This window comes from Thermobia domestica, chromosome 13, assembly GCF_964235325.1.
Source record: "Thermobia domestica chromosome 13, izTheDome1.hap1.1, whole genome shotgun sequence".
In the NCBI taxonomy this organism is placed as follows: Eukaryota; Metazoa; Arthropoda; class Insecta; order Zygentoma; family Lepismatidae; genus Thermobia; species Thermobia domestica.
Genome location: NC_137466.1, coordinates 187,774,301 through 188,062,658, shown reverse-complemented (window position 1 = coordinate 188,062,658; position 288,358 = coordinate 187,774,301). Strand labels below are relative to the sequence as shown.

The following is a 288,358-nucleotide window of genomic DNA, read 5'->3' as shown; positions in this document are numbered from 1 at the left end:
GCAATTTCTTTGAATCTTTATAACTGAAATTGTGATTAAACTGAATTGCGTACTGTCCAATATTTTTGATGGTAGATTTTATATAAATACATTGTGTCTGAATGATTTGTCATGAATCTGTATTCATATTGGATTGTCTATTCGGAAAATAAGCAATTTACACATAAAGAACACTTTTAGAACAGATACATATTCAATATTTACTACAGATAATGTTCAAAATATATTGTTTAGTGTAAAATAATAAAGTTCAACAGAAAAGATAGACATTTGTCTTGCTTGTATCCCTAATATTTAGAAAATCAGTCAGTATTAAGTGTACAGATGTATTCACAAAGTGTTCAGAAGTGAACAAAAAGTGTTTAGATCCGCGAAAAAGTGTTTTAATGTGTTTTCATACTGAAAAATGTACTTATATAAAGAGTTCTCAATTGTAGTGGATGCAATTTTCCAAGATACATGCGAATATTGCAATTTTACGTAAATGTGTAGACTTTTCTTTCCCACAGTTAGACTCCAAAGAAAAGAACTACGTTCATTGATTCATTTTGAATCATAGCAACGGACTTTTCCCTTTGAATTCGTGTTAGAATAGCTTGGCTATCACGAAACGTAGTGAATACTCAAATGGATCTTTTTCCAAGACATGAGGAATAAACGAATATAATTGAGTGAGAAGTGTTGGGAATATATTTGAAAAATGAACTTGCGTATTTTTAACATGTGTTGCAGTATTCAGAATCTTAATCATATGGTAGTCACATGGTTTTTGTACATACTAACTCTATATTAAGCAAGGTAATGAGTGAGAAAAAATAAATATTGGCTTTGTAAAAATGAAATGAAATACGAAATATTTTGTTAGGGATGCAGAAAGAGAATCCAATGCAGTGTGAACGCGCTCTTTTGCGTGGAGGAAAAGGGGGGCTATACCCGGAGTGAATTTCCCCTCATAACTTTTCCAAATAGTGAACGCGCTCTGTTGCGTGGAGAAGAGGGGACACTATACCCGGAGTGAATTCCCCCTCACAACTTTTCAATTACTGAATGCCGTCTTTTGCAGTGAGAGATTTTGGTTTTATCCCGTCTTTTTTGGCACTAGGATTTCAATGTAAATGTATGCAGCAATACTAGTAGAGGGGATCCCTCACTGAAAGACTGGGACTTCATACCCCAGAAATGATGTGGTACCGCACCACTTAAGTAAATATTTGCTCTGTCACTGAAAGACTTGGGTTTATATTCCTTATTTAATCCAATAGTTTTACTTATACGCGTTTGATTTTCAATACTTTGATAGAATATTAAGACCAACAGAATATACAAACATGTGCTATAATTTATTACACATTGAAAACATATATACTATACTCACCTGAGAAATATACGGAACTTTGTCGCACACGCGTCAGCACTGCGGGACTTTCAACGCACAACTAATCTTTAATTATGACTTTTACCGATAGGTGTCACTACTAGTTCTATTAAAATAGTATTAAATCGCTATTGCTAATGTACTGGTTCTGTTTTTTTTTCCTGGAAACATATTGGTAGTAGTAGTATAAAAAGTATAAGGAATCCGCAGACATAGTGTTTGTTCAGTTGGCATGACCTAGAATTGAACTACAGACCCCCTAAACATATGAAGTGAACACCTTACCACTTTTTAAATAAATAAATAATTTGTATAAATTCCGTTTTATAACATCAAAATTTTGATTGTTATGTTGTTGAAGTGGATTCATATAAGTTTTTTTTTTATCGGGATTGAGATATAGGATTTTACAAGTGCAAGAGTTTTTGCGGATGAATTAGATTTATCTTTTATACGATGATAAAAGATTGATTTGATTTTATATTTCCGATCTCTAAACATTTTAACCTGTGAGATCAGACAATTTTCAGCGAGCACACTATTCGGGAAAAGAGGGAAATTAGGTATCATGCAAGACATTTGTTGGTGTAAATGAGAAAATCATTATTATTATTATTTTGACTAAATGCCCCGCCGGTAATTGGACCAGAACCGTTTGCTTTGAATACGTTTTCGGGTACGTCCGCGTCGCGACACCTTTATACCGGGAATCGGGCCCGGGGCCCGCTCACACTGAACGCAAAAGCGAAAGCAAGTACGCTACGCGGAACCACCCGCATTAAAGCCAAAACGCGTTAGCGACTACGCTGTGAGGGAACACTACTTCCCCTACCGGGAATTGAACCCGGTGGTGCTCGCACTGAATGCAAGAGTGTTAGCGAGTACGCTGTGAGGGGAACACTAGTTCCCCTACCGGGAATTGAACCCGAGGGTGCTTGCACCGAATGCAAGAGCGTTAACGATTATATTGTGAGGGAACACCAAATTTGATCTTAAGTTATCGGTACGTTTAGCTTTGGGTCTTACACAACACAGATAGTTTGCTTGTACAGATTTATTGAGAATTCGAAAATGTATAAAGTACTTTGCCAGAATCCTACATAGCTCTTGCAAACTAAAGATAGTTTTTATAGGCTAAAAGAAACTGATTTTCGTACGTGGATAGAATAACAGAATTATTATTTCTATTAAGTATATATATATTGTACACATTAAAAACATTAATTATAATTTGCACTATATTGGTGAAATTATGTTGTACTAATAATTTTTATTTTTTATTATTTTCCAGAAGAAAATGGATGAGTACCCACAACCATCAACATCATCATCCGCTTCTTCCTCCTCCCTTAACCATATCGAGTGGTTTGCAAAAATACATAATTTATTAGATGTAGCAGAGGGAAAGAAAAGGAGAAGAGATGAGGGGACATCACAAAGGACGAAAAAGACGCGCTACTCACCAGTGGTAGAAGTGGTTCAAAAAAGAAAAGAAACTACACCAGTGGAAGAAGTAACAGTGCCACTAACTCAAGAAAGAAAAGAACTTCGACCAGTGGAAGAAGTAGCAGTGGAAATAGTGGGGGAGCGGGGTAATAGCGGGGCAGCGAATGAAGCTGATATATATTTGAACGATGGGGAAGATTGGGTTATAGTGAAGGCAGGGGAAAAGTGGGATCGATTAGAGAAGGCAAGAAAATTGAAAGAAAAATTTTTGAAATAAATAAGTTGTATATATATTTGTAAATAAATTGTGTGTTTTTGTTGAATGGGTGCTGGGAAATTTGTGTTTTCTTTCCTATGAATTTTTAAATCCTTTCTAACTTTTTAACAGTACTGAGGTATTTTGATAATAGTCTCAATAACTAATGTACAAACATATAAGGTTTCTACTTCCTTTATATATACTTGAAATTAATGCAGGTTCTATTTTGATGAATGGTTGAATTTTGAGTTTATTTTTCAGCAAGAAGTCTCTATTTTTTTCTAAATTCTTAGAACATTCCTTGTAAGAATTAATCTGTTGTCACATGACCTATCTTCGGGAATCGAATCCTTGACGAGTGATATTAGAAAATGTTTTCGTACAAATAAAAATATTAAATGTCCAACACTGATGTACTATTCAGTTAGCCAAGACGATCATACTAACCACTTAGCCATGAAACAATTTTAGTTGGTACAGTAGAAAACAAACTGTACACGGAACTATACTGTACAAACCTTGAAGATTTCAAAACAATTGAAAAGAGAGAAAGAAAATTGCTTATTTGATTTTTCACCAGTAATATTTCTCTTTGTCTTGTGGTAAACTAATCAAAGTTTAAACTTGGATAGGCTAAAGGAGACAGTAATTATGAGAAATGAATGAATGATTTAATGTTGTTTCGTCTTGAAAAACTCCAAGAGAGTTCACTACAAGTCTAACTGTTGGTACTACCACTGACCCAGTGCTGTCTTATATTGAAATTTGAAATCAGATTCTTTACTAGTTAAATAAATAATTAGTGGTCTCTCTTCGCTATGTATTGAAATGATTTCCCCTTGACTGTGTATTAAAATGAAATGTGACACCTCACAATTATTTTGTCTAGGATAAAGCAATTGGTAAAATGAAGAAACTCTGAGAGGAACGCTTGGAAAATGCTCAAGAAAAAAGTTACAGACACAATATGTTCAGTCATAATTTTAGTTGGTCAACCCGGAATCTCAACCATCTAAGGTGAAGTTTGGTTCCACAATTAGTTTGAAAATATGTATTCGTGAGGATAGAACAGTAAGCAAGTGTATGTCAAGTCTCATTTTAACATTTAATTGGTGTAAACCTCCCTTGGTTTTGAATTTGTGAGCGTAATGTGAAAACAATCTTATTTTATTTGACATCACATTTGCGTGGCACGATTAAGGAAAACTTTACGTAAGATAGTCATGATACGTATGAATTTGTTTGGAGTTCACCATCATCAAAGCTATTTTCTTTGTAGTCCTTAGACAGTAAACTGATAGACTTTGAAGTTCTTTTAAACATTCTACTTGGGAATCAATCCTCTTATTACTTATTCTTTTGAGTATTTCTTTTATTGGATTATCGGCTTTGCGGTATGTATTTTGACTTACCAATTACAATTTTTTTTTTAACGAATCGCTTGTTCAAGCTCTGCTTTTGTGTTATTTCGTTTTTATTAAAACTCAGCTTTTGAATTCTTTCGTGTTATTTATAATAACACTAAAGTCTATGAGCATATTAAGAGCTACTTGTGAAATAAATGGAAAATGATATTAGAAAACTATAAGTACGAATAAAATTTAGATGTCAAAGACATGTACGCTATCCGCTTAACCATACAAACTTTTGTTTCTTCTCGTTTCATCTCATAGGCAAGATAGAACAAAGAGAAAAACTATTCTTATTACTTTTACTGTGAAATCGATACATTGATCATTTAGTGTAATCTCCTTTCCTTATGCTCTGTAAGCTAAGAGAAATGAATAATGCTGACAATCAAAACAAAACAAAATGTACATTTAGAGGAAGAGAGAGAGAGGTCCAGAGATGGAGGGAGAGAGATGTACAGAGAGGGAAGGAGGGAGAGAGAGGAAGAGAAGGATAGAGAGAGAGAGAAGTTCAGAGAGAGGTCCAGAGATGTAGGGAGAGAGATGAAGGGAGAGAGAGATGAATAGAGAAAGGTATATATATGGAGGGAAAGAGAGAGAGAGAAGTTCAGAGATAGGTCCACAGAGGAAGAGAGGGAGAGAGAGAAGTTCAGAGAGAGAAGTACAGAGGGAGAGAGAGATGAAGAGAAAGATAGAGAGAGGTACAGAGATGGAGATAGGGAGAGAAATAGGATGTACACTACAAGAACTTTGTATTCAATAATCTTCATGGTTTTGCGGAATATGTTCCTATCTTTCTTCCCAACATTACGATCTTCAGAGTCAACTGAATTCCTCATAAGCAATACGAAGCTAGAACTAACCTAATGATGGATTTGTCAACAATTTCATAGTTCTCACTGTAATTTTTCGTATTATTTTAGAGAACATATGCGTAGCAGACTCCTTGTTAAAAAATGTTTGAACACTAAATAATGATAAGTAAGCACTTCAAAATTAGACCTGATATATAGCTGAAGCTATTAAATACCAACAAGTTGAATGGGCTCAAGTCAGAAAGTATACTTGAACTGAAATCTTTATTTCTAGTGGGTATGAAGAACACCTCTTAAGACATGTGGGTGAATAAATGAAGGAAAACATGGGTGATGGGAATCGAATCACAAACTACCACATCAGAGATGTGTACCCTATTACATATAAAGCTATTTGATTGTACAACAGATAAATAAATAGGCGATATACTACACTTTATCCGTAAAATAAATTCCAAATTCATGAAAACGTAAGAAGGAAAGGGGGCAGAGGTTGATGTTGGAAACTTTTATAATTTGCTCAGTTTACTATAAATATTATTAGGAATTAGATTTTTTTTCTTTCTTTGTTTGAGCTTATCAGTATTTAAGGACATGTTAGCTATGAAGGTCTCAGTATCTATTTATCTATAAAAAGTGTACTGCACTGTAATCAATATCGTCACTCGGAGATTTATCAACTGAATATGAGAATTTGTATAACTTTGTAGCAAAATAGCTGATTTGGACAGCGAGTACATCTGCAACATATATTCGCAACCTACACTAAACAATGCTGACAAACATTCTCGTTCTCCTTAAACAATGAAATCTTTGAGTATTACGTACCACATTTATGCCGGTTAGGCTAAAGGAAATGACGAAATGAATAAAACTATGAGGGAAAACGGGGAAAATTCCCAAGAAAAGTTACGAACACAATATTGTCCGGCACAAAGTTCACTTCTCAGATCCTTAAACAATTTATTACTCCCATTTGATCTTTCCTATGACCAGTATTATTTTAGGTAATCTTTTGTTGTACTTATCTGCCCACATACTTTTCTGCATTAGTAGAGCAACTACCCACATCCGGTTGACAACTCTGATGAATTTTACGCTGGAACCAAGTCAAAAGCAATACCAAAAGCAAATAGAAATGGGGAGTAAACCGCTAAGGCTTCAATGGGTAATAGGATAGGACGACTGTGGACAAAGTAGGAAACTCAGCATGAGAGAGAGAGACTGGTCAAAAGTAAGAAAATGATAATTAGATACAGCTTAAGAAAATTAGATACAGCTTAAGATAATCAATATTGGAAAATAACAAGAGCAAAGGACTACTTAAGAATCGGAAAATCTAGTAAACATTGTTAAAATCTTCCCTTTAACTTTTAAAGGGATTATTTATGGATCAAATCAAACTGTCACATTGCGTTGGAATCCAATACTCTAATTAAAACAAATACATGCAAAGGATCTATTGGTGTTCAGGTATCGTGATTTCTAATTATTAATCTAAATGTCAGTATATAGAAATTCAAGCAAGCGCGGGTAAACGGGATGGGTGACTTTATCTGTTTTAAAAAACTGTTGCAAAGATGAAATATTCAAGTTAATTTGAATATAAGAATCACTTCATAATCATAAAAGAATAGCAGTTAAAACTAATGGGGGTGGAAACTATGAGTTTCAGGTCTACCTTAAACTTGTTCAAACCTGTTTTCATTGGTTAATCCAGATAATACAATACATCCTACGGCGAAACGTATAAATACCAGAGTTAACAAAGGTACATATAATAATCTTGTGCCGTTGTAGTCGATGAAAAAGATTTCTTCTCCGTATGGTGGGCAGTGAAAATATTTGTGCCTAGTGTTTTAGAAATACATAAAAACAATATTTTCAAACTGTTGAAAATTTGAACTGAAAAATGTCTAATGCTGAAAACGTATGGTTTTGTTTCTGCGATAACATTCGCATAACCACGCAGTGCTTAATAAATGCGTTTCAAGTGTGGGAATCTAAAAGAAGAAGTATGCTTCTTTGCAGTGGATGTGCACGCGGATTAAAAGACGCAATAAACCATGACTGTATTCTGTTAGATAAAAATATATTGAAAACAAAAGTACTAAGCATTGTTATGGATATTGATACACAGGATGAAATTTGGCATGAGTTTCAAAAGATGCACGGCAATACTTTTAATAAATTAGAACAGTTTTTTCATATATATGATGATGCCATTCATAATGATACATTTCTTAATCAACTGATAGAAATATTCTTGCAGAAAGATTTTAAGAAATTCTTAATTTGGAATAAAAACCATAGTGATAGTGATAGTGTTTGTGATTGAAAAATATGAAGAAATATAAAGAAATAATAGACGTATGGATGAAAATGTTACTCCTCTGTAGACGTATTACACATACAAAGTGTAAAAAGGATTTGGTATGACTTGATTTCTTCTGTGAACGTAAAAACTGATAACAAATGAATCTAACTGCTGTAATTCTCTAAGAAAGTTGACAATAGTTACTGCATAGTTCGGTATAGTGCGATAATTTTAAACATATGTTTGATAATGATGAAAAGAATGTGGTAAATGCTGCAAAGAACTGATTAACACCAATACAAATGAAAACTATGTACAAGTCAATTTAAAAATAATGAAAGATACGCTTCTGCTAGAATTATTTGGGAAATAAGTAATAGTAAGATATTCACTATAATACATGTAAGATCCTACAAACAATAACCACAAAAACATTGGGTTACAAACGTTTATGTATGTTAGTTATCAATTGGTTCTCATACAAGGTGTAAATTTTGTTTGCCATCTTTAATTCACGGGTATATTATACTCTTAACTCATTTGTTCTTCTCATAAATAATAATTATCTGGTGTTCAGAGGCTAGTTTGTTTTCGAACTTCTTCCCATCTGCATTAGTACAACCATGTTAATGGTCAATACTAACATTGGGATCAATGCACAAATCCTTAGTCTGTTTTAATACTAGCTCAGGATAATTCTTTAGTTTGTACATGCAGTTACGACGTTGATCAGTCTTACCCATTCCGAGGATGACAATATACATTGTTTCTTCATTGGGATGGAACACTTTTCCAAAGCGTTACATAATCTTCATATTTGGCTGAACCATGGGTTCGACCCTTTCCCTTGCGTGGATCTCCCTTCTTTCCAAATGTTCATTAGTATTTAAAACATTTTCAACTATATGGAACGATATATCGGGATTCAATTCCTTTTTAGGATGTCATGTCATGTACATCGTTTGTTTAATTTTGACGCGAACTTTCAATAGTAATACCGATAAAAATATCATCATCATTGACGTCATTTAGTGTATGTTCTTGTACAAATTCGAATAATGAACGAACATATGTTTGCGGTTCTTCGATACCACTAGTGTGCATACATTCAATGGTAACTTCCTTTCCACGCAGACCAAAATAAGGATATTGCATAGTTTTACTATTAACAATGCGAAAGTATTCCCGACTGCCTGTACCATACAATGTAGAACATATACTATGTTCTGGTGCAAAACTCGTGCTAACCTCCCGAAAAAACACCCATTAACTCGTCGGAATCATCGGTAGTTAAGACCGTAGTCTTCCCTACAGACACAAATTCACTAATTTTTTCACACGTAGCTTTCAGCATATTGTCTTGACGAAAGAAGCCTACACAGTACAGATCAATAATATCTTTTGCGGACTTGCAACTTTTCAACATAATAGTCGGTACACAGCCAAAATGCAGGAATGCTGCCTGCAGTAAGTTTACATATGTTTACCCTCAGACCCGTAGCATAGCGTTGCGTTAACACCAAGTAAAACAAAATCTTTTGTTTTGCAATAAGTGTGATCGTTATGTCCATTTTCCGTGCAATGAAGTGTAGATTGTTTCATGCATGGGTTCATCCTAATGTTATCTTCCATTAATTCTATTCCTTCATATACATGATACTCTTTCATGTATTTTTCTTTGTCTCCTTTGATTTGACATAAGGTAAAATCTTAAAGCTTCCTGATATATTTAAATGACTAAGCTCAGAACCAACAGTTCATAATTCCCATACTTCAATAATTTGCAGAATTTTATATCCAGTCTTTAACGCTTTATGAAGTTCTGGGGTACAATATGTATCTGTTAAGACATGTTGAGTGTCACAATGTGTGCATTCAATGATACCTTCTTCCTTACATGTGCAACATAAGCCAAATATAAGTCAACCGTTACACGTATATGTCCACTGTTACATGCATATTTCTTTACTTTGTGTATCATGAAACATTACAAGTGGATATAGTACTGTAACATTCAAATACTGAATTGTCATCCATTAAATCTGTATGAATAAAATCATACTTTCTCACACTATATTTTCATAAGATCATGTATATAATTAATGTTATTCTTAAGTTAATATTCAATCAAAATAAAAGTGGAGTTAGTCTGACGTATCAAATTAAATATTTTTTGATATTTAAAATACACAGAATCTAATTCAATACGTAAACAAATATTGTAATGGGGAAAACTTTTAAAATATTCATACTTATTTTCTGCGCATTTGTTTCGCGCATCCCCTACCTTTGCACTATAAATCCTGCGCATGCGTGTACTTGTACTAACACAAATAAAGTGGATGATACGTTGTTAAGATGTACAGTCAAAAGGTAGATGTTTCAGCAGTTGCAAAGCGAGAAATAAATAAAGACCTGCATAATGTTAAACAATTAAGAACATATTCTTCTTTTCATAATAAGAAAAGGAAAGGTGAAATTGAAACCAATCTTTCCTTATCGCAAAGTAAACATGTAAAATACATTTCACCACGTGAAAAACGTTTTGAACTTGAAAAACAAAAGAAAATTATTGTTGTACATCCAAATGATCCTGACATTCCTGAAGAAGACGCTGAAAAATATAGGATTAATTATCCAACACAAGAAATTAGCATAGACGATACTGTGTATAGACGAAATTTCAGATACCCAAATGAAATACCGTTTGAAGAGGAAGTAGTAGTGGTAGATCAAAATACAATTTCTAATGACATTCTGATATTCAATGATGTGAAGTGTGGTTGTACTCCTAATGAAGTAAATGAAGTTTGTGTAAAACAGTTACTAGAAAAATATAAACTTTCTGAACCATTACTTTGTGAAAGTTGTGCAATTCGTAGTGAGAAAGAAACTGAGCATAAATGTGTAAGTGAAAGTGATGAAGAATTAAATACTACTGTGTGGAATTTCCTAATTAAGAAATCAACACGCGAAGAAATATTAAAACAATATCTAAAAATTCATGTGAAATACATAGACGTAAACATTATTCCGCATCTTATAAACAAATTTAACTATACATATCAGCAGATTACATTTAATGATTATCACATTTCTGATTTAAGAGAAACATATCTTGAACACGATAAAAATGTGTATCAACAATCCATACTGTGAATACCAATGTCGTTTCCTAAATACATACAATTATTGTGAATATCGGTGTTCTTCTTTTTCTATAGATGAACAGTGTTTGTTATTATGTATTGACCGTTGGAAACCACAGCGAGAACTTTTGTGTTACGGGTGTTTTCAAAATCGCGCAAATTTAAATGAACATGAGTGTATTACTTTAGACTATGATATGTTATGCTATAATGCATGGCGTAGAATGGTAAGCACACAAAGTTTTGATGACTTATATAAAGATTTTGCAACAGTACATTGTGATACTGAAATTGATGATTGGACATTTACATATACATTATATAACATTTTGTTAAACAAAGATAACATTCAGTTAATTACAGAGTTATTCTTACAAAAAGATTTACATTATAATATGCACAAAAAGTAATAATGGAAAATAAAAACTTTTCTGCTAATCAATTACAAAATAATAATAATAACAATGTGTATAAATTAACAAAAAGAAGTGATAAAAGACTTTCAGCAAAAAATTGGCCAATATGTAATTGTACATATACTAATATAAATATAGATTGTATTAAACAATATATCAAGGAATGTTAAAATCACAAATGTATCTGTATGTAAACTATGTATATCTATATCTTATTGTAATTTGTAAATAAAATTTTATCACTGTATATTACTTGTTTTCATTTATATTATTTCCTTAGATGTATGATTTTAAAACTTTCTTTTGTGTAAATGCGTTTTACATTATCGTACTTAAAATTATTTCATACAACTAAAAACTTTAACATGTGCATATGAAACTTTAACATATGCATATAACAAAAATCCGTATGTTATGATCCACGTGCCTAAAATTTGTTTGTACACTTTTATATTGCATGCATGTGAGAAACTTCACATTTTCATTTTGACAAGTTGTATTTTCATTTTGACAACTTAAATTTTTAATTTTGAAAATTACATTTTCATTTTGACAACTTGCATTTTTAATTTTGAAAATTACATTTTCATTTTTTCACAAGTTGCATTTTAGTTTTGACAACTTGCATTTTCATTTTGACAAGTTGCATTTTTAATTTTGAAATTACATTTTCATTTTTCACAAGTTGCATTTTATTTTGACAACTTGCATTTTCATTTTGACAACTTGCATTTTCATTTTGACAAGTTGCATTTTTATTTTGACAAGTTGCATTTTAGTTTTGACAACTTGCATTTTTATTTTGACAAGTTGCATTTTAGTTTTGACAACTTGCATTTTCATTTTGACAAGTTGCATTTTTATTTTGACAAGTTGCATTTTAGTTTTGACAACTTGCATTTTTATTTTGACAAGTTGCATTTTAGTTTTGACAACTTGCATTTTCATTTTGACAAGTTGCATTTTTAATTTTGAAATTACATTTTCATTTTTCACAAGTTGCATTTTATTTTGACAACTTGCATTTTCATTTTGACAACCTGCATTTTCATTTTGACAAGTTGCATTTTTATTTTGACAAGTTGCATTTTAGTTTGACAACTTGCATTTTTATTTTGACAAGTTGCATTTTTATTTTGACAAGTTGCATTTTAGTTTTGACAAGTTGCATTTTTATTTTGACAAGTTGCATTTTAGTTTTCGTAAGTTACATTTTTTAATTTTAATTTTGTTCAATCACTTCATATTTTTACGGATCGTATGTTATACATACTCTGAACAAATTTATTTGTGAACGTTTTAAAATTGGTGTTAATTATTTGTTTTTGAAAAACACTTTTCGACATTTATACCACATGTATGTGAAAAACTTTTGCATGTTATGATTTGCGTTTGTAAAACATTTTCTGCATGTTATGATGCTTGTATGAAAAACACTTTCTGCATGTTATGATTCGCGTTTGTAAAAACACTTTCTGCATGTTGTGATTCACTTTGTAAAAAACATTTTCTGCATGTTATGATTCGCGTTTGTAAAACACTTTCTGCATGTTGTGATTCACTTTGTAAAACATTTTCTGCATGTTATGATTCGCATTTGTAAAACATTTTCTGCATGTTATGAATCGCGTTTGTAAAATTAGTTTCTGCATTTTTATATTACATGTATGTATGTAAAAAGTTGTTGCATTTTTAATCATACTATAATATTACTTCATAGTATGCATATTTAAATTCATTATTAGATCAGTTTCTGTTTTTATTTGTATTCTTTTTTCCCATTGCAAAGTCGGTGTTAATTTTTTGTTGTTGTTGTTGTTGTATTATTTAATATCTCGTAATTATTTAATCGAACACTTTGTGTGAACGTATTAAGAATGCGATGAACAATCTTCTTATTTCGTTTTACTTACCGTAATACTCTTACATCAACATAGTTATGTAGTGTTAAATAATTACTATGTAAAATACTAAGGACACTTAAGTGTGAACTTAAAAAATCCTTTCTCATTGCAAAGTCAGTGTTAATTTTTTTTATTGTAAATATATTAAAAAGTTTCTGTGGAACTCTGAACAATCTATGATTGTGAATATAATAAAAATTCTTGCAGAAACTCTGCTTACTTTTCTTAACACAATACTCATAAAGTGTAATTCATCAAATATTTGTTGCACAAATTCGTTCTTATTTATTTATGTGGATCTTTCGTTACATAAACTCTTCTTATTCAGGGTATGTTTTGTTTGTTACACAAACTTTAAGGATCTATGTTTCAAATCGCAAACTTGTAAAATACTCATCAAACTTTTAAATACTTCAAAGTATTAGTAAAATCAAGAAAAATATAAAACACTCATCAAATACCAATTTTAAACGATAGAAACCGTAAATGAGTTTCACTTTGTAAAATGCCAATGATAGCTTTTATTTAGGAAAGTTTCTTTTATTAAATAAAAATCAAGAAATGAAATTCGTATATATTTATTTGGAGATAAAGATATATACAAGCAAACAAGTATAGAAAATAATATACATGTACAAACACACACACACACACACACACACACACAGAAATAATATATACAGATTATATTACATACAAAAAAGAAATCACTTTGTCGCGTTTCTATCTTTTTCTAATAAAATGTTCACTAGTCCTTCAATATAATTTGGGTTCTTTAATAAGTTGTCATAGGTTTCATGAAATAAATGTTCACTTCTTTTGTTAGCAGAATGCGATTTCACATAGTTTGAATACACATTGTCTCTCACATCTTTGCTTGCCATAATTTTCCATGCTTCTGATTCGAGAGTTAATATATTCACAAGAAGGCACCTGTGCCCGAACTGATTGAAATAATGTAGGTTACAACCGGGGCAGAGTAAAACTGTATCTGGTTCCCACTTTAAAATACTATCTTTAACACAGGTTTCACTTACAAAGTCACTATTACACTCGCACTGGTACTGCACACGCAAATCCAATGGAACCTTTTGGGGTGAAGATGGATACTCCAACGGTGAAACACTTGGTGATGGCGTGCTGGGTTTGCACTCTTCTATCTCGTTGAATAACTTACAAATTTCTTCCTCCTCTTCCTCATTAAATAAATCAGGAGATGTTGATCTTCCTTCTTCTGGAAGTGTCCACTTTATCGTTGGAACTTGAAACTTTTGCTCCGGTGTTCCTGCTACTGATACTGGTGAAGTTGTTCTTGATCCAACTGGCGAAGTTGGAATTAATATTGGCTCTTCTCTTAAATCAATGATTTCTTCCTCTATAATGACATCTGGAGAAGCCGGTGAGCAAATTTCTTCCTCTATAATGACATCTGGAGAAGCCGGTGAGCAAGTTTCTTCCTCTATAATGACATCTGGAGAAGCCGATGAAAAATAGCAAGTTTCTTCATCAATAAACAAGTCCGGAGATTCTCTATGCAATTTAAACTTTTTGTTGGGAGATTCAACATAGTCAAATGTAGAATCCCAATCTACTTCGTTGCAAAGTTGAATTTCTCGCTGTACTATACTGGTAGACGAATCCATGATGATACTATGTCAGTCTTCTCATCATACCCAGTATATAAGGAAAACTTATGTCGACGTCACATCACGTGGTACTTTAAAACACGCCCATTACATCATTTAAAATATTTTCAAATGTACTTCCCCAATTCTCTATACAACTTTCAATAGGTATAAGGGACGGAGAAAACATATACTTACATTGCATTTATGTTCTCATGTATCATTTATTGATCAAACATTCTTTTGAAACAACATTGTCAATATTATTTACATTGTGTTACGATCATTCACATCTTACAACGGTATTCCCTCAATAATGTTATTCATATCCTGTACTAATCACTTAAAATGTTATCTACGTACAAAGAAAAGTGTCAACACAATTCATACTGCAAAACTTCTTTTGTGTTTTCATTCGGTATCATATCAATGTAACAATCTTCTATTGCATTCAGTACCCCTTCATGTTTCAACAGGATCAACACTTCTTTTGTATTTCCGTTCGGTGTCGCGTCATGTACCACAATTCGTGGTGCCAAACTTCTTTTGTATTCTTCGTCAACAATGTTTTATTACTGTGTTATTATCTACCGTAACCTTAATCTTCTTTGTATTCACCATCAACATTGTTTTGTGTTCACCTAACGCATTACCAAACTTCTTTTTATTACTCTGTTGGCACTCTGTGATGTTTACCTGTCACGACCTCAATCCTCTTTGTATTCTTCGCCGACAATGTTTTTTATTGTCATTTCACATACCAATAAACTTGTTTTTATTACTCTGTCGGTATTCTGTGATGTTTATCTACCGCAACCTTATTCTCCTTTGTATTCACCATCGACATTGTTTTGTGTTCAACTACCCTGACGCCAAACTTCTTTTCTATTACTCTGTCGGCACTCTGTGATGTTTACCTGCCACGACCTTAATCTTCTTTGTATTCGCCGTCAACAATATCTTGTGTTCAACTACCATGACGCCAAACTTGTTTTTATTACCAATTAGCATAGGGGCATGATTCAACATGTTTACCTGCCACGATCTCAATCTTCTTTGTATTCGCCGTCAACAATATCTTGTGTTCAACTACCCTGACGCCAAACTTGTTTTTATTACCAATTAGCATACAGGTATAATTCAACATGTTTACCTGCCACGACCTCAATCTTCTTTGTATTCGCCGTCAACAATATCTTGTGTTCAGCTACCCTGACGCCAAACTTCTTTTATTACTCTGTCGGCACTCTGTGATGTGTACTAAACGTGTCGTCGGTTTTCCTTTGTATTTGTCTTCATGTTTTAACACGCACCTGTTACCCAACAACGCCATCTTTCCCTCTTGCCCAACGAGTTTCCAAAAAGCGCGCGAAAAGTTCAGTTCATGTCTTAAGTTCAGCAGCGAAAGACGTACAAAACCACGCTCTGTATATGTACCAGCAATGCTTATCATACCGCAGTATACATATTCTATACACAAAATTTCTAGTATGCTCACACAGTGTTCGAGAAAATAAAAATACGATCCGTCAAATTAAGAAGTCCCGCATGAATAAAGTTTATTCCCTCCACCATTTTAATATGATCACAATCAAATTTAACAACGAGTATTATTATAAATAATACGAAAGAACAAAAAAAAACAAGTTGCTATGCAAATGGTCAAATTAATTAATATAATCACAATCAAATTTAACAACGTGTATGCTTTAGCATACGATTTGGGAAAAATAATAAGGAGATTGCTTAGCAAGCAATCCGTAAAATAAAATGTTCCAATTAATTTATTAAAAGAATTAATTAATATAATCACAATCAGAGATTGTTCTATGGAGTATGCTTTAGCATACGATTTGGGAAAAACATAATATTTTTATAATGAGCTTCTAATGAAGCGATCCAATAAATAAGCAGAGTATGCTTTAGCATACAATCCAATAAATAAGGAGCTTGCTTAGCAAGCGAACCAGTACAATTGTTCCGACTAATTTATTAAGAAATACAAATAAAAGAATAATTAATTTGATCATAGCATAGCTGTTAGAAACAACCCTATCAAAATCATGTCCTTCAACCTCTCTTCTAGAAACTACTCCATCCCTCCTAACACTCAACCTTTTCCAGGAACCCGTCTAACCACCTAACAAACAGGGTAATAAAACCACCTCCCCCTAAACCTCCCCAAGGCCGACACGGCCATATTGACATCAAATGTATACAGTCATAAAAGCAATTAAGGGGGCAATAAAATCTATTGTCGTTGACAAATCTAGTCATTTCTACTCGATTTCTCTATAACTTGGGGGGGGGGCATTCAGATGTGTGTTTGGTTGCAGGCAAGGGTCTAAGAAGGCATATTATATGAGGATCTTAGGACAAATTGAATTCAAATTATGCCAAATATTGTATATTCATAAAAAGATATAAGAATACATGTAACAGAAAAAACACATATGTACGGTATATAAAAAAAACATATTCATAAATAATACATGGGGGCTCACAATTAACCATTGGGCTGTCCGACCCCCAACCCGAGGGTCAGTGCCTTTGATGGGAGGAGGGGAAAGTCGTTCTTTCTCCCCCACATTTAGTTGCCAATTTTCTTAGAAAAAAGAGCAGAACAAATTCTGTTGCTCTGCAACAAATTAGAACAAAATGAACATGGAAGAATTAATGTGATTTCATTCATTGTGCCTGATGTATATGTGTAGAGAGGGGGCGGGCCAGGCAACACAAAGTAATATTTCTATAATTCGTAATTACTTTACTCTTTTCTTTCTTCGTTTTGATATTTTCTGGTTATTGGTATTAAAATCACACTTACAAGTTAGTGCTATTTATAATTGTTAATATCGATTAACGCGTTTAATATATGAACTTTCGTAAATTAATTATATAAAAATACAATGAATATAAACATTTGTGTAATGTAAGCTATCTTTTGTAAATATTTATTTTGTTATTTTGTCTGTTTTATTTTTCCTTAACTACTGGCTTTTATTGGTTCATTCCCGTTTCGCCTACGGACCTATTAGCAACATACATCGTTGTCTCAATCTCATCTTAGATGTAGACCAAATAGATATTCCCGTTTTGCCTACACTTTTTTTTTTTACAAAGATTTATGAATAAGTTTATTTTTCAACGTCAGCATCAGCTCTAACGTGATTGACTGTGATTCTAGCCAAGTACGTGGCGTGTCACTAGTAGTACCGTCAAATGGGGTGAATAGAAACACATTTTTGGCTATATGAGTATATAAGTCTGGTGATGTTAAAGATTTCGCGTATCAGATTATTTCAAAGAAAAGGTCTTAATATGCTAATGAAGTTCAGTAAACCTCATATTAATTTATCAACTCCACTTTTCTTCACCTTGATTTTTCTTAATGTTTATATTCACCCCATGAGTAGGGGTGAATAGAAACAATGACTTTATTTTTATTGTTGTTTCTTTTATACTATTGGAAATGTAAAAAGAAACAGCGTATTTGTTGAAACGAACTATTTATTTGATACCTGCAGGATATAAGTTCAATAAGACCAGTATTACTTAAGTTACAAACTTATAAAACAATATAATGCACAATATAGGTACAAACGACCATACAGTTTTGATGATATATGAATAAGATTTAAACCACTGAAATCACCAGGGAAACTTATCATGAGTTGAGTTGATTTTGAGGTTAACGTCCCGTTCAGCAGCGAGGCTATATGAGACGTGGACCTACTGATTAACGTGGAATCAGAACCACATGAGCTCCCGCCGGTAATCGAACCCGGGTCTCCCACGCCAAAGGCGAGTACGCTAACCGCTTAGCCACGAAGGAGCCCGAAACTTAGCATATACTTAAAGCGTGCTGACGAACTCCTAATAAAACCCAACAGTTTCGAAACAATATCCTCATATAGAAAAAACGATTCTTCAGAAGTTTCCGAAAATTTCATTGTTTATGTGCTCTCTTATAAAACACCCACATATCCATCATGTTCACATTTTCGCACTTGGGTAGTGAATAATCTCATCGAGTTTTAGCTTCTCATAAACCTTTACCACAGCAAAATCACCAGCTTTAGAAAACCATCATCTAGTTCGTGATCGTCTGGAATGTTGTCTTCTGGAGTGTTGTCTTTCTCCTCTTCCGACAATACAAGGGTAGGTTGTTTCGTTGTGATTTGATGAAAATGCATCATTTTCAGAAAACAAATCAAAACTCTTCGTACTCTCTTCTTTCCTTGTTTATTTTTTCATCTTCTCTCATGCTCTTGAGAAGATCCATAAGGGAACGGTTTATAGTCTGAGATGCCTTTTGCTGTTCTGTTTCTTCTCGTTCATTGTCTCTTTTTGGCAGCATCCTCAGTATTTGGTCTCGACAAAGGGGAAAAATTCCACACTTTTCAAATCCAGCCCTGATATTTTCCTCCTTCAGTTTGTCACACATTTTTTTTTTTTCAGAAGACTTGGAAATTTGTTCTTAGAGATTGTTGATTCATTCCTGTCCTTTTTTTCCCCGCTTCTCAAGAATTTTCCACTCCTCAAGAAGTGTTTCTATTCACCCCACTAATTAAAAATCATAACAATAACCCAGTAAAGTTAAATTTTGATTACAAATAATTTACAAAAGGAAAGCTTTTACTATGAACGTCAGTAAATGAAACAACAAACTACAAAATAGGCATATGTTCAAATGCAACAAATATGAAAATGTCATACTTACCAAGAAAGTTCGAGAAGCGCTAAAATACCGTGTAAGATTTCAGTAACACATTAATGCTACTGGCGTCTACCTCAGTGTTTCCAACTCAGTAAACATTTTGTCACTGCCCTGAATACTTTAGCCGTATAAGACTATGTTAAAAAATTTCAGTTTTCTTGATTAATTTATCGTCCAGATAAATCCAAAACTAATCTGGAAGTTTTGTTTCTATTCACCCCCATGTTTCTATTCACCCCATTTGACGGTACCAAAGATCATTTTCAAAACCGATATACGTTCTATTTTTTTTATAGGCTCACAGAACATTTAAAAAAGGCGACTAGGCTTGACTAGTTATTCAATTTCAGTTTCTCGAACTTTACAGGGCTGGTCTGTATTCCCGTGATTCTGAGAGGTCAACCATTATGCCCTCCAACTGCCCTCCTAGAAAACATTCTTAATGCAATTTTTCAGCCTTAGTGGTGATTGGGAGTGACTTTGTAGTTTTTCTGCCTGGTTGTGGAAATATTTGTAATATTGCAAGTAGAGTAAAACTGAGGCCTGAAAAGAAGGCTCACGATAGCATGAATGCTGGCTATTAAATTCAACTTTGAATGCTTGATTCATGTCCAGAATGGTGGATGAGTATCGAACCAAACGTAGCAGATGTGAAGTGAACGGAGTCAGTTCTCTCCCTCGTTCTTCCTGTTTGAATAAATGGAGTACGAGTTTCTCTGAATGAATAGATATAGAAGCTGTTTTGCTTTGAAAGTATTTAAGACGGCTCTGGAGTAAAGGGCGGAATATCTCAAATGAGATTTAATTACCTTCGAAATCAAAATTTATTTAAACTTATTTTAGCTAAATTATTAATTTTTATAACATTTCTCATAATGAAAGAATTAGTTTTATAGGGTTGATGGGCCGGGATAAGCCTTGAGTCAAGGCATAACGTTTAAAGTGAATATGATGATAACCGACAACGACGGGATTTGAACGTTGCTGAATCACATTTAAAAATATTATTGGGCCTAACACACTCAATTTACCTTAACTATAACCTTTAAAAAAAAATTAAAAAATAAAGTTGAGATATTTAAGCATACAAACTTAGAAACACTATAGAAAAACCAAACTTACTACAGCATTTATTAATTAGTGTGAGAATTTTAGACAATAAAAGGATTACTATGCAGTGTTAATTTTGGAATTTTCTTTTCTCTGAAATTCGAATTAATTGGTTTAATTTATTATTCTCTAGACTGATTAATTTTCATAGATTTAACTTGATTGAAAATGGCATGACTGACATTAGTCAATATATTAATATTTTCATTGTCTTTATATTGCGTCCCAACCTCAAACATTCAAGAATTCCCTCAAACACTAAATATCCCTCGTCGAGTGAGAGTAGGCAAAACTGGAATACCTATCTTATTTGCAAATAAGATGAGATTGAGATAATGATAGAAGTTGCTAGTAGGTCTGTAGGCGAAACGGGCAGATACCCTTTTATTCAATACAAATTCAGAGCATTTATTTCTCCCTTCTTTCCTTACAATCATAATAATCCCATTATAGCTACCTGTTATTTAGTCCAGATAAGCTGATAGGCATTAAAAGCAAATTTCCCTTTTCCCCACCTCTTTGTCATTGCAGAAGAGGAAAACAAGGGAGGGAAACTTTAAAAATAAAGTATCCAGTAAAATCTAAACTTTTATTCTAATTCTCTTGCACCTGATGTTGGTAAGGCATTGATTGCTGCTCCTTTTAGCCACAATCGAACTCCGCTATCAACAATTACCACTATTCCTTTTGGTCTTTAAAAGAAGTATTGATTACTATCTGTGTTTACCTTTAGTCCAGGGATGCAAATAGCCACTCGCCCGCTCGCCCGAGGCGAGTGGTTTATCGGTGCGGGTGAGTATTTATCATTCCGAAGGTAAGTAAATGATTTCCATTGTGGGATGTGGGCTGGTGACATTTTTTCTGGGGCTAGTAAAATTTTGTTCCTTATTTGCATCAAATTGAATTTTTAGATATACAAACTTATGCATTATAAAGTTAATTTCTTTCAGTTAAGAATCGGAAAAGGTTATGAATCAAACCAATCCTGTTGAAATTCTAGGCTTTTCATTCTTCTCTTTTCTTTTTAATATATGAAATGAAATGAAGTGAAATTTTTATGGCTGGGCTAAAGGAGACGGTGATGATGAAAAATGAAAGAAATGGTGGATTGAAGAAAGTGGAAGGAAACGGGAGAACCCCGAAAAAATCCACGTACACGGTTTTTACCTACCACAAAGCTGGGATCGACCCAAGGACCCCGTACACCAGAGATGAACGCTCTACCACTGAGCCACCGCAGCCCCCTCTTTAATATAAGAACATCTATTTATAACAGGGATGAACGAGACACATGTTAATTATCTTATCATTTCAAGTTCTGATACTTTCTCCATGCAAATTCTATTTGCACTTGGACTTGCATGTTAATATGAAATCATTGTATAAATACAATAAGTAACCATTCAATTCCCAACCCTGTCATCCAGATGCAGTTCCAAGTCCAACAACATTCCGCAACCTCCACCACCATCAAAACAACAGTTGTTTATACAAATGTACTATTATATTAAAGGATACGTTACTCATCTCACTAATACAGAAAAATGTAATAAAGTGTATTAAGACATGAAGAGTTATTATGAAAATATAATTAATCATTTTGATATATTTACATACATTCTACATCTCCCCATGTGGGAGGTGATTGTGCAAAGAGGAACATTAAAATTCACGTTTATCAGACCACATGCGTGAGCATGATGGGGGGAAAACTCCTTTTGATCTCCTCTTACCTGGGATCAACCATAGGTATATTCCAACTTTATTTCCATTCTTCAAGGATCCTCAATTGCTTCCTTTTCTTGGTCTATGATCACCCTTCCTAAATTCACTTGACATGTTAAGTCCCCCAACAAGCATTACTCATTTTAGAACTTGCTCATTGTTTCTGAGTTTTTCGTGAATCAGCGATATTCTGATTCTCTACTTTATCAAAGGAACTCACCGTAATAAAACCCAAGATAAATCCAGAGGATGTGCTCTGAGATGGCTCATCTGAAACTCGAACTCGAGTCTACCATTTCAAGTCCCTCCCCAACCCTTGATATAAACTTTATTAATACGTGTTGTTTTCTTGTATGTATATACATACAAAATATACATTTAAATATACTTTTTATTTAAAGTTTCTCGTTAGTTAGAACTAATTCTCTCATCTGCCTAAAAATTAAATGACTCACTCGGTAGAACAACTCCTCTCTGAATACTTTATTTCTCTAAAATCTACCTGGAAGTTGTCCTTCTCTACCAAAAATCATTTGTCATCTTCGCTTATTTCATTTTCCTCTACATCTTAGGTTACGTGACTTGTTTTCATGCAACTCTTCAACCGTCTCTTCCATCTACTAAAGTTTCAGTTTGGTCGATAACAGTTTTATTATTATTATTATTATTATTATTATTATTATTATTATTATTATTATTATTATTATTATTATTATTATTATTATTAATTTCTCCAATCAAAGTTCTTTCCTCCTTCCTTTGGTAATTAAATTATGCTATAAAATGTAAGTCAGTGAATAAAATCTTATTTTGGAACCCGTTGTGTCTTAGAAACCCACGCTAACAGCACCGATGTTTGAAGCACGCAGTCGAAGAATGGCCAGGGAGATAAACAACATTGATAAAATTGTGTTGAAGAGGTAATTTTAAAAGTTTCAGCTAATTTTGCTTGTGCATGTGCTCCGTTGTTCCGCACTCAATTTCACACAAAGAGAAGGGTTACAGTAATTATGAGAATATTTCTTTTAACCAATATCTGAATCAGTGGCGTATATACGATTTTGTTTCGGGACGGGCATTGCTAACTTTACTCCTGGAAATATGAAAATTCTGCAAGATGTTTCATTTACTTTAAAACAGTAAATAAAATTTCGGGATGCATTAAGTCTGGAAGCTTCCCCTTAAATACGCAATTGATCTCAACATTCCACTGGCAATCAAGTACACCTTTTTCAGACTGGCGCTTGTCCCGTTGTTCGTCCGAAGCCTTCAATTAAAGATCTAAAAAATAGTACGGTCTCTACAATGCATTGAAGATATCAGCTTCTGGTCGAACTAAATTTGAAAATGCAATTCGATGTTTGTCGGACCTTTTCGTACTGTTTGTAACGATTTTCTTTAATAAATAAAAAAAAATCTCCGGGAGGTGCCCGATCTTAAACTTCCAAATTATAAAAATTCTTAAATTGGGGATAATATTATGCTCATTTGATTATTAGATAGGATCGGTCAAGAAAGAAAAACATGCATATACTCGTGTAAAGTATCAAATTAGTATTTCCCGTGGTTAGGGATGCACGCGAGACGAGACGAGAAATGCAAAAGTCTCGTCTCGTCTCGCAGCCTCAAATGTTGGTCTCGTCTCGTCTCGCAAATGTGAAGTCTCGTCTCGCAAATATGAAGTCGCGTCTCGCGTCTTGCATAAAATTTTGAGTCTCATCTCGCGTCTCGCGCGAGACTTTCTCGCATGGTCTCGCAGTCTCGCATATATTCTAAGACAAAATTTTGCAATGTGTTACTCTATGGCTGTTAATGAATGATGATGTGATATTCTGTCCGAAGGCACGTATTTGACCTAAAAGTCCCTTAGCAAGGTGAATCCATGCCATGGTGGTTTGCCATTGCTTTCCATGGGATGAATGTTCATAACATCCTAAGGAGATGGAACCTAGAGTTCAACATGGTATCCGAACTTGTGTCCCCTCCGCTCCAAATTAAAAGAAAAGTTGTGCTGGAATTTGATTGCTGGACCATTAATTTTCGTCAAATTAATAGCATAATTTACAGCAAAAGCAGCATAAACTGTTACTGGATCCAACATTGTTTTCCGGCTTAGAGGTCTCCAGCAATGTTTTCCAGTATACCATGCGGGCACATTTTTGCCCCGAAAAAAAGTCGCCAATGTAATTATGAAGCGAAACAAGTTACACTAGTTCGATTCTATGGCTGGGTAGCCAACTTGAGGCGAAACAATTTACAGTAATTAGAATTCTGGCTGTGTACGCCAAACTTGAAAAGCGCTATTTTTCCCTTAAAATCCTGGCTAGTGTTGCCAGCTTGAAACGAAACATCCTAGGCTACGGGAAGCCAGCTTGGAAAAAAAAAAACTATTTATCTTAAGACGTATCCGTAGCCGACGTTAAGGGAAAAGGAAAGGAAAGAAAAAAAAATTGGGTCGCCGATATTATTCCTTTCTTACGCTGTAATTATAGACCAGTAAACACAACGCTACTTAACTCCAGATTCTTGTACACTAATGGCATCGTCGATGTTGAGGAAGAAGAGATAAAAAAAAATCATTCAGGACAACGCCATATATCTTGCAACTCTGTTTATTTAATTTTCCTCGTAATAACGTATAATACTAGACTCTCATTAACATTTATGATCATGGATAGCTAGATTAAAAAAAAATTATATGTATTCCGTTTAAAATTCTCAAACCTTTAATGCCAACACAACTCAAAGATGAGTAACAGTAGGAGTTAAACAGTACTGTAATAACAATGAAAGAGTTGTTTACTATTTAACTAAACATTAGCACAAAATCCTCGGTAGGCTACTTCACCAAAAGAAAAAAAAGGAATTTACCAATTACATTACTGCTCGTAAATATCTCATTGCAGAGAGAGTAGACCTACGGCTGTGTCGATTGACCTTCCCCCTTTAAGTACATAACATCTCCACTTTGTCCGCATCCAACTGTTAAGAGGGCACTTCCCTGAACATAATTTACAATTAACAGCGGCGGTAATAACAATACACACTGTAGAACATTACGGGGAATACAAGACCAGCCAGTGAAATTAGACTCAACTCCTGACACTTTCGCATTGAAGTACGAGCGGTATCGTACACCCACCGTCTTAGCGCGCCTCACTGAACTAGTGAGCAACATTATAGCTAAAACATGACATGAAGACAACTCGAGGATTTAACACAAATTTTGTGGTGTGGCGACTTAATACTTGGATTGTAAACTATATATATATATATATATATATATATATATATATATATGGATATTAATAAACAATACGGAATACCCGCTACTGGACAGACATAAACTAGCCATCGCTAATCAATCTTTACTTTATCAAGTGAAGTACCTGAGAAATAGACAATATGGAATGCCCGCTACTAGACGAACATGAGCTAGATGGTAGCGAGTAATACGTTATACATCTAAACAACTCTAGGAAATGATTTATTCAAAGCAAGAAAGAATACAGTGTTGATATCGGACTACCCCGCCGGCGTATGATTCGACTTACTGGATAGAGACTCACTTTCGTTTACTCGGACATGTTACTGACGAAACTCATTTTAGACAATATTATAGACATTGTGAATTTACGCAGATAATATATAAATACACTGAAAACCAAGAATTATTGAATGTATATTGTTGTTTACTTATAAACGATCTGTATCAGTAGAATGAACACATGTAGATATTAATTTGACATTAGATATTGTGATCGGAAACGATTTGGACGGATTATAAGCGGTGGACAAATTTCTTCCACAACTTCCTGAACGATATCAGTTTCTTCACGAGACGGAATAAAGAATAGTAGACATAATTACCTGGGTAACAGTGACCAAAGCTCACCAAACCTTACTCTCACTTCACGAGTAACTGCAGAAACATTGTGAAACAATGTCCCAGGGTGGCGACAGATCCTGATGACTTCTCCAACATCTCACCATACAGCAATCATAACCATAACTTCGGCACAGGTTAACCAAAGGGTGACATCTCCTTAGTTGATGCCAAGTAAGCACATTTCACCACTACTTTCACCAAGTAGACAGAAGTTCGCTGCAAAGCTGCCACAACACTGTTGATGAGTGAATAGACGACGAATCACTTAAGAAACTTCAACAAAATGGAGGAGGGTCGTTTGTCCATTGGCAGTCCAGGGACGTTTAGTGTCACAGCCGTACATCTTATTTTTGTATTTTTCTTTTATTTTCTTTAATTGAATATTATGTACTTCTTGATGTTGATTAATTATATTTAATTATGTCATGGGATGATAAAAGGACGGCCGATCTCCCCTTCTTAATTGAGAAGTTACCAATTGTTTATATTGTATATATGTATGTTTCGTTTATTTCATCTGTTCAATGTGTGTGTTCTTCAGTACCAATGATATAATATTCTCAATGGAAAATTCCGATTAACATTGTATAACGTAGAAGAGACTTCAAGGGTGAGACAAAGTCAAAGGGGTAATTCAGAACAGGATATGAAAGAGATTTTTGGAGATGTTTGTTAGGAAATGGTCACCAGGCCTTACACGTGATGAGGACTTAAGCACTGAATATCAATGTCATTTTTTTTAATATAACAAAAATGTGTACGAAAATGGAAAATACTTAGAGTCTATGTGCGCACGCAGCTATAGTGTTGGGTGCACAAAAGGGTGTATATGGAAAGTTAACATTGGTGACCAAAGTACAAAATAGTCATAAGATCTGACGTAAGTTGCAGAAACTTGTCACGTTTTTAGTATTTACTATAAAGGTGATATGTCTCCAAAAACTGTTGTAACTTCGTAGACACACGTCGTACTGTGTAGCTCGGGAGTCCGTCGGTCAATCTTTTTTTTCGGCAATTGTAACTCCAAATTAACCGACGGACTTCAACTGTAACTTTACTTTTTCTTTTAACAATAAACTTGGCAAGATAATTCGTCTCTATTATTCAAAGTGTACTTGCACCCCCGGATCTGTCTGCAGCTAAAGATTAAGAGAGTTAATATGTTTGTTGTTTATTCACGTGTGACCGCTCGCATACTGTTAATCCTGAAGTTGAAATTATGAAGTACGTTCCGCTCGCGTACTGGAGCTGCGACAGATCAATAATGGTGTCAGGTGTGGGGTCCACTTGTGGGGTGGCCTGTGGTGTCACTTATGGACTGGCCTGTTGTGGTAGTCCAGGGAACAACTCGTGAGTTGTTTGTGAAGTATTCCGACAGTCCTGAGAAGATCGAGATGGAAGTCCTGTGCCGTAAATGCAGGAGTCCAGTGGTTCAGATCCGAGCGGAGGACCGAGCAAGTACGGAGACGAGGAGACCAATGAATTAGTTGAACATCGGAAGCTGAACTGTTACACATTGGAGGAGAGTATGGAACGCAGGAGACACATGCAGCGCAGAGCAGTAACTCCCACCGTGAGTTATTTCACAGTGCATCGAAGCAATAGACAGGATAGTGGTTAGTGTTTTGATTTTCACAACAAAGTTCTCTTGTGTGGAAGGAAATTCCTATAGGACTAACATCTCAGCGCCCTGCCACGGAGAGAACCATAGTACATCTTACTACAGCGGACAGTTATGTGAGTACAATCTTTTTCAATTTATTATTACTGAGAAATCTCTGTGTGTGTCCCCGTAAGATTGAACTGTATTTCACCTTCCCTGGTATTAACGTACAGGTGAAACAATAGAAGCCATTTTGTATCACGGATTGTGTATAAATTGGTCAGGAAAAATTTGTGTCACAGATTGTGTACAAATTGGGAGTGTTTTTAAATCCATACAATTTATGCCTTTTATAGGGGAAATAACATTTTATTTCTGATTAAAGAACAATATTGAAAGGGCAATTGTAATAGTTCACAAAGGTAGAGTCACGATTGAGGAGCAGTAAGATTGAAATTCTTTAAATGTGTAAAATTAGAATAACGAGCCGAGCTAAGTTAAAGATATTAGTTGTGTGGCAACAGATATGGGAAAAAGATAGTTTAAAATATTTATCACTATAGCCTATCTGTCGGCTATTATGTTTGCCAGTAGGAAGAAGGGCAAAAGTGTTGCCAACTGAGCATGTAGGAAATAACTTTCTAAATTTGACGAGAAACAAGGAAAAGTAAAATTCAAAAGTAAAACCTTAATGGCTAGCATTATTTGAACGGGCAAAATGCAAGGCCCAACATTAGAAATTAATTTGTGATGCTCAGTTCCTACTAACATTGTTAACAATTAGATGTGTGTAAATAGTGCTCGGTGCTGTTGCAGTAATGTAAGTGCTCGTTGTTGCACGTTGTGTTCTGTAGATGAATCCCAGGTTGACTCGCGAATAGGTTCACGAGTCGAAGGGTAGAAACCCTTGGTAATCACTTCTGTGACTCGGCGGAGAGATAAGTCCGCAAGTCGAAGGGAAGAACCCCTTAATGATCTCGTCATGAAATGTAGCCAGGTAGGAAGTGATTACGGTAGTTGTTTGGCGAGAGACAATTAAGAAGGAGGGAACAAGGAATCCTCAGTAAGTTAAGAGATAGGTATACCTAGAGAAGAGAGAGGAGACAAAGATTCTGTCTCCGAGAGTAGTGAGTCGGGAGGAGGACTCACTGGGAAAACGGAATCTGTGAGGACGAAGGTATAATGTCGTCCGGTACTATGGAGTCTACAAGAAGACTCGAGGTAAAAATGGCGCCAGGTTCCGTTGAAAATGGGAAGCCATTGCCAAGTAGAGTAAAGGAGGTGGAAAGGCTACTGCCACCTCGGGGCATGGTGATCCCATGCAGAAGAGAAAGACAGTAACCTAATTATTTTTGAATAAAAGAAAAGCGGGTAAACAATTCGGAAAACTGTTTCAAAGTGTAGGTACAGTAGATGAGTACCTCAATTACTGGACGGCCTCGCCATGAAAAAGGTTGTAAACACATACAGGCAATTTCTTTCGTCAAAGGAGAAGTTAAAACGTTTGTGCATTTTGTTATAGAAAGAAGTTTATTATACATGAATGCATAGATACTTCATTACTTGTGAAGAAAATGCATTTATAAATATCTCCATTGGTGGTCTGGGTTGTTGTCAAAATAAAATTAGCAAAAACAACTTTTAAATTCAGTAGAAATGCCAATGCAGTAGTGACCATTCGAAACGTGATTGCGCTTATTTTAAATGTCAATAAGTAAAGGTACGTTCAAAAGTATCGATAGGTGAAAGTAAATTCGAAAACTCGAAGTTCGTTAGGGAGACACTTCCTTTTTACGTACCAATGTGTCTAAATTTCTCTATCCTTCTTCTTCCTTCGTAGTTTGTATCCCTACTTCTCACTGTTAGAAAAAAAAATTCGGGTTCAGGGGAGGTCACAGATATCCTCTGACATCCCCATCTTCCGTCGGTACACGGTCGTGTTGTAGACAAACATTGAGTTATGTCTTAAAAAAGAAAAAAAAAAGAGAGAAAGAAACTATCGTCAAGTTTCCAGAAGGCAGTCAGTGCCCGTTAGGTCACAGGAAAATTATTAACTTACATATTTTTAAAAAAAAAAAAAAAGAAAAGAAACCCTAAACAAACTTTTTTCTAAAAAGGGAGTATTTTAGGAAATTGTGTCACTGGAGCAAATAGTTATCAGTGTCCTTGTCCTAATTTACAAATATACTTAAAAATATGTAATTCTTCAACTCTTGGCCTTAGTACCTTTAGAAGACTGAGATAATGTTCCTCCAAAATGATTTTGGAGTTTTGCAAAGGTAATCTGACAGTAGCAAGTAAATAAGCTTCCTTATTAGACTTAATACTTAGGTTAGAACAGTCACATCTCAGCGAAAAATAATTAAATATTGCCAGTAATAACTTAAAGACTTGAAGTTTCACTATCTGCTAGGCGATAAGTTAAATTGTATTAATAGCAAGGACAGAAAACGAGCTGTTCGAGATTCCATCCAAACATGAACGCATGGTAGACCGTTTATGTAGGTTGTCATACTCACATTGACAATATTTAAAGACAAGTTCGATAATTATTAAAGTAGTATATATAATTGAATTACACGCCAGTGTATCGAATACTTTCTTTGTAAATGAGAATCTGGAGTGCCAAGTGTCGATAAGTATAGTCTTGTAATTTTAGACCGTAATCGAACCTTCAGTTCCTATACGGTTCCCATTAGTAAACATGTAAAAAGTAATTAAGCAGTTGGGAGACTACAATAGTTCATTATCTTAACGTCAGCGGTTCGACTTTCAGGTGCATTCAGACCGACCAATAAAAGATTTCAATTTAATGTATAATAAATGCCAATATGTATATGTATTTGTTTGCAGTGAAGGTTAGTTCATAGCAGGTTCTTACGTTCTTAAATTCATTTTTGATTGTTAAGCGTCTTCAAAATAAAATGAAATTTGTATCCTTTAAGTTCAATGAAAACTAATTCCTTAATACACAGAGAAAGTTATATAATAAAATAATATAATGCAAGAGTAACTCTTGGGTTGTACCGACAAAAAAATCCGGTTTGATTCAATTTTTAGGTACATGCCTTACAAGGTTTTACAGTAGAAATGTTTGTATTAATTTCCAAGGCAGACGCTAGCGAAAATTTCAGTTCTGGTCTTCTAGTAAAACAAAGAAGCCGTTAGAAGCAAAATCATTTAGTATTAATGCAAATGATTGATTCATTTCAATTAATGAATCTGGAAGGCTCACAAAAATAAATAAAGTAATAGTAATAACATAAATTATAGACCTATAGGACTATGCCTTCTATTTAGGAATTGAATGATCAAAAATTAGGGAAACTAATGTCCGATTAATTGAAATGATCCCTAACTACCCCTTTTCCTAAAGAAGAGACAAGCGCAACGATATTTAGAGTTGCAACATAGTTATAGTCGTCTCATAAAAAAAAAAGTACAGTACCTTTATAGTCCCTTTGAAAGAAAAAGATAAAATTTACATAAACTATAAATGTCAATTAGTTTTGTTACCTTAAAGCGAAAATTGACTTCTATTAAGGCCTGCACTGTTAAGATATGTATTGCAATTGTAGTTTGCAATATAGTTTCGCGACAGCGATTTTCATTACCGATGCTACTTAACCGGAATATTACCACAAGAAAAGAATAATAAATACCTCTCTATTTATTACTTTAACAGAGTATTTAACTAGTGAATTAAAACTACTGATAACAGTAAAAAGAAAATCGCCGTTCTATTTGCAGTGAATACATCTAGGCTATGCACTATTATGATATTGCTTTAAGTAGATATCTTACATAACTATATCAAATTAAAAATTCTATTTCTAAAATTAGTAAAATCGAAATTGCCTTTCTAAAAACAGACTTGATTACATTATAGTATTTAAAGGAGATTAAATAATTAAATAAATACATAAACGTGTCTGGAATAAAAGGTTCCACTAAACGAAGACAGTGAGGAATACATAATATGCATCCCAGAACCTAGGTACTATGTGGACGATTAGAAGTAGATTAATGAAAGCAATTTTATATGAATTTCACATCAACCCCTTACATGATCGCTAGTTTGAGACAAATAATAGTAATAAGATTAGATAAGTTTATTTACGATTCTTGATAGCCCGAATGCTGAGTACAAACTAAAGAAAAATTGCAACAGTAAGAGATCCTCTTATTCTCGTCAATGAAATAAAAACACTGATGATAAGTAAAAATGCGAATAGTTATATTCGATACTTCACCGCAGTATTTGAAAAAAAAAATGTGTATCTTAAATATAATGGGAATTCTTCCCGACAATGTCAATGGAAACATGTTTATTCACAGGCAAAATCATTTGTCGCAGTCTCCTCTCCTGTAGTAGTCACTCCCTTGTCTAAAGAGGATAGTGAGACTGTCGCTTGAGGTTTGAAAATCATGTAGTAAACTATTCTTTAACAAATGATTCAATAATTGTAATACAAATTACTATAATAAAATTAGAACGTAATAAATTACTAGACATGGAGAAATAATCTGTCTGGTAGTAAAGGTGCTCTTGAATGTAGTTATGCCTTTTTAGTTCAGTTTCTTTGACATTGCGTATTGGCGTACCAATGAATAACCAATGAATAAAGTATGTTGTATTTGTGCATGAAGTGATTATGCACACTCCCACTTCCTATATTCACTCGAAATGTTGTTTGCGAGAGTTGCAAGTATTCCAGGATTATTGCAAATAATTCTTATTGAAGAGCATTGCGTGTATGGAAGTTTTATCAAGATTTTAGGGAGCAAAATATAAGAAATACACTCTAACGCTTGAAAACCATTGGTTCAGTCCAGTGGAAGGGTCATGTAATACTTATCTGTTTCAACTTAATTGTTTTTAATGACAGTACATGAAGTACTTTTAAAAAAATCAGGTTCTTTTGGCATGGTCGTATACAGTCTTAGGATTTGAGTTGCGTAATTCAATGAGAAGGCAAGAAGCGAAAAGCCTACAAAGAGGCTTAAATTATATAATAATAAGAATGAATTAATGAGACTTTTGAGTACTTTAAGTAGATGAAAATTGTCTTTCTATTCGTGTAGTCGCCATTTTTGTGTGTTCTACAAAAAAAGGAATTTTAAGAGGGGAGTTCAACTACAGAACTAGGACAATCATGCAGAGATTTATTAAGATTGTAAGAAAAATATTCAAAATGTTCCTATGTAAATCTTACTGCCCTCGATCAAGTGTTTGAATTGGTGCAATACATGGTGCTTAAACTGAAATTATCGTTCTTGTGAAATAAGCCTTGTTAATTAAACAAATCATTAACTTATTTGGCAAGTAAGTAATTACGTTGGCAAAATGGATAAGTGGAATTTGCCAAAATGAGGTAATTCTAGTAGTATCGACAGACTTGCAGTGAGAAAAACTGTTCAGTTTGAATGGAGATGTGAATAAGGTATTGTTTGGTATCCTAGATGAAGGAGATATTTAATAATACAATAGTAAAATAAATAGTAGGACCAGAAAAGTTTAATTATTAAAAACTGAGTAAAGAACAATTAGTTCTAGTAAACTTATCTTGTTTACCTTAAATATCATTTTTGAATGTTGCTCAGAATGAAGAATCTTTGAAATAAAAATAGTCTCGAGAAGGTTGCTGATTACTTTAATTTCAATCGAAACAGAATATTACAGATTTATCGAATTTGGAAACTAACTTAAAGATATTATTCTTCCATCAAAATGCATTTAAAAGAATTGTTTCTAAAGTACAAAGTTTGTTAAAAGCAGTTCTGAAGGTAAAGGAAAAGTAAATTAACAACAGATAACTAGCATTAAAGATGTATTGAAACAATCCATGAATAATTCTATTTCAGTATACTTAGAGTAGAATTATTATTGCTAGTTGCCTCCAAATATGATTATTGGTTTCTTTTATGTTAAAGATATTGCATTTTGAGGTAGTAGCTTATTGTATGTAATTAAACTATCTTTAACTGCTTCGTTTTGTTTATTCTACCTTCAAAGCAATACGTTGTTTTGAAATCAGTTGAGGCAACCTTCTATACTGAGCTAGTTAAAAGTAATATGAATAATGTGTTTCTACAACTTATTATCGGTTGATTGTAAATTGAATCTTCCTTTATAGTCAAACGTTTACCTCAGATTGCGAAGCTAAATTACAAAAGAATTTGACAATCCACCAAGTTGTAACACAATGCGATTAACTGAGTGTATTTTGTATACTCTGAAATATAATGAACTGTCATATGTTACTTCTAAAGTCGTAAAAGGAATCGTAGTTCATACAGCGCATGAAAGGTACTACATGATTGTAGCTAGTACCGGAATATTGAAATTAGATGTGGATCGTATAGTTTGAATGATTACTGTGTAAAAGGTTTCCAAATATTCCATACTAATATAACTGAAAGACAAATATATTCATCATATAGTAATCCGGCTTTAGACGTAAAGCTTACTAGTTCCCAAAATGTAACAAACAGAAAAATTAAACTGATCAACAGTGTAAGATATTATACGCGGGTATAATTATTCCACTTTTGGTGAAATTATGGTGGCTAGGAATATTTTGATTGGTTTTATTGTATTATTCTTGCTTCAATGACATCTTGTTTGAAAAATTGTCGATTAATCCCATAGATATATAAGTAATCATTCATAATAAGTTAGTTCAGTTCTCATAATGAGTTAAGGCATATCAGTGCATATGCGAAAAGTTAAGTACTGCATATAACTGAGTGAGATGCTTCAAACATTACTGTTGCACCATTTCAAACTGAAAAGGTAAATTATCAAATATGAAAGGAAGAGTAAACCTGAATAAAACGATATTGTCTACGGAAATTTGTACAGAAATTTGTACAGATAACAAATTTCCTCAATTAAGGGGGGAGGGAGATGTCACAGCCGTACATCTTATTTTTGTATTTTTCTTTTATTTTCTTTAATTGAATATTATGTACTTCTTGATGTTGATTAATTATATTTAATTATGTCATGGGATGATAAAAGGACGGCCGATCTCCCCTTCTTAATTGAGAAGTTACCAATTGTTTATATTGTATATATGTATGTTTCGTTTATTTCATCTGTTCAATGTGTGTGTTCTTCAGTACCAATGATATAATATTCTCAATGGAAAATTCCGATTAACATTGTATAACGTAGAAGAGACTTCAAGGGTGAGACAAAGTCAAAGGGGTAATTCAGAACAGGATATGAAAGAGATTTTTGGAGATGTTTGTTAGGAAATGGTCACCAGGCCTTACACGTGATGAGGACTTAAGCACTGAATATCAATGTGTCAATTTTTTTAATATAACAAAAATGTGTACGAAAATGGAAAATACTTAGAGTCTATGTGCGCACGCAGCTATAGTGTTGGGTGCACAAAAGGGTGTATATGGAAAGTTAACATTGGTGACCAAAGTACAAAATAGTCATAAGATCTGACGTAAGTTGCAGAAACTTGTCACGTTTTTAGTATTTACTATAAAGGTGATGTGTCTCCTAAAACTGTTGTAACTTCGTAGACGCACGTCATACTGTGTAGCTCGGGAGTCCGTCGGTCAATCTCTTTTTCGGCAATTGTAACTCCAAATTAACCGACGGACTTCAACTGTAACTTTACTTTTTCTTTTAACAATAAACTTGGCAAGATAATTCGTCTCTATTATTCAAAGTGTACTTGCACCCCCGGATCTGTCTGCAGCTAAAGATTAAGAGAGTTAATATGTTTGTTGTTTATTCACGTGTGACCGCTCGCATACTGTTAATCCTGAAGTTGAAATTATGAAGTACGTTCCGCTCGCGTACTGGAGCTGCGACATTAGATTCCACAGAAGCGGGTATGACCAATAACCAGTAACATAGGACGGAGTCCCTTATTAAGAAATCTGATCACACTGAATCACTACGTCTAAAGACGAGGCTACACCCAATTGAACGTAGTTCTAAAGACAGACTTGAAAGGATCACTAGACTTCAACTCTCATCACAACAGTGATTAACGAGTATTGCGCCAATCCCAGTAATACGTCAGACACACACACGCTGAGCAAGTTTTAGATGAATCCCCTTTAATTCACCGCATATTCATTCCTCCAACATAATGTTCAACCACAACGATGCTTAAGAGGGCGTTGATAATAAAAGGGACAATCGTTTACTGCATAATTCGTAGGAATTTTATGTCCAAAGACATGGACAAATTATGCTTCTCACTACACCTCCGCCATGTTTGTTATTACAAAGAAGCTAAGACAAAAGGGGGGGCTCTCCGCAGCCCGCTCGCTTCCTGATTGGTCATTCCATATTGCGCATCAGAGCATAGTATGGAAACGACAACTTTAATAATAAAACAGATATAACTAAGTGGGAATAAAAATTATATAAATAAACGTTTATATACTCACGTTTATAATTAATCTCTCTGTTTAAACGAAACACAAAAATTCAAATTATTTTTAAACAGTCAGAGCTATTCTCAAAGGCCGCTCAACGCAAAACATAGACATACAAAGAGAAGTAGCACACTATAGCTACGCACACTGGCCCAATTGTCGACCATCTTTGTAATGTACCATTACAGTTGAAAGTAATGGCAATTTTTCTTTTACGCACCCTGTACCTAGTAATTTTTTTTTAATTCAATTTCGGTTTAGTTACACAATTTATTTACTCTCTCTACTTCGAATTAAATATAATGAACCCAAAGGTTTCGTTAGTAACCATATTCCCACTGTATAATATATTTATTTATATTTTGATTAAGTGTAAATCCCATTTCCGGATATATAATTTGAATAGTTACAAGGTTTACCATTCTGACGTCATACCGAAACATAGTTCCGTTATTGGATATAAATTTCCTTAATTTCAGACCAATGTAGATTTTGGCCAGGTACCTAATCTTTTCCCTCACCCCCTCTCACTAGTCCATAGTCACTTTCAGATCCGGTTATATCTGGATTTGCCAAATTTCTATTTGCTTTGTAATTTCCGCGGCTAAAGTTTTCGTTCTGATTGGAGGAATTCTCCTACCTCTGGCTTTTTCGGCGCAATATTATCAGAACAATCGAAGACATCTTACAAGGAGCAGCTTGTGAATTTTGTGCTACATATTTTTCGGGAAGAATTCCAATTTCCAAGGACAACTAAGGTAACATATAATGTAATTCAATAGTTAAAGATTTACAACGGAATAGGAGCCCGGAAAATCCACAAATTTTGGTAAAGAAGCTGCAATTCAGTGAAATAACAAATTCCAGTTCTGTTTACTAGGAAGCCATGTTTGCTGCCTATCGAGAATAGACAACAGTGAAAGAGTGACTTTACTTTTTTTTATTTCAAACTCAAGTAGGGATTAGGGAAATTACGACCTGTTAGTGCATGTTGTTCGTGTATTAAGTAAAAGTGACTTTCTATTATTTATTCAGTAATCGCATGTACGTAGGTTTGATGGTTGTAAAGTGAATAATCATAATGGCAGCTTAAGTTAGCTTAAAAGGGCTCCTATCCCCTTTTCCAAATTGAACCGGTTCTAGCGGGGGAATGGGTTAGTTATTGTTCGTTTTAGGGTCTTTTCCCCTTTCAGGGGAAGGGTCCCTCCATAAACCTCGTTAAGGTGCCCCCAGGGCATCAATTTTTGGCAATCATTATGTAAACAATTGGTCAGGTCAATTGGACCTAGTGTTTACCTTTCTCATTTTGCCCCCTCTAAATTAAATAGAGCCGACGGTATATATCAGAAGGGAGTATTTATTTTGTCAACATGCATGTAACTAAATGGTGCATGTTTGGTTTAGTTAGTTGTTTTATGTATAGTATTAGCAGTGGTGTATGTAGTTAGTAGTCTTGTGTGAGTGTGTGAATTTCGGTTAGGACAGTGTATAAATATGTGTTAATTTAGTCCCATTTTTCTAACATAAATAAACCAGAGTAAATATTAAATTTCTGATTAATAAGTACAAGTATAGATTTCAGTACACGGTAAATTATGCCTCCACTACAGCGCCATAGCGTCAGTTTTCGGTAGTCAATTGTTTGTTGACAGTACGACATCGCATGACTTAGTGATTTAGATTGTTTGATTTTGGACAGTTATTCTCAAATTACTTCCCGTGGACATGGTTTTCGGTTCGGATGAGTATACCTTCGTATAAAATAGCATGAGATCTTACTGTACTGAAAATTTCAGCTTGCTAGGTCCAGTAGTTAATGAATAATCCGCTGAAATAAAGAACACCTATTTACTTAATAGAAGTAAAGCCCATATGCTGTTACTGTTCGTTTAAAAATGTAGTATTAAATTCTCTTTTCCCGTGGCTGTAGAAAATTCCATTGTTGCTTCAGTTTTATCAACAAATCAGAAATAGATTAATCATTGACAATTTAACTTTCCGTAAATACATGTATGATTTTTTTAAACCTGCAAGGTAAATACAATTTGGGTGCTTCGAAATAAAGAGTACGTGGTTCGATGAATGTGATCGTGTGGTGGTTTGAGCGTGATAGATTGTGATAGTTATATATATATATATATTTATTACTGCGTAATGTAAATATGTGTATAGCCTGCGTGTAAAATGTACGAAATAGGGTGTTTATAAAATATTACTTCGCGCGAAAATTAGTAGATAATGAATGAATGTAATGATATGTTAATAATATGATATATAATATGAACGAGATGACGACCCCTATATTTAAATGGATAGGCCTAGTGAATTCTATATAGTGAAAATATGAATATGTTTACGAAGAAAAAAAAATCTCTCGCGTTTTGACTTCCACACCAGTGCATTCATCCAACCGAGTTTGCTACTTGGATAGTAAATTATAGTTGGGAATTGTGTGTTACTTTGCATTTATGTACCTCATAATAACAGCCCCAGATCTTAAGCCTTTCAATAGATAGAGTAGCATCATGTGGGAATTACTTCTAAAGGATGACAGAAATGATAATTAAGAAAACCAACTGCTATATCCTGTGATCATCGAAAAGTACAGGTTTCGGTCATTTGTACCTTTAGCATTCATAGCCTCTCCGAGATTTTTTTTTTTCGTTGCTTACCTTATTTATTTATTGTGCAGTGTTCATATAACTCAGTTCGGACTATCCGATTAAATTAACTGCTACTAAATTAATATTTATGTTATAGCGTACCCGGATGTCGACCCCTAGTCCCCTTAAGTATTTTCGTTTCTTTTCTTAGTTTAATTAGATGAGGGAAATTAACGACATCCCAGACTGTGGCGTGTCTGCGCAGGGTAGCTATCGGTGATGTTTTGGTTATTGAAATCACCGATCCAAAATTCAGTTTATTTAAATTTTTTTTATTTCGGCAAATTCTCATTAGGGATATCTTAGCTATTACTTTAATTTCATTACTATTCTGGAATCTTCTAGTTTCCAAGTGGTCGGATGATTTTTTTTTTCTTTTGAAATTCTAAATTAAGACTCTACTCCAACCTTCCGGACGATTTCCGGGACCCTGTTGGTTTGGGCCGGATACGGTTACTAGATAATAATTTTACAAGCAATAACTTGTGAAGTTATTATTTACAAGACACAGACTTGCTCCTTGGCAGCAGGGCGCTCCTTGAGTCTACGTATTTGAGTAGACCACCCTTTTGGCATTTTAATAATATTTTGGCTAAGGATTTGTTGAGAGTGAAATTCGACTTTTATCTTTGTAGCGTTAGTTATTTCCCACTTAAGTCTTTGGCGCCCCTATTCTTCGTCTTCCTTCTTCTCTATCTCTCTCTCTGTCTTCATTACTTCGAGATTTTTTTTTTTTAAATTTCAACCTCCCCCCCCCCGGTTTCTGAAACTCATAAAACATACAATATTCATTTCACTTATTTCGATCGTATGTACTAACTGAGACATCGAGGGATGCAATTCGTGGAGGTATTGCAGCACAACTCAGGACCATTTTCGTGATATTCAATCCACCACGGGAGAAATTGACGAGAAGGTACACTATGCTTTTAGATTCCTAGAAACCTTTGTTATTCATCGATCATACAACTTATATCAATTGATTACTGATTTCTGGTTTTTATTTCTATTGATTGGTCATATAGTGTGTATGTATTAATAGTTTGGGCCCACTAGTTTCGAATAACATTGATTTTTTTTCTGTATATACATCTATATATGTACTTACATAGTGTTAAAAGTTACGTGCCTGCTCTATTTGTTGCATTTTCCACCTCTTATGTCAACTCATTAAATAACACCAGCTATTTTTTTTTATACGCGGATCTTTAGTAAGTTGAAAATGATTATTGATTATCGGGTTTATTCATATGAAATACAATGTTGCAACCTTATGAAGGAAAAAAGTGAATTTTGATAGTCAGGGTTTTTGTTTTGTCTTTGAGCCAAATAAATATAAATATTTATAAAATATGAATACTTGTCGAATATGAACGGTGATGTAGAATTTAAACGTCGATGAAATGTTAAGATAGATATTAAAGTGAAATTTATTGTATTGATTAATATGAATACATATATATATATATACGAGTATGTATGTAATGGGCTCGATATTTACCCTGGTCTTGTTAGGTTGCCATAGATTTTTGACACCCGGTATTAACTAATTATTTGTGATATATAGTATTCCCGCGTAAATTGCTATAAATTATTTTTTGTTGAGTTGTTATTAATTTTTGTAAATATTAAAGTGGAATATAATGTTACCTACTGCATGTGAATAAAACCAGTAGCGGGTCGTAAGATAAATAAGAATAACCCTAATCCTTACTCAAATTTACTTTGCGAGTGAAATTAGCAACCTACGAAACAGTGCGCCCCTCCCACGAATCTTTCCATCAGTAAACATGAAACAAATCCTTCCCCTGCGATCAGAAACCAAACTATTCAATATTTAGAATCTTTTGACTACAAGATCTATACTAAGAAGAAAAATTAGTGATCTTAAATTCAACGAACTGAAATCTGTTTAATAATTTAATGTGAATACCGGAATATGGAAATATGTTCCCAATATCTGTGACTGGATTTGATAAATTTTCTTTAATATTGACAAACTTTGAAATTTTAGATCAAGTGCGTCGAGTGACGAAATGAGAAATATAGATATACATATATGTGATATGAAGCAATTAGTTGTCTATAGTTAAAACAAAAACAATTGAATACTCTCATGGACACAAACCACAGTGCGTAAAAAGAGAGTTGGAAAAAGGAGCTATTATCGACGTAAAAACAAAGACTCATAAAACTGTCGATATGTCTCCTATTGAGACAAAGACTCAATAAAATATTACTAAAGTGTTTTTTTTTTTTTGAATGATTAACCAATTATTTTTTCTCTTCTGCCTGCAACGATATGTATTCATTGCACTGAATTTTAAATATATCTTGACCCTTGAAGTTTTTTTTTCTTCTTTTTTCTTGTTTCGTCTTTGGTTTAATTCTTTCTCATGTAATTCAACTTTTAATATATATATATATAAAAGGGAAATGTGTTATTTGATCTTGTTGCAAGTAGCGAATTTCTGTGCATGTTTATGAAACATTCTTTTCATGTATTAAATTTTTTTCTGTTATGTCAAACTAAATCTTCTTCTATTGAAATGTAATAAATGTCTATAGCATTGTAGTTAGGTTAGTTTAATTCAACCAAATACAACCCGAAGTATACATTGTCCTGTATGAATGTGTGTGTGGGTGAAATGTAGGTTTAGTATTAAGTGCACCAATTATCTTGTCATACATGTGTAATTTATTATAATTATTGGTAGTTATCAATTGAACTCATTGAATGTTAATATTAATTTAAGTTGGCTCTATGAAGGAAGTAAAAAGGACTGAAGTAGCCTGAACGAATGATCATCATGAGAGAACTGTGAAAGTAAAAATCTTCGACACATATGTGATACTCTGATTTTTTTTTTCTGTGGTCGTTTCTAACATGCCATCAACTTCGTCGTTCATTTTTTCAAATATTGAATATTAGTCTAAAACTTCTGGAAATATTGAATAAACGGTAAAATTAAACTTTCTCATCTATCTCCGAGCTAGATTGGGATAATTCGGTAGATGGGGTCAAATGGATCTAGATCGGGGATGTATGGGTTAACATGTGTCTACCTTTGATCACCCTAATACCAGACATTCACCCAATAGCTATTGGAAATGATCACAATTAGATAATTATTCACTTTCCTTTACCATATTCCTCAAAATATCTAGTAACAGTTTCCTCTTTATCACCTTCTTACTTTACCTCTTTCCTCTTCTATTTTCCTTTTCCTGTCTTCATCTTCTTCTTCTATTTTTAATAAAACTGAAAGGGGGGTCGTGACTGGGAATTCTATATGTAATAAACACGGTCATGTATTTATTTGATTTTATTTTCTTTAGAAGTCCGATAAAAGGTTTTCTCTTTTCGATCGAACCTAGTATGTTCGAAATTAAGAAATTAAGAAATGGAAATTATATTCCAATATAATTAGGCATAAGCTGATAGCTTCATGAACATCCCCATCAGGGGTGAAGGGTTCCCACTCACGACTTATTCTGTGCATCACATTTGTTGCAGCTTCCTTTTTTCATCAATCAGTTTTAGATTGACGAGCGGTGACAGGATTCGTTGTTATGGCAACAGTGGTTGCTGTGGCAACGGCCCCCTTTTTCCAGTTTTATCTTGAATCCTTCATGAGAGTCGAGAATTGAGAAATATAAAAGAAATAACATTAACTAAGAGCTGATTAAACATTTCCACAAATAATCTCTTTGAGAAAATGTAACGCTCAAAGAGGAACGTTACAATTAGGATATAAAGAATAAAACGTTTCCGTATATGTTTTCCTGAACTCATTGATCCAAACCCGGATCCTTTTATTATATCTATATGGAAATTTCTTCGTCTTTATTTAACCGGATTTCAACCTTGTCTTTGCCTGCTTCTAGTCCGATGAATGCTCTTACGTCACAATATCCAAAATTGACACGGATTGTTCCCTTAGAATTGGTTTGAACTTTCTTTTGAGAAAGTTTAAACTCTCTAGCATTAAATTTGTGGAAGCAGCAGAGAAAATATAAAAATACGTTACTTGTGTAGAAGAACAGTGTTGCCATCTATTGTCGCCTATCTCCCTTTACACCAACCACCAAGGAATAACATTACTTGTGTCAACGGAGTTGTGGATAACGCAATATGTTAACAATTGCGAGAATCAAAATATCGAGCAAACTATACATGATGCGAAAAAAGCTTTCTGGATTAATTTCCAGATCATACAGTTGAACTAACTGCAGTGTTGCCAGAATTCGCACTTTATCAACTTTCGCTTTCAAGTATATAGTGTTGCCAGATCTAGAAAATAAAATTACTGACAGATATAGGACCATTCCTACCATCTCCCACCAAACCTATAGGGCCATCCTACCAAACCAGTGTTTGAATCAAACTTCCGAACTAGAGGGGGATGTTTTTGATAAATATATAGAAAGAAAATACTTATTCCATGTAAAAATATCATGTTATTTCTGCGAGCCGGGCCGGGGATAAACTTTGACGAGAGGGGATTTCCTCGCTATCTCCCAATATTCATCGCTAGTAGTAATGTGAAAAAGACAGAAACAACAGAAATATCACATTTCGAAGCAATAGGGAGTCTTATTCGCTTTTCAGACCAAAAACAGAAGTTAATGTATTCGTGCGCGCCCGCGTGTATGTGTTTGTGTCGCAAAATAAAGTCCTAAATCGATGCTGTAATAAATTTCCAATTTACAAAGCTTTTCTTTCTTAATGATGTTTAGAAACTAGAGAAGGCTTTAATTCTGAAAATCAACCTTGAATAATAATAAATCTCATAAAATGCCTATTGCCTCAATCACTTTTTTGTTCCTGGAGGCATTAACGCTGAACTTAGAAAACTCAATAAATGGAAAATCACTAAATATAGAATTAAATATAATTCATAAATGTTGCGAGACTGCGAGAAGTCTCGCAAGACTTCTCGTGCGAGACTTAAAACCGAGTCTCGTCTTGCGTCTCGTCTCGCATGGTTTAGTCTCGTCTCGCGTCTCGCATAAAATCTTCACGCGAGACGAGACGAGACTTCTCGCGTCTCGCGTGCATCCCTACCCGTGGTGGATCCTTTTTAAAATCTGGTCCGTATAGAATGTCCATTTTAGGTCTGTTTAAAAACTCCTGGCCACCCACTCGTGTTTCAAAAATCTTATTCTCTTATTCATACCCAGAAACAAATCGAACAAATATGAATTTTCTTTAATTATTTTAAAATCTTTCTTTATTTCGAGAACAAATCAGTTAACTTGTTACCCACCTCCCTAAATAGGCCTCATTTTTGTGAAAGCTTTTGTTATCCCATAAGTCATGTATTACTTATTACTCTGCAAATTGGGTAGCCATCTATTTTGAAACTTGGCAGCATTGGAGAAACGTTATGCTGTTAATGTTAAATTCATCTCTGATTGTTGGACGCGAACATAATCTTCACTTGTTACTTTTCTAAACACCTTTAACAGTTCTATGTTTCGGAGGGGGGGGGGGAGAAGGGAATATCCATTAAAAATACATTTTCAAAATTGAGGAGGTGATGTTAGAATTGGTAAGAAATATACAACAAATGATAGATTCATGTTACAAAGAGTAAAATAAGTAAGAAAAAACATAATAGAGCAAATCATTATTCGTCTCCCAGTTTGTCAGACAACATGCATTAGTAGGGTAAATATACAGTAGCTGTTTGTAAATGCACAAGACGGTCGCTTTTGGTATTGAAGATTGGAATTGACGATCTTCTCAGTATACAGTATATCGTCGTGGGTAGAAGGTAGACAATAATAACAAGTGAATTTCGTTTCACAGTGTGAAACTGCAGTAAACTTCCACACTTTGGACATTCAATATTCAAACTTGAAGTAGAATAACTACTGGTTGCAATCGATTAATAAGACCAAAGATAGAACCTGTTTCTCCGAACTGAATCCATGTCAAAAAAGCATTAAGACTCTTAATCATTGCAGAAAACCGCTTGTCGCTATGTATTACTTTTTTCTGTTCTATGGCTTTAAATTTTCGTTCTATGGTGATAAATTCTGAGACCGGAAATGGTTAATTTTAACCACTTCCGTATGCAATAGAGGGATAAAGGAGGAGGTAGATCCTGCCCTTGGGAAGCAGAATTAATTGCAGAGAACTGTATCTCGATTTCTCTTACCGTTTTTGCTATACGGAAATCAGTATTTAAACCGAAAATAGTACTAAACTTCAACAACTTTTGGTTTTGGTAGAATGCTGCGGGTTGTGATGATATGTACTCTTCAGACCACGAATTGTTTACAGGAAACCACTTGGTTGCTGTCTAATACTAGCTTTGTTGTATGGCAAGAAATGTTCAAACCCGAAATGGTTAATTCGAACAACTTACGATTTTGAAAGAAGGTTAATGAAGAAGATGGAATCTATTCTTGGGATGCTGAATCAATTTTTATTTTAAAAAATCTTGATATTTCTTATGGTTTTTGCTTTATGAAAATTAGTATTGAAGGCGGAGGTAGTAATAAATTTTAACAACTTCCGGTTTTGATAGTGTTGCGGATAGTGATATGCTTTGTTTAGACATTGAATCGATTGCAGAAAACCGCTTGCCGATATCTATTACCATTTTTGTCCTGTGACGATAAGTGTTGAAACTGATAATTGGAACTACTTCCAGTTTGGATAATGGGTTAATGAGGTAGGTGAAACCTATTTTAGCCACAATGAATCGATTGCAAAGAACTGCATCTTGATATCTCTTACCGTTTTGACTCCGTAGAAATCAGTATTGAAACTGTACAGTAAGTAATATTAAATTTGAACCACTTCCGGAGTGTTTAGGATAGTCATGGTACTGCCTTGAAACGCTGAACTGTTTCCCAAAAAGCCATATCTCGATATCTCTTAAAGTTTTTGGTCTGATACCTGTTGACAGACAAAGCCGTTCTAAAAGACTTCCGACAATTATGCATGGCATAGTTTGGAAGTCTAACAGTTAATGTGTCATGCTGTTTTGTAGGCAATATTGAAATCGCAATTACTGTCCGGATGACAAAGTAATATATTTATCACATAGGACGTTTTTATATTGCGGTAATAATTTGCATTATATATTGTACATAATCGCGGAACTAACGGAACTTTTGTAAGAACTAACGGGAACTAACGTAGAACTAACGATTCATGTCGAAAAATGTGGGAAAGCTTGTTGGGTACGCCAACTTCACATGTGAAGTTAGCCTACCCACACATTTTTCTTTATGCTCTAATTTGTATAAAATCGCGGAACTAACGGAACTTTTATAACGGAAACTAACGGTGAACTAACGATTCATGTCGAAAAATGTGGGAAAGCTTGTAGTGTACGCCAACTTCACATGTGAAGTTGGCCTACTCATTGGTTTTTGTGTAAAAATTTCTTTAAAATCGCGGAACTAACGGAACTTTAGTAAGAACTAACGTGAACTACCGAGGAACTAACGATTTATGCCGAAAAATGTGGGAAAGCTTGTTGGATACGCCAACTTCACATGTGAAGTCGGCCTACCCATTGGTTTTTGTGTATAATTTATTTAAAATCGCGGAACTAACGGAACTTTAGTAAGAACTAACGGGAACTAACGAGGAACTAACGGCTCATGTAGATAAAAGTGGGTAAGCTAATTTGGGTAGGCCAACTTTATAGACCTCAAACTAACGGGTAATTATTGTTAGTTACTTTATAACAATTTCTTAAATTGCGATATTTGCTACAAAAATAGATTTCTAACTTGACCATTGTACAGTAAAGCCCGTACTTCGTCGTATGTATTTACATTATGAACATCTTTGTGGGAGCTCATATGGTTCAGATTGCACGTTAAGCTGTAGGTCCACGTATCATATAGCCTCGTTGCTGGAAAAGAACACTAAATTTCAAATCAGTCAACTTACTTCGTATAACAATACACAAACAGAAGAGCGGGTTAAACGCGCAATTGTTTTCGCAATGTTACATTACAAATTGTCCTCAGAATATTATTTTATAAATGTCCGTGTATTTTTAAGCCTTAAAAATCTAGTTGTACTTCGTTTAGTATTAATAATAATTTAAAATTGCATATGATAAAAGTCATTTTGAACTACATAGGAAGTGTGGAAGAAATATAAATGACAAGGATGGAACGAATTGAACAAAATTATGTAACTGCATTTTTAATTTTTTCTCTAACTTCCTTAAACTAAATGATGTAATAAAATAACGCACAACAGACAGACCGCAATCACCGCAAAACCAAAATGAGAGGTGTAAATAAGTAAGTGATTTATGAATTAGACAACAGGTGTCGCATGAGTCACCATAAATCTTTCAAATCTTTTTTTCTTTCTTTCTTTCTTTCTTTCATATCGAAGTTTCTCTCCATGCTCAACCCACACCTGTGTATCTTTTAGAAGCGTATGCGCGATGCAAGCAGCCGTACACATGTTCCATCTGATAGTCGGGAAGATAGCGCGCGATCTCTATTTTTAAGCCGGTCAAAGTGGGTAATCGCCACTGGAAGGGAAAGCATTTCTATCTGTCAAATTGTGTTATCACTTGGATGATTAAAAGACATTGATGGACGGAGTGTAAACAAATTAATCCGGATTGAGAAACTCAGTACGGTGTGTATATATACACAAGTGTTTATAGAAATATAATTATCTTTGAAATCTAGAAAAAACATTGTGGCGCCAATGTGCGATAAGGTGGATTCACTTTTATTTATGTTCGTTATTTTGTGTGGCGCAACATGACCGGTGCTTGATGGACGGAAAACTTTTCTGGACGCTTATTCTCAAAAGTGCAGTAAGTATTTTCTTTAAAAAATTAAAATGATAGCTAAAGTTTCAAATGACAGGACAGATTTAATTGTTTGATACATGGCGTGGTCATTTCATTTATTCTAGGTATTTAAAAAAAATCATATTAGAGAAATTTGTTTTGTGTGATCCTTCATTCAGTTCTCAACGATGTTCTGCTCTCAATTAGCTTGCAGAGCATAATATCGTGGGATGTTAGATTACGCATCCAATCTGAAATTATGTTCACCTCAATTTTGAATTTAGGGCGGGAATAGTAAATTTGAGAGTAATTGTCAACAATTTTTAGCGAATGGGTTCCGTTAGAATTGACATTGAGTTTAGCCTAATTAGTTGTACACAAATTGTTATATTATGCACGTGCGCATGAAAGATTTGGTATAGCATTGTGTGATCCTGATGTTTTTTGTCAGAGTTAACTGTAGTTTTATCCGCATGTTTAGTAGATCAACTATAGTGGTGTGCCAGATTTATTTTGAAGGAAGGCTAGCACGGAGACACAATAATTTTTAAAAGAAAGTAGAATTTCGGTAAATTTTTTGTCTTCTATGCCACTCTTATGAAACACTCATAACCAAGATGATAGTTCAGGATACTTAAAACCAAGTGAATTTCCAGGTTTCTCGAATACATGGCAGACGCAAACTATTTTTCAATTAATTTGTTAGTGCCATATATTGACAGTTAGAAGAAGTATAAGTGGACTCAACTTTTGTAATAGCCAGCTAGTTTTAATCGAAAATAAACAATTTAATTCGAGATTTTCGTCTGTTCTTTTAAATTTTCACTAGTGTCAATTTTAATTTTGTCTTTTTAGTTAAACTTCCATATGTTCCGTCGCGTGGTTTGATATTTCAATATTTTCTCACCACAGCCCTTCATATTTATCTTCAGAAACGAAGAGCTCCCATTTGACAAACTCTTTCAACCAAAGAGCAATATAAAGCACAAGGTTCTTGCCTACATTACGTTTACCTTCTTGCATCTTATCCTTTGCATCTTTATGATAAAAAATAAATAAAATAAACTTAATACATATGCTAACAGTCTTTGTGCAACATAAGAAGTTGAGCAAGTACGATTATGTTATTTTTTAGTATTGTTACAGTTAGGGATGCGCTCGAGTCGAGACATGTCTCGAATCTCGACTCGACTCGACTCGAATTCGAGTCGAGATTCGAGTCGAGACACTCTTTGTAAAATTCGAGACGAGTCGAGACAAACGTATTTCTCGACTCGAATTTTCGAGTCGAGACTCGAGTCGAGTCGAGACAGCTGGTAAAAATCTCGACTCGACTCGAATGTCTCGAAAATCTTTCTATAATTTTTAATAATATTTTGAAGAAAGTACTCGCTCAGAAACACTCGGCACGAGAATTTCGGAAACTGCAGGACTTGTCAGGTGTTCGAAGAGTGCTGTGGTGATTGTCTTCAACAAGTGGCGAAACCAAGAGGAAAAGACGTCCAAATGTCGAGAGGTTGGGCGCCCCCTACTTCATTAAAGATGTGGAGAATAAGAACGAGGACAGAAAAAGAGAAAGAGAACACTGACCGTTGGGAATTATCCCTTGTTGAAGCGATGGTTGGAGTAATAAAACCAGTTAGTATTTCCGCTGTTGTATTGTTGATTTCACAGAAATGTTCAAAAATAAGCAAAACGTGACTCTGCACAAGATGTTTACTTACCCATAGTTTTATTATTGTCAACTGAACCCTGAGTGTCTGGGATGTTTCTGTCCCTTCTCACTTTACAACTTGAGAGGGGAGGGGGTATTATCACCAGGGTACCACTAGTAGTTCACCGCTAAAAGAAATGCTTTAGTGCTGCATCGGAAGCGGCATGTTTTGTATATATTTCTTAAAATGTTATCCATTCATAAAGTATAAATTCCCCCACCCTTTCCTCATTCTTTTTCCAATACAGAGAACCAACTCTTTAAATGAAGAACGAACCCTGAACCTTCCCGAAAATGCTAAAATGATTGATGCGTACAAATAAGAAATCTGTGGATGAATCAGAAAATGCAGATACATGAGAAGATACTTGATGCAGTGCAGTTCAACACATGTAAATAGATTTGAAGTGTTCATATTTGTGTATGTATACGTGTGTATGTGCTTGATTCTGAGTATTTATATGCGCGTGTGTCTCGTAATTGTTATATTAATATCCACTGGATTAAGTGAAAGTATAAAATGGATTTGATGACTGCCAAATTGACGTCACATTGATAAGTCATTATTTTTTAATATTAATAATATTAAATTAGATTATAGTTTAGCGTCGTTTTTAGGAGCAAAGCTCTACAAGACGTGAACGTATAGTTTAATGTCGGATTTGAAACACATGAGCTCCTACCATGAATCAAACCTCGTACGAGAAAGGCGCATCGCTAACAACATAGCAACGGGGAGCTAAACATTTAGTAATATGTATATTAAGTTGTAAAATTATATTCGTTTAATTTTCACTAATATAATCTTCACAATGTAAAGCATTCGCTAGTCACGTTATCTTGTTTAAAAACAAAAAGCCTATCTCTTATGTTTCCGTCTCGGGGTTGGACTGCGGGATAATAGAAATCCGAAAGAGATGTTTTTATTATATTTTGTACAGTAGATCTGCTCCTTCATAATCTCCGTGTTTGATAAGAATAAACCTCCCTGGCTCACGAAAATGTACACGTAATATAACAAATCATGCACATTAAATGCCAGACTAATATAGCAAACATTGAAGATGTTCCCCTAGAAAATTTTCTTCGGCCGCCCATGTCTGGAGGTACACAATTTTGTAACTCAGTGGATACGATGTGGATGTATTCAAAGTCCACTGATTTACCCATCAAATTTAAATTTTATAAAAATATTATCAGTGAATACTAATCTGAGGAGAACTATTTTTTTTTTTAAATTCGAACGCAAAAGCAGTTTTTTTTTTCCACCAGGTCTCGGTAATCATCCGGTACGAAAACTGAAGTTTGTACAAGTGTTTGAGAAAGGGGTCCTCCAGGAGTGTTATTTATGGGGTAATTCCTGCGTTTGTTATATACATATATAGATATAAATATAGATATACTGTATACATATAAAGATAAGTAGGAGCGGGTCTTTAAAATTAGTTCGGAAAGATAATATGAAAATCTGGTATAATTTCCAAGAATCTATCTAGTCTAATATAAATAAAATAAACAGTTTGTTTGCGAGTTTGTCTGTCTGTATGCGGCCTGGGGACCAGACGAGTGGACCGAGAGTTACCAAATTTTGGTCAGGGGTACCTTGGCCTAGGCCCAAGATCAAGACGAAAAGTTGTTTTCAAATTTCGAACCAGGGGAGTCTCATGGGGAGGCGTTTACCGGAACCGGCTTGGGAACCAGACAAATTGACCGAGAGTTACCAAATTTTAGTCACGAATACCTTGGTCCAGGCTTCAGATCAGAGTTAAACGATTTTGTCAAAATTCGAACCAGGGGGGTCTCAGGGGTTGTTTACCGGGACATGTAAAAGTAGTAGAAAATAACAGATATGAGTGTTGAATTCATAATTTTCGCGGTTGCTGAAATCAATGGTGAAACTCCGATCGCATTAACTTCCAAATTCATGCTATGCGGCACCGGGTCGGGGGTCAACGGGAAGGGGGAGTTGAGATATCGAGACATATAAAAGTAATCCACAATGACCGATATTAGTGTCAAATCCATAGTTTTCGCGGTCTCTGAGATCAATAGAGACACTTCCATTAGCGATGATTTGCAAATTCAGCTACAATCGCATGTGGGCCGGGAGTCAGCGGGGAGGGGGAGAAAACCGAGACAAGTAAAAGTAATCCAAAATGACCGATATTAGTGTCAAATCCATACTTTCGCGGTTGCTGAGATGAATGGTGACACTTTCATTAGTGATCACTTGCAAATTCAGCTACCATTGTATGCGGGCCGGGAGTAAGCGGGAGCGGGGATACCGAAACATGTAAAAGTAATACAAAATGACCAATATTAGTGTCAAATCCATAGTTTTCGTGATCGCTGAGAACAATGGTGACACTTCCATTAGCGATATTTGCAAATTCAGCTACAATCGCATGTGGGCCGGGAGTCAGCGGGGAGGGGGAGAAAACCGAGACAAGTAAAAGTAATCCAAAATGACCGATATTAGTGTCAAATCCATACTTTCGCGGTTGCTGAGATGAATGGTGACACTTTCATTAGTGATCACTTGCAAATTCAGCTACCATTGTATGTGGGCCGGGAGTCAGCGGGGGGTGGGGATACCGAAACATGTAAAAGTAATTCACAATGACCAATATTAGTGTCAAATCCATAGTTTTCGCGGTCGCTGAGATGAATGGTGACACTTTCATTAGTGATCACTTGCTAATTCAGCTACCATTGTATGTGGGCCGGGAGTCAGCGGGGGGTGGGGATACCGAAACATGTAAAAGTAATCCACAATGACCAATATTAGTGTCAAATCCATAGTTTTCGCAGTCGCTGAGATGAATGGTGACACTTTCATTAGTGATCACTTGCTAATTCAGCTACCATTGTATGTGGGCCGGGAGTCAGCGGGGAGTGGGGATACCGTAACGTGTAAAAGTAATATAAAATGACCGATATTAGTGTCAAATCCATACTTTTCGCGGTCGCTGAGATGAATGGTGACACTTTCATTAGTGATCACTTGCAAATTCAGCTACCGTTGTATGCGGACCGAGAATCAGCGGGGAGGGGAGGATATACCGAGACATGTAAAAGTAATCCAAAATGATCGATTTAGTCTCAGATCCATAGTTTTCGCGGTCGCGGAAATGAGGGTAATACTTCCACAGGCCTTGACTTCCATGCGAAGAATGGGTATATTTATCTAATATATATCTACATCTATCTATCTATCTATCTATCTATCTATCTATCTATATATATATATATATATATATACATACAGTGAAACCTCTCTAAAGCGGACAGCCGTGGGGAATCAAAAATTGTCCGCTATAGAGAGGTGTCCGCCTTAGAGAGGTTTCAATATTTTCTTACGTAAATTAATAAACAAGGTAATATGCAATTAGATTTTTTTTGCATGAATCACATATTTATGAATATTACCAAAATGTTACTGTACCTGCATTATCTTGCGCCATCCAATTCGAGGCACAACATGGGAATAAGATGTTATAGTTCTCTGCACTTTATACTTATCTCTACTTACTACGTTTCGGTGTGTTGCTTTAATTTGTGAGTTAATTGCAGTCCAGCAATGACTTTTTTAAAAAGACAATATGCGTACCCGTGGTCAAAAATACCAAACTTGTCTTCCTGTTTGGTTAGAGATCCAGCGGGACAGTAGAATGATGTGTCATTCCAAACAGTGGGCAACTGTCAATCACTTTTTTTTTTTTCTGAAGCAGGTTGGGTGGGAGTGGAATGCAAGCAAAGGATATAAGGGTGTTGTGAAACAGAGACCCTTCCTCTGGGTTGCTGAACAGACAGTTGAGGAGGCAAAATGTTGTCACACCCACATGTTCTTCCTTGGTGACATACGTATGAAAAATGTATTTTTACTGCGTATGAAAAATGTATTTTTACTGCACTTTCCAACTTGTTTCCAGAGAAAGTGTCCGTAATACGGAGGTAAATAATACCTATAAAAGACAAAAAAGACTGTCCGTGTCCGTACTAGAGAGTGTCCGCTTTAGAGAGGTTTGCCAATATGTTTTTTTCCTATTACAGTGTTTGGGGATTACAAAATATGTCCGTTATGGGAGGTGTCCGCTTTACAGAGGTGTCCGTTAGTAGAGGTTTCACTGTGTATATATATATATATATATATATATATATATATATATATATATATATATAGATCAAAAAAATTAGGGAATCAGATGAAAACACATGTAAAACTTCTTACGAATAATGTGAGAACACTGTATCTTGTCCAGTTCAGATTAAAATCCTGAAGGCCCAACGTGCAAACGAACCGTTTGGAACATCTGTGCACGTGATCAGTGACGTGGCGCTAACAGATATCATTTTGTAGTGTGGCGCTGCCAATACATTCCAGCTCCAGGATACCTTTGTTTTCATTGTGTTTAGTGCGTCACAAATCTACGTAGTGAAATTGCGCAACAACGTGATTTGCCAGAATCGTTGGCATGGCGAGCTGTCGGCAGGTTGGAAGCTGGTCAGTTACAGCGGGAGGTGTCACATGCCATAGGAGTGGCACAAAGTGTGATTTCCCGATTGTGGAATCGATTACAAACAACTTGAAGTGTTCGAAGAAGACAAAGACAGAGCCGTCCACTAGCAACCAAAGCCAGAGACGATCGTTATCTCTTGTTAACAGCCCGTCAAAACCGGCGTCAGAATACAACTCTGCTCCCGCAAGCCTTCCGAACAACAACAGGACGCACAATATCCACTCAAACGGTCCGCAATCGCCTTCGAGAAGGTGCTCTCTACGCACGTAGGCCTATGGTGTGTGTCCCATTAACTGCACGACACCGTGTTGATCGAAGAGCGAAGGTAAAGGAACATCGTGGGTTGGGACGCAATGAATGGGGCAATGTTTTGTTCTCTGACGAATCTCGATTCAGTGTGGAGCCTGATAATCGACGTGTTTTCATCTGGAGAGATTGTGGAACACGACAGAATCCCATGTTTGTGCGAGAAAGATCCCAGTATCATGGTGGTGGACTGATGGTGTGGGCAGGAATCAGCATTGGTGAGCGTACTGAGCTCCACATCATCTGAAATGGCTCTTTGACGGCTCTCAGATATAGGGATGAGATTATGAAAACTCTTGCTCTTCCCTATGCTGGTGCCATTGGTGATTCGTTCCTTTTCATGGATGACAATATTCATCCTCACAGAGCTCGGTTAGTGGATGAGATGCTGGATGCTGAGGGTATCGCTCGGATGAAGTGGCTAGCATGCTCTCCGGATCTCATTCCAATTGAGCATGTCTGGAATATGCATGGCAACGAATTGCCGCTAGGCCAGTAAATCCATTAACCATTCCAGAGCTGGAAGTCGCTCTTCTGGATGAGTGGCACAACATTCCCCAAGAACTCATCGATAATCTGATTGAATCCATGCCACGCAGGTGCGAGGCTCTGTTGGTTATTCGAAGTGATCATATGACATATTAAGGAACAATCAGTGTTGTTGCCTTGCCTGTTTGTGAGCAGTTCGAGAGGTACACACATAACCGTCTTGTGTCATGAGCCATGTGAACAAGGTTTTCCGTGCCCCAACACCAGTATGTGCCCCATTTTTCTAGTGTATCTTAAAGCATTCCTTTTTGTAAGATATATATGAGTCAAACACAAGCTTATTCATACACTATCTTAAGGTCTTGTGTGATGTTTCAGCTGAACCCCTAATTTTTTTGAGAATTATATACAGTATAGTGGCGGATCCAGGATATGATCAAGGGAGGGGCTAAACCATAGTTTGCAGTTTTATCCAGTGTAAAGCAGGATTGAAGCCCATTTTATGCAGTGTATACTTGAGTGTGAAGAGAGGGGGGCGATAGCCCCCTTGGATCCGCCTCTGTGTGTATATATGTATATATATCTACCTATATATACATACATGATCGAAAATGGCCTCGAATCCATACTCGCTGAGATGAACAGAAGATGCCGTTTAAATCCACAAATTCAGCCCCATTAGTACTCTAAGGGGGATGGTGACATGTAAAGATAATTGAAAATTATCGGTATTAATGTCAAATTCATAGTTTTGGGGCTTCACAACTTCATTGGGGACAGTTTTGGTGCCCTTTGCGTCCAAAATGAAACGTATTCTCCCCGTGCGAAGAACGGATATTCTGCTAGTCTGTAATAATAACTAACGGAAGTTTCACTTAATATATTTCTCGCTGCTCAAATTTACTCACTTGTGCGGTATATGTGTGTAAAGTAGAACTAAAACCTGTTGCTTTAAGTATTTTTCCGTTAGCGAAATACATTGCATATATAGTAGGACGTCGATAATCCTAACGTCAAAAATCCGAACGCGGTCCCTAGAAGCTTTTTACATTTTGTCTTAACGCGAGAAACAAACAATAGCGTGTCCATCGACGTTATGTGAAGTCAGTGTTTTTACAAAAGTTCATTTATATGTAATTGTTCGTCATGTATTTTTATTTTTTTTATTAGGCCTATAAATTTTAAGTGTGACTTACAAGAACAGTGTTATTTAGAGTACAAGCAGGTTCTTCAGAAACATTAAATGTAAGTAGCCTTACGTACGGTATTGTAATTACTGTATGTACTGAATAACCACTGTATCGATAGAAGAACATACCGTACAGTATATGTAAGCCTAAATGGCATTTTCTTGGTCATTTTCGAAAATCCGAACAATTTGAAAATCCGAACTACCTGTGGTCCCAATTAGTTCGAATTTTCGACTTCCCACTGTATATGTTGCAGACATGTTACAGCAAGTAAGATTACTAGCATCAGGCCAACAAATAGTTTTTAAACTATATTTTCCTGTTTTTGCCAATATTTCCGAACAAATGATTTTTTTCTAATGGTTTCAAAATTTCCGGAATTTTACATACAACAATGAAGATATCTCTATGAAATATGTTTGATTTAACATATTAACTAAAATGATTCTGTGATTAGCAAAAATGATGATTCTGATAATACCCAAATTTTCCGTTTTTTCCCCAGCTCGGGAAAACCGTAAAAAACTGTTTTTTTACCCAAAATTTCTGTTTTTTTCACAGACCTTTACAACACTAGTCTGAACACACGGTGCACCGAACACTCCTACCGATGGCGAATGTTAACACCACGACATCAGCAACTACAACTGAAATGAATACGTTACCATCGCCACTAGAGCTTGGCACAATGGCAGAGCGTTGCATTATCTGATGAATCCCGATATCATCTTCATCATGACGATGTGAGGGTGCGAATCCGTCGTGTTCCAAGGGAACAGCTCCTTGACATCTGTACTGGGGGGCGGAGACAAACTGGCTGCGGCTTAGTTATTATCTGGGGAACATTCAGGTGAGCATCCATGTGTCTATTGGAGCTCGAGGAAGGCACCATGACGACCGAGGCGTCACACGCTGCTTGCAGACTACGTACATTCCTTCATGACGGCCATGTTTCTCATCGGTAGTGGCATTTTTCGACAAGATAATGCACCATGTCACAAGTCCAGGAGTGTGATGGAGTGGTTCGAGGAACACAGGAGCGAGTTCCAAGTGCAAACTCTCCGGATCTGAACCCAATCGATCACATCTGGGATGTGATTGAACGTGACCTGAGGCCGCATCACCCCCTCCCCGGAATTTACGGGAATTAGATGACCTGTGTGTGCATATGTGGTGCCAACTCTCTCCAGCGACCCACCGAGGAACATTGCGACCACGCCAAGACGCATTGCCGTTGTTATTCGTGCCAAAAGGTGGACATACTAACAATTAGGTAGGTAGTCATAATGGTCTGGCTGATGTGTGTGTATATTTTAACTCATATATTTTGTCTCGACTCGAATTTCGAGACGTCTCGACTCGAATTCGAGTCGAGTCGAGACAGAGACTGTCGAGTCGAGACACGAGTCGAGACAGCAACATATTTTCGAGTCGAGACCGAGTCGAGACAACATTTTCTCGAGTCGAGTCGAGACAGGCTTAAATCTCGACTCGACTCGACTCGAATGCATCCCTAGTTACAGTAAAAATGTGAAATGTTAAATTTTAACATCAAAAGATGTTTTGAATAAAATATGAGCATTTATCTTTTAATATGTTTGTCTGTCTGTCTGTCATCACCTTTTCGCATGAAAAGAAGTGGCCTACATCCCTAAATTTGGAACATGGATAAACCTTTACTAGATATAATTACCTATGAAGCTGTTTTTTTTTTTTTTCGATTTTCGGCTCGACGGGCAATTTTCCAGGGTGGAGGTGAAGATGTATGAACATTTTTGGCTGTTTTTCTAAAAATGCCTGGCCTATACGCAACCAACACTACACTTTTGCTGTTGCGGGCTTACATAACAGCATAGGATAAACACCTAGAAACATTTTTATTTCCCTCATTTATCAAGGTTCTGTATTAAGATCTGGCAACTGCAGGTGTTTGTAGCCAGTTTACTGTAAAATTAGCACTTCTACTGTAAAATTAGCAATTTTGAAATATTTCATTCCAAAGATTGAGAAATCAATAAAGGTCAATTTCGCATGGCGATGGGATTGTTCCTTTTTGAAAATAAGCTCCTCAATTACGAACACAGTTCTTAAAAAGCACCGTTACCAAGAAGTGAATCATGACTTTTGAAGATATGATTAAATTGGTTTGATTGGATGTAGCGTGGCTTTCAGCATCTAGGCTAAGAAACGTGAACCTAGAGTTGAAAGTGAAGTCCGCCCCCCCCCCACACACACAATGTATTCAAAAATTTCAAGACTTTCGTACAGGAAACCAAATAGGATTCAACCAATGAGTGTCTACCGAACGAGGAACTTTAATTATTGTAAAACTAGTCCAAATTTTTGAAATAACAACCCTTTACACGCACAAATAAAGACTATATTACGCTAAAATTTTAAATTCTAAATATAAAAAAGCAGCATAAAAATCGTATAACAACTAATAAGTACCGTGCCATAAAGGCAGGTCCAGCTTTACCATGTGTGCAACACAAAGCAGCAAAATCTGTCATAACTATATTATTTAAAATAAATATTTCTTGTTGGAAACAGACTTCATGATGATAGTAGTTAAATTTACTAAGTTGGCATTCCATTTTAATACTACTTTCATAAATCATGTTTAAGTTGCATTAGTTTAGGGTCACATGGACAGTGCTAAAGGAAATGGTCAAACAAATTCCGGCATTAATTGCTTGATTGTTGTCAAATACAAGAACTCAGTTCTCGATCAGTAGTGAACATCTGTTCCATTTAGTTAGTTATCACAGTTTTGATATGAAAACTAGTCTTGTCCTTGTCACAAACAAGTTCCTTATCATTGAAGATAGAAACAAGTTTTTCTAAAAACGAATGTAGAAAGAAAATCAAGAAATAAAGCTAAAAGAGCTAATTGCACTGGAATTGCAAACAGATATATTGTGATTGAAACTTCATTGAATTGTAATTGAATTCTATAAAAAGGATTACCATATTTCCTCTGTAAATGTGTTTGATTTATCTTTCAATATTATTATTTATAGAAAAAAACAGATACAAGATTGTATTCGTTGTTTAGGCCTCTCTGAGTGCGAGTACTCTTTCCCTCCCTTTTGTTGTTCATGATGGGGTAACATACTTAAAATCGTGACTTCTAAGGTTTGTTCTTTCTGGATGATGTCATTGCACAGGCCGGCAAATTGCCTAGTGCCGGCCCTGCATAAAAGAAATCTATATATATAAAAGAGAACGTACAAATCCTTTGTCCGCTCATCACGCTAATACGGCTGAACCAATTTCTTTTATTTTTGGGGGGTTATTAGGATTTGGACCCTAGATGGTTTTTATCATATCACTTTAATTTTCAATTACCAGTGTCTTGAGATAATTGACCATTCAGGTGTCCATTACGTACAAATCCTTTGTTAGTTCATCATAGGTATAAAAATAAACGTATTTATATGCAACCCGCATGACCGTGTCACTCGGCGGGTTAACATACATGACAGGCGTTATAATGGTTTTTATCATATCACTTGAAAGCGAAAAAGTAAAAATTATCTAAGTAACAAAGTTTATTGCGTTCGGGGGTGACCGCAGCGAAGCGGGGCGGGTTAACATAAATGACAGGCGATATAATGTTAACATTTACTGCAATCTTCTATGGTTTTTATCATATCACTTGAAAGCGAAAAAGTAAAAATTATCTAAGTAACAAAGTTTATTGCGTTCCGGGGTGACCGCAGCGAAGCGGGGTGAACGCTGCTAGTAAACAATATAGTTGGAGACAAATATAACGCAAAAGGGTAAACTGTTAACACGAGACTGGACTATTTTCATTAAGAGTAATAAAAAATGTATTTTCTGAAAAATGTTAAAGTACAATGTGTATATTCAACATGTCTATGAATGACGATGTACTTAAGCTACTGATGCATAGAAATATTCCTTTCTTTACATTTAACGACAAATTATATTAAACTGAGAAAATAATTTGGTCGAATCAGCATTCTCAGTGTTCTACCACAGCTAAATAGATCATTTGTCACTAGCCTCCATACTCACTGATTAATCTCTTTGTTTATAGATATGGTTTCTGCCAATGTTACCTTCTACCATACCTCCCGTCATATCTATAATACACTGCAAAAAATAAATCAGTGTTTGAACAACAGGGACATTTTCAGAAATTACCTTTAGACATTGTTTAACACGTCAAAAATGTCCTGAATTACTGTGTATTCTATCATTGTACTAAAGCATCTAGGATGTCTCCTAACAATGGTTAAGAGAAAGTACCGTATTGCACTTCTGATGTGTCCGAGCTCATTTCTATGACATTTCTATGCACATTTACAAGTCATTTTTATGCTCATATACTAAATAGGCACCTTCAGCTATATTTTGAACACTTACGACAGTTAATCACATTATTAGGAGATATTCTAGACTTTTAGTTCACTTATAGAACACTTTGGGACAGTTCCTCCTACTTTTAAGAGACATTCTAAACATTTTTGATCCACTGGTAGAACTCTTTAGGGCAGTTCCACTTAATCACTGTTAGGAGGCATTCTAGTCATTTTGGTTCACTGATAGAACACTTTAGGGCAGTTCCTCCTACTGTTAAGATGCATTTTAAACATTTTTGATCCACTGGTAGAACTCTTTAGGGCAGTTCCTCTTAATCACTGTTAGGAGACATTAAAGACATTTTGGTTCACTGATAAAATACTTTACGGCAGTTCCTCTTAACCAATGTTAGGAGAATTCTAGACATTTTTGGTTCACTAATGGAACACTTCATGATATTTTTGGACATGTTAAACAATAACCAAAATTCTTTTCTAAAAAAAATTCTAAACATTGATTTATTTTTTGCTGTGTAAAACAATTCACTTTTAAATAATGTGGCAGCTCCTTCCAACGTTCATGTGAACCTCGTCATTGGTATTTAATTCCACGGAGCAAATTTTCTCAATTTTTCTCCGTATCCATACATCAATTGCTTTCAGTCGTTTTTCATCACTCTTTCGTAATACCCATTTTTCTAATTTTTGCAATATAATATCCCTACATTGAAAAAAAAAAGTGTGTATAAAAAGTTTAATCACGTTAAATATATATTATGTCAAGGATTTTTGTTAACGTGAAACAGAAAACATTATATTCAAAATTACATCTTAAAAGTTATTAAAATATGTCTGATTAACCGTAATCTATTGTCCTCTTACTAGGTCATAATTAGAGCAACCCACATTATGCTTTACTTTTTGCTTAATTATGCTTTATGTTTTTTTCCAAATTATGCTTTATTGTTAATTCCAATCATTGTTTAACATAAATCGTGTATAATGTATAATATTTATTATACATTAAATATTCTACATATTTTGATCTATTTGTTAATATTTTATGGAACCAGTTTCTTTCATATCTAATGAACTTTCTACTTAATGCACTTGTAAACAGACATTCTTTACTCGAGTTAGTTTTTTTGTTTTTTTAATCACTTGTGTGCACCTTAGAGGTGCATATATACTAGTGCTGTCGAATTTTTGTGACATTTGCGGTTTTCGGTTTTTGAGAAAACCGATTTTCTGAAAACCGAAAACCGCAAATGCGGTTTTCAAAACCGAAACCGCAAAAGTGGTTTTCAAAACCGAAACCGAAAATACGGTTTTCAAAACCAAAACCGCAAAAACGGTTTTCAAAACCAAAACCGCAAAAACGGTTTTCAAAACCGAAACCGCAAATGCGGTTTTCAAAACCGAAACCGAAAATGCGATTTTCAAAACCGAAACCGCAAAAGCGGTTTTCAAAATCGACATTTCGGTTTTATGAAATTTCTCTTTTTTCAAAAACCGATTTCGACAGCACTAATATATACAGAAAGGGACAGTAAAAGATGCCACCAAAAGTGCTCAAGTTCAAGAGGTACACTGTGGAGTTATTGTGCACTTTTTGTACATTTCGAATCACCATACATAACTGCACAGTTACACAGAATAAAACTATTGTTTATTCATTGTTGGCGGAAAGTTTTCATCTTCTTTTGATTTTTTTTTCTTTTCTCCACTTCAAAGGATTGCACCAAAAAGTTTATAGAAATAAAAATAAGCTTTTCATTGATGCACTGTTATGTTCTCAAAGATTTTGCACTGTAAATATTGGTTTAAAAAAATATATTAATACAGTATGTTAAATTTGCAATTAAACAGAATTTTCCAAAAAATGTTCTAATAGAATTTTCCCAGAATTGTGCTAAATATTTTAAATTATGCTTTATGCTTTATTTTCCAAAATTATCCTTTATTATGCTTTTAAAATTAGTTTCTTCTGGACCCTTAGACAATCACAACCATATTGAAGGTACCAACCATATGCGTAAATTGCTGTTACGCTTTTTATGCTATTGGGTTGCCCTAGTCATAATGAAAGGGTTGCTGGGGTATGTTTTAGTATTAGTATCACCTTAATAGGTGTCGTGTTATTGAACCTATTATTGTCGGCCACGAATGACATATTTTTAAGGAGCTTGGTTTATCGAAACTCCTTTATATGTTTACTCTGTCCGTGTGTCTGTCCATCTGGGAGACAGTCTCCAGATCTACTTGATGGATCACCAACAATTTTTGTCAGGATTTAGATGGTTAAAAGTTAGGAATCGAGGCTGTTAATGGGGGTGATATTCAAACCGGAAGTGATAGAAATCAACTACTTCCGGTTTCAACGTTGATCACTATAGACCAAAAACGGTCAGATTTAGCAAGAAGCTGCTTTCTGCAATCGATTAAGCGTTCCAACAGTATATTTCATCTTCATCCTTAACTCTCTACTAAAACTGGAATTGGCAGAAATATACTCTCTCTTTCGGGTTCAATATTAATTGAGATATCATGCCGTGAAACCGAGAAACTCCTTCATATGGTGTATACATCATACTCCTACTTGAGGAAGGGCTGTGAAGAATATGGGATGAAAATTGAATGTTAGAAAGGCCAAAGCCATGCTGATTGGAACGAAATGGTTCGGTGTCAAGTATAAAAGTGGAAGGGGAGAAAATAGAACAGGTGACTAGTTTTCGATACTTGAGTGGGATTATTAGTAATGATATGAAATGTGAACGTAAAATAAAAGCAAGGATAGGAATGGCGAAAGAGGCTTTTTGGAGGAAGAAATTACTGTTTTGTGGGTCCTTGAATAAAGAGTTGAGAAAAAGACCCATAAATTGCTTCGTATGGTGCATTATACTGTATGGGTCAGGAACATGGACATTACACAAAAATTATGAAAAACGACTGGAAGGTTTCAAAATGTGGGTGTGGAGAAGAATAGAGAGAATTAGCTGGGTCGAGCGAAAAACGAGTGAAAGGGTGTTAGAAATTGTGAGGAGAAAAGAACAATTTAAAATGTTATTAAGAGGAAGAGAAATTAGTTGGGACATTGGCCAAGAAGGAACTGTATCATCAGGTACGTTTTAGAGGGTATGGTGACAGGAATGACAGGGAGAGGGGGCGAAGGAGGCTACAGTTGATGGACGATATCAAAAAAGAGAAACCGTACGTGAAGACGAAGAGGTTAGCGGAAAACCGTGGAGCATGGAAGCTTCTCAGTTGCAGCGAGTGACCTGCCAATAATGGTAGAATACCTATGATGATGATGATGATGATGATGATGATGATACGTTTTAGAGCCTTTCTGTTACAACTGTGCCCTTTCTGGCGCTGCTGTCGATATGTGTTTTACCGTACCTTCCTCGAAAGAGGAGGGACAAGTTGCTGAGGCCGAGATCTTTAAATTGTTGGATGCAGAAGCGTTGCTGCAATGCAGGGCCGTGCCGTGGAAAATCAGCGCCCGGGGCGAGAGTATACGACGGCGCCTCCATACATATATTCCAAGCATTTTTTCCTATCTTTTTTCCTTTTTTCTCCCGAATTTTTCGCCCCTTACTTCGGCGCCCGGGGCCGTCGCCCCGCTCCCCCCCACGGCTAAGCCCTGAAGCAATGAATTATTTCACGGACTTCGATGTGCTCTGCCTTGTTAGCCATTCTAAGTAGCTTACGATCTTCACTCGTCAAGACAAAACGACTGAATGACAAATTGGCAACCCAGCTGAGGTTCCCTAAACAAAGGGAGGGTTTTAATCCGTCAGAGGGCGGTGGCGGTCGGGCCGAAGTATATTTCACATGTTTTCGGAGGGCACACTTGAGATAGACAGGCTCTAGCACCGTAATAATTCATTTTTGTTAATTTTCAAAGAAACTACGCATGAGAGTTTATCCACATGCATGTGGTTTTGTTCAGTTGAATGATGCCTATCACTTAATATACTATATGTTTAATATTTGGACATTTTTTTATACGCTTATACCACTTCGATACTACTAATCATAAAGGGATACTACTAATCATATATTTTTTTCAGAGCTATATTAATATAAATATATTTTGAACTTAGTCTAGAACTAATTTTATTTCATTTTCATTTCCAGTTTATTATTATTATTATTATTTTTAATGAATCTCATGTTAAAGGTTAAATTACCTGTTACAAATTTCTGCAAACCATTGCTTGACTTTAAAGTTCACTTTTTTGATTTAACATAAATAATTAATAAATAGTAATAACGCATAAAGTCTTCAAATTTAATAATAATAATAATAATAATAATAATAATAATAATAATAATAATAATAATAATAATAATAATAATATGAAAAAGCACGAAATAAAATAAAATTATTTTGTCAATTTCAAATAGAATCTGCAATCTGACAAATGAAAATTAAAAGTAAAACCCATAAGCATTTTAAAGTGCAAAACTGTCAACCATATTTACTATAATCAATGTAATCTATCATTATCCAGTCAATTACAACAACAGAATTTACGTAAGGTATTAGTCATAAATTTTCTTCTGTATATTATTTTCTCATATAAGCGGTTTCTCAAACACACTGTACGACAAAATATTGATGCACAGGTTTTTCCAGGCTTCTGTCAGTGACACGCCCTCTATAAAATGAAGAATTTATGGGTATTTCATAAGTCAATGTATTCAAATGTAAGATAATGTATTCAATATCCTTGACTGCTGTTCGAAAGTTTTTCTCCTTTCTTGATGTTTCTAGTTGAAGTTGCTGATTGATTGATCTATTTATACACGTTTTCCTGATTTTACTCACATTAACTGTGGAAGGGGCCGTGGCTTAGTGGTAGAGCGCTTACCTCTGGGGGTCCCTGGTTCGATTCCTGGCCAAGTAAGTATCTGGTGCTCAACATTGTGTCTGTGAAGAACTTTCGTTTCGTCCCACTTTCTCATTCCATCCATTCTTCCATCATCATTCTAAACTAACTAACTAACTCTATGGCCTATGGAACCCGGAGGTTCAATGCCGCGTTCACAAAAGCTCTCCACTGACTTTTATCCTTAGCCAATTGGATCCAATTTCTACTTTGTATTCCAATCTCTGCGAGATCCATCTTAATATTGTCCTCCCATCTGCGCCTAGGTCTTCCTAATGATCGTTTTCCGATTGGTCTTCCAGTCAAGTCTTTGAAAGCGTTTTTACTTTCTTCCATTCTAGCTACATGACCCGCCCACCTAAGCCTCCTAGACTTCACGACCCTAACAATGTTGGGTAAACCGTATAAATTATGTAGTTCCTCGTTATGAAGTTTTCGCCATTCCCCATTCCCGTTCCTCTTGGGTCCGAATATTCGTCTCAGGATCTTGTTCTCAAACACTTTCAGTCTATGTTCTTTCCTCAGAGTAAGTGACCCTGTTTCGCAGCCATACAAAACAACAGGCATGATTATCGTTTTGTATATTTTAAGCTTCAAATTCCTCGACAGAATTCGCGACAACAAGAGATTTTGAACCGAATAGTAACACGAATTCCCTGCTTTTAGTCGACATTTAATTTCTTCGTGGATATGATTTTCCTCTGTTAATATTGATCCTAGATATTTGAAACTATCCACTTTATCAAAAGTATTATTTAATATTTTAACGCATCTATAATTTGCTGTATTACGGTCCCGACGCACTTCCATGTATTTAGTTTTCCCGTCTGGTGATGTCCAAGTGTATTTATGAATGTCGCGATGTGGAAATTTTGTACTCTTCACGATTAGGTTTTTGGATGTTGCAAAGTTCACGAGTCTAAAACCGTTGTCATTACTTTCCTTATGCAGACTTTCGTTCCCTATAATCGGTTTGAAAATATCCTCTCGTCCTACCTTCGCATTGAAATCCCCTAACAGAATTTTCATATTGTATCGCGGGAGTTGGTCAAATATCCGTTCCACTTCTTCGTAAAAACTGTCTTTCATATCGTCATCCTTATCTTCAGTTGGGGCATGTACATTTAAAACAATAATATCACACCACCGTCCCTTAAGAGTAATAATAGAAAGTCTGTCAGTAACAAATTCAACTTCCATCATCATTCACTTGCCTTAAATCACCCGTCTCCCTTGTCCTGAGGGAAATAATCGTCGGACTTTAAATTGAAAGATCTCATTTCACATAAACTGTGACACTGGCGTCGAAATACGTGCTCGTTTTAAATAGCAGAGTATACAGCAGACTATATTGACACATATTAATGTGTCAAATCTTTATTGATACAGTTTGTCTTCCTCATTAGTGGTTTTGAAGTAAAAATGAAATGAAATCTTTAAGTTTTACGTCCCACGATTATGCCTGTTAGGCTAAAGGAGACGGTGATTGTGTGAGATGAGTGAAATGGTGAAATGAAGAAAGTGGAAGAAACGGGAGAACCCGAGAAAACCCACGAGCATGGTGTTTGTCCACCATCAAGTCCACATGGCGCGAGCTGGAATCGAACCAGGGACCCCAAGCACCGGAGCTGAACGCTCTACCACTGAGCCACCTCTATAACTTTTAAAAAAATAAAATAAACACACAATTTTAAACTATGAACTCAAAGGGTTTAACCAGTGTCTTCTATTGTCATATTTATATAATAATGCACGGGACTCAATATGACTAGAAATGACCAACAAACCACGTGCTCTATCGGAAGTAATCCATTTTGTATTCCATTCCTACATATAAACAGCGAAAGTGCTTCGACCGAGAAAGGACAAAAAACTGCTTTCCAGTCGCCATTATCAAGGTTATTAAAGCACTCTTAACTTTATTTTTATTCTTCTTATCTGGTGTTTAACTGCATCGGAACGTGATAATATTTGCAAAACAATCGCACGCATGACTAGGTCAAGTCGGAAATCTCGAAGTTTACCAGCTATGAATATGAAAGATTGCAAGAAACTGGTAGTAGCTATAACATAAGTGGTTATATATATATATATATATATATATATATATATATATATATATATATATATATATATATATATATATATATATATATATATATATATATATACACACTTTTGAAGTGAGAATGGTCACTATGCAGTATTATTAGAATCTTGGAATTCATATTGCAAATGTTAAATACATGTAGCCTATGTAAGAAATGTGTTTTTAAAATTTTCAACAAGAAATGCTATATCGAGAATTCGTGATATCGTGAAATCAAAAGGAAAAGAGTGATAAGCGGGGTGCGAAATCATAATAGTCAAAGTGGCGGGAAACAAAAGTGTAAAGAAAAGAAAAAGAAAGAAATTAAAAACTTTCCACTGGAATGTTTCGACTTAGAGAGATCACATATTTGAACACCCATAAATGATTAAATAAAGTAAGATAGGGGTACCGATAACCTCTAGGTGAAATACGTACTGTGAAATACAAGTACTGTACATGTTAATTACATAAATTACTGTAATTACCTTCAAACTTTTGATAATATTGTCACTTCATTCACCCCTCAGTATAATTTTAATGGAGGGAAATTTTCTTCAAAAAATATTAAATCGGGGAAGTTTCCTACTATCCAGGTCCGCAATCAGAGGGGGGCTAGGGGGGTCTGGCCCCCTAAACTTTTTGTGGCCCCTCCAGACCATAACACAAAATGCTATTATTAATAGAAAAAACACAATTTAGCTATTTGTAAGATAAATTTTAATGATTTTCCCCCCCTAATATATTCATGACCCCCCCAAACCTCTGTGCCAGGTTGCGGGCCTGCTCCTATTTCTCAGCATTTCGCACTTTGGTTTTAAGAGCTATATTTGGCACATGGTGCAGTCTATATAGATTCATTTTTGGAATATGTTGGAGTCTTTTGAATAAACCCAAGATACCATACCATAGCTTAAGTTCCTTAATAGTAGACCTAATACTTAATGCTTGTATAAATAGAATATTTATGTTCATAATTAGGGTTGAGTTGTCAGATCTTCATTTCTCTCATAAGCTTTACGTTTCTTTGGCACTTTTTACATTATATGTTGTTATCCCCATAAAATGACTTCTTCCGTTATTTTTTAACAAATAAAATACATGATAATACTGGATAATTTTATTTATCATTTAAGTTAGTGCTAGAAAATATTTTAAATTAGAGAAACTGATTTTTCTCACACTGTTAACAAAACAACCCAGTGATGTAACTTATGTTCGTATTCAGAGTCATCTCCCATCTACCGGACTCGAAGATTATGTTTTAAAATATTTGGTTTTAACATCTTAAGTTTCGTTTGCTAGTACCGATCGATCGTAATATACTGATGAGAGGAACAGACGCTACTATGAACTAACAAAAGCAGAACTACAAGCTGTAAATTTCGACGTCGTGCAAGGATTTTTTGAGTGAATAAAAATGATATGAGACTTACAGATGTAAAGTCTTCATTAAAATACAATCACAAGGCAATAAAGTTTTTTGTGCAACATACTTCGTTGGCACGATTTGAGTTTAGTGTCCCTTTCAGTTCCGGGGCTATGAAATGAGGACTTATAACTTAACGTGGGATCCGAACCATGAACTCCCACTGGGAATCGTAATATACTTTTTTCAGATTTTATATGTTGCAATTATTTTTAATGAAATGGTCTTTTCTATGTGTTTGTTATGTACACTCATGTCCAAAATTATTGTCGCATGTCTATAAATATGTTGTTGTAGGAATATAATTTGATAACGAATTCGCCCGGTATTTCTTATAACGTTAGTATGTGTATAATCGGCAAAGTATGTGGTAAATTACATATCAAAAGAACAGTAAATAAGAACAATAAAACGAAAGTAAAACTTTCTTTTCCATTTAGCAACATTTTGTTTTACTCATTCTAATTTTCGTATTTATAATTCTTTTCCTACGAAATTTACCACAAGTATACATTTCGTGATTATACACATTGTATCTGTATTAAAAGTACCCTGCAAAATCATTATCAAATTATAATCTTATAAGAAGACAGTTATAGATATGCGATAATAATTTTGGACATGAGTGTACATTCAAATTATCACATATCATCCTGTTTATCCCCTAAAAATCATTTTTAAAGATCTTAATTTCTTTCTTTCTGAAAAATCTGGCACAACCCTAACTTAGATTGAATTGAAGGGAAGCCCAGAGATAAACGGGAACTGATAGTTGAGAACACAAGTTTTAAATAGTTTAAATGGTTTGTGCATGTACTTCCATTATTTCTGACACTTATAACCAGTATTATCGCACTAAATCTAGCATTACTACTAACCAAACAGATACTGTACCGAACTGAATAAAAATAGCACAAAACGTTAGCGATGTTATAGACTCCTAGACTACCTGATTATTCATTTTTTATAAGATCCTTGCTGCCTGAGAAGAGTCCTATTATCCAGAACCGTTTAGTGAAGCAATTGACTAATCATTTTGAAGTTCATCAGAACATAAATTTCAAGTATCAAAAGTTCTGTTAAGAGATCATAAACTTTCATTATCATTAACGCTCGTTTCAGATGTGCATTACACGAGAATATACTGCATCGGTTTATAATGGATTATTTTGAGTAGGTCTGGTGCATCTATTTTTCGAGAAACGAATTCCAATTATTATTATTATTCCCATCAGACTTTTTGGTATTGTAGACTACAGAATAGAGAACTTAATTTACAATTAATTTTCATCGAAACTAATGTTTATTGTGAACCCCATCTCTGTCAAATTGTTGAATGAAAACAGTGATTGTACAGACGAGATTACGGAGAACGTCCGCACATCAAGAAAGCGCATGCGTTTTTTTTTTTTTTTTTTAGCAGCAGTGTTCGTAGTTTGAGGGAAATTTCCCTAATCTAGGGAAATGCCATACGTAAATTTAGCAAAAAGGGAATTTTTCGCTAAAACGTAAAAATCTAAGGAAATTCTCACTCTGACTAATTGACCAATATAAATGCTTAAAATTTCCTTTGTTCTTCAGAAATAAACCAATACATTGCAATAGTTTGTATGTGTGTGTGTGTGTTCAAAGTAGCATAATTTACACCCATTTTGGCTGGGTGTATTTGTATTTTTTGAAAAAAAAAAGTGAAGGAAAAAGTAAAAACAATAGGAGAAAGAGAGCAAAAGAAATGTGGTTGGCGCCTTCTTTAATATAGCTAAATTAATTTTATCCATAATCTATAATCTATCATTGATTTTATAAATTAATTTTATCATAGGAATGGGCCACTCCACAAACTAGGGAAAATTTGATAAGTAAAGGGAAAATTTTGTGTCAGTCGAGGGAATTTTCTTAAAGAGACCTACGAACACTGTTTAGCAGTAGCAGAAGGAAGTCTGCATCCATCATTTCGCATGCTCGTCGTTAACTGCCTGTTGTAGCAGTAAGAATTGTGTTATTTGTAATCAAGATTGACAGTTCTACATAATCATCTCAATATTTATCTTTTTCTTTTATTTTGTATGACATCCAAATTTTATTTAGCATTGGCTAGGACAGTAGTTTCTAAATTGGGAGGTGTAAAGAGCAGGGATGGCCAGAACCGGTTCCTGGTGGAGCCGGTTTTCTTGTCTGAACGAAACCGGTTCCAGAAGATCCGGTTCCGGAACCGGTTCTTCAGATCCAGGTCTAGAACCGGTTCTTCGGATCCAGGTCTAGAACCAGTTTTTCGGATCCAGGTCTGGAACCAGTTCTTTGGATCCAGGTCTGGAACCGGATCTCCAAGAACCGGTTCCTCGTTTAACCAGTTCCGCTGGAACCGAAACTTTGTGACCATTCCTACGCTAAACCCGAGCTGCTGGCAGGCTGTGAACAGTATGCTAGATGAAATGGTGGAAGCGACAGGCAGTCGCCCAGGCGGCGACAGCTGGTCTCATTTGGCTAAATAAACTGGGTAACTGGCAAACTTTTTGGCTAAATAGGCAAACTGGCCAACTCATTTGGCTAAACACCCACTGGTGGACAAAATTTTTTTTCTGGGGGCACAAGCGGGTCTGGGCGGGGAAGGCACAAGCTCATGGTCCCTTTTGCATTTTTTTGAAGGTGAACTTTGTGCCTACTTTATGGGTCTTTTGGGGCTTTCGGATCCAGGTCTGGAACCGGTTCCTAAGATCCGGTTCTGGAACCGGGTTTTCAAATCCAGATCTGGAACTGGTTCCTAAGATCCGGTTCTGGAACCGGGTTTTCAGATCCAGATCTGGAACCGGTTCTTAAGATCCGGTTCTGGAAAGGGTTTTCGGATCCAGGTCTGGAACCGGTTCCTAAGATCCGGTTCTGGAACCGGGTTTTCGGATCCAAGTTTGGAACCGATTCTGAAAACCGGATCTCCGAGAACCGGTTCTTCGCGGAACCGGAACTTTTTGGCCATCCCTAGTAAAGAGCGAGCAAGGGGGCCGCAGCTACTGAGAAAAATATACTACTGTTTCAATAAAAATATAATCCTTGTAAATAACTAACACATTTATACGAAGATGGCCAAATATGATAATGTAGACCTACATTTGTACAGGCAGGGCCGGCTCTACCACATGTGCAATTCGTGCATTTGCACTGGGTGGCAAATTTGGAGGGACGGCAATCTCCGATAACGGTATTATTTAAAATAAATATTTCCTTGCTGGAAACAAACTTAATAATGATGGTAGTTAAATTTTCTAAGCTGACCTACTATTTGAATATTACACTCATAAATCATGTTTAGGTCGCATTAGTGGACAGCGCTAAAGCAAATGGTAAAACAAATCCCAGTATGAATTGCGTGATTGTTGTCAAATACAAGAACTCAATTCTCGAACAGTAGCGAACACCTGTTCCATTTAGTTAGTTATCACAGTTTTGATATGAAAATAAGTCTTGTCTTTCTCACAAACAAATTTCTTCTCATTGAACGTTAAAACGAGTTCTTTATTATTATTATTATTATTATTATTATTATTATTATTATTATTATTATTATTATTATTATTATTATTATTATTATTATTATTTTAAGTAGATGTAGAAGCAAAATCAAGATATAAAGATAAAAGAGCTACTTGCAAACTGATACATATAGATTGAAGCTCGATATTGAATTCAATAAAAAGGATTACAATCTTTCCTCTGTAGTTGTGTTTGCTGTATCTTTCACTAACATAATAGATTATTATTTAAAGAAAAAAAACAGACACAACGAGATTGTCTTTGTAGTGTTTAGGCCTTTCTGAATTGAAGTGCGCTTTCCCTCCTCTTCGTTGTTCATGATGGAGTGGAATACTTAAAATCGTGACTTTTAAGATTTGTTCTTTCTGGAGAAAGGGGGGGGGGTCAAATGATGTGACGGCACGAGACGGCAAATTGATAAATAGTGATTTTTTAAAAAATAAAATTAAGTCGTTATCAAGTTTTCTCACGATATAGATTGACCAACTAGCAAAATGAAAAATCAGAAAATGATCAAAAAGTGATATAGGCCTATCATGTTTTGACATTATCATATAGAAGTGAATCATAAAGTTGTGATGTGTTTCCTCCTGTACAAATGTCCTCGTATACATAGTATATTATAAGGCACAAGTGACATATATAATTAATTATAGGTTATTTAATCTAATATTTAAGCCCATAGAATTAGTTCATTAGATCATTAAATATTTCGTATGCACATCGTAGAAAATCTTAAATGATATGATAAAGCGGTTGGTGGATTTGAAAGCAGAGCACGCGTTTTACTTTATGTCGCATAACAGAAGTTTCAATTTGCAGGACTGTGATATTGGCAACAAACGATGTCTTTTAAGCGTCATACAAGTTCGTTTTTTTTTTTTTTTTAATTTTCTCGAAAATGACTCATGAAAATACACATTTAATTATGTCATTTTGTTCAATCTGTTATGATCTATTGTTCAATATATCGACCAACGATTTTCGAACAATGTTACAGTTAAACAAAAATTATAACGGTTAAGAGTTATTCATAATTTTGGATTACATCTTATTACCCATACTTTGAACCGGTATCTTGCTAGTTATCATAACGAAAAACTTGATGAGGATATATACTTAGATATCAGTTTTATAGTTATATGTAGCGTGGTTATCGTAATAGTATCAATTTCTAGGCTTACAAAACAATCGTTTTCCACTACTTTTTCAAAATTTAAGCATCAGGATTTGCATTCATTCATATCATTGTGTTCAATTGAATTAGATATATATTTATGGCGTATGTCACATCTTTGGATATTTTGTAGGATGTTCTAAAAATGGCGCCCACGGGCAACACAGCACTATTCTTCAGGTCAAAATAAAGCAAAAATTCTATATAATGGCATACCCTCCAAGGCCTCCTTCAGCCGTTATAGGGAATCTAAATTTCACTGTGCAACATCGTCGCAGATTTACTTGGAAGCATTAGTATTGCTCTACGAATCCATCAAGCAGATACATCGATTGTTGCGATAATAAGTGGTGATTGTGTCTACGTATATCGACTTTAACTTCCATCTGAAAAACACGTAACTATTTAATAGAATGACAGATCTCTGTGATTCGTTATCTGCGACGTTGCCACATAGTGCGATTCGTGTCTAGACGAGAACCCGAAAGCTAGGGTGATTCAGGAGGAATGTCACAATTTGTGAGGTGATTCTACATGTTAAAATAAACCGAAAAAGTCCTACGAACATGTGTCCGATTTTCGATCGTTACGGAACAGGAGCGAGTTGAAGACTAACACATCCATGAATGTTTATGAAGACAAGTGTGAATATTACTTACCGAAATGCTCTGAAGACGCTACGGTGGACAGAATAATGTGGGATAGATGACTGATCCATCCTACAAGAGGTATTCGAAAACTCCCCACCTATCTCAATGCACTTGTCAATGCGTTGGAAATAGGAATGGGCAGAACCGGTTCCTGATGGAACCTGTTTTCGGCTCTGAACGGATCCGGTTCTAGAAGATCCGGTTCCGGAACCGGGTTATCGCATCCAGGTCTGGAACCGGAACTTTATAGACATCCCTACGCTAAACCTGAGCTCCTGGCAGACTGTGAACAGTGTGCTAGATGAAATGCTAGAAGCGACAGGCAGCCGCCCAGGCGGCGGCCGCTTGTCTCATTTGGCTAAACAAACTGGGTAACTGGCAAACTCATTGGCTAAACAGGCAAACTCATTTGGCTAAACACTCACTGGTGGACCAAAATTTTTCTGGAGGGCACAAGCGGATCTGGGCGGGGAGGACACAAGCGCATGGTCCTTTTTGGAGTGTTTTGAAGGTGGTCTTTGGGGGTTTTCGGATCCAGGTCTGGAACCGGTTCCTAAGATCCGGTTCTGAAACCGGGTTTTCGGACCCAAGCCTGGAACCGGTTCTAGAACTGGGTTTTCGGATCCAGGTCTGGAACCGGTTACAGAACCGGTTCTGAAAACCGGATCTCCAAGAGCCATCCCTAGTTGGAAGGTGTGTAGTGTTGCACATCGAACATCATCTCGGCGGGCTTTAATGCGGGCAACAGCGTCAGTGACGTGAGCGACAAGTTCTTCACGTGTATCCACCTTCGTGGCGTACAGATCCCCCTTTAACCAGACCCATAAACAAAGTCTAATGGGATTAGGTAGTTGAATTACCCTGTATATTATTCGCTTTATTTTGACTTGTAAAATAGTGCTCTGTAGTCCGTGGGTGTCATTTTTGGAACACCCGGTATATATTTCGTTTAACTGTCATACTATGTGTAATCCAATCTCATCAGATTTGAAGGATTTTTTAAGGAAAACTTCAAGTTTGTTCAGCTTACATCGAGCTTAATTTTAAATTAGTGTATGAATATCGCAAATAAAGAAACAGCTCTGGACAAATCTGGATGAATCGTGTATGTGCTGAATCAGTTGAATCTGTGAAGGTCTCTTCATTTCGATCGTTGTATCGGGAGCCGCGGTGGCTCAGTGGTAGAGCGTTTATCTCTGGTGCTGAGGGTTCCTAGTTCGATCCCAGCTCGCATCAAATGAACTTTGTGGTGGACAAGCACCGTGTGCGTGGGTTTACTCGGGGTTCTCCCGTTTCCTCCCACTTTCTTCATTCCACCATTTCATTAATTTCTCATCATCACCATCTTCTTTAGCCTAGCCGGCATAATCGTGGAACGTAAAACTCAAAGATTTCATTTCGAATGTTGTATCTAAGGTTTGATCATTCATTCATTGCTTTGTTTAAAATTCTGCCCTAGACGAACAGATGATTCGTGGGAAAGCTAAATGTACAAGAATAGCATAAGTTATTAAATAGCATACACATAATCAAGATGTGTTCCTGGTAGAGACCTGCACGGGCCGGACCCGGCCCGAGGGCCGGGCTTGGGCTGGCCGACACTGATTTCACTTCAGGTCGGGCCGGGCTGGGGCCGATCAATTGCAATTCTTTAATAATTATTGACTTTCGGTTAACGATAATTGGAATAAAGCCAAACGTTGAAGAAGTGTGTCCGTGAAAAATGTTACAAAGAATGCACTAGCTATTTACAGTTTGTGTTGCTTAGCGGCTCCACTTTCACTATAGAGGATTGCAGGCATTATGCGGTAAATTGAGCTCTGACCTTGGCCTTCACTGAACTCAAAATATAACAAGAAGGGGTGGGAATGTTTTGCCTGTCGCTAAACAATATTGCCATGTTCACTTTATGCTAAAAATCAATTAAGTTAGATTTTTGTTACAGGGAATGGAGTTTTTGTTCTCTCGATGACAGGCAAAGTTCTAGGAGGCAATGGTACCATTCGGGAGGCAAGCGTCAGGTTGTGAACCAGAGTTTAGAAAATGTTTCTGAGGGTTAGGTCAAATTTAGTACTAAATTTTCAGAAAGATTGGGGCTCGAGCTAATTTTTCAAAAATTTATCGGGCCGGGGTCGGGCCAAAAACTTTTAAAATTTACCGGGCCCGGGCCGGGCTTAGGCCAAGAATTTTAAAAAATCTTATCGGGCCGGGCCGGGCTCGGGCCGAAAATCTCCAAAACTTTTCGGGCCCGGGCTGGGCCGGGCCTAGCTACATTCGGGCTGGATTGGGCTCGGGCCGAAAAATTCGGCCCGTGCAGGTCTCTAGTTCCTGGTAGTCCATATACCTGTATATTCGTATCAATGGTTTTTCCTGTCTACTTTCCAATCAAAATTAAAAGCAAGAAACCAAAGTTCCTAGAATAGTGTTTTGGCATAAATTTATTCTAGTTCATGACAGTTCAAAGAAAATGAATTTAATTTTGATGAAAATATTTATTTACCGACATTTCACTGCAAAATTCCATAACATGACTCAACCATTAAGAAGGTAAAAAAAAACGCATGCCTTATTGATTACTAATTGTTTGGCTTGTGACGGGAACACGTGTTACATCATAAACAGCGTTTCCAATGGCTTAGTTATTGGCAATTAGAATTGGAATTCATCTGTATTAATCTTATTGTAGATTACAAAGGAAAGCATGCCACAGTGATAAGGGTGAACAAACAAGAGTATCGCATCAAAACATGTCTGAAATTTCACACGAGAATGTACACAAAGTGAGGAGGCAGCGACTGTTCTTCGTGGTATATTGGATGATCCAAATCACACGATAGAGGTGAGTAATCATCTTTTGTTAAGTGTTTATAAATTTGTGTAGTTTTGTTCCTTCTCGCGAAATCAAGCAGTGCTGGGTCTGATCAGAGGAAAGATGGGCCACCGTTGGTACTCACCAGATGGTGTTGGTGTTGTGATATCCACCCAATGTGAGGACAACTGAGGAGCTACTTGAAGGAAAGAAGTAGCAAACTCCAGTCTATAAAGCCAGCATTAACGGCGAGGGAAGCCGATGTTCTGACTACACACCACCCCGAAAGCAAGGTTCCGGCTGGTGGGCATTGGCTCCCCACGGGCTTTTGCGCCAGGAGTCAGTTTTAGAGTGATTTTGATCCAGCATCGTGAACAATAGGGAATTTGAAGTAGTGCTCTCAACGGGTCGGATCGGTTGAAGACCGACCGGCCCCGACCCGTGACCCGAAATGACTGACCCGACGCGATGACCCGAAACGACCCGAGTGACCCGACCCGTGATCCGACCCGACCCGTGATCCGACCCGACCCGTGATCCGACCCGACAACCCGACTCGAGCTGACCCGACAACCCGACCCGTTTGAGTGCACTAGATTTAAGTATCGATCTCCTGTCTACGAAGCCAGAAATATTAGCTTTGAAAAACGGTGCAACGACAGTGCTTCATAGGGTATAGTTAGTTGCTCTTCTTGCACAATCAACATTTTGTTTGTTGGTCCATTTTCAGCACTAATGCTATAAGAGACTGTGCCTACAATTTAAGGTGGAATCACCGTAATGAATTCAGTTGTTTCTGTTTTCCCACTGGAAATCAAACCCGGAAATCCATGCACAAAGGGATCGAGAGCTAGTCACTAGTCCTGCGGGAAGTGTTAGCTAAGCTTTGTGGACAATTAGGATAATAAATTTAGAATGTTTGTGGTGTTTTAAGTATCAACACACTAGTAGCTAAACTGTAGTTTCGGTGTACTTCAGTGTTCTTCCGAAAAATGGTGGACAAAAGCTTAAAGAATTTCCACTCATGCCAATGATAAAAGTATCCATGTTTGGATAAATTTGTAATTGTACTTTTTGTATTTATTTGAGAACGCGGGATTATTGAAGCGAGTGGAAAACATCCATCCATGGACTAACGAGAAAAATGACGAATTGACTTAGCTTTGAATGTAAACGTTGTTTGGTGTGCGCTATAAACTCTTCATAGTATTTGTGAGATGGTCTAAATGAGTCCAAGAGGTTGTCGAATTCTCCAGATTCGTCTTTTCACGTTTGTGCAGAATTTACAAAGAAGAAATATCAGTAGAACATAACCAACTTTGTCAAAAAGTATACTTTGCTTATTTTGTTGCAAAACTAGGTGTCCAAGATAAATCCTGGGCTCCCCACAAAATGTGTTATCCATGTGTAGAAGAGCTTCGAAAGTGGTGAAAGGGCACAAAACAGTCTTTTTGTTTTTAGTGTGCCTATAATCTTGAGAGAACCCCGAAATTATACGGATGACCTACTTGTGTTCCTGCAACATACAAGGGCTCAACAAAAAATAAGAAGCATATTGCTTATCCAACTCTACCTTCAGCAATACGCCCCGTTTTGCATTGCTCAGAAATACCTATTCCAACTCATCCAGAAACATTAGAGGATACCAACTTAAGTTATAAGGAAGATGATGATCAGGATACAGAGAAGTTTGACGTAATTGGAGGAAACAATAAGTCTGAGCTATTTTCTCGGGCGGAACTTAATGATTTAATTAGGAATTTAGGTCTTACGATGGAATGCGCAGAGTTACTTCGTTGTCGATTCAAGGAAAAAAAAAAGTATTTTGGCACCAGATACTTCATTTTCTTTGTTTAGGAAAAGAGAAAGACATTTCATTCCTTACTTTTGTGAAGAAGAAAACTTAGTATATTGTTGTAATGTTGCTGGATTGATGGAGAAGTTAAATATACCATATAAGGTTAAGGACTGAAGACTGTTCATCAACTCTTCAAAAAGAAGCATTAAAGCAGTGTTGCTACATAATGGTAGTAGATACGCGTCAGTTCCAGTTGCTCACTCTGTGTTTCTAAAAGACAGTTACGAAAATTTATCTGTAATCCTCACAAAACTTAAGTACAGTGAATATGGCTGGACAATTTACGGTGACATAAAGTTATTTCCATGATACTAGGACAACAGGCAGTTACACCAAGTATCCGTACTTCTTCTGGAAATGGGATAGCAGGAATAGAGCTCATCATTGGACCGAGAAAGTTTGGTTACCTCGAGCATCCCTACCGCCTGGAGGTTAAAGTATAATTGGGAAAACTTAGATGATCATAGTAGAATCCAGCTCCCGACACTTCATATTAAACTTGGCGTCACGAAATAGTTCGTATAACAGCTCTATCAAAATAGGAAGAATGTTTTCGATATTTGATCAAAAAGTTTCTAGGACTTTCAGAAGCTAAATTGAAAGAGGATGTATTTATTAGTCTAGACATCAGAAAACTAATGAAAGATAAGGGGTTCGATGATACGATAATCGTGCCTGAGCAAAAGGCTTGAGTGCGTTTAACGAAGTTGTTCACAAATTTCTTGGTAACTGTAAGGACCCTAACTTCAAACCCGTTTTGGAAAACGTGTTAGTATAATTCAAAGATTTAGGATGCTCAATGTGTTTAAAAATGAACTTTAATTCAATTTAGACTACTTCCCGAAAAATTTAGATGCAGTAAGCGACGAGCAGGGAGAGCAAATTCATCAAAGTATAAAGGATACGGAGCGAATTTATCAGAAAAGATAGAACGTCAACATGCTAGCAGGATATTGGTGGATGCTGAGGAGACCTTCCACAATCAGCCCACAAAAGAAAATGCCAAAGACGGAGTTTTTACACGAAAGGCAACATGAGGACCTGTAAACATCTTTGTTCGAATTTTATTTAAAAACTAAAAGGTGAACTTTCCATAAAGTACGTAAGATCATAAAGTAAGTATATATATTTTTTTCGTTCAGCGATCACTCTTTTATACAGAAACCTTACGTGATACAGAAATAGTAATGCTATTTTTGGAATTAGCGCATCAAAATACATAAACTTAAGCAATTATATTTTAAACACTTTTTAGTGGCCTTAATTTTGCAGACTAGTGATATCTAAGATACTACTGGTCGTAAAGGAGAAATTTCTTGAACATATATCAAGAAACATTACTTAATCATATACTAGCTGAACCATATAGCTTTCATAAAGCAACAAGTAAGAAACACTCGATATCACACAACGCAGAAATTACGAGCAGCTGTGCAACACGCCTTCACGTCGTGACTCCGGGGTATCTCCGCAAAATATCTGCGAGAACTTGGCGCAGAATTCAGCTGTGTTACGACATAGATGATGATCATACCGGTGTTTAGGACTCTTAAAACTTCAAGGTAACTGTGTACAGACATTCCACCATAACTAACACTATACTGTTGAAACTAAAGGGTCCGGCCACTTCCGGACCACCCTGTAGCTTATTATTTACGAAGAATATTGATATACTAGCTGAACCTGTGCTATTTACACAGTGCACAGTTCTAATATGAGTGTGAATCTCGTTTACACTTTTGAATATATCTGTGCAAGTCTCTTTATGGACACAAGTAAAGGACGGAGTGAATTCCTATAGACAAACATATAAATGTAGTCTTTTAATATATAGAATATTGGGGGGAGTTTGTGGCAAACTTGGATGCGTGATAGTTGATACCAAATGCAAATATTTTTTTCCTTATAATTCTATATCCGAGTACGCCTCATTGTGGGTCCACATGCCTTCGAAGTTGCCAGCTTGCAATAGGTTTTGTCATTCAGATTAAAGCGAAGTGCCTGATACGTCCATCAACTTGCTATACGGTGTATTGATATACAATATTTTCCCTTATATCTATTCCATCCATCAAAACAAAACTTGGTGCACTCATGTCTTATCCCCTATAGTATTTTTCGAGATACATTACCCGGGCCACTCCAGAGGGATCCAAAGTTGATGAGAGGGATTTCTGGAGGGAATTTTTCCAACATTCTCCCAATTTTCCGTGTTCAAATACGTTATGGACCCCAATACATAGTACTTTTGGAAAGCTTGTTTCATGCTGAAGAGAATGAACTATAAACCGTGACATTCCAATGAACAGTGTTGATGCAATAGCTATTTCACTGCAAGTCTATGATTTTCTTTATACTAACAGTGTTAATGGGCCTCAGGGACTTACTCCGTTGTCCATGATACCTAATTTTTTGTGCATGAACATATCTTTGTTATGTTTATCGAATGGACTGGGTTTGATTCGAATGTCCGGACGACAGGTTCATGTCCGTTCCTTGTTAGTTTAACGTAAGATATGAGTCGATCAAACTCCCCGGTTATCGAATGCTGGATAGCATGTGTAGAAAACAATCATGTTAATTGCTCAGTGCTTTGGAGCTCTCAGGAGAAGTTTTTGATCCTACAGTAGTAGTATCATTCTTTCTGGATATCATCTAAATATTGCCTTCTTTTTTTAAGTCTTCCGTATCCGTGTCCAGGCGATTTTGGTTGCTTAAGTTGTAGGCAATGATTGTGTTGAGAAAATAGTATCGTTGGTCCTCGGCGTAGAACAACTTTAATATGTCAAGATTTCCTTTTTAAATATGAAAATTAAGAAACGAGTTTACACGTATTTGATTGCATAAGCGCTACAACCGAACTCAATAACATTGAATACGTGGCAGAAACTTATACTCCTTTGCATTTATATCTACACCATTCCTATCGAGTTCCTTCACCACTTCTCGTATTGTTCACAAGTGGTTGCAGTAACTTGATAACCGCTACGTCTACCACCGTAATACTTCCGATACGTACTCCTCCACTCAACAGTGCTGAACTACTCCTTGCAGCTTTGGTTCAAGTGATGAAGGGATGGACTGTAAGAACTTGAAAGGACGAGAATAAGGCCGGCTGCACATTGACAACAGGCAGGTTAACCAAAAGAGAGAGAGCGAGGCAAGAAAAGATGCAGAATGCGTTGACCCAATCACAAGCGTTTGTCTAGCTTAGTACGTGCTTGAGTGAATACGTTATGCGAGGCATTGTTGCATTGCTCACTGTAATGCATCTCGACTCAGATGTCCTGCCATTCTGGCCAATATGCGGTCTTCCTAATGATTGACAGAAATCGAGCACGCTTTAGAAAAAGTGTGTGTTTGTTAATAGTGCATAGAATTAAATTTGTTACTTTTACGACTGTAAATTTTATTTTTATTCCTTTTTAATTATATTATCTTGGTAGAAGTTTTATATAGAGGAAAAATAACTTACTTCGAAGATTGCTAACTACGTTTCAAAGTAAATAGTAAGTGATGGGAATTAAATCAATAATAGAAATAAGGCTCCTTTTTTATTTTTTAGAATGTTTTACAAGGAGAAGAGGGCAAAATCTATATTTTGACAGAAAAGGCACAAATACACCCTAAAGATCTGAGCAAGCGTTACTTACTCAGCTCGTTATAAAGTAGTTAGGGAGGAGAAAGAGAAACGTATTGAAAGTAATCACGGAAGATATATCCGAAGTTATGCAATCAATTATAATAAGGGCTTTTGTCTTCTCACATGCCTTTCGGCACGTTCTTCCTATTGAGACGTGTATTCAACACAGGTTAAAAGTATTTCTTTAATCATTAAGTGGGATGACAAGTCTCACGCCTATGCTGACAGAAATATATTCATATGAATGAATCAGGCACTTAAGATAAAGACATCCTTCGAAACTGAGAATTGTATAGAGAGTAGGGGTCTATATTTAATTTGCAACAATGTACTAATGTCAAGTACGCGATAAGCTTACTTAAGTAAACAAAAATCAATGGTCACTTACAAAATACAAGTTCACTTCAATAATATAATTCTAGTAAAACTATACTTCCTAAATATGATTAGGTGATTAAAGATTATATATTCTGTAATTTATGCAGTGATTATTACAGAGTTACATCAGTTCTCTTACGTTATAAATAGTACTTCTTATCGAAAATACACTACTGTAACTATCAAGATCACTCAGATTACTCAGATTTTGCAAGATTGATTAAGCATGAATAAGCAAGAATAATTGTTATCGAACAAGAATAATTTTCTGTGAATCGAGAGCAAGGAAATAGTACTTCTTTTATCATCTACCTTTTGAACTTAGGTTTTCCTTTTTCCATACTAAATAATAACCATTGACGGGCGTCCTTCTATCCCAGTGGTTCAAAAGCTTTTGGGTTGACAACGCATTTTACTGAACATCCAGTCATCGCGATACACTTATTTGACTTTTTTTAATAATACATAACTTACAGTGGCATATTTAAGGGGGGGTACGTCCGGGCTTAAGTCCCCCCCCGAAATCTTACTTACTATAGTAAAGTATATTAAATATCTTGCAGAATTTTCACATTTTCAGGCAAAGCCTCCCCCGAAAGTTAGCAAAGCCCCCGAAACAAAATTGTAAATACGCCACTGATAACTTATAATACGTCTATACGAAATAATGTGACCCTATATAGTACTGAGTATTTTTGCTGGTGCTGGAGGCTCGCGACACGCCAGTGTGTCCCAAGATACTAGTTGAGAACCACTGTCTTATCCTATTGATCAATCATGTCCAATTAAGTTCACAGAAACGTTAACACGCGGATCTCGGTATGTAACAAACACGAACAAGGAAAATAGAACTTCTAAAGATGAAAACTGTTGCAACTGCTGTCATTGTATTGAATGAAGATGCTCCAGCCAGGGCTGACCCAGGAAATTTTCCACCCCATGCAATGGCATCATTTACCGCCCCGCTTTCTCCAGAAAGAACAAATCACGATTTTAAGTATGGTACCCTATCATGAACAACGGAGAAGAGGGAAAAGCACTCGCACTCAGAAAGGCCTAAGCACTACCAATACAATCTCGTGTCTGTTTTGTTCCTTCTTTAAATAATAATCTATTATGTTAGTGAAAGATAAAACAAACACACCTTCAGAGGAAAGATGATAATCCTTTTTATAGAATTCAATATCGAGCTTCAATCTCAATATAGCAATTTGCAATTCCAGCGCAACTAGCTCTTTTATCTTTATTTCTTGATTTTCCTTCTATACCTGCTAACAAAATAATAACAAAAACTCGTTTTTACCTTCAATGATAAGAAACTTGTTTGCGACTGAGGCAGGACTAGCTTTCATATCAAAAGTGTGATAATAAACTCAATGGAACAGGTGTTCGCTACTGTTCGAGAGTTGAGTTCTTGTATTTGACAACAATCAAGCAATTCATGCTTTGATTTGTCTGAATATTTGCTTTAGCACTGACCATGCGATCTTGAACTAATGCGACCTAAACATGATTTATGAGTGTAACATTCAAATAGGTCAGCTTAGTAAATTTAACTACCATCATCATGAAGTCTGTTTCGAACTAAAAAGATGTTTATTTTTTAAATATTATAATTATGACAGATTTTGCCACCCTTCGAAATTTGCCACCCCATGGAAATGCATGTGTTGCACTATAGTAGAGTCGGCCCTGGCTCCAGCATCGATAGTTTCAATAATAGCGATATTTTATCTCAGAACAAGACATGTTCTGATTCCTACTTTAACATTGCGAGACAATACTATCTCCAAGCCTGTAGCATAAGGGTAGAATATATGTTTTTTTTTTTCCTGCACTTCAAAAGCGTATAAGAAAATTGCAAATTAGGAAAGGATATATTGAGAATTACAACGAGATTTATGAAATACGTACTTATGAGCTTCTTACGTAAATGTTTCTTTCATATTCCATTTTATGTCCCCCAATAGAAAATGTCCGCCCAATATAATATCAAGAAACCAGGAATATAATACAGCAGGCCTGTCCATGAATTGGCTCCCGGAGCCAAAGCGTGAGCGGGCACGAGCGAAGATAACAACAGGTGAGCACAGGTGCTGCTAGCTTCGCTTCTTCCACTGCATCCGATAAGTGTTGCCAACCGCACATGATGGCAAAAAAACCTATGGCCAAGCCTGGCCAGAAATTCGCACGATGATAAGCATTGAGCAGACGCAAGCGTGAAATGTGCAAATGTGCTCTCCCCCTCCCCATTTCGAAAGCAGTGACGCGAAAACACTGCAGGAAATAAAATTGGTACGTTTTTTGGTCGAGGAAGACGCATGATAGAGGTTACAGTTAGCGTTGAAGTAACTAACAAATGAACAAGAAAGAAAGAAACTAATATTAAACATGTCATCTTACAGACGTAAAAACGACTGCAAAAATCGGGAACGAATTGTTTCAGACCTTTTTAGCTTGCTTACACAATTCGTGACGTTGTATTACATTAGCACTCGGTCTGTAATTTGTCATTCGCTTCACGTTTGCTAAGTTGTAAACGCCTTTCGTTGCTAGATTGATAGGAGAACGACGGGAGGTTGAAAATAATAATAATAATAATAATAATAATAATAATAATAATAATAATAATAATAATAATAATAATAATAATAATAATAATAATAATATTATTATTATTATTATTATTATTATTATTATTATTATTATTATTATTATTATTATTATTATTATTATTATTATTATTATTATTATTATTATTCGGACCAAAGAGGGATGAAAATGGGGATTGGAGGAAATTCATAACTAGGAATTGCATAGTTTATACCGCTCACCTAACATTATTAGGGTTATGAAGTGTAGAAGGCTCAGGTGGGCAGGCCATGTAGCCAGAATGGAAGAAATTAGAAACGCTTTCATAATTTTAACTGAAAACCCAATTGGAAGAAGACCACTAGGAAGACCTAGGCGTAGATGGGAAGACAATATTAAGATGGATCTTGCAGAAATAAGAGTACAGAGTAGAAACTGGATCCAGTTGGCTAAGGACATAAGTTAGTGGAAATATTTTGTAAACGCGGCATTGAACCTTCGGGTTCCATAGACCATAGAGTTAGTTAGTTATTATTATCTAAAAGAAATGTTCAAATGTTGTTAAGAGACAATTACACAGAAGAACCGAGTTTCGACCAAACACTAATTTGCCGGAAGGAAATTCCAGTGCAGTCAAGCCTACTTTAAGCGTTATCCGTGCAACCCACGTTTCATGTTCAAGACATTGGGAATAATTGTTCGTATCATTCAGTTGGAACGTTTCCTTTCGAATTTACGCTATTACAGTAGACCTACGCTATTACAGTAGGCCTACGCTATTACAGTAGGCCTACAACATTGTGACTTTCAAAATCAGTCAGTAACTATCGAAGAAAGACAAGCGTGTAGCTTCAGTCATTGAAATGATTTAACATTCTTTTTCACTTTTAACAAGCCACCGGCAAGCAACCAGCCAGGGACAATACATTTTTCCTTATTAAAAAGACACTCCTTTTTTTTAAAAAAAAAAAAGAAAAAAAAACTAATTGCAGTCACTAACGGTCACACTTAAAAATGGAAAATCTCTTTGGCTCTCTTAATATTTTGTTTGATTCTTTGCGATCAAAGTAACTTTAAAAGTGGAGTAAGAAATACTATTCTTCCTATTGATAGTGTAATAGTGGCTTCTAATCTCCACAACCAACCCCTTGCTAAGCCTATTCGTACACACATACATGCATAAGCTAATTTTCTGGAGATATACTTAGATAATTACAAACAAGTGCTACAGTTTTTTTTCTTATCAACAGATTATCTCTTTTCCTAAAAAGCGAAACAACATAATATAACAAACCCACACTCGGATATAACAAACCCACATCCCTCTTTAACAAAAGGAAAGAAAAAAGAAGAAAAGGAACGTACATAGTTTATCATTTGATTGCTGTTACAAGTTTGTATTGTCTATAGTTAACGGTTACCACATTGTAAAAAAAAAACACTTTACACTAAATGGCAATCAGTTACCATACATACTTTTTTTTTTGGTAAGCTAGTGATTACCGCCAAGGTTGACAACACTTCCGCTCCTCTAAGGACAAAACCCGAAGATCCACGAAGCACGAACAATGGTATTTGCTCGTAGAATGCTCGTGAGCGTTCACGAGGAGAGTTTCCACTATCTGCTCGCCGTGGGCAGGGCTGTAATACAGGTTGAATGTTCATTTGTGGTTGTGTGGTTACAGAACGCGTCTTCGGCAAGGGAAATCCGACTTCGATTCTCAATGGAGAATCGTGCTTTGGATCCCACGTTAAGTTGTAGGTCCATGTCTCGTATAACCATGTCTTGTAGAGCCTTGGTGTTGAAAGAGACCTTAAACTTAAAAAAAAAAAAATCATATTATAGCGATTAAAATTAGTATATAACCCATTATAAATCCAGCATAAATGTTCAACTTAATAGGTCATATTTTTAAGTTAAAAGTGAGAACTGTTTTAACTTTTTTTAAAATTCTAACCACATTTATGATAATATAATTAGATCTTTGGTGTTTGTTATTAGCATTTTAGAAACATGAACTAAGTGCAATGCCTACAAAATGTATTATAATAGCAGGCTAAAAATAAAATCCTCAATCTAATTTGTAAGTTTATGCCTATGTTTTTACTTCCCGCTCAGGCCGGTAGCCAGCCCAAAAATGTAAGAGGAGCCTGGCTGAATTTAGGGTGGCCCGATCCAACCATATTATAGTTCATCACCATATTATCGTTCCTTTGCAAGCGTACTGTGAAAATGTTAGGGGGACAGCAAAAATTTAGGGGGAGCGCCCCCCCTAGGCCCCCTGGATACGGGCCTGTTCCCGCTAGAACGAATAATGAAAATAATGCTTCGTTAAGCCACTCTTCCCCTTTTTCAATCTTTTTTTTATTAAAAAAGCAACAGTGTAGCAGTGTTCGGTACACGAATTTTAGAGATCAGGCCGTTTAATATTTACAGAATATGATGCAATTCAATGGTTAAGCAGTTATTTCCCAATCACCAACTGTGGCTTAAGCTGCATATACAGATTTCTGAGTATAAGATCAAATCAGGTATCAATTTATTGCTTATTTAATAGCATTGATACGTACTGGAAAGTTATTTTCAAATTTTTTGATAATTTTCATTCTCTTTATACATACGAAAAGTGACAGAGGGCCTTTAAAGATGTTGATTGATTTTACGAAATATTTTCATATTTCAGAATCTTACAAACAATTGCTGCGTTTGTGCAGTGGAAGAGGTGAAACAATTGATTATTGAATTACAAAGTGAATTTGTGGTTATTACTAAAAAACGGTCAGCGTCAGACATTATTTTTAGTTAAAAAAAAAAAAGTTCTGTAGTTTAAGTATTATCTTTTATTTACTTGTGATATACTTAAATTTGAAAATATGTGTACGCTGTTTTAACTCAATAAAGGGCTTTAAAAATATTTGGCATTCTGCATAAACCTGAATTTATAGTATATTTTGAGTGTTCTGAAAACAACGAAGCAATTACTGATTTTATGCGGTGATTGCTTCGAAAGCAATTTAATTTTTGGTTTAATGTTTCAAGTGCTCTGAAAGCAAACTAACAAGTAAGTAATTACTGATTTTAATTTGTGAGTGCGCTAAAATCAACTAAGCAAGTGTTAATTTTATGTTTCAGATGCTCTGAAAGCAACTAAGTAATTATCGATTGTAATTACTTTGATGGTTTTGACGGTTGTGAAAGCAAACTAAGAAATTATTAATTTTATGCTTTGAATTTTCTAAAAGTAAACTAAGTAATTACTGATTTTATGTTACGATTTCTTTGAGCCCAACTAAAGAATTATTGATTTAATGCTATTTAAAAGTAACTAAATAATTATTGACTTTATATTGTGATTGCTTTGAAATCAACTAAATAATTATTGATTTTATGTATTGATTGTTTCGAAAGCAGACTAAGCAATTGTTAATTTTATGTTTTGATTACCCTCCGTGCAAACTAACTGATTATTGATTTTACGTTTTGAGTGCTTTAAAATCATAAGTAATTATTGATTTTACGTTTTGAATACTCTGAAATCAACTAATCCAAATTTAAGTAATTACGTGAATCTAAATTTCTTTCAGAGACTCCTGGACCAACAATGTACCTGACATTGAAGCTGCTAATAGCAGCGACAATTGTTGCGACCATAGCTCTTGTGGAGGCCAAGAATCCGCACAAAATTGTTTGTTACATAAGCAACATGTCAAAGTGGAGAGAAGGTACGTGACGTATGTAGTTCATATGTTTTCTCCTCTAATTTATTTGTTCTCTGTGTTAATGTTATCGAAGATAAGACACTAACTCAATATGGCAGAAGTGAAAATGTCATCTGTCTTAGAAGCTTACGTGGAATACTAGAGATTAGGGAGCTTGGATGAATAACGCGTATACGAGAAAACTATGTAATAATGGCTACATTACGCAAATATTCAATTACACAGAACCTGATTCTTGACACTATAAGAAATGGTCAGACTTCCATAAATCAAAGGAATATTCATTGACATGCGCATGTGAATATTGGAGTTATAAAGCCATAATTACTCAGAGGCCAATACGCGTGTGTCTTACATATCAATAGTTTCCAACTGGCCGACGTTTAACAGGGAACGAGCTTACAATCGGAGAATTAGCATAGAGAAACACTAGAGGAAAAGAGAGGAGGAGATGATGTAAATGAATGAAATAGGCAAGTGTTGCCAGTGTACACCTAGCTATGAATCCATAAGTAATATGTCTTCGAATACGCTATCGATGTTCTTATTTGCTTGTCACTACTGTCTTTTATCAAAATCAGGCTTTCCTCCTTAGTCCTTCCCCTCTCCGTGTGACTTACTGATGAGAGAGCAACAAACTGTGACGTTACACAGCACTTAGTGGAAAATGGCCGGCATAGAACATTTCTGTTAACAAAGTAAAAATTGTATACAAGAATTTTCAGAAATTTGTGAATTCTACACGTTTTGAATACCTAACTTTCCGAGAATAGAGGAAGTTACGATGGATCAAGTGATATAACGTCTTTTTACGTAGGAAAGCGTGTGAATGATGATGGAAAAAGTAGTGAAATGAGAATGTGGGAGGAAAGAGAGTACCCGAAAAAGTCACAGACACGGTATTATCCATCACTAACTCACACTCCCTAGGGATTGAACCAGAGCGATGCGAGGTGAGCGCTCCACCACTGAACCGCCGTGGCCCCATTATCTCAATAACTAGTTGATGGAACATCATAAATTTTAGCCAGGATGTAGAGGGTCATATATTAAGAGTCCAGTTCATTGAGGTGATATTCAAACTGCAAGTTCTAGAAAACAACCATTTCCGGTTTAAACGTTGATCACTGTAGAGTAGAAGCAGTAATAAATAGCGAAAATCGGTGTCCACCAATCGATTAAGTCTTACATCTTAAGAATACATTTTACAATTTTTCATCTGATTTTAATATTGATCTACATAGAGCAAAAGTGACAAGAAATAGCAAAAAGCTGTTTTTTTAAAATTGATTTTACGTTCTAAGAATAAGTACCATCTCTCTTAACCCTTTGTTCACACCACTTCCGGTTTTAACATTGATCGCTTTAGAGTAAAAAGGTTAATAGATAGGGACATGCGGTTTTCTGCAATCTGTGAAGCATCAAAGGAATATATTCCATTTCCACTCTAATCTTTGTACTAAACCGGAAGTGGCAGAAATTGACTTCCACTTCCAGTTTCAATGTTAATTGAGATAAGATCACTCCTCAGCGAAACATCAAACCAAACTCCTTCACGTGGTGTACACGTGTCACTGCTACTCAAACTTTATATATAATTTTAAATTACCTAATCTACTACCAATTTATAAATCTGTGGAATAACAACAATAATGTTAGAGCAAGACTCGCGCTATGCAAGGTATTCCTCTATCCTACCATGCGTGTGTTAACCAAATACTGCAATTAAATGCACTCCAATGGAACAACTTTCTGTGTGTGTGGATCATTTAAAAGATTCCGAATGATTGTGCTATTTGTTTACATTCCTTTAGAACTGCGCCTCGCACAATGTTTACTGAAATGACTACCTCAATTTCGTTGAACAAATATACTAGATTCGTTGGTATGCAGAAGCCATATCTTCATATATTTTCCTCTTTTATTTCGATGCGTTCATTTTGTCGGGGAAAGAAACCGAACATGAGAAGGATGTATTTATGTATAGGCTACTGAATGCGATAGTATGTGCGTTCATATATGCGACCGGAGACGGGTCATGTAGGATGAACGGTATTTATGGTTGCGTGGTAGTTTAAGAGTACAGCTTCACTCGTGTGTAAGTATATGCCATGTCAGAATTTAGTAAAACTCGTATGTTGTTACGTCTGCGTATTTTGTCCTGAACGTGAAAGATAGTTTACTTTAGAAACAACGAATGATTTTATTTCCTTCAATTGTAAACATTTTCTTTGTTTATAATACTAACAAATGTCTCGACGTGTTATTTAGAGTAATATTTCGTATTTCTGCTTCTGTCTTTCATATGGAATTCATCTGAACTGGAAGTTTCGCAAATAAATTCGCATTGCCTTCTATGGGTATCTTAGTTAACTATCTCCACCTCTTTCTCCTCCTCTCGAGATCAGATATCAAAAGAACGCTCAAGGAGGGGCGGATCCAGAGGGAGGCGATCGGGGCGATCGCTCTCCCCAGAAGAGGAAACTTTCTTATTTTATATATAAATAAAACCCATCTTAGAGTTTGGAGCTCTTAAATTTTTTTTATCCCAAATTCTTCACAATCTTTTCTTAAATGCTCGTCATAAATTTGATTTTTTTCTGAAAAATCACGAACACTATAGACCTATGTATCGTACGATTCAATCGAACTCATTTGATCGGGATCAAACTTGGCATATTGGTAGACATGTAAATATTATGTTGTGCAGGCTTTGTTTCCGAGTTATGGGCGGTCGAATTTTGAGTCATATTTTCGAAAACGAAAAGTTGTACGCCAAAATCATTCGGTCGGAATCAATCTTGTCATACTGGCAGACATTGACACATAAGTATGAGAAATCCTTCGGTTCCTGGATAATGTGCAGTCAAATTTTGAGACAAATTTTCAAAAACAAAACAGATATACATCGAACTCACACGATTAGGAACAAATTCGGCTTGGTGATAGGCCGTGATCTACTATACAAGCAAGCAAATATTATGGTATGCAGGTTTTGGGTTTCTAAGTTATCCACAAAGCTCTAAATCAATACATTGAGCATAAATGTAATAAATACTGTTTAAATACGTAGCAAATAAAATCCAGTCTTGGACAGAAAAAATGAAACAACATGATTTTTTAAAGACAATGTATATTTTACTTGTATTCTGCTGGATAGGTGCTGATCGCCACGGGTGCTGACTGCCACAACCAATTATTGGTGCTAACTGCCACGACTGTCGCTGATTGCAAATATGAAGGTGTTGATGCCACGACGGCGTGCTGACTGCCACGAGCCTGGAAGAAACTGTATTTGGAAAGAGAGGAATTAATCTCTCATACTAAATTTATGATTATTAATTAATTTAGTAGGGATTAATTTAGTAATTATCACAGCAAATCTATGTGGCATCCTATAAGTTACAAAGTTGCTCTCTAAGTGGAACGACATACACTTGGATGTTTATAAAGGGATTGCCTTTTCTGTTATATGTACAATTTGCACATTTCATTGTTTATATTAATTGTTTTATTGTATTGACTAATTGTATCTAATGTAATGACTAATTGTATCTAACAAACCAGTTAGTTATTGCGAAAGACTTTTTTTTCTGTTACTTCCGATAGCTTTCAATTCGTATGTCAATATTCGTTACTAATTATGTTGTACTTAACGCGTATAAAAGCGTATATCCTCATTTTCTCATATAAACTTCCAAGTTGAATATCTCGAACCGTTCTCAACCGTACAGGAATTTTATTAGCTTGTTATAATCAGCATGAATTGGGATTTCAAATGGCATCCTTAGTTTCTCTGCAGGCGAGTGCTTTCTCCTGAACTTCCCTTGTGAGGTACAGCCAGCAGTGCTTTTCTGATGGAACTTTCAAGAGCTGCTCGAAACAATTTGCACAGCTGTACACAGTTCATGCTGACATAGGGAGTTCAAGTGAGAATACATAAATCGTACCAATTTTGTACGCACCGCTCCCTGACAAAACTGAAAGTACACTCATGTCCAAAATTACTGTCTTCTTGTAAGAATATAATTTGATAATTTTGCAGAGTACTTTTAATATTTATATTATGTGTAGGCAGGAAATTTATATTTGTGATAAATTTCATAGGAAAAAAATTATAAATACTAAAATCATAATGAGTAAAATAAAATGTAACTAAATGGACAAAAAAAAATCGTTTTATTGTTCTTATTTACTGCTCTTTTGACATGAAATTTACCACATACTTGTCTTTGCCGATTATACACATACTAACATTATAAGGAATATCGGGCGAATTCGTTATCAAATTATATTACTAGAACAACATATTTATAATCATGTAACAATAATTTTTGACATGAGTGTACATACAGAGACCTGTTTACCTTTGTTAGGTGTTGGTCTGAACAACACGATCTTAAGGATCATCTAGTTTCTTTCATGCTTCTTGGCGTCCGGTAATGTTACGTCTAGCAACTTTCTCTCAGACTCGTGGCAGTCAGCACGCCATCGTGGCAGTCAGCACCTTGATATTGGCAATCAGCGCCAGTCGTGGCAATCAGCACCAATAATTGGCTGTGGCAGTCAGCACCCGTGGCAGTCAGCACCCCACCATTCTGCTACCTTTCGTTTCAGAGCGAGCAGATTTAATCCTTGTTATCTCCTACCGTTATACTGTCTACTATGTAGAGACTTTTTTTTCTTAGCTATTTCTTTTAAGTATGTGTTGCAAAAAGGCTACAACTCTCCAAACTCTTTTCTGACATCTCTGTCATTTCTTCTCCTACTCCAACTCTTACTCGTTAGCACGTATTTTACCTGTATATACGAGAATTGCTACAAAAGCTCTAATTATGAAAGGAGCAGGTTCATTATCAACATAGTACACAGACAGTTCGAAACATTTAGCCCATCGATGTTTTAGCCCATGAATTGTGCCGCTGGTAATAATAATAATAATAATAATAATAATAATAATAATAATAATAATAATAATAATAATAATAATAATAATAATAATAATGCTGATGATGATTTAGTCAAAGCCTTTCAGAATGTACAGCTCACAGATGACAAGAAGAACCCTAAAACAATGGTAGCGGGGAAAGGTCAACGACACGGTGAAGTCCATTTTCGGTTTTTGAGGTGTGGTCTATACTTAGATGTCGTCTGCCACTCCGGGTAAAGTTATTTGTGTGCTATTCCGTGGTGTCATTTGAAACCCCCGTGCGAAAAGTGGGCGAGCTCGTACCTACGTCACATTACTTCTGCTAGGGTTCTTCTCGTCATCTGTGAGCTGTAATCTATCGCAGGGATGACGTCATCATTGATGTCAATGGGAACACTTTCCAGCTTCTTTTTGAGGTTTGGGAACACATAATTGTCAGAAGGTGCCAAATCGAAAGCACAAATCATTGTAAATATAATGATATACCAACCATGAATATAAGTTAATTAAGGTAGGGTCAGAATCTTCTTCTAAAAGTTCTAAAACTTCCTTCTAAAACAAAACATGATTTTCAAAGGGTTAACACTATTACTATTACTGAAATTATTTCTAAATTGGAGCATGTAGAACCAAAAGTAAGTTCAGATTCGTTTTTAGAAGCTCGAAAACTATAATTAACTCCTAGATTCATGCAAAAAAAAAAAAAAAAAATCCCTGTCGACTAGTATTATTACCCTAAATAAACCAGGAATATCTTTTGACTTTGTCTCTTTCAGAACCTAAAATTACTCTTTTTAATTTCCCCATTTGTTCTGTATATATTCTTCTGGGTTCCATTTTTTTTTGTGTGTGTGTGTGTTCCATTTTTTCTATTGAGTATCCACAGTATAATTTTTGCCGCATGTGATAATAAACTAATTTACTGTATTCTCCATGTCTTTTTCCATTTCTTTCTTTTTCCAAGTAAATCATCTGGTCTTCATATATAACATATACTAAAATTTCTTACTTTATTCTTCTCTCAAACTATTAATTAATTGAATACTTTTGCTACTCCTGTTGCTTTTCAGTACATCATTACATGAATTCATTTCTCAGTATCGTAACATTTTGTCGTCTTCTTGCTTTTATCGCTATATCTAGACTACACTGTCAGCATCTTCATTCCTTCAATCTATTTGCAACTTCTGTTTCAATGTGATTCCCTGCTCTTCCATTGTCATTGATTTCTTCTTCATATATTTCAATATGATTTCACTTCCCTATATATATTTGTTCCTAATCCCATTATTTTAAACTCAGCTATCTCTTTTATTTTTACTTCCATAATATGCTCCCTTAGTCTTTCGGTTTCCTTTCGTAGGTTATTATTTAGCTTCTGACATACGTATCTACTGATTTTCTTCTGTTAGTGCTGTTCTGTTTCCCATACGTTCCTTTTCTCCATTATCACCAACATTGCTTCAGTAACCTGTGGCTGCTATGATTCTGATATCCAAAAATTTCTTTTCAGGTTGATGTACGCTACCTAAAACTTCAATTGTTCCCACCACCAATCGATCTTTATACATATATCTTCTGAATTAAATACTTCTCTTCACCTTTCTGAAGGAATTTGTTTTATTTCTTAACGTTTTAACTAGAAAATCCATGTTGATAGATAATTCATTAGTTTTACTGTTTCCCGGTGGCAGTGGTGCCCCCCCCTCTCATGTCCATGACGCACCCTCCCCCTCAATTGTCTATCCGTTGGTGTTCTTCCATGAAAAAGAAACTTTTCGATTAATTTTTACACCCCCTCAAACATATTTATATAGATGTTTACCCCCCCAAATATTTCAATGACGCAGTTTGCGTCATAGCCCCCCCCCTTTGTGCGCACCCCTGCCCGGTGGGGACACACAGTCGAAAAAGTGTAAAAATTTCTTCAGGTCAGCCATTCTGAATGGGGTTTTCCTCATTCACACCAGGTAAATGCCAGGATGGTACCTAACATATAGGTCCCAGGCCGCTTCCTTCCCTTTCCTTTCCTCGGATAGTTTGATTGCCGAGTGACGTCGTCCCTCATACGTGACGGGCTAATATGGCAATAAATGCTGAAAGTTCAGAAATCTGATTGAATAGGTGTGAATCGAAACTAAATAAAATCAAACTCCTAATCTCCTCCTTTTATAGTCACTGCGCTAAAAGGGGAAAGATATCAAATTAGTTGAATATTGATTGGAAGAAATAGATGAACGAAGAAAAAAGTTGTCAACTTGAAGATGGTATTGTCCAATTTTGTCCTGGGAACAAACTAGGAACCCGTTGCATGAGAGAGGAGCACTTTACCACGGAGTTTTCATGTTCCTTAACTATGAATGGAGAAATTACATAAAGTAGACGACACATATTTTTATATCATAGCCAAGGTCGTGTTTACGTTTACCCTGGCATGATGCGACAGAAATACGTAGTAAATAATAAAGCCGAGTTGTTTTACGTTGCGTGTGTATTTCTTGAGGATGATCTTTGCTCCTTTCAAGTTCAATACTTGAGGACGCCCCTGCATAGAGCACAGAAAACATCCCGCCTGTAGACAAAACGCCCCACTCTATCAAACCGTGTTAGACAAGTAAATAATCTGAAGTTGTCCTCGTCGGTCAACAAATAATTTCCTACTGCGACGTTGCCGTGTTTAAAGTGGCCACAAAGTGTTTTCCATGACAAGGCATTCCTTGTTTAGAGAGATGAACAAGAAAATATTTCGTTCATTGGATATCTCTTTCATAATATGGATCGAAGTAAGGAAATATCAACGTAGTAGCAAAGACACGAGTGCTCTAGCAAATTAAATTATGTAATTAAAGTAACAGGAAGAATCTAAATTAGTGGTATTAAACCTCGAATAATGTATCCATTATTCGAATAACGAGTTGTTCGAATATTCGTTATTCAAACAAAATTCATTATTCAAACAATTATTTGAGCAATTGTTCGTATAACAAATAATTATTCGAACAATTGTCCGAATATTAAAAACGAATATTTGAACAATTATTTAAATAATGGATATTCGAATAATTTTAATACCACTAGTTCAAATAGCTTAAGCAATAGGCATTATCCATTCATGGCGTTTAAATAAAATAAATTCAGAGAATTTGAAATCAAATAGAACTGAAAATGAAAATGAAATCTTTGAGTTTTACGTCCCATGGTTATGCCGGTTAGGCTAAAGAGACGGTAATGATGAGTAATGAATGAAATGGTGGAATGAAGATAGTGGGAGGAAACGGGAGAACCCCGAGAAAACCCACGACCACGGTGTTTGTCCATCAAATAGAACTGAGTAACAATCTTTCAAGCAACAAAGTAAGTGTAAAAAATATAACTAAATTGCCTGAGTCGCTTTTGAGAAACTTGTCTAATTAAAAATTCCTAAAAAGTAAATTTCCCGTTCTCGATTTTCCCAATATATAATTTATCTATATTACAGGGATATTAATGAAATATTTATCTACAAAATATAAACGAATTCGTTACAGCCGTTTTCGAAAGGTAAAAAAATAAAAGAAAACTTTTATTTTCGATAATCACCTTCCAATAAATTTCCCTCATTTTGTGGATAGGAATAAAATTCGAAAAAGAAAAAACTCTCATGGAAAATCCAATAAAAATTCGAAGTTGACTGACAATCGCCTTTTATTCCTTGTATTTTTAAAAACAACGAAGAAGAGGTGGTGTTGATAAGGAAATTCAACTACTTGGGATCAATATTGCAGGAAAATGCAGGAATAGAATATGTAAACAGCAGAGTAAGCTGCGGTTCAACAAACTGGAGAGAAGCAACAGTAGCATTGTGTGACTGTAGGGTACCAATAGGGATGCGCACGAGACGAGTCGAGACACGGCTCTTCTAATAGAGAAATATACAGTTTTCGAGTCGAGACATCACTTTTACAGCACATTTTCGAGACGAGACAGCCACAAATCTTGTCTCGTGCGCATCCCTAGTTACCAATACGTCTTAAGGGGAAAAATTGACAAAACAGTAGTGAGACCTGTCTTATTATAAGGAGCGGAATGTTGGACGACGAAGAAGAAAGAGGAACAGAAGTTGCTGCGTTGAATATGTAGAATTACGTGAAAGGGCAAAATTAAGATTTTAGTGATCCGGAGAACAGTAAAGGTGAGACCAGTAGTACAGAAAAATAGTAGTGTAGAAAAATTGCAAGAAAGTAGACTGAAATGGTTTAAACACGTAAGAAGACTTTTGCAATATGTAGCCCACCAGAGGAGAGCGCGGGGGGACGCCATCCCCTCACCTCCAAAAAATATGTACGACATCCCCCCAGTTAATAAATAATACAATGGGCAAAGATAGGCAGGAGGACGGCTTGACGTCATGCCACTACCTACCGTCCCCCTACATTTTCAGACCCACTTTTATCCCTGTAGCCCACAGTGTAGATACTATAGAACTGAATGGGGAACGAGGTCTAAACCAGCCAAAGAAGAAATGGGGAGATTGTGTTATGAAAGATATGGCAGGGCATTTTTTTAAGCTACCTTTTTGTATCCAAATGGATACCCAAACCCAGCACTTTGATACCCAGGCTCAGCAGTTTTGATACCCAGTGCAGTTCATAAATCTTCAAATTACTGGAAGATACTTGAACAATAAATGACTTGAATTACTGTAAAGGACCCTGTGTAAGTTCTCGTCAAAAATAAAAGTTCTATTTCTCTCGCTTTTTTGCTGTATTCCTATAGATATAAAGGCAATTCCTCAGGAAAAAAATATTTCGACGACACTGATAACGATTTCAAGAAAGTAGGGCCAAAATACCGCAAATTTTTATAATGGAGTATATGGGAAACTACATGTTATATTCGGATTTTTGTAGGTACCGTCCACAACTCTGAGATCAATGATTTCCACATATGATGTGCATCAGAGTACGGGACAAATAATAGGTAGAAACGAAAGTGGTGTTATGTTTCCTTTGGCTGATACAGGGTGTTGAAATTGGGCACCATCTGGTAGTTTAATATACTGTATGGGAGAGTATTTGGTGGCTGAGAATTGTATTACGTACCATCAGCGCCTCCGAAATGCTGATCAAGATGATGTGGTATTCCTCCCGAAGGCAGGGCTGTGACCCTAAGGTCCCTGGCCAAGGTGAACCCACGATGGTTTGCCATTGCCTGCCATGAGATGATGACGTCCGAAGGATGGAACCTACAGTTGAACAAGGGATCCTAACTTCCTCTGTCCCCACCGGGAATCGAACCTGAGATCCCTTGATTACAAGGCGAAGAGCTTATCCATTCATCCACCGGGGACATATTCTGACAAATAAGACCATTGTCATATTATGATGTACAGCAGGGGCAAATAATAGTTGAAGACGTCAGTGGCATTATGTTCTGTTTGACCGATCCGGACGTTTGAGGTTGTGTATTTGCAAACATTCGATTCATATTCGCTATCTGTCTGTTGCGAGGCTGCGTCTATCGAGGGAAGTACAGTAGAAGCGTCATTGTGGAGGTGTTGATTTCTGTAGTAGGTTTAGTGACTGCAAGTAGGTGGTCATCGATTCATGTGTTGTGCCTACTTCATTGTGCGTGCAAAAAGTTGCAATTCCTGCATGCTTTTGTCCAGTGACTTTTGTTGTTCTGTTTCTCGCGACATTTATGAAAACTTTGTTGTTGTGTACTATCTGGTGTTATTTTCTGGTAGGTTTCGCCAGTGTGTAAACGTGTAATGCAAAGGCCATATTATTCATTTCAAAACAATTTGGTGACGTTGTGACAAATGGCTTCCGGTGAAAGCATGGATAAACATCGGCAATGTTCCGTATGCGAACTATGGTTTAGAGGGCAAAGAAAGCGCCCGGTGTGTGGAAATGAGTTCTTACAAGAGGTTAGTTACATGCGGGGGAGCAAAGGTAAGTCATTCCAGTGCTTCGGTCCGTCACCAGTACTATGTACAACATGCTACATAAAGGCAAGTTCTTATGTGAGAAGTGTGCAGAAACAACCAGAAATGGGTAGTCAGGGATGGATCTCAACGTTGAAGATACGTCAACTGTGCCTGTGCACATGAAGGTACATAACAGTAGTGTTACAAGCGCTGAAATCAGACTGGGCATGTTGTTAACGAAACTCAGGCATGATCTTTGTAATGACTTTCTGGGAGCAATATTTGGATATCCATGCCACGGAAGTGTGTCAAATGCATTGAAATCAGTCAGTCAGGCTTTGATGAGGCAGTTTGTACCGTCCGTATTCGGTTCAAAGCATTTATCTCGTTCGTTTCTTCTGAGCAAGGTTCCAGCTTGGGCCCGCAAACTTTATGAGGTAGGGGATGACAAGCTGGTTTTAGTCTTTGACGGAACATACATTTAAGTAGTGGTTGACGTACTTCTACACCCGAAAGCTGGAATGTTAGCGGTACTTTACGTAATAATGATGTTCTAACATGTTTCCTTAATGGATGTTGTCAAACGGTTTGGTAGGTCATTAGGGGTTGATGACCTGTTTACGTGTATTGGAAAGTTGTTATATTTCTGTTTTTAGTTGTGCTGACATGTAAAAGGTCGTGTCCTCTTTTTAGAGACTTTATACTGGGTATTTTTAAAAATAATGGAAATTTGAATTAAATCTGTTGATACGTCATTCTGTATTACGTCATTTTGAGAGAATATTTTATTCGTTCACATGTATAACATGTTGAACAATATGTGATAGAATAAAAAAGAAAATGAAATACTTGAGTCCCACCTGTTAGGCTAAAGGAGATGATGATTGTTAAAAATAAGAAGGTGAGAACACTTATAATGTGTGATACGCACTGGAATTGAACCCGGGACCCTTACCACTATTGGTGAATGCTGTATTGTACTGAAAATGAGCCTGGTACCCTTAGCACAAGAGATGAATGTTGTATTGCACGGAGATTGAATATGGGACTTTTAGCAACAGAGATGAGCGTTGCATTGTACGGGGATTGAATATGGAACTTTTAGCAACAGAGATAAATGCTGTATTGTACTGAAAATGAGCGTGGTACCCTTAACACAAGAGATAAATGTTGTATTTTATGGGAATTGAATATGGGACTTTTAGCACAAAAGATGAATGTTGTATTGTACTGTGAATAAACCCGGGACCCTTAACACCAGAGATGAAAGATGCATTGTACGGGGACCCTTAACACCAGAGGTGAACGTTGCATTGTACGGGGAATGAATATGGGACCCTTAGCAACAGTGGTGAATGCTGTATTGTACTGAAAATGAGCCTGGTACCCTTAGCACCAGAGATAAATGTTGTATTTTATGGGAATTGAATATTGGGACCTTTAGCAACAGTGGTGAATGCTGTATTGTACGGGGATTGAATATGTGACTTTTAGCACAAGAGATGAACGTTGCATTGTACGGGGACCCTAAGCACCAGCGGTGAACGCTGTATTGTACGGGAGACTGAACCCGGGACCCCCCCAAACACTAATGGTGTATATTGTATTGTACTGAGAATTATTGCAATTCTCACATGTAAATTGGCGAGAAAAAAAAAACATATAGGAAATACGAAGTCTGTGTATGTATGATTGAATGCTTTATTTATTTTGTTAATATTCATCGTTTTTTATTCCTTATAGTTAACTCCGTGTTTACAGCCAAGTTTGAAATACGGAGCGAGTGAATTGTTCTTCCGTCTCTTACAGAAGACTAGCTTAGAATGCCATTACTTCCGGGTCGTTGCCTCACACGCTTTCACCTTGCTCCCGATAGAACTATGACTTGTGACACGCATGTATAGAGTGTCAATGGACTTTCTAATTTTATTTCCGCATGTACTGGAATAACCTTATACACTTTCTCCTTGACCATGAGAAAACTGTCTGGCAACATACTGAAAATATTTTTCCATTAACGATGGTTGTTACAGCGATAGTTATCGGCAGTGATGAAGAAGACAGATAGAAATTTTATGTTTCTTCCTCCTTTAGAAGATGTTTTGGGACAAACACGTAAATGTATTTTTGTGGCAATATCTGATTTTGGCAGAATATCTGATGAACATGTAAGCATTTTTCCTTAATTAGATGAAAACCGTACATAGACTGTCCTGAATGTTGATCGATCGATACCCTGTCTGAATGAGATTTTTCCAGCGGTTGACGAACTTGAAAATAAGAAATTCAGATGTCTTACCGTAACACTGAATAAACAATGTTAGCGGACCTTATTTATTTATTTATAATTAATGAAATCGGGTTGAAAACCCGCTGAAAAACATGATGCTTGGGGGAGGGACATAATGAAATCCTTATATATATATATAGTATTGAAATAAAGTTTGTTATTATTGTTTTTACACAGTTCCATAGTGTGTGTGTGTTGAACTTTTGGGTGTTGAACTTTTTCGTCAGTGATTTTAACAGAGCGAAGTCTGATTTTTTAAGGTGAGAACTTTTTAAATGTCATGTATTATTCAATTCATTATAATTAAGTAAATAATACACGATTTGTTTCTGAGAAACATTATCCGGGAAATAAACCTACGACCATTTTTGTAATCATGACAAGAGGATAAGCTTTGCGATATACTGAAAACGCTTGAAATGTAATTGCGATTTTCGATTACTAAAGTTATTATTATTATTATTATTATTATTATTATTATTGCATTCTTTCATGCTTGGTACACAAGCTAATAGCAGCTACGCTGTAAACTTGTAAAATATTCATTCTCTCCTAATAAATTAGTCGAACACTTCGTGTGAACTTGTAAATAATTCGTTTGCTAAGCAAACTCAGAACACTTGTAGAGTTTTATTTGCTTAATTATAGGATGCTTAATTACAATATGTTTGATTCATTTGTTACGATTTTTTAACTGTTATACCGATCAATTTAAATCAGTTATACCTAATATATATATGTACGTTGTACAGATGGGACTTGAACTGTTTAAGTAAGCTCATTTACCAATAGATGGCATACTACTACGCTTTGGTAATACAACTGATAATCTTTTTAGGAACGCAAATGTTTGAACTAAGACTAGTATTTACAGAAAGAAAGAAAGAAATGTTTTAGTTTTGGGGGGAGCGCTTTTTTCCAACATTATTGTGTTTTAATAGTAAATATTACTGAATGTTAGTTATTTGCGTGGAAGCTAGCCACATAACGCGTACATTGGCTTTAATGTCAAGACAGAGAAAGGACGGACCCGCTAAATACATTGGTTATTGAACACTGTCTTTTGACTTTAGCAGTATTGTATTACAATGAAGCAAAAGGAAATGATGTACTCCTATTTGTACCATGATCCTCAATGAAGGGGGCTTTGCCTGCCAAATAGATTGCCTAAATTTTAACAGTATTATTTTATAGCAAAAAGAGAATTATGTATGACTATTTGTAGTATATTTTACAAGTAACGGGGGCCCTTCCCCCCATTAGTTATGGGTTCCTCTAGATTTTAGGAGTATTGTATTATAATGAAGCGAATTGAAATTATGTATGGGTATTCCTATTTCTACCATGTCCCTCAACGAGGGGCTTTTGCCTGCAAGATAGATTGCCTAGATTTACCAGTATTATCTTATAGCAAAAGAGAATTATGTACGAGTATTGTAACACATAGCTATAACTGTCGGAGGCCCTACCCCTTAGTTAGGGGTTCTTCTAGATTTAAACAGTATTGTATTACAAGGAAATTATGTATGCCTATTGTAGTATAACCGTATAATTGGCGGGCGACATTCCCCCATTAGTTATAGGTGCCCCATAGATTTAAACAGTATTGTATTACAAGGAAATTATGTAGTCCTATTTGTAGTATAACCGTATAATTGGCGGGTCCCAGTCACAGGGTTATTTAGAAATTTTTGAGTCCCCACGGTTATGCCGTTTTTTTTTTATTTATTCTCTCGTTTGTTACACAAGCTCGTTTTTAAATATTTTATTGGATCATTTGCTTTTTTTTTTTGTTCAATCACTTCACTAGAAGTTCCGTGTTATTTATTGGGTCGTTTGCGAAGCAAACTCAGAACACTTGTAGTGTGAATCTACAAATAATTTCGAAAATACTAACTAAGCTCGTTTTAAAATAAGAAGCTCAGAACGATTACAGTGTGAACTTGCAAAATAAATCGTTTGCTGTGCAAACTCGTTGTTAAAAATAAGGTGATTGAACTAAATATGGGAGCTAAAATAAGCTCTTAAAAGTATATAGGAAGTGGGAGGAAACCCACGCACACTGTGTTTGTCCACCACAAACTCACTTGACCAACCAGAGGTGAACGCTTTACCACCGAGCCACCGCGGCCCCCAGGCTTACTTAGATTTTTAACAGTATTATATTATAGCAAAAGGAAAATCACGTAGTTATAACTGGCGGGGCCCATTAGTTATAGGCGATCCTAGATTTTAACAGTATTATAGCAAAAAGAGAATTATGTGTTTTACCATATACATTGACATGTGTTAAAGTTCCCCATTAGTTAATTCCTACAATTGCGGTTTTTTTTTTTTCTGAATAGGTAATAACATATTGATGATAATTATGTTCAACTGAAGGGTCCCCCTTAGGGATTTGTAATATAATGAACGTATGGTGGTTTACTGATAAAAGAAGAATCAACTATGCCCTCACAAATTATGTTTTATTAACAGAACACAACTGCGAGAAGGGTACTTATTTAATGCTATCAGTAGTATTTAATGGCTAAAAAGAAATATATATATCATACTGTACCTTTAAAATATAAATATATATATTCAGGACTAATAACAAATACGTCAACACGGCACACGGCTTAAACTAAACTAAAGTTAATTTAAAATTTTTCCGACAGATGGCATAGAACTACAATTTTCTATTATAGGTGATTTTGTATTAAAGTAATGAAAACAAATGATTGAAGAGAATTATATATAATGATTAGTACGGGGTTATTCGATGAAAGAAAGAAAAAAAAATAAGTATAGAAGAAGAAGAAATGTAATTTTACTGTTTTAATATGGTTATTGAAAACACATACACAATCTTATTTTTTGTTTCTTGTTGAAAGAATATTTATAAGTTTAAAAATTGATATAGAGATGCATAAGAAAACTGATACACATTTCGTTTGTTCATTTATGACCGACTCATGGTTTGAACTAGAGACAATGCTTATATGAAGCGAACGTATTTTATTTTTAATAATCACTTTGTTTGAGTTTGTCCGGGTGGAAATATGATTTATATACAGTGAAAAAATAAAATAATAACTTAATTTGTTTAGTCCGTCATATTTTGAGGGAAATGGCGTGAAAGATATATATTTAAATATCGCAGAATACATTTGAATGTGGGAGAATATTTTATAGCTAACTGGATTGGAGTAACATTGAATAAAACCCGAGATTAAATATAATACTTATTATTGAAAATTAATTTCCAAACCTTTGCAGTGTTGTTGTTGTAGAGCATTTAAGAGTGGTTTGTTTATATGCGTAAGCGCCCCTGGGATTTGAACCCGAATACCGCTGTTAAGGTGACTTTGCTTATACGCGTATGTCCGCTCGGAATTTGAACCCACGTACCAGTGTTAAATTTATGCGGAAATTAAATGGGCATTTTTAATGTTAAGATGCCTTTGTTTATGCGCGTAGGCTTGCCCGAAATTTGAACCTGCACGACAGTATTAGGTTTACGCGGAAATTAAATCCGCACGCCGTTGTTAAGGTGACTTTGTTTATGCGGGTAGACCTGCACGGGAATTAAAATTGTACGTCTTAGCACGAAAGGCAATAACATTAAAAATTATGACATGCGAAATTTGTACTTGAGAACGAAAATATGTTTGCAGTAAAGATGGTAGCCTTAGTGAATACGGTACTATGGTTTTGTTTGCACCAAAGGCAAAAGCATTAAGGGGTTAGAACATGTCGAACCATTACAAATTAAATTGTGATTCATTTTAACAAAATGCGTCAGCCTTAACGTGAAACTTTTAGGATACAACCGGAAATTGAATTCGTGTTTGTTAGCAGCGTTTATTAAAATATAAGAACATACTGTAAGATTTAATAATAGTAGCTTAATTTCAGTTAATCAAGGCGTTCAGCAGCATTGACATATGAGACATGAACCTATTAACTAACAATTATTGGAAACTTTGGGACGTATGCTATTGCCTAAGTTAAATTGATTTTGAGTTTGTTGTTGTTTCGTTCAGTAACATGGTTTTATGAGACGTGTAACTACATAAAGTGAATTGATTTTAAGTTGCTATCCCGTTCAGTAGCATGACTATATGAGACGTGTACATACATAAAGTGAATTGATTTTAAGTTTGCTGTTTTGTTTAGTAGCATGGCTATATGAAACTAGTATTTTACCACCACCACCGGAAATTAAATCCGGAACAGTTTGTACCAATAGCGTGATTATTAGCGTTAATCACTATGTTAGGCTACACAGGAACACTAGACTTGATTTAAGAGTGATATTTTTCTTATAGGTTTTTCAGAACAAAAAACTGAAAATTAAACACAAACACAACTTTAAACTTTGCTCCTGGAAAAAAATTTTTAGCACTAATTGGAAGCATAAAATCCACACCGGAAATCAGATATAACTTTTTACATAGAGGTCAAATCTTTGTGAAGTTAACTCCTTTAAAATTATATATAAGTTGTTGTTCAACTTAAACAATGTAATTGAGTTTGTGATTAGAATAATATAATTTTATTAGTGTTGATTATAATTGATTTCATTCTGCTGAAAATAAGTTGTACTAATAATACTTTTTTTTTTTATTTTATTTTAGAAAGATGGAACCGCAGCCATGCACTTCCGCCGGTGAGTCCTCCTCCTTCTCCTCCTCCTCCTCTTCGTACCGCCACATCCAGTGGTTTAATAAGATGGAAGAATTATTGGATGTGGCCGAAGGGAGGAAAAAAAGAAGAAGAAGAGATGAACAGAGGAGAAAAAGATACAACCCGGTGGTGGTGGCGGAAGAACAAGTACCCCAAAAAGTAATAGTGGTGGAGGAAAAAGTGGAGCCAATAACATCATCACTGGTGAAAGAACTGATGTCAGTGGAGGAAGACGAAGTGGTATTGGTGGAAGAAGTGATGTCAGTGGTACCAATATCACCACCAGTGGTGGAGGGGGTAAATGACAATGATTGGGATTTATTAAATGATGGGGAAGACGACGTGTTTATAAAAGCATGGGAGAAATATGAAAGAATGGAAAAAATAAAAAAACTGAAACAAAAATACTTGTAAAAGAAAAAAACTGTAAATAAATCATGTTTTGGGTGAATGGGAAAATTTTGAGTTTCCTTTCCTTTGAATTTTTTAAAACCTACCTAACAAAGGTCATAAAAATGTCTAACTTTTTTTTTTCCGTATCATATTGAACTTATAGATGCCTTTTATTAACAGTAACGTTTCAAAGCATAGAAAAAGATATTTTCAGAATAAGATTTGTTGTTAGAATTTTTAAAAGCAGGAAAAAATCTTTATGCTTTTCAGTACGCGTCACTATTCAGTTATCAGTTTCAATTGAAAAGATTTCAATTATAACTACTTTGATTTCCCTCCAATATCAAATTGTACTTGAGTTTTCCTTTTATTTTTTATTTTTTATTTTTTAAATTAATATACATAATTGTAGGGTGAAACAAGTTTAATGAGATATTTGCTGGTGTCCATAAATAAGAATTAAAACAACATTCTCGTTTACTAATTAGTTGTTATTAAATGATAGTATACTGAAAGAAAAGTCTGAATTTTTACTTTTTGATTAAATCCGTTTAAGATGAGTGAATGAATTTATTTTATTCACTCACATGTATAAGATGTTCGAAGAATATGTAAAGAGAGAATAAAAAGATACTCTCCTAATAAATTACTCAGAGCAAATTGTATTTGCGAACATATTAAAAACAAGATAGAGAATTTGAATACATTTTCTTTCTGTGAACACTAAAATGTAGTTGGTGTCAGGGAACATACATTGAGAACAGTTTTTTATTCCTTGAATAATTAACTAGGTATTTCTTTTGGGTTTGAAGCTGTGGATTTGCGAGCCACGGCAGGTGCAAAAACACGATAATGTCCAACTATTTAAGGTAAATATAGATAAAGGGTTTCAGTGTAGAATGACATATATGTTAATTGGCATACCATTATCTATTTGGATGAAATGGAGTCCCATACACTTAGGTCATGAAGATTTGTTGTCTCTTAGACACTTTATAAAAAAGCGGCCATGAGAAACACAAATACTTGTCATAAAATGTTCAAATAATTGGAGCATCCTAGGATCAAACCCCAAGCACGAAAGGTGACCACTAAGCCATTGCAATTGCCAAAGAAGAAGAACTTTAGTTCAGTTTAGATACTTTGTGCAGCACGGAATCGAACTCTGAATAAATGTAAAGATTAAATAGCAAATTGTTTCTTAGAAATAAAAATTACTTACTTACTTACTATTGTGTCTGTGTACGGTTAATTATGAAATTATTTTGAATAATAAATGAAATTTGTGAGTCCCACGATTATGTCGGATTACTTTAGAAAGGTTATGAAATTGATGAAATGAAGAAGAAGTGGGAGAACACGTTGTTTGTTCAGCACAATTTATAAGAAATAAATCCAAACTTAATGTTGTGATAAAAATGTTGAAACAATTGATGCATGCGGTAATCGAACCAAAAACCCTAAACAGTGGAAATGAACGCCTTACCACTGAACCCTTATGGCTCCGCTATAAGAAATAAAATAATTGATGCATGCGGTAATCGAACCAAAAACCATAAACAGTGGAAATGAACGGTCTACCACTGAGCCCTTATGGCTCCGCTATGATAAATGAAATAATTAATGCAATCGGTAATTGAACCAGGGACCCTAAACAGTGGAAATGAACGCCTTACCACTGAACCCTTATGGCTTCGCTATGACAAATGAAATAATTAATGCAATCGGTAATCGAACCAAAAATTCTAAGCAGTGAAAATGACTGCTTTATCATTGAGCCATTATAATCCTATATTGATAAATGAATACCTAATGAAAAAAAAAAAAAAGTCTAACTGTAGAAACCAACTAGCACTGAAAAAACTAAACATTGAAACTTTGTCAGCATAGTAATCCATATAATTTTATTGGATGCTCAAGGAAATTGTATTTTCAAAAGTGTTAAAATTAAATGTGAATCATTGAGACGGACCTGTTATGAAAGAATAAAAGTTTGGTCTCGATAAGAAAACAATAGTGAACTATTGCTAAGGTACTTATCATCAAATCTTTGAACAAATCTTTTTCTGTTTTGAACAATACATAAGTAAAATTAATGAACAACTGTGTGTCAAATAAGTAGGATTAATACATACTAAAAGATGGTTGTTTTCAAGAACTTGAACTGAAAATTGATTCTACTTGCCTTCTTTTTTAAAAAACAAGTGGTTAAATGAAATGATAGGAAAAGGTGGTAGTTTAGTTGACCTCCCCTTTGAACAGTAATGGGGTATTTTATATATATAATCTCACAAAGTTATTGTTCGTGAAGAAAAGTGTAAATAAAATGATGATGATTTCCTACATGACTGTGGTCTGTTACCACCGATAACATGGACGCTATCCGCTTAGCAAAGAGGAGGAGGGTCATGTTGGGTGATTGAATCTTATTCAATACAATAGAGATGTATAACCTAACGCATTGATATAAACACCCGTTTAAATAAGTAAATGATCTTTGAATATATGTCATATAGACATGAAAAAAAGAATACCGATAAATAGGGAATAAATCAGTGATTACTTGTACAAATAAATAAATTTTACTTTCATGAAACTTCAGACATAAAAGAAGAAGTTTGTGAAACAGTTTATTCTCCTTTGCCATTGCAAAGTTGGTGTTAGTTTTTTTTCTTTCCTATGCTTTTTAACATATAGCATACCTAATGAAAATTCACAGGTATTTTTTAGCACTGATCAAATACATAATGTAGGCTTCAGTTTTAACATATATTCACAACTTACTATATGGATTGTCTACAAGAATCCTTAACATTTGACGAGTTTTCGATAGCATTTGTTTCTCCTTATTGTACGCAATACTTTATCTGTAAACATATTTAGCGAAAGTTCAATAATTATTGTCTTATGATAACAACTGTAATAAATTTTTCAAGTGTGGAGTATTCTGTAGATAAGATAGCACCACTCATTACTAAAAGTTGTCACAAAATGAAGTAATCCACCATGTCTTAAATGTAAAATAACCAAAAGTATACTTTTTAAAAAATGGATTTAAAAGCATTATTTATCAATACGTTGGAATCCAACAGGCTAATTTAAAAAAAAAAAAAAAACAAGTAAATACAAAGGAGCTATTGGGGTTCGGGTATAGTAATTTCTAATTATTGCTTTCAATGTGAATATATAGAAATTCAAGCACGCGCAGTAAACGGTCTGGGTGACTTTGTCGCTTGTAAAACTGATGCAAAGATGAAATATTCAAGCTAATTTGGATAATAAAAGAATAGTATCTAAAAACTAATAGGGGGTGGGAACTATGAGTTTCAGGTCTACCTTAAACTTGTTTAAACCTGTTTTCATTGGTTAATTCAAACATGTCATTACATCCCACGGTGAAAAGTATAAATACCGCGGTTAAGAAAGCTACATAAGAATATTCTTGTTCTGGTTGTAGTCGATGAAAAGATTTTTTCTTCTTCGTATGGTGGTCAATGAAGATATTTGTGCCTAGTGTTTTTATTTTAGTTTGATCACTTCATATTTTACGAATCGTATGTTATACATACTCTGCTTATGTATTGGATCGTTTGCGGTGCAAACTAATTGTTAAAATAGATTGGTGTTATTTAAAATTAAAAAGTCGTAAAAGCAACAACGTTGTGATTATTTTATTCGTTCGTTTGCTAAGAAAGCTGAGAACTATTATATAATTCGTTTACTCTGTCGAACTGAAAAATGTCTAATGCTGAAAACGTATTGGTTTGTTTCTGCAATAATATTCACATCACCATTCAGTGCTTAATAAATGCTTTTCAAATGTGGGAATCTAAAAGAAGAAGTATGCTTCTTTGCAGTGGGTGTGTACGTGGATTGAAAGACGCAATAAACCATGACTGCATTCTGTTACATAAAAATATATTGAAAACAAAAGTACTAAGTGTTATTATGGATATGAACACACAAAATGAAATTTGGTATACGTTTCAAAAAATGCACGACAATACTTTTAATAAATTAGAACAGTTTTTTCATATATATGATGATGCCATTCATAATGATACATTTGTTAATCAACTAATAGAAATATTTTTGCAGAAAGATTTTAAGAAATTCTTAATTTGGAATAAAAACCAACGTGATAGTGATAGTGATAGTGTTTGTGATTGAAAAAATATGAAGACGTATGGATGAAAATGTTACTCTTCTGTAGGTATATTACATGTACAACTGTAAAATGGTACAATTTGCCATGCTTTTTTTTTCTGTGAACGTTACAAGTAAATTTTACTCAAGTAAATATCTAAGAAAAAAAAAATACTTACTGTGTAGTGCAGTGCAGTGCTATCATACTAAACATTTCTTCAAATATTTATGTGTATGAGTTGAAAACTAATTAACACAATACAAATTTTTTAAAAAAAAAACGAGCTTGTGTAACAAACCAATATAAACTAATGAAAGATGTTTCATATTGCTGAATAAATGAAGACTTTATACAAGCTTCATATTGATGAATAAATGAAGACTTTATACTAATAATAATAATAAAATCGGAGATTTTTTTATTGTACTTTTTGCAACAATAATAATCGCAAAAGCCTTCGGCTAGCAAGAGTTTACGTACACTAGTTATTAATTGGTAGTAATTATCTTTGTACAGTAAATATATTTGCTTACTACCCTTTATTCCAGGATACATTCCATAAAATTCACGACTATTAAGTTTCTTTTCAAAGACAATGATTTGGTATTTGGGTGTCAGGTATTGTTGAAATTTTTCACATCATTAATAGTACATCCATTTTGATGTCCAATAGTAACATTAGCATCATCACACAAATCCTTGGCCTGCTTCAACAATCGCTCAGGATTGTTTTTAACTTGTATACTTGAAAGCAATTTTGATTGGCCTTAGCCTTCCCGAGGATGATAGCCTTAGAAAGACATTATATGTCCTTGTTTAATGGGATAGTACACTTTTCCAAAAGAGTTGTATATTCCTCATATTTGCCCAATCCACGGGTTCGACATCTTCCCTTGCATGGATTAACAATGTGGATCTTAAAATCCACCTTTTTTCCCAAAAGAAAATGTTCGTTACTATTTAAAACATTTTCAACTGTATGGAATAATACATCAGGGTTCAATTTCTTTTTAGGACGTCATGTTGTGTACATTGTTTTAAGTTTAAGGTAGTGCTCTCGATAGTTATTCCTATATAGGTGTTCTTGTCAACATCCTTTAATGCATGAGTCATTCCGAAATCAAACAGATTTCGTATATATTTTTCCGGATCCATACACTTAATGGTTATTTCTGTCCCTTTTAACCCAAAGTAAACATATGTTTATGATATACTCTTTACTATTTCAATTCTGATGCATCCATTATCTTAGGTACTTCTTGAAAAACACAATTTAGTTCTTAGGTTCCCCAGAACTAGGAAAACTTGGTTGTGGTAAGCTTGCCTAATAGTAGTTTAGCATTGTCCTTAACAAATATGTCAGCTGCTTGAACTTTTTCACAAGCCTGATTTTTTTATATTATCCTCTCGAAAGAACCCTGTTCGATATAAATCAGAAATATCAGCAGCGGTTTCACAGCTTGTCAAAATAACATCCTGTCTTCCTTTAAATTGTTTTAATAACTCTGTTAACATTTGATAATATTTTTCATTGGGTACACGCACACCCTTAGAATGATAAGTATCTACCAAACGCTTCCAAAAATCGTTTCTACTCAAAACTACGTACATGCACCCATTGCTATGAAATTTATCTACTATCATTTTCCATCTGTAGTAAACAACTTCGGATGCTTCATATCCGAAACGTTTTGCCATGATTACCACTTGAGTTAGTTCGTTTTCACTTGTAGAAGTCATCTGTAATCGAAATAATGTATTCTTCTATTGAAATAATAATAATAATAAAAAAAAAACCTATAAATTTGTCTATTTCCCACCCATCTTTTACTTCGTTGGTTAGTTCACCCAAGTAGGATCCGATTGTAAGATTGGATTCTCTATTTCGTTGTTGTATAAACATAATGCTGTCTGTGTCACAATATAATATGGCTTCAGGACCTACAGCAGTCAATAGGTCATGAAGACGAAGTCTTGCCCACGATGTGATGAACGAAGCAAGCACAACGTTTGAAAATTTCCAGGGCTTATTCTTATTCTCTGTATTGTGATACGTAAGAATAAGATGTTTATCTCCAATGGGTAATACGCTTTGTACTTCGTATTGTTGTGCCCATAGATAATACAAAAATTTTCCAATGTGTCAACAATCATGAATTGCAACAAGTCCGTTCTTTGTCCACATTTCCCATAAAGCGAGTTGAGGAATATCTTGGAGATATACCTCAATCTTGGGTTCTTCCTGATATTATTTTCCATTAACTCTATGCCTTCGTAGGTATGATACTCTTTAATGTATTTTTGTTTGTCTCCTTTGGTTTTGCACCAAACAGGAAATCCTGAAGATTCCTGCTTCATTTGAAGGAAAGAATTCACATAGTCTTTAAGCAAACTATCTGAATTACTAAGTTTGTAAGCACATGAAATAAAATCCAATCTTGTTTTCTCTGATATCATAATTTATTTATTTATTTATTTATTTATTTTTCAATATATATATATATCGTTTGTACCAAGATTGCTTTAGCAAACACTAAGTGTTAGTAAATGAGTTACAAAGTATGAAATTGTTAATATTATTAATTTCATCCCTAACAAATCACGTACATGTCTATTATTACATATAAATGTTCTAATGATATAATAATGGTATGAAAAACTTTATATAATTACACCTATTTCTTTTCACGATGTATTTAGACATAACAATATAAATTCTATGCGTGCGCATACTCGTGCTAAATTTTCACGCATGTCAGATACATGTGTATACTTGTACTTGGTCTTTGCGCATGTCAGATGCGTATGTATACTTGTACTTGGTCTTCGCGCATGTCACAATATAATATAAAAGCGCGCATGCGTATAGATGTAGTAAATCATATAAAGGAAGTGATACGTTGTTACAATGTACAGTCAAAAGCATTCTGTTTCCGCAGTTAAAAAGCAAAAAACAAATTCTGGTTCTTCATCTTATAATAATAAGAAACGAAAAGGTGAAATTGAAACCAATCTTTCTTTATTGCAAAGTGAATGTGTAAAATCTAAATACATTTCACCACGTGAAAAACGTTTTCAACTTGAAAAACAAAAGAAAATTATTCTTGTACATCCAAATGATCCTGACATTCCTGAAGAAGACGCTGAAAAATATAGGATTATTTATCCAACACAGGAAATTACCATAGACGATACTGTGTATAGACGAAATTTCAGATATCCAAATGAAATACCCTTTGAAGAGGAAGTTGTAGTAAATCAAAATACAATTTCTAATGATATTCTGATATTCAATGGTGTGAAGTGTGGTTGTACTCCTAATGAAGTAAATGAAGTTTGTGTAAAACAGTTACTAGAAAAATATAAACTTTCTGAACCATTACTTTGTGAAGGCTGTGCAAATCGTAGTGAGAAAGAAACTGATCATAAATGTGTGAGTGAAAGTGATGAAGAATTAAATACTATTGTGTGGAATTTCCTAATCAAGAAATCAACACGTGATCAAATATTAAAACAATATCTAAAGATTCATGTGAAATATATAGATGTAAACATTATTCCCCATCTTATAAACAAATTTAATTATTCATATCAAGAAATCACGTTTAATGATTATCATATTTCTGACTTAAGAGAAGCATATCTTGAGCACGATAAAGATGTGTATCAACAATCCAGACTGTGAGTACCAATGTCGTTTCCTAAAGACATACGACAATTGCGAATATCAATGTTCTTCTTTTTCTATAAAAGAACAATGTGTATTAATGTGTATTGACCGTTGGAAACCACCACGAGAACTTTTGTGTTATGGGTGTTTTCAAAACAGGAGCAAAATAGAAGAACACGATTGTATTACTTCGGACTATAATATGTTATGTTATAATGCATGGCGTACAATGGTAAACGGACAAACTTTTGATGATTTATATGAAGAATTTGCAAGAGTGCATTGTGATACTGAAATTGATGATTGGGAATTTACATGGACATTATATAACATTTTATTAAACAAAGATAACATTCAGTTAATTACAGAGTTATTCTTAGTAAAAGATTTACATTATAATATGCATAAGAAATAGTAATAATGGAAAACAAAAACTCTTCTGTTAATCAATTACAAAATAATAATAATAAAAACAATGTGTATAAATTAACAAAGGCACATGATAAAAGACTTTCAGCAATAAATTGGCCAGTATGTAATTGTGCATATACTAATATAAATATAGATTGTATTAAACAATATATCAAGGAATGTATCTGTATGTAAACTATATATATATATATATATATATATATATTATTGAAATTTGTGAATAAAATTTTTCTCATTTTATATTACATGTTTTATTTATTTCCTTACACATCTTATATATTTTACTTCAACGCGAAAAATTTCAATACAGTTACAGTGTAAAAGTAAACTATGTTTCAAATATGATTCACAATTTATACGTAGGGAAAAATTCTTTAAAAAATTTTTTTCGTAACTTGTATTTTCATTTTTTCACAAGTTGTATTTTCACTTTTAATTTTGTTTAATCACTTCTTATTTTTTTTATTGGTTCGTATGCCAGAGCATACTCCTAAGAGCAGCTACGCTGCGAAATATTAAAAAGCTCGTAATAAATTACTCGAACACTTTATGTGAACTTAAAAGTCGTAAGACCAGCTACGCTGTGATTATTTATTCGTTCATTTGCTTAGCAAATTCAACTTATTTATTGGTTCGATTTCTATGAAATCTCAGAACACTTATAGTGTGAACCTACAAATAATTTCGAAAATACTAAGCTCCTTTTTTTTTTTTTTTTTTTATAGAAAGTCGTAAGAGCAGGTACCCTGTAAACTTGTAAATAATTCGTCTGTTACACAGACTCGTTTTTTAAAATTGGTGTTAATTATTTGTTTTTTGAAAAAAAAACACTTTTCGACAGTTATATCACGTGTATGTGAAAAAACTTTCTGCATATTAGGATTCGCGTTTGTAAAATTAGTTTCTGCATGTTATATTGCATGTATGTGAAAACTTTTTTTTTTTTTCATTTGTAAGATAAGTATATAAATCATACTATAATATTACTGAGTTTTTAAATTCGTTATTAAATCAATTTCTGTTTTATATTCTCCTGTGCCATTGCAAAGTCGGTTAATTTTTTTATTCTGAATATATATATATATATATATATATATTAAAAATTTGTGTGGAACTCTGCTTATATAATGGATCGTTTGCTGTGCAAACTCATTGTTAAAATAGATTGTGAATATTTTATTCGTTCATTTGCTACACAATTTCTGGTTATTTGTTTTTTCGTGTTATTTATAACACTCGTTATTAAAATTGGTTCGTATCTTTTACGGATCGCTTCTTTTTATTGGTTCGTGTTATTTAAAATAACACTCGTTTTTAAAATAAGAAGCTCACAGCAGCTACGCTGCGATTATTTTATTCGTTCGTGTTATTTTATTTTATTGGTTCATTTGCTTAGCAAATTCAACTTATTTATTGGTTCGATTTCTATGAAATCTCAGAACACTTGTAGTGTGAACCTACAAATAATTTCGAAAATACTAAGTTCGTTTTTAAATATAGAAAGTCGTAAGAGCAGCAACGCTGCGATTATTTATTCTCTCGTTTGTTACACAAACTCGTTTTTAAAATATTTTATTGGTTCGTATGCCAAAGCATACTCGCTAGAGCAGCTACAAGAAACTATGTTTTCAAAAAATCGCAAACTTGTCAATGTAAAATACTCATCAAACTTTTAAATACTTCAAAGTATTAGTAAAAAAAAAACAGTCATCAAATACCAATTTTAAACGATTTTCCAAAAAAGTAAACGATAAAAAGCATAAAGAAGTTTCACCTTGTAAAATGTCAATAATACCTTTTATTTAGGAAAGTTTTAATATTAAATAAGAATCAAAAAATGAAATTCGTATATATTTATTTCGGTAATATTATATTATATATACAAGCAAAATAATATACAAGCAAATAATAATAATAATAATAATAATAATAATATATATACAATCAAAATAATAATATACAAGCAAATAATATACAAGGAAAATAATATACAAGCAAAATAATAATAATATACAATCAAAATAATATACAAGCAAAATAATAATATTACATAAAAGTTAGACAATATATATATATATACAGAATCACCGAAAATTAATATTTCTTATTCTTTGATAGTAGAATATCTACTAATTCATTCAAATATCTTGGGTTTCTTATTAATTTGAAATATTCTTCTTCAAATATGTTTGTATTTACACACATTCTATGTGAGTTTCGAAATATGTTATAAAGGTCTTTTCTCACATTTTCTTTAATAAAAATTAACCATGTCTCTGTTTCTAAAGCTTCAATGTCCATAAAAAGGCAGCGGTGAGACATTTGTTGTGGACAGTCAAAAAAACAACCCTCACATAATAATGCACAATTAGGGTTCCAATTTAAAATAGTGTTTTTAATACACTTTTCATCCACAAACACTTGTGTACACTTACACTTTTCTTCTTCTTCTTCATTCTTCTTCTTCATTGATAAGTCTAAGGGCTCCGTTTGTGATGGTGGTGATGGTGGTGCTGGTGAAGGTGTAACACTTGCATGTGGTGTGTCAGGTTTACACTCGTCCAGTTCGTCAAATAAGCGCAAAATTTCTTCTTCCTCTTCTTCAGTAAATAAATCAGGTGATGGTGTTCTTTCTTCTTCTTCTCCATCCACTTCCTCTTCTTCAATAAATAAATCAGGTGATGGTGTTCTTTCTTCTTCTTCTCCATCCACTTCCTCTTCTTCAGTAAATAAATCAGGTGATGGTGTTCTTTCTTCTTCTTCTCCATCCACTTCCTCTTCTTCAGTAAATAAATCAGGTGATGGTGTTCTTTCTTCTTCTTCTTCTTCTTTACTATCTAGTATCCATTTTAAAGATGTTGGTTGAATGTTTTTTACTCCTAATAATGACGAGGATGCTGGAAGTGTTGGTAAAGATGTCCTCACTCCAACAGGAGATGATGGGATTAATACTGGATCTTCTCTTAAGTCAATAATTTCTTCCTCTATAATAATTTCTGAGGATACTGGTGAAGCTGGAGAAAAATACTGAGTTTCCTCGTCAATAAATATATCTGGTAAATCTCTCGCAGTTTTAAACTTTTTCCTTGGAGATTCTACAAAGTCAAATGTAGAATCCCAATCTACTTCGTTGCAAAGTTGAATTTCTCGTTGTACTATACTGCCAGACGAATCCATGATGATACTATGCTAGTCTTCTCATCATACCCAGTATATAAGGAAAACTTTATCGATAACATCATATCACGTGGTACTTTAAACATTTTTTCAAACAGTCCTACCACGCCAATTAAAATATTTTCACATATAGTTTTCCAATTCTCTATGGAATTTTTATAAATATAGAAATAGCAAACATGTTCTCATATAATCTTTTAAAATATCAACATTTGGTATTTTCACTTTGGTAAAATCATTCCACACATTTTACAACGGTATTCATAAGGCGTACTATTTAATCATCTGTCATCTATGTGCAGATTTAGATACATCACGTGTAAATAAATAAATAGTTTACATGCTTTTAAAATAAAATCTGTTATTTACAACTTCTATTATTATTCATGTCCCTACATACACCAGCATGTTGTCCACGTAAAATAACGGATGCCACAAACTATCTTTGTATTTGCATTCATTCATTCATTATTATTACAATAATATAACAATCTTCTATTGCAATCGTATTTAACACCCCTTCATGTTTCAACATGATCATCATTCAATAGGTGAATGTTCTTTTGCATTCGCGTTCAATAACCTCATATGTTTTACCATTCGTAATGTAAAACTTTCTTTGTATTCATTATTAACAAACTATCATAAAACTTGTTTTTTATTAGTCTGTCTCCAACCTGTGATGTTTATCTTCCGCGTGCCCAAACTTTCTTTTATGTTTTCACCGACATCGCCAAAGTTATTTCTATTAGTTTGTCCACAATTTCTGATGTTTTACATGTGCAATCTTTCTTTTATGTTTTCACCGACAATGTCTTTTGTTCATCTACCACGATACCAAAGTTATTTCTATTGGTCTGTCTGTCCCCAATTTGTGATGTATATTTCCCACGTCCGCAATCTTCCTTTTGTTCACCTACCGCGGCGCCAAAGTTATTTCTATCAGTCTGGCGGTATTCTGTAATGTTTACCAAACGTGTCAACGGTCTTCCTTTGTATTTGAATTCAAGTTTTAGCAACGCCCTGCAAGCACACATCACCACTCTTACCCAACCGGGCTTCAAAAAGCGCGGGAAAAGTTCAGTTCATGTCTTAAGTTCATCAGCCGCAGACGTACGGAAACCACGCTCTGTATATGCACCATCATAGTGTATCATACCGTACAAGAGGTTTTACCACGCTCTGTATATGTACCGGCATTACATATCATACCAAAGTATACATATTTTATACACGACGTCTTTCAGACGGAGAATCCACAATGTGTCCCGCATGAATAAATATTTCCCGCCCATCATACAGTATTCAACTCCAATGATAAGGGTCCCGGGTTCGATTCCAGTGCGTATCACACATTATAAGTGTTCTCACCTTCTTATTTTTAACAATCACCATCTCCTTTAGCCTAACAGGTGGGACTCAAATATTAATTTAATCACTACTACGAAAGTACGTAATACAGAATGACGTATCAACAGATTTAATTCAAATTTCCATTATTTTTAAAAATACCCAGTATAAAGTCTCTAAAAAGAGGACACGACCTTTTACATGTCAGCACAACTAAAAACAGAAATATAACAACTTTCCAAATCCATGTCATCAACCCCTAATGACCTACCAAACCGTTTGACAACATCCATTAAGGAAACATGTTAGAACATCATTATTACGTAAAGTACCGCTAACATTCCAGCTTTCGGGTGTAGAAGTACGTCAACCACTACTCATTTACACCGAAAAATCGATGAACTACGCTCTGCAAAGGCGTCTGTATAGTGTGCAAAAAGGACGTCATTTAGTGAAACCCATGATGATCGTTACACCCAGCGGGTACATTGTCGACATTGTTGGTACATTTGTTGGTGTAAATAATGATGCTAGTATTACAAACTCTATGTTCGCCGACACAGCAAATGGTTTAAACCAGCTCTTACAACCAGGGGACTGCGTTTTGGTTGATAAGGGATTCCGAGATTCCATGACGGTGTTGGAGGTGGTGGGGATCATTGCTAAAATGCCATGTCTTTTAGAAAAGGGAAAGAAGCAGTGTGACTGCCTGGTTGCAAACCAATCCCGTATTGTGACAAAGGGCAGAAGCGAAAAATGGCCATCTCAAAATGAAGTACAAGATGTTTAGGGATAGGGTTCCAATTGCGGCTCTTCCCTACTTACGCGAGTATTTACTCATTGCAGGTGTCTTAGAGAATCAGTTTGCGCTTCCATTGACTAACGATGCACCAGAAAAGTCTGACGAAAGTATTGAAATCTTATCACGTTTTTGTTTAACAAACGAACTATACAAGAAACTACAGACATATGGTGATATTGACAAACGCTCAGCAAAGATTTTGGAACTGTATGACGGATCGTCAATTACTGACTTCCCTCGATTGACAGAAAAAGATTTATTCAAAATCACGCTTGGAATTTATCAAATTCAAAATGCTCACGCATATGCAGTAGAGCACATGAAATCTGATGGTAGTTTTTCACTGTTCCATTTGCATATCACTCCATACATCCTGAGGTTTAAAATTCAATCTCGACATGTACAGAGTTTGCAGTACACACTTTTCAATGAGTATGATCCAGAAAAATCAGGAGCCGACGCTATTCTTGGATGGTACTACAAATGCCCCAGTGGAGCTCGTGTTCTCGAATGTTGCTCGCATGTAGCTTCCGTTCTTTGGTATCTTGGTGTTGCTCGTTATGAAACTGTTCATTTTCCAGCTTCGCACCTAAGTGGTATTTTTCTGGACACTAGGGATACACACGGTAATGAAGATCCAGGCATGACAACTTTGGTTATAAGGAGATCTGCTGCACATTTTGAACACTAATCGTGGGGTTGTCATTAATATCTAAGGACAATATTGTCCATTCCTATAGAATTTAACAGTTTGTGATCTTTATATGTTTCCGGTGCCTTATTTTTGTGTTTGTATATGTGTGTGTCGGTGTGTGTGTGAAACAGACCCAAACGCTTTCTTTTCTGTCTATTTCGTAATATTAAATATCATATGACAATGGTCTTATTTGTAAGATTGTGTCCCAGGTGGATGAATGGATAAGCTCTTCGCCTTGTAATCAAGGGATCTCAGGTTCGATTCCCGGGGGGGACAGAGGAAGTTAGGATCCCTTGTTCAACTGTAGGTTCCATCCTTCGGACGTCATCATCTCATGGCAGGCAATGGCAAACCATCGTGGGTTCACCTTGCCCAGGGACCTTAGGATCACAGCCCTGCCTTCGGGAGGAATACCACATCATCTTGATCAGCATTTCGGAGGCGCTGATGGTACGTAATGCAATTCTCAGCCACCAAATACTCTCCCATACAGTATATTAAACTACCAGATGGTGCCCAATTTCAACACCCTGTATCAGCCAAAGGAAACATAACACCACTTTCGTTTCTACCTATTATTTGTCCCGTACTCTGATGCACATCATATGTGGAAATCATTGATCTCAGAGTTGTGGACGGTACCTACAAAAAATCCGAATATAACATGTAGTTTCCCATATACTCCATTATAAAAATTTGCGGTATTTTGGCCCTACTTTCTTGAAATCGTTATCAGTGTCGTCGAAATATTTTTTTCCTGAGGAGTTGCCTTTATATCTATAGGAATACAGCAAAAAAGCGAGAGAAATAGAACTTTTATTTTTGACGAGAACTTACACAGGGTCCTTTAAAATTACTTCAATATACTTTGGTTTTGTGACTATGTGTATTAGCTTGAATTCTATGGATAGGTATTAAATTGGAGAGTTTCCTTCTTGAAATTTAAGATATTTCTCTTTCTTTCGTTTCGCGTACTCATTTGTCTACCTCGAGATGCTAGCACTTTTATTCTACTCTAATAAAGAGAAAGTTAATAGACCAACTAAAGAGGTAGAAAGGTTGAAGCGAATTCTCACATGTAACGGTCCAAATGAAGTTGGGCTTATGTACCTTTAGAATAGTCTCTGAGAGAAAATAACAGAAGGAAACAGATTGCTCTTTGGATATTTAATTTCTATGAAATGGAATTTTTACTTATCTTTAGCTTACAATACTGTTTGGTTTGTTACAATTAAGACTCATTATTTCTGATAAAATATTGTGAATAGAACTTCTACACTTTTGGGGAACACTTTGCGTTGCTACGATAGCCAGTTGTTTCTGACCTCGCAACCTTATATCCAGTGGCGGCCTCTGAGGCAGTGACGCCGTGACATGTCACTGCCTTGAGAGGTAGAAGATTCAGAATATTAAAAGAAAGCGAGTTAAATATCATAACTGCTTCTGAATTTCTTCCTTTTTCTGCCCGCTGCCGTATCTATTTAGTCGCAAGACCTAGCGCGAAAGACCTGGCGATGGCAACTCTGCTTCGGTGACTGTCACCAGGCCCTTGCTTCTGAATGCTGCTTGGCATAGTGGTATCACCATATACGCGCCCTATCAGTTGTGTACGGGAAAGGCTTTCCATTGCTTCTAGCTCGTGACAACGAAAGCTTGTCACTCAGAATCCGAAAGCAGCCGATATTTCACGATCTCATATACACTGCTTGGGGGTTGCCGCGGGTTTCTCACACCAGGTGGAATTTTCAGTCTCGTGGAGTAAATACAGTTTACGAGTATCGGAAAGATCTAATTGATGTTATGTTAGCAATAGAAAACTGTGAAGATATAACATTACAAACCACCTTAACTCAAGCTTCCGCGTACATGCTATTATTAAATGAAGAAAATTTCGTATTTTGGTTGACTTTTTTCCACAAGATTATGCCACACGTAGAAACTATTTTTAGCCAACTACAGAAGAAATGTACTGATCCTGTCAAGGTTCGAGAACATCTGCATAATTTTCAACTTGGTATGCAGTCAGTCAGAGAACAATTTGACAACATTATTCAGGAAGTAGAAACCGAATTAGAAACTGCAAGAGACGGACAATGTGAAAAAATATGGCGAAGTGAGGCGTTCTATAACGACAAAAAAAGACAAGCATTAGAAGTTTGTGATGCAATCCTAGTGGAGATCAAATCTAGATTTCACTTCACTGAGCACCTTGTAGCTACGAGATTATTTGCTGTAGAAGAATTTGACAATTACAAAAAGGAGTTCCCCGATAATTATCTCAGTGAGATGGTTAAAAAAATATCCCTTCTTGGAGAAAAAGAAATTAAAAAGCGAACTGAGAACGGTGTCTGGCGCGGTGTCATTCTTAATGTTTATTATAGACGACGAATTGTGCGACATGTTTCAAGAAACAGCTAAACTCTTAAAGTTATTGATAACTATGCCAATGTCAACAGCAGAAGCAGAGAGATCTTTCTCGATGTTGAACAGAATAAAAAAATTCCTAAGAAATACCATGAAAGAGGAAAGATTAACTGCGTTAGGCATGTTGTTATGTGAAAAGACATTCGTTAATGAGATAGATAATTTTAACAAAAAAATTATCGACGTCTTTTCCAGCAAGAAAAATCGTCGCATGGAGTTTCAGTATCGTGCATCATAACTAGTCAACCAAACGTGTTCAGTTGAAAGTTCGAAGAGAATAAACAGTGCAAGTGAAGTGTTTCTTTTTAAACAGTGTACTCGTGTTTTATTCAATATCAGTGTGTATGTGTCTTTTTTTTATCAACAAGATAAATAACAAACTTAGTTAAATAGTCAAGATTTATTCCCCAAATTTGATTTCTGAATTCACTTCAATATATAACTGACTGGCATGAAGAAGAATAGAACTTCAGTGAAAGGAGCAAGAGAGTACCTACCTGATTACTGATAATGTGACCACAATCGATTATAATTAAATTGAAATTCTATATATGTTCTAATAATAATAATAATAATAATAATAATAATAATAATAATAATAATAATAATAAAATAATAATAATAATATAGTTCTGTCACTACCTAATAAATTGTTACCAGCCGCCACTGCTTATATCGGACACGACGAGATGTAGAGCAAGAGGGAGCTTCTTATTCAGTGTCGACACTGATGGCTTTTTAGTGAAAATCTCTCACGCCTGCCGGCGCCGAATGATTAATGTCTCAGAAAATCTCTCAGAAAGTTCTTCAACGGCCTGATCTACTGCCTGATGTTCTTACAGCAAGGGTTATAGCATTAAGAAAACTGAATTTAATGTTGGAGAATCCTTTTTCCTGTGGAAAGGAGGACTGCGTAGTTAGCAAGAACGTGGATGAAGATGAACAGAGGCGACAGTGCAGTTCAACTCATAATATGTATGTGACTCGTCGGAACTGGGAAGCTGTTCGAAGAGAAGTAGTGCACTCTTGCTTAAACTTCCTCGGTGTTCGACTGCAAAGAGAAGATGATGGCATTCCTAGCTCCATTCAGAATACTTTATCCGCATCTTCAGTACAGTCGATGATAAATACTGCTCTTCCATTAGTAGAAGCAATATTTGGAAAAGAAGAGGTACTATTACTAGTGGATAGTGCTGATGCAGGAATGAAATATTCTGAGAGACTGAGGAGACTATTACCAGTCTCCTCTGGAATGCTGCAGAAACTTCTTGCTGCCTAACTTCCAACATCGCCTCACGAGCGGTTGAACGAGCTGTTTCACACTATAACCAGCTTCGAAGTATTCATTGTTTGTCGAAGAGTGGAAACACGACTAATGATCGACTTATGATATCACTAAATGAAAAGTTACTACAAACTATGACCGAAGACTGGCTGTAGCGGAGTTCTTGAAGCAAAAGGATAGACGAGATAGTGGTATCTATAAAAGAAGGGAATTTGTGAAGTTTTTCAGAGTAGAATAATCTGTTGTATTCAAAATCAGCATCTTTCTATCACATAGGCCTCTGTTGCGATGTTATCGGTCAGTGCCCTTTATTCGGTGATAGTAGATCATGTATCAATTGCCGTGACAGTAGTACAGGTTTTAAGACTATGGTAACTAGATGGGCAACTTACTCGATTACATTATAAACATATAAGAAACCAAACAATGCAGAACACATTTAGATGTAGAGTGTGAAAATATTAGCAGGAGTGTAACTAATAACAACTGGAAAAACACGCTTTAAAGCACGTGAGAAATCAAACAGTATGAAACACCAACTAATATGGGACAGGTTAAAATTTGAAGTGTGAAAATAACACTAGAAATTAATCAGTTTCAAGTGGAATAACAGAGACTAGGAATGAGAAGAGAGAAACCAAACAATGTGAAACAGATTGAGATTTAAAGAGTAAAAAATATAGCAGAAGTGGAATCACTAACAAAAAGGCTTACATGCTATGAATTAAACCATGATTAGATTTAAATCATAAAGATAAATTTTTGATTACATTGTTTCTTAAAATATAAAGTATTGGTAGTAATATTTAGTATTGCTACTGCATACATACGTATACACATAAAATGATTTCGTTAGGGAAATGATTAAGTTCACTTATTGTTATTTTCTTGTTAAGTAGTATGTGTCTTATATCGTTTGTTTTGTACCCTCTCCATCTGTACCAATAGAGTTCCTCGTCTTTGTCCTGTCTATGTCCAACTTAAAAATATGGATATAAAAATAAATAAATAAATAAATAAAGGAAGGAAGGAAGGAAGGAAAATATCCAATTATGATAGTTCAGTACGGTTTTATCTCTAAGTACCGGCTTGAAGGCGGATCTGAGCCAAAATGTAAAAACGAATATGTCCTCTCCTTCATTGATGGCGATGTGTTGAATAGGAAATGAAACGGTTAGCAAAAGTTTAACAAATACGTCATTTGGTATGTCATTATTTCAAAAGTGTACATTATACAAACCATTACTTTAAAAAATCCCTGTGCATTTGAATTTTGCTGGTGTGTCAAGGGCCCTTTTGTGCCTGGATACACACTAGCGATTTCTTAAAAAAAATGCACTGAGATATGGTGCAGTGTGGTGTCACAGTGGATATGACACAAGATAGAAACGGGTGGAGGACAGTGATCCAAGCTGAGAAAAAAGCTTAGAAGAAGAAATAGAAGAAGAGAAAAAAATGAGGTGAAAATTCAAAGAAAACCTTAACGTTGTTTAAGTGTTCTAGTTTTACTCACATAATCAATGTTATTTGAATTCTAAAAGAAGATTCACTATTTACACAAGTCTTCGTACTGAAAAGACACAACAAAATCCAACCAATTAAATATTATAAAACAAGTAGTAGTCCCACAGTATACATCAGGTGAAAAAATTTGATTTGTAACAGTGTAACCACGTGAAAATTTAAGTTTCAATTTTTGATTTTTTTTCTTTACCCTCCATTTCCAAGTCAAAAATTTTAATAAGTTGAATTAAAATTTGAAAAAATATATTTAAGACTAGATTTGTCGAGTGAAAAACAATTTAATTTCATTTTAGCATTTTATTTCATGGGCAGATTAGTATATTTTATTCTGAGCATTATACTAATTACTAATCTCAGCAGCACTGCGGGTAGTCTACTAAACTAGGGTGATATCCATAATTACCAGGGCCCGGATCTTGTTGACCTAAAATTTTCTAAAAAGTGACCTATAAAATGACACTAAAATTCCTGTAAAATGACCCTAAAATTCACAAAAATTGGCCTTAAAATTTACGTTTTTTAAAAACGTTTATTTCGTTAAACGTTGTCATTTTTTTGAATATCTATTGGATTTTAATTATTTCTCACTCATTCTCAAAAATTTTGTTTCAGTTAGTTGCAGTCTATTGATCAGGCCATTGTACGGCATTTTACGTATTGAAAGCGTCAATTCACTCCCGAATTGAAACTAGGAGCACACTTAAAGAATAGAAGTTCGCAAGTGCAGACTGAATGCGTGAGAATAATAGATAAAAAAAAATGTTTAAAATCTGTAAGTCTTCTAATCCACTTTTAGTTATTCTCGTGATCACATCCTTTGTGGTCAATAATCAAAAGCCATCTGTTTGGATACGTACCAATCCTTACCCCTAATCAACCAGCTACAGCTTAGTGTTCATTAGCTTTCTAGAAATGCAGTTTTCCACCCCAATAATCAGGAAGCAGGAAAAGATATAACTTTGTATTTTTCAAATCCGTAAACAGTGTTCAGTTTAAGAGTTTCTTATGTAGAAGAAGAAAGATTAAAAAGACCATAAATTACCTGAAAGTTACCTTAAAATATTAAAAAATGACCTGAAACTTCAAAAAGGCAAAAAGTGACCAAAAGTTGACCCTAAAACAATACACTTTTAGAACCTTGAGTTGATGGATAACGTTTTTATTTGAAGTTGCATTGTCCTATGCGTAAGAGAAAAAAGTTGACTTGTCAACAATATCCGGGCCCTGATAATTACTCTCATAGGGATATATGGGGAACCCGGTTTAGTGAGTCCATATCTTAGGCCCAACTGGATCGTTCATCTCCATCAACATACTCAATTTTGAACTTGTGACCTTCTACATCTTTGTCAATTTGATGATGATTCACCAAGTAGTCCTTGTGAGATTTTGTGTCTCCCGGACACACAGACAGACAGATTAAATAGTACATAAAGAAATTTTTGGTAAACCAAAATCCTTAATTATAAGATACAGACCAAAGCTTTTTATAGAGATGTACAGAATGTACTATAATGTTTGATTTTTTTTTTTCATTTGTCATTATGCTGTCTCCATATCGAGAAAAATAATCACTAGAAGCGCTTCTAAATATGCATACGAAGGAGAATCTAATTGTCCGTAAGATTATTCTTAACTGAACAAGACAAGTAAACCTAAATTAATTGCCATCATATATGTGTGTGTCTTAATTGCGAACACTTATCGTTGAATCAATTCCAACATTAACATTACCTTTTAGCCAAAGTTGTATTGCCTGGAAAAGGAACAAATGAGTTTTAATACAAATTTCAATATATTATTAGAAGAGCAACTGCTTGAATAAGTTTTAATGTTTAGTTACCTCATGTTTAGTTGCCTAATTGTTTTAGTCTGCTGTTTAGCTTCTCCAAATATTTAGATACAATTCTTAATGTAATTAGCTCGCAAGGAACGGACACGAACGTGTCATCTAGTGTTGCCACGAGAAGAGACAGAACCCTTTGGGACTAGACAGACTACTTGTCTCGTTTTCAAGACGAAACGTCTCGTTTTGTCTCGTGTCTTGAAAATGCAAACACAGTTTTTGAATTTAAAACAAACACATACAGCAAACGTAACGGTTTCGATGTTGTAACTTTGTCTTCCTCGGACGACACATTAAGATGTTTGAACATCGAAACCGTTACGCTTGCTGTGCGTGTGCGTGTGTGTGTGCTTTTAATAAAGTTAAGTGTGATATTCTTGTCAGCTTGTTTTTATTAAATTATTTCTTCATGTTTAATTTTTCGGCTGTTTTTAGCATACACTACATGATTTCCTACAGTAATTTGAGTCCCACATTTATAGTTGAAATATAAGTTTTGGTTCCATTGCATTTTATTGTCAATGGTTAAGATGCCTTAAACCTCATTTAACGGGGACTGAGGAAATAAAATTTCTTCACATATTTGTGAACTTGAACCCCTGCCCTGCATGGCTTTGGTATGTGTCCTTAAAGGAGCAGTTCAAGTTAAAAACAAGTTTGGTGCAATAGAAAGAGTAACAAAAAATAAGAGACCCATATTTTTTATATCTTGATAGGCCGTCTCGTTCAGCTTCTACAGACATTTGTTTTTGATGAATCGTAAATGCTGATGTCATTGGTGGGATACGCGAGAAACTCAATGTGAGTCAGCAACCACTCTCTTGTACGCAGCTGATAAACCTTTAATAGTGCATTGGATTTAATAGATTGTGTTTTGGATTTGTTAGTTGCTCTGTGTTGAATTCTTGAGGGAAGTTTTTGTAAGTTGTTTTCCCTATAGCATTAGTATAAAAAAAAAGAGTAGAGAGAGAGCAGTAATTACGTTTGTTGTGCGAAACAGTGTTTCTTCCAGACATGTTTTTATGGTGGCACTGTCTCCCGGAGCTCTGAGAGATTCCCCCGGAGGAGACCAAAATAGTACGTCTATAATGTAATAAATATAATAGTACTGTGTAAAAATAATGTGCCTCTCCGAATACTAAGTGTCCCTTTCTCTCCCCCCCCCCTTCGGATTTTTTTTTCTCAAAAGAACACTAGTGTGAAGTAGAAAACACGTGTTAGTACAGCGCGTGCTGTGTCTAAGTGAAATAGAAATGCCTAACACCTGCTGTGTTTTCGGTTGTAATTCTTGTGCAATTGAATCTGAGGACGTAAAGTATCTTTTCTTATGTTTCTAAGTCGTGAGAAATCACCAGATCGATATAAATTATGGCTCAAGAAAATCAATGGGAAAAAATGTACCAAATAAAATCACTCGTGTTCCAAACATCTTGAAGAGCCTGCCTTCGAGAAGTCAAGTTTACTAAAAGAAAAGTTAATGCCAGTGGCGGATCTAGACTGGGGCCGGGGGCCTAGGCCCCCCAGTTTTTGAGTGACAAAATTGATTTAAGCTATTATTTAGGTATTTTTGAAATTGTTTAGGAAACATGATATACATATCATAGTCTGGGTTCTGACTCCCCCCCCCCTGAGTTTTTACCGTCTAGATCCACTTCTGGCTAATGACAGGAGAATTATTTACACGCAAACTGAGAAAGAATGCTGTTCCAAGTATACTATTGAAACGTTTAAAATCCGAGCCATTGAACAGGCACCGATCCAGTTACCAACGTACAAATATCGTACAAGACGCAATTGACGGTTGTAGTCAAGACGAGGCATTAGAGGGTAATAGAGACGATGTCACTCATGATTCTGAAGATACTGCTTTAGAAATAAGCTATACAATGTGAATTAGGGAGTGAAATATACCGGCTTGTAGAAGGAATCAGTGACGATGACTGTTCCTCAAGACATTGATTCATCGTTTAATTTCTCTGTATCATGTGACAATGATGATGAAACGGGTGATGAGAGTTGTTCCGCGGACAGCTATGAGAATAAAAGAAATTTAACCGGTGAAGTGTTTTTCGTATTCTGGCAAACTTTACAGATGTTATTTCATTTTTGCCTCATATGTTGCGCTCCTGTAGATACCTTGAAGCACAAAATTATAGGCTCAGCGTTAAAAATTGCAACAAAACGTGAAAATGAACATACTTATGTTTGGGAATCGGAAGAATGATTAAAGAAAAGGTATTTAGGTGTTTACTTGTTTACTTGTACTTAGGTTAGCAATCTCGTCCGCCATCTCTTTACATATTGGTTTCGATTTTTTTTTTTTTAACGCTGAACTCATGCTTTATTGGATACGTTTTATAATATTATAAAAATGTTTGTACAGCCCACCATCAGATATCATTTTCTACATGCAGATGATATTTGTAAGTCTTTGCAACCAGTTCTGGAAAAGGAAACCGCACTTAGAACTAGGGATGGCCACATTTTCCGGAAAAACGGAAAACGGAAAATATTTTTTCCGGAAACCGGAAAATTGAAAACGGAAAACGGAAAATTTTCCGGAAAATCGGAAGGCGGAAAATTTTCCGGAAAAACGGAAACGGAAAATTTTCCGGAAAAACGGAAACGGAAAATTTTCCGGAAAATCGGAAACGGAAAATTTTCCGGAAAAACGGAAACGGAAAATTTTTCCGGAAAACGGAAGACGGAAAATTTTCCGGAAAAACGGAAAACGGAAAATTTCCGGAAAAACGGAAACGAAAAATTTCCGGAAAAACGGAAACGGAAATTTTCCGGAAAACGGAAAATTTTCCGGCAAATGAAAATGTTCACTTGGAATAGTGACATTATTCGTCTTACATTAAGAAATATAACGAAAAATGCTACGCGAAAACAACCTGTAAATGAGGCAATGCTCTTCACCATCTAGTGCTAAAGAAACGCAACTCAAAACTTAACAGTGGATAGGAGAGAAAAGGTCGAGTAAATCAGCGACGAAACATTCCTTCCTCCTACATCTATTTGTACACTTGCTTAATCATGTACTTTTTTTGTTTGCGTGAGGGCTTGCAGATCATTCGTTTGCACCGGGAAACTCCCATCATGCGTGTGTTTCGGGGAATCCCCGATTATGCGTGTACTTGAGCGCAGAACTCTGGCAGTAGAGCTGGCAGTGTGTTATTAATACAACTGGTATGCTTATATTCCAACCATTTCTTCATTGCTTATCGTGATCACGGTGATCTGTCAAGGTCACAGATCCTGGGGGGCCGGGGGCAGCCCCCTCAAAGTTCATGTGGACCCCGCATTCTATTTACATATATACAATATTTTGCACAATTTGAATTCAGTTTGTCTTAAAACCCTCATATATACCTTCTGCATCTGAATGGATCCCCAAAGTTAGAGAAATCGGCGCCCTAGATTGATTCTATAGAATCCACACGCAGTAGTATTGGCGGGAGTACACTACGTATTCCAACGGAGCTCAGGCGTTAGAACATCGGATTAACATTCAGAAGGCCGATGTTCGATTCGAGCACCCTATCGTACCGATGTTTTTTTTTTTTTTCTGTAAGTTTATTACTCAGTTACATCCGACCTGTGCCATAGACTTTTTAACCCTAAGATAAATTCAATTGTACTGATGTAATTCAATTTTACACTTTACCCTAGTGTTACCATCTTGCAACTACAAGCGTCACGAATTCCAAATACCGGTATTATTGACTATAAATACCATAGTATTTAGCACTACTTGAAATTAGCACCAGCTATTCATATAATGATCTATTCCACATAATTCTCTTCGTAATTTTTTCCGCTAATTTCTCTTAAACTGAAGGACGATTCCACCTAGTCATCGATACATCAATTCAGTTCTCAATGCTGACTTATTATCTATGTTTCTGTATGCATTTGAAAGTTTTACTTATTATTAGAGCAACCCAAAAGCATACAAAGCATAAAAAGCATAATAGCTATTTACACATATGGTTGGTACCTTGAACATGGTTGTGGCTGTCTAAGGGTCCAGAAGAAACTAATTTTAAAAGCATAATTTTAGAAAATAAACCATAAAACATAATTTAAAAGATATAGCACAATTCTTTAAAAAATCTCTAACTTCAAGTTTAACATACTGTATTAATATTTTTAAGAAACAATATTTACAATGCAAAATCATTGAGAACATAACAATGCAACAATGAAAAGCTTATTTTTATTTCTGTAAACTTTTTGGTCTAATCTTTTGACGTGGAGAAAAGAATAAAGGACAAAAAGAAGAAAACTTCCACCAACAATGAATAGTACACAAGAACTCCACACTATACTGTTATGTGTACCTCTTGAAGTTGAGCACTTTCTGTACTTATTGGTGGCGTCTTTTACTTTCCTTTTCTGTATATATGCACCTCTAAGGCGCACACAAGTGATTAAAAAGAAAAAAAAAACTGACTCGAGTAAAGCCTCTCTTTACAGTGCATTAGGTAGAAAGTTCATTAAATATGAAAGAAACTGGTTGCATAAAATATTAATAAATTGATCAAGATATTTAGAATATTTAATGTATAGTAAATATTATACGTTATACACGATTAATGTAAAACAATGATTAAAATTAATAATAAAGCATAATTTGGAAAAAAATAAAGCATAATGTGGGTTGCTCTACTTATTATTCTACATTCATGTTTTGTTACTAAATTGTGAACTCCTAATGCAATTAAAGTGTTTTATATTATTATTATTATTATTATTATTATTATTATTATTATTATTATTATTATTATTATTATTATTATTATTATTATTATTATTATTATATAAACGTAGATGATAATCTAGGTGCTGCTACCTCTATATCTCAGATTATCGCTTCACCTGGCGCACGCTCAAATGCATTTAAAGTAACAGAAAGATCCCAGAAAAAAATGTTTTACAAATAAGGGAACTACGTAAGAAACAGAAAAGAATTCTGTTATCTCAGAGACCCTAAACCTTGTTCTTCCGCAAGAGCAGAGGTGCTTCATAGTAAAATAAGTAATATGGTACCAAAGGATCTTCTTCCTTTGCCTTTCGTTGAAGCAATTCGGTTTCTTGAATTTATGAATGAAGTAGAACCAAGTTACCAGTCACCATCCAGGCAAACTGTGACGCCGTATTGAGGCCTTGTTTTCTAAGGAGAAGCGTGGCTGCGGAATCGATTGATTTGACAACAGATAGCTGGGCTTCGCAGGCTACGGAAAGTTATATTGCAATCACAGCCCACTATATGCTTCCATCTAAGTTCAGTAAGTTCAGTCCTTCAAATAATTGAAATAGAAGTGAGGCACACAAGGGTAAACCTAACTCAGCACTTAGCACATGTTGCAGAGTAGTGGAACATTTTAGATAAAATACATACAATTGTCTATGACAATGCTAGTAATATCACAAGTGCGATACGAGAACTTCCGTATGGAAGCATATGTTGTTTTGCTCAGACCCTACAACTCTCTATAAATAAGGGACTTGCAATAGAGAAAATCGAGAAAATGTTAAGTGTTGCTAGTCGGATTGTTTCCCACTTTAAACATAGTACGTTGGCAACGTCAGAACTGGAAAAACAGTAAAGGTTATTAGGATTGGAAGTACATTTCCTTATACAGCAAGTTAAAACTCGGTGGAACAGCATACATGAAATGCTTGAGAGATTGATAGAACAAAGAAGAGCTCTTAATAATGAATTATCAGATAGAAATGTAACAAAGACGTCAGATTGCAAGAAGTTTAACCCTTTAAGGATGTCCAAAATTTTAGACTTTCACTCAAACAGCTACTGCTTCCTTACTATTTATCGTAGGATCATGGTTCATATCTCGTTTTTCTCACGATAGAGCATACTTACCAACGGTACCACGTGTCTGTATCATAAACCTTAACCGGAAAATCGAAAAAAAAACTGATTTTTCTGAAAAAATCACCCCTTCGTAACACTTGCGCCCCTCGGGCCCGTCCCCGGTTTCACGTAGGGATCTAAAAAAATTGATAAATACCCAAAGGTAAGTCTACACACAATCCTTATGCAAGTTTCAATCTGATATCTTGAAAACTAAAGGCGTGAAAAAGTTTTGAAATTTGCCTTAAGAAAAAAAGTCACGTCCCTTCGCACCACTTGGCGCCGCCAAGTTGACCATCCGGTTTCAAAACGCATCTGCGGTGTTCTTTGGTCCATCCTTGACTTGAAAAATAAAAAATATTCCGGCTTAAATACCTGTTATAGAACCTAAATAAGCGGTCAAAGACGCTTAAATACCTGTTATAGAACCTAAATAAGCGGTCAAAGACGATAGTACGCCATGGTATATAAATATACCAGAACTCTTTAAAAGGTTAAACTTCCTACAGACTAGGGATAGCCACATTTTCAGGGAAAACGGAAAACGGAATATAATTCTTCCGGAAACTGGAAAATTAGAAAGGAAAGACGAAAAATTTTTCGGAAAAACGGAAACGGAAAATTTTCCGGAAAATAGGAAACGGAAAATTTTCCGGAAAATCGGAAAACGGAAAATTTTCCGGAAAAACGGAAACGGAAAATTTTCCGGAAAAACAGAAACGGAAAATTTTCCGGAAAAACGAAAAACGGAAAATGTGATTTCCGGAAACCGGAAAACTCTTTTTCCGGAAATGGCCATCCCTACTTAGAACGTGCCACCGCACCTCTCACAAACGAAATGCTTGGCACTGTGTAGTATGTATTGTAAACCTGCTCTCGCTCTTTGCCCACCTATGACATCATCACAAGATCTTTCTTCCTCTGTTACTCGCTAACGACTGAACGTATCGCAATCAAACAAACACCATTCCTTTTAGAATTTTCAACTCTACAAATGGAAATAAATTGTAAAAAATGCATTTCTAAGTCGAACTGCTCCTTTAAGCTTACTTTTAACAACGCATGTCCTGCACACACTATATATAGATATATATATAGATATATCTTTATAGATATATAAAGATATATATAGATATAGATATAGATATAGATATAGATATTGATATAGATATAGATATAGATATAGATATAGATAATAGCTGTGTTGATTCAACACAATGCGGTGATCCAGCGTGACTACCACTTTTTGTCTTAAACCAACACAATACACGGCGTTAATTTCGGTAGTGGGAGAAAAAAAGTTTGCTACAGCGAGACTTGAACATGGATTACTCAGAAGTCTAGCGTCTTACCTACTTGGCTAATTCGGCAGACAGAATGAACACTTGATTTAAACAGTATAGAGATTTTTAAAAAAATGTTGCTGAACACTAAACACTAAATCAGTCACGACTTATACCATAGTTCAATTCTTTTTCATTGGTCAACTAAAAAGCATAATTCCCTGTCCCTTTCACCACCCTTTCCATCGTTTTTTTTTTAATAGCCAAACTATACGAGCCACCGACGCGATGGCCAAAACATTGTCTTTCATTGTGCTTTTTGGTATTGTCTCTGGAGCCTGTCATGACATCGCTATTACTAAAATGGCTATTACATGGCATCGCTATTTTAGCGTTGAATCATAATAGCAAATACGGTCTGTAATTGTAATTGTAATATTACAAGTTCCATTTTGTTTTGCACTTTCCCTGTCAAAACATTCTTATATTTTCGTATCTAATACCGTAAGACGGGGTTACTTTGCACAAGATTTACAAAAAATGAAAAAAATGAAATTTTAAAAGAATAAAGAAAATCTCATTTAACTTACAAACGTAATAGTTCAGAACACTGTATTTTAAACATATAATAGCTATATATATAAGGAAAACATTCGTGCAAGTTAATTAGTGAACATTCAGTATGACCATAGTTATTGAAATATAAACTTTGGTGCAAAGTAACACCATAGGTGGGGTTCCTTTACACAACATACAAAGAAGTATATTCAACATACGAACATAACGTTTCTGTGCAATGTTTTCCATTCAGTATTTATACATTTTACTTTTTACACAAAACTGCATGCAGTCTAGAAATATTGATATTAGCATGATGGTACCAGTATCAGTACTTAGTTTGAATTATCGATTTTTGTAAAGAAAATTATATATTTTCTGGTACCGGCACAGGGACCACATTCTAATAGTTTAGCATATGTCCCACAAAAATATCAACTCAGGAACAGAAAAAAAATTCCCGTGAACTGATTTTCCTTGGTTATTCCTTATGTCCAAGAATATCATTCCAACCTTAATCAGTGGAAGATTTACTGGGTTTGAGACTTTTAGGCTCAAGCCCATCCAAATTGCATAATTTCTGTTTTAAAAAATCTAATGTTAGTCATTCCTATGCGTACTAGTTGCAAGCTACCCCTTCCCCAAAAGTCTAGTGATTTCTAAGAAAACGAAGCCTTTGTGAGTGAAGCCCCCTCAAACTACTATTCTGGATCCGCCACTGTTCATAATTTATTTTCCAACAAGAAACTCATTCTGGCATCTACCTAAATAGGAAATTTACCTAAATTTAGAATGCAGGAGGTTCCAGTAGTAATAATTTCATATCTAAACGGTATTTTGGAGCTGTGCAAAGTAACTTCGAGTAGAGGCTGAAACCGCTTTCTCGCAGTTTTACTTTTTTTTATGACTTTAAACCGTTTCACATTTCAATTAAAGCTATTGCATCAAAGTCCCATTATACACAGTAGTATTCTACAAAACTGACTTAACTTTCACGGAAATTCTTGTTCGTGATATCTTTCAAATTTTATCGGCCTTTACAGCAACTGTTTTCCTTACCTCTACAACAACAAACTCTGCGGGTAATTAGAACTGAAAATGGTATGAGGGGAAAACATGTATTGTAATACAAACTTTCCACTCATATCTATTCCATCTATCACAACAAAACTTGGTACACACATTTCTTATCCTCTATAGTATTTTTCGACATACATTTGGACTGTGTGCTTTTACCTGGGGCCATTCCAGAGGGGTCCAAAGTTGATGGGAGGGATTTCTGTAGGAGATTTTTCCCGACATTCTCTCAATTTTCCCTGTTCAAGTACGTTATGGGCCCTAATACATAGCACCTCTGGAAAACTTGTTTCATGCTTAAGAGAATGAAGTGTAAACCATGAATTTCCAATGAACAATGTTGATGCAATAGCTATTTCACTGCGAATCTTTGATTTTCAGTGGGCCCCAGGGACTTTCCTAATCTTTTTTGTGCATGGGACATGGCACCTAATTTTTTGTGCATGAACATATCTTTGTTATGTTTATCAAATGAACTAGGTTTGATTCGGGTGTCCGGATGAGACGTTCATGTCCGTTCCTTGTCAGATATATTTTCAATATATTATCAGATCTCAAAACCAAAATGGTTTTATCTCAATTGAACTAAGTCTCGATATGTTGGAATAGAACTCTAAATTTCAAAGTTCCCAAATACAGTATTTGAAAACAATTCTACTATCAGACTTCTATCCACATTGGGATGTTTTGGTTGGGGAGCTTTAATAAGATATATAACTAACTCTATGGTCTATGGAACCCGGAGGTTCAATGCCGCGTTCAGAACAGGTCCCCATTGACTTCTGTTCTTGACTAACTGGATTCAGTCTCTACTTTGTATTCCTATTTCTGTGAGATCCATCTTAATATTATCCTACCATCTGCGCCTAGGACTTCCTAATAGACGTTTTTCCCTTGGATTTCCAGTTAAGAACTTTGAAAGCGTTCCTACTTTCTTCCAATCTGGCTACATGACTTGCCCACCTGAGCCTCCTGGACTTGATGATACTAACAATGTTTGGTAAATGGTATAAATTATGCAGTTCTGAAGTCTCTCTAGTCCTCATTTCCGTTCCTCTTGGATCCGAATATTCGTCTCAGGATTCTATTCTCAAATACTTTCAGTCTGTGTTCTTCTCTCAGAGTAAGCGACAATGTTTCGCAACCATACAGCATAAAAAGGTTGTCGAAAGCATTATTTGATATTTTGGCGCTGCTATAATTTGCAGTATTACGATCTTGGTGAATTTCCATGTATATGGTTTCCTCTGCGTTTATTTTTAATAGATATACAACATCAAAATCAATTCTAACATTATTTGGGTTTGCCGCCGAAAGGATAAACTTGCAATTAAAAACATATCTACAGAATCCATGTAACTTCCCATTCTTCCTATAGAATCAACATTGATTGACTCAATATTCTATTTTATATATAAAAAAGAAGTGTGTCTCAAAGTGAAATCTTCCTAGAAATGTTTCCGATGATTGCTCAGAGATTTGCTCTTTTGCCAGCAGGCGTATAGGTTTAATAAATGTGCAGATTAATCGTTACAGAAATAAAAGATTGCCACTGGTTGCTAACCTGTCTGTCGCCAATCTGGTGAGGCCTCCTGTTTCTTTGGCTGTTTAAAAAAAATCTCACGTAATTTTCCATTAGAAGTCTATATATTCGTACATATTTTCCAGAGATACGCAAAAATACGGAAAGACTCACTTTTGTACTTCACCTTACATTGCAGTGACTTTCATTTATTGAGTGGCAATCTAAATTAATTGAATTACATGGTTCGAGAAAATGAAAAAGATGTTCTATCTCTACTTGGTCGGATGATATTCAATCATAAAATGTATTTAGATTTTAGGTTTTCTTTTCCTATCAAAAACTATATGACTATCGTTATTTTATCTTTCTTTTTGTGTCTTTTCAGATCCAAATGACCTGTTATTACCCGTACCTTGTATATTGCAGGTGACGCACGCTTCACCCTGAGGGATATTAACCCAAGACTGTGCACGCATCTCATTTACACATCAGCATATATTGACCCTTTCACAGATACGCTCAAGCCAGCCAACAGTGCAGACCTAAAGGACTACATCACGTTACAGGGCATAAAACAACATCATCCAGACATAACTATTCTTTTGGGGATTGGAGGTTGGTCAGAAGAGGAAGCAAGGACATTTTTATATTTCCTGAACAAAAATAAGACTTTGGATTGGGCAGAAGATTTTGCAATATCAGCAACAAACTTTGTACAAACCAATGGTTTTCAAGGTATCGATTTGAATTGGGAACTACCGTTCGACAGTGATGAAACTAATAATTTATTATTATTAGTGAGTGAACTTGGGAGATCCCTCAAGTCAGCTGGACTGCTATTTTCTGCTGTGGGCTCCGGTAGAAATTTGTTACGCGAAAATTCTCAAATAGTGGAGCCTTGGAAATCACTTTTTGATCAAATTCATTTAATGACATATGACTTCCTTACTCAAACAAGTTCCACTTTAATGGCTGATTTTCAGTCGCCACTGAAATTGAAACGAAGTGACATATACAGAAGATTGACGTGCGAACGAATTTTGAAATCGTGGAGTGCTCGCGGTATAGAACCTCAAAAACTAATTTTGGGAATCCCAACATTTGGAATAACATGGCGCCTACGAGACACTGAAGAATTTCAACCACCAACTGCAGCAAAGTGGCCAGGTCGTTTAAGATCTAAACTAGTGAACAGTAGTGGGTATCTCGCCTACATTGAAATTTGTCATCAGGTTAGAGCCAAAGGGTGGGTTTCAAGAAGTGCAAATAACATGGGATCTTATGCCTATAGTGGACTTGATTGGATTGGGTTTGAGGACCCAGCGTTGGTACGACGAAAATCCAACTACGTGAAAAAGAATGGTTTCGGTGGTGTGGCATTTTCAGACTTATCATTAGACGATTTCAGAGGCGTGTGTGGCTCAGTTAGATTTCCACTTGTACGAAGTGCAAAGAAAGTGCTCGCGAAGAAACGTAAAAAACAAACTAGTCGACCTAATAAACAAAACAAAGATCAAACTCCAGGAAATGCAATACGGAACGAAGAGAAAAATCCTGCTGCTAAAGGACATCAAAAAAGTAAAGTAATGCAGAATAACAATCGAAAATCAAGACGGAAAAAACAAACTGATGAAGAAAACGTTCAAGAAGATTAAATTATGTTATTTTTAATTACCTTGAATACCCGCACCATCATTGGTCTTTTAGCCCCTTAATTTATTTAGGAAACTATTTTTCTTATGTTTAAAATGGACTAGAATTTGAATATCTTGATTTTACTGATTTTGTGTTTAAATTTACTTAAATGTCCCGTGCTACGTGAAAATTAAATTATGTTGCAATTTTAATATTTCGTAATCAAATTTAAGTAACATGGAGTTTATATACGTATAATCAGGACCGGTTCTACCATCTGTGCAACACGTGCATTTGCACGGAGCAGCAAATTTCGAGAGGTGGCAAAATCTGTCATAACTATATTATTTAAAATAAATATTTATTGTTGAAAACAAACTTCATGATAATAGTAGTTAAATTTAATAAGATGACTTTTTATTTGGATACTACTACATTCATAAATCATGTTTAGGTCGCATTAGTTTAAGGTCACTTGGACAGTGCTAAAACACATGGTCAAATAAATCCCAGCATGAATTGCTTGATTGTTGTCAAATACAAGAATTCAATTCTCGAAAAGTAGCGAACATCTGTTCCATTTACGTAGTTAGTTATCATAGTTTCGTTATCATAGTTTCGATATAAAAACTAGTTTTGTGTTTGTCACAAACAAGTTTCTTACCATTGAAGGTGGAAACAAGATTTTAAAAAAAAAAATAACAGATGCAGAAGGAAAATCAAGAAATAAAGATAAAAGAGCTAGTTGCACTGGAATTGCAAACTGATATATTGAGATTCAAGCTCGATACTGAATTCCATAAAAAGTATCATCTTACCTCTACAGGTGTGTTTGTTTTATCTTTCTTTAACATAATAGATTTTTATTTAAAGAAAAAACAGACATAACGAGATATTGTATTTGTAGTGTTTAGGCCTTTGTGTGTGCGAGTGCGTTTTCCCTCCCCTTCGTTCTTCATGATGGGGTAGCATACTTAAACTCGTGGCTTTTTAAGATTTGTTCTTTCTGGAGAAAGGGAGTGGACAGAAAATAATGCAATTGTACGGAGCGGCAACTTGTCTAGAACCGGCCCTGCTTACAATGAAAATTTATTGAAAGATCAAAGGACATTTAACTATAGAATTGAAAAAGAAATAACTTCGTGCCCGTGGGATTACTCGAGGTTCTTCCGTTTCCTCCTACAATATTATTCCACTAATTACATTTTTAAAATCCTGCACTTGTATTAGTCATCCATCTTCTTTAGCGTAAAGGCCATAATCGGATGTAGAAATAAAAATTTCATTTTCATTTCAAGAAAAAAAATCAGTAAAATTATATCATTTTAAAATTCCAATTCATTTTAAAAGAAAAAAACATACAAATTACTCGTAAGGGTATAAAAGCTAAGGATGTCGTAGGTATTCAAAATTATTAATTGACTCTAAAATATTGTACATAATGCTCAATGATGTTTCTTACAGAAAATGGAAAAAGATTGTTTTTTTCTGTGCGTATGTGTATACTTACTTCTGTGTGATATATTTAGTACTTTTTTACTGTATTCATACATCACTATTGGACGCCTTTTTATTTTATAATTCCTTTTTATACGTAAAATTGCATCCATGGAAGTTTATAAACATATAATTTCATAATAAAAACGTTAATATGAATAATGACTTTTTTGTGTGTGTTACTAAAACATGAGCTTTAATAGCTGCATACCATTCAGAAATGAAATCTTTCAGTCTTACGTTCCACAGTTATGCTGTGTAGGCTCAAATAGTCAATAATGATGAGAATGTATGAAATGGTGGAATGAAGAAAGTTGGAGGAAACGGGAGAACCCCGACAAAACCCAAACACATGGTTTGTACACCTCAAAGCACACTTAGAGCCGGCTGGAATCTAACTTCGGACCCCACGCACTAGTGGTGAGGTGAACACTCTATGCGTGCCAGTCGTGAAATGGGGACATGGCCGCTTGCAAGTTGGGACAAGGAAGGAAATCGTTCACTGCTGGATTTCCAAAGGCGGATCAGTTCTTCAACTTACCTGTTAAAACATATTAGATCTGCTTATTGACAACTACGGTATTTAATATACAGCGTGTCCACAAATATACTATCATACTTTAAATTGGTATTATGTAGCTTTGAATAATCGTATTTAAATGAAATTGGTCACATTTGAAAGAAAAACTCAAATATTTTTTACTATACCTCACAGACATTGAATGTGGGCCCCACGAGTGGCGATACAGACATCAAGACGATATTCCCATTCACGCCATACACGCTCCAACATATCTGATGAAATGGACTGGATGGCAGCACTAATACGAACTTACACATCAGGTAGGTTTTGAGGCAATGAGATTGCATAGACACAATCCTTTCCGTAACCCCATGAAAAGAAATCATAGACCGTTAAGTCAGGCGACCAAGGCGGCCACTTGTAGAGCACATTATCATCATTTCCGCCATCTTTAATAACAACACAACACAACAAAAGGAAATACATTTACGTTAGCACATTACGGCATAACAGTACAGAAACATAAAAGCTTCCCAAGTAACCTCCAGCAGAAATAGCAAATGCATGCTAAATATCCAACAATGAAGCCATATCGACTAATCACAAAATAAATGTAAGTGAATTTACTTTTTCTGTGTTTGATCCCATCCATTATTGACATTGTTGTCCATTGTTGACATGTATAAAAAATATTTGATTTTTTTTTTTCAATTGTGGCCAATTTTATTTAAATACGATTATCCAATACCAAATTACAGTATGATAGTATTTTTATAGACACACTGTATTTATATTATGGTACTATCTAGTATATTCACTGTAGATAATTAAGTCATGCAAACGTGCATAAATAATTGTTGTTTTACATTAACTGTTATTTGCACGCATGCATCAAGTAAATTGATGTGTGTGTATTGGGACTGCGCTTCTGTGTTGATCTTCTGCCCCAACTCCCTTAAAAACATATTGTAGCTGTCCCTGGACAGGTACAGTGGGTCAAATAAGTTTCCGTACACCAGAAATTAGTAATTTCAAAATGTTATAATATCTTAAAATAAATAAATAATAAAACGCAATTACATTAGCTGAATTTGTTCGTGTCTACTTGTAATGTGTACACATTATAGTGATGGTACTGATTATATCAATAGCATAACTGACGATTTAAGTTAAGTTGCTGAAAAATGGAGCTCAAAAAAGTTTCCGTACACGGTACAAATATACAAAGAAGGAAGCAAAACACACACCAAACAGCATTTTCAATGGTTACAGATGACAGTAGCGTGCTCTACTAGTGATAAGGTACTACTGCAGTTAAATTTGGGAAATGAAGACCTACAAAGGCAGTAAAACGACTCGTCAAAATGGAAGTGCCCATTCCAATACGTGAGCTAATAGTAAAATTTAGACAAGAAGGTAAATCTCTTAAAAACATAACAGAGACAGTAAATAAATCACACTCTATAGTACAATACATTCTAAATAGGTGTAGTGCAACAAATAGTTGCAAAGTTCGACCGCGCAGTGGTCGTCCAACGAAGCTAAAGAATAATCATAACCGTGTTATTTTAAGAACTATTCGAAATGAACCCAAAACAAGTGCTCCAAAACTAGCTAGTATGCTTGAAACTGACTATGGTGAACAAATGGTTCCTGAAAGAGTTCGCACTATCATCAGAAAAGCGGGCTACAACTGTCGCGTAGCCAGAAATAAACCATATGTTAGTAAAGCAAATGCCAAGAAATGTGTCGAGTTTCCAAAAGCTCATGTGGACAAGCCAATTAGGTTCTGGAACTCTGTTTTATTTAGTGATGAGAGCAAATTCAACATTCATGGATCCGATGTAAGAGATATTGTGTGGAGGAACCCAAATACGTACATGGAACCGAAGCATCTGTGTCCTACTCTCAAGCATGGAGGTAGTGGTATGCTCTTCTTGGAGTGTATGAGTGCAGTTGGAGTAAGACATTTGGATTTTATCGAAGGTACAATGGACCAACATGTTTACCTGAACATTCTAAAAGAGAATCTCCATGACAGTGCAAAGAAACTGAATATGGGAGCCTCTTTTATATTCCAGCAAGATAACGACCTTAACATACTGTACGAAAAGTGAAAGAGTGGTTGTTGTATAATCAGCCGAAACAACTTCATACTCCTCCACAATCACCTGACTGTAATCCTATTGAGCATCTGTGGGATGAATTAGGAATGTGCATTAGGAAACACAATAGTAGAAACAAGGACTAGTTAAAAAATGCATTACTTGAAGAACGGAGGAATATCTCCCCTGTAACTACATCAAAATTGGTCACTGCAATGCAGAAACGAATGCGAGAAGTACTTAAGGCCAAAGGAGGCCAAACTGATCACTAACTGGGGCCGAAATGCAAAGTGGTGCCCTTATTTATGTGCATTTCTTTATGTGTACGGAAACTTTTTTTGACTTGTAATATGGTCAGTATTTCGTGTATATTTGATTTTCTTCTAAATTATAGATACCAAATGTTTCATTTTCTGATGTATATGCTTATTATGGAGTTCCTTATAGAAAACTCATAGAAATTGTCCTTTTCTTTCTGTGCTTTGTAAGATATATTACAATACATATCCGGACAACATCTGTATGGAAACTTTTTTTGACCCACTGTATATAGGGCAAAGTTAATTTAAGACATATACGTGATTGTGCAAAACGAAGGTTATTAGTTTGATAAAGAGCATATAAGAAAATCAGATAATATACTTTCTTAAATAAATCTTGTAAGTTACTCGTTTACCTTTATAAAGAGAGGTAACGTCTGTATTTGATAGACTGCTCATTTTACATTTCAATAAGAAAGAAACTTAATTTCCAAGAAATATTGAGACAATATAGATTTCAAATATAGCATAACATAAAAAGTACAGCTACATTATAAGTATCCAAAGATTACAAAATCTTCTCAATCATGGTTATAAAATTACATGAAGTAAAAAAAAAAAAAAGTACAACTCACAAAAAAAAACTTATTTTCAAACAGTGGATCACTTATTTGATTACGTGTTGTTTGCCACGACTCAATTTTTGTGTTGTGTGCCAAGGTATTGTTCTCTCTGATTTAACTTATAGTATAATTGTGAAGAGTTTACAAAATTGACTTACAAGCTGAGAGTTACCAGATGACTATATTACACTCACATCTATTATTTTTTAAACAGAATACATATAATACAAACAGTCCCAAGTACGTTATTGGGTTAGTGCGCTATTAGCTGTTAACGCCACAGTTAAATTTATTCAAGGTGAGTTCGAGCACTCGAGGTAAACATTTGTGTGCTTATAAACTCTCCAAATACATTTTGAAAATTGATATGACGTACAATTTGAGTGTGTTCGAATGTGTAGCCAACATTGAATCTAGGTATATCATCAAGATCCCCCATAAGTGGGAGATAAGTGAGGAGTGGGGGTCCCCAATCTCGATAAATACGGACCCGAACCTTCGGGTGGGGACGTGATAATTTTTTTCCTATTAATATTTCATAACTTTCCTAGAGATTAAATTAAACAAAATTAGATTTAAATATATGGATTTAGCAATCTTTTAAACACCTTTGGTGAGAGGAAGGAAATTTGGTCTATTGGTAATACAAAAATTTAATGATTTTTGTATTGTTACTTGGCTACTTTCAAGCCCACAAAGATCATTACAAATATTATTAAAATATACGGGTGGGCAATCCCTTCATGGCCTTTCTGAAACAAGATGAAGTGTACACGAATTGTTGTTTTGAGTTAAGCGTTCTGTTCAACAACAGACAATGTAAGACCTGGTTCTACAGTTTAACATGGAATCCGAAGCACATGAGTTTCCGCCGGCAATCGAGCCGCCTAGGAGTATGAACTAAATGTGATGTGGTATTATATTTATTACCTTATTTCATGCTTTTGGGCGCATAAATTCTACTCTATAGTATGTTATCTGTATCGAAAGTCCTGCTACGGGATATTAGAAACGAGTTACAAATAGCAGAAAGACTATATGATACAAAATTTGAGCTTCGTAAGTTAGCTTATAGGCAGTAAGTCTAATGAAACCTCTCTCGTCCCAAAGGGGAGAACATTTGCCACTTACTCTAAGGAATCAAAAATAGAGGTGCCTGGCAACCCTTCCTTTTACTCCAGCTGTGTATAAATCTTCACGATAAGGAGATCTGATAAGATCGGAATGCTAATACTGTGGCAAAATCGCGGCAAACAACACGAAAATCAAGTCGTGGCAAACAACACGCCACCACTCATTTATCTTTTAACACTGGAACAAAAATTATGGCATCAAGCGGGTTTTCAGACCACTTCCAACTGTATACATTGTCCGCTGTCATCTTTTTGGAATTCGTTGCTCAGATTCTATGAGTTTCATACATTTTCCAGGAGTATAGATAATTAATGATGCTCGGGTAAGGAGTTTTAGCCTAGAAGCACCAAGCGTTTTTTCTTTTTCTGCTCACTATCTGCAGTAGCTTTATTTAAATAATAATTGGTGAGTAATATAAATGGTAGGGGAGAAAAGAATAATTTTAGATATTATTAAGAAGAGGAAGAGAAACTGGTTGGGACATTGGATAAGAAGGAACTTTATCATAAGATACGTTTTAGAGGGTATGGTGGCAGGAAAGAGATGGAAGGGGCGAAGGAGACTACAATTAATGGACGATATCAAAACAAAAATCGTACGTGAAGACGAAGAGGTTAGTGGAAGACTGTGAGCATGGAAGTTTTTCAGTTGCAGCAAGTGACCTGCCAATAATGGCAGAATATCTAAGATGATGATTTGTAAGTGAAACGAAAAAAGACAAAAGGAAGAAATTCAGAAAAGAAATGATTAAAAAAGATTAAAGTACACTAGAGTCGCGTTTAAACGAATTTCATAGGACTGATGATGCTTCAGTTATACGAAAATTCGGTTAAGGTGGATCACTAGGTGTTCCCAGTGGCATGCTAAACGTTGCTTGAATAGTGTGGCGTTGCCAGATAGTATCGAGTGTTTACTGATGCTAGATAATAAAGAGAGTAATCATGGAATTCTGCTTAGATACTTACTGGAGAAATTAGTTTTCGACCCTTACCGCAATTCCGCCTCTCGAACTGTAACGCTAGAATTCAGGAACTTTCTTATTGCGACTACTACAGTAAAGGTACAAATTTGGCAACAACGCATTATGGCGTTCTGCGCAAGTTTCGTCTCAAAATCTATTTCCTTAAATGTAAATGAATATTTAAATAAAAATATTAAACATAACACGAAAAACGGTGAAACAATATATCTATTTCGTGAAAAGATCGTTACTTTAAAATACTTTACACATACAAATAAACATTTCATACATCGGAGCACTTCTAGATCTAACAGCAAGTGACATCTTGTGTGCTTATTGTAAAACGAATCGAATATTTTCTTTTATTTATTTATTTATTACATTTTTCGATATCAGGAGACAACCAAATGAATCAGTGTCTTGTGCTGTAGCTGAAACATTACTCTATCTTATAGTACAATATTTATAATATGTAACGTTTCATCAGTAGTTAAGGCAATGAGCTACAATATGTATTGACTTCCGGGTGGTGATCCACCTTAAACCGAAACAAAGGTATTTTTATATACTGTATTTTCAGCGTGAAAAGACGTTGTTGGGAACATGCCTTAAAAATTGAACATTAAAAAGGCTATAATATATTTTTAAAAAATTGCAGGGAGATGGAGTTTCACCGGCTTAGACCTAAAACCACCAAGAGTATTTTTTTTTTACCTCATAATATTAAGTAATATGAAAATAAATAATACTCGCTGAACCTGCGCTATTTACACTGCGCACAGTTCTAATATGAGCGTGAATCTCCTTCCCACTTCTCACTATATCTGTGCAAGTCACTTTACGGGACATAAGTAAAGGACAGGATGACTCTCAAAGGGGGTGAATTGCTATAGACAAACACATAAATGTAGTATTTTAATATTGAGAATGCTGGGATGAGTTTGTGGCAAACTTGGATAAGTAATATAGATTATATCACATGATTTTATATATATAATTCCATATCCGAGTATGCCTCATTGTGGGTTCACAAGCCTTCGAAGTTGCCAGCTTGCAGTAGGCTTTGTCATTCAGATTAAGCTGGATCGCTAGTCACCTTTAGGGTGAAACTTTCTCACTAGATGGCAGAGCTCATTGCGATACATGCGATGTTGCCACATGAGTTACGGATAGAAAAGTGTTTAGACACGGCCGCATTTTATACATGATTTACAACAAAGAGAAATGAGAGCTTTTATTTCCATTTTACTCAATACTGCCTGCTTTAAAATATGAATTAATTATATTCTTTGATCAAAAGTGATTTTTTACTTATGAAACGTTATGTGGATCTCTCAAACTAGATGTCTTTACAGTGCAGATTAAGAATGCCTATACTAATACAAAATCATTACATAAATTTCATCTTTTGGACAAAACAAACTCTCAGTACGCTCAAAAATGGTGTTTTATACGCCTAGTTGTAATCCTTGGTGTAAAACTTATCTCTACTTTAGAAATTTAATATATCATGGCTAAAATCCCCTTGTTTTTTGGTCAAAGAGCAACTCAATTTGCATTTAGGGGGAAATCATATCATTTCTATGGCAATAGTTTCTTAGAAAACGGCAGTTAAACATTATACATTTATTTATTAGATGCCTCTACGGTGCAGATTAAGGATACGTGTACAAATACAAAATCATTACCTAGGTAGATAGGACAAAACATATTCTTAATAGGTTCAAAAATGTTATTTTACAGGCGAAGTTGCAATCCTTGGAGCAGCTTTACTTTAGGGGCTTAAGTATCATGGCTAACATTCCAGCGTTTTTGGGGCAAAATTCGACTCAAACTGCATTTAGGGATAACGAAAACTACTTGCATGGTAAAATTTTCTTTGCAAATTACAAAGATATACGTTTATCTATAACTAGATGTCTCAAAGGTGCAAATTAAGAATAAGTATCCAAATACAAAACCATTAAATCCGATCATTTCAACAAAACAGACTGTTCCTTCAAGCGTGGTATTTTGTCAGTTGTATTCCCGTGCAGGTATTTTGTAAGTTGTGTTCCCCAGTGCATATATTTTGTAAGTTGAATGTCTTAGAACTTTACTTTAGATGGCATAATCATCAGGCCCGTATCCAGGGGGGTCTAGGCGGGCCGGGCCCCCCTAAAATTTTCATCGTAGGCTTGCAAATGAACTATAATATTGTTGGATCGAATCCCCTCTAACTTCAGCCGAGCCCCCCCTACAATTTTGGAGTGGCTACCGGGATGATATTCATTATGGCTAAAATTCCTGCGTTTTCTGGCCAAACGTGGCTACGTTAAATGAAAACTATCACCAACTTTTACTAGGTTCCTTATTTACATACAGATTTGTTCCACAATCCAGGTGGAATAAGGAAACTGAGATAGGGCTTTATGCAGAGTCGTTTTGACGTATGATTAGCGTCATACTAAAGGCCGGGACTACTGCAGGAAACATATATTAGTCGAACTCTTTAGTAATCACGCGTAAGAATGACTCTGCATGAATTCTCGCAGCGAGTAAAACTACGCGATTAGCACGGGTGTTAGAGTGCCGAAGGCGCTATTTGAACTTTTCTAGTTTAATATTCCACGATTATAGTCTGATTCTAAAAGAAGCAGTGGTGATGATTATCGAAATGGTGGACTGAAGGAAGTGGGGAAAAAATTCGAGAAAATCCACGCACACTATGGGTCCTACAGAAAGTCTTCCTGGCTAAAAGTAGGATCGAACCAGCGATCTCGTGCGCCAGAGGTGTTCTACCTACCAAGCTATTTACAGCTAATTTTATTAAAATCTACTAGTATATTTAACCTACTTCATTTCTCCATGTGTTTTGCACGTATTTGCTTTCGAACCTTGATTGATGTACTTCATATATAACACGATCTTCAACAATAATAAGCTCAAGTATGAATTCTGTGATTCTTGTTTATAGTGGCATATATTCAAAACAATTTCACGCTATATTTTAGTACTAGTTCATACTTGATACTATGCACACCTGAAGATAATAACAGTTCCGAATAAGAACACTTTTATCCAGAAACACCCGCAGGATTTTCCCAAGGCCGTGGAAGGGGCAAAAGCCCGACATACATTGATGCGCATAACGCATGATGCAAAACAGTTATTATTCAGGCATATTGTATATCTTTGTGGACTACATTAAATAGGTCTATGTTAAATATTCTAGTATGTGTAACCAAATATAATGTTCCTTCATGTGTGTTTCTGGGTAAAAGCGTTTTGAAACAACCAAACACCTTTCGAAAATGCAGGGTAAAGCGATTGTCCCCTTGCCTCCACTGCGTACGCCCATAGTCTGATCGTTGACAGAGCATATGGGTCTATTGTTTTACTCAATGGTGTCATTCACCTAGTTCGTCCGAACCGGTTATTAAAATTTCTCAGGTTCTTGGAACCGGTTGTTAAAATCGTATATCCACTTCCATATCCGGTACTTACGGAAACAACAATTTTCTAGTGTTACGAGGTGTCAAAAAATCTTTAAAACTTAAAAAAGGAAAATATTGAGAGAGCATGGAACAAATGAATTTCATTTTTCTACATAATCCACTCTACGCTCAATATAAGTTTCCCATTACTTCCAAAGTGTCCCAATGCCTCCAAAGATCTTTTTTTTTTTCTTTTTTTTTTTTGATTGGATATGCAATCAGTCATACACCATTTGTTGCACCTCTTCATCAGATTGCAACTTCTTTATCTTTAGTGCCTTTCACCACTGAGGCGAGATTCGGTACGAAAGGAGGATGAAATGGAGATTTTCAATGATCGCAGCCATTGCACAGGCAGTAGAATGAGGCCGAGTATTGTTATGTTATAGAGGAAATTAGTGTTCAGAAGTCCGTATTACGTCGTATAGTAAGTTTAGGACCTTTTTGGCGATCGGAATACAAGATATTATTGACTATGCGTTCCCTATGCTGTAACGCTCCAAAATGTCACCCTTTTGGTCCCAGAAGAAAGTACTAACTTCCCTGTAGATGGTTGTGTCCGATAATGGATACTGCCATTGCACGCTCGCTTTCTTACTTCCGGAATGTAGTAGTGCACCCATGTTTCATACCCAGTAACGAATCTCTTCTGAAAGTCACTACTTTCTCGTTTACGGCGTAGCAAAATTTCGTGACACATCAACACATCGCTGCTTCAGTTCGTCTATCAACTGGCGTGATGCCATCCTGGCACACACATTCCGAAATCTGAGTACAGCGTGGATAATATTACAAATTGAACAGTGATTTATGCCAATCTTTGTAGCTACTTCATCCAGTCATTCTGCATTGCCCCTTATCACACTTTCAATTTACATAGAGCAAAACGGTAAGCGTTAGATTCAGCGTCCCAAGCATGGGTTCCATCTCCGCTCCTTATTCTTATGTTGAAACCGCAAGCGGTAAACGTATCACTTACAAATCGGAATTCACGGACAATATTCGTCAGAATATTGGATCAATAAGAGCTAGACATAGATCACTAACTTCTGGTGGGTCAGGTTTTTGGCTGGATCCCAGCTCGCACCAAGTGAACTTTGTGGTGAAGAAACCATGAGTGGAGTTTCTTCCGGGTCCCTCCCTTTCTTTCATTCAACCATTTCATTCGTTGTCATCATCACCTTCTGTCTTTCCTTCGAAGCACAATGATAGGACGTTACAGAAAAAAACATTCATGTCTCTCGGCTATGCCATATAGGTTAAACGAGACGGTGATGATAAGAATGAATTAAATGGTAGAATGAGAAAGTAGGAGCACAAAGAGAAACTCTGAGAAAATCCACACACACACATGGTGTGTGTCCACCAAAAAGCTCACCTGGCTAAGCTGGGATCGAACCAGTGACCCCACATACAAGATGTCAATGCTCTACCACGGGGTCACTGCAACTCCGGACTAGAAAAAAGATTTCTACATGAGTGGTTGCGTTTCTCAAGTGAAGCTATAGGGTCTGAATACTTTCTTTCGATTATAGAAAAAAAATCAAGCTTTACGGTTTTATGAATTTTTAATTACTAACTAGAGAAGATCGCGGGATATTTCTCTGACTTCGTTTCGATATTATGCTCAGTCGACGCCTTTTTACATATGAAACAGTTAAGCAACCGGAGAAATCCTAGATCGCAAGCGTATTCGAATTATGAGCGTTAAAATTTCAAAATTGAACAGATTTTGCAGAAAGTTTGAAGAACCATTTCTTGAGATAGACGCTTCAATTTTGATATCAGGGATTTCTCCTGGATACCCAACACAGTAGTAAGTTCAAAACGTATGCATTTTGCAAGATAAGGGCAATTATTTGGAATGGTGTGAAGGGTAATGGCGTCTTACACCATGCAAATTGCCTCCCATTTGGCATACTGGGCCAACCAGTGGTAAAAGTGGATCTGAAAGGATGGGAGGACGGTAGGTAGCGGCATGACGCCACGCCGTTCCCCTGCCTATCTATACCCATTATAGTTTATTTCAGAACTGGGGGACGCCTTAACTTATTTTCGAGGTGGGGTACGGCGTCCGCGCATTCTCCTTCACTTTTACCCCTGGGGCCAATAGGCTAATAAAATGTATTTGATACTCCTATTCGACTATATTGTTATTCAAATATCACTATCCTGTGTGGCCACCTTCAAATTGAACAATCACATTTGTCTTGGGAACGGTTTGCCAGGCGTGCAAAATTCAATGAAGAAAATTCAATGAAGATATTCATAATTAAACTTGTGATTATCTATATTGTGGTTCTTCCCAGGCCCGTATTCCTGGGGATCTAGGGGGGCGGGCTCCCCCTAAATTTTTACTGCTCCCGTAAAATTTTCACGATAAGCTTGCAAATGAACAATAATATGGTGATGAACTATAATATGGTTAGATCGGCCCCCCTAACTTCTACCGCTCCCCCGTATTTTTGGACTGACTACTGGCCTGGTTCTTCCCCTTCTGTAGCTAGGTCCAAACAGCTCGAGCAGCGCCAGACAGGCTTGCACTGTCGCGGTACACCGAATCCTGTCGGCCTATGCTTATGCATCACAGAATACGGTGTTCTAATACATCATCGCTAGCCATGTGCTTAGTTTTTAGCAATTAGAATGTCAGTATTATTGGGAAATATTGGTCAAACTCCAGGAAATATTTTAAGATATTCAACGAGAAAATAGACCAAAAAATTTAAAGAAGAAAAAAATGGTTAACGGGAATGTGCGCTCAAAGTTGTGAACTAGGTGACTTATTCTCGAGAAAACATCACCTCTAGCCGATTGTTTGTTTTTTGGTCACATTTCTCGCGAAATACGTAAAATATTGTCTGAAATTTGGCCACTATTTTCAAACAATCGCCATTGAAATCCGTTGAAAATTTTTAAAAATGGCTAGCGATGAAATATTGAAACACCGTCTTCCACAATGGATACCATCATGTCCATGGGTTTTCTCGGGGTACTCTTGTTTCCTCCCCTCTTCTCCTTCCATCAATTCTTCCATCATCATTCATTTACCTTAATCATCGTCTCCCTTAGCCTAAAGGGTATAATCATCAGATGTTAAACTGAAATATTTTATTTTTTCCACAATGCACAGAGGCCGGCTGGTTGAGTGTCGCGTTGAAGTTAGTCCCGTGGCAAAGCGTTTCGGAGACACATGTCATTGTTTAATGTTTAGATGGCCACACAGAAAGTGACATTTGAATGACAATACAGTTGGTTTCAAATAAATTTTATTAGCCCATTTATCCGGTGTGCCAAATAGGGTGCAATTTGCAAGTTGTAAGACGCCATTACCCTTCATCCCTTCCCCAATAAGTTCCCTTATCTTGCAAAATGCGTACGTTTTGACTTCACCATTCCATCGAGTACCAAGAAAACACCTCAGTACCAAAAATTAAGCGTGTATCTCAAAAATGGTTTCTTCAAACTTTTTTCAAAATCTGTTCAATTTTGAAATTTTAACGTCCATAATTCGAACAAGCTTGCGATCGAGGATTTCTCCGGTTGCCTAATTGTTTCATATGTAAAAAGAGACGACTGAGCATAGTATCAATAAGGAAGTCAGAGTAACACCCCTCGACTTCCCTAGTAAGTAGAATTAATTACTATTTTCCACTAACGGGTTCAGACACTAACGGGTATGCATGAAAGCTCAAAAACATATATAAATTATTTTCAAGAAGATATAATATTTTACCTAAGCAAAATGAGTTTCAGAAAAAAGAAAGAAAGAAAGAAAGAAAAGAAAAGAAGAAAATGAAAGAACACATATTACATATTTAACGTTCAAAATGATCGTCAAAATAAACTATCTTCGTATTACACGTGTGTATAATATTTACGTGGAAACAAACAGTTAAAAATTGAAAAGCGCTTAGCTGTTTCTTCGAATTATTCTCCCTTTCTCTTCGCTTCCCTTGGCTCTTCGATCTTTTACTCTGAGTTGGATTCTTCTTTTTTGTGTATGATTCCTTCCGTTTCCCCATTTTCCACTTTTATTATTTGTAATAGTTTTGTCACAGTTCACAGGTTCCGCCTCTGGACTTCAAACGCTAACAAGGAATTGCCCTACTACTGTGACTGCAACAGTACACATGTAAGTTTGGCAACAAAGCATTATGGCGTCCTGCGTAAGCATGAGATTCAGCCGGTAAAACTATTTCCGTAAACACAAAATAATATTTGGATAAAATGTAAAACATAACACGAAAAACGGTAATATAATATTCATGTTCTGTAATGAGACAACTACTTGTAAAATAATTTATGCTTGTAAGTAAAAATTTCGTGAAACTGAGCACAGGAGTAGCAAAATCTAACAGCAAGCGCCATCTTGCGTACTCATCTTAAAACTGATCAAGTTTTCCTCTTATATTTTACTTTTTTAGCTAACAGAATACATAAGCACAGAAAATAGTATCTCAAGTTGTAGCTGACGCATAACTCTATTTTATAGTGTAATACTTATAATATGTGCCATTTCTTTACGCGTTGGTTAAGGCAATAAACTAATGCTTATACTGACTTCCGGGTAGTGATCCACCTTAAAGCAAAGCGCCTGAAATGTCCATCAACCCGCTATACGTAACTCCTCTACTGGTTGCCTAGTGGCAATATTAAACTAATCGGGCCAAAACGACGTCTAAAATGTGGAATAGACAAATAAAGACATTTTTTTTCTTTCTTTCTTTTCTTTTTTCCTTTTTTCTTTTATTTCTTTTTTTCTTTTTTGAAAATTTGAATGAGAACTGGCAAATCTACATAAAATTTGAAATCAATCAGTGAAAACGACATGTTCCTAGCACTTGTGGCTTTCATGATCTCATTGTCAAAAGGATCGGCCACAAACATATAAACTTTTCTTGACCACACACAAACCTAGCATTTTAATATATACATTACAGTTGATTCGCGAGTTTTATTTGAAGAATATGTAACTGAAGAGGAACACAATTTATTATTGTCAATAGTAACTGAAAATTTCCATTGTAGTCCAAAAAATTGCTTGGCACTTCTCAAGGGTAGAAATTTCCGGTGCTCCTAGTGTTAAATGATTTCTTCTTTATTGATCCACAGTTTCAGATATGTATATTTTAAGTTACAAACGTCAATTTCCGTTATACGCATTCACTGATGTTCTTGTTGAGCAAAATATATAGCCTATCTTTCCTGCACTATATTAGCGGACAAGCGCATTCCGTGCTGTGTTCACCTATTACACACTTCATTTGTGGTTGATAAATAAAAATATTTGTAAGAATCAAGATGGAATTCGTTATTTCAACTTTCAATTTTTCTTGAATTCCTGATAAAATTCATTTGTGGGAGAAAATGTGTTTACAGGCTTGTGCAAAAAAAAAAAAAAAAAAAAAAAAAGTCAGTGTCCGCTAAAAGGGTGCTTCGTAAGCCTGCTCTCAATGCAACATCATTAGGTAGTCTGTTATTTCATTTACAACTTCCAATAACAATATAAAATAAGGAGGGAAATATTTCTGGATAGCTGCTTCTGGTTGGATATTTTATGCAAAGAAAGTCTAATATAATTTCCCATCATATCACTATTGAAGTATGGAGAAAGATTTGAATATTCTGCCAAGTCCCAACCCATGATGATAATTAACGTTACTAGATGGTACCACTAAGTTACCATACGTACTATACTATACGTACAACGATAACGTTGTATGTTGTGTATTTCGATAGTAATCAGGGCAGCAGTGCTCAAGCACTAGCCACAAAATAAAAGAAGAAGAAGAAAGAAATAATGTAAGTAATACTTGTAGATTGATCAAGAATTTTTATTTGTACATTGCTATGGTAATGGGATTCGTTGTCAAGGAAATGTTTATAATATACGATGGTGAGAAACGCCATAAGAGTTAAACATATAGTTTTGAATTGTGAAGTAAAATACGTTATTATCGTAAAATATAGAGTTATGTGCATGTTTCTTCAAGCTATCTTTAATATGCGTAATAACTGAAATATATGCGAATATATGTACGAACTGAGGTGTTATACAGGGTGTTTCAAAACAACACCGACAACGTTTGAGAGCTGATTCCTGACACGAAGATAAGACGAAAAGTATAGACCAACCAGGGTGCACAACTTCTTTTCGGAGCTATAGGCTGCCGAAAGCATAAAAAAATTAGCTTTAAAGGTCCATAGCTCTAAAACTACGTGACCTACCCTAGTCGGGTCAAGACTTCACTTAAGAACTAGTATGTGCCCTATCCAAATATCTATGTTTCAGAATCCTGCGTTACTTCTGCAACAGTTTTTACAGAGGTAGTTGGCGAGTACTTCAAATTATATGCCCTTAGTCAAATTCCTTCTATAAAAATTGTTACTTGAGTACCGCAGGATTATGAAAGATTTATTTTTGCATATTTGAAGTCTCGACCCAACTAGGGGAGGTCCATTAGTATTGGAACTGTGGGCCTTTAAAGTTCTTTTTTTATGTTTTCGGCAGCCTATAACTCCGAAAGGAAGCATTTATACATCCAGGTTGGTCTATACTTTTTGTCTTATCTTGGTGTCAGGAATCACTTCCCAAACGTTGTCGGTGTATTTTGAAACACCCTGTATGTGTACATTATAACTAAAATAAGAATAAGATGGACGAGTAATTTCTTTTGTTCAAAATTGAGTGTGGACAACTGGAAATTTAAGGATACTCAGTGGTTGAATTGGAAATGGATTATTACCGGTATACTCGTGTACATTGACCTGCCTTAGGTATGTACGAGCATTTTAACATAACGAGTGAATAAATAGTTTCTGCACAACACGGAAAATCGTCTGAAAATAAGTTTTCATCGTTTGTTTCTCAAACTCACTACATAAAGATTAGTTTGTCTCACTTACAAGAACGTGCAATTACAAATGGAAAAGGTACTACTATCCTCAATTTGTCGAACTTTTCCTCGGACCCTCTCCAGTATGTTTTGGATCATTTTGACATCCATTCTTTTGATCTTTTGCCGAATGCGACGTTTCATATTTGGCCTCCCAGCCACCCTTATAAATCATATCACTAACATACCCCAAACATCTGTGACGAGCGTGGCTTTGGGTACATTTGGGAGGTTGGCCTCCTTTGGAACTTAATAATATTTATGCTTCGTCATCTAGTTGAGTGTTTTCTTCGCACAATGGCTGCTCGGACCGAAAGAGAATTTTGCCACTCTGGTGGTACTCCTTGATGAATGGAAATATTTTTTCGAACAATTGCTTAAGTATATCTTATGCATGTAGTGATAGCTGAGCTCCTGACGGATCCAATGTAAATTTTTTAGAGATTCTTTGATGAGATGGCTACCCAGACGAGGACGCTTTCAGGAATTTTTTCCGTGGGTCATCCGACATTATCTGATGCCGACATAATACTAGTGGTATAAAATCCGGAATTCCCTGGAATGCCATACCCTGTAAATCCAAAAAGCATTTCTCGTCGTCTATAATGACGCTCGTTTCACCGTTCATAGGCTTCTATCACCTTTTGCGACTCGTTTTAGGTATCTGTTCGGGTTGTTTTTCACGGTACTTAGATGCTTTTTATCGCATATGATATTGGAGACTTACAGCTTTCAGACTGTACCATATACAGCCGTGAGTAACTACAAACTTAAGTGCCAACCCCTTTTGGCTAACTCCGACCTTGTTCTCACTGACTCCCTTCAGTTTTCGTAACTCCTTCTTACCCAATTTGCACAAGCTACCTCCACTGACTTTGTCTTCTATCGGCAGATCTTTTCCATAGCGGTTGATGATGGAATTACGATAATGATGGTTTTGCGTGAAATTTTTTTTCTGAAAATATTTTACTACATCTCCTTCATAGATCCAAGATCATATATGGAAATAATACTCTTTCAGATTTAAGCGAGCTCATGTATGTTACAGGCTCTTTACCTTTCAATTCTACATCAACATACATTCTCTCCGTCACTAAACAACAACGCCAACTGTTACTCTGATCCAGATATAATGACCCTGAAAGTTGTGTAGTAACTATTTACTCACCTGTTGATAGAGCTTATTTTTAAAATTTTACAGCTGGTAGGTATGATTCTTGCATCTTAATGTACAACTGATATGTCATACTGGCTCATAGCGGCTCATTTCGATCAATGACGATACTATATATACAGATAGAGCTGTATTTACGCATAGGCCACGGCCCGGCATGGCAAAATTTCTTGAACCAGATTTTTTTCATACTCTAACTTTGGAAAATTATATGAGGCTACTAAAAATCAATAAAGAAAAAGAAATTCCTGATCATGTTGGCCTACCAACTCCCATAACGAGGTAAGAATTGATCCGAGGGAGAAACTTCGACTGAGTCTTACTCAGAAATATTCGATCACTTTCTTGCCAAGTTGGAAAAATGTAGAAAAGCATACAAAGATATGAAATACAATTTTTCATTACTGTAAATAACATACCAGAATCGATCCACGTAAAGCTAACATCGCCAGCTGCTCTTTTACAAATACATTATTGCACTAATCTAAAATAAGGTCTTAGTTTAAGAATGTATACGTATACGTAGCCATTTATTAAATTTATCGGGTTTTCTTCCTAAGAATATCCAAGAAATTAGCTTGACAGAATGATTTGCAAATACATATGTAGATATAAGCTTACGTTTGTTCCTGTACAACTCTGTATTCAACAATTCATCAGAACGTCCACATTCGTCATTACGACTTATCTAGAAGCATCTTCGTTCTCCTTTGTCTCAGGAACGTTTACAGAAGTTTTATCTTCTTTGTATCGAAAGTGTTGTTTTAGAAAACATGGATTATGATTATGTAATTTTAATTATGATATATATACGACCTTGTACACAGAACTAAGTAATTAGGGCATCATTATACAGATATTCGCATACACATGCCGACTTACAGTCTTCCTACATTAAGCAACAAGCATTAAATAAAAAGTTTGTCTGAATGTCTATATAGTATATGTGTATCTGTTAAATATCAATAATATCTGAAACCATGTATTGGATTATCGCATGCTTACCTGATCCTTCAAATAAAGGGTCATGCACTATTACATTCTATACAACAGAAAACACTAATGACAAGCACTTTGAGAACAACATGAAATGAAGCAGTGAACTACCAAACATGTTAACAAATTGTACACAAAGATACAGCTGTTTATCTCTGAAGGTATGTAGGTTTAACGTTATCTTGCCAGAGAGGAAATTTTAGCATATGTTTAAGAAATCATGCATTCAACATGAGAAGGCATTCCCTTCTGAAATACATAATGACTGCTGGGCAAAGATTTAATCATTAACAAAATAATTTTTCAAACTTTGATTCTATAGCAGGAGATTCTCAAACTTTTGGGAGATTGGAAAGAAGTGTTAATTGAAATAATATTTACCAGATCATTGCAATGTAAAATTGTTGTTAAAAGAAGAAAACAAGGATATATAATGTGCTTGTTTATATTGTAGTTTTTGAAGCTTTTACAGTTATAAAATGTATTGACTCTTATATCTAAATTTTATACATATGTTATAATTTATATCAGTATATGTGGGAATATAAAGTGATATTAAAGTGCACGTCTGGTATTAGCTAATTAAATTACTAACTAAATTACTGGCGCTCATTATTTATATAGCCAGTAATATTATTTAGGATAAAGTTTAAATGTCGTTAGCCTTAAAAAATAAACTACTGATATAAGTAGATGAAACTGCATAAGTAATATTTAGAAGGAACAATTACCCATGAATTTTCAACATATTAACACAAACAAAACACAAAAACAAAATACAATACAAGACAAGTCAAAAGTCTTGCAGTGCTTTGGTGCAGAACATATCTATGTTTATCACAGTCCAATGAATGCAGGTTAACATTCAATGTATAGCCTATCGCGTTGAACTGTCTCCAGTCACTTTTCTCCTAGTTTCTCGATTCCACATCAATACCACGTCTTGTCTTTAGAGTCAGTGAAGTCAGTGACTGCTGTTTCCACCTCCTGCTGATTGGTGAAGCATCGTGATTTCAGGAATTAACGGACTTAAGGAGTCAAGATATTTTTTTTTTTGTTCATATGTATCTAGTTGTGTAATATTTTTATCTGTCTACGTACATACAAAACATATACACACATTATAGATCTATAGACCTCCATATATGTTTATATGTGTGTTAGTGTATTTTTAATATGTTAATTAATAATAAGTAACTTTAAATTCAGAATTTTGATTCCTTAAGAAATTAAGTAATTACTGTAATTTCAAAGATATCTAGTTTTATGACTATATCTTGAATTTTAAACAAGTTACAAACATTAAACATATTTTTTAGCTCTAGCGATCAATATTGAGAAATTTACCAAAAAAAAAAAAAAAAAGGCTCCTTCTCAATTTCCGTTATTTTTTACAAAATATTTTTTTACCGTAAAAGAAACGAAATTAAATGCTATTTGTGTGGTCACATACACAATAAAATTTCAAAAGTTAACAATTATTACTGGAAATTAATGCTGTCACCCATTATGATCATTTTAAAAACACATAGTTTTTAATGTATTGAAGTTTCATTTCTTATCGATAGTATGAAACGGTGTAAATAGTTATAAATTTCCATAACTGTTCTCCAAGTGTATTTATATGTACAACGAAAGGCAGTTTTGTTAAGTTTAATAAAACAAAGTCCAAAATAAGCCTCTTGAAAATATCTTTTATTTGTAAAAGAATACATAATGATCGCTTTTAGCTGTTGCAATTATCTGTCCAAACAGCTTAATAAAAATTCATCGTAGCATAACAAAAGCTGCTTCTCATGTAAATAAATAAATAAAAAAGGAAAAACTTCGTGAGATGAGTGTAGGGGGCACCGAATTTAACTTCGCCCCGAGCGAAGAAATCTCTAGCTACGGCTCTGGTTAAGTAGGAGATTTATTTATTGCTGTTCGGTTTCTCCTAACAGTGACGTACTGTCACTTGTAGATAATCTATTGCAGCAAAAGAAGAAGAAATATACCAGTTGCATCTTATTAACAACGAACGGCACACTTTTAACACCATAAAATAGATATGCAAGGGCTCGGAAAAAAACCGGCTTTTTTGGAAAAAAAACTCGGTTTTTTCTGCTTCGCTTTTTTGCTTGGGAAATTTTGGGCTTTTTTGAAAATTCTGCTTTAAATTGATAAACCAGATTTTGTTTCGCTTCTCTACAACACAAAAAGTCATTTAATTAGTGGTTGATGCCGATAATAATATAAAATCTCGAAAATAAACCATGAATTTCGAAAAGATATTTCAAACAAATTTACTTCTCAACATATTTACATTATGAATTCCAAAGGATTAACCAATGTATATAATAAGATTTTTTTAACCTCCTACATACAAAAGTAAGCAGGGTTGGCAAGACCCATGGTTGTTTTTGAAAATGCCAAAAACCCGTTTTTTGGGGGGAGTTTAAACTAGGCTTTTTTGGTTTAAACCAGGTTTTTTTGGGTTTAGATATTTTGCTTTATGTATTTATATTACATATTGACAGAAATAAGTTTGTTTCGCCTTGGTGTTATTATGCAACAACAGGGTTATGCTGGAAGAGGTCACATAAGCTTAAAGAAGTCCGGTCAGTAAATTTCTTAAATTGAGAAACTCCCGCCCTAGCCATCGGGAAAATCCCGTCATTATTCTAAATGTAAAACAATAACGGAAAAATCCTGTTATTGCTTTGCATGTAAAATTTAAAGGTCAACATATCATAATCAGTACGCTAAAACTGAGGTATTAAATTACAAATTTAGTGCGTACATATCATTGAAAGTACAATCAAGCTAATGTTGGAAGCTACGTAGGCAATAGATAAATTTTGTCAATTTATATCAGTATATTTAAGCAACCTTGGCTTCTTTATAAAACAACAGGCATTCAGGCATGCTGAAATATACAATTTAGTTTCGTTTCGTATGTTCAGGCTTAACATCCTTACGTAATACCGAGGTTATCAAGGAGAAGACTTTCGCTTAAAGTGACATCCGAACCGCTACTTTGTTTACGCATGAAAGAAGGGTTGTGGTTCGACCGAGAATTGAACATGGGACACCTTGATTAAAAGGTGAAAAGGAAATAAAACTAACGCAGATAGTTTGATGTATGGAAACGTCACCATGAAGTTCACACGATTCGCATTTTTCGTACCTTTTATTTTTTTTCGGTTTAAACCAGTTGTTTATTTTTTTTTAAAAAAAAAAGAAGAAAAACAGCTGGTGTAAACCAGCCAACCCTAAAAGTAAATACTTCTTTTAAAAAAATACTCAAATAAGTAGCAAAATTCTATGTAGTATTTTTACTTCAAAATATTCCATACCCTCTTTTTGGAACAAAATAAAATTAAAATAAAACATATGAAAAATACTTAGATTTATATGATACACTTAAAGGCTGCACACCTAGAGCTTTTGGTTTTGTATATTCTTGAAATTCTACAGTTTTATATAAGCACCATCACGGTTTATTCAGTCCTCAAGTTTTCTGTATTTTTAACAAGAGGAATTGAACATGAAGGGTGTGAGATAAGAACATGGTAACTCATAATTTTACTATTTTAAGAAATTAGAAATTTTCTGCTGCACAATCCATTTTGAAAGTCGGAAAGCTGACTTTTCACATAAGTCTATACATGAGGGATTAAACGAAGCGGTATGCGTTGCTGCCTATCTGATGCTGCGTAACTCAGCAATTGAAAATTTGTTAGTTACCATGTTCTTGGCTCACACCCTTCATATCATTATGGAACTCTCCCCACCCCACCAACACACACAAAAAAAGGACTACGGAATATATTTAAGTTAAGATAAATACAACTGCACAACAAACATGATTGGCTGGAGCTTTTGCGCTTCTATCGAGAAGTCCGGAATTCAACTCAGCATTCGACCATTCTGACAAAACTTTTCTTCATTCCATCTATGAAGTAGAAATAGTGCGCGTACTGTGAGTTGGCTGACTTCATTTCTTATTGTTTTTAAATCGTTATTATTACTAATTACCAGCAGTGACGGTTTTGCGAGGGTTGGGGGGGGCGGTCTTTCGGACTGAAGCCTGTTCCCCAAAATTACGGAATGTCTAAAACAAACGAAATATCTATTAGTTATGCCTTTACTCATAAACTTTAAGCTGCCGTCAAATAAAAATTACGAATGTTTAGAAAACCTAAACATTAGTAAGAAAAAAAAACTCCCAAAATACTTTTCTAAATCCGCTACTGATTATTTGTATAAATTAGTATTCAAGGCTGTATCCGGAAAATTATTGCTAAATCGTTGCACAGCTACAGTATAACAAAAATGTGGAAGTACGGTTAGACGGACATATTGAAAAACGTACGCTTTGACGGATATATAGAAAAACGTAAGTTTAACTTCTGCGTTAGAAGCTAGAGTACTAAGCTCTTAGAAATGAAACAGACGACAAACTGAAATGATATCGAGAAGAAAAAATATCGCTAACTCAAAAGTTAAAATAAAGTTAAATAGCCTCTAAAATTGCCCTCAAATACTACATTCTTCATGTTAGCTTTAATTCGTAAAACATGTGCTCCATCCATCTTGATGGTGAATTTTGGAGCGAAATATGGCATTCAGGTCATGGAATTCTTATCTAACTATAGAATATACTATAAGAAAGCTATTTAGATAGAAAAATCATGAAAATGAAAAAAAGCCAAAATTTCCAAAATTCTCGTTTTTTTCCCAAAAAAGCCGGCTTTTTATGTGAAAAAAACCATCGATTCAAAAAAGCCGGCTTTTTTGCATCTCTACCATAAAATAACGTTTTCTCAAAAAGTAGGGCCTACGCATGACAATTTTCCCTCAAACATGTATTTTGTTCAACACGATCTGCTCTATCGATTGATGTCTTCTCTTTGGACAAAAGTTTAGGAGTTAATAATAACTTTGAGCTATATATAATTAACTATTCTGTATCTATACTGCCATTGGTTGGTTGATTAAAATTTAGCGACCCTTTCAGCACCGAGGCTATATGAGACATTGACCTACAGTTTAACTTGGGATCCAAACAACATGAGCGCCCACCGGGAATCGAACTCAGATCTCCCATACCATGTATACTGTTGTCTTGCTATGACATAATGAAAACCTTGATTAGTACATGCTTTAGGATCAGTTTCATTTTCATAGATGCGTGGTTGTCGTACAGAATAACATTTTCAGTTTTCAAACATTGTTTTTTTCTTCTATATTTCCTCAAAAAACTGCGCAATACGATTTATGAGCTCTATCAATTAATATATGTCTCATCTTTGGACAACATTGTTCTTCACTGAACACTTATAGTATTGCATTATAGAATTAGGACTATAGTACAAAATACGTTAGAAACGTAAATGTTAATGCTCAAGTAGGTTAACGTTGTATTGAAGAAACACTGCGCCTAAAATTAAAAAAAGAGAAACAACTAACGATGATTACGCGTATTGTTGACAATTCTTAACAAAGTAGAAAGCTTGGACGAGGAAAAATGTGGAATGGAAAGTCCATATGCAAATGTAAATAGCAAAATAATTGTTGTGCCAGCTGTCAATCTTCATATGTTAGGGTTTTCTTGGTATACAATCAAGGAAAGTTTCTCACTTCTATCTGCATTACAGTATACTCTCTAAAAGGTATTTCAAACACTGCAACAAAAGTGTAATGTCTTGTTCGAACAGGAAAAGTAGTGGATTATGTAATTAAGATAGACCAAGTTCCAGAGATATATACAATAAGCATGTTGATTGCTTTTGCAGTCATGGATAATTAATTCATCATAGTTCGACGGTGGCTATGGTTTTTCCTTCTTCAAGTCAACCTTGAAACTGTCAGTAGACCATGTGCCAAACACTTGCACATATTTACGTTCTGTAATAAGTGACTAGTGGCAAACGCAACCGTGAATAGTGCATTTTATTTCCCACTACACAGGAAAAGGGACATTATTATTATAGTGCTGTTACTATTTATACTTTTAGTTCAAAATATTCATACATGGTTATCATGAATGATTTTGTTTTGCAAACCTTCACAAGTACACATCATCGTAGGTATTCTGCCATTATTGGCAGGTTACTGCATCAGAGAAGCTTCTATGCTCCAGAAAAAACAGAAACATGTCTTTCTTTAATAGGTAAATGATGGAGATATGGAAATAATAAATGCTTAATATGAATAGTGCCCATAAGGAAAAAGGGAAATATGTGTCATTTACAGTCATTGTCAAAAAGTCTGAGCACACTACTAATTTTTCTGAATTCACCAAATAAAATACATTGTGTCTATACAAAACTTTTTCTTTGATGCAGATTCGGCTACTATGAGGCAGTATTACTCCGTTAGATTCTCACCTTGTATTCCAGTCCTTTTATTATGTAGGGTTTGTCTCCTTCATAAGATGAAATAGATCTGAAACTTTGAAGTGCCAATCTTATATATAATAAAGTGTTCTTCTTCCTTCTTATGGTAGGTATTCAGGATAGCCTGATCGTATGCTTCCGCTAATTATAGTATGTTCTCGCTTTCCTTATTTCTGTCTTCCCATCCACATCCTCCATATATTCTTTCATATCCTGATATTGATTGTCCTACATGCCCATTTAGATCTTGCTAGGACAAGCTTCTTATGTGACGAACAACTCTGCAAAACTCTAATTCCATCCAAAATTCTTGTTCTGTCTCTTCATAACACCCAACTTGCAGGGCATAGGCCCTGTCTACGTTCAAAGCTTCTCGTTTTCCTAGCAAGACCTTGGCCATCATAGTCCTGTCGCTTATTCTCTTCACGTCCATCAATTTCTCCTTCATATTCTTATCCAAGACAATTCCAACGCCATTCTTTCTGATGTTCCCTGTGTATATATGGTTGTACCCATTTCCTATTTTCTTTGATCTTGAACCCCTCTATTTAGTCTCCTGGATGCATTCTATACTTACTCTCCTTCTTGCCAGCGTCTCCGACAACTCGTAGCTCCTGTCAAGTCCCGACGATCCACGTTTTATTCTGATGGCCTATTGTTTTAGGACTCACTTCTTTAGCCCCGTCCTGTCCATTGTCGCCTTGCTCACTTCTCACGGCTTTAAGGTGATCGTTCCTTGCGTCGCTTCTGGGGTACACCCTGGCCTTTTTCTCACTTCTGTTCTTTCCTCGATCCATATTTCATTGGCAATTGTTTTTACAGCCGTCTACCCACCTGATATCAACCCCGAATCTGATTAACCAGGATTTGTTTCGAGGTTTTCCCCCTAATTTGAAAGTACTACTGCTACTAAAATTTACCAAATTATTGTTAACATTACAAAAACTACTACTGAAAGTTGCTTTCTAAAAAACTGGAGAGGTTTCAGCAATACCTTCGGGTATCATTGGGGCTCGGGGGCTCAGTGGTAGAGCGCTTAACTCTGGTGTGTGGGATCGATCCCCGGCCTAGTAAGTTTGTGGTGGATAACATTGTGTCAGTGGGTTTTCTCGGAGTACTCCCGATTCCTGCCACATTCCACCAATTCTTCCATTATTATTCACTAGCCCTTATTATCGTCTTCCTTAGCCTTAAAAGCATAATCCTGGGACGTTAAACGGAAAGATTTCATTTTCATTTCGGATATCATCTTGAACGAGGGAAAATCCCAACCTACACCCTCTCGCGGGAGAAAACGGGCAATGCCTTAAGCGGCCAACGTACGTGAGCACCGACTGATTCCCGGGTTAATGAGTCCGCTTCTACTGGTGCCAACGGCCTTCTCGAATGACGGATTAGTGAGTAGAGGTCAGGGCACCTTCTTATCCGTAGAAGAAGAAACTGTCTTAAAAGGCGGATCAACCAGAAGGTGGTAAACGCCATGGAGATGTGAAAAGGAAATAGGAACACTACCACATTATTTTCTCAAGACAAACGAAGGAGGAGAGTAAATATATTTATAGTTCTTACTGAGGTAAGATAGTCCTTCGGGTGGGTGCTACTCCGAGAAGAATCATCGAAGGAGAAAATAATAACTTACCTTTCAGCATAATAACCTGAAACGTATGAATTTTACGACACGCGGGTAAACTTGTTTAAAAGTGAAAGTTGATAAATGTAAAGTAAATTTAGTGGATTTGAATGAAGTGCGATGGACAAGAAAAGATAAAATAGTGTCCGAAAATTACACAATATTCTATTCGGGTGGCTTTAAAGCTAAGAAAGATGTCTAGGAATGAGAAATGTAATAGCAAAGTGTAACCAAAGTGGAATGCTGTAGCGAACACTTGATGTTTGCAAAGCTAAGTGCAAAACCAGGATATCATGATAATACAAATGTACATGTCAAAAACCTATCATGGTGATAATGAAGTAGAAGAAATATATGACGAGATTAGTAATATGTTAGGAAAAGGAAAAAAAGAGGTAAAGTCAACATTATAATGAGAGACTTCAACAGTGCGGTGGGGGTAGGAGATGTGAATAAAGTTGTGGGATCATTTGAACTAGGCAGAAGAAAGGCAATTAGCCAGATGTTTATTGACTTTTGTAGGTAACATGAAATAACGGTAACGAATACTTGGTTTTTAAAAAATAAAAACCAAGATGTACACGTTGAAAAGTCCAGAATGCAAGAAACGCTACCAAATCGACTACATTCTTGTCAAGCAACTTTTAAGGAATAATGTACGAGACGTGAAGACTAACAAGAGTGGACATTGATTCGGACCACAATCTCCTAGTGTCGGAAGTGCAAACCTGGTTAAAGTGAGTCAGGAAAAATGGTAGGAGAAATCGAAAATACAATTTCGAACGAGTAAGAAGTATGGACAGTGATATAAAAGAAGAGATAGAAGAAAATTACTGTCCATGAACCACAAGGTAGATAGCGTAGAAAATAGCTGAGAGAAAGTTATGTATATTCTGCTAGATACACTCAACAACAATATTGGCAAAATTTAAAAAGAACACTGAGAAAACTATGAGTAACTTGAAGCAATTCTTAAGAAAATGGAGGAACGCAGAAGGGCCGAAGGCATGGACATCAGAGAATACAGACGCCTGAACAATGAATTGAGAAGAGAAACTGACAGAGCCGGAGAAGTACTTGGAAGAAATATGTGAAGAAATAATGGAACAACGGAGCGGAAGATATGATATGATGTATCTGGAATTGGGAGGGAAAGAAACCCCCGTGCGAAAAGTGGGCGAGTCCATACCTACGTCACACTACTTCTGCTAGGGTTCTTCTCGTCATCTGTGAGCTGTACTTCTGTTAGCTTTCCCTTCCAATTCCTGTCAGATCATATCTTCCGCTCCATTGTTCCATTATTTCTTCACATATTTCTTCCAAGTACTTCAATGGCTCTGTCAGTTTCTCTTCTCAGTTCATTGTTCAGGCTTCTGTATTCTTTGATGTCCATGCTTTTAGCTCTTCTGTGTTCCTCCATTTTCTTAAGAATTGCTTCAAGTTACTCATAGTTTTCTCAGTGTTCTTTTCAAATTTTGCCAATATTGTTGTTGAGTGTATCTAACAAAATATACTTAACTTTCTCTCAGCTATTTTCTATGCTTGTATATGCACGTTTGGAATCGAAGATGGAGAAGGCCATGTACTCATTGACCATCAGCGCATCCTTAGAATCTGGAAGAAATACATAAATAATCTATAGATATGACCATAAGAACCGCCCCAAACGGGCCCGTGCTGTTTTACTAACGAGGGCGGTGGACAAGGCAATCAAAAGGGCGCCCATGCAATCGTGATATATATATATATATATATATATATATATATATATATATATATATATCACATGTGTGTGTGTGTGTGTGTTACTTAATGTAGTAAACGTCGCGGGGAAGGGGTATGACCTCCCGAAAATTTTCGGAAAAATTGAAAAATGGCCATACTCGAGAGCAAAATGTCGAATCGAGATGGGGCGAAAGGGAATTTCAATTATTTTTAGTCATAGATTCCATTAGTGTGTAATCGGATATAGTGCAGTGACGGTGCAAGAGTTACTCCCAAAGAAACTGGAATATTCCTTCGAACTTTGAATGAGGAAAATGAACAACAATCAAGTGCAAGATTTCAACAATCAAAAGTAATAGTACGTCGATCAAATTAGAACACTTAGAATTCGAAAGAAAGAGAGATAAACATATGTGATTGATCTATTTTGTCTCAGCATAGAATAAATTCTCAAAGAAGAATTTAAATAAAAATAAGTCTTTCATGTATCACAGTTATAGACTATCTTCTAAGCTAATGGCAACGGATGAAAAATGAACAGCTTCCTGTCTAAGTTAAGAGTGTGTGAAAATGGAAAAAATAACTTTGATCTAGATTAGGTTTATAACAACTGTGCCTAAGACAGTCAGGCGGTAAAGATCATGTATGATGAACGAGAATACAAAGGATTTTTTTTTTTTTTTTTTACATGACAACAGTGATTTCCACAAATTATGTGAATCCAATTTGGGCGAAAGTAAGCTGCATTAAAAGATTTCCTCCTCGTAATGCGTAATTCCGTGGAAAATTATAATTTCGAGCGCAGAAGCAATGAAACTTGACGAAACACAAGCTGTAGCGCGTGTAGCACAATGATACAGTTTCAATCTACCGATTCACTCTGTTCCGTACAAAGTAGAACTGTAAAATACTCAGAGGTATCTTGTACAGTATTTGCGCAATGCAGTATGTGTACACGAGACAGCTGTGAAGAATAACAGTTAACAATTTGATATTGTTGACCGTTGACCGCATTGCAATGATAACATCGGCGAAGCAAATTTTTCCGCGTGCGATCAAACACACCTGAAATTTCGGAGATTACTGCCGCAGCTATATATTAACTCGAGCAACAAGTTCTTCGCTTGTCGTGGCTGGTGTTGCATACAAAGGCGTTTCTATCCCCGCAAAACAGAAATCAACTTGCGTGATTTGAGGTGAACGAGGTGGTCTTAACACAGGTCCATCTCTCCCAATCCAACGATCTGAGAATGTTTCATTTAGGTAGGTCTGCATATTTCTGTCAAAATGTGCAGATGCATTGTCATGCTGGGGTCACATATGCTGTCTTATGTTCAAGGACACATATTCTAACAATTTTGGAAGAACATTACGTAAAAATAAAAAGATACCCACTCCCTCGCATTCGGATCGGTAATAAATAAGGTACTATCACAAAATTATCCACCACACCGCACGCACTCTCACACTAAATCTTTGCTGCTGATCGTTCACTAGAGTGGCATGTGGATTTTTATGCTCTACACATGGATATTGCTAGTTTCAGGACGGTATCTGGTCATTTCCAGTACGCTGTCTTCAAATTCAACTATCCACATAGTATAATTTCCTCCGATTTTACGTACGGGAAATTGAAGAGACCCTATCTCTCGAAGGCGAATATGGAGTCGTGGAAAAAATACAAGGAAAGTTACTCTGGGTTTGAGGACGACGGTCACGATATAAACGCCTCGCCTCTGGGCTATTTCCTCTTGCCTCTCCATAAAAGAGGTGTATATCTGCTTGCTTGTGGACAGAGTAATCTGCCATAGCGCAGACATGTGCAGATTAACACAATCAATTTTACTTAAACACCAACGCCTACACTTTTACAGTACTGTGAATACCTGGACACAACCCTCTACCGTTGAACGTAACACTTAATATCCTATTATACAGCAAATCCACACGTAACACCAGAGCACCAGACTATGTATATCACTCACAAGCTACATAGATGTCTACTACATTACAGCTACGCCAATTGAGGTCATTTCACAACAAAACTGCAAGACAGCCGTCTTTCGAGCCGCTCCCAATTGGCACACAAGGGACAAGAGTTCCGTAGTATGCGACCAAAGCATCATACCCTTATTGAAAGTACTATGAGCTACGTACGTGCTGCTAAGTTTATGCAAAAGTGCCATATTCTCTTTCTTCCGTGTAGATATTCCATCCAGTTCCAAGGTACATTAGAACGTCGAAAAAAGATTTTCTTCAATTTTTGAGTTGTAATTCCAACGAGCTTCCTTTTAGAAAATTTCTCCAGCAGTGACAAAATCAAAATGTAAATGGGCTACACTTGGACGCTATTTTAGTATATTCACAATAGCAATGTAGTTTTTCGTAGATCAGTGGTAAGAGGAGGTTTTCCAACTCCAAGGGAGGGGGAAAGCCCCTTGAAAATATCCCTGGAAGAAGATTCACCTAACGGATAAATGAAGTATACTGTCCCAGAGCATTCATTTGTATCGTGTACAACGTCTCGTATTTCGCCCATCTTTGTTGCTTCTGTGCACAGAAGCTTCATATTCCACGGAATTACATATTACGAGGAGGAAACCCTTTAATAAAGCTTTTTTTTTTTGCCCCAATATGTAGACTATTGATGCAATATTTAAGAATACTTGTCATGTGGAGAATCCCTTGTACACTTGTTCATCATCACATACTGTATCTTTGCATTTTTGGATACTACATGTTATATTTTTTTACATGCCGCCTGACTGTCCTAAGCACAGTCGATTTAAAACTAACCTGGATCTTTTTTATTTTTTTTTATTTTTACACACTCGTAACTTGGACAGGAAGTTCATCCGTCACCATTAGTCTAAAAGATATAACTGTGATACGTTAAAGACTTCGCTTTATTTAAATTCTTCCGATCGTTTATGCTGTGCTGAAACAAAATATATTAATCGCATATGTGTATCTCTTTTTCGAATTCTAAGTGTTCTTCTAACTAGAACGATGTACTATTAAATTCAATTGTTGAAATCTTGTCCTTGATTGTTATTCCTTTTCCTCAATCAATGTTTGATAAAATACTCAAATGAATACTTCAGTTTCTTTGAGAGTCACCCTTGCGCCTCCACTGCACTATATCCGATTGTACACTGATGGAATCTATGAATAAAAATAATGGATATTCTCTTTTACCAGACTTCGATCTGACGTTTTATTATTAAGTTATGGTTGCTTTTACATTTTTCCGACAAATTTTCGGGTGATCAAGGCGCTGAAAAGAGGCATTTTTATACACAGCTTGTATGCTTTTCGTTTAATCTCGGTGTCAAGAATCATCTCCTGGCATTTGTTATAGTCATTAAGTTACACCCTGTATATATATGAGCATCATTTTATGTATTAAAACCACCATATTTGTTTAGTAACGTGCATAGCTGAACTGTGAAAATGTATTTACTAGAGAAACACTTTTTAGTTTATATATATATATATATATATATATATATTGTTAATAGAAATACAATAGGCAGTGATTATTCAACCACTGCTCTGAAACATATAGGAACAATCAAATTTGAAAATAAAGAGCTAAAAAAAAACTTAAATTGTTTAAACTACGCTATATCAATTTTGCTTAGCTTTTGAAAGTCTTTTGGCAATAGATATGTAGCAGCACGAAAAACTCCTATGGCTATACTGGTTTTATACATATTTTGTGAAAAGTGTTTGTGTTCTTTCCCTGTTCTCTGCCAATAGTAATTATTAATGCATTAGACAAAACTGGTATACACAAGAATTTAAAAATAAATATATATTTATAATGTGATATTTCGCAGGCCGCCTTTTATATGGGCGCACTGTACCCTTCACATGTTCTGTATTGTCAGCCACTATATGAATTTACTATACAGAACTGGCATAGCGAAGAACAACCAAAACCACTTATCTATAATGCAAGATGCAAATAAGCAACAAAATTTTACTCTCCCAAGAAAAAAACTACTAGCCCACATCTCACAATAGAAATCATTTACTTGCCTTCGGTATAATATTAAATACTCGCCCACCCTGATGAATCACTCGCCCCGATTTGCATCCCTGCTATAATGTGATGTTTCGCAGAGGCACTGTACCCTTCACGGGTTCATTATCAACAGTATGTATTTATGGTTCAGAACTGTGTTATACAGAAGAATAAATAAAACCATTTATCTTTGATGTAGTTTCGCAAGGGCGCCTTACGTAAAGGGAGCACTGTACCCTTCACGGATTCTTTACCAACAGTAACACTATGTATTCATTGTATAGAACTGTGCTATACAGAAGAATAAATAAAACCGTTTATCTTTGATATGGTTTTGCAAGGGTGCCTCACGTAAAGCGTGCACTGTATCCTTCACGGGTTCTTTACTAACAGTAACACTATGTATTCATTGTATAGAACTGTGCCATACAGAAGAATAAATAAAACCGTTTATCACGTGTTCTTTATGAATAACTGTAAGAATTTATTATAAAAAAATATACCTTTATTTATAATGTGATATTTCGGAGGGCACACCGGGACATGTCCACCGACCCAAAGATATTGCGGTCGAAGCAGGGGAAGAGGTAGATGATAAAGGAAAAGAACCCAGTATATTGAAAAGTGAAATAGTACAAGTCATCAAAAACATGCGAAGGAAGAAGGTCACTGGAGACAACGATATACAAGCAAATTAGAGAGAGTATTTCTTACTTGAAAACGAGGAACACGTTTTTACATAGCGTAACATATCCATGCGATCTCATTTCTGTTTCCGGAGATTAAGATTTGCAGTAGAAACTTGAAGAATATCGGAGCTATCTGCAGGATCCCCCTTGCATTCCAACATGATGTACCTATCACGGGATAATATTTGAATATCGAAAGATCGGTCTGTCATTAACTTCAAAACCACCACACCTCCCCTCAGGAGTCCCCAGGGAGTCTCTTTTCCGGGATATAGGTGGAATATGGATTTCTACAGGATACCCAGAGGGCATTTCATTTTTCCGATAAAAGTTCTCTGTACATTCAGGGAGATTTCTGCTCTATGGCGATTAGTATAAAAATGGTTAATGATAGTACAATACTTCTAATCAGTGATGATTTCCGGGAGTGGCCACGGGGAAAGGAATAATATCTCAATGTGGGTTGGGTTCAATGTGGGTTACCAGTATATTTGCAATACTACTTTTCACCTCCTGTATATTGAAAGTCATCCCCCGGGGGCAAATCTTCTGAAACCATCACTGTTCATAATGATGATGACTATGAGTCTGTTGAAATAAATAATGCATAATGCTTCCAAAGGCAAGAATTACTTAAGTTTCTGAAGTACAAGACAAACAATAACGTAATTGGTTTACCGCTACAATAATCATTCACTCTGAAACAACGGCTTCTACTTGCTAGCTACAGCTCCTATACCTTGATACGGGAAGTTAATGGTAAAAGAGCAAAAGGAATTTTCCTTTTCCATAGTCAATGACGAAGCATATACAACACAACGCATTCGCTATAGTTTCTGATTCATTTGTGTCAATACGAAGTTCAGTGGAAACTCTGGAAGGCCACACTTCTGTCCTTGAAAGTTGCAAAATGTGGCCTTGAAAGTTGCATATCAAATATATTTAATTATAAAGCTGTAATAATTACAACTTTCGGTATTGGGATAAAAATTAGCAAAACACATATACGTAGCTATAATTTCATTTGCGAGGACGGGGAGACAAGAACATGAACATGAACAAATTTGCTCTTCCTCTGATTCATATTGCTGGTCGAATTCGTTCAATTCGTGTCTCCAAGCTTAACGATTATCCCATTATAACAATTGTAAGCCCAATTTATTTTCTTCCCTCCTTTTTTGCTTCGCATCTAGGAAAGATATTTTAAAAAACGGTGAAACACGTGTCTAATTATATTATTTTAGGGGCGCAAAAAAATGGACTCGCTAAAAGGCATCCAAGCTTATGATTGGGTATTGAGTGATTTATTTGACAAATTTGATGCAACTGAAGCTTACAAATCACACCTGTCCTCTCTTTGCAAACATTGTTTTTATACCACACACGTCATCAACAAGACGATCGGCTGTGTGTTTATATGCCGCGTCTGTCTCTCAATGGTTAAATGGGAAGTTCATATCCAAAAATTTATATATTTACCCTTCGGAGATTCGGAGATATAGACATTTTACTGTAATTGCCATCCCCAAATCCCCCTTTCAAGTCAAATTTTGAAAAATCCGTCCTTAGTGGTACCTTACGTTACAAATCCTATGCTTCTTTTAGCCCTAACATATCTCTAATTTTAAAGAATTTTGAGATATGGTCATTTTATTATAACAATTGCATCTCCCACCTTTTTTCTTTCCTTTTAAGGGAAACACAAAAAATACCGCTGAAGCATGTCTTTAATTATTATAAACTAAAATCCAAAACACCAAATTTCATGCCTATGACGTTAAGGGATTTCGAGATATGTCAATCTTAATTTTAACAATTGTAACCCCCACTCTTTTTTCCCTTGTAGTGAAACTATTTAAAAAAACGCTGAAGGATGTGTCTAATTACTATAAGTAGGAAGTCCATATATCATATTCCATGTCTCTAACATACAGGGATTCCGAGATATCTGCATTTAAGACGATAATTGCAATTCCTCTTCCCTCTTTTCCCCGTCAAATTTTCAAAAATACTTCCTTACTGGGACCTTACATCACAAATCCTATGTCGTGTTCAATAGGAACTAGTATGTGACCTATCCAAAAATCCATGTTTCAGAATTTAGTGATACTTCCACAACAATTTTTATAGAGGGAGTTTGACTCCAGGCAGATAATTTGACTCACAACTGTTGTCTTGGTGAAGTCTTGACCTCACTACGGTAGATCCCACAGAGAGCTATGGACCTTTAAAAGTTCGTTTTCTCGTGTTTCCGGCAGCCTATAAATCCGAAAGGAAGCATTTGTGAACCGAAATTGGTCTCACCTTCCAAATGTTGTCGGTGTTGTTTTGAAACACCCTGTATATATAAATAAAACATGAGAATTGCAATCCCTTGCAACCCCCATATCTCTTTCTTCCAACATCTTTCCTTCTACGACAAATATTAAAATATGCTGAATTACGCATTTAATTATTTTAAATAAAAGTCCAAATATCAAATTTTATGTCATGTCATTTCATAAATGGATCCTGCCCTATAAACAGTTTTCAATGTTTCCAGTCTGATTTTAAAGTTGTAAAGAAAGAATAATATGGTCATATTTTATGTCCACTGTGGGGGATGCCGGTACCAACGTGGTTGAGGGATTCCGAGATGTGGTCATCTGTGTTATTATAATAGTTGTAATCTCCCCTCTATCTTCCTGTTCACATATTTTCTTCTATCCTAGGTCAAATATGCAAAAAAATCTTATTATAATAATTGTAATCCCCACCCCTTTTTTCTTCGCACCCATTTCTTTCCCTTCCAAGTCAAAAATTTTTAAAATACTGAAACGAGAGTTTTATTTTTTAAAATGAAAAGTTAATATACCAAATTTCATGTGTGTAACTCCCAGGAATTCGGAGCTATTGGCATTTCAATATAATAATTGCCACCTCATTTCCCTGAAGAAAAAAAATAAATGATGGTTTTTAGACCGCTCGATAGTTTAGCTAACATGCAACAATAAAAATCAACCAATTGATTTAAAAGGAAAAATGTTGTCAGTGAGAATTCAATCTCATATATGGAAATATCAAGCAAATTTTCATAAGCAAACTTTTCACAGCCTTTTTCATAGATAAAAGCCTTCATTGTTTTTAATGTCGTTAGTGCTTAAGTGAATATAATATAAGGTTCACATTGTCCCAACTGCGTTATGTTTCCATTATCCTATCCATTATTCTTGGAAATGACAATTTTGCTCATTCATAAGTGGGTAAGAAAATGCTTGTCTGATTGTCTATGTTTTGAGTTTATGCCTCCATTCCCTTGCCATCAATATGTGCTACCAACAGCTTTATTCCCAGTCGTAACTACCACCCGATGTGCTTCGTCACCATCTAACTAGCAGGATGTCGAAAGTCCTTCTATGTTTTATCAGAGGGAGTCTAATGGATCCCTCTCCAAACAGAACATTCTTTCTTCAAATTCACTTCTTCCTTTAGTATATTTAATATTTTCGATTTCTAGGTTTTGTTGTCTATTTCATTTTGTTTTCTCTTTGCTGGGCACATTTCTATCCTCGAAAAAAAGAGAGATAAAAAAAAAGTTGAACGAAACAAGGATTTGAGGCGGAGTTTTATCAGTTGATTTCTGTATTTCAGCTTAACTTGTTTCTTTCCATGATCTAGTGCACACAACTGGAGGATTGCAGACTCGACACGGTCAACATATTTTATTGAGGTATTGTAATAAGTTTCATACATTTGTACAAAGATACATATTCTATTGATACCGAGATGTTTCAGAAATACCCAAATAATGCAAACATTAGCGGAGAGCTTGAGGAATGTCACCCATTTTCTTGAAAATTTCTTGAGGAGCAATCGTATTAAGTGTTGTGTTGTTACTTCTCTGTTGTCAAAATGTTTTGATTAATTCACTTGACAGATATTTACATAGTACGCTATCGCTATTGTTTGGTTTGTTTCAAGCTTGCTATTTGAGGTCCATCGTGGTTAAGCGGTTAGCGTACATGCCTTTGGCGTGGGAGACCTGGGTTCGATTCCCGGCGGAAGTTCATGTTATTCGAATTCCCCGTTAATCAGCAGGTCCCGTCTCATATAGCCTCGCTGCTGAAAGGGACGTTAAACTCAAAATCAACTCAACTCAACTTAATCCTGCTATTGGTAAGGGTCAAAGTATACATATATCCTGTGTCAAGCAAGAATTCTATCGAAGAACTTCCCTTGTGGTAAATAAAATTAGAATTTTTGCTGTAGTTGGGAAAATTTCAAGTTGTACTATTACTCGTCTGATTTATCTGTGCATGCGGCAAAATTGAAAACTAATTTCCTTCTTTACAAGTGACGTCAGCCAAAGGTACTGGTTTTACTTGAGATATCTTTCTTATGCAGTTTTTTAAAAAGAAAATCAGAAGGATATGATGAACTAAATCAAATTTAATGAAAGCAGTGGTGTACAAACTTTAAGCGTTTCGTGCTGAATATATCGCATACCCGATAGAAAACTGTTACAAGTCAAAATTACACATTTGTGGGAACATGACTTTTAAAGTTTATTATTTTATCAAAATCGTTTCCTGGAATGCTGATATTTCTGCCATCTAGGGGTTAATTTGTTTAGTTACGTTTCTTCGAAAATAACACCAGGTAGAGCTTGCATCTCTCTCAATTCTCTTTTGAGCAATGATAACTCAAAATTTCCATTTTTTGAGTTGTAACACTCTCCTACAGAATATATATATATATATATATATATATATATATATATATATATATATATATATATATATATATATATATATATATATGGAGGATTTAGGGGGTGCAAACATGCACGTGCACCCCACCACCCCTTCGTTGTAAATATACACTATCTAAAATGAGAAGCTAGGAGTGAAAATAGCAACCCTTTCCGAAAATTTCTGCCATCATGTTTCCATTTGGGGCTTAAAAGAAAGCAGAGCTTTGCAAAAGCAATAGTTTAAGTCGATTTTCTAAAGGTTGAAGGAAAAGGATTTACCAAGCAAAACAATATAACATTTGTCAAGTAGTGAAGAAAACAGAACCCAGGAGTAGAGAACATTTTTTCCTGCATAACACTTGCGACCCTCTTTAAAATACTTTCCTCCCTTCTACATCAGTGTTGTCACGGGTAAAGAATATTGTCACATGTCACTTTGAAGACTTTCAGTGTGATTGGTTATTTTGGTAATTATCGGTGCACCCCCTCAGACAATCCTGGATCCGGCTCTGTATATATATATATATATATATATATATATATATATATATATATATATATGCACAGAGTGTTACAAAACAACACCGACAACATTTGTGAGGTAATTCCTGACACCAAGATAAGACGAAAAGTATAGACTAACTCGGGTGTAAAAATGCTTTCTTTCCGCGCTATGACCAGCCGAAAGTTCGTCGGAAAATCGCAAAAACAGTCATAAGTCGAGAACAAAATGTCGGATCGAAGTCGGGTAAAAGGGAGTGTCAATTATTTTAAATCCTAGATTCCATTGATCCACAACTGAACGTGGCGTTGGGGTGATCCCCAAAGGATAAGAGTGACAGTGTTATTCTAACTAGAACAATGTACTATGATTTCTTGTTCACTGATTGTTGATTATTTTCCTCGTTCACCGTTTGATAAAATGCCCCAGGAAACTGAAGAAGTCAAACGGCGAACGAGGAAATTAATCAACAATTAATGAACAAGTAATCATAGTACATTGTTCAAGTTAGAATTCGAAAGAAATAGAAATACAGATGTTTGATTGATCTATTTCGTATCATTACAGAATAAACTGTCGGAGAAAAACTGTCCCTCCGGTAGATATATTCTTTGGGTGTATGATTTATTATTTACGAAGGATATTGAAATATTAGCTGAACCCGCGCTATTTACACAGCGCACAGTTATAATATGAGCGTGAATCATCTTCTCACTTCTCACTATATCTGTGCAAGTTCCTTTACGGACACAACTAAGGGACAGGAGACTCTCAAAGGGAGTGAATTGCTATAGACAAACATATAAATGTAGTATTTTAATATATAGAATGTTGGGGTGAGTTTGGGGCTAACTTGAGTAAATTATAGATTATACCACACGCAAATATTTTTTTCTTATAATTCCATGTCCGAGTACACCTCATTGTGGGTCCACAAGCCTTGCAATAGGTTTTGTAATTCAGATTAAAGCAAAACGCCTGAAATGTCCACCAACCCGCTATACATAGCTACTCTACTGGTTGCCTTTCACAAGAGTATCAACCTTAACGTTAGGGATGGCCAAAATTTTCCGGAATCGGAAAATTTACTTTCCGGAATTCGGAAAAATTCCGGAATTCAGAAAAATTCCGGATTTCGGGAAAAATTCCGGAATTCAGAAAAATTCCGACATTCGGAAAAAAATCCGTAATTTAGAAAAAAACCGGAATTTAGAACAAATCCGGAATTTAGAAAAAATCCAGAATTTTTCCGATTTTACTTTCCGAATTCCAAAAAGTAAAAATTCTGGAATTGGCCATCCCTAGCTAGTAGCTGTTAAAAGAAAAACAATAATGAATATATATACTTGTATTAGTTTCTTGTAGTTGCATATGTCTATCACTTACGTAGACAATTGCTACTGCAGTTATTTACTGCTTTATGAGGAAGGTTTTATTTTCACACATAAAAAAGTCGCCGGTATGTCTCAAACATTATCGTGTTCCCACCTGCAGCTGCTCCGAATCACTGCAAACTACTTTTTGACCAGACGAAAGGCAGTGAAGGAAAAGAAATCTCAACAAATATTCTAATAACATTCGCTTATTGTCAACATACCTATACAGAGAATACAAATTTATAATTTTTGACTTTACGAAGTATACAATGTAATTATTCAATAATTAACATAAGCAAGCATTCATTAATTTATATTAATATAATAATTAACAAAACTAATAAGCGGGTGATTGATGACTCAGTGGTAGAGTTTTCATCTATGGTATTCTAACCCAGGACATGTGGGTTTTCGATGGCTAATTTTGTGTTCGAAAATTTTCCCGGTGGTACTCTTGGTTCCCTTTCTTATATTTGTTCCATCATCACCCATTAACGAATTTAGTTTATCAAAACTCTATAGCCATATATTCATTCTGTCCGTCAGTGAAACAGTCTCAAGAACTATCTGATGGATTACCATCAATTTTGGCCATGATGTACAGAGTCAATAGTTAAGAATCGAGTTCCCTGATGAATGTAATATTCAAACCGGAGGCGGTACAAATCAATCATTTCCGGTTTTAACGTTAATCATTATATAGTAAATATGGTAATAGATAGCGAGAAGCGGTTTCCAGTAATCGACATATATAACATTCATGTAAATAGAATGTTACCCAATTTGTGCATCTGCTGAAAATAATAAGCTTAGGTATTTATAGAGCATTTTCCGCTTTAGAAAATGTGTGCTTGGTAAAGAATGTAGAGAATTAGCTGAGTCAGGCACGTAGCTAGAATATGGTAATAGGAAGGGAGGTCTGTCACGAAATACTGTGGTTATTTACCAGGGGCTCAATCATTCCAAACTATTTTATTGGCAACGTATATTGGTTCGTCTAGCCAAGATTTCTAATGGGGGAGATGATATGAAATACTGTGGTTACACACCAGGGGCTTGATCAATCTAAATATTTTACTGACAACATACCCATATTGATTGGTTAGGACAATAAAATGAGGATATGTTAGTAAGTATTTTAATAAGAAGCTATGAAGAAATCTCGAGTAGAAGAATATAAAAAAGTATTGAAAAAGATATAGTCTTCCGAGGCCATTCGAACGGTGTCGAGAATTTTGCGCCTGGGAAATTTTCGCCCTACCTCAAGAACAGGGAAAATTGCGCCTGCGATGTACCTCCACCGGGAAGTGTGAGCCCTGCGAAATAAAAGAACCTATTCGAGCTTACGCATTTGCTCGGAGGGGCTGGCATTACAGCATAAACAATCCTCCCCCACAGCCATGCCATTTGTGATTTATTTTCATTGTGGCTATATAAGGGGAGAATAAACTTCAATATAAGCCAAAAGAACACAACGGATCAACGCAATCACTGCTTCTTCCAGAGATGATTTTGGGGGAACACTGGCCTCCCCAGAGCTCTCAGAGTGCCCCCTCGGAGGAGACCAAAATAATACGTCTATAATATAACAATAAATATAATAGTACGAGCAGTGACCCCCCTCCGGAACACTAAGTGTGCCCCCCGGAACATTTTTTCTGAAAGAACGACTGAACGCAATTGTGTGTTTGAAGTGTAATTCCAGCAAGTAGACACATTGTACATAGTTTTCTTGATAATATTACTGAACTCATTTTACATTCACTTTACATTTTCTTTTCTATATTTTGTGCCCTGAAAAGCCAAACAACTTGCAAGGATTGTGAACAGAGATATCTGGGTAGAGCCAAACAGCCTTTTGTAGATTAAATTATACTCTTTGATTATATTAATAAATAATTATATATCAGTCATTTAACTTTTATTGTAAATTTTGTAGTATAGTGAAAAAATATATTTGTATGGATTGCCCTTTAGTGAACTAATTTTTTTTTCATTTGTTCGGAATATTATAACGGATGGAGTAACTCACTGAGACGATGAGAGGCAAGCCTAGTTCAAGTGTGAGTGGAAGTTACTTTACACAATACAAAAATAAGTTGAATTGTAGGGCGCAAACATCCCAGTGCAAATATATAGCCGGTGCATTATTTCCTCTTTTTGGGGTAGGGCGCGAGCATCCCAGTACAAATATATTGGGGCACATTTTTCCCTATATTTGTGGTAGGGCTCAAATTTCCCGGGCGCAAAATTCTCGCATTCAAGGAAAATATAATGTCCGTGAAGTTGACAAACCTCTTATGTCCGACCCCAATTTCGACTTTAAACGTCGCTAGTGCTACGTTAGTGTTTGATAGTGACGCAAATCGTTAGTACTCCACAGATAACGTGTGCTTTTTAAATAATGGATATAGGTCTTCTAACTGCATTCCAACACGCCCACTTCTAAGAATCATCTCAAAAATAAGGTTAACCGTTAGAGCAAGTAAGTGCTCATTAGTGCCATTAATATTAAAGTTAATGCCTCCATCGTACGGCCCTTGGAGTAATAATATGACTTTAACAACTTTATGCATCAGGCACACCTTATTAAAATTAGCCAAACGAATGATAACACCACGCTCTTTGCTAGAGTCGCAATGCGTCTCTATATTCTCGCGAACATAATGCGCAATGTGGATGTCCCCTGACATGCCCAAGTTAGTTACTTTTTTTTTGCAACTATTGTTTATCTGTTATTTATTGCTAGTCTGCAGAGTACTCCTTACATTAATGTGCCATTGTCCTTCATAATCATTGCGTATTTACAAGCAGTTTGTTATTACTGTTATAAGTAGGCTCCGGATTCTTAGGTTCGAACCTATTTTATTCCTGTACAGTGAATGCAAAAAATTCGTGTTTTCTTTACATTTCAAATTGCTATAAGTAGAACTATATTAGTTTTGTAGGACCTAAAATGTCCTAATTGGGAGGTTAGGACCTAAAAAATCCTAAATTAGCTTTTAGAACCTATAACGTCCTAAACGATTCTTTATAGTTATTTTTAACTTGAAAAATACTTTCAAACACGTAGTCAACCACGTAGAGAATTTTGTCAGACGACAGGAAAAAGTTCACAACAGAAAATCTTGCCAAATATTTTGTTGTTTAGTGCCATTACAGAGAGTGAAGCGACCACTTTTTGCGCTAGAGAAAACATGAAAAGTGCCGGAAAAACAATATTTGAACATTCGTATTTCCTCAGTGTATCGTTAGAAAAGTGAAGTGATATTTGTGGTGTTGTATAAAATTTCAAATATAAGAAAACTGACCAAAAAAAAAAAAAACTACTACTACTAGTAGTATAATACGACAGGCCATATATATGTTAAACTATATTTCAGCTATCAAAAAAGTCCAAGGTAAAAAGAGTTTTATTATTTTTATTACGCAGAAGACTGGTTAGCATAAAGCTTACTAAATTAAGATTACCATTTAAGTATGAAATAGCTAACAAAGTGTTTAAAGTGTAGTAATATTCCGTTTTCAGTAATATAACGCTAAAAATCCTAAACGGTGTTTTTAAAAACCTATAAAATCCTAAAATGCACTTTTTAAAATCCTAATTTGAATTTTTTGGGACCTAAAAATCCGAAGCCTAGTTATAAGATATAAAAAAACAACAGATAAAATCTACTACTTAACGGTTCATATTTTTCTTTTACAGTACATAAACGATTAATAATAATAATAATAATAATAATAATAATAATAATAATAATAATAATAATAATAATAATAACAATAATAATAATAATAATAATAATAATAAGACTATTCCAGCATAAAAGTTATCAATTGCATCACACTGGCAACAAGCGACGCATATTTTAACTTCATAAAAATTCGTTTCTCACGATTTTCTGGAAAACTACGTATAATAACATTTTCACTATGTCAAGTTGTTTATCTCAGTGTGATATATGTCTTACCTCTGGACAACATCACAGTAAAACAAAAATTAAATATTAGGAGTGCATCGTACTTTTGGACTACATCTCATTAACCATGGAACAATTGAGTAGTGTATACTTTAGGATGTAAGTTTCAGCTTAACTTGCATCATACATTCTTAGAATTACAAAAAGGAAATTTGTTCGTTTGCATTTGAACAAAATTATTAGAATTACAAAAAGAAAAAATAATTTTTCCGAATTCCGGCATCTTTCTGAATTCCCGTTTTTTCCGAATTCCGGAAGTTTTCCGAAATCTGGATTTTTCCGAATTCCGGATTTTTTTCAAATTCCGGAATTTCTCCGAAATCCGTTTGTTTCAAATTCCGGAATATTTCCGAATTTCGGAATTTTTCCGAATTCCGGAATTTTTCTGAAATCCCGAATTTTCAGATTTTACTTTCCGGATTCCGGAAAGTAAAAATTCCGGAATTGGCCATCACTACTTAACGTCCTAGTGGCAATATTAAACTAACATAGAGTCAAAACGACGCCTAAAATATGGAATAGAAAAATAGACAAGTTTTTTTTTTCTTTCTTTTTTAATTTTTATGGGAACTGACAAGTCTACACAAAATTTGGAATCGACCGTTTGGAACCGACAACTAAAACGCAGTAGCACTTGTACCTAGAACTTGTGTCTTTCGAGATCTCGTTGTCAAATGGATTGGCCACAAATATAGATGTATGATGCGCGGGAGTTCATATCTTTAGTAAATGTAATAAGAATGTCTTGTATTTTGTGAATAATCTACAACTTTAATTTCTTTTTCTTTCTTTTTTTAAAAAAAAGAAAGAATCTCTCCTTGGTGTGTTTACAATTGAACTTCCTATTCTACGACATTTTTACCTTCAATATTATCTCCTTACTCTTGAAGTTCCCTAATTAAACTTTCATAGTGACGTTTCCTTCGTGGTGCCTTGCTACCTTTTATCCCCTAATGCGTTTGCGATGCTACAACGCCCGAAGCGGGAGAGAAGGGCGAGTGTCCGCGCCCAAAAACGACAATTGTTCCCTCAGACATGTGTTTTAATGTGTATCCAGCTTAAGCAAATCCTTCTTTACTTTATCAATATTTTCTGAATAAGTAATGAGAAATTCGAACATTAAAGAAAGTTCACTCTTTGTTCTTTCCCATTTATGTGTTGAATTTTCAGTTTTTTTTTTCTTTGTTTGACAGCGGAAAGTTTATATGCCAAGTTTCATTTTACTAGCTTCAGAGATTTACGAGATACACTACTCCTTTTTTAAAAAATCTTACCCCACCTTTTTTACGATATGTATTTCCAAAAATTCTTTCTTATATCCTGCTTTCGTAAGAAAACGATTTTTTAAAATTAAAATTTGACTCTAGTTGTAGTAGTATGCCCAGAAAGTCACTTATCTAAACTCTTTTATATAAGAGTACAGAAGATAAACACAAACTCATTAACTTTTATGAACAATTTCCTTTTTTTTTTTTTTTTTAACAACATATTCGTACATTTCCAACAAGCTGTAGTTTTAAATTCACGCACTGTCAAGACCCAGGTTTCAAAAAGGAGACCCAGGTTTCAATAACTGAAAATATAATAACAATAATATATGTATTTATAAAAATGAAATGACATCTTTGAATTTTTCGTCCCACGAATATCCCGGTTAGGTTAAAGGAGACGGTGATTATGAGAAATGAATGAAATGGTGGAATGAAGAAAGTGGGAGGAAACGGGAGAACCCCAAAAAACCCACGAGCACGGTGTTTGTCCACCACAAAGTTCACATGGCGCGAGCTGGAATCGAAACAGGGACCCCCAAGCAGCGGAGGTGAACGCTCTACCACTGAGCCACCGCGCCCCCATATGTATTTATGTACGTGTGTAATATTTATTGCCTTATTGAAGCTTTCGTAATTTGAATATATACCTTTGGTTTGCTTTTAATGTGTTAAAAAGCCTACTTCCCTAGAAAAGTTAGCGGGCTACGCCCCTAAATGACTATGTATTGGTTTCTTCAAACGTATCATGTTGCATATTACGTTAGTAATTTCGGTTTATTTGTTGATTTTTTCTGGCTTATACATATCAACTCTACCAAAATACACTGTGAAATATAGTAACTGTTTGCGTTCTTAATATTATATAGTCGGTATTTAGTGTTCACTTGTGAAATATCTAGTGGGCCTTTGTTCTAATTAAGCAAGCTTTGGTGGGCTTTTGTCCTCCCTTTGGAAAGTTAGAGTGGGCTTTAGTGCTTACTTGACTTCAGAAAAGTCTAGTAAAATATGCTTTATAAACATTTTTATTTACTTCTTTTTTAGGAATTTGTCATGGGATTCTCGTATCTCCATTTGAAAGAAACGAATTTCTTAATCAATTATATAATTAATTTTTAGAATGAAATTGGTTATATAATGTAATTCATGTATAACTGCAGAACAGATAATGATAATAATAATTTTAGAAGTACAGATATCAGGGGCGGATCCAGGAGGGGCAATCGCTCCCCATCCCAGAAGAGGAAACTTTCTTATTTTGTATATAAATAAAACCCATCACAAAGTTTGGAGCTCTTAAAAGTAGCTCTAAGTAGCAGTATTACAACTACTACTTATAGCCTGTCCTGTCCTGGATCCGCCCCTGACAAATATAGCTGTTACCGTTGGAATCAGCTACGTTCGTAACATTATTGACAACTAGTTACTTCATCGTCGCAATTTCGTGTGATGGTGGCGAATTTCAGAACTAAAGAAGGTGAATGAAAAAGGCACAAGACCTAAACGGCAAAAGTGCTAAACGGCATACGATCTAAACGGCACAAGACCTAAAAATCATTTCACGGCACTAGTCCTAAACGGCACAAGACCTAAAATTTAGGTCCAGTGCCTATATTTTTAGGACTTATGCCGTTTAGGTCTTGCGCCGTTTAGGACTTATGAATGTTACCCGAACGATAGACTCGGACTTGTACTATCAACAATTAGCGCGAGAGCATCTAACAACTCAAAAAATAAATTACCAGAATTGGTCAACAGAACACCAGGTCGCAACATTTTTACCGAATCCGTCAGAAATTGCGAGAACTTGGCTGGGTTTCTTAATATGCATCTACCGTGTATCATGGATCTGTCACCTTCAGACTATCACATTTGTTTTGGTCTCTGCAGAACTCCCTGAATAATGTTAAAATAGTTTCGAAAGAGACTTGTGAAAACCACGTGTCATATATATATATATACTATAGAACTTCTATAGCGACGAGAATTATGGAGTTGCCGGAAAAATGGCAGAAGGTTTTCGAACAAAATGGCGCATATGTGGTTTCATAACATTATTTTCAAATTATAATATGCTGTATGTATTCTAAATTTCGTTCTCCAAAGACTCAATACTATTTTTACACAACCTGATATTAAAAACTTTGAAAATACAAAGGATGTTGATAACTACCTAGGTACTTTATGCTTCAAAAACCTATATTCACATTCCATTTAAAAGCCAAGATTTTATTCGTCTTTTTCAGTTCTTGATTGGAAATCTCATTAATTACAATACAAGTATAAAACCTTTAAAACATAGGTAGGTAGGCACGACTTTTCTAATCCAAGACTGTACAAAGAATGCACTTGAATTATTGTTCTTTTTTAATTGCAGAAATTCGTGATGCCCTCAACGCTGTACTGCACCCTCTACGCCTTCCTTGTTGTGCTCCTACTGCTTCTTTCAGTGGCGTCCACAAACGCTGAAGGGGAAGAAGCTTGTGAAACTCTCCCCTCAGAAATACATATAGTAAAAGGTGAGGATAGTATATAGAAGATAAAGCTATATTATATAATAGTTTAGGTTAGAGATATATTTAAAGTGTTACTTATCATGACTTATGAGTTACTTATAAGTTTTATTTCAACTAGCTCCTTTATATTTATTTATTGTTTGTTTGTTTATTGAAAAGCACACTACTTCAGCCATTTCACCCCTATATACATATCCCAGTTACAGTGCTCTGAGATTTGTTACAAGCATTTCATATTTTAAAAATTTTCTTCTTGAATCTCTTCGCTTTGTCGAATATAAATTTTGTTGTTATGTCTTTAAAGATGTTGAACGACGCCATTATCTTTGCTTTAAGATTTAACAAAACAGTGTTTAGGTTTAGGAGCATCTTTGCAAGTATAAACGACAACTTTGACAGGTTCACTCGATTAAACTTTGACGATCCTTCGTAAAGGAATACATGTAGCTTCTCTTTTCTGTGATTTTGACGCGTTTATACTCTGTCAAAAACATTGCAGTTATCTTTTAGTGCAATGCTATGTCACGAGGACGTACAGAACAGGCCAGAAAGAAAATTATGGATTTAGTGAGAGGACAGGATAGTGTTTCTTAGAATGAATGTACATCATGAGCCTAACACATATTGCACAAATGTATAGCAATGTTTCGTCTTCTCCGGATCGCACCGGGTATGTTCGTGTCACTCCGAGTCATAAAGGTCCGAAGTGGGTCATCAAGTCGTGTGGGTCATGGATCTGACTGTCTCTGGGTTCGTGACTCGTTCCATCACTGGTCTTGTCTCTTCTAGACTTAAACTTTTCCCTTTCAAGATAATTATTTTTCTTTCATACAAACATATTGAATCTAAAGTCTTTTCTGTTTTATTTATTTGTTATTTTGTTTCATGTGATATAACACTAATGATTCTAGATGTCATATCTTTTGGTATCTTTTTTTTTAAGTAAGTGGTATCGTTGTTGCCTTTAATAAGTCCCATGACCACTTTCTCGCCTCATTAATTTCACTACAGAGACGCATAATAATTCTCTTTTTACTTCCTCCTTTCTCCATATTCCTAACAAACACAATTAGCAAATTTAATTATGTATTTGAGTTCCCTCCCCATTCCTCATCTCGCATATTACTTTGCTTCATAACGAAAATATAAGTAAATTTTTATCTCTTTGCTATGTTTGATGTTGTAGAGCATACAAGGAAAATCAGGGCAACAGATCGAAAGTTAAAAATAAGTTTGTTGTCATTTTCAATTAACTGTTGATATTTAGTTTGAGAAGAGGGATTAAAATGCTTTGGGAATTGATAAAGGTATTAATCTAAATGATTTGCCTTGTCTAGACTGCTTATAACCCGATATAATTAACAAGTTTTGATGATGGGAAAATCCTTCCATGTTCAACAAGTATTTAAGTGTCATTAATAGTTATTTAAATAAAAGTAAAAGTTCTACGTCACAGATAACTGAATATCCTTCGTTAAATGCAAGGTTCTTAGGAAATGCAAAAGATAATGTTTATCTATACCTAACATAAATTAAATCCTGTATTGTACATCACCTAAATGAGGAAACAGGAAAATTTTTAAAGTTTTTCTCCGTCTCTTATATTTCATGTTTTAGTATATTATATAAGGAAAGTGAATTACACATTCAACTTAAGTATTTTATGCAATAATCCAGTCTAAAATAACATTAATAAGCTTTCTAGCTAGTGATAAGTCAGTGATAGCTTAGGTTCTTACGTAATTCTTAAGAGGATTTTCTCGGTTTTTTCTCTTATATCTAAATAAAATATAATTACTTGTATTAAAGGGTAAAAATCCAACATTTTTAGTATCTCGAAAATTATTATAGCAATTTTGTTTCGATCTCTCATAAATAAATGTTCTATTAATAAATAGGATACTATAAATTTCTTCCAGAAAAATTAAGAAAAGAACTGTGGAATTAGTTTATTAAGAGTTCGGTAGAAAAGTCAATTATGATTTTGCTTATGTGGTGAATTTTGTTCGGATGATTTTCTAAAATACTCGTAGCATTAAATGTTTTTTTTTTTAATTTATAAATAAATATTTCGTGATAAATTTACAGAATAACGTGATTCATAACTCGGTTTTAAAATGGGCTAATTTGCAATCAACAAACATTCAATAATTAACATTCAATATGATATTTAACGCCAAGGAATATAATTTGTTCTTTTTTGTTGAAGGTAATAATAAGTTTAAATTTTAATTAATACTTTTCCAGAGTTTCTGGAGTTCAATACAAATAAATTATTTCTGATCTCCTGCTAATAGTTAAACTTTGTACTTACCAAAATGTCGTGAGTAATAATTAATAAGCATTCATTTCGTTCTTTGACCTTGCTGGTTCCTTCTTGTGGTTGACGTCAGTTGTTTGTCAATTAACTTTACCTATAGAAATGGCTTACAAGTTTCCCATTACCGGCAGAACATAGTTTAATGTTTACTGGTAGTAAATCCCACTCACTTCTTCAGGTAAACAAAAGAAACGATAGCTTTATAGGTATACATAAACCAATATATTTGAAAAATACCAACTACATGAGTAAGATCGTCTAAAAGCAGTCATTATTACTGGTGTCTCATGATGTTTGTTGGATTTTAAACAGGAAGTTTAATAGTATAGATTCCAACTTATCAGGGAAAGAGGAAGAGAATTCGATATTTAGATTTCAACACTTTCAGTATGCCTAAGGCAGCCATCTCTCTAATAATAATAATAATAATAATAATAATAATAATAATAATAATAATAATAATAATAATAATAATAATAATAATAATAATAATAATTAGCAGAAGGTATGAGTTAAGTAAATTAAATAATGCGTTTCTGCCTAAAATTAGGGCTGACAAATTTTCTTTTTAATATCTTCTTAATGAAATTATTTGTTACGAAAGAATATTCTCTCTTTAACGCTTCGTTGAATGTCATATTGCCACATACAGTATATTTTTAAATACTGCTTAAATTCTACTGTTTTCAAAAAGAAACTGCTTAAATTAAAAGATATAGGATGAGTCAAAATGATGTTCCCGATTTCAATGATCATTTTTTGTTGATTTTAATGACGCGTATGTAAACAGAGGTTACACACATTGGTTGATCAACTCAAAAAGTTTTTTTTTTCTAACGTATAAACGTTCAATATGAGATCCACAAGTTACACGACACACATCTATTTTATAATTAAGTTTCTGCCAAACTCTTCCTAGCATGTCAGGGTCGATATCGGTCACATAGACTAACCGGCATAACCGTGGAACGTAAAACTTAAAGATTTCATTTTTTTTTTTCGATATCGGTCACAGCTGCAGTGAAGTGCTCACGCAATTTAACCACAGTTGTAGCGAGTGATGACACAAATACGCTGAATTTTTCCTAGAAATGCCTTTGAATTTACACAACTGACTTAGTCGCATGAAAATCAAGCACACAGAAATTCCTGGGGCCTGTAAAAGCCATAATTGCTCACTTCGACTAAACTGCCTTTTATTACGCCTCTGTAATAAAAGAAAAAACTTTTTGGGATCATATTCCAGAAAAAAATAATTCGGTGTTATAGAATATTTAGGTAGCCTAGGCAAATTTAGGTCTGCATTAATTTTGTTCTAGGAGTCTATAGAAATTTACTTTATCAGAATTTTGTTCTAGGAACCTAGACATGTTTGCTGATTGCAAATAAACCAATTTTAAAACTGAGCCCATTTTATGACTGAAATCATGTTATACTGTAAATTTATCACGAAATACTTATAGAATCGATTTGTTGCTACTGTGACGATTTTTTTAGAATGCTTTTCATTCATCATACAGATAAAGCGCACAGCAAATTTGTTTGTTTGTTAAATTACATATATGCCATGAAATGTCAATGGTATGACAGTAATGTGAAAACTTTTATAGGGATTTGGGGTGAAAAAAAAAGTTCAAAGATGCGTTGAACAATTGCGACCGAAAACAGAAAACATTTAGCGTTATTTTTGACAAGTAGCGGGCACAAAACAGCCCAATACTTTTATGAAATAAAGAAGTAGTGACCTCAAGTGTAGGGCTATATCTTGGGGGGGGGACAAGTGAGTGGTGGGACATCTAAAAGGACACTATATATATATATATATATATATATATATATATATATATATATATATATATATATATATATATATATATATATATATATATATATATATATATATACTGTATATATAGATGAAAGGGGCCCCGAATTTCGTGTTTGCCCCGGATGACAAAAACCCTTGTTGCAGGCCTGCTCAATAGGAAATTCGGAAACAAAAAACATTTCTCCAAGGAGGATTGCACTTTGAGGAATGTTTTTGCTCCCTGGTGGATTTTTCTTGAAGTTGACAATACACCACGAAAGGTGTCTTTTTATATCCCCAATAAGTCTTACTTAACCAAGATAATCCAATCCTAGGCGTGCCACTCAATGCATAAACACCTCAAGCTACATGATCTTTGAGTGTTTTTACCCCCATCATACTCACGGCAAAAGGCCTAAAATTTCCTTCATGTAAGGGCTGTCAGTTAAAAATATTAGGATAAAACTTAACAACCAAAATTGTCGAGAGAGATATAACAGTAATTCAGATAATTAATAAATTCGATAACATGAATAAAAGCGAGACATCGCCATATCACAGAAACACGAATGGAATGGTCCTAAATGTTCTCTGAAGTAGTGTTACGGACATAACTATGAATTTTCTTTTAACAACAGCTTATCTTTTCCTCCATATTTTTCTTCTTTCTAATCATAATGTGTAAACAGGTATTAGAATAATAATTGTTAAATAAGGGGCAAAACAGACCATTCGGTTTTTCATGTTCCTTACACTCATTATGAAATAATTTGTGCCATTTCCTGTTTAAACTGTGTTCCAGCATGATATTTACACAATATATCGATGGGTATCTGGACAAAGGTGATATGTCCAACTTTTTTGTCCGAAGTGCTTTTTCATTTGTGAGCACTGGTTCTAAATGTAAATACATAATAACGACGTTATTGGCAAAAAACAAAGGTGATATGTTTTGGAATCGTGATATGCTGTGAGCAAAAGTGATAAGTCCATTTATATGGACATGTTACTTATGTTTTTCTGAAAACGGTTAGTAGTAGTTATTTGTTTGTTTGGACATATAACTTCTGTTGATGAGTGTAGAAGACAGAAAGGTGCTCTGAGTTTTACGTTGTTAGGAGTCCGTTGTGTTGGTGGAAGAAGTATGTTGTTCCGTGAAGAATTAACCGATATTCAGATCCTAGAAGAACTAGAAAATAACAGTGAACCTGTGGAATATGTGGTGAACATGTTAGGCAATGAATACATATTACAAGAAGTACCCAGACAAGAAAGAATTGAAGCAACTGATGGTAAGACTTGTTTCTGCACTAAGAAGTTGTAGTTACCTTCTGCTGAAATTATAAGATTAAGTACATTTTCGCAATTTTCTTGTTGCTTTTATTAATACGGATTTATGTTTCATTTAGCTTTTACCACACAATAATTCCGAGCGAAAGGTAGCTATTTCTAATTTATGCTATTTCGGGCCTCCCGTTTTGGTACAAGAATTATAATCTTGATGCAATAACCTAGTACTGCTTACAGCCTAACCTAATACCCTACTCAAAGGCCGTTTTCCACAAACACGAGGAACGTTCATTATCTCCCATGTTAGTACTGGGCTATATCTGAAACACTATGCAGAATGAAGCCAAAATTTGTAGAGGATAGGCGGAGCACAGGGTAGGGTAGGCGGAGTTACGCTTATTTTTAACATATTCTCCTACCTATATTTAATGCAATCACACACTCTATGATTCTTCTGTAAAATTGTAAGTAACGTACTGCACATAATTTCCTTCGTTAGATAATTGCTTAATCGGTGTGAGGGTAAAGTGTGGCAACCTACCCACTTTCGACTTCATAATGCCCGCAATTGGTTAATCGTGCATAGGGTAGGATGTGGTTATCTGTCCATTTCCGACTTCAAAATGCCCTCCCCTACTGGAGGTCTGTTCTTTAAATGTCTTTGTGGGCAATAATCACTTTGAATAATAATTTTATTGTTATTTAGACCTAATCATATTCTTTATTTTTTTCTTTGCAGATCATGTGGAGCACTCAAACAGCGATGCCACATTCCACCCAGCAGAACAAGAGAGATATAATGTTCCTATGAATAATTGTGACCACACTCGACGTCGAAAGAAGAAAGCACAACCAGAAAATTGGAAGTAGAATAAAAGAAAACAGGCACGTGTATCTGGACAGTCGTACATCACCAGAAAAGGAATTATGGTGCTAGCCAAAGTTCCGCGCAAAGTAGATTGTTCACAGTGTAGATATGGATGTTCTACGAACATTTCAGAAGAGTATAGAAAGGAAATTTGCAAGAACTTTTATGATCTGAAAGATTATCAAAGACAAAAAGATTTTATATGTGAACATGTGTGTTCTAAACATGTTGCGCGTCAAAGAAGTCGCAAAAATATTGATCAAAAAATGAAGAGCCAAAGTGTACAGTATTCCTTGACAGTGGGTGGTGTAAAGTATCGCGTTTGCCAGAAATTCTTTTGTTCCACTCTTGCGATGAGCAAGAAGGTTATTTACAATTGCTTGAGAAGGAAAACAACATCTGGACCTTACCATGGAGAAGATGGAAGAAGAAGCCACATTCCTCACAATAAGGTGCCGGATTATCAGTTACAAGTTGTACGTGATCACATTGATAGTTTTCCTCAGATAGCACCTCATTATTGCCGCAAGGAGACGAATTACAAGTACTTGTCTTATGATTTGAATATATCAAAAATGTATCGCCTGTATGTAGAAAAGTGCGGTGAACTGAATGCAGTGCGAGTTGGAGAACAGACGTACAGAAAGGTTATCCACACTGATTTCAAACTGAAATTCTTTCTCCCGAAGAAGGACCAGTGCTCGTTGTGCCATCGGTATTATGAGGGAACTGAGGAAGAAAAAGAAAGTTTATTTCAAGAGTGGAATGCTCATAAATTAAGAGAGAGGGAAGTAATGGAGTCGAAAGATGCTTACAAGAAGAAGTCAAAAACAACTGATTCGTTTATTTGTATCAGTTTTGATATGGAAGCTGTCCTATATACTCCACACGCTGGTGACAGTATAATTTTTTATAAAAGAAAACTGGCTGTTTATAATTTCACAATTTTCGAGAATCCTACAAGAAACGGGTACTGCTATCTCTGGGACGAATCGGAAGGTAAACGTGGTGCTTGCGAAATCTCGTCATGCATAATCGATAACTTATGCAGTCTACCATCAAAGATAAAACATGTGGTGTGCTATTGTGACACTTGCGCGGGCCAAAATAGGAACCAATACTTACTTGCAGCACTTGCTCATTCCATCGAGACTGAACTTAACATGGAAACCATCGATATAAAATTCATGGAGTCCGGTCATAGTTACCTTGAAGCCGACAGTATGCATGCAAGAATAGAACACGAGCGGAAGGGGCGACAAATTTACACTACAAGAGAATGGAAAGTACTTATTGAAGGAGCGCGCATCAGGCCCAGCCGCTATTCAGTGAAACTAGTTCATCATGAGTTTTTCAAAGACTATTATGCTTTAGCAGCAAAAATTATCAAAAACAGATCACGGGATACAGAAAACAGAAGTGTGAACTGGCTAACTATCAAATGGCTACGGTTTGAGAAGTGCAGGCCCTATGTTGTACAGTTTAAAGAAAGCTTATCGGATGCAGAATTCCGTGAACTTCACCTTTTACACCAAAGGGTCAGGAGAGCAAAACCTGGAAACATTACAGTTTCCTTCTTATACCATAGTAGAATTCCCATATCAGTACAAAAGAAAGCTGATCTGCTATCCATGATCAAGAGTGGAGTCATACCAAAGGATTACGAAGGTTTTTACAACAATATCCCAGTCAGTAAAACCACCGTTGATAGATTACAAGCAGAAGAAGATTGTGAAGAAGACTCTACATAGTGCTTCTGTTTATCTTGTGCTGTTTCTATCATGCTGACAATCAACGGCTTTTATTTCAGGAAAAAGTTCACCTGAAATACAAAAATAAAAATGTCTGAATCATTGTTACGAAAATACATGGTGTCCCATAAATCCGTTAACATAGGCCATCTCAGTAACTATTAACGATTCGAAAAAATGATAAGCGGGAAAAGTTACTGTAAAGTATGGCTTTTGAATCTAAAATGTTGGAAGTTTTTCAAGTAAACCAACCGTTTGGATTCTGCACTTGTATAGCGACCAACAGTGAAGAAAAATGCAACAGTCACATCTTTGTTGGATAACAGTAAAGTTTAAGAAATTTGGGCACTGACGTCACATGTGATATTTGTGATCCATTATGGATGTCTCTGCTATTCTCCGCTGTCCACCGTTTTCCGAACGACACAATCTATCATTTACTGTTATCCAAGAAAGAGTGGCTATGTTGCATTTTCCTTTACTATTGGGCGCTATACATGTGTACATTGGGCGCTATACGGTTGGTTCAATTTGAAAACTTCTAAGATTTTAGACTAAAAAGCCATAATTTACAGTAACTTTTCCCGCTTATCATTTTTTTATCGTCAATAGCTACCCAAATGGTCTATGTTAAGGGATTTATGGGACACCCTGTATGTTGTAGTCGTAATTTTGGAATCTCTGTTATTGTTTGTCTAAGAAGAAAATTTTTGTTTGTGAGAAAACTGTCATAATGCTGCATTGCAAAGGACTGCTTATCAGGACTTATACCTTTTGTCTATAATTGATTGTCTATAAACTATAGTGATATGTCCATCATTAATCACTGAAAACGAATTTATTTTGAAAATAGCGATCAGTACACACTTTATAGCACGTTACATAAAAACAAAAGAACCTGAAGTTAATATTCCATTAATAAAAACTAAGTTTTGCATGAATCTCTGACTTATGAAATGATTTGAAATGTGTTTTTTGTTTCCTGAAAAAAATGCAAACATGGACTTATCACCTTTGTCCGGATACCCATCGATATATTAGTAAATTAAATAGCAAACTATACTATTTTATATTTTCAATTATCTTTTACAGAGGAATACAATGAACTTGGCCGATTGCAGAGGACTTGCAATGCAGACGTGGCAGTGAACAAATGTGAAGGCACTTGCAATTCTCAAGTGCAACCCAGCGTAATTACTCCAACAGGTTTTCTAAAGGTAAACAACAAATATACATGGATCATCTTACGCACTGCGTACTCTTTTTTAACTTATCCATAATGTGTTTTTTTCCTTTCTTTTCAATTGTTTAAACTACCCATTGACTTTTAGTCCCTTTTCAAGAGTTATTGAACTCTTTAATTAACTTTAAATAGAATAACAGTAACCTCACCGACTAATTTAGCTTGGATGCCAATTTGCTTAGATAAGAATGATGATTTCGTAAGATGACTTGTTAAAAAAGATGGATTCAAGCAGCAAGCTTTAAATATCTCATATAATACTATAATAATGGCGTTCGTTCTAAATTTATTGTATCAATAGGTATAATCACATAAAAAATATTGTAATCTTGAAACTCTGTCCAAAGCAACATTTATTATTGCCAATTGAACCACTGATTGGAAAAAGGGAATAAGTACATTTTTTTGCGATTTTAACCTGAGATAGCAGATGTGTTCCTTTAAGATAGTTACATCGTTGACTAGAAAATAGGAATGTTTGGGCAACTCTATATGACCAATGTAGAAGAAAAAATCTCTCGCTGATTAGAAAAAGGGAATACGTACGTTTCTTATTTTCTTCTTCCAGTCACTACAGGACACCACCACAACTGTGAGACTGTGTGTAAGTACACAACCACCAGAGCCCTCTGCTGGCGTTACGATACTTCGCCTCCTTTTCGCATTGCACAATCTATAGAGAACTTTTTGCCTCAATCAGTTACATATTTACATGTTTTCAGTGATACAAGTGGTGGTCAAAACTACAATCATTCGATGACATGAATTATTTTCAGCCTAACAGTGTCATAACGGTTCAGTACTATACAGCAATATTTGCCTGTCAGAGGTCACAGTTTTTACTATGTGACCGAAATTTTGCTGTAATCAAACCAGAACTCAAACGACACAATCGCATTTATTTACCAGCGCAGTATAACCACATGATTGCGAATGCAAGAAATACTGATACTCCATTTCAGGTTTACGAAGTTATCAATGAAGAAATCTTAGATTTTAAACATTAGTGGTAACCGTTTTACAAGAAATCTTCAGGTAGCACTGTGGATAAAACAGTGAAATTCTAAGTAAGTAAATAGAAACACTGTTTACAAAGCAGAATCTCCAGGTTATGTGCAAGCTCACAAGTTTATCAATGGACTAAGAACTGATATTTCTCGATTACTCAAAAGTAATGTCACAAACGTTCCACTGCCAACGTCAAAGGCATACGATTGGCAAATCTCGATCAATCAGAAAATGATCAACGATTCTTCACAAATCATCAAATACATACCTGACCAATACAAACAGTTTTATAGGATGATTTGTTCATGGAAAACCACTGACCAAGAAACTGTAGAAGACGAAGATTCAAACGGATAGGACCCTATGTAAACTCATTCTACTGTGACAACGTCAGTTGTCTATTGTATTACTTTTCTTGCTGTACGAATAACATGTGCTGTACAGAAAAACAAACGGTGGCAATTAAAGTGTTAGAAGCCTAACATGCGTGATAGTTCGAATACATATATCCAAGATTAACATACAACATTGCATTCAACATGTACATTTTCATAGCTCTCTATCATAAACTGCACATTACATACCCTACACACAATTACAATTACGTCCAACTTTAATTGATTGGAAAAAGGGAATATTTTTTCCATTTTTAAGCTTTTCTAATCAATTGCAGTGCTGCAATACAATATTCTTCTTGTTGTCTTAGTGTTTGTTAGTTGTTTTGCTACAAGTATTCAATTATACACTTTTTGAAACAAATACAAACAACGCCTCGAGAAGGTTTTTTTAGCGTTATTGAAAACTTAGGTCTGATGCACTTATTCCCTTTTTCCAATCAGTGATTCAATTCGTGTTTTAGTTTCGGTAATATATCATTGCCTTCATCAGAAACATTATCTTAACTATTATTACTGTATCCGATTTTGCTTAACTTAAATTACTTACTTTTACTTGATATATCTTAAATAAACATTTTATTTTATTTGAGTTCTAGAACTACAATGAGCAACACTCCGACTTTTGAATACTATATACCTTTGCGTAAGACTTACAAATTTCAATAATGTTCAACATTCAGACTATTGAATACTATACACCTTTGCGTAAGACTTACAAATTTCAATGATGTTCAACATTCCGACTGTTGAAAATTATATACCTTGGCGTAAGACTTACAAATTTCAATGATGTTCAACACTCAGACTCTTGAAAACTATATACCTTTGCGTAAGACTTACAAATGTCAATGATGTTCAACATTCCGAGTGTTGAAAATTATATACCTTGGCGTAAGACTTACAAATTTCAATGATGTTCAACATTCAGACTGTTGAATACTAGTAAATACCTTTGCGTAAGACTTACAAACTTCAATGATGTTATCTATTGATCTCTTAAATCTTTATTATTGAAAAAAGAAAGAGAGAGAGAGAGAAAAAACGCAGGATAAGTGACCCTACATATTATCCGGGCATTTGCCCTTCCGAGTTTAGCTGTGCTCGGATGAGAGTTAGGAATACATTGCAAGCGATTGGCCTCTCTACATCAAACTCACCTGAACGAAACTCATCTGAGTGTCACATTCAGGCTAAACTCGTATCTCCCTGCCAGAACCATCCGAAACCTGTCCGTACTTTCGCACGAATGACAGGGAAATAGAACTAATTCGAAATGGTAAATAACAAGCAATACTTCGAAGACAGCAACTGAAATGAGTAAATTTTCAATAATTTAATTTAAATTTAAAATTTATTTACAATAGCAATATACATGTTCAACATATCTAGAAGATATTTACTTGATTAATCCACTAATATAAACGTATACGTATAGTTTAGTTCGAGTTATGCAAATTTTTTGAGTAAATTTGATTTTTTTTAAATAAAACCTTTTCAAAAGCTTAAAGAAAGCCACGTAACTAATTAATAATCTGAATGAACTAATTGGCATTCTCTGATGGAAACGTTGAATATTTGCTTGTATTGTTTCATTTTACAGAGAATATTCTTTTTGCTGCACTTCTCTCAGATGTATTGCAGATGGATGCAGAAGTCAAATTACAGACGCATCAAATTTGAAACTGATTTGCCACTAATGTCAGATTAACTTCGTTCAGACTTACGTAATCAAATGTTTGAATTAACACACTATTACTCTTCTAATTTGTAATTCATCTACTGATAAACATAAAGGCCCTTATGCAGAGTTGTTCTGACGCGTGATTAGTGTATTAGTAAAGAGTTCGACTAACATATGTTTCCTGCAGTAGTCAGGCCTTTTGCATGACGCTAATCATAGGTCAAAACGACTTTGCATAAGGCCCAAAGTAACTAGGATTTGATCCTACTGGTCAGCTGTGAAACGGTCAATACTAACGTTGGCCTAAAAGTAATATAGGCCTATCCTTATGGTCAGACGTATATCTAAAATTTGATCGTGTATTTTAATCCATTGACAAATATATACAATATTTCGAGAAATCCGTATATCCCTGTACTTTACTAGTTTCTTATTAGCGTATCATAGGCCACATTCCGTACGAGAACAGTGAAAGATTATCTTATCTCTCTTAGTTTTAATGTCGAACTCTGTCGATTTTCCAACATCGTATTCTGAAGCAAGTTTTCCTAAAGTTTCTCCATTGTCCCGTAGCTTGATAATCTTGCACTTGTCTTTTAAAGTTAGAGCAACGTTTTCTTTTCGACGACATCTTGACAACGTTCGCCTGACTGTACGCAACTACAGCACCTATTGTACTACATACTGTACACCCCTGAAAATGGACTGACCTGACTAATCTCGACAGCTTTGTTTACATTTGTTTAAGGTTGCATTGTTATGACATGAAGACAGTGTTGGGTAAGTTACTTGTAAAAAGGTAACGCGTTATAAGTTACTTTACTTTCTCTTAAGATGTAACGCGTTAGTAACGCGTTACTTGCCCCCAAAAAGTAACTGTTACTTTACTTCGAAAGTAACGCGTTACTTTTAGGTCCGAAACTTTAAAAATGTGAAAAAAATTATGACTTCAATTTTCCGTACTACTGTTACTACCGCTATTATTATTATTATTATTATTATTATTATTATTATTATTATTATTATTATTATTATTATTATTATTATTATTATTATTATTATTATTATTATTGCACGTTCTGAATCGCTTTATGTAAATGCAAGGGCAAATTTCTACTTTATATATGAACATTTTACATTCATATAATGTAACATTGATAAAATGCCATACTGCGTTACTCGTAGGGATGGACACGAGCGAGTTCGAGGAGTTTTCTTTGACACTCGATTCGACTAGAAACAGACATCTTTGCGCTTGACCCGAGAACTCGACTCGAAAAATTTCCTCCAACTCGACTCGAATTGGGGTCGAATTTCGAGTCGACTCGAGTCAAATCCGGTATGTAGTTTCGAGTACATTCTTGAAGTACAGTATATTACATAGACAGTATAATTATTATCAATGACACTACTAGTACTACAACTTATATTATTATTATTATTATTATTATTATTATTATTATTATTATTATTATTATTATTATTATTATTATTATTATTATTATTATTATTATTAATTATAACAACACTGTATATTAAAAATGAAAGATACGCGGTTTGTATATGAATACTAAAAAACTAGTTGATTGCCAACCTCGGTAGTCGTGAAGGCTAGGAGTCAAGGACATTGTTCTGAATTTGGGTTGAGGATCTAGGTTGAGTATTCGGGCTCGAGCCAAACACTGTTAAAAGTTATAGGGCACTGGCCAAATATCCCCAAAACTGCTCGGCCTGGGTTTAGAATTGTCAACGACTCGAGCAGCTCGGCTCACAGCTCTTTCACTATCGACCCGAACCGAGAAGTGAGCCGAGCCAACAGCTCACCCAACCGACTCGGCTAGAGCCCTCGACTCAGTTGAGCCGAACCGAGCAAATGGGTCATCCCTGCCAAGTCAGCTCGAGCCGATGGTTCACCCCAAGTGAGCCGGCTCGAGCCATCTCCTCAGTTGAGCCGAGCCGAGCTGAACTTGTTATAAAAAATGTAGTTATTGTGGTCTCGCTATCGAGACGAGACGAGATGCGAGCAGTGTCTCCTCTCGTGAGCAACACTAAAAGTATTCCATATTACTGTTTAGCTTACATTTCTCATGGTTTTTGTTTTCCAGTGTAATCAGGCCATGATTTCAAGACGACTTAAAACGAACAAGCCATTTATCACTCGACTGGACTCGAAACTCGGCGCGAAAAACTGAATCGGTCCGGAACTCGACTCGAGGATATTACCCTTGACTTGGTTCGAAACTCGATTTGAATTCGAGTCGAGTCGAGTTTTAGCTTGATTCGTGCTCATCCCTATGCGTTAGAAAAAATGGTTGCTTATTATTATTCTGCTAAACTAATTATATAATAATAACAATGTTGTTATGTAAAATTAAAAATACAGAATATAAACATTACACTACTCTATAATCAACGAGACTCTAGGATAAGCAAACTGATTTGAAAGAACTCCAATATTACATACCATCAGCAAACTATTTTCTAGTAATAAAGTAGGCCTATATTTTATATTAGCCTATATTACTTAATATTAGCCTATATTAGCCTATATTAGCCTATTTATATTACTGTAAATCGTTAATTATGGCACCCTAGTTGTTGATAAATATTTTCCGCCGGGGCACTTCAGACACTTTACTTTTAAATTCTGTCCACCATCATCCTCAGCTCTTAAGAAAAAAGTATTATTTCAAATGTTCGAACTGTAAAATATTTTCGTTCTCCATCTTTATAAAAACAACACCAATCAAAGTAAAAAAACTACCGGTATCATTGCATTCCTAGTTCACTCACTGAATGTACTGAATGTAGTGCTGTCAAAATCTACGACAAAATCTTCCAGGTGCTTGCAATCAGTACACGTGATTTCCCTAAGGCTGTCCTCATCTTCAAAAAACAGCAAATGACACTACGAACTTATCTATTTCTCTGTGTGTCTGTGACTGTTGGTCACTGACATACATAGTTCATGCTCGATTGTTTCATTCTGAGAAATTCACTTACAGGAAAGAAATATTTGTTTCCGAAAAAAAAATACATATATTGTAGTTACTCATCCGAAATATAACGTGAAAAAAGTAACGCAAACAAAGTACGTTACTTAAAAAATTGTAACGCGTTACCGTTACAGTTACTTTGGAAAAAATGTAACGCGTTACTGGGAAACGTTACTTAAAAAGTAACAAGTAACGCGTTACTTGCGTTACGTTACTTCCCAACACTGCATGAAGATCTAAAAGTACAGTATCGGTACTGTACGTATGTACAGACGACGAAGGAAGGGCGTTCGGAGTACCGTGCGTGCGTATTAACGAGTTTATACTGTAACCAGATTTTCTACTAGCAACTAAAACATTAATTTATCAATTATACAACCTTCCAAAATACTAGAAAATTTCAAGGTATTATTCAATAATGTAATTCGAAAAAAAATGGTAAAGTTGATACCTACTATCCATTTCATAAAGATAGGCCCCTGACTTCGAGGTCCTGCTGTGACGTCCAGTCAAAACTTATACTGCATTGTCGTACCTCGTTGGAATTGTTGGAATGTTGTCTTTTTAATACTTAAGACATACAAATTTTCTTTGTACTGTATAATGAGAAAAAAATAGAAATTAATGAAAAAGTGCGTATTTTTTCGTATTTTTTTGGTAAATCAATGTTTGTAGGACTATATCTCGGAAAGGAGTTAACATGAAATAATTTCCTGTGCAAGATATGTAGATGCATATATTATCTGCAAGTTCTGAAAATTTCATTACTCAACACGTAGTAATTTTCTTGTTATTCAGCAAAAAGTGAGACATCTTTATCTCTGAATTGCGGCGGTGTATTCACAATCTGAAAAAACTTTTAGAAAGATCTTAAAGTAGCTTTTTCAACCAAACTGTTTTGACTTGTTTTAAAAGATAAACAATCACAAATATGACATTATGATTTTCTCTGCTTTGCGCCCTTCGCTATCGCAGTTTATACGGAGTGCTACGTTGCCACATTTTCCTGACGCGTATACACTCTCAGCCGGACGGGTATTTAAACTTGTTACGCACTGTCCGTCACTTTTTAGAGATATTTTAAAAATGTAATGTCTCCACAGATTTTAAACCAATTTCTTAGAAATTAACAGGATATACAGTAAATGTACCAAGTGTTCAAAATTAGAAAAGCGAACTCTTATCTTGTTTGGATTTGCATGTGATGGTCCTCGAAAATTTGTTGATTTTTGTCAGTTCTTCACTTATTGCACGCAGTACAAAATACACTTGCACAGAAACAAAAACACGCACAAAGTTTATTATATGATACAACCTTAGTTGATATGTAATATTGAGTTTACAATTCACAGAAAATCCTCAGGTTTACTTGAAACAGAGTTACTATCTTGTTCACTCCCGGATACGCCACTGAGCACAGAATAATCAATGTCCTTACTATTAATTACTAACTCATAACCGTCTGAGTCAGAGTCATTAATCAGTTCTGCAATTTCATTATCGCTAAACATTTTGCCTCTTCTTTTTGTAGAGCTCCTTCGTGGCTAAGCGGTTAGCATGCGCGCCTTTGACGCGGGATACCCGGGTTCAATTCCCGGCGGGAGCTCATGTGGTTCGGATTCCACGTTAATCAGTAGGTCCACGTCTCATATAGCCTCGCTGCTGAACGGGACGTAAAACTCAACAATCAATCAATCAATCTTCTTTTTGTAATACCGCCGCTCGTGAAGGAATATCCACTTTTTTTTTTTAATCAAAAAGCACAAGATATACTCACGAAAATATAAATGCCCGTTCGTCCGTCTCATTGCAATGAACCCATATGATATGAATGCGTGTGTAAGTTTTTGACGCCTACGAACCGAAGGGAAGTATTGAAGACTTAATCAGTGCGACGTGATTAGACGCAAATACAGCCCTCGTCACCTACTCATTGCATTGTTTTCTTTCGTTGAAAGAAAACAAAGGACCCATTCTGTGTTACTGTACATTCGGCAAGGGAATTGATCGCAGAACTTGGGTGAACACGTGATTGCCAAGGCACATTTCTTTTTAACCTTTAACATGTTCGTAAGCTGGAGAGTGTGAAGATCTTGAGGTAGAAATGGAGCAATTGTTTATAAATATTAGGGAAGATAGCAGGAGCAGCGATGAGTCAACAAAGTCATGACGAAAGTGAATGAAGTAAATAGATTAAGAGATGAGTTTTTGGATGTGTTACTTCAAAGTTTTATTTCGATTACATTGAGATGTGTACACTCATGTCCAAAATTATTGTCGTATATCTATAACTGTCTTCTTGTAAGAATATAATTTGATAATGATTTTGCAGGGTACTTTTAATACTGATACTATATGTAGAGTCGGGAAATGTATATTTGTGGTAAATTTCATAGGAAAAGAATACGAAAATTAGCATGAGTAAAACAAAATGTTGCTAAATGGATAAGAAAATTTTAGTTTCGTTTTATTGTTCTTATTTACTGCTCTTTTGACATGAAATTTTCCACATAGCCTACATCTCTTTGCCGATTATACACATACTAACATTATAAGAAATACCAGGCGAATTCGTTATCAAATTATATTCCTACAATAACATATTTATAGACATGCGACAATAATTTTAGACATGAGTGTACATGCATTAATGTTTTTATGATGTTGTGAAAGGTTATAATAAATACTTTTTCCTATTACATTCTTATGAAGTAGGCTTCGCGCTACAAGCTTCCTGAACGCGACAACACTGCACGACAGCGTTGCCGCACTTCCATTTACTGTATGCTGTTTCTTCATATAAGCGCGGGGAATTTAAAGATTGGGTTGCAACATGGCTCACCGCTTAACGCAGAGAACATGTTGAAGTAAACATATTTTTTTAAAAAATAAATACTCTACCAACTAAACCCTTTTTTGTTAATAGTTCCAAATATTTGGAACACTAGACTTCCAAATTTTCGAACAGTATTTTGTACGTTTCTCTACCTATCATGGTAAAGGAGATCAGAGCTTCGCACATTTGTTTTAATTACACAAAAAATATCAAGTGATGAAAATTGAACTTTTCACAACTTACAGTTAATGGATGCATCTACATATTGTACACAGGAAATTATTTCACGTGATCTCTTTTCTGAGATATAGCTCTATAAACATTGATCTACCAAAAAAGTACGAAAAAATACGCACTTTTTCATTAATTTTTATTTTTTTCTCACTACATAGTACAAAGAAAATTTTTATGTCTTAAGTATTAAAAAGACAACATTCCAGCAATTCCAACGAGGTACGACAATGCAATATAAGTTTTGACTGGACGTCACGGCAGCACCGCGAAGTCAGGGGCCTATCTTTATGAAATGGATAGTAGGTATCTTTTTTCTTTGGTTATTTTTTTCATTAAACGCTAGTAATGTAAAATTATTATTGAATTAAAATTTATACAATATTCCTATATAAACAGAAGGTAGTATAGAGGGAAGTCATATTGGTAAAAATTACGGTTTTATCGCTTCAAGCTAAAGGAAGAAAATTTACCTAATATATACAAGAATTAGACAACTAGGTAAGTTTTCTTTCCTTAGCTTGTAGCGATAAAATTGAAAATTATAGTTTTATTGCTACAGGCTAATGGAAGAAAATTTACCTAATATATATACAAGAATTAGACAACTACGTAAGTTTTCTTTCCTTAGCTTGTAGCGATAAAATTGAAAATTATAGTTTTATTGCTACAGGCTAATGGAAGAAAATTTACCTAATATATACAAGAATTAGCCAACTAGGTAAGTTTTCTTTCCTTAGCTTGTAGTGATAAAATTGAAAATTATAGTTTTATTGCTACAGGCTAATGAAAAAAAAATTACCTAATATATACAAGAATTAGCCAACTAGGTAAGTTTTCTTTCCTTAGCTTGTAGCGATAAAATTGAAAATTATAGTTTTATTACTACAGGCTAAAGAGAAAAAAATACCTAATATATACAAGAATTAGGCAACTAGATAAGTTTTCTTTCCTTAACTTGTAGAGATAAAATTGAAAATTATAGTTTTATTGCTACAGGCTAAAGAAGAAAATTTACCTAATATATACAAGAATTAGCCAACTAGGTAAGTTTTCTTTCCTTAGCTTGTAGCGATAAAATTGAAAATTATAGTTTTATTGCTACAGGCTAAAGAAGAAAATTTACCTAATATATACAAGAATTAGCCAACTAGGTAAGTTTTCTTTCCTTAGCTTGTAGCGATAAAATTGAAAATTATAGTTTTATTACTACAGACTAATGGAAGGAAATTTACCTAATATATATAAGAATTAGCTAACTAGGTAAGTTTTCTTTCCTTAGCTTGTAGCGATAAAATTGAAAATTATAGTTTTATTGCTACAGGCTAAAGAAGAAAATTTACCTAATATATACAAGAATTAGCCAACTAGGTAAGTTTTCTTTCCTTAGCTTGTAGCGATAAAATTGAAAATTATAGTTTTATTGCTACAGGCTAAAGAAGAAAATTTACCTAATATATACAAGAATTAGCCAACTAGGTAAGTTTTCTTTCCTTAGCTTGTAGCGATAAAATTGAAAATTATAGTTTTATTGCTACAGGCTAAAGAAGAAAATTTACCTAATATATACAAGAATTAGCCAACTAGGTAAGTTTTCTTTCCTTAGCTTGTAGCGATAAAATTGAAAATTATAGTTTTATTACTACAGACTAATGGAAGGAAATTTACCTAATATATATAAGAATTAGGCAACTAGGTAAGTTTTCTTTCCTTAGCTTGTAGCGATAAAATTGAAAATTACAGTTTTTTCGCTACAAACTAAAGGAAGAAAACTTACCCAATATATACAAGAATTAGTCAACTAACGTAAGTAAGTTTTCTTTCCTTAGCTTGTAGTGATAAAATTGTAATTTTTACCAATATAACTTACCTCAAAACTATCCATTGTTTATGGGAATATTATATAACTTTCAATTCAATACTAATAATAATAATTTTAAACTGTTATCAGCACTGTACATAAAATATCTTAGTAATCCTTTTGACTCCTCCAAAAGTAACTCGTTCTCTATAAACGAATTCTCAGTAGAAATGCTCTTAGAAACTTCTTAGAAACAATGAAATTAAAGCTTCTAAAGAAATTCACTCCACTTAAAACTATTTTCGTTTTTATTTCTGAACAGGAATGCTACTGCTGCCGAGAGAGCTACCTTCGTGAAAGAACTATCACACTGCCCCACTGTTACGACCCAGACGGCGCTCGCCTTCATGGTGATATGGAATCAATGGAAATCAAATTAAGAGAACCAGTAGACTGCAAGTGTTACAAATGTGGAGAGTTCTCCCGATGAACAAAGAAATAAATTGATCTTTACAATTTTGATTCACTATGTATTAAAAAACTTAGTTAATAGGGGATAATAAAATAAAACTCTTATAAATACAAATTAAGATTTATTTTATTTCTAGACTTACGAAAACTTTATTTAATGTAATTGTATTAATATATTGTTGAGCAATTGTATTAATATTGAGCTTTTGTTTATAATATTTAATAATGCCAGTGATACACAGGGCGTTCAATATTTTTCAGTATACCTTTGATTATTAGTTGCTCCAAATCTCGTTATTCTTATAATAGGATGTGAAATCATCATAGTTGAAGTGTGTGTGTCAGGGGAGAGAGGAGAGTTAAAAAAAAAAAAAAAAAAACTTCATACTGGAGTGCTTCATACTGGACTGGAACCCCCTACTTTTATTGCAGATTCTGATTCTACGATCAAAACTAAGTAACTTTTACTTAAAGCACTTTTCGTTATTCTAATAGATGACGCTGTAATAGCAAAAAATGAATATCATCGTATGTAAGTCCCCTAACTTTGCGACATGAAATACTTTTGAAATAAAAATGTGACAAATCTATTTAGGTAAGAATGTACACATGTCAGGGGCCTATAAAATTCTGTAAACAACAAGTGCCCTCATGGGTCCCATCGTCCCCAGGGGACAACTTGAAAGTTTTAAATGGAAACTCCCTATTTTTGTTGGAGACTCGAATTTGGGATCGAAAATACTCAAATTTTACTTGAAGTACTTTTCGTTACCCGCTAGATGGCGCTGTAACCACAAAAAAGAAATATCATCGTATGCTACCTGGGATTGATAAAAACTAAGTAACTCGAGAAATATACGTGCAATTAAAAAGCACGAAATATGTGAGCAATATTTTAAAAAGGCTTAGCATAAAACAAAATTGCTTTCATTTACATTTCAATGCGACTATGGTAGACAATTACGATATGGAAAAGAAAGATTTTATGTTTTGCAACAAGAAAAATCTTCTCTAGAATTGTAAAGGTCAAGTAGACCAACATGTTTATTAAATATCACGTGACATGGACAGATTAAATAAAATATTATTTCACACTAGTACGTAAAAGCACAAATGACAAAGGAGATTTCACAGGAGAACAAATTTACAAAACCTAGATAAAGCGCAAAGAAACTTAATTGATATACAGGGCTATTTAAATGACCTTCACGATTTCAAAGGTTAGTAACTCAACTTTGTTTAGCCACAATGACATGCAGTTTATGTTCAATTAGAGAAAACTCAATATTATTTGTTGTTTATAAACACATGAGTGTTATGTTCCTTGTCAAAGCTGCTCAAGATGAGTGCAGTTTGCAATTCAACATACATCAGTTTGATAGTATAATTCTTGGCACACTCTTCCTTACATTCCTGAGGCAGGAAATCCATCTGCTTGTTAAATACGTTCTCAAAGTTCTGTTAAATTGTTAGGGAGGGGTGGCTGATACACTTGGATTTAACATAACTCTAGCTTCGTTGAAAATTCCGTTTCACATGAAAGTAGAGAATAAAAAAACGTTGTTCCCTCTTCGTTTCCTGCTATCTAAAATTACTGTTACCCTAGTTACGGAATGCGTAACTACACATCAGCTTTACCAGCCACGTAGTGTTTTCCCGTTATTTTTGTCTTCGAAGAACTTGATTATCATGAGTCCCCTTGCCTCTCTCGACTTGGTTGTCTAAAATTGGGAGATGAACGAAGTGTAGCTGATCTTTTACAACATACGCTCAAACTGCACACCTTTCTTGGTCTGGCAGTGAGCAATTCGATGGTAAAACACAAATACTGCATTTCTGGTGACGTTCAGTTCAATAAGTGCAAGTTCATCAACAACCCTTTGACGAAGATTATTCAAAGTGGTTAGTTTTGTTTGATATAGAAAAAATACTTGGAGTTTTAGATAAACTCAGAAAAAGTAGCATAGTGGCGATAAATCAGGGTGACAGAGAATGAGCGGGCCACCCAATCTCGCTTCTTTTGCAAATCCGTTATTTAGGAAATTCCGTGTTAAGAAATTGCCGCATATTTACAGCGTTGTGCGGTCTTGTACATCTTGCTGAAACCATCTGTGGGCAAAATTGTCTTCTGCAGTATCTCTCATTGCTGGAACTATTTGATTTCGAAGCATCTCCTCACACAGTTCAGAAGTCAAATTGTTATTAATAAAAAAGGGTCCAATTATTGTATATTTGGCACTGCCGTCCACATATTCAACTTTTGAGGATGTAGAGTGTGTTTGAAAGGACCAATGAGATTGTTGTCAAACCAAAACCTGCTTTTACGTCTGTTAATGTAACCGGTTAGGTGGAACGTGCCTTCATCAGAGAACACAATGCTGGTAAGAAACGTAGGATCATCATTGGTTTGTTTCATCATATCTTTACAAAATTCTACACGGCGATCAAAGACATCTTCATTCAGTTGGTGTATCACATGAATTTTGTATGGGTAGAACTTCATTTTCTTTAACATTCTTCTCGCAGACATGGACTAATGTCATATTGTTCCGCAGGTTTATGAATGCTAAGTTGAGTATTTTCAGCAAATGACTGCAACATCAAGCTGTTTGTCGCCGATTTCGGTCGACCAGGAAAGTTACAATCCTTTATAGTTACCGTTTCCTCGACGCGTCTTACGATACACTCGACAGTAGGTCTGGAAATGGGATTGTGTGGAACGCGAATTTTTTTCGTTAAATATTACCCTTACTTCAGCACATGACCTTCGGTTATTGCCCATCCTCGTATCATCAAGAGCGTTAGAACTTTACTTTGAGAGCAGTTGAAATACAGTAGAAATGCAAGCTTGAGTGTTGAGAGGTTCTATGTAATATGCCTACTGCTACCAATATCTAATCATGGCTTCTATACGTTGCTGGACCGTAATTTACAATCAACCATAAGTATTTACAGAACATGACATAGGGGTGGCACATATCTGTCTTCTGGTCAAATGTTATTTGTTCCACTAAATTTATAAGAGCCCATTTGCTCTCTTAGATCTACCGATCAACTTTACATGTTCATAATTACAGTGAAACCTCTACTAACGGACACCTCTATAAAGCGGACACCTCTATAAAGCGGACACCTCCCATAACGGACATATTTTGTAATCCCCAAACACTGTAATAGGAAAAAGCATATTGGCAAACCTCTCTAAAGCGGACACTCTCTAGTACGGACACGGACGGTCTTTCCTGTTTTTTATACAGATTATTTACCTCAGTATTACGGACACTTTCTCTAGAAACAAGTTGAAAAGTACAGTAAAAATAATACATTGTTTGTGATTCATACGTGTGTCAGCAAGGAAGCACATGAGGGTGTGACAATATTTTGCCTCCTCAACTGTCTGCTCGAGAGGAAAGGTCTCCGTTTAACAACGTCATGTTCTTTGCTTGCATTCTACCCTCACCCAACCTGTTTTAGATACAAAAATGATTGACAGTTGCCCGCCGTTTGGGATGAAAAGTCATTCTACTGTCCCGCTGGAATCTCTAAGCGAAAGACAAGTTTGGTATCTTTTGCCCGCGGATACGCATATTGTCTCAAAAGTCATTACTGGACTGCAATTAACTCACAAATTAAAGCAACACACATTTTATTTCCATGTTGTGGCTCGAACATAGAGTATTGAATGACGCAAGATAATGCAGGTACAATAACATTTTGGTAATATTCGTAAATACATGATTCATGCAAAAATATTTTTCTAATTGTATAATACCTTGTACTAATTTACGTAAGAAGATATTGAAACCTCTCTAAGGCGGACACCTCTCTATAGCGGACAATTTTTGATTCCCCACGGCTGTCCGCTTTAGAGAGATTTCACTGTACTTTCACTCCTCAAATGGAATTATATGCAGTTTCAAATCAAATCGTAATTATGCACGTCTACATAACCATAACAACAAAATAATGATGTCCTTTTAAACTTTAATAGATCCACAGATCAACCTTATATATTCACTTTCAATTTTATCTCTCAGGTAAAATCACATGGTCTATATTCAAATCAAATCGCATTATACATATCTACATAAACATGGCAAAAATGAATAACTTAATTCTCTTTTGACACTATGCCCGATTATTAACTGAAACTTCATGACCCAACAGCGAGCTAAAGTAAATCAACTTTCATAGTATCCACAAGCTCACAGAAAAAAATATCAGTTCATGAAGAATATTATTAACTCAAACTTGTGTTCTAACTTTGTTTGCAAGTCTTAGCAACAACATCACACAAGATATACAGTTCTTGAACCAGCTTTTCATTTATCAACCTCATGTATAACGATATTATTATTTTTGCGATTTATGTGTTATCTAGGAGGACAACGAAAAAATACTTAAACGAAAAGTTGCGTATTTTCGGTCGCAGTATCCGAATCTGCATTAATGGAGAGGATTTCTATTTGGAATTTTGGGAAGATGAAGATAACTTCATTTTATGTTAGTTGAATAGATCTTTTAAAATGATTGGACACGTACTTAAATTGCAAGTGTATTTCTCGAGGTATTTAGATTATCACTAGCCTTGGGTGTTGTGCAAGCGTACGATGATATTCAATTATTTTTGCTACAGCTCCAGCTAATACAATAACGCAACTGTGCTTCAACTAAAAGTTCTTTATTTTCGATCGCAGAATCAGAATCTGCAATAAAAATAGGGGGTTCCCATTTGAAATTTTCGAGTTGGCCCCTGAGGCCCTATGATGGGACCCCTGGGGGCACTTGTAGTTTACACAATTTTATAGACCCCTGACATGTGTACATTCTTACGTAACTAGATTTGTTATATTTTTTTGTTATTTCAGAAATATTTGAGGTCGCAAAGTTAAGGGACGTACGTACGATAATTTTTTACGATTGCAGCGTCATCTATTAGAATAACGAAAAAGTGCTTCAAGTAAAAGTTGCTTAGTTTTGATCGTAGAATCAGAATCTGCAATAAAAATAGGGGGTTTCTTTTTTTAAATTTTCGAGTTGACCTCTAGGGCCCTATGATGGGACCACTTGTTGTTTACAGAATTTTATAGGCTCCTACCATGAGTACATTCTTGCCTAACCAGATTTGTCATTTTTTTGTTATTTCGGAAATATTTGAGGTCGCAAAGTTAGGTGAGACACCCTGTATTAGGGATGCGCACGAGTCGAGACATGTCTCGAATCTCGACTCGACTCGACTCGAATTCGAGTCGAGATTCGAGTCGAGACACACTTTGTAAAATTCGAGACGAGTCGAGACAAACGTGTTTCTCGACTCGAAAATTCGAGTCGAGACACGAGTCGAGTCGAGACAGCTCATAAAAATCTCGACTCGACTCGAATGTCTCGAAAATTTTTCTATAATTTTTAATATTATTTTGAAGAAAGTATTCATTCAGGAACAGCCTTGAAACCAATTCCAGCATTTATTACTTTAGAAAGGTACAGAACGCATAAATTTAATGGTTAATCTTTCGAAATCAAGATTTAATTTTCAGCTCAATTCAGTTAATTAAAACTAATAATTAATGTCGTGATATTTGATTGTACTTCAAATATAATAATAATAATAATAAAATAATAATAATAATAATAATAATAATAATAATAATAATAATAATTGATTATCTAGTTTGTATAAAACTATTATCCGTAGCCTATATCTAGTCTGTATAAGAACATTGCAATAAAATGAACATCATAAATTCTCTGAATGAGCAATTGGCAGTCTATAGTAATTTAGCATAGTTATAACTATTGTGTTTTTATTTCCATGAACGCCATAGGGCTACATAACTTCTGGACAGGGCCGGATTTAGGGGGGTGCAAAGGTGCACGCTACCCCCCTTTGTTGTAAATATACCTATCTAAAATGAGAAGCTAGCAGTGAAAATACCGCGACACTGGTGTGTCGTGAATGGGCCACTGGTGTACCGCAAGGATATCAAAACAAAATTAGTAATTCTATAGCAATCAAATTGCAAAACGTAGGGGAAAATGTATATTTGTATTGCACATTACTATGAACCTCTACTATGAATCTACAATTTTAAGTTTCATGCCGTGTTACTTTTCTGTACATTTCTAATGTTGAAAAAAGTATTTGTTATTGTTATTACCAGTGGCGTATTTAGGGGGGGCTTCCGGGCTTAAGCCCCCCCGAAATCTTACTTACTATAGTAAAGTATATGAAATATCTTGCAGAATTTTCACATTTTCAGGCAAAGCCCTCCCCCGAAAGTTAGCAAAGCCCCCCCCGAAACAAAATCGTAAATACGCCACTGGTTATGACCATTATTGCTTCTTTATCGTTACAGACTATTTCGTAACTTGAAAATTTAAAATATCATTCAATCCTTTCGATAAATTATTCACATTTGTGTTTTAAAAGTAAAATAGATTTATTTGTTCGTTCGTTATTTAATGATCTTCATTCTTAGTAAAAGGTTGGATACAGTTTTCGAAAGAGTAAGCGTATTTTTAATAACCTGAGTCCAACATTTCATTGCAGTTATTTTCTCCTTTTAAATTAGAATAAAAAATAAGCATAGTGATTTACCACGAGGAAAACCCAGTGATCGAGCTTTCTTCTCTGTGCGAAAGTGTGCCGCGAGAATCCATGTTACACCCGTAGTGTGCTGCAAGTTGAAAAAGGTTGGGAGACGCTGGTTTAGAGGAAATAATAATTGGTACACTCCCTCCTCCCTGCTCTCTCTCTGCCTAGTATATTTTCTTTATTTTATTGTCTCCGAAAAACCATTCCAGACAAATGCTTTTCGGTAGAAAAGCTAGAAACAAACCATCCCGCTCTTGGACAAAGTGGGCAACATGCGGTAGTCAGGTCAATGAACCTGCTTTGGAAATTTTCGTGCAATTTAGGTTACTGAGAGGGTGTAATTTCTTCAACTATGCCGCCTTCTACTATGGCTCGTGCCATAAATAAGTCATCGTCTGATCGTATGGGAAACACCGCTAGTTGTCCTTGCCTGACATCTGTTTCATGCGTATTCATATTAGCCAGTGACAGCGATAAAGAGCGCGCATACCCTGGGATGCAGGGGAGCATACTTGAGGGAGCCTCTACAAGGTACGCTCAGCAAGGCACCTTTTACTTGTCATTTATAATTTTAATGCATTTTGAAAGCGTTTCTACACAGCTTATAATTAATTCTAACAGTTTCACAATAAAACCAGTTGAGAATGTTCCATGAGCATTGCCAGAACGAACTTAAAAAGAATGGAGATATGGAGCGGGAAGGAAAACTGTCATTGTTCCTACCTCGCAAAAATTAGTAATTAGTAAAATATTATCTCTCTACGACTTACAGTTCTCGAGATATGGCTGCTTAAATATCTAGAAATTTGAACTTTTTGGCCAGTATTTGGAGAACGGTGGCCAGTTGGCCAGTAGACAGTTAATCAGTGGACACTGGTTATTATTTGGTATTAAAATGTTCACCACCCTCTTAGGTATTGATCAACACCAATATGATCTCTACAACTTACGGCTCCCAAGCTATTGCTCCTTAAATATCTAGAAATTGGCCATTTTTGGCCAACATCACGGGAACGGTAAGTCATAGAGAGATGATATTGGTGTTAATCAATACCTAAGAGAAAGGTAAACAATTTGGTACCGATATTAATTAGTGGCCACTGGCCATTGGCCAAACCAGTGGCCAGTTGAACAGTGGCCACCGGTTACTATTTGGTACCAAAAAGTTTACCATCTTCTTAGGTATTGATCAACATCAATGTCATCTCTCTACAACTTACGGCTCCCAAGCTATTGCTCCTTAAATATCTAGAAATTGGCCATTTTTGGCCAACATCACGGGAACGGTAAGTCATAGAGAGATGATATTGGTGTTAGTCAATACCTAAGAGGATGGTATGCATTTTAGTACCCATTAATTGGTGACCACTATACAACTGGCCATTGGCCAAACTAGTGGCCAATTGGCCAGTGTTAATCGGTTACTATTTGGTACCAAAATGTTCACCATCCTCTTAGGTAATGAACAACATCAATGTGATCTCTCTGTGACTTATGGTTCCCGAGATATGGCTCCTTAAATCTCAGGAAGTCGGCTATTTTTGGCCAATATCTTGGGAACGGTAAGAGTGACGCGAAAAATTTAATCACTTTTTCTGATAGTTTTTGAAGCTCTATCAAATACACGGTTCAAAATTGAAAAATCGCAAATAACAGACAGACGGACAGACAGACACACAGACATAAAGAATTCAGTATCGAACTTTTTAAGTTCGTTGATAATGAAGTAATAATTAAAATCAAACAATGAGGAATGACTGTGAACATGAATGTCAGGTTCCTCTTTGCGATTTTCCAAAGATTTTATTTTCCAGTGTAACATTTGAATATTATTATGTTAGTCTATAATGCCATATTTTCGATATAGTGTATCTTAGACTAGAATTACAGTGTATTACAATAAATTATCGTATTTACCAGAAATATCTTCCAAGAAAATAATTCGAGATATAACAACTTGCTATTTGAAGAAGACAGTTGCTTACTGACAAGGGAGTGGCTCCACTGAGATCCGAACGAGACAATTGTGTTCGCATTGGATATGTTATAACTAGACGAATCCCGAAGTTATACGTGTCACCGGGCGGGATATCGTGAGTTACAACATATTCAACGAACTTAAAAAGTTCGTTACTGAATTCTCTATGTCTGTGTGTCTATCTGTCCGTCTGTCTGTTATTTGCATTTTTTTCAATTTTGTACACTGCATTAGATAGAGCATCAACTATCAGACAAAATGATTAAATTTTTCGCGTCAATCTAACCGTTCGCAAGATAGTGGCCAAAAAATGACCGATTTACAGAAATTTAAGTAGCCATATATCGGGAACCGTAAGTCATAGAGAGATCATATTGGTGTTGATCAATATCTAAAAGGATGGTAAACATTTTTGGTACCAAATAGGAACCGGTAGTCACTGTCCAACTGGCCAGTAGTTTGGCCAATGGCCAGTTGGCCAGTGGCCACCAAGGACAAAAATGTTTAACATTCTATTAGGGATTGATTACCACCAATATCATATCTCTATGGCTTACCGTTCCCGTGATATTGGCCAAAAACATGGCCAATTTCTAGATATTTAAAAAGCCATAGCTAGGAAATTACCTGCTAGAATATTTTGAACCGAGTCATTTATTCGGAAACGATTGGGTAAATGGAAAACTCGGTGAACATGTATCCCATAATTTTCAAGGCCACACTTTTTTGGGGTAAAAACTTTTTACTAAAAAGTTTGCCCCAGGGTTCCCCGCAGGGCCCCAGACGGGATCCAACTAAAAATTTTCAAATGGCAAGGGGGGTTAAGTAGCACATCGTTTGAAATCTGTTGTAAGATGAAGGAAAATGGAGCAAGTCTCGACTCTCTACGACAACCCTATGCAAAATGGCGGCGGGTCAAAATGAAAACAAAAACTTAATTGAAAAGTCCACGCCACCCGTATAAATCGAAAATGGTGAGACAAATGTAAAAACAAGAAAGGACGTGTGGCATTACGAGATCGAGCTAAAGAGAATTTCACAGTAAATATCAAGCTCAAGCTCGAATTAGTGAGAAACTTGACTAGTGTGATCCTCATTGAGATTAGCGAACGCGAGCTCCATTGAGGATAAAGAGCATGAGCCCGAGTGAGTCACGGTTGCAAAATTATCAATTTTACTTCTTTCTTTCTTTCTTTCTTTTCTTTTCTTTTTTTTTCCTACTCCAATGCGTAAGATTTATGAACAGCAGAAGTGCTTGCTAGAAAGACCTTAATTAGCATTGCTTGAATTATCCATAGACTAGGAACTGCTTAGATATCTAATGCAACTTACGTTCGCATTTTAACAATTCAGGTTGTAATTAAAACCTTGAATACTGAGCAGATGAGCACGCAGAATGTTTTGTTGGGGTGTATTTCTAATACGCAATTAATTCTTCATAAACAAATACAACTCTATAGTATCTGAAGCGGCTTGAGTTGGATTGAATGAAAACGTGATCATGTATTCGAACTGCGCAATGTATTGTTAATTATCATGAACTGGAACAATTAGAAAAAAAAAATGGAAGCGCGACTGATGAGCACCAAACATCAAAATTTCAAAAGGCATGGTCAAAGCTCACACCTCAAAAGCGGCCCATACACGTAAACACATGCCTGAAGAAACAGCCCGACTTGTATGAAAAATGATAAAACCACAGGCAAGTTGATCGTGCATGGCCTCGTTCATTCATGTTGAAAGTTTTCAAAATCTTCTGAAAACATGTTTGATGTTTTTGCCGTTCTGCATGCATGTTTACCGTGTATGGGCTCGTTCATGCAAGGTGGCTGTTTTATATTTAGGTCCGCCAATCACGACAGCGGAAGAAATCACGTGAGTTTCTCCTCCGTCGCATGCCAAGGTCGTGCAGTTGCAGAAAGAAAAAGCACGCGTTTCCTCGTCCTCCACATTTCTCAAACTACTTTCAGTATGTTGGACAGCACGTTGGTACGTGTGTGGGCAAAAAATTCTTTCAAGATGCATGATGAAAGAAACCTTTCATACATGTTGGTAATGCAAGTGCGTGCGTCTATGGCGCGCTAAAGACCAGAAAAGAAAAGATTGCCCCATCAACTAACCGTTGTCTTGTCCAAGTCAGTTGCTTCTTTTCATTGTGAAATTTCCTGCAAGTTAATCAGAATGTTGAAAATTTCCTACATTTTAAATTTATTTAGTATGTACTGATCAGTCAGAACATTATGACTACCAACCTACTATCGAGATAATTTCCGTCCAGGCGATATCTGTGTCACCTGCCGACGAATACCTGCTAGTCATTCACGCGTACGGTGTATGTAGTATCAGTGAGAGTGCTGGCCGTGTGTAGAATGGGGAAGGCGCGCGATCTGAGTTTGACCGAGGGCAGGTTGTAATGGCCCGCAGACTCGGCAGGAGAATTTCGGAAACTGCAGGACTTGTCGGATGTTCGAGGAGTGCTGTGGTGAGTGTCTTCAACAAGTCGCGAAACCAAGGGAAAACGACGTCCAAACGTCGAGGGGTTGGGCGCTCCCACCTCATTACAGATGTCGGACGTCATAGGCTGGGCAGACTGGTAAAACAAGACAGGCAGCGAACTGTGGCAGAGCTAACATCATACTTTATTACTGGGCAAAGTACAAGTGCGTTTGAACACACAGTGCACCGAACACCCCTAACGATGGGAATCCAAAGCCCATGTCCCATCTGTGTGCGAATGTTAACACCACGACATCGGCAACTACGACTGAAATGAACACATGACCATCGTCATTAAACCTTGGCACAATGGCAGAGCGTTGCATTGTCTGATGAATCCCGATACCTTCTTCATCATGACGATGGGAGGGTGCGAATCCGTCGTGTTTCAAGAGAACAGTTCTTTGACACCTGTAGGGGAGATCGTTGTACCAAGAGCATAGTGTACCTTGAGCCATTTCCAATATCTTGGAAGGTACTGCTTTCTGGTGATCCAACACCGAAGTACAGTATTCTTCGATGTGCAATTGTCCACCAGTGCGAATCGGGATGGGTTTCAGAAAGTGTTGTTTATGTGAGGAGAGAAAAACAATTTTCTACGGTGAAAGTAAAATTTTCAGTGTTAAGTTGAATGAGTGTCAACTGTGAATAAATAGACTAGGATTAATTTGAATATTGTCATCGAATGCCTCATCCATTGGTAAGTAAAATATTGGTGAAGTTCTGAGTCTTAGCTGTATTGTAGCATTTAGGTAGCCATCTTTGTTGAAATGTAGATGCTCATGTACCTTGGGCCAAAGCTACGTAGTGTACCATGGACCAAATTGATCGTGGTTCATGGTACAAGAGGTTACAAGATACTTTCTTTTTTTTTTTTTTTTTTTTTTTGAATTTCAGGAAGACTTGTTGGCACAAAGATGCCCCGCAGCAAATCTGGAAAGAAGAGAGATCCTGTGGATCCAACTGCCTTACGAAATGCGCTTGAAGCTATTCATTCCAATGATCCAAATAAGAAGATATCCTATAGAGAAGCATCGAAAGTGTTTAATGTAAGCCGCTCCACTCTTACCCGACATTTACATAAATTTAAAAACAGTAAAGAGAAAGAATTCAAATATAAAGTGAATTATGCAGTGAAGAAAGTTTTTACGGAAGCCGAAGAAGAAAGTCTTGTATATTATATTCAAACTATTGCGAAAATGCAGTACGGGCTAACTAAGAAACGTGTTAGATTACTTGCATATAAATTTGCTAAAGCGAATGAGAAGAAGTATCCAGCAACATGGGAAGAAAATCAAAAAGCCGGAGAAGAATGGATGCGTGCGTTTTTCAAAAGACATTCCACAAAACTTTCGATAAGGAAACCCGAAGCAACTAGCCTAAGCCGGGCTACCAGCTTTAATCGCCATAATGTTCAATGCTTTTTTACCAACATCAAAGACGTTCACAATAGATTTGGTCCCATTCCTCCTGAGAAGATCTGGAACTTGGATGAAACTGGGCTCAGCACTGTTCAGGGACAGTCCAAAATAGTTGCCAATAAAGGTGTCAAGCAGTTCGGTTGCGTAACATCAGGAGAAAGAGGTAGCCTGGTCACCATGATCACAGCCGTCAACGCAGCTGGAAACTCAATTCCACCTATGTTAATTTTCCCCCGGGTACACTTCAAGGACTGAATGTTATTTGGCAGTCCCCTAGGAAGTATTGGAGCCGCCAGTGTATCAGGATGATCCAATGAAGAAACCTTTCTGAAGTTTTTGATCATTTTCTTACCTTCGTCAACTGTTCAAAAGAAAACAGGATTTTGTTAATTATAGACAATCATGAAACTCATCTTTCTCCAGAATGTTTAGATAAGGCTTCAGCTGCTGGTGTAGTGATGGTAACATTCCCACCACACACTTCTCATAAGTTACAACCTTTAGATATTTCTGTTTATGGGCCACTGAAGACATTTTATAGTCAGGCTGTTGAGGAGTGGATGTATAACAATAAAGGAAAAACATTCGATATATATACAGTTTCAGAGGCGCTGGGAATAGCATTTCCTAGGGCATTTACACCAATCAACATATTATCCGGTTTTCGTAAGTCAGGGATATATCCACTAGACACAGGTGTTTTCAGTGACAACGATTTTCTGAGTTCATACGTTACAGATCAAGTTACAGAAACGCAGCCATTAGAAGAGGTTAAAGTTCATCTGGAGAATGAGAATGAGAAAATTGTGCACAAAGCTTTCAGTTCGAAACATTTGGATGAATCAACTGCTGGGACATCAAATACACAAGGCTACAATATTGAATCGGGCACACCTGAGGCCAACAAGAGAAAAAAACTTAGGAAAACTGTCGCTCCAGAAGAAATCCAGCCGTTTCCAAAGGCTCCAGAAAGAAAAGCCAATGTTACAAGGAAGAGAAGAAAAACTATGATAGCGACCGACACGCCCGAGAAACAGGCTATAAAAGAGCAAAAAGAGACGAAACGCGTGAAGAAAAGAGCAAAATGTGAAAAAAATCAAAACTCTATCAAAGTGGCCAGAAATTTAGGGGATATTTTCAAAACGAAGTCTGACAAACTTAGTAAGAAGGGCTCTAGTTATAAGACACACCATAGCGCGGAAGGAACAATGAAGAGAAGAAAAGCAATGGAGACACAATCATCATCATCGTCATCATCAACATCATCTGAGAGTGAAGATGAATCTACATTTTCTCTTGTGCCTACAGATATTGAAGATAGTGCAGAGGAAGAATGCCTATATTGTTGCAGTTCGAAAGAGGCTGATTGTAGTAGAGAAAAGTGGTGTAGGTGCATTAAGTGTGGACGGTGGACTCACTATTTATGAGTGGGGTAGCCAGTCATAAGTGGAAAACTTATGTTTGTGACTTTTGTACATCAAACTAAGGTAAACTTTGTTATGTTTAATGTTCAAAAAAAAAAGATTCATTTCAAAAATATAATAAATAAATTAATGTGATAACTATAAGTTCATTAAATACATGTCGTGAGTGGTGAAACTTATGTTTGTGACTTTTGTACACCAAACTAAGGTAAACTTTGTTTTGTTTAATGTTCGAAGGAAAAACTTCGTTTCAAAAATATAATAAATAAATTAATGTGTTAAATATAAGTTCGTTAAATACAGGTCGTGAGTGGGAAACTTATGTTTGTGACTTTTGATTTGTATGTACGTCGTTTCTCAACAGCAAGGTTATAAAGAATGTTTGTGACTTTTGTACATCAGACTAAGATAAATTATGTTCAAAGAAAACTTTGAAAAATATAATAAATAATTTATTGTGTTAAATGCATTATTTTCTTTTCATTGAACCTTCTTTTTAGTGTGGCCCAAGGTACAGGACGGCTGTCCCAAGGTACATGAGCATATTGTACCATGATCCATTATGCAGAGTAATTTATATTTTGCTATGAAAATTTTGTAAGGTGTGATTTGCGATTACTTCTAAGGTAAATAGATTCAAGAAAGATTGGAGATTTAATTGACCTCGAAAAACTTGCATATATGATATTAGGAACGACGTCATTTCAATTATTTTGAAAAGTGGCTCAAGGTACAACGATCTCCCCTACTGCGGGACGGAGACAAGCTGGCGGTGGCTTAATTATGCTCCGGAAAACATTCACGTGAGCATCCATGTGTCTAGTGAAGCTCGAGCAAGGCACCATGACGGCCAAGGCGTATCACACACTGCTTGCAGACGACGACCATGTTTCCCAACGGGAGTGGCATTTTTCGAAAAGATAATGCACCATATCACAAGGCCAGGATTGTGATGGAGTGGTTCGAGGAACACAGAGGCAACAAAGTGATGTGTTGGCCGCCCAACTCGCCTGATCTGACCTAATCGAACACAAATGGGATGTGATTGAACATGACTTCAGAGCGCATCGCCCTCCCCGGAATTTACGGGAATTAGATGACCTGTGTGCAAGAGCGCCGATCCTGGGGGGCCGAGGGGGCTCCCCCAAAGCTCATGTGAGCCCACGCATTGTATTTATGAATATACAGTATTTGGCATAATTTGAATACAATTTGAATTAAAATCCTCATATACATGCCTTCTGCATCTGAATGCCCCCCCCCCACATTTACAGAAAAATCGGCGCCCTTGCCTATGTGTACCAATCAACTCTCTCCAGTGACCTTTCAAGGATCATTGCGTCCATGCCAAAACGCGTCGCCATTGTTATCCGTGCCAAAGTTGGACACACTGACAATAAGGTAGGTAGTCATAATATTCTGGCTGATGTGTGCGTATATTTTAACTCGTATATTTTGTCTCGACTCGAATTTCGAGACGTCTCGACTCGAATTCGAGTCGAGTCGAGACAGGGACTGTCGAGTCGAGACACGAGTCGAGACAGAAACATATTTTCGAGTCGAGTCGAGACAGGCTTAAATCTCGACTCGACTCGACTCGAATGCATCCCTACCCTGTATATATATATATATATATATATATATATATATATATATATATATATATATATATATATATATATATATATATATATATATATATATATATATGATCGAAAATGACCACTAGTAGTGTCGAATCCATGGCATTCGAGGTCGCCGATATGATCAATGATCTTTCCGATGCTGTTTAAATTGATGACATTAGAAACGAAAACAGCATATTTCACGTTTACTAAACACATGAGATACGGAATTGTGCATTTAAATTTTCATTTCAAGCGAGCGAAGCGGGTAATTTATGCTAGTCTATTGTAAATGTCTATAATGAAACCAATCAGTTTTTATAATGACTCTATAGCAGTGAGCATTATTGCTACCGCTGGAGGTGTTGACTGGTACAGTCTGTCTTGATTTTAACTATTTTTTTTCATTAAATTCATCATGATTTCTAAATTGTAAAATTTCGCGACATACCTTAGAGGACTGCGTGACACACCAGTGTGTCGCGACATATCGGTTGACAAATACTGCCCTAAGCAGTATGGCTAGTGATTCTTCAAGAACTGACACAACGTTGTGTGACTTGATGTCAACACGTAAAAATGCTGTGGTCATAGTATGAATAGTCTATATGCCATATTGATTTATCCAGATTCGAAACACAAAACACAGTTCTATAATTGTGACAATTTTTGCATAGCCATGAAACAACTCTGTGTTATAAAAGTTTATTTTCCTTACATGTTTCCTTCTTGGTATTGCGATTTTCACAAACGAGTACTAAAGAAGGCAAATTGTATTTGTACACACTCGTATAATTTGTCAAAAAGATGCATTGAAACATCTGGTTGAAGAGGCGGGATAGGTTTATTCAATGATCGTTTTCATATATAAAACGAAATACAAATAGTTGCATTGGCGATTTTGGGGTTTTAATTTAAATAATTAATAATCTGATAGACAGAAACAAGGATCACAAGAAGAGGTGTCATTTTCGTCCGATAGATGTCAACCTCTGGAGGATGTTTTCTGCCATCTAGCGGCGTGATGTATTATCTTCTAGCATTCTAGAATTATACTTTCAGTTCCATTGTGGGTGATGGGATATGGATAGCCATCGTTAGTCACAGTTACCCGTTAAATGTTAACGGATTGTCTCCAGTAATGAAATCAGTCAAGATAATCGCTCTCGCTAGCAATTTCGAAAAACAAAATTTTAAAGAAATCGCTTTCGTTCAAGAATTATCATGTGGAGTAACGGACAGACAGAGTGACATACTAACATTACAATCTAGTAGTAGAGTGATCCTAATAAACAGTGTCAGTAACTCCATGAAATTTTATTTTAAATTTTACACGTGTAAGGTCAATTTGGCCTAATGTGTTTTTATGTTTAATAAACAAATAATTTTACATTTACTGATAATAGAATATGAAGGCTGTCAGATATACTCATTTCTGCTGAGACTTACTGAAGGCTGTTTAGGAGACAAAACATTAATATCAAATGCTTACATGATTTTTCTATTTATTTTCTATCACACGTGTGCACATAGGACGAAATTGACATCCTGGGTAAGAGAACACAACAAGCTCACAAGGGATGTATGCGAAACGTAACAGCTAGATATTTATGAGACTTGGTACCCTGACTAATCGTGTATCGCTAATCATTGTGGTGATATTCACTCGGTGCGGAAATGCCTTATTTATTCGCTATGTAAAAAACATATACCAAACAGTGACTTTGTGAGGCTGTGCCGAGTTATACCCCCAAGAACGCCGGGTAAACGCAGAAAATGAAAAATGTATGCAGGTAACGTGATACTTACCGGAAGGGGACACGCGACCAAGAACAAGGCAGTAGTGTCACGCAAGCAGGGTTGCCGACCCAACACAAACTTAGAGTTTTTCAAATAGAACGTATACCATTTTATGGCATTAAAACAATTGGCATAAAACGTGAAAGAAAATAAAATTGGTTATCAGTGTGGTCAAATAAGGGAGATATGAGGCTCTGAAGTTGAGAAATTATGGGGTTCGTACAATGAAACGAACAAATGTATTATAATAACAAGACTGCAGAAGGACAAAATGTACAGTAGAGAGTAAACCACAGCATGCACAGCACACAGTGACTAATGGGCTTGATACATCGTGTTGAGTGTGCGGCTAGGGTGAGAAATGTACGTATTTTGCCATACTTTCTGCTGCTTTTCTGTTTGTATGTATTGGTGTATTATATTAAAATAATTTGCATCTCTGTATTACTAGTAGCCTGAATGCAGAGTGTTTTATCTTCATCGTTGCCTCACATGCTAACTATACGTTTAATATACAGTTAGGGATGCATTCGAGTCGAGTCGAGTCGAGATTTAAGCCTGTCTCGACTCGTCTCGAGAAAATGTTGTCTCGACTCGTGTCTCGACTCGAAAATATGTTTCTGTCTCGACTCGTGTCTCGACTCGACAGTCCCTGTCTCGACTCGACTCGAATTCGAGTCGAGACGTCTCGAAATTCGAGTCGAGACAAAATATACGAGTTAAAATATACGCACACATCAGCCAGAATATTATGACTACCTACCTTATTGTCAGTGTGTCCAACTTTGGCACGGATAACAATGGCGACGCGTTTTGGCATGGACGCAATGATCCTTGAAAGGTCACTGGAGAGAGTTGATTGGTACACATAGGCAAGGGCGCCGATTTTTCTGTAAATGTGGGGGGGGCATTCAGATGCAGAAGGCATGTATATGAGGATTTTAATTCAAATTGTATTCAAATTATGCCAAATACTGTATATTCATAAATACAATGCGTGGGCTCACATGAGCTTTGGGGGAGCCCCCTCGGCCCCCCAGGATCGGCGCTCTTGCACACAGGTCATCTAATTCCCGTAAATTCCGGGGAGGGCGATGCGCTCTGAAGTCATGTTCAATCACATCCCATTTGTGTTCGATTAGGTCAGATCAGGCGAGTTGGGCGGCCAACACATCACTTTGTTGCCTCTGTGTTCCTCGAACCACTCCATCACAATCCTGGCCTTGTGATATGGTGCATTATCTTTTCGAAAAATGCCACTCCCGTTGGGAAACATGGTCGTCGTCTGCAAGCAGTGTGTGATACGCCTTGGCCGTCATGGTGCCTTGCTCGAGCTTCACTAGACACATGGATGCTCACGTGAATGTTTTCCGGAGCATAATTAAGCCACCGCCAGCTTGTCTCCGTCCCGCAGTACAGGTGTCAAAGAACTGTTCTCTTGAAACACGACGGATTCGCACCCTCCCATCGTCATGATGAAGAAGGTATCGGGATTCATCAGACAATGCAACGCTCTGCCATTGTGCCAAGGTTTAATGACGATGGTCATGTGTTCATTTCAGTCGTAGTTGCCGATGTCGTGGTGTTAACATTCGCACACAGATGGGACATGGGCTTTGGATTCCCATCGTTAGGGGTGTTCGGTGCACTGTGTGTTCAAACGCACTTGTACTTTGCCCAGTAATAAAGTATGATGTTAGCTCTGCCACAGTTCGCTGCCTGTCTTGTTTTACCAGTCTGCCCAGCCTATGACGTCCGACATCTGTAATGAGGTGGGAGCGCCCAACCCCTCGACGTTTGGACGTCGTTTTCCCTTGGTTTCGCGACTTGTTGAAGACACTCACCACAGCACTCCTCGAACATCCGACAAGTCCTGCAGTTTCCGAAATTCTCCTGCCGAGTCTGCGGGCCATTACAACCTGCCCTCGGTCAAACTCAGATCGCGCGCCTTCCCCATTCTACACACGGCCAGCACTCTCACTGATACTACATACACCGTACGCGTGAATGACTAGCAGGTATTCGTCGGCAGGTGACACAGATATCGCCTGGACGGAAATTATCTCGATAGTAGGTTGGTAGTCATAATGTTCTGACTGATCAGTACATACTAAATAAATTTAAAATGTAGGAAATTTTCAACATTCTGATTAACTTGCAGGAAATTTCACAATGAAAAGAAGCAACTGACTTGGACAAGACAACGGTTAGTTGATGGGGCAATCTTTTCTTTTCTGGTCTTTAGCGCGCCATAGACGCACGCACTTGCATTACCAACATGTATGAAAGGTTTCTTTCATCATGCATCTTGAAAGAATTTTTTGCCCACACACGTACCAACGTGCTGTCCAACATACTGAAAGTAGTTTGAGAAATGTGGAGGACGAGGAAACGCGTGCTTTTTCTTTCTGCAACTGCACGACCTTGGCATGCGACGGAGGAGAAACTCACGTGATTTCTTCCGCTGTCGTGATTGGCGGACCTAAATATAAAACAGCCACCTTGCATGAACGAGCCCATACACGGTAAACATGCATGCAGAACGGCAAAACATCAAACATGTTTTCAGAAGATTTTGAAAACTTTCAACATGAATGAACGAGGCCATGCACGATCAACTTGCCTGTGGTTTTATCATTTTTCATACAAGTCGGGCTGTTTCTTCAGGCATGTGTTTACGTGTATGGGCCGCTTTTGAGGTGTGAGCTTTGACCATGCCTTTTGAAATTTTGATGTTTGGTGCTCATCAGTCGCGCTTCCATTTTTTTTTCTAATTGTTCCAGTTCATGATAATTAACAATACATTGCGCAGTTCGAATACATGATCACGTTTTCATTCAATCCAACTCAAGCCGCTTCAGATACTATAGAGTTGTATTTGTTTATGAAGAATTAATTGCGTATTAGAAATACACCCCAACAAAACATTCTGCGTGCTCATCTGCTCAGTATTCAAGGTTTTAATTACAACCTGAATTGTTAAAATGCGAACGTAAGTTGCATTAGATATCTAAGCAGTTCCTAGTCTATGGATAATTCAAGCAATGCTAATTAAGGTCTTTCTAGCAAGCACTTCTGCTGTTCATAAATCTTACGCATTGGAGTAGGAAAAAAAAGAAAAGAAAGAAAGAAAGAAAGAAAGAAGTAAAATTGATAATTTTGCAACCGTGACTCACTCGGGCTCATGCTCTTTATCCTCAATGGAGCTCGCGTTCGCTAATCTCAATGAGGATCACACTAGTCAAGTTTCTCACTAATTCGAGCTTGAGCTTGATATTTACTGTGAAATTCTCTTTAGCTCGATCTCGTAATGCCACACGTCCTTTCTTGTTTTTACATTTGTCTCACCATTTTCGATTTATACGGGTGGCGTGGACTTTTCAATTAAGTTTTTGTTTTCATTTTGACCCGCCGCCATTTTGCATAGGGTTGTCGTAGAGAGTCGAGACTTGCTCCATTTTCCTTCATCTTACAACAGATTTCAAACGATGTGCTACTTAACCCCCCTTGCCATTTGAAAATTTTTAGTTGGATCCCGTCTGGGGCCCTGCGGGGAACCCTGGGGCAAACTTTTTAGTAAAAAGTTTTTACCCCAAAAAAGTGTGGCCTTGAAAATTATGGGATACATGTTCACCGAGTTTTCCATTTACCCAATCGTTTCCGAATAAATGACTCGGTTCAAAATATTCTAGCAGGTAATTTCCTAGCTATGGCTTTTTAAATATCTAGAAATTGGCCATGTTTTTGGCCAATATCACGGGAACGGTAAGCCATAGAGATATGATATTGGTGGTAATCAATCCCTAATAGAATGTTAAACATTTTTGTCCTTGGTGGCCACTGGCCAACTGGCCATTGGCCAAACTACTGGCCAGTTGGACAGTGACTACCGGTTCCTATTTGGTACCAAAATGTTTACCATCCTTTTAGATATTGATCAACACCAATATGATCTCTCTATGACTTACGGTTCCCGATATATGGCTACTTAAATTTCTGTAAATCGGTCATTTTTTGGCCACTATCTTGCGAACGGTTAGATTGACGCGAAAAATTTAATCATTTTGTCTGATAGTTGATGCTCTATCTAATGCAGTGTACAAAATTGAAAAAAATGCAAATAACAGACAGACGGACAGATAGACACACAGACATAGAGAATTCAGTAACGAACTTTTTAAGTTCGTTGAATATGTTGTAACTCACGATATCCCGCCCGGTGACACGTATAACTTCGGGATTCGTCTAGTTATAACATATCCAATGCGAACACAATTGTCTCGTTCGGATCTCAGTGGAGCCACTCCCTTGTCAGTAAGCAACTGTCTTCTTCAAATAGCAAGTTGTTATATCTCGAATTATTTTCTTGGAAGATATTTCTGGTAAATACGATAATTTATTGTAATACACTGTAATTCTAGTCTAAGATACACTATATCGAAAATATGGCATTATAGACTAACATAATAATATTCAAATGTTACACTGGAAAATAAAATCTTTGGAAAATCGCAAAGAGGAACCTGACATTCATGTTCACAGTCATTCCTCATTGTTTGATTTTAATTATTACTTCATTATCAACGAACTTAAAAAGTTCGATACTGAATTCTTTATGTCTGTGTGTCTGTCTGTCCGTCTGTCTGTTATTTGCGATTTTTCAATTTTGAACCGTGTATTTGATAGAGCTTCAAAAACTATCAGAAAAAGTGATTAAATTTTTCGCGTCACTCTTACCGTTCCCAAGATATTGGCCAAAAATAGCCGACTTCCTGAGATTTAAGGAGCCATATCTCGGGAACCATAAGTCACAGAGAGATCACATTGATGTTGTTCATTACCTAAGAGGATGGTGAACATTTTGGTACCAAATAGTAACCGATTAACACTGGCCAATTGGCCACTAGTTTGGCCAATGGCCAGTTGTATAGTGGTCACCAATTAATGGGTACTAAAATGCATACCATCCTCTTAGGTATTGACTAACACCAATATCATCTCTCTATGACTTACCGTTCCCGTGATGTTGGCCAAAAATGGCCAATTTCTAGATATTTAAGGAGCAATAGCTTGGGAGCCGTAAGTTGTAGAGAGATGACATTGATGTTGATCAATACCTAAGAAGATGGTAAACTTTTTGGTACCAAATAGTAACCGGTGGCCACTGTTCAACTGGCCACTGGTTTGGCCAATGGCCAGTGGCCACTAATTAATATCGGTACCAAATTGTTTACCTTTCTCTTAGGTATTGATTAACACCAATATCATCTCTCTATGACTTACCGTTCCCGTGATGTTGGCCAAAAATGGCCAATTTCTAGATATTTAAGGAGCAATAGCTTGGGAGCCGTAAGTTGTAGAGATCATATTGGTGTTGATCAATACCTAAGAGGGTGGTGAACATTTTAATACCAAATAATAACCAGTGTCCACTGATTAACTGTCTACTGGCCAACTGGCCACCGTTCTCCAAATACTGGCCAAAAAGTTCAAATTTCTAGATATTTAAGCAGCCATATCTCGAGAACTGTAAGTCGTAGAGAGATAATATTTTACTAATTACTAATTTTTGCGAGGTAGGAACAATGACAGTTTTCCTTCCCGCTCCATATCTCCATTCTTTTTAAGTTCGTTCTGGCAATGCTCATGGAACATTCTCAACTGGTTTTATTGTGAAACTGTTAGAATTAATTATAAGCTGTGTAGAAACGCTTTCAAAATGCATTAAAATTATAAATGACAAGTAAAAGGTGCCTTGCTGAGCGTACCTTGTAGAGGCTCCCTCAAGTATGCTCCCCCGCACCCCAGGGTATGCGCGCTCTTTATCGCTGTCACTGGCTAATATGAATACGTATGAAACAGATGTCAGGCAAGGACAACTAGCGGTGTTTCCCATACGATCAGACGATGACTTATTTATGGCACGAGCCATAGTAGAAGGCGGCATAGTTGAAGAAATTACACCCTCTCAGTAACCTAAATTGCACGAAAATTTCCAAAGCAGGTTCATTGACCTGACTACCGCATGTTGCCCACTTTGTCCAAGAGCGGGATGGTTTGTTTCTAGCTTTTCTACCGAAAAGCATTTGTCTGGAATGGTTTTTCGGAGACAATAAAATAAAGAAAATATACTAGGCAGAGAGAGAGCAGGGAGGAGGGAGTGTACCAATTATTATTTCCTCTAAACCAGCGTCTCCCAACCTTTTTCAACTTGCAGCACACTACGGGTGTAACATGGATTCTCGCGGCACACTTTCGCACAGAGAAGAAAGCTCGATCACTGGGTTTTCCTCGTGGTAAATCACTATGCTTATTTTTTATTCTAATTTAAAAGGAGAAAATAACTGCAATGAAATGTTGGACTCAGGTTATTAAAAATACGCTTACTCTTTCGAAAACTGTATCCAACCTTTTACTAAGAATGAAGATCATTAAATAACGAACGAACAAATAAATCTATTTTACTTTTAAAACACAAATGTGAATAATTTATCGAAAGGATTGAATGATATTTTAAATTTTCAAGTTACGAAATAGTCTGTAATGATAAAGAAGCAATAATGGTCATAACCAGTGGCGTATTTACGATTTTGTTTCGGGGGGGGCTTTGCTAACTTTCGGGGGAGGGCTTTGCCTGAAAATGTGAAAATTCTGCAAGATATTTCATATACTTTACTATAGTAAGTAAGATTTCGGGGGGGCTTAAGCCCGGAAGCCCCCCCTAAATACGCCACTGGTAATAACAATAACAAATACTTTTTTCAACATTAGAAATGTACAGAAAAGTAACACGGCATGAAACTTAAAATTGTAGATTCATAGTAGAGGTTCATAGTAATGTGCAATACAAATATACATTTTCCCCTACGTTTTGCAATTTGATTGCTATAGAATTACTAATTTTGTTTTGATATCCTTGCGGTACACCAGTGGCCCATTCACGACACACCAGTGTCGCGGTATTTTCACTGCTAGCTTCTCATTTTAGATAGGTATATTTACAACAAAGGGGGGTAGCGTGCACCTTTGCACCCCCCTAAATCCGGCCCTGTCCAGAAGTTATGTAGCCCTATGGCGTTCATGGAAATAAAAACACAATAGTTATAACTATGCTAAATTACTATAGACTGCCAATTGCTCATTCAGAGAATTTATGATGTTCATTTTATTGCAATGTTCTTATACAGACTAGATATAGGCTACGGATAATAGTTTTATACAAACTAGATAATCAATTATTATTATTATTATTATTATTATTATTATTATTATTATTATTATTATTATTATTATTATTATTTTATTATTATTATTATTATATTTGAAGTACAATCAAATATCACGACATTAATTATTAGTTTTAATTAACTGAATTGAGCTGAAAATTAAATCTTGATTTCGAAAGATTAACCATTAAATTTATGCGTTCTGTACCTTTCTAAAGTAATAAATGCTGGAATTGGTTTCAAGGCTGTTCCTGAATGAATACTTTCTTCAAAATAATATTAAAAATTATAGAAAAATTTTCGAGACATTCGAGTCGAGTCGAGATTTTTATGAGCTGTCTCGACTCGACTCGTGTCTCGACTCGAATTTTCGAGTCGAGAAACACGTTTGTCTCGACTCGTCTCGAATTTTACAAAGTGTGTCTCGACTCGAATCTCGACTCGAATTCGAGTCGAGTCGAGTCGAGATTCGAGACATGTCTCGACTCGTGCGCATCCCTATATACAGTACTCTCGACTCACACCTATCACAAGTCATTAATCTTTTCGAATCAATTCTGACGTACATTCTTGTCACAGATTTGCCACCATTCATGTCACAGCTTTTCTGTACCTTTTTCAGCCGCTACGCCTTCGTTTCTGTGGTTTGGAAGGCATACAGGATTTTATACAGTGTTGCAATCCCAAGACAGTTCGGAGACGGTTCGGTTATAGCTCTCGGAGACGGTTCGTGATGTCGATTCCACACAAACGCCATTGGAGTTGTTGCGCTACACGAAGACTTGTTCACATTCCTGCATAATGTCTCATGGAACTTCTTTGTATGGCAACTCTACCATGTGCTCTTTTTGGGTGAATCCTGTATCAAGCCCGTTAGTCACTGGATTCTATGCACGCTGTAGTTTATTCTCTACTGTACATTTGGTCCTTCTACAGTCTTCTTCTTGTTGTACATTGTTCGTTTCTCTGTACGGACCCCTTAATTTCTTAACTTTAGAGCCTCATATCTCACTTATTTGGCAACAATGATAACTCACTTTTTGCTTATTTTCTTTCACGTTTTATGCCAATTGTTTAATGCCATATAATGGTATACGTTCTATCTGAAAAACTATAAATTTCTATTGGGATGGCAACACTGTTTGTATGACACACTGCTATATTCTTGGTCACGCGTCCTGCTCCCGTAGGTATCAGGTTACCTGCATATATTTTTCATTTTCTAACTTTTTTTGGAGTTTGTTTCTTTTTCTTTCTTTTTTACTTTTTTGATATAACTCGGTACAGTCTCACCCGGTCACTGCTTGATATATGTCTTACACGTAACGGGTAAAGAAGGGATTTCCGCAGTGAGTGTCTATTACCACGATAATTAGCGATCCACAATTAGTCAGGGTACCAACTGTCACGGTTCGCATATGTTCTTTGTCAGTAGTAGAATGTTCGTTCACCTCTGCTGCATGGGATCCCTGGTTTGACTCTAGCTAGCGTCAAGGGGTTTTGAGGGGGGTCCGTATGTAGGGGTTTTCCCTGAATTCTACCGTTTCTTTGCATATTTTCTTTATTCCATTTTTATCATCCGTCTTTATCTCTTTTTACCTCTGTGCATAATCATGGGACATTAAACTAAACTAATAACAATAATAAAATAAGTTGGCAGAATTTACGCCATAGAAGGGCGTGGTGGTAATGAGACGTCCTCAGTTACATAGGTATAGGCAAGGATGTATCCACAAATTTTTGTTGGGAGGGCTCCAGGCTTTGGGAGGAGGTTCAATATTACAAGTCACTACTACGTCTATGTAGTACTGAACGGACCTGATTCTGCACCCAAAAAGACGATAACTAATTGTAAAATAATTCCACCTATATTTACAGGGAAAAATGATAGAACTAAATTATTTTTATAAGACAAAGAGTATAGATGAAGTATGAGATCAAATTTTCATGCTATATTAATTATTTCTCTATTAAACAAATATCATTTTATTGACAAAGTGTACAAATCTATGTTGAGTTACGAAGGGTTTTGGGGGGTTCGGACCCGGTGGACAGCCCCTCTCCGTGGGTGCACCAATGGAGTATATATGACAAAATGAAGATCTGACACATTGGTATGTTACCTGCAAAGCATGTTTTTAGTTACTGCATTTTGCATATGTATAACCTTTACATAAATGTGTTTAAGCGAATGTAGATGCTCTAATAATTAAGTGAAGCATATTTACAAAGAGATATATACGTGTAATTTAAAATATCTGGGCCTACTAGTCAAAACGCCATTAGGAGCATCTTTAGGAATATTCTATTATCTCGTGTACTTTAATGCATTGTAATAAGTCTCATAAAACATTTTAGTGTGTAACTACACACTCAAATACTGAAAATTAACATTGGAGGTAAATAAAAATGCTTTATGTATGCAAGCCCATTAGAACGTCATAGCTTTAATCAGTGTTCGAAGTGGGAAAAAAGCATAGGCGGTATGTTTTATTACGACTTTGACTCAACATACCGGCTATTTAAATCTTGAAGTACAGTGAGGGTATGTTGGCTTATTACTACGTTTGCTTTTTACGTAGTATCTAGATTGAATCCTGGTTCTTAACTAACGAAACTTCAAATAATTCACACGTTTTACCATTTTCTTAACTGATTTTAATATTCAATCATGAGAAGCGTAAATAATCCACTTTTACATATTTAACAAGATGTCTCCACACTTATACATACATTTATTATGTTTTCATAGAGATTACATCAATAGTTGACAATCAAAATAACCTAAAGATATTTCTTTGTATCTTTTTTTCTTTATATATTACTGCTCAAATAGTTCGCCTCTGGCCCTTTTTTTATAAGATGGTACAGATTGCTAATGCTATATACAACGTTATCGTTGTAGCCTAAAAGATTGCATTTCTATTTACATAATGACTGAAAACCACTGGAGAGCTTCTCTTTAGATACGGGGTGAAGCATGGAGACACTTTGATCCCTCGCCAACAACTTTCTGAAAAAAAAAAATTAAAATATCCCCGTATGTTGTGTTATAGAGAATTATATACGAAAATGCTCAAAAACCGAGTTTCTATATTACCAATTTCATGCAGAAAAGGTCCCGGATCTCCCGCTCGACTGAGAGATATTCCTGGAAGAATCGCCTCTACAGCAGACCACCCCTAAATCCGTTCACGCTCAAAACATACTATTTATATGCATTAAGGCAAGAAGACATACACATACATAAGAAACAAACAAGTCAACATGGCACATCAAAATATAAAGTAGATTAACTTCTTTGAAGACAGCTCATTTTAAAATCTAAAGGAGGAAAAGGATAACAAAAATGTCAGTGTAACTTAGAAATTATTTCTACATAAGAAATAAGATCATCTTACTTTCAAAGCTATGAGTCAATTACTGTGTATAAAAATGGATTTATTAAAGGTATTTAGCATCTACCATCCGTGATGGTGTGTCTTGATCACTAAAAAACCAGAGGCAGTATGCCTTCATCACTGAAAAACCAGAGACGGAATGGCATACCACCGCATACAGTTTCACTTCGACCACTGGCTTTAATTTACAAAGAAACAATTCACTTTTTCTAAAACTCAATTTTGGGTTTTTATTCACACTGGCAAGGAAGACAGAAAACTAGCTATGATGTTACCAGAGTCTCGGCTTATCTGAAACTTTTAATTGTTTGTTTAGAACAGGGGCGTCACTTGGGGAGGGCAGGGGGGAAATTTCCTTCCCCCTGCTAAGTTTGAGATTTGTATAAACATTTTAATAAATAGAATACTAATATAGCAATGAAAAATGTTAAAATTTACTTGCATGGTGGTTTCTTCCCCAATCAAAATCTGAAATGATGCTGCTGAAAACATATGAACGGCTCGGGAGAACATAAATGGTAAGGGCGCCACTTATGGTGAAATTGAGTTAGTAGGTGGAATGGGTTCGGATTGAACCATAGAACAGTGTGTAGGTAGTTTTATTTCATAAATGTACCTGCAGATGGCAGGGAAAGCTTGTTTGGTATGTGGCGATGTACTGAATTGGATGGGAATATTTAAGTTTCTTTCTCAATTTACTCGAAAGTGAGAAAATGTGACATATCATTGTGTTTCCCCAAGCCGCTCATATGCTTAAATAATAAGCAGTTAAGAATGCTGGGCCAACTTAATTTATCCCCCTTCCCCTTGAATATCACTTTCCGAAGACATTTCAAAAAATGTGCATGAAACATTTTCAGGTGATAAATAGGGTTGCTACATTCCAAAGCAAAACGTAAGGACGATTCATAAAGCTATTCGTGGGGGGTGGGGATGCACCAGCCTTCCTTTGTTCATGATAATGAAATATAAGTTTTCCAATAGTGAAGAACGATCTAATTGATATAAGGAAAATGAGACAAATGAAATCACATGGATCCTGTAAAATATAATATATTAAGAGATTGTGTGTATAATGATATAGTTCAGTGTGGTGTCACAGTGGATATGAAACAGGTAGAAACAGGTGGAGAGCGATCCAAAACGCCGATCCGAGCTAATTGGAGAAAAGGCTTAGAAGTACAGGGTGTCCGAGAAGTCCTTCCCTGATTACAGAAGTTGATAACTCAGGCTAGAAATAAGATAGAAATATGAAACTGGTGTTGAATTGTTTACAAACTATAAAAGTTTTGGTCACATCAGTACACTTCCACATGAGCACCCTTGGTAGCACGTAGCACATCTAGGCGATATTCAATTTCCATCCACACATTAGCCAACATCACTGGAGGGATCGATGCAACGACTGTGGTTATTCGTTGCTGCAGGGTTTCAAGATCTGGTACACGTGTTCGGTAGACCTAACACAGACAAAAACTTTTATAGTTTGTAAACAATTCAACACCAGTTTCATATTTCTATCTTATTTCTAGCCTGAGTTATCAATTTCTGTAATCAGGGAAGGACTTCTCGGACACCCTGTAGAATAAAAATATGACCAATTTGAATAGTAAATAGTCTATGTAAAGGCCCATATATACAAAATAAAAGATGGAAAAAGTTTATTATTATTTTAATATAATTTCTGTTGTAGGAACAGTTCCGTGTGTAGGCATTGTTCCAGCTTCTGCCCCTCCTATTTAAAAGTATATCTGATTAGTTCGTTGCTCCATTGAGAAGTTGATCTTCAACAATGAGAGCTTACTGTTGCCAGGAACATTGCTACCTGTCTGCCGCTATTGTAAAATTACCTCTTATTCTGAAAGCTCTGTATAATAATTCTGAAAACTAAGTTCCAATAATAATAATAATAATAATAATAATAATAATAATAATAATAATAATAATAATAATAATAATAATAATAATAATAATAATAATAAATGAATATGAAAGTCAGAGCATTTTGAAGTCCAGACAGAGCCATGTCGGGACGTGAGATATTTTGTCAAAAATTGGAACTGTCCCGACAAATTCGGACAGGTGGCAACACTAGTAATAAAGGTTGCTTATTTGATGTATTGAGATATTTTACACCCTACAAGGAAAGGAGTATGACACTAAATTTTGGGATATTGATGAGAGGCAATAGCTAGAACATCATCATTTAAACCAAATTGAAAGTTTATTAAGTTGCATAAAAACGTAAACACAATTTAATTAATGCCGTAATGAAGAGTGTTTTTGATCAAATCTGTTGAATAGTTTTAAATATAGCGTTTGGGTTTTAAACAGGGGACGTCAGTAGAAGAAAGTTTGGGAAGTGCTTCATAGACCTTGTGGAATGTGGACTTTCGTAATTCATATAAATTGTAACTAATTGTCTTTTAAAAAGTAGAAACTAGTCGACCGAATGTTAAAACAAAACATCTAAATAAAATATTCCTCTTGAACACAGGAATGGAAGATATTTTTATTCTTTTAGGCACTTTATCCGTAGCAAATTGTACTCATTTGAACCAATAATCAGCTCGAAGGAAAAGAAAATATATTTTACGTAAAATAGGGTCAGAGTTACGTTTCGCTGATATATAAATTTACAGTTACTTCTTTTTCTTTCTCTTTTTCTTCAATTCGATGAAAATACGATAATGTTTGTTTCATTCTGGAATTTTACTGTACATCCATATGAACAAAATTAAACCGGTATAGAATTATTGCTTCTAAACGGTTGGTATGAAAATTAATGGAATACAGAAATAGTGGTATGGCATAGCGGCGTATAGCGCCCCATGTCGAGCACTGTAATTAACAGGTTGACTGCCAAGGCATTATCGTGGGCATTCCCCCGAGGCCACATTACTTTTTTTTATTATTATTTTTTTACATTATCAGTTTCGTTACAGCCCACAGTTGCCAAAAATGCAGACTTTGGTGAGATATGCCAGTTGTTGGCGTAATTGTGCCCGAGTACCATCTTTGGCACTCATTGCAACCGAGATAAAAATTTGCTCTTTTCCCATGAGTACTAAATATGGTACTCAGGCATAATTACGTCATCCATTTGCATATCCATTCAACGAATGAACCCTTAGGGAGAGAAAAGGGGGAAATTGCATAAAGACATCAATATTTTTATTTCCAGGTGGGAGGAACAAATTTGACGAGTTGATGACGCAATTATACCCTAGTACCAAATTCGGCACTCATGGGAAAAGAGCAAATTTTTATCTCGGTTGCCATGAGTACCAAAGATGGTACTCGGACATAATTACGTCATCAACTTGCATATCTCACAGAAGTCTAAATTTCTTGCAATTGTGGGATCAAACGAAACTCAGCATGCAGAAATCCACATTATAAACCTCAATTCGAGTAGTAATATGTGGACAGAAAACTCTTATATCTATAGTGCAATAACTTACTTAAAAATAAAGATATTTGAATGCTACAACTACCATTTTAAAGAACGAATTTTACTCTGTCCAAATGCATGATAAAACACAGGAAATTGAGTACCGATATAGACCCACGAGAAAGGAAGAAAAAAACAAGTGGCGAGTACCAAATTTGGTACTCACGGCAACAGTGGCAAGTAATGTAAGTACCATTATTGGTACTCATGGCAGTCAACCTGTTAATAACTTAAAAAAGGTGTGTGTGTGTGTGTTGAATTAATAATTATCATAGGTTTTCTGACACAGTATAATATAGAGTAGTAGCAACATGTCAAAGAGAATCAATAGAACAAACAAGTGAAAGAAGAAATTGAAAAACTCAAGGTAAAAATAGTAAAACTAAATGTGGAAAAAGGGAATATCCAAGCAAAAAATTGTATTAGATTATTGCGATAAGTACTATACTCCAGCAACACAGATACACACTAACAAAAGACAACAAAGTATTGAGAAAAATGGAAACAAAGACCGACAGTCTTTCTCACAAGGAACCCTAGGTATCTATCAGAGCCCGATCTTAATGAAACTTTGTATATAGAGAGAGTGCCTCGGGAAACTCACATAGCCAAAATTGTAGCTGCAGAGTCCAAGAGGTTGGGACACTAGGGCTCGAGAAAGATCAAAAGTGGAACATCAGTACATTAAAGACAACGTGAGAAAATGCACGTTTTTCTTTAAAACTTGTAATTGTAACGACACGAAATGAGCATACATGGATACGAGGTGGTAGGTAAGATCTGTTAAAAGTGATAAAAAGAATATCCGCCATCTTGAAAGAGGTCATGTTGAAGCTGATTCGATTGGCGTAAATGGGAAGAGGGTCTTGCGAAGCATCAATTTGAAAGTAAATAGACGCAAAAACCTGTTGGTGAAATCTGTTGTGGGATTACATTATCCTTGTGCCTCTGGTAGAGTGATTTAGGTACAAGATTAGCAAAGCGTATCTCATGCCACTGAAGCAGATGGAGGGTATGGAGCGCTATGAGTAGGATCAGTGTAACTAGAAAAACAGAGCGAAATAAGATTTTAGCACTACGTGATTTGTGTCAGAGACAACATATAGTTGGTATGGATGGAGTGATATGACGTGTTCAATCTTCATAATAATGCCATAGTTGGCATACACTTGTAACTATTTATTATATTTCCATTAATTCGAATAAAAATCAGAAACAGAATTGTTCTGCAAGAAAAGACGACAAGGGAATGTTCTTTACAAAATATATTTGCTGATGACAAATTATACTACAAATGTATACATTATAGTACAGTATATTGGAACGGAAAGGCGATATGTCTAATTTATGAAGGAGTTACAATTGTTCTCATATTGGTTACCCAAAGATATTCCCCTTCTAGGGTGCACTCATCACTGAAGAAGGTTCAGTGGTTGAATATCACATCACAACATGTTTATGATGCAGTTGAAGTGCCTGCAAGTTGTTCGTCCTGTTCTTTTTTGTGATAATGGTATGCAACGAAAAAATGTTCAAAACATAAGTCAGCTGAACAATAACTGCACCTGATAAAAGCATATGTGTCACATCCCACTACTGCATTGCACAATTCCATCTTCTGTCCAAAACAGAATGTAGTAATGCCCATGAACTTGTCTGTCGACTCCACGAGACCAGCTTTATACCAAGCATAACGATGCGATCCCTGAAATCGAGGTGACGTGAACGTGGAATCCGAACCACATGGGCTCCCACCGGGAATCGAACCCGGGTATCCCACGCTAAAGGCGCGTAGGCGAGCACGGAGGAGCTCGTAATGCTCGATGAGTTTACCTATAACCAGAATACAGAAGCAACGAGATCATCTTGCGAATATCAGAACACAGAAATGCAAACCATTTGTTGCAATCCTTTGGCTCTAATGGCGCACTTTTTTTTTTTTTTTTTTTTATCAATAGATTATCCCAGCAGCTGTGCGCTTCGGCCCACTCTAAAAGTTTGTTCGGTGTTAGGAGTGCATGAAGATGACTTTACAGAACACTTTCCTGATACGCTAAACTGCAGGGGCTGCCAGACTGTTAACAATGCTATTATTTACACTCGCAAAGTATGTATGTGTAAGAGTAATTTCTGAAAAGTAAATACGGGTAGTATGACAGTAGGAGTTATTCCGCACCAGATTTCGCAAAACGCTACTATTAAAATGCTACAATATCAATTAAGAGCGGCTGAGCTCCAATCTATAACTTTTAGCTTTCAATCCTTTGATTTACGGTTATTTGTGATTTCACGCTTATAACAAAGACAAATATTTTTAAAAAGCTGTACTTTAAATAAATTACTTAAAGAGATCTTTCCCATAAAGTTTATCCTTTTAAATTATTGTTCAAAGCCTTTGCATTTTAATAAGCCTTCTCCGAAATAAATGCAAATGAATTGTGCTGCCATCTCTGGAGGTTTTTAAACTATACGTTTGTGGATGTTTATATGTTTGTGGGAAATCCTTTCGACAGTGAGATCTCGGAAACTACATGCTCTAGAAAGATGGCGTTTTCACTAATCGATTGCGTAGGTTGTCCAGTTCTAATTCAATATTTTTAAAAAAAGAAACATGGTCATTATTCATTTATTATATTTTTACGGGTACACTGGAAGTGTTGAAGTTAAAAAAAAAAACTAAAGCATCATATCCTACCTATTGTACATTCCAACATCATATACTTGTATATAGGGCCTGCATATCTCTCAGGTGTTTGTTTCATGGTCAAATTATAATGAAAAACGAAGGATAACCATTTCTCAATCTAAGTTGAATCTTTATTGTTTGGAGTGTTTTGCCCAATGAACACCATATATCACTGACATTATAATTGATTATATGTGTATTGTATTAGCTTATTTTAAAATGTATAAAACGATAATCATGCCTGTTGTTCTGTATGGTTGCGAAATATGGTCTCTTACTCGGAACGAACATAGATTGAAAGTATTTGAGAACAAGATCCTGGGACGAATATTCGGACCCAAGAGAAACGGGAATAGGTAATGGCGGAATCTTCATAACGAGGAACTACATAACTTATACGGTTTACCAAACATTGTTAGGACCATCAGGTCTAGAAGGCTCAGGTGGGCAGGTCAAGTAGCCAGAATGAAAGAAAGAAGGAACGCTTTCAAAATCTTAACTGGAAGACCAATCGGAAAACGACCATTAAGAAGACCTAGGCGCAGATGGGAGGACAATATTAAGATGGATCTCGCAGAAATAGAAATACAAAGTAGAAACTGGATTCAATTGGCTAAGGATAGAAGTCAGTGGAGAGTTTTTGTGAACGCGGCATTGAACCTCCGGGTTCCATAGGCGATAGAGTTACTTAGTTTATGTATTTGCTTATTACATACTACATGCAAGAAGAAAGAAAACACAGATCATACATGAATTAAAAACTGCAACCGGAAGTAGGCTCAAATCTTGCAAACGGTACGAGATATTGAAAAAGGAATCTAAAAAAAAATCTCCTCTTTACGGTATCACTTGTCGATTTTTACCAAGACTTCTTTCACTTGTGTCTGCAAAGGGACATGTACAGATGTGAGGAATAACAAGGAGATTCATGCTCATATATGAATGATGCGCTGTGTAAAGAGCGCAGGTTCAACTAGTAATACAAAAAACTGCAATCATTATAACCACTATCGTAAAGTAAATCCCAAGTTTTGTGTACGTAAGTAAATCTGTGACGCAAATCGTTACGGAATGTGGCCGAGTATCGTAGTTCCCCTTCGTGGTCAACTGGCTGGTAGATTTGGAGTTTAGCGTCCCTTATCAGAGCCAAAGGTGCATATACGACATGTGAAAATGAAATGAAATCTTTTTAAGTTTTACGTCTTACTATTATACCGGCTAGGCTAAAGGAGACGGCGAAGGTGAGAAATGAAGATGGTGGAATGAATAAAGTGGGAGGAAACGGGAGAATCCCAAGAAAACCCACGCACACGATCTTTGTCCATCACAAAGCTCACTTGGCGTGAACTGGGATCGAAATAAGGACACCATACACCAGAGGTGAACACTCTACCATTGAGCACCGTGGCCCATATATGATATGTGGAACTATATATATTGACATGGGATTCGAACCACATGAATTAGGAATTAGAAATTATATTTTGGGGTTTTCGGCACCTATGGCCATTTTAGTCCGTCACCTATGAGGGATGACGTATCTCAGTGATCACACTACCCGGGATATATGTCGAAGGAAGGAAACAACTTGAGACCTTTACGTTAGGTATCATCGCAGCATTTGCGTGGTGTGAATGAAAATTCGAACCAAATGATCTCATACCGAGAATCTAACTCAAGTCGATTCAGTATAGCCAGCAGAGAGCTAAGTGGCTAATGTGAGTGCTCTCTATGCGCTTTGTCCCTGGTTTGAATTCTGGTGAGGTATTAAGTCTCGGATAAATCCCAAGTAATATAAGCAATAGATCTTTTCGGTGCTAAGTAACAATGTTAAATTCGAATATAATCAATCAATATCAATGATATTTAGAAGAACGAAAGTTCTGTTTATGAATAAATCAAAAGGAAGAAATATTATTTAAAATGGTGGGAGTGCAAACCTGAGAATATAAACGCGGAACTAACGTGCTAAATAGAATAAAAAGAGAAGAGGGAGAAGAAAATAGAAATCCGTCGTTGGATACTCTTCCCTCCTCTTACATTATTTTTTTAAAATGAAAATTGTACATGTAATACCGACATATCCGTTATAATGTACAGAAAATAGCTTCCGCCAAAAGAAAAACGTATTTATCTTCTAAAACTCTATTTACGTCAGCTTCCTTGTGTCTATATAGCTAGTGAGTATGCCTTTGTCGCGGAGACTTGGGTTCGGTTTCGAGTGAGAACTCATGTGTTTCAGATTCTGCGGTAAACAGCAGCTCCACGTCTCATATGCATTATTGATGCAACTGGACATGAATTTTGTAGCAGTCAGAATTGTAACACAGTAGACGTCGTGGCGCTAACAGACCCGATGTAATATCAAGAGCACGAAACTTCATGATTTACATGTCTGTGTGTGTGTATGTATGTATGTATGTATGTATGTATGTATGTATGTATGTATGTATGTATGTCAAAGCACTACACTCAAATATAACTGCAAGGGCTATCAGAGTGAGAATCACAGAAAATAAAAGTTATATGATATTTTCTTAAGAGGAATATCAAAGTCCAAGCAAGGAAGTGAGACTTTTAAAAATACCGCGTAGAATGTGTCTGATGCCGCTGAGCTAATTTTTCTTTACGGTAGTGGCGGTTTATGAGGGAAGTCACAATGGTAAAAATTACAATTTTATCGCTGCAAAGTAACGGAAGAAAACTTTAATGGCCTAATTCTTGTAAACCACAGTTACAAAAATACGGTAGTTTTCTTCCTAATAGCTGTAGCAATTAAGTTAGTTTTAATCAACGTGTCTTCTTTTAAGAGCTGCTACTGTTGTAGTTTATATTCAAAAACCTCTGGATTATTTTCGGGGTGGAAATATGAATAAACTTGGAAATGTTGTATTTCAAATATTCAAAGCATGGTGTTTTGACTAAGAAATGTCATACCAAGGTTCAAACTCCTGAATATTAGACCTCGAGTAGGCCTAATGGACATCATTAATCCATTATAAATTTCTGTAATAATAGGCCTACTATAGAGCTGATATGATTCGCTGGTTTTTTTCCTTGGGTCTGTTGAGAGCAAACCAAGTCTGAGAAGAGAAGCCCAGATAGGGTTGGCACTCTTCCAGATTTCGGAGAAAATGTCATACGTCCCAATGTGATTACTCTATTTTCATATCCCTATTTTCATAGTTATTGATTGAAAATAATAATAATAATAATAATAATAATAATAATAATAATAATAATAATAATAATAATAATAATAATAATAATAATAATAATAATAATAATAATAATAATAATAATAATAATAATAATAATGTTTGAAATATGTTTATTAGAAGCAGACAGCAATACAGCCACAAGTGCCCCTTACAAGAAAAAAAATGTTTTACATAGGGCGCATGCAAATAGAATAACATCATACAACTGATTATACAAAAATGGATGAAAAAGATAAAATATTTGTTGAAAAAAAATAACAAAAACATGCTGTATCTGTTACAAACTGGAAATACAAAAATAACAGTAGTAAAAAAGAAGCATGATTAACATGCATATATAAAAATAGTATAGCATATAGGATTAGACCTCGAGTAGGATTAATATACAAAGTGAATTTCAAAAATAGATTATTATTAATCATGTAATTGTAACAGTTTACAAAATAATAAAAGAGAAAAAAATCAAAAATACACTTTGTAGCTGTTTATACAATATGAGAATAAATTTTCCTAGTTGAACGCTTCGGTAAAATACACAGATTAACAAGGCTAATAATAATAATGACGGAAAAAATAAGCATAAAAAAATCATATGACACAAATAAAAAATCCATGACCTAGTTTTAAAATATTATTATTATTATTATTATTATTATTATTATTATTATTATTATTATTAGTAGTAGTAGTAGTAGTAGTAGTAGTAGTATTATTATTATTATTATTATTATTATTATTGGGACTTTTCACATTATTATACAGAGCCTTCAAAATAAGATGAAACTCCACAATAGTGGTAGGCAGGCAGCAATCTGTCTGACAACAGTTCTAAGCTCTCTTCCTCTCGCACTTGGTGGAGATCGACTTCTCAAGGCAGCATCAAGTAACCAGAAATATACATTTAAATATGAACAGCAGTAGCAACAGTAGACGTGGAAGTGGCAGCAGCTGAAGTAATAAAAAAATATATATATATTATGCTTACAATAAAAATTAGACTAAAGTATTGGGATTCTTAACTATTTATATATATATAGCATCTAGAATTTTACATAGTCTGCATATTACTGAAATTGCCCATGGGGTCACGACGGCTCGGTGATACAGCGTCTTACTTGTGGTACATGTGGTCCTGGTTCGATTTCCGGCCTAGTAAATATGTGGCGGACAACTCGTGTCCCTGGACTTACTCGGGGTATTCCCGTTTCCTCCCATTTTCTCATTCCACCAATTCTCCCATCATCATTCTCTTGCTTTCATCGTCATCTCCCTTAGCCTAAAGGGCATAACCGTGGGACGTTAAACTAAAATATTTCATTTCATTTTTTTCAAATTGGTCATATGTTTATTATATATTTTATAGGATTTATATGATTTAAATTTTATCATTTTTCTTTTATCAGTTAGATATACAGGGTTTTCAAAACAACGACAACGTTTGGGAGGTAATTCCTAACGCAAAGATAAGATGAAAAGTATAGGCCAACCTGGGTGCAAAAATGCTTCCTTCCGGACTTATAGGCTGCTGAAAACTTGAAGAAAAACTGAACTTTAAAGGTCCAAAGCTCCAAAACTATCGGACCTACTGTAGTCGGGTCAAGACTTCACTTGTGATCTATCCAAAGTACATGTTTCAGAATTCTAAGGTACTCATGCAAATGTTTTTATTGAGGCAGTTTGGCTACGGGTATATAATTTGAATTTCACCAATTACCTGTATAAAAATTATTGCGGAAGTACCACAGGATTCTGAAACTTCTATATTTGGATAGGACACATACTATTTCTTAAGTGAAGTCTTGACCCGACTACAGTAGGTAGCATAGTATTGGAGCTATAGACCTTTAAAGTTTATTTTTTCATGTTTTTAGCACCCTATAACCCTGCAAGGAAGCATTTCTATTCCCCAGGTTGGTCTATACTTTTCGCCTTATCTTCGTGTCAGGAATCACCTTCCAAATGTTGTCGGTGTTGTTTTGAAACACCCTGTGCTATGATTCGCTCTTTACTACAGAAATGCATATATTACATTATTTTGGAAAAAGGAAATCTGGTACTGTACATTCCCTCCGCGCGAATAGCTGCATGAAATGTCCTTACATTTTGTTTGGAAGGGTGACATCCCTAGGCCGAGAACCAGGTGATTCAGACAAAAATCGTGAGTCAAGTGAGTCATGGTATCAGCGATACATATAGCTTTGATGTTGAAAAGAACGCCAAACTCGAAAGCAACCTACAAATCATCTACCTTCAATCTGTAATAAATTAAAGCTAGCGTCAGTGATATTTTATAACGTAATTATAATGTCCTTTAATTCTTACTAATCTGTCAAGATTTGGCTGAATTTCTTCTGAATCAAAAATAAAGCAAAGGAATAAGAAAACATATTCTTCTTTAACTAATTATCCCCTATTTATGCAAATATATATTTTTGAAAATAAAATCTCTCCGACGCTATAAACGACGCAGCTTGCAATCGACTACAATTGAGGCAATTGCACAAGAAAAGGATGCATTAAACAACCAATGAAAGTGAACTGTTCCACACAACCTAGGAGAGAAAGAAAATAAAATAACATTTTACTGACCTCACTGGCACTGATCAATTGCAGAAATTCTCATTTTATAAAGTACTTGTGCAGAGGCGTCCTGCTGATTATAATAGGCCCAGCTGAAGCCAACAACTCCGTTTTCACATTATTCAGGCCATTTAGCACTGTTCGTCTTCCTCTGGGAGGCACTGTTATCGCAGCTTCTAGTCTCCAGATTTCACGGGTAAAAATATTAGACGTTGTATTTAATTCTAGTCCAAACTTTCTTTTATGTCAGTGCTTCTCGCGACATCTAGAGCTCCGTTGCACACGCATGTAAATTGAACGTCTGCATTTATTAATTACGGAGGGCATGAGTCCAATCCACAAACTTAGGCAAAATGGTAGCGGTAAGTTTTATTTCCATATTTAGAAAGTGTTGATAGTATTTAGGAAATAATTATATTAATGTGAAATGTTTTTAAGATAGTAAAATAAGAAGATACATCTGTATTATTTTTTTCTAAATGTGTTACAAAAAGAAAGTATGTAAGTCAGTGTACAAATGGGGTTTTGAAAATTCGACTACGAGTATGTTATTGTTCACTTCAATTATATTTAGTCTTCCTTTGATAACAGAGGCGACGCGTGAGGGAAGTCACACTGACAACAGTTTATCGCTTGAAATTAAGCGAATGTTATATAATGTATTATTGTATAGCAATTAGTACATTAAGAAAGTTTTCTCCTTTTATCTTCAAGCGTAGATATTAAGTTTTACCAGTGTGACTTCCAGCACGAGCCCCCTCTATTGGTAATAAGACCAAATGTTTCCAATAGCGACAGCGACAATGGTGGGAATAGGGTTCCATTTAAAAAAGAAAAAAAAAGAAACAATCAAATCAAATCTGATGTTTGGAATAGTTTTTTGTAATCGAAAGTTTAGCATTTTGTTTTAGCGTGCATGGTCTCGTGTCCAATTCCCTACAATGCTGACCCACAACCGTGAAATAATTATAAGCAGGGCCGTACTCGCCAGGCGGGTAACCGGATAATTTCCCGCTGGGCCCTGGACGGTGATATTTTAGTGGACCCTCCACCTAGTATCGTAAGTAGCGGTATATGTACGAAAAGGCACACGTCGAGTACCGGCAATACAGTCAGCTTATCCCAGACCAGCGTTGCCAGCCCATGATGTTGCGAAAACAGCTTTTCACATTTTTCGTAATTCAACCCTTGAAAGGTAAAGATGAAATAAAATTTTTGAGTTTTACGTTCCATGGTTATGCCGGTTAGGCAAAAGGAAACGATGATGATGAGAGTTGAATGAAATGATGGAATGAAGAAAGTGGGAGGAAACGGGAGAACCCTGAGAAAACCCACGTACACGGTTTGTCCACCACAAAGTTCACTTGGCAGGAGCAGGGTTTGAACCCGGAACCCCAAGCACCAGAGGTGAACGCTCTACCACTGAGCCACCGCGGCCCCACCCTTGAAAGGTTCCTGAATTTTCACTCTCTTTTATAATTTTGCTAACGTTGGAGCATTCAGCTAAATTGAAACTTCAAATGATGCCACAACTTGAAACTAAATAATAATTTACATTTTTCAGCACCGTTCTTTTGCATACAGAAAATATACAGAGCTAGATTAAGACCGTTAGGGGCCCTGGAGAGAGAAAATAGAAGATGGGCCCCATCAAAACTTTTATGATGGGCCCTCTCTCATGTTCAAAAGGGTCCATGAATTATATAGGAGTGACTCATGTCATGTTTTTTAAAACTTTTATGGTGAAAATGATTTCATTATTTTTAATTCCCCCCCCCCCCTTGTTACAGGACAATGGAGAAGTGTTGCATTTGTATAAATTATAGATTACTTCTGTTTCATATGTATGCTTGTATATGCACCAGGGGCGCCATTGTTATTTTAGGGAGAGTTGTGAACTAATGGAGCTTGTGCAGATGAATGGGGGATTGGATATTAGTCAGATCAGTCAGTGTCAGGGGGGAAATTGCTGCCTAAAATGTTTTAAATCTGTATTTTAAGACTTTTCAGCATACTTGATCCGAGTGACACTCCCGAACTTCCTTTTATTGTCAGGAGAGGGGGCAGTATGTATATGTGAGTAGGACCCCTCCTACAGGCTTGATTATAAGCTACAATATTTGAAATAAGGGGTACTTATAATGGTCAATAAAGCTACGAATAGCAACACATTACCAAATAGACAAACGATTGACCAGTTGTAGGCTGTAAGTTAACAGAGGCTTTCGTTAATTGCTACTATATTTCGTCTTGAATCAAACACATAATATGAGGCGTTTCGATGACAAAATGGTGTAACTCAGTCTTGAAACATTGTGAAATGTTGAGACTTTTATTAGAATCGATATAGAAACTGCGGACAAAATCGGTTCTTTGTGTTGCCATCTTTTAGCCTGCCTGGTCTTTTAGCTATGAGATAACGCAACTTTGACATCCAACAGGTTTTGGTTTCAAGTTCACGGAAATGACTTAATCTCATTTTTTTAAATGAGTTACGCCACTTTCCCATCCAATGCCTCATATAAAGAAGATACCTTTAAAAGAAAAACTATCTGTTAGTACTAAATTAAATAATAAACAGGGGAAAATCATTTATATAAATTTTCACTTCAAATTAATTTATTTCGGAATTTGATTTTAATAATCACTTGATTTTTTTAAATGAATTTCTTTATTTTGTTATATATATATATATATATATATATATATATATATATATATATATATATATATATATATATATATATATATATATATATATATATATATACAGTTTACCAATAAATTTATTACAATTCAAAATTATTCGACATTCAACTAAAATAACAACAGGCATAAATGAGGAATGGAACAATAATTGCTAACAGAATAACAGAAAAATATAATAATTTGAATAAAATTGTAACAATTGCATTAAATAAATTTACGAAATAATTAAGAAAAAATAATTAAGTCAACAGGAAATATATTCCGATAGTCCAACCAAAGGAAGGGGTAGAAAACCACCTATCAACGGCATCATATCTAGTGTTACTGTCTGCTTTTCTACGCCATCCAATGATATTACACCTTATTTGTATAGTATGTCGTCCAGTTGTATAAATATTCAGTGTTGTCCTTTGTGTTAGAGAAGAAATGCCTCATCTAGTTCTTTTCCATGTGGTAAGGTACCAAAGAACTGACAACACGTTGTCACGTTGGATAGCAATAGATATGCGTTGAATTAGTTAAGATGTTGAACGAATATCTCCAGTAACGATAGAAATGCGTCTGCCTACTTCTCTAATAAAATCAAGGCTTGCAGATCCCCAAGCACCACTAGTCTCGATGGCAATTGGAGTAAATTATTTGTTGTAAGAATTTTGTTTTTTTTTGAATGTCTTGTTTTTCATACTATATTATCATATTAGAAATCTGAAAATCCAATAGTGTGTTATCATTTCATAAACTTAAAATATTGCTTATCATGTGACAAAGTTGAAAGAAAATAAATGCAGCCTCATCGTGGCATAAACGTAAGAAATGAATACAACCTTTTCGTGTGAAACTTTAAAAATAAATACTCCAATGCAATAAATATTTTAAAAACAAATACTACTACCTCACTATGTCATAAGCTTTAAAAGTAAATGTTACTTTATCATGACAAACTTAAAAAATAAATATTGCGTTATCGTATCATAAACTTTAAAAAATCGTATTTTATGAACTTAAACAAATCAACATTACACTCATTTCATAAAATCATAAAATAAATTCTTTCTTATGTAATAAACAAAAATAAATACTAGTACTTTCTTACCATGTCAATATTAATAAACAAATAAATAAATACGTAGTACTATCCTATTATGTAATAAACTTTAAAAGTAAATACTAGGTTATCATGTCATAAACAAAAAAATATTACCTCATTATCATAAGCTTTAAGAGTAAATAGTGCCTTATCCCGTCAACCTTAAAAAAATAGATTTAATATTATTTAATAGTCTTTTTTTTTTTAAAAAAAAAAAAAAAAGATAAATTTCGAAAACTTACAAGAATAAATACTGCATTAGTTTCATAAAATTACAGAATAAATACTCCCTTATCATCTAATAAAATTAAAAACTAAACACTGCCTTATCATCTCATAAACTTAAAAAGTTTGATTTTCAGTTTAGCGTCCCTTTTCAGCAGCGAGGCTATACAAGACCTACAGCTTAACGTGCGATCTGAACCATATGAGCTCCCGCGAGGAATAGAATCTGAGATCTAAATAAATTAATTTCTCAAATTCCTTGATTAAATCATGTTTCATACTGTAAATCACTTATCAGAAGTAATAATAAAAAGATTAAGAATATTCGTGTGTGAATCACTGTTTTAGAAACCCTTCCGTATTTTGCAACTCAGGTAAATGGATGGGAACTTTAATTATGAAACGGTTTTATAATATACAAGTTTTAGATTGAATGTATTCATTTGTATTACATGAATTTTATATTTAAAATATGCAAGGTGATATATATTCAAATTCATGCTTACTCACGGTGGAGACTATGGCTGATGAGTTGAGTTGGTTTTGGGTTTAACGTCCCGTTCAACAGCGAGGCTATATGAGACGTGAACCTACTGATTAATATGGAATCCAAACCACATGAGCTCCCGCCGGGATTTGAACTCGGGTCTTCCACGCCAAAGGTGCGTACGCTAACCGTTTAGATACGGAGGAGCTCACTATGGCTGATAATTGTATAAAGTAGCTTACCTTTTACAAAGCGTTAATAACGGAAATAGCTTACCTCTTACAAAGCGTTAATTACGGAAGTAGCTTATCTCTTACAAAGTGTTAATTACCTATATCATAATCATTACATTTCTGGATCGTATCTAAAATCGAAATTTTCATGCATCCTTCTAGATTTTCCGTTATCTTCAGTTGCATCTATTTATTGATTCAGTTTCTACAACATATTAAGGCTTTTCTTAACCTCACTTCAAACTCACTTTTTTTTTTTAATGTTAGTGTATTATTATTCACTAAAGTAAGTTATTCACTAACATTTAGAAAAAGGTGAGGTGAGTTTATGGATGAGCAGTTAAGTTTGCCGTTATCCGTGAATATGATAATGGATTAACTCCATTAACGAGCTCAGCTGAGATAATCATTCTAGTTGTGTATTGCAAAAACAGAATTCAAAATTTCACGTCAGTTCAAGAGTTATCGTGTGGTGTAACGTACGTACGTATTAACATTAAAATGTTGTGTGTCCTACTTGCGTGATCGTAATAACTATATTCAATCCTTTGCTGGATGATGGTTGATTGCTGGATTCTAAAACCATCTCGCGTGATCAATTCATTACTCTGCAGTGTTTCTAGATCGGACCCTGAGTAAGAATATTTCCTGTATTTTCTTGTTGTCTCTTGCTATGCAGAGACGGGACATAAAGTTTTTAATAGGCTCATCACTCTGCCATTTTGCTGTCCAAGTTATTTTCTTATCTTTGGTGGTTGTTCCTGACATACGCACATCTCTCCAGTGACAGTGATTTTGTTAGCACCCATGTCACAGATCTAATTGTAAAATTAGACGAAACACATTGATTGAAAATTTTCTGCTTCAAAAAAAAAAAATGTTTTTTCTTAACATGAAGTTGTTCCTTCCGAATCTACTCCAGTCAAGTTCAGAACTCTGTTAATTTCTGCTTTAATGCTGTGATTTATATGAATATACTTTCTTAATATTTTTCAGACATTCCCCTGAAAAAAAAAAAAAAGTTGCTTGATGTGTCACATGCCTACTTCCCATTTGAAAAAAAAAATAACCTGGATCCAAGATGGCGGCCGCCTTTTATCACGCATGCATTAATCGGTAGTTCCTTTACCCAAGTCCGCCCTCTGCTAGTCAGATTTGCTTTAATCATGTTTGTTTCCAAAATAACCCACTGTACTAAGACTCATGGACTATCCTATATATATATATATAGAAAAGTGATTAGAAAAGAATACAGTATATGCTTAAGGCGACCTTATAGTTAGAAGTAGGACTAGACGGGCCGTGGGTGACAATAAGGCCAGGCTGTACTGGCCTCGACTGATTGGTACAAGACTAACTGCATGTTTTATTTGTTATAGAATGGCGACGGAAGAGCTCCACATATATATTACTCCTATCAACTATTGTACATCTTACCTTGGCTGACGAGTGTGAAGTGACACCTGTGATCCACGTTCTGCAGTACCCTGGATGCGTTCCGAAACCAATACCTTCGTTTGCTTGCACCGGGAGGTGTACCAGTTATATACAGGTAATAAAGTAGTATTCGTTTAATGTTATGTTCTGTATGGCTGTATGGTAATGGAAAGTTACGACAAACACGTGGGAGAAACGGGGAAAATCTCAAGAAGCTTCAACAGAAGAGCGTCCCCCAAAAACAGTTGCGTTGCTGTTCGCCACATATCCACAGTTCGAGGTCACACAGCGCTGAAAATGAAATAAAATCTGTCAGTGTTATGTCTCACGTTATAGCGTGTAGGCTAAAGAAGACGGCGATGATGAGAATGTATGAAATAATGTAATGAGAACATAGGGAGAATCACAGCCAAGCGCTCTACCGCTGAGCCATCACGACTACCCCCATTCAGTAGTGAAAATTCGAGGCTTTGCAGTACAATAAGTGCTTTACCACTGCGCCATTTCGCTTCATGTAAATAAACAAATAAAAGACAATATCTAAAGCTGATTTTTTAACAATGAGATGTAATTGTAAAGAAAATAAAGCAAACAGAGAAATGAACATTATCCATCACTTACGTACAAATACTATTTAAGTTTTACTAGCTTCTCATTTTCAACTAATAGCAGATTACTTCTTTAACTGAAAGATTTCATTCGTAATTATTTGGATTTTCATTCATTCATGCATTTAGAAATAATATGGGCGCAACTGTTCATGTCTCACCATTAGGAAAAGAAAAACAATAATAGTCTGTAAGTTACCAGCGAATGTTTTACATACAGTATATGGTGTATAAGGAAATAATCTGTTTCAGCAGAATCAGTGGCGTATACACAAAAGGGCGGGGGGCACCAGCCTGTGGATCCACCACTGATTCTGCTCGAAGAGATTGTTTCTTAAAGTACTGTGTGTATATATATAAACACGTGTTAACGATCAGATTATTATTGTACTCTAAACTCAGGTGATTTTGCGGTACACAAACTCACTCACTATTCTTATCGGTACACAGGGCTCGAAAATTCCTGGTTCCCAGGTCGCCATGACAACTGGAAATACGAGTCTGGCGCCTAGATAATCTAAGAAAAAATATAGGATTATGTATCAAATTGGATTTGTATTATTGTGTCGCCTGGTTTTGGGAACTCGCGCCTACATCAGAAGGAAATATCTCGATCACGTTCGATATATACAATAGAGTTTGATGGCAAGCCTTGCAACTCGATTAGATATAGTATCTATCTCCAAGATATTGCTTTTCAGTTTTTCGCTGATAAGAAAACCAATACCTCCAGTCTTGCCACATTCTAATTCTCTGTAATTGGTGAAGGTACTTCATTTTGACTAGTTCTCTCCTTTTCTTCTTCTTATTTTGCTTAATCCAATGAAGCTCCAGTTGATCTTCCATAGCCTTTCTTGCACCTGACGACAGAAACTGCGCATTATACGTAGCAGTGATTAGTTTTAAATAAAATGAAAATGAAATGAAATCTTTAAGCTTTAGATCCCACGGTTACGCCAGCTAGGCCAAAGAAGATGGTGATAATGAGAAATGAATGAAATGGTGGAATGAAGAAAGTGGGAAAAAAACGGGAGAACCCCGACAAAACCCATGCACGGGGTGTTTGTTCATCACAAACTCACCTGGCGCGAGATGCGATCGAACCAAAGGACCCCATGCACTAGAGGTGAGCGTCCTACCATTGAGGCTCAGTTTTAAGTAGTAACGTAATTTGTAACTCTTAAATATTCATAGTACTCTTTTCCTACATGTGATCCTGAACGTTGCTTGCCCAGTTTACATTCGATTTCCAGAAAATGAGAACGTTAGTTTATCTTGTCATGATAGGTGAACTCATGAGTAGACTCATTTTTAATTTTGGGAGGAATATTTTGTCCATTTTCTAAATTTAGGAATTAAAAATAAAAATTAAGTATATATTTTTCAATGCTGTAACTTCATAAATATTTTTCCAGAAGTTAGACAAATCATAACAAACAGCATTCAAATCATACTAAAAGTAGCATAACTTCTCTCTCAATTATTATAACAATTAAAGTTGCCATGTATTAGAAAAAAAATTTCAAATTATGCTCAGTGCAAAAGCAGAATCAAATAATTTCCTGGAGTAACAACCAAATGAAGACTATACATTCTGGCTTTCTTTTAGGAAATTTCATTCAGTACACAAAATCAAAATGTGAGGATGCATCAGTGGTGCTATTCAGTCGGTTCGCTATAACCGGTTGTTAAAATACAGAGATCGCAGAACAATTTGTTATGCCCACACATAAACATACACACGCATAACCTGACCAAGAGTGAAAGAAAAAAAACAAACAAATTAGTGAAAACACCTCTGTGCTTTTTCGGCTTGCTTGTATTGTGAAAACAAACAACTTTCAATTGTTTCAATTCAATGGGCAGACAGAAATGTGAATGGGCAGATAGAAATTTGAATATGAATTCCGGGATTTTGTCCGGGTCACTGGGATCTATGAGTATAATGAATATGATACGTATCGAAGGGGTCGTCCACATATTACGTAACGCGACAAAGGGGGAAAGGGCCTTGAGTTAGGAAGTATGACACGAGCGAGGGGGGGTTAACGTCTTCGTTACGTAACGTGTTTTTTTCCTGTAATCTTTATTTTTATTCTTAGGTGTATATGCAATCTTTTAAACAAATAATTTTATTCAATTCTTTTCATTTTTATAAATAAATATTTATATTGTTTTGGAAAATTGAGAACATACAGCCCGTATAAATTGAACCATACAGAAAGGATTTGAAGACGCTACTAGACACCGGCATAACTGGTGACGAACCCTGCGTGTATTATAATACAATAAAGCTCTGTTTTGTGGCTATTGCCTCATTCCTTTTAGGTACACGCTCTTCTGGAGTTAGTTGTTTGCTTTCGTAACTACACTGAGAAAAAAAAAATGTAGGTGGCATACTTAAAAACGTAGGTTACATTCGTAATTCCTGTAGTTTCTGGACTTAACGTACAACCGTATATAGCATCCTGCAGCAAACGTATAGCTGAAAAAGTATGTATTATACGTACTGTCTACATAAGTGCAATGACGTCATTCGTGTGACGTCATCTACAGTAACAAGTATATACGGAGGTAATATCTAGCTTTGTGACGTCAGGATCGTATGTAGCATGTGGGTTAATAATGACGACACTCACTGACTATCAGGACGGAGCGTAATTTCAAGAAGTATGCAATATACGTTCTGTACGTGTGTTTCTTGCGTTCAACCCCGAGACAGCATCTATATTGTACTTGTGCCCCGTACGTACGACTAGATACAGTGTACGTATTGTACCTATGTATTATACAGATTTTCCTTATGTCGCACACAGCTTGTCCCGATACAGCATACAGAATATCCGTATGCACCATACAGAGTGCACATATGCAGCTTACAGACTGTCTGCATGCGGCATATAGATTACACGTATGTCGCGTACAGGCTGGCCATATGTAATGTATGGATTGGATGTATGTAGCTTGTAGATTGTCCATATGAAATATACGGATTTTACCTGTATCGCATACGTATTGCCTTGTTGTAATATATGAATTGGACATATTCAGGATCTAGATTGTACGTATAGTGCACCATTATTGAAGTGCTGCAACATACTGAGAAATGCATGATACATTCTTACTGTAATGTTGCCACATATTGTTTTTCTCTGTATGGAAACAAAAATAGCTTAAAATATGGTTGATCTCCTTTGTGCCAATAATAATAAAATTAAAAATACTACACTTTTCAAATCTTAGTTTGGAGCAGTGAAACTGTCCAGAGAAATGTATTTATCTGCAGGGTGTAAGTTTGGACTTCCTGCTAATTCTTTGGAAAGCTACTGCAAAGCCAAGTGTTGAAAAGTGGCACAAGAGTTAATTTTAAAATTATTGGCACAAAGGAGGGTAACCATATGTTAAACTATTTTAGTTTTCATACAGATTAAATCAATATGTGACAATATTACTGTAAGAATTTATCATACCTTTTGCAATAACTTAGTTGCAGCACTTCAATAATAATGCAAAATGCACAGCCATGTACAATCCTATGTTCAAACTCAAAAAAGACTTACGTACAGTCATTTATTAAGCCATTATCATCCATTGCTTGTACAGTCACGAAAGAAAATATTCTTCAGTTGACAAAATTTGTTTTCCTAAAAACTCAACAATAAATTAACCTATCAGAGTACCGACTTTGGCAGGTTGTCAAGTTATAACTATTCGAAGAATAACAACAAAAAGATCCAAATTAATTAATTTGTTGCCGAGCTATTGGCAAAAGAAAATTTGTCAACTTTCAAATACTTTCTTTTCCGTGTGTACTATATAAAGACGACTTTACCTCATTCTTTTCCTTAATAATATCCTCTTCCAAAATGCAGAAGTTGTTACCATAAGAGGCGTGAATAGGATTTTCCAGAAATAACTTCTCTGCACATTTTAATTAACAGATAAGTTATTTTTTAAATGACGCTATAATTAAAAACATGGTGTCAGCTGAAAACGTTTTCCCTCACAAGATGATTCCTAAACAGTACTCCCCGTTAAAAATGCAACTTCAAGGAGACAGGGTAGCTACGCCAAAGTTCCCAAGCCGATATCTAATAGTAAGTGTCGAATATGCTTAACCCTTAACATACCAAGCGGGGTACTCTAGGGACCCCAGAGAGTGATATTTGGTGATACTGCCGCAATTATAAGAATCAATTTATTCTCGATTTTTATATGTATCCTGCAACCCTTTGAGATATCAATTACATGATTAGATCAAAGATGCGTTTCTTTAAAAAATACAAAAAATAAAAACACACTTCAAAATGTAAAAACTCCATTGTTAAACCTGTGTTTCAGATTTACGAACACAAAAGTATGAAATTGTATGAAGAACTGAATAGTGTTCAAATATATATAATATTTGACGTCAACAATGTTCATTTAACTTAAGTATGCTTCTAGACATCCAAAAAATAATAGTTGGAGTAACCCTCTGCAATACTATGTTAAGAAATCAAAATAATACTTGGGGTCCCCAGAAGACTCCAGCTTGGTAAACAACTTTGACGACTTAGGCTTGCTACGTTAAGGGTTAAACTTACCGCTGTATTCGCTGTGTGACAACGTGGTGATAGCAGAGCAGAACTGACCCAACATTGACAACCAGAACGACTGTAACACAGCGAGACATCGAGAGGATGTTCTCTTCTGGTATGGTAAGCCATGCGTCTTACGATCCAATGCCACAGCTCATCAACTGTAGCTGGCGGAGTTCACAGGTATGAGAAGCTGTGCAGCCATCGACCAAACATATTTATCCTTCCCTGCTCTATACATTCTGCAAATTTGGACTTTCCTGGATGTATCCTTCTTAGTTCAACATTTTAAGTAACGAGCAGTGTAATAGTCTCATACATTATTTAAAGAAAGAGCGATGATTCTCAGAATTACTCGGAAGTTTCTAGTTTACAATTATATACATATATAGATAGATAGATATAGATATAGCTATATAGATAGATAGATGTACAATAATTTAAAACGGTTATATCAAAGTTTGCATTCAGAGCACAAAAAGAAGTATAGCTCTCGGAACATTGATTTTAGCCAGATAATACCACTAGTAAACTCAACCACACTCAGTACCGTTAGTTGCTTGGTATTGTCTATGAGGCAAAGATCATCGTATCTCATAGCGTGTAGATTTTTGTATTTGTTTAACACTAAAAATTGTTTGTCGCTAATCGAACCCAGTAACATATATATACCGACAGGACGTACATTAGTCACAAGGTTACATGAGTGAAACACTAAATTATTCGATTGACACTTGCGGCCTTCTCAACACTAGAGAAAGGTACAAAGTGATTAAATAAATACGAAACATAGTACATACAAAATATAGCGATGTATGAAGTCTCCTTTTCATACGATTTGGAGAAACGATACATCTGTAGAGAGCAACATAAATGATTTCTCTGGAAAATTTGGATTAGTCAGGAATTCGAACAAAAATAATTTTGAAATTCATTAAGTCCAACACTTTTTCTTTCTTTCTTCGGATTCTCAATAAAGTTGACTACTGAAAAGCTGAGTTACAGATTTTATGTTAAAACATATTCACTATACCATTGCCTTATTCACAGAACAATACATTAGTTATTAATGTATGACTGAAATAATAGTGCTTCGTGCAGATTTACTTTATAAAATCGGAATTGCAAAATGATAAAAAAAAAGTTGCAAGGTATAATGTTCTTATTTACAGAGAAAAAGAGTTGAAAGGACTTAACCCTAACAAACATTTTCTTTAAACAGACATACATTTATTCTAATTTATGGAAGAAAGAAATAATTTGCGGAGCAGTATATTTATTAAGGTTACATATTTGTACAAAAGAATGTAAATACAATCGGGTCTGTCTTCAGAAAGGACGTGCTTTTAGCCACAAATTACACTGCTTCTTTTCGCTGTCTTTCATGCAGAATCCTGGTTTTGTTTTGATGCATGAAATACCTGAAACAAAAATCCAAAAATATTTAAAATGTTACATTTTAAAATATTTAACATTTTTTAGATTAAATGGACAAAATCTGTTCGGTCAGGTATGGACTTTTGGGTTTCTGGTAGAAAAATGATGAATTTAAAAAAAAAGTGTTTGTTGATGCTGAACAACTCGAAATGTATTACTATGCAAAAGTAAGTGGGTACCCACTGGCGTTCGAGGTACCATGGGGTACCTAATATGTCTGCATTTTTAGATATGTGGAAATATATGTCTCTAAAATGTAAAGAACTGATATCTGTTTAGTACAGAAAACCGCAACTCGGTAAGCCTTATGGATACCGAGGTATGGGAAAATAAAGGACAACACCATAGAAGTGTGAGTTTTGCGTACTAGATTGTGCAGTTTCGAAAACGTAATTACTGAGGGCTAACAACAACCTCAAAAGTAGTTTCAATTCAATACACTACACACACGTCCTTATGGGGGTTTTCGGGTACTATGGCATTCGCAGACCTTCCATTTCTAAACATTCTAAAATATATCTTAATAAACTTATAAAGAACGTTACAGGTGTGTGTTTACCGAAACCGCAAGTCGGTATGTTTAACAATTACCGAAATATGGTGAAATAAATAGGAACACCATAGGTATGTGGGGCTTCCATACTTGACAGTAGTTTAGAAAATTAAGGAAAATATGACTAATGGCTATCAAGATATTGTCAAATAAAGGGAGGACCCACACAGTTATGGGGTTTTCGTGTTAGGTGGTAAAATTTCCGAAACCGATCATGAAATCTGAATAAGCACCAGTAGCAATTTCATCCTAAAGTAACTGGGTATTTCCATGGGGTTTTAGAACATCATGGGTCTAAAAAGATTAAGTTTTAAAAGCTTTGGAAAATATAACTTGACATTTGTAAAGAGTATTAGAAAAGAGAATAGAGTTACCCAAAACTTCCAGCCAGTACATCTTACAGCTAGAGAGACACCGTGAAATAAAAGAGTATTAGATCTTGAAATTTCATAAAACAACTTTTGATCTTAATAAAAGTTAAATAAGATGGTACTTATATGGGTTAAGTGAGTACCTCACACTCGTCAGGGCAATTCCGATCGAAAGATTAATTCAGCTCGAAGTTTTCTTCGGGTAAATCCAAGCGTGATAATTCCTAGCGTCCAAAAAGAATGAAAATTCTTTGTCAATATCAAATATAGCAACCAAGATATAAGTAATTATGTATTTTACGACGTCGTAAAAATGGAGACCCACATGGATTTGTACTGTTGAGTCTTTGCTGTAAGAAGAAGAAATTTCAGAAAACTACCGTATATACCTTAATAGACAACTAAATGGGTGGAGGCACGGTGGCTTAGTGGTAGAGTGCGTACCTTTGGTGTATTGGGTCCCTGGTTTGATCCGTGTCCAAGTCAGTTTGTAGTCGACATTGTATTCGTGGGTATTCTCGGGGTACTCTCGTTTCCTCCCACCTTTACACTCCATCAATTCTATCATCAACATTCACTTGCCTTAATTTCATTTTAAAATTAAATGGGCAGTTAAGTGTGATCGTATCTCTGTGGATTAAGAGAATACTCCAGTGTAGTTTCTGCAAAACATACTAGGTACACACCCCACCACTAAGTTACTGTGTCCTCACTGATTTAATTGCATATTAAGGTATATACAGTAGGTTTTTGAATTTCTTTCTTATAGCAAAGACCCAGAAGTACAAATCCTTAAAGATCTCTATTTTTACGTCATAAAATAAATGACTCGTTATATTTTGGTTACTATATTAGATATTCACAGGGAATTTTCACTCTTTTACACAGCTCGATGAACCTTTGGAACTGCCTGAAGAAAACCTAGAACTAATCTTTCCATCGAAATTGTACTGAGGTACTCACTTAACCCATAGAAATACCATCTTATTTAATTTTGTTGGGACCAATAATTTTTCCGAAGTTTCAACATCTCATACTCTTTTATTTCACGGTGTTTCTCTATATGTCAGATGTACTAACTGCAAGTTTTAGGTAAATACATATTTCTAATACTCTTTACAAATGTCAAGTTATATTTTCAAAAGCTTTTAAAATTTAATCTTGGTAGACTGTAAGATGTTCTAGCACCCCATGGAAATATCTAATTACTTGAAGATGGAATTGCTACTGGTGTTTATTAACTTTCCATGACCGGTTTCGGAAATTTTATCATCTAATACGAAAATCCCATACCTGTATTGGTCCTCTCTTTATTTGACAATATCTTGATAGCCGTTAGTCATATTTGAATTCATTTTCCAAATTGTACCTTCAAGTATGCAAGCCCCACATACATATCGTGTCGCTCTTTATTTTCCCATGTCTCGGTATCCGTAAGGCTTACCGAGTTGCAGTTTTCGGTAAACAAATATCAGTTCTTTACATTTTAGACACATGTATTTCCATATATCTAAAATGCAGAAATTAGGTACCGCATAGTACCCCTCTACCCCATTGGGGTACCCACTTACTTTTGCATACCAGGGCAAAAACACCAGTGGTCGTTACTTTAAGGTTGAAAACATACTCTTTTGTCTCTTCTGTGAGCACCGTGAATCGGTCAGAGCTGTACCATAGTTGGAAAGAGACACTGATCCTTCCTATATATGATCATGTAGTCAGAATTCAAAATCAAATAGCCGTTGAAGGAAAAACAATATTTTAAAATCCCTTGTATTGCACCGGTAGTAGTCATCTCAAAATCGAAATGTTCCAGTGGTAGTTAGGGTTTTGTACCAGTGTTCGTCACTCAAATAACTTGACATAATTTATTCAGAAACGCACTGTTTATCAGTTTAAAATTAAGAATAGAGTATAAAGTACTAATCTTAATAACTGTGCATCACTTTTGGCACTCAAGAAAGAAAATAAAAAAGTTTTTACATACTTTCTAAAGCAATTTCAGTAAGAAAAATGTTAACTGAATTCAAAAGTTAACTATATATTATTTTAACGTTAAGAGTACAATATTAATTACTATGTTTAATAACTATAGTGACTTTAAGCACTCAAGAATGAAAATAAACATGTTTGTACAATCCGCGGCAAAAAACCTGCAACATGAGCATATAAGTTTATTGTGAAATGACGAAGTCTTTTGTTACAAAGTAAGTGTGCACGGGAGGAGGCCGAGGTTTATCGTGGCGTGATTCGTTCCACTTAGATGTTATGTTCGTTCCCTGTGCTGTTAGGCGTAGTTTCACAATAAACTTACATCCTCATGTTGCAGGTTTTTTTTTTTTTTTTTTTTGCCGCGAATTGTACATACATTTTTAATACAATTTGAGAAACAAAATAAGTTAACCGAATTCAAAACTTAATTATATATCACCTTAAGATTAAGAATGGACTATAAAATACTGAGGTTAATAATAATGCATTACTGAAGAATGAAAACAAAAATGTTTTTAACTACCTATATTGTATTTACATGTTGTTATTTCTCATTAACATGCTTTTTGATAACGCACGATATGGGCTAGGGGTACGCACGAGAAATGATTTGAGACTGTCACCTCTCGCAAAGGTGTCGCGAAAGTTGTCTCGTCTCGAAAACTGTATCTGTTTCTATTGGAAGACCTATGTCTCGTCTCGAATTTCGTAACAAAAATTCGTTACACATGCAGTTTTGTGTAAAAAGTTAAATGTATAAATACAGGAGAGAAAAATTGCAAACAAACATTATGTTAGTATGTTGAACATACTTTTTCGTATGTGGTGCATAATATCTTCATCTATGGGGTTACTTTGCACCAAAGTTTATATGAAATGAAATCTTTGAGTTTTACGTTCCACGCTTTTGCCGGGTATGCTAAAGGAGACTATAATCATGAGAATGAATGAAATAGTAGAATGAAAACTGTGAGAGAAAACGGGAAACCCCCGAGAAAACCACACACAGTGTTTGTCCAACACAAAGCCCATTTGGCACGTGCTGGGATCGATCCAGGAACTCCACGCAGGAGAGGTGAACGCTCCATCACTGAGCTACCACGTCCCCAAAAACACAACCTCAGAATATACTTCATATAGAGTAGAAATGAAATGAAATCTTTGAGTTTTACGTCCCACGATTATGCCGGTTAGGCTAAAGGAGACGGTGATGATGAATAATGAATGAAATGGTGGAATGAAGAAAGTGGGAGGAAACGGGACAACCCCGAGAAAACCCACGCACACGGTGTTTGTCCACCACAAAGTTCACTTGGCGGGGACTGGGATCGAACCCAGAACCTCAAGCACCAGAGGTGAACGCTCCACCACTGAGCCACCGCGACCCCTCATATAGAGTAGAAGTAACAAGATGTAAAAAAAAAAAAAAAAATGGCCCGTCTGGAGGACATGTAAGCTAAACACCAATACAATTGTTACAGATTTATTTACTTGCACTGTTTAGGCTGAACATCGCAACACCAATATCATTATGTCACATCCTTTCAAAACTATGCTAACTGCAACGTAGACCTGCTTTGCTTCGTAATGTCCAAATAGTTGATTACTGTGCTCGAAAGCAGGCAAGTAGCATACAAATTTATGATGTTGAAGGCGTTATTTTTCACAGCTATGGAGAAAAGACATGAAAACGAAAAATAAAAAGAAATCTTTGTTTTACTTCCTACGGTTATGCTATGTATGCTGACAGTCACAAATGAGTATTGAAAATTGATGATCTTGGAATACGATTTGGTGGAATAATGAGGGGGGGGGGAATAGACATTGATTAAATATAAAATTGAAAAGAAATAAGGGCCTGACCCTCAAATATTTATCTATCTGGCAGCCATCTTGATCCCTCTAAAATATCATGAAGTACTTGATTGATTCTAAACCCAATAATAGTAATAGTAATTATAACAATAAACACAGAATACACCTAGATATAATTTACGCACCTTGAAGTGTAGAAATTAATGATTGCAATCCTCAGCATTCCAATAGTTCTTTGGTTTCTCCAAATGAAGATTCGGACATCGGTTTTCTTCTCAAGCAATAATGGGGTACAATAATCAGTTGCAGTCCAAAGCCAAGTCACTAAGCATGAATATAAAAGATTTTGTGTTAAATATTTGAATGTAAATTTCATGAAATAGAATTCATTAGTTAGTTACATACAAACTCTTACGCATGTAAGTCAGAATCTACTTGTAATAACTTGTAAATTTAAACAAACTAAATTATACTACAGTTATAGGGACATCAAACATATATTCCATAAGATATATAGGGTGTCTCAAAAGTCCCCTGACATAAAGTAACTCGATTATTATCAGAGTTACAACAAAATGTAATTGGGAAACCGTCTCCAAATATGATGTTTCCAATGTAAGTTGAAGGAATTTTCAAAATCGGATGAGCCGTTTGGCTGGACACTCTTTATGCGTCCAATGTTAAATGAAAATGCAACGTTGCCATTTACCTGGACCCACAACATAAGTGAATGAAGTTACTGATTTTTACGCTAACATGTCGATGGCTAGCCCCCATTTCAAACAGTAACTTCATTCACATATGTTGTGGGTCCAGGTAAATGGTAACATTGCATTTTCATTCCACATTGGGCGCATAAAGAGTACAGCCCAAACGGCTCCTCCGATTTAAAAAGTGTTCACTTTAGATTGAAAACAACATATTTAGAAATGTTTTTTCCTCTTACGTTTTGTTGTAACTCTAACTGTCAGAGGACTTTCGAAACACCCTGTATACATCATACGAAGTTCCTTTCTAAATTCTACACGGGTGTAGTTTAATTGAATGTGAGATGGGTGATACACATTAGGCCGTTTGGGAATACTCTCACAGACGGCCGCCATTTTGGATTAAATTTGTTTGTTATAAACTGGTGGGTAATGTGATATATATTTTGGTCTAGGAATTAATTCGTGCGGTTGGTACGCACACATTGAAGCTGTAGTACAAACACAAAATACATAAATACCTTAAGAAAAATATTGTCCATCGCTAGCCACCGCTTTCGCCCATCTGTCAGGCAATGTACGGATTCCGTGGCGAAAGAAGTCCTCATCCTCGGAAGCGATCCAGTCAGAGATCCATGTTTCGATATCTTCTGAAGAAGTAAACCGCTGTCCAATCAAATCGTTGTTCATGCAATCGAACAAGTAGTAGTCCGAAGGAGCAACGTCTGGTGAATACGGCGGGTGGGGTAAAACTTCCCATCCGACATTTTCTAAATAGGTTTTGACCGGTTTTGCGACATGTGGGCGAGCGTTATCATGTTGAACAATAAGTTTATCATGTCTGTTCTCCCATTCTGGTCGTGTTCTGGCCAGAGCTTGCTTCAAACGCATTAATTGTCGTCGATAACGTTCTCCATTCATAGTTTCACCCGGTTGCAGCAGCTTATAGTACACCACATCTTTCATATCCCACCATATGCACAGCATAACCTTTGCACAGTGAATATCTCGTTTTGGTTGTGATGGACCTGGTTCACCTGGTTTCACCCAGGCCTTTTTTCGTTTAGGGTTCTCGTAATGGATCCACTTCTCATCACCCGTAATAATTCGATGCAGAAACCCCTTTCTGCTCTGTCGTTGAAGCAGCAATTCGCAAATGGTTTTTCGTCTTTCAACGTCTCTGTCTTTCAATTCATGTGGAACCCAATGTGACATCTTTTGAATCATTCCCATGGCTTTCAAGCGTTTGGAGACTGTTGTTTGATCAACGCCTAATGCTGCTGCAAGTTGTTCCTGCGTTTGACACGAATCCTGCTCCAGCAATGCTGTCAATTCTTCGTCTTGAATTTTTTTGGCTGTCCAGCTCGCTCTTGGTCTGCCAAGCCGAAATCACCACTTCTAAACCGTGCAAACCACTTCTGACACGTTCGCTCAGCTAGAGCATGGTCACCATACACTTCCACCAAAATACGATGACTTTCAGTCACACTTTTCTGCATGTTAAAGTAATGCAGCAGGACACCCCGCAAAAAACACTTTATCAAGCACAAATTGCGCCATGTTCACTTAACTACAAACTGGTGTTGTTGACGCTTTAATCCACTGCCCTATACTACGAACGATACGCGATGACAGGGGTTTGCAACACATGTGTGGATACACGGAACTGTGGGACGCTCCGTTCGTTGCGCCATCTCTTGTCCACCCGCACGAATTAATTCCTAGACCAAATATATGGCCACGGGCTAGAATTTTCTCACAAGTAAACCTTACGTTTGGGTGAATCGAGTTGCTGACTGAGACATATATGAGAAAGTAGTACTAAATGTGGTCAGTATTTCAGTGAAGTTTTAGGTGCGAAGCTCCAGGGGTTTAGGAGATATAGCTACCAGAACATCACATGGAAGTACAGAATAGTCTTCATACAGTTGGAGGTAAAAGCTCTGTAAGACCTCTTGTAACGACAAAAGATGAATAACAAATATATGGGTACATATTAGGACTAGGGGGAAGTCATATAGTAAGGGTATACCTGACGGCGGCCATCTTGAAATCCGCCATTTTGAATTAAGGTTAAGTTTTTAAAATAGGAATAGGGTCATGTGATACATGATTTAAGGCGCAAATTTAATCAGAAGAACAATGGTGACGTTAATTTTGATTTACGCGCAATTGGTAAAAAGTTACAGGGGAATTAAATATTGTTGCAGCATATGTATTAGTCCTTTACCCCACCTTGTAAATTTTGTGTTAATGATAATAATTAAATAAAAAGCAGATGGATAAATATTAGGTTCTATGGTAAGAGTTGCCTTGATGGCGGTCATGTTCTAATCCGCCATTTTGAATCAGACAAAAGTTTTAAACAAAACGCATAACAGTGACACCTTATTAATAGCAAATTTTACCATAACTCCAACGGTATAACAATTTTTGCTTTATCATTAACCAGCACAAAATTAAATGGATCGCTCCTTACGACTACTACTTTGACGGAATTGTTAACGACAACTGTGTCAAGTGTAACTCGATTGCCTTTGTCAGGTGTGTTCACTGTGAGCAGAGCATTTGTGCAAGTCATGCACTCTTTTCTGAACTACATATTGATTGTACTAATTGAGGACTTTTCTGGAAGAAAGACCCAAGTTCAATTATGACTCAATTCCACTTTGGTCATTTTTCCCTGAATTAGCTACTTGTTTATGCGATAACAAATGCTGGTTAATGATAAAGCAAAAATGGTTATACCGTTGGATTTATGGTAAAATTTGCTATTAATAAGGTGTCACTGTTATGCGTTTTGTTTAAAACTTTTGTCTGATTCAAAATGGCGGATTTGAACATGGCCGCCATCAAGGCAACTCTTACCATAGACCTAATATTTATCCATCTGCTTTTTATTTAATTATTATCATTAACACAAAATTTACAAGGTGGGGTAAAGGACTAATACATATGCAGCAACAATATTTAATTTCCCTGTAACTTTTTACCAATTGCGCGTAAATCAAAATTAACGTCACCATTGTTCTTCTGATTAAATTTGCGCCTTAAATCATGTATCACATGACCCTATTCCTATTTTAAAAACTTAACCTTAATTCAAAATGGCGGATTTCAAGATAGCCGCCGTCAGGTATACCCTTACTATATGACTTCCCCCTAGTCCTAATATGTACCCATATATTTGTTATTCATCTTTTGTCGTTACAAGAGGTCTTACAGAGCTTTTACCTCCAACTGTATGAAGACTATTCTGTACTTCCATGTGATGTTCTGGTAGCTGTATCTCGTAAACCCCTGGAGCTTCGCACCTAAAACTTCACTGAAATACTGACCACATTTAGTATTACTTTCTCATATGTGTCTCAGTCAGCAACTCGATTCACCCAAACGTAAGGTTTACTTGTCAGTATGTCAAATATGCAATCAGATTCCATGGAGCTTAATTTGGTGAAAAGTTATTGCCAATTGAACGTTGTATTTACCTCTTTCTTCTAGATGTAGAACCATACCGTTAGCACGTGAGGAATGCATCGAAATATTCAAACTGTGGAGCGGGAGGAGTGCCTGTACAGTGGTTACCGATTGCAAACAGAATCATCCACAATATGACTGTGTTACATGTTGCAGTGTCACAGTAATTAACTAAATTTGAGGAGACGGGCACATTCGTGGACATACGTCGTAGCGGACGATCGTAGAGAGCTACAGATAAAGCAACGCCTACGGCAGTGCTGACTTCTTTCTCGATGTGGCCCCAGAGGAGCACACGTCATTTATTAATGCAATGTGGGTTGAGTCATAGGGTCTGCGCGTGTATAAGTGCATCCGTACAAGGTGCAAATGAAGCAACATCTCCACGAGAACGATGTTGATCGCTAAGTGCAGTGAGTAATTATGGTTAACATTTTTATGCAAATACTCTTTTCAGATGAAGCTGACCTCTACGTAAATGGGAAGGTTAATAGGCAGAACATGCACAATTGGTCACCTGACAACCCCGCGTGCAAGACCCCTCCAACATGAATAGCGCAAAGAAAATTAATTATGGTGTTGGCAGACAAATGAGGAATACGTCTAATCAGTCACTTTTTCATTCCATAAAATTAACTGCGGAATAATACCTCACGCTCGTACAGGGATAGATATTGCGAGCTGCGATGCCCGAGGATGGTACATTCTCGCAGTTTTTTCAACACCATGGCGCTTTCCTCATTATGGATTCGTATTGCGTCACTACTTGAACAATTCTCTAGAACATGGGTTGATCGACGAGAGGCAGTTGAATGGCTGCTCGATCACCGGACCTAACGCTGTTCAATTTCTAGCTAAGTGGAAAAGTTAAGGCTATGGTTTGTGCAGTAAATATTCATAATTTTTATCATCTAGAACAAAGTATCGCCATCGTCTGTGCACAAATTTGACCCTATATCCTACTTTGTGTCCACAGCAATTGGAAGAAGCTTCTGCAAATGTTTATTGCTCAGTAGGAACATGTGGAACATATACTATAACCAGGGGTAAAAGTGGACCTGAAAAGGTGGGGGGACGGTAGGTAGCGGCATCACTCCACGCCGTTCCTCCTGCCTATCTCTGCCCATTGTACCATTTTAGGATCTGGGGGACGCCCTACATATTTTTCAAGGTGGGGAACTGCGTCCCCCGCGTTCCCCCTCGCTTTTACCCCTGACTATAACAGCAAAATGTGTTCGAAGTGGGAAAAATCAGAGGCGGTGTGTTTTATTACGATTTTGACTCGACATATCGGCTATCTAAATGTTCAAATGCAGTGAGGTGTGAAGCCTACAAGATTGCATTTCTATTTACATAATGTCTGAAAACCATTGGAAAGCTTCTTTTAGTTACGGAGAAAAAACGGACAGACTGATCCATCCATCGTGAACAACTTTCTGGAAAAAAATAAATAAAAATAGCCCTTACCTTGTATCAGAGAATTATACACCAAAGTGCTCAAAAGCCGACTTTTAATATTAACAATTTCCAGCGGGAAAACTCCTGGACCACACACTCGAATGAGGGGTATTTCAAACTCCCGTAAGATCTGCCCCCACAGCAATCCCCTAAATCCGCCCATGCTCAAAACACGACGCTTATAAGAATTCAGACAAGACGACACATACATACATACGAAAGAAACAATTCAATACGGCACATCAAAATATAAACTAGATGAACTTCTTTGAAAACACCTCATTTTACAAACAAAAGGTAGAAAAAGGTAAAAATGTCAGTATTGTCAACTTAGAATCTATATAAGAAATAAAATCTTTTTATGTGCAAAGCTATTCGTCAATACGTATAAAAATGGATTTATTAATGGTATTTAGCATTTATTCTTCCGTGAAGGTATATCTTGATCACTAAAAAACCAGAAACGGTATGTCTCTATCACTGGAAAAAAAAAAAAAAAAAACAGAAGGGTATGACATACCACTACATATAGTCTGACTTGGTTCACTGCCAATAACATTTCACCAGAATAAGTTACATGATATCTGATTGCATATTTGACACCCTCAGAACATTTTAGTGCATGGCCATGTATCACACTACCCACTTATCGTCCGTATTACAATTTCGAATCTAAGATGGCGACCGTCCGCGTGATGTAATCCGAAAGTATCCCTCTGGGCCTAATGTGTATCTCTTATCTCGCAATCAATGAAACTACATCCCTGTAGTTTTCAGAAAGGATGACAAGGGACTTCTGATGCATCCTGTATATAATAGTTGTATCAATAATGACGGGTATACCAGCTAGGCTAAAGGAGACGCTGATGATGATATAATGAATGAAATGGTGGAATGAAGAAAGTGGGAGGAAACGGGAGAACCCCGAGAAAACCCACTCACGCGGTGTTTGTCCACCACAAAGTTTACTTGGCGCGAGCTGGGATCAAACCAAAGACCCCAAACACCAGAGGTGAACGCTCTACCACTGAGCCATCGAGTCCCGACAGGAATATTTGTTGAAGTCTACTGTCTTCTTCAGTACCAAGATTACACAAAAATGAGCCTATGGTTTTGATGGAATTCGAACCAACATTATATGTATACTCTCTCAGCGAGAATCAAAGCTGGCACCAAGTTTACATATGCGCGCGCATTGTATTTTACTTATATAGCTCACAGAGCTATGGGCGAGCAAGCAAGGCACGTGCCCCGGGCGTGTGGTTGGAGGGGCTACTAAAAGAGAGGTTATATATTAGTACTTTTCCATTTTGGTGTTTAATACTTTTCATCAGAGTGCGAAATCATGAAATCAAAGTGGGGGAGACTGAAGGACTGAAGAGAGCGAGAGAGAGGGGGAAAAAAAAGCTGCGCAGTCTTACACTTCAAAGAATTGTAGTGAAATGAGAAGGTCAGAATTCAAGATGACATTCGGATGCTTGGCACGAAGAAAGACATTACAAGCAATTTTGAAAAAAAAAAAAGAAAGAAAGAAAGAAAAAAACTTAAATAATGTGATATATTTTGTAGGCTTTGGATATGTATGTTTTAGTTGGCATCAACAATTATTGGTGTGTTTTGTCACAATTGACAGTTTAGCGAGAGACTAGGCTAACTGACAATTTTAACTTTCTGAAAGAAAAGGAAACAAATGAAAACAGCACGTTACGAAGGATACGACTGATATTCATAGTTTGGCTTAGTATACAACAGGGGTGGATCCAGGATGGACTACTGGGGGGCGGTGGGTTGTAATGCCACTACTTACAAGATAGAGCTACTTTTAAGAGATTCAACTCTGGGTGGGTTTTATTTTATATTAAAATACACAAAGTTTCCTCTTCTTGGGGGAGATAGACCCTCCCTGGATCCGCCCCTGTCTCAGGACAAGCCACACAGACAAGTGGTTGAGGAAAAGGTCAATTAATGACATTAGTATGCTGTTCCGTCAAAATCTCAATCTTGACCTGGATGTAAGATAGCCTGGTCTCTCACTGAACCCCTCAATTGAATGTTTAATATGTAAATTAGGCACTTCTACATCACAAACAGTAAATATAACCTACCTAATTCTACGTTTTTAAATGCATTTCTACAACTGATTGTAACTTTAAAGGTTCTCGTGAAGATTAGCTGGCGGAGGTTACCTAACATAGCCATGAGTTATCAAATTAACAGTTGTGCTTCGTGGGTGATGATAATGATCCTGAGGTTAGATGTTAAATTGGACTCGAGAGCGGAACAAGGGCTGATCTTATTCGTGTCTCAGACGGGGCATGGAATGGAACGAATATGAAAATAAGGTTGCTGTAATAGTTTTTCATAGGGTTTGTAAGATTTTCGAAACACTTGGCAATTTTTTTTTATCAAGACTTGACATTTTTTTAAGATCAAGACTTGTCAATTTCAAGTTTCATCCCCCTCCCAATCTTGTAATGCTCGCTACGCCGCTGTAAGCAATACATATTTTCGACAATATTCGTTGTTCATCTGTTTCCGCTGGGTTCCAACGTGGTGAGCTGCATATGGGACTTTTAATAGTGTTATTATAATGAGAAAGAATTGCAAATTATGTTGATGTTCCTAAAAGAGGGAAATTGAAAGAGAAATTAAATTAAAAATAAATAAGAGAGAGAAAAGTAATTACTTGAAAATAAAAATAAAGTCTTTGAGTTTAATGTCCCACGATTATGCTGTTAGGCTAAGGGAGTCGGTGATTAAAGCAAGTTAATGATTATGGAATATTTGGTGAAATGAGAAAGTGGGAGGGAACCAAGTCCCCGAGAAAACCTACGAGCACGTATATGAAAATGAAGTAAAACATACACTGGCCTATGCTTTCTTTGTTTAGCAGAGTCATAGTTTGGAATCGAAAATGTGTTTTGCATCCTTGTATTTAGAGATTGAGAGTGTAAGTAACGAAATCACTTAATACATCCATTAAGATTTCGGAAAGCGAAATCTAAATTTAGGTAAGCTAACTCCATGTATTAACTGCTTGCATCCGCTTCGTACATTGTTCGAAGGGTCACGAAACAAATCACCTCATTTAGTCTACACATACCTAGTACTAGCGTTAATTACCTGCTTCGTTGGGTGAAAATAAGAAAACCAGTAATACATGTATGTTACGTTAGTCAGTCACTTTTTTTTACTATTACGAAACGCTCTCTCATATCGGTTATTTTCGATCATTTGTAAGATCCGTCTCCCCTCTTTCCCTCCCCAAGTTTCTTGGCTGAATTTTGATATAAATAGTATCGGAAGTGTCACTGTCCATTTCTGCGCCCCCGAAAACAATGGATTTAGATTAGGATTAGTTCACTTAACTTAGTAAGCCTACACAGCTTTGGCGCGGCTCGACTTGTTGGAAAGCAATCCAAAATCTAAACAAATAAATCGATCTCATTGGGGTTTAGTAAAGTGTATCGTAAGTCAAGAAGATTGAGAATCACTGCCTCGATTATTCACTTCAATTAATCATCAAACTCCTTTAACCTGAAGTAAATAATCGTGGAATGTTTAATTAAAATTATAATTTTATGGCATCTAGAAAATGCACATATCGTACATTACGTTACATTACCATTCAATCGCAATAGGTTATTACAGACATGTGGTTGGCTTGAAGCTTAGCGTCCTATTCAGCGCCAAGACTGTGTACTACCTACACCTACAGCATAATATGGAATTCTACTCGCATGATCTTCGATCAAGATTTGAATCAACGGGAGGATGAAGATTTTCCCTCTCGTCAAGTAATTTCCCCAACTCGCCAAAGAATTTCTTCCTTGCCGGGAAAATATTTTCCCTCATTTCATATTTTACATATTATATACTATATATTATATCTTGCATCACTGAGAAATAAAATGCTTGGATTGTATATCTGAAAAGTCGCCCCCTCCCCGCAGGCACGTAGCCACGATTTCGCAATACGGGAGGTCCGTGACGAAATACTGTGGTTATCACACCAGGGGTTCGATCAATCTAAACTATTTTACTGACAACATATCCATATTGATTTGTTAGGACAATAAAATGAGGATATGTTAGTAAGTATTTTAATTAAAGAATTATGAAGAAATCTTGCGTAAAAGAATAGAAAAAAGTATTGACAAAGACATAGTCTTTCGAGGTCATTCGAACTCGGTTCTTCTCGTCTTCTTTCTATTTCTCTTATCTTAGTTCAATGCCGTCAAGGATAGCAACGAGATCTCTTTCGGGAGTAAAGACATCCTATAAAATGGATTAGTGTTGCCGCGAAATTCAAAATGGTTCATATTATTAGTAATTCTGGGCATTGCTTAAGTTCTGACAGGCTATCTGAAAGAACCGGTTTATCGATCGTCATTTGTAGTCCATAGGCTTACTGGCGCAAATCCCGGGGGGATGAGGACATGTCCCCTCCAATCTTAGAACTGGGGGGGGGGACTTTCCCCTCAATAATCCGATTTGAAATGCGTTTTTTGGAGAGAAATGTGATGATTTGTGTCCGATTGCCACAAAGGAAAGTAAGATGAAATTGATGTCCCCACCCCAGAATAAGCCTTAAATCTGCCCGCCTCACAATTTTGAAGACAACTCTGCTCCCCTGATCCTCCGCAGCATTGTTTTTCAACTTCATAAATATTTTGAACATCCTTAAAAAAATTATGAGAACTGTCTTACCCGTCCCTCCCAATCTTGAAGACAGATTTGCGCCGCTGCATACGGTTAACATGGAGCTAGATGGAATTCGGAATGTTCCGTTACAATAATATCCAATTTCAACTTGATCCGCCCCCCCCCCCTCCCGTTTCCTCCACACAAAGTTCCTCGTAAGAAAGAGTAACCAAAACGCTTATTGTAGCTTTATATTTTTGAGGCTGATTCATCTGTTTCTTTCTGTTTCATCTTTCCTTAATATTTTTCATTTCTGGATCCGAAGGGGGGGGGGTCTGGACCCACCCTTTGGCTACGTGCCTGCTTCCCGTAAAAAGCTTCATTCGAACCCTGAATCAAACAACTCCATCTGTAAAGCAGTGCTGAGTTGATTTTAATATCCTTTTCTGCAACGAGGCTGTATGAGACGTGGACTTACTGATTAACATGGCCTCCGAACCACTCCCGCCGGGAATCGAACGCGGGTCTCCCACACCAAAGGCGCGTACGCTAACCGCTTAGCCATGAAGGAGCTCATATCTAAAGCAGTGTAAGCAACAACAACAACAAAAAGAAACACACACACATACTAGAAGTTTGCGCAATTGGGGATCAAAACATTCTCAATGAAGTATGAGAAATAGTAAACGTCAATCAAAGTGGGCTTCTGCTTATTCTTTACTTCGTTAATACTTAATTCCTTCTAGAAATAGTGAAACAATACTATGAAGACACAGTACTTAAACATAATCGAAAGAATAAGACAAGGAAACAGAGTAATTTCCGACTAATTAAACTAGTCATATATACTATACCTAACTGTTACATTGTATTTCTTACCATATTACGAAAGCGATATAACTTTTTTACCAGCCATAGAAGCTGGACGCAATCCAATACTGCAATTTAGACGCTGCAACGAAAGCTGCAAGTCAAACGCCTGACACTCCTAACTCTTCAAACTGTGTAATAGCTGTTTCAAGCGGCCTACAACTTATGACCTTGAAACTATGTGCTAGTAACCAAATTAATGCCAAGGTACAATACAAACACCTCAACTTGCCACAATGACGTCAACACAAGGAAAAAAAGAAAAACATATAATTTTTGGTTCGAAAATTATGAAACAATAATAATAATGTAATTCTCAGGAACTCAAACATTAGTTAACTAGAGAACATAACAAGCAAAACAAAACAAAACAAAACAAAACAAAACAAAACAAAAAGAACCTTAAACGTGAGCTCTCCCTGACTGCTGTTTTTAAATTTCAGTGAGGCTGTAAAATATGTTTTGTTTTATTGTTAAAAAAACAAAAAGAAAAAGAAAAATAAAGAAAGAAAGGAAATAAATTTTGTTGCAAATATCCTAGTAAAAATAGGTTTCCTAGACACAAGTGGCTCCGCGTAGCGTAGTTGCTAACGCTCTCGCCTTCGGTACGAGCGGACCCAGGTTCGATTCCGGTAGGGGCACTCGGTCAAAAAAGTATCAAAAGCTTTTAAGTCCAGACATCCTGAATGAGGCTTTCTTGGGTTTTCCTCATTTCACACCAGGCAAATGCCGGGTGGTACCCAACATATAGGTCCCAGGCCGTTTGCTTCCTTCCCTTTCCCCGGATAGTGTGCTCACCAAGGGACGTCATAACTCACATGTGACGGGCTAACAAGGTCATTGATGCCGAAAGCCCAGAAATCTAAATCCTAAATCTTCACTACACAAGAAAATATTCGCGCTGAAAACGGTTTCTTAGCAATTATGTTAAGCAGTCCTGTAGTAAATCTCCATCAAGTAATAAACCGTCACATATAAAAAGGAAAGAATAAACACATAACATTCATTTTGCGTACCTTGAAATGTAAAAAGTTACAAAACATTAATATTCAAAGATTTCTCAAAATTCAGATTAACCCATTTCTTTCTCCTCAACCATTAACGAGTTACAATAGTAAGAATTGTAGTCATAAATCACATTACTTGTTTAGTACTATATTAAAGCAAGTTATACTAAAGGAATATTTAACTAAAGTGATAGTTTACTATTGCACTTACCCAGGCTTTTCTTTCCTTCCGCTCTTCTTTTCCGTTTGTAAACAACCTCGTTTATAAACCAGCTCGCAAGCATACGACAGTTGTTTCATGACGTCATCTATGGTGCAAGAAAGAGGTGTCTATAGGCGGTCAGGACCTCACACACAGATGGACGTATATAACATATAGCTGAAGTATTTAACATACGTATACGTATAAAAAATACGGAAGATTGTTAGATGTCAGACATCCTGCAGCGACATGATATAACATCCAAGCGCGTTAAAGGCAGTAGCTGTGTAGCATATGGATAAAGTACGCTCCGTACAGATTTCCTTAGTAAACATAACGAATCCTTGTATTTGTACAATATACCGCTGTCCGGATAATGGATTTTTCTCAGTGTACCGCTTAAAAATGCCATCGCTTTCCCACTCGTATCGCTATTTCTGAGAATAGATTTTAAACTTTTGATTTGAATCATTACCCAATCTATTCTTCCAAGGGGTTTCTCATGTGAAACAGAATAAAGTCTTTTTTCGTGAAATAATATTTTCCGCGACAGAACGATCCAAGCAAAATAAGATATTTAAAAATCAAATTCGTCGGATATTCATCTCATACGGTACTGAATTTATCTTTAGATTTGAATTTTCCAAGAGAAATCGAGTTTATTTGCATTCTGGCACTGATTTAGGACAAGAATTTGAAAAAGGGTAAACTGAAGTCCAAAGAAGATGGCCGAAAATTTGTTCACAAACGGGATGTTCCTGCTCCTTCACGTGTGCAGCCACGTCGAATCTGTGATATGCGGGGAAGAGAACTTCTTTATATCGTCGACATAGGAAACTTCAAATACAGGAAGCATCAGAAAAATGAGATCAATGTCAATTCTCTAGAACCTGTTTCACTTGTATCTTCCTGCAGCACTTCCTCCTTGGGGTGCGATCTTCTTGGGAAAACGTCAGTATGGAATTTCGAAGAATTAAGACTGGTTAATTAAACAATCTTACGAAGTTAAAGTATTAATACGGTACTACCATTTTCTAATACTTTGAGTTGTTGGCGAAAAAACACTACAAATATATTCAAAATACAAGGATTTTGTAATGAAAAGTTCTGCCATTAAAATTATTTTTTAATTTGATAATCCCCAAAATAAGCAAAATTGGTGTAAAAACAAAAATAAAAAAGCGTTATGTAACAAAAGGGGAGGGGTTCAGCCTTGCATTACGAAGTTTGACAGGGGAGAGGGAGGGGGTAAATTTGATCAGAAATAGCGTTACGTAATATGTGAACGACGCCTAATGCCTATTACGTGTGCTACCTATATGCAACACGTTTTTGAATGACTCCAATGTCTCCATTAGTTCTCGAGATATGTACGTTTGAAGCAATATGTACAAAATTAAGTGGTCTTTTCATCGATATCTCGATCGATTGCTTGTCATCGCCAATACTATCATTCCTCAAAATACAGCACTTTCCTGGTTTGACATATATATATATATATATATATATATATATATATATATATATATATATATATATATATATATATATATATGGGGTGCGACAGCGTTCATAGCGTAATTTGACTTGCATAGTGACGTACTGCATGAATGCGCGCCAGCTCGTGCCACATTCGTGTACTAATGAGCTGCCATTTCGAATGTGACAGTGATATGGAGCGGTGGAGTGCACAGCATCGTGCCTTTGCTGTTGAAAGTTATTTCAAGAATAACGACTCTGTTATTTCTACCCAGTGTCTATTTCGGCAACATTTCAACTTGGGACGTCATGCGAAAGTTCCAGATGGACGGACCATTGTGAGGTGGGTACGTGCATTTCGAACAACAGGTTCTGTTTAAAATAGCAAGCCGGGAAGAAGTGAAAGAACTGTGAAGACACCAGAAGCCGTGGAAAATGTTTGTGCTGCAATATTGCGTACCCCAAAAAGATGTGCTCGTCGTCATTCGCAAACTGTGTATATATCCGATCGCTCATTCAGGAGAATATTGCACGAAGATCTCCATTTTCACCCAAGCTGCAGATTGTTCAGGAAATTAGGCCTCGCGATTGGGTTTCACGAGAAACATTCTGCTTAACCATGCGTAATCTCCTTCGTAAAATCCACAACCATCCTGATGTCAGATGAAACTCATTTCGAGTTATGTCGTTCAGTGAATAAACAGAATATGCGTTATTGGAGTGATGTAAACCTGCATGAACTGCACATCAAGCCCTTGCACAGTTCTCGTGTCACAGTGTGGTGTGGAGTTGCTTCCTTTGGGATTATTGGCCCTTACTTCTTTGAGGGTGACAGCGGTGTGGCTGTAACTGTCACCAGTGAACGCTACCTAAAGATGCTGCAAGACTTCGTTCTTCCCCAATTAGGTATGGTCGATGTGGATGTGGAGCAATTATGGTTTCAACAAAACGGAGCGACCTCGCATACAGCCAGAATTTGCATGGATTTCTTGCGATAGACATTTTCAGGTAGACGTTTTGGTGACATTTCCTGGCCGCCTCGCTCACCTGTTCTTTCATGTGCAGACTTTTTCCTTTGGGGCTACCTGAAGCAAGGTTCCGAACACGTTGTGCCACTATTTCTGAGTTGAAGGATCGCATCAGAACTGCCGTCGGCAATGTCCCAGGGAATATGTTACGCCGAGTTATGGAAAGCTTCCAACGCCGCCTAGATGAATGTGTTGTGCAGAGGGGGCATCATTTGACAGGAGTCATATTCAAAAAGTAATCCACGCAATGGACAATGACTTACACATTAGTGATACACATATAAATATCAGCTGACAACCTTTTCCCGTCCGTAGATTGCATATTAGTTAAAATGGAGAAAGTGTTTTTTTCAGGTGCAATAGTTAATAACATTTTGTCATCTCTAAAATGAAAAGATCCTAAATGTCGATGGTTTTGTTATCGATGTTCGTGCGTGTCGTGAATGTATTGCATTGTCGGTATTTTAGCTATCTTTCGTTTTCTGATTTTCGATATCATACACTACTCACGTTTTAGTTATCAACTTTATGTGCCGTCGAAGTTTTAGCTAATGATATTACGTACCGTCTGTGTTTTGGTTGCTAATTTTATAGGTGTCAATATTTTGAAGTTGATTTTTGGTTATCTATGTTGGACGCCGATATCATGCACTTTCATTGTTTTGATTGTCAATGATTTAGTTGTCGACGATTTGGTTGTCAATGAATTGGTCATCGGTGATTTAAGTGTCGATGATTTGGTTGTCGATATTTCAGATGTAGATTTCTTAGCTATGATTTGGTCGTCGATGTTTTAGGTGTCGATGAATGGGTTGCCGATGACTGTGGATGATTTGGTAGTCGATATTTTAGCTGTCGATGATTTGAGAATCGATGAGTTGGCTATCGATGATATGAGTGTCGATAGTTTGGGTGTCAATGATTGGGATGTTGATGATTTGGTTATCAATATTTTAGGTCGATGACTTGGCTGTCAATGAATTGGATGTCGGTTATTTGGATGTAGATGTTTTGGTTATCGATGAATTGGCTATCGATGATTTAGATGTCGATGTTTTGACTGTCAATGATTTGAATGTCGATGAGTTGGCTGTCGATTATTTGAGTGTCGATGAAATGTGCCGCCGATATCAAGTGCCATCGACGAAATGTACGTCTATGTTATTGGGTCGATGATTTGACGTGATACTATTCTTCATTTCGCCTCCTAGATGTTGACAGTCGAGTCATTTCACCTAGCAATAATCTTTAAGGAGTTTGGTTTACCAAAAAATCCTTTATATATATTTACTCTGTCTGTCAGTGTGTCCATCCGGGAGAGAAAAAATCACAAGAACTACTTGGTGGGTCAACTATCAATTTTAGCCAGGATATAGAGAGTCAACAGTTTGAAATCGTGTTTGTTGATGAACATGATCCATTCAGTTGATCCCAAAAATCAGTTTCCGTATATTTGTATGGAAATAATTATCAATATCTTCCTTGCTTGATAGACTACCCGCAATTCTGTTGAGATTAGCGGGTTTGTATAATGTTCAGGATGCAATATACTAATCTGTCTGGGGAATAGAACGCTAAAAAAAAATAAATGACTTTCTACTCGATAAATCTAAACATTTAAATATTTTCTATTTTCAAATACTTATTTATCTTAAAGTGTCTTCACTTAACTTTAGTTAAAATGCTTTGAATGGGGAATAATAGGGATGAGGAAAAATGCAAAAATTTAAACTTTATTTTTCACGATGTGCACATTGTAATAAACCAAATTCCTTCACGTAGTATACACTATGTCACTGTTACTTGGTTTTACAAGTAGTTTCCCGTAGATTGTTGATACAATTAATAGAATATACATGTAATGTTTTCTTTTTTTTCTAGGTATCCGGTTCTAAATTATGGCAAATGGAAAGATCTTGTATGTGTTGTCAAGAGAGCGGAGAACGTGAGGCAACTGTCTCTTTATTCTGTCCTAAAGCCAAGCCTGGTGAACGCAAGTTTAGAAAAGTAAGTGGGTATAAAATATTGTCATGCATCCTTCGTAACAGTTCTAATATTAGAAAATGTGGCGTTTCACAGCAAAGTTTATCTGCTATTCTCTCTGAATAGCTATTCTATTAAATACAGGTTCAAGCCTATTTTATTACAAGAACTGTAATTAGGCTTCATTACACAGATATTCACTTGTACACGTCAATTAATGCTTTTTCGATACATGGTACTCTGAGTCAGGAAACTAGTTTCTTGTCAAAGGTAAATATGTATATGCACAATATTTTAGGTCGTCTGGAAATATTTGAGGATGTTCAAGTTGTTTACATGAACACATTGAAGTATTGTGCCGGTGCTGTGCCATCAGTTGTAGCTCTCTAAAAATACTCATAGAATAAGGTGACTATTGGGGATGGAACTGATGCACAACACGGTACTTAATAACTAAATTATGATTGAATTTAAATAAAATTAAAATGTTTCTAATTTTGAAAAATGACTAGTAGGGAAAAGGTGAGAGAGAGAGAAAGGTTATGATTAAAAGATAAAGGATGAGCACTAGCCTGATAGATCCAACGAAGCTGGCGTCGTCCTAGTCATCTGGAACGATGAATGTTTTCCCCTGGAAGAGCCTGGATAAACTGGAGACAGTCAACATCTGGATCTCTATCCTGTTGATCTGCAAGGGGCGTCGATTATGCGTCTTTACGATGATGTCCTCCTACACCTTCATTCTACTAGTCTGCTGAAGCTTAATGAGTCTGCGGTGAGAAACCAACAGAATGGTACTCTTGACTATGGAGCTGGTTATTCTCCAACGGTGCGATCCGCTTCTCTCGACGATCCTGCACCTATCCTAATCGTGAGTCGAATACCCCTTGTTGTTGTGTTCCTCTTGGTTTTGTGTCGCTGAAGAATGATCACTTTGGAGTTCAATGAATGGGGAAGTATCAGGCTATGCTTGAAGATATGCGGAAAGGCAATGAGGAAACTAGTCGTGTTTATTAACAAATATGCGTTTACAAAAGCTGTCTGAGAATGTACAATCTTGATCAAAGTTTCCTTCCGATGAATTTTCAAAAGTTCATGATTCTGTCGTTGATAATGCAATTTAATAAAATAATACAAATTAGCGAATTAAATTCACAGTTACTTCTAATACACAGTCACTTCATTTCAAATACACAGTTACTTCACAGTATTCCCAGTTCTGCAAAATATGCAGATCCTACATTTTTCTAAAATTTCTGTGATTTGCTGTAAATGGACAAGAGCAGTTTTGGAACTAGACAACTCAATTATTCAATTCATCTAGATCGAATGTGCAACACATATAGGTAATTTCGTCAATATTTATCGATACTTTGCAGATAAAGTTTGAAAATAAATCAACTGCACGCATATCCTTGTAAAGGTGCACAAGAATTTGGGTTAGTATTTGTTATCATTGATTGATGCAAAAATAAAATGTTATTTCTGGTATATTTGTTTGTAGCTACAGGCAGTACCAGACTTTTTTTTTTCCTGGATGGCCATAGATAAGTCATGAAATGTTCTATAAAAATTTATTTTTAAAACTATATCTCAGAAACTTTAATGTACGGTAGGTGTAATCATAAGAAGATGTAATGATGCTCTGTGTGCTATGGAGCTACGAGGGAAACCCTCAATGCCGACCTTTATTCCGAACAGTTGGAGAGGATGTATGCTGCATTACGCCAATAAAATATCCTGCATTGGTGAACCGAAAATGCAATAGAATAACGCAGTACCACAACTTCGCTTGAAAAACGCAACAAAAAATTCAGAAACTTGATGGCATCGAATTGATGCCACACCTGGTATATAACCCTGGCTTGCTTCTTCGAATTACTTCCTGTTTCAGTCCATGGCTCACTTCCTGAAATCACGATGCTTCACCAACCAGTAAGAGGTGGAAACAGCAAGAAATGACTTCTATTCCAACAAGGACAAGGCGTGATATCGAGGAATTGGCAGGAAAGTGGCTGCAAACTGTCCCTCCAACACGAGGGACTTATGCGTTGAATATTAGCCTAATTTAATTGTACTGCAATAACTACAGGTATATTGTATATCAAAATATTGCAAGACTTACGATTCAACCTTGTATATGTTGTATACAACAATCAGTACATTAGAAAACCTTTCCCATGAGTTTGGAGTGATAAATCGTTAACTTTTACCGATGTGACTTCTCTCACGAGCTGCCTCTGGAGGAATATCGGAATGAAGTTGGACGCCTCCTCCGGCCCGTCCAATCCCCAGACCTAAACACAATTGAACATTTGTCGTTCGTTATGGACACACAAATCCGATGCAGATTTCCGCCTCCATGCTCTCTCATGACACTGACAAGTAAACCTTACGTTTGGGTAAATCGAGTTGCTGACTGAGACACATATGAGAAAGTAGTACTGAATGTGGTCAGTATTTCAGTGAAGTTGTAGGTGCGAAGCTCCAGGGGTTTAGGAGATACAGCTACCAGAACATCACATGGAAGTACAGAATAGTCTTCATACAGTTGGAGGTAAAAGCCCTGTAAGACCTCTTGTAACGACGAAAGGTGAATAACAAATATATGGGTACATATTAGGACTAGGGGAAAGTCATATAGTAAGGGTATACCTGACGGCAGCCATCTTGAAATCCGCCATTTTGAATTAAGGTTAAGTTTTTAAAATAGGAATAGGGTCATGTGATACATGATTTAAGACGAAAATTTAATCAGAAGAACAATGGTAACGTTAATTTTGATTTACGCGCAATTGGTAAAAAGTTAGAGGGAAATTAAATATTGTTGGAGCATATGTATTAGTCCTTTACCCCCACCTTGTAAATTTTGTGTTAATGATAATAATTAAATAAAAAACAGGTGGATAAATATCAGGTCTATGGTAAGAGTTGCCTTGATGGCGGCCATGTTCAAATCCGCCATTTTGAATCAGACAAAAGTTTTAAACAAAACGCATAACATTGACACCTTATTAATAGCAAATAACGACTAATACATATGCTGCAACAATATTTAATTTCCCTCTAACTTTTTACCAATTGCGCGTAAATCAAAATTAACGTCACCATTGTTCTTCTGATTAAATTTGCGCCTTAAATCATGTATCACATGACCCTATTCCTATTTTAAAAACTTAACCTTAATTCAAAATGGCGGATTTCAAGATGGCCGCCGTCAGGTAAACCCTTACTATATGACTTTCCCCTGGTCCTAATATGTACCCATATATTTGTTATTCACCTTTTGTCGTTACAAGAGGTCTTACAGGGCTTTTACCTCCAACTGTATGAAGACTATTCTGTACTTCCATGTGATGTTCTGGTAGCTGTATCTCCTAAACCCCTGGAGCTTCGCACCTACAACTTCACTGAAATACTGACCACATTCAGTACTACTTTCTCATATGTGACTCAGTCAGCAACTCGATTCACCCAAACGTAAGGTTTACTTGTGAGTTATACAGTACACGCTGAATGGTGTAATATTTCACTTGCTACCATTCACAACCTCTACGACTCGATTCCATGTCAGATCATAGCTGTTCTGAGGGCGAAAGGTAGTCCAATTACATACTAATCTGGTAAGTTGTACTTTTTTAAGGTGTTTCTACTAAATTGATAAGTAAATACTGTATATCTAAGCTGTACTAAACCAATATTTTTTTCTATCTGTTATTAGTCTTAACAATAAATTTAGTTACATCTCTATTTACGCTCTGTTTTATCTCCTAATTACAGGTAATAACGAAAGCTCCCCTTGAATGTATGTGTCGCCCTTGTACAGGAGTCGAGGAAAGCGCAGTCATTCCTCAAGAAATTGCTGCCTACGCTGATGAAATGCCTTTTAATGGACACTTTAGGCGTACTATGCAATAAAAAAATTGCAATTTCAAAGATTTGTGTTTTCATTTATTATTTCTCCAATAACATAGACTAAATTTGTTTATGCCATGACTGATAAATCATTATAGTCAGTTTCGTATTCAGGTATTTTATGTCTCTGCTCCTCTAAAAAATGTTTCCGTCCTTCCCCTTCCTTATTTATTGGTGTTCAGTATAGGTCTAAACAATATGGCTGCTTAGATTGAGCCACCAACAACAGGGTGGGATATACAGAACGACATACACGGACATGTTGAGAGAGAATAAGCCATAGCCTTAGTTCCTAGTACCAGTAACGTCGTAACGAGAGAAATCGGTCATGCTGTAATAGAGCCTATTTCAAGTGTGTTCTCGGAAAATATGCAAAACATACTTCACCCTCCCCCCGCCACCTTGTGACGGACTAAACCTCCCCTTTGTTTAGGGAAAACAAGTGAATGACCTTAGCTGCGTTGCCAATTTGTCATTCAGTCGTTTGGTCTTGACGAGTGAAGATCATAGGC

General features: G+C 35.7%; 1 protein-coding gene across 3 annotated transcripts; it reads left to right on the top strand.

Annotated features, from left to right (window-relative positions):
- The first annotated feature begins 47,225 nt into the window (after positions 1–47,225).
- LOC145668863 (chitinase-3-like protein 1) lies at positions 47,226–287,855 on the top strand. Of its 3 annotated transcripts, XM_081737090.1 has the most exons (7): positions 47,226–47,656; positions 188,796–188,937; positions 198,063–198,187; positions 209,487–209,638; positions 255,724–255,835; positions 283,830–283,955; positions 287,712–287,855. In XM_081737090.1, the coding sequence occupies exons 1-7, from the start codon at positions 47,615–47,617 to the stop codon at positions 287,847–287,849; spliced, it is 837 nt and encodes a 278-aa protein (XP_081593216.1). In that variant the 5' UTR covers positions 47,226–47,614; the 3' UTR covers positions 287,850–287,855. The 3 variants fall into 3 exon arrangements, with proteins under 3 accessions (XP_081593216.1, XP_081593214.1, XP_081593215.1); XM_081737088.1 differs by lacking the exons at positions 188,796–188,937; positions 198,063–198,187; positions 209,487–209,638; ... (1 more) ...; positions 283,830–283,955; positions 287,712–287,855 and adding exons at positions 76,637–76,789; positions 88,816–88,953; positions 139,247–142,105; XM_081737089.1 differs by lacking the exons at positions 188,796–188,937; positions 198,063–198,187; positions 209,487–209,638; ... (1 more) ...; positions 283,830–283,955; positions 287,712–287,855 and adding exons at positions 88,816–88,953; positions 139,247–142,105.
- The last annotated feature ends 503 nt before the right edge of the window (positions 287,856–288,358 follow it).

Bases quoted from the DNA above. Each gene is read 5' to 3' on its own strand.
- LOC145668863 (XM_081737089.1), top strand. From the start codon at position 88,833: ATGTACCTGACATTGAAGCTGCTAATAGCAGCGACAATTGTTGCGACC. The intron at 88,954-139,246 runs GTACGTGACGTA...TGTATATTGCAG, and splicing joins CATGTCAAAGTGGAGAGAAG to GTGACGCACGCTTCACCCTG.